This window comes from Neolamprologus multifasciatus, chromosome 23 (assembly GCF_963576455.1).
Source record: "Neolamprologus multifasciatus chromosome 23, fNeoMul1.2, whole genome shotgun sequence".
Lineage (NCBI taxonomy): Eukaryota > Metazoa > Chordata > Actinopteri > Cichliformes > Cichlidae > Neolamprologus > Neolamprologus multifasciatus.
The window spans coordinates 27,396,258-27,653,124 of record NC_140460.1 but is presented as its reverse complement, the minus strand read 5'-3'; the positions used below and the strand labels follow the sequence as shown (position 1 = coordinate 27,653,124).

The following is a 256,867-nucleotide window of genomic DNA, read 5'->3' as shown; positions in this document are numbered from 1 at the left end:
CCAGACATGCTGGTCTGATTATTTCAGAAACTGCTGATATACTGGGATTTTACCCCACAATCATCTCTTGGGTTTACAGAGAATGGTCCAAAAAACGAGAAAATATCCTGTGAATTGCAGTTCTCTGTGATGTTGAAGCCAAAGGTCAGAGGACAAAGACCAGACTGCTTTGAGCTGATCTGAAGGCAACCATAATTCAAATAATCACTTGTTACAACCAAGATATCCAGAAGAGCATCACTGATAAGGTCATAATTTGGTGTCAAAAACATGAAAGCATGGATCCATACTGTCTTATTTCACCAGTTCAGACTAGCGTTGTGATAGTGTGGGGATAGTTTATTGGCCTATAGTCCCCTTAATACCAGCTGAGCACCATTTAAACACCACAGCCTACTTGAGTATTGTTTCTGACCATGTCCATCCCTTTATCATGATAGTGTACCATCATCTGATGGGTTGTTCCAGCAGGATAACACACCATGTCACAAAGCTCAGATTATCTCTGGTTTCTTGAACATGACAATGAGTTCTCTGCAGAAACTCAGTTCACTGTAACAAAATACAGTAAGTTCCAACACAAAGATGTTACTCTTTCATTTGTGAACCTGTAGTTCTTCTGCAGTCGAGCTATAAATGGATCCAGGCTATGAAAAAGAACATAAATGAGTGATAAAATTAAGCAAACAGCAGTTCATTTGGTAGGAGTAGTATTGCAGCATGGATTCATGAATCTGGTTGTAACAAGAGGGGACCAAATAAATATTGGCTTTGAACACTGTACAAGTGTTAAATCTCTGTATTCACACATTCAAATGACATTAATATAGCTAAAAACAATATTAACAGCATGCACATTTAAGTATATTTGTACTTCTACAGCACATGTAGTATATTCTGGACAAGGGTGTATTTCCAAAATTAAACAGTAATAACTTTAGTCACTGTAGTCATATCCCGAAAAAAGAGAGCTGAAATGCACTCCTCGGTGTATTTTAGCTCTCTCTCCCCCCCCCCCCTCTTTTTTTTTTAAATATTTTGCTTTGTTATGTTAGATCCAGTGGATAAGTGTCTTAAATCTGAATTCTATCTTAAGGCCACCAGGTGGCGATAGCTGTGGTTCCATGAAGATTTTCCGTTCTATAGAAGTCTATGGGAAGATGGCTTCAAGGAAGCGATGTCCATTTTTTTATACTGTCCATGATGTGTGTGTGTGTGTGTGTGTATAGTTGGTCAGTTACCTTAGTATCTGCAAAATGATTTAACCACCTAGCATGATACTCTGGACATAAAATGGCATTTAAGCCAAGAATAAATGATCTATTCTGTGTAAATTGTATTAAAAATGCAGCTTTGTTACAGTGTGTCTGATGTCTCATAGATATTGTTATCACAAACTAATAATAATGTAAACACAAAACCATTTTTTTTCCCTTAAAATTTCAAATGATCACATCAGTGGTTAGAGCTAATTAGCAAACTGTAGCTAACTATTATCATGGTGTACCACTTGTTAATTTCAGGGTTTAAATGTTATACAACTTTAGTCAAACCATAAATTGTTACCAATATCAGAATAACAGACCAATCACTGAGCTGTGTAAACCAGGGGTAGGCAATTGATTTGCCCAAGGGTCACAGTTAGTGCCTAATTGTAACACTGACTCTTCCCAGTTAAAGTTTATTAAGAGATAAAATCAGCATTAAGGACTAGCTAAATCTGGTACAAAGCCTCTTTCCATTCTTTATGTGTATAATCTATTTTGCGCACGGTCCCTGAAATTCACAAAATTGAAAAATGAGTAAGTAGAATTGAGTTCAGGTTATTGGTGCGGCCCTCCATTTTGTTACTGTTAGGACAGGAACAAATCTAGAAGTTTCCGTCTGAATTTTAAATAGCTACAGATTTACAGTTTATATAGTTGATTGATATATTCTCAGAAATAGATGCATGTCGTTGCCAGCTTGACCAGATTGCCCCCATTCAGTCACAAACCTATAGCACACTGATTGCCATTTTATTGTTGTCTTGGTGCACAAGTCACTTTGAAGCAACTGACCGTGATTAGTTATGGAACTGGTGGATTTCAAAGGCATGGTAAATGGTAAATGGCCTGCATTTGTATAGCGCTTTTCTAGTCCCTAAGCGCTTCACACTACATTCAGTCATTCACCCATTGTAGCCACAGCTGCCCTGGGGCGCACTGACAGAGGCGAGGCTGCCGGACACTGGCGCCACCGGGCCCTCTGACCACCACCAGTAGGCAAACATGGGGTTAGTATCTTGCCCAAGGATATTTGGCATGCAGCCAGGAGGCAGCCTGGGATCGAACCACCGACCTTCTGACCTGCTCTGCCACCTGAGCTACAGCCACCCTCACAGGCAACAGGATTGCATGTTCATCCTACACAGTTCTAATAATTTTGGTCATGCTGTGGTCTCCAATCACTTTTTTCGATAGCGTGACTGTAATATTAGTATCTCTGTTTTGAATTTAGGCTAAACCTTATAAAAATAACTGACAGGCAGAGGAAGAGGAGGCCAAATTTACTCTCCAGATGGATGTTCCAAAGTAGAAATGTGACTTCATTTATAAACTACGAATAAATAATCCAAATGCCAATTCTTGATATCACAAGCAAGGCTGTGCACAACCAACACGAGCCACTGCAGATATTTTCTTTACATTTTAGGGGTAAAACAAGCATTCATTGTTGTATCTTGCAGTATTTCTAACGCTGAGAAAATGTGGACATGCACTCATTTTCTAATGTGAATAAGTTCATGTTATTCCAAAGTCAGGAATGGAAGCTGTCTGACATTCATTTGACTGGAAATTGAGCTGTTGCCTAAAAAACTAGACAGTGAGTCAAAATCGTGTCTCAGTTCCGTGAAACAAGGCCGTCAAAGCCGTCCAGATGAATTAAAGGATGAATTTTTATATGACTGTAACTGACGGATTCCTTTTCTTGCACCTATTCATGCAGGTCAGGTAGCAGTAGGTCAGTGAGAATTTACAGCCACCCCCTCCCTGGGTAATTTGCAGCTTACATTACACACTTTGAACTATGAAAAGTGCCAAACCACAGGTATTTCAGCCCCATGTTGTGAAATAGTCAAAGGACTCGGTCTTGTAATGTGTTTTCAGGAACGTTTGTCAAACGAGGGAGTGTGATGTTGAACAGAAAAACCATGTGACCACTGCAAAAAGTTGAATTCCTTCCTGCGTTCGATGAAGCCACAAAGCCCTGTTTTATTTCTGTGCTTGGCTTATTATTTGGATTAATATCTTCAAAACAGGCTTGCTTCGACACTTCGCCAACCAGACCATAATGCTGCATTTGCCAACATCAGAAACTGAATATTGATCCCAGATTCTGTCTATTACTGGTTTAAAAGCACACTCTCAGACACGATACAGGAACAAACACACACCAGCTTTACTCCTATCCAGTGTTTCTCAGAAACTATTAACACAAACAGGCTGCAGCCATAACACCAAAACCCACTGTACTCTTTACAAGGTACAACATAAAACACTGATGCGTACATTTCTTGACAGGCAAGAAAAATGATTTTATGGATGTGTGTTTGTGTGCACATCCAAAAACAGCAAATCTGAGCCAGGCAGAAGTAAAGGCTGTGTAAAAGGCCAGAAGCTGAAGCAGACAGTGCAAACAATTCCCAGAATTCCTCTGAGGAGCAGAATAAACTGACCCTGGCCTTCTTCTGCCACACAGGCTGAGACACTGACGCCTCGGCGTTGTTGGGTCTAGCCTGTTATTACCGAGCATGGAGATGTGCCTGAATTTACTCACAGTCTTGCATTAACTTGTCAGTCTTTCACTTTTAGGTGGTGCAGGCAGAGCATGTGCAGGGTTTTCTTTTCTCCTCTACATGCTGTGAGTTTCTACTCCTTATAGTAGAGTCAATTCACAGATACTTCACCCTGGGACATAATTAAAGGCTGAAGTAAATCTGCACAGCTGGCGGCACATGCACACTCTTAACCCCGGAGCATCAATTTTTGCTGTTTTACTCACAAGGTGCTTTTTGGTGTTTGTGCCATGACACACCAGCTTAAAGTGAAAAGGATTCGACACTCCTACCTTCCCTGTGGAAGATGTAATTGCGTCAGAATTCACAATTAGGGTATTTAATCGCGTATTTCATCTTTTTAACGGAATGTGTAAATGCATATAATTCAATTAGTTTCTATTTTTTTAAGTTACAAGGCTTATGGTCAAATTTCAGCCAATAAATCATTGAGTTAACCATGAAGACCTTGGTGCATGGAAGCCTAATTTTAATGACTTGTAAACCTGACCCCAGTCTACGTTTAATCAGAATCTATTCAAAACCTTTCAAGCAATAATGTTAACAGATAAATGACACGCACGAATGCAAACGCTCTATTGTAACTGTTGCTTGCCTATTGTGCAAGCAGTTGGAACAAGATTTTGCTACTAACCCTAAAGCAACTATGACTAAACACTATTATTTGTGTTGTAACTGATTTTCCAGTTGTTACATTTTGTCACTAATGGGTTGCTATATTTCAACAAGGCGTCACTAGTTGAGGGTCTGTGTTCGTCTGCTGTGTAGTACTGATGCTGTCATTTAAATATCACAATGGAAAACTAATGTCCTTTACATACATAAAGACATGTATCAACAAAGGATACAGTGACATTCAAGTTCCACTTATCCAGTGAAATGACTTCCAGAGATAGATGCATCTGACGTCGACCATCACTTGAACACTTTATTAACTTCACTAGGGCCCACACCTCAGCACATCAGTGTTTTAATAATAATTTCGACTGACCTTCATGTCATACTAAGGTCAAGTTGTACTGGCAGCGTCTCAGAGTGTCTGAAAGGCATTTCAGAGACTGGGAGTAGAGATGCGACTGGAGAAAGTGTGAGAGAGTTTAAACAGAGACAGAATAATAATAAGAACATGGCCAGGCCAGAAAAGGAAAATGAATGGCAAAGAAGGCTACTGTTGGTGCTAGCAGAGGGTCTGTGCCTCCTCAGCAGCTCGGCTCTGTCTGGACCCTGTTTGTCCAGCTTTGGCGGACTCTCTTTTCATGTGCCAGGAGAACAAGTTTTTATTGGCTCACGTGCAGAGAGCATGCACACACAAAGTACTGACTGAGAAGTTATTGAAGCCATGATAGAGGCTCGCTGAAGTCTACAGATATTTAATCCAAAGAGCAGCAAGTTCGTCTACCTGCCTTAGCACCTTGAGCAACTGCTTCCTTAGTATACGCACACATATATATTATCTCAAGATAAAGCACAACTTGTTAGTCAGAACATGGAAAGCTATCCAAAGCTTATTTTGGAACCCCTTCCTGACCCCCACGGTAGGAATCACAGTTATAAACACAAAAGGGTATTGCAAAACATATACTTGCTGAAATGTTCAAAAACCTGTATCTGCATATCAGGTTAAAATGGATTCTAAAGCTGCTCCATGCATGGTCAGCTGATTAAAGTTCAGCAAAATTCAGCAGGCAGAGAGACTAACTGGGTGCAGGTGTGTGTGTGGAAGCAGTCTGGCTACTGGCATTTATAGCATTTCTGACATGAACTTTTCAAAAAGAGCTTGCTGGCCAACTGTGGACATGTTAATATCGCTCATGAGACGACCAAAAAGTTATATGTTTACAGATATGCTTTAGCTGATGTGTCATTTGCCAGATATGTTCAGTTAGTGAGAAACTGCTGCATGTAGCATCACAACCAGCAGGGATTAGATTAGATTCCAGGAGCACAAATACTGGTTACCATCATAAATCTTTTTTAGATAGTACCCTAGTCTATACATTGCATAGTATCTACAAACACTGCACCATTACATCTGCATGATTCTGCAATTTGCTCTACATTCTCAAGGGTTTGCACTATGTTAAAAAGAATCTTTGATGGAGCTCTGATATTGCCTTATCTTAAAATGTATTTAATTCAATTCAATTCAATTCAATTTTATTTATATAGCGCCAAATCACAACAAATGTCGCCTCAAGGCGCTTCATAGATACAGAGAAAAGCCCAACAATCATATGACCCCCTATGAGCAAGCACTTTGGCGACAGTGGGAAGGAAAAACTCCCTTTTAACAGGAAGAAACCTCCGGCAGAACCAGGCTCAGGGAGGGGCGGCCATCTGCTGCGACCGGTTGGGGTGAGAGAAGGAAGACAGGATAAAGACATGCTGTGGAAGAGAGACAGAGGTTAATAACAGATATGATTCAATACAGAGAGGTCTGTTAATACATAGAGAGTGAGAAAGGTGACTGGAAAGGAAAAACTCAATGCATCATGGGAATCCCCCGGCAGCCTACATCTATTGCAGCATAACTAAGGGAGGATTCAGGGTCACCTGGTCCAGCCCTAACTATATGCTTTAGCAAAAAGGAAGGTTTTAAGCCTAATCTTAAAAGTAGAGATAGTGTCTGTCTCCTGAATCCAAACTGGAAGCTGGTTCCACAGAAGAGGGGCCTGAAAACTGAAGGCTCTCCCTCCCATTCTACTTTTAAATACTAATATACTAATATATTAAGAGTAAGAAGACAAGTTCTGTTTCAAAGTCGTCATTCTTAGCATTCAACACCATACTTGTCTTTATAAGTTTTTTAAGGGTCAAATGAATAAGGACACAGTTATGGAGACCTAGAGATCAGTCCATAACTACGTGGTAAACAATGCAAACAAAGGAGCAACGTGTATTTCCTGGCAAGTTGCCCTAAGTTTAATTTCAATTCAGTTTTGTTTATATAGTGCCAATTTATAACAACAGTTTCATCAAGGCACTTTGGTAAAGACCCTAAACTAATACAGAGAAAAACCAACAGTCAAATGATTCCCTATGAGCAAGCACTTGACAACTGTGGTAAAGAAAAGCTCCCTTTGTACAGGAAGAAATCTCTGGCAGAAACAGGCTCAGAGTGGAGCAGCCATCTGCTGCAACTGGTTCCATGACTGCAAACACCTTTTACTTTAAAAACATCACACTTTTTGAAGTGTTTCTACCAGTGGGCTAGCAGTAATGTTTTTTTTCCTGATGGGTCTGCAACTCATTTCTGGAGGTTGAGGCTGGAGAGGAAATTGGTCACAAAGAGTATGCTTCACTAAAAACATCCTTACGATTGCTTTAGCAGATTTCTGTGGTTGTCTGTAGTTTGCACAGAAGACGATGACTTATCTTCAAACATTAACTACTTGCTTGAGTGGTAGGAATACTTGAGAAAGTGATAGGTAAACCAGGAATGCAGGTTGATTGAAAGTAAAAGTTGGGCCTCAGCACTACAGCTAACAGATTTAAAAAGGAGCAACTTTTATTTTGAAGGTGAATGGTCTCCTTTTCCGCTTTGGACTTGGACTTGTTACTTGTTACGACTGTTGTCGTAACTTTGTGTAATATGTAAATCTGAGTGTGCAGGTGCTGTGATTGTTCAATCCAGGGGACGGATCGTAAGGATTGGCTAATGGCCGGGAGACATATAAGTATTTGGTGCTGCATGGTGTGACTTCCAGTTGTTTCGGACTCTTTAGTTTTCTCTTATATATTATGAAAACTAATATCCTACTTCTGTTAAAAATATTTCCTTTAATGCCATGTGACAAACTAATACAGTTCTTGTCTTTTCAGCCTCGTTCTGGAGATCAGTACAGTGTTCCTGCTGCTGGTGGAGATATGTTATGGGTAGATGATTGATGGACAAAAGTATTTAGGGCCTTTAGAAAGTTCCCCTCAGTGTCCACAGAGCTGCCTGTGCATTTGCAAGCATTGTCCAAATATTTAGTCTAATGAATTGTTATTTTTCATTTTGGATTCTGAACACCTACAAGGCGACACCCTTCCTTCCTGTCTTTTCCTTTCCACGCAACGAGCAAAATAACTCCAGCTCTTTGTGCCTTCTGCATATCAGCTCCCACAGATTGCTCAGATTTACATGTAGTTATAGGTTTCTACTTTTACCAAAGTTCTTTTATACAAAGATGATGTGGTTGAGATTCTTTGCACTAATGATTAAACAAAAGCTTTGTGGTAATCTTAGACATTTCCAAACCCACATTAAATGGGCACATCCTCTTGTGAAGTGCTCTCTCTCACAGTTTGGGATTTCAGTGCAATTGGTGCAAGACCGAAGCCGCAGGATTCACACTTTGCTTCCCCACAGAGATTTGGATACAAATATGTCTTCCTGCCTTGCCAGACTTGGCAAGACCACTCGTACATGTGTCACAGGCCTCACCTCCTCTGGTCTCAGGCATCGTTCTCACCAATATATTTTTACAGTGTTTTTTTTTTTTTGGCAGGGGAGAGGGGTCCATCCTGCCTTGGGGTCCAAACTAAACAGAGAAGCATTCAGGATGGCAAAGAGGAATCTAAATAATTTTGTCACACCAAAGATAGTCTCTTCGACACTAGTTAGCTCTCTATTGCCTTTATCACACATCATCCATTTTTGACAGCATCTTCCAATAAAGGACCATTACCCTCATCTATACATGTGCGTAAACTCAGAAACAGTAATGGCAAAAAAGGGCCAGTATGTGGTGGAAGCAAGTAACATGTAGATAGTGTCATGCTTTTAAAAATATACCCAGGATTAGTATTCACTTCTGAGTTCTTACCCACTGTAAACAACAGACATTAATTGGACTCCATTTAGCTTTTAGCTAGTCCTGGTAAAAAAAATGTACACCTTCTTTCAAAAGTAATGTTTTACATATTAGGATATAATAAAAAATATCTAATCCTTATCAGGTCTTAAAATTATCGGTTGAACAACAACATGTGGCATAATACAGTATATAATACATAATGCAGTATTAGTATTTATTCTGTAAAAAATGCAAAGCAGGGTGTGAAAAACTAAGTACATGACATACCCCATACCTTATAAAATCCCCTCGATCATCAGTAACTTGAAGCAGTTAATATCTGTATGACTTAATCATTCTGTCACATTATTGTGTAGGAATGCTGAGGTCGGGACTTGGACTGGACCATTACAACACCATTGTTTTCTTTTTTGCTATTTTGTAGATTTGCTGCTGTGCTTGTGATCATAGTGGCGACCGTGGTTCAGGGGGTTGGGAAGCTCATCTTGTAACCGGAAGGTTGCTGGTTCAGCCCCTGCTCTGTCTATCTTGGTCGTTGTGGCCTTGAGCAAGACACTTCACCTGCCGCCTACTGGTGTTGGCCAGAGGGGCCGATGGCGTGATATGGCAGCCTCGCTTCTGTCAGTCTGCCCCAGGGCAGCTGTGGCTACAACTGTAGCTGCCTCCACCAGTGTGTGAATATGAGAGTGAATGAATAGTGGAATTGTAAAGCGCTTTGAGGGTCTCAAAAAGCGCTATATAAATGCAATCCATTATTGTTCTGATCCAATTTCAGCTAAACTTTGGTATACAGAGTTCATGGTCGACTCATTGACTGCAAGGTGCTCAGGTTCTGTTGTTGCAAAACAAGCCCAAATCATCACGCCTCCACCACCGTGCTGTGTTTGGCTTTCTCCAAACATAATGTTGTTGATTATGGCCAAACATCTTCACTTTGATCTTTTCTGTCCAAAGGACATTCGTCCAGTAGTTTTGTGGCTTGTTCAGATGTAAATTTGTGAGAAGAGGCCTTGGGGAACCTTGGAGGAAATTTGCTGGGATTTGCTAGTCTTGAATATCCCCCATTTATAAATAATCTGTCTCAATGAATGTTGAATTGTTTGGAAATAACCTTGTAACCCTTCCCAGATTGACGGGCAGCAACAATTACTTCTCTAAGATAATTGCTGTTGTCTTTTCTAGTTGGCATTGTGTTAACATGCACCTGCATGCTGCAGTCCAGGAAATTGCCAAAACTTAAAAGCACTCACTCACATTTGCTGATGATCAGCTAATTAACTGTATTTGATTAGCAGCATCTGGCTGCTACTTACTCCGGTGTAATATGTCACACTTTTTAGTACATTTGAGGTTATATTCATCTTTTAAACTGTCCTGATAGGTGTATCTGATATCACTGTGTTGGTGTTGTTCCTGCATCATAAAAACATTGGTCTAGGATTAACATTGCAATTGACCAATCACATTCTGGTGATGCCATAGCTTTGAAATGTGGTAGAAAAAATTCCATTTGTTTATATAAAACTCACTTGTAACTTCCATATCAAATGTTTTCTTCTTCTTTTTTTTTAAATTTACACAGTTTAACAGATATATTATCAAGTTAGGTTAGCTGTTATCCAGATTTAGGTCACTCATGTTGGTTGTTAGGGTATTAACCATGGTTAATACACTAACCTTTTTGGCTAATGCTAACTAAATACACAGATAACATGACTGGCTGATGTTGATCCTGGACTAAAATTGTTATGATGATGTAGGAATATCACCAACACTGGGATATCAGTTTATCAGATCCTGACATGTAAAACCTCAGAATTTAAAGACCGTGTCCTTTCTTTTTACTATGTCTGTAATGTTGCTACCCGAAATAAAAGCTAGACGGCTAAACCTAGTTTTTAAAAGTTGTCATTGTGGTTGTTTTGACACAGGTTTTTGGTTTGGTGTCCTTATGGGAAGTTTGTATTGGAGTGTTGTACAAGGAGGTGGTTTGCTGTAATAATTGACCAGTGGACTTAAATCGTGAGCTACTATTAACCAGTGTTGCTCACTGTTGATGATGGAAGCCAACCCAGTATCACAGCAAAGCACGTAATAGACCTGCTGGCTCATTATGTGGATGAGCTACGCTTTACCTCTCCTAGGAGTGAAATGGACACACCCGGTTAAGCTGCATTACTTTGCTGTAATATCGGGTTGTAGAAGTAGAAGAGAGTCACTGATATTTGTCCTGAGAGAGTCAGGAAGGGTCTCCTTTATTAATTACAGTACATTCACACATTGGCAAAATTCACCCAACACACATTTAAGTAAAAGTCTATCTTAAGAATTTTAAACAAAGTACTTCTTACCAATGCTTTCTTTGCCCATCTAATAGTCCCAGAACATAATTATTAAAAAACAAGGAGAAATTTAACATAGATATTTACAGAAGTGCAGGTATGAGAGTCAAAAATAATAATAAGAGAGTTCTATTTCTGCTAGGCACTGGCTTGTAGATAGCACTGCCCTCTACTGGAGGCTAATAGTAAATTCATCCATTTAAAACTATTATTGACAGTCTGCTCCTAATGCAAAAAGATGATGACTGAAGTAAATGGAAAATAATTGTGCTAGTTTTGTAACACCTTTTAGTCATTATGATCCACTTCAAAGTATTAAACTGAAAAAAAAAAAAAACATACAGTGAGGTTGTAGCACCAGTGCTGCATATTTTGTAAATAGAGGTCATTTCATAAGTGCCTAAATACAGAGGGAAGTTTATCCAGCCACAAGGCAAAACACATGAGCAATTTGTATGCAATGCATGACCCACAGCGCCCGAGGCCAGGATCCTGACTGTCTGCTTGGTCTCCGTCCGTAAACAAGATCTGATTTCTAAAATTGACGTATTTGAGGTAACATTCCCATGCCTTAATTCTTAAAAGCAGTTCAGGGTTCCAGGTTTGGCAAACACATGCAAGCAACACAGAGGAACATGAGCAGGAACGTTTAAAAAAAAAAAAAAGTTAAAATGTCCACAGTAAAAACTAAACCCATTTTAGGGAAAACTCTTGCTCACAATATACTGGAGGATGAATTTATTGATATTAGAGTATTAATTTAATAGCAGGATATGGAGCCATTCTTCCCACCCTATACTTGTATTACTTTGGTCTTGGCTGGGTCGCTGCTATTGACCTCTGGATGAAAATTTCACCAGTTGTGCTTGTGTACGTTTTTGAGTGTGTATGGATAGCTGTTAGAATGAAAAGAAAAAAAAAAAAAGGGGGGGGGGGGAAATCCCTCATCACGTTCTGAGGATTACAGTCAGACTGAAAGCAAGCTTCCCAGACAGCTGGGAAAGACAAGGATCAAGACCCAAGGTGGAAAAATAGCAGAAGTCTAGTTGGTCAGATAGACGTTACTTCGGCTGTTAAGACCGCAGCAGTTCGTGAAGCGGATCGTGGCAAAGGAGTGAAAGCCAACTGTCAGATCAAACTTTATTTGTAACTCAAGAAGGTGCCATGAAACATTCCTACTGTCAGCACATTTTCCCATGTTAGCGCAGGGTGTTTTTCTTCCATCCTAATGCAAGATTAACGATGGCAGCCTGCATCCAAATTGAAGTTTAGCCTCCTAAGAGTTATTAGAGAGGAAATTACAGTGAATCCCCAGTGCTTGTGACTCATTTCCAACTGTGACAGTGGAAGAGAGATGAGGTGTGATAAAACATCAGCTCACACCTACAAAAAATGGGCTACAGAAACCTCTCATTCAAAATATTTGCTACATTAACATGTGCCGATCAGTCCATCTAGGTTTACAGCTCAGTTCTCCCTTCGAGGTTAAACGGTCCGTAAAGATTGCACGGTCATATTCAATTCAGTTATTAAAACAACAAATTAAACATCACTTATAATTTGGTTTGTCATGAGGGTTCGGGCTTCAGGCCCCAGTGCTGGCAAGTATTCACTCTCCTAAAGGTGTTTGAGGGAAAATGGAAACCACAAGTCAGCTTTAATGCTCCTGCTCTGTAGCCGACCAGCCTTTAACCTCCCTGAGACTGTTACATTTGACAAATACCTCAACATTTACTCTCAGGCCAGCAGTTTTCTCGTAAGAACAATTCATTTCATGTTTTTCTTTTTTTTTTTGTAATTTTACATACACATTTAGGGGGAACAACTTCATTTCACCCTGCACTGATTAACATTCAGAAATAGTCCAGCTTGTAATCCAGCCATGGGGTGCCCACAGTTCAATTAAATTTAATGTAGTTTTATTTATATAGCACCAAATCAACAACAACAACAACAATTGTCTCAAGGCACTTCTTATGGTAAAAGCACTACAATAAAACATAGAAAAAAAAAAGAAAACCCCAACAATGATATGAACCCCTATAAGCAACTGCTTTGGCGACAGTGGGAAGGGAAAAACTCCCTTTTAACAGGAAGAAACCTCCAGCAGAACCAGGGTTTAGGGAGGGGCCGTCTGCTGCGACGGGTTGTTGGTGAGGAAGGAAGACAGGACAAAGACATGCTCTGGAAGAGATCCGGAATTTAATAATAACTAAATGCAGAGACACACGAGCAAATGTAGCCCTTAATGCTAGTCCCAAACCTGGATAATGGATGGGGTGGGTTTCATTGTGAAGGTCCATATGGGTTGGTCAGCAGCTTAGTTAACAACAACAACTGCTTCCAGTGCTGAAGCCTGTACTATTAAGCGAGAGAGGCCGCTGCATTATTAGAGGAAAAACACAAGTCTACCTTTGAGAAAGTTCCACTTTATTTTTTATAGGAAAAAAGCAAATTTATGATTAAAATGACAAACTGATAAAACAATACATTTTTGAACTTTGAATAAATGTGTTTGTAATTCGGTTATAATGATAATTTAATAAGGCTAAAAATGTGCACCTCCTCACTTCTTGCTGGCGATCCTCTTGGATCTCCTCAGACCTTCGTTTTGTGCCTCCTCTCCAGCATTATCTGCAGTGGTGGCAGCAGCTCTCCTCCTGCCACGAGAGGGCACCTCAGGTTCCCCAGTTTTCACTTTACTTTGACTTTTCTGTTGGGAAACTGTGGTCTGAGCAGTTCCAGCAGGCTTTCTTCGTCCTCTCACAGGTTGTACTGACTCTCCGGAATTTAAGTCCTGCCCTTCAGCTTCCTCATTTTCCCCTCTGCTTGCTTTAACCTTCTTTTTCTGTTGCTCTCCTGGAGGTCCGGACCGGGTTGGCTCTTCGGCTGAGGTTTTCAGAGTGTCCCTGTTTCTACTCCTTGTTGATTTACTTGTGTTTGTCGCGTCTTGTAACATTTCAGTAGATTTAACAGCTTTCTTTTGTCTCTTTCTTGGCAGCTTCATTTGGCTTTTAATGGCATCTAAATCTTCTTTGATTTCTGGTGCTTCTGTGATGTTCACCTGCATTTCCAGAGACTTGCAGGCCTCCTTTGAAACCACACAAATGGAAAAATAGTAAGCCTTTTGTTAATGTGTGGATACAGGCACCAAACCTCAAGTTTAAAAAGATAAACGAAGGGGTGTAAGATGAGATTAAATCAGGTCCTCACCTCTCGCTGTGCAAGTTCAGCTTTCAAATCAGACAACTGCCTCATCAAACCTTGTATCCTCAGCTGAAACAGAAACAAATAGTCAATAAATGTAGACTTTTATGGGAGGCAAAAACGGCCAAATTAACCCCCAACAGCTCAGTTCTATTTTGGTTTTTCTGACAGACTGCCATCTTCTTTACTGCTCTTGAATTTAACTACCACCAAGAAGTTGACTTCATGAAGGACTGAGTGACAGCCCCTGCTGACTATTCAAAAATTGGAGGGGAGAAAACCAAAAAAAAACATTCAATAGAAAACACTATTTTCCATTACAAGTTATACATATATTGATGGCTTCCTATACTCACTGACCACTTTAATAGGGATACCTTTTCAACCACTTAAAAATACAAATCTCTAATCAGTCAGTCACATGGAAACAACTCAATGGATTTAGGCATGCAGACATGGTCAAGACCACCTGTTGAAGTTCAGCCTGAGAATCAGAATAAAGGGGATTTAAGTGACTTTGATTGTGGTATGGTTGTTACAGAAACCACTGATCTACTGGGATTTGTCCCGACAAAAAACATCTTTAGTATTTACAGAAAATGGTCTGAAAAAGAGAAAATATCTAGTGAGCAACAGTTCTGGCTGGAAATACCTTGCTGAGGTCAAATATGAATGGCCAGACTACTTCAAGCTGACAGTAGGGTAATACTAACTCAAATAACTGCTTGTTACAGAAACAACCACGGTATATGGAAAAGGATGTGTGAACACACAACATGTTGAACCTTGAAGCAGATGAGCTACAGCAGCAGAAGAGCACACTCCTATCAGCAAAGAACAGGAAAGTGAAGCTACAATTCGCAACAGCTTACCCATATTTGGCAACACTGGGTGCCACTTCCTAACAGCTAAGAAGAGGAAACTACAATTATTATTAACATCTCAAACTGGTTTCTTGAACATGGCAATGAATTCTCTGTACTCAAACGGCCTCCAAAGTCACAAGATCTCAGTTAAATGGAGCTTCTTATTCACGTGTTCATGAGGAGATTCACATCACGGTCATGCAGCCAACAAATCTACAGGAACTGTGTGACACTGTCATGTCAATATGGATCAAAATCTTGAAGGAATGTTTCCAGCACCTTCATGAATCTGCACCATAAAGAGTTCAGTCTGTTCTGAAGCTGAAAGAGGTCCAACCCAGTACCAGCAAGGTGCACTTAATGATGCAGCCAGTGAGTGCATATTTTTGCAGTTTTCGGCCTCCATATTCTCTTACCTGTTCATTGGCAATTTGCCTTTCCATCTGTCCTCTCTCTTCAGCCTCCTCCTTCCTCCTGTGATGTCAAATATATGAACTGTAATGGGATTTTTTTTTCTTTCTTTCAGAAGCCAAGATGCTGACAGCATTCATCAGCGATGCAAATCATTACTGCAAAACATGAATAGACAGAGCCATAACCCTGGCCCTACATTACTTTATCCAAGGAAGACATTACTTGTTTGCCACCATCTTCTCTATTTGATACAACTCGACCCTCTTCTTATCCATGGCGTCCTGGATGTCTCTCATTTTCATCATGGATAGGAGAGATTTGGCGTCCGCGTCAGTCAAGTCAGCCTGTAGGCATGCCATTCTGAGGACCACCTTTGCCCACTCGGTGACCTCTATACAAGATGGGAACTGATAAAGAACAGGGAGGAGATTTATCATCAGAATACATTAAAAACACCTTTCCAGTGAAACTTCAACTTCAATGTCTCTATTGCAAGGTTTAGTGTTTTTTTTTTTTTGGTAAAGCAAAAAAACTAAAGTCTGCAGGTTCAGTAGGTTAGCGTTTGATGTTGTGGATTAAATATGCCTCTTAGCCTTTGTTAAGAGCTTCCATGATTTTGAGGAATTTCCAGTGAATGTTATCTAACAGGCTGTAAATGCCAGAAGGAATCATTCAAAGGATCCATCTTTTTAAACTTCAAGTCCGTACCATCGCTGCCCTTCAAGTAAAGACTTTTTTTGGTGGTGGGGGATAATGCTATTTTAGGGGGGAATATAAGAAGCCAGTGAAGATGCCTGTAACACACTGAAGCTTGAACATACACTGAGTTATTACGACAATAAAAAGAGACAGATGCGCCCCAGGAGCAACTGTAGAAGTAAAGAAACATCAAAGAGTTGCTTTTAAAGGATACATTTGGAGGCTCACAGCATAGGAGGTCATGTTGCATGTGTGAAAGTCACCACGTCTATTGCATTTCAGAATAACTCACCCTCTTGAGCTCAGCCTCTGCTTTCTCCTTGGAAGCACATGCCAACTCTAAGGCCACCATTTCCGTTTTTAACAGCTTCTGCACTTCTTCTAGTTTAACCTGAGGACCGCCAGAACATCCAACTGTATCAGCGCACTAATAGCTGTTCACGGTGAAATGCCCATATATGAGGCGTACCTGCATTTTTTTGACAAGCTGCTCTTCTTTCATCTTTTTTAAAAATTCCAAGTCAGCAGCAGTGAGCTGGTAACCCTTCATCCCTTTCAGCATGGAGTGAGCGTCATGAGATTCTGGAAGTTCTTCTGAGCAAATAGTAATTAAGACAAAACTTTGTGTGTGAAACTTTCTTTACAAAAACTAAAATCTAGATGATTTCAGTTTCTGCTCAATAAATTAGACACCTGTTAAAATCCAAATGGGAACGTTTAATATTTGTATCATTTTCAAAGGATCTAAGACAAAACTGTTGATCACCTGTATCTGCCTGCCTTTTTTGGTTACCTTCGTCTTTATCTCTGACACCATCCTATTTATGAAAGCACAAACACTGATGGGTCAAGTCAATGAAGTAGTCTGATTAAAAAAAAAACCCAAAACATTTATGTACCTCCATGTTCTGCTCTGGTTCCTCAGAGTTGGTGAAATCCAGTTGTCTTGTTACGTTTGTTAAGGGCGGCGTCCTGGGAAGCTGCCGACCTGACGGGATGTAGTTCCCTGAACTGCAGCTCCGTTGCAGAATTTCAAAATACGTGTCAGACATGTCTGAGGATTCCCTTCAACATAACCACAAAAAGCACTGAATGTCTTGAATGATAGCAGCAAGGGCTCAGCTGACAGCTGCGACCAATTGGTGCTGCCGACACATGCTCCCTTCCTCTCTTCCGGCCTTTAGGGCAGGTAGCTCCACCCAGAAGATGGATGCAGCTAAACACTCTCAATCAAAACATTTAACGAGATTAAACACGCAGACATTTCTAACAACATGACAGAATTTAATTATTAACCAAATGTGTTTGTGAAATCGTTCTGAGTATTTCTAGAAACCTTTTGGCCAAGCGACCATCAGTCTGGGCCTCCTTTACTGTGGCGCTAGTTGGAATCTCCCACTTTGTTTTGACTGTTTAGACCAGGTGTGTCCAACTCACGGCCTCAAGGGCTGGCGTCCTGCAGGTTTTAGATGTCTCCTTGATCCAACACAGCTGATTTAAATGGCTAAATTGCCTCTTAAACATGTCTTAAAGTTCTCCAGAGGCCTGATAATGAACAAATCATTTGATTCAGTTGTGCTGACCCAGGGTGATATCTAAAACCTGCAGGACACCCTTGAGGGCTGGAGTTGGACACACCTGGTTTAGACCCATAATCAGTGCTTTAAACATAAAGCATTAAAATCAAGTGTGTACAATAATCTCTCAGGTTTTGAATAAATGTGTCTGACAGGCTAGTTAGGTATAGCTATGATACTGTCTTAAATAACTGCCACATATAAAAACATACGACTACGACCCAACTCTATATGCCGGCCTCAATGGTGCTGCTTTGTAGAAGTGTGAACACCTGTGAAGGTGTTTTGTCTTTTTCTTTATCTGACAGGCCGTCTCCAGACCACTGATTTCATCCACTCCAAAAGTCTACTGATAAAAGTGACGATGGAAACGTTGCACAGCACTGCACTGTGACAAGTCCGGCTCTGCAGAGTTGTTCTGTTCTTCTACCCTGCTGTGCTTCACTCATCACTGCATCGTTTTCAGCTGTGGTTCAGAGATGGCTGATTTCTCCTTGTTCACCAGTGGGTGGTGACAGATTCCTTCAGATGTGAAGTGTGGGGAAGGAACGTTTTGATTTCATATCTGCCCAGAAAAGCCATTAACACAACAGTTCTTACACTTTATTTTATTATTTCTTTTACATTGTTTATACACCTGAAGAACTTGTATTACTGCAGCTGGAGTGCAACCCTTGTTGTTAATCATAAACAATGTGAAAAGGCACCATTTGATTAGACAATCTTTAAAAAAGGTTTTAAAATACACATGGACAGCAGTGAACACTACATAGGTATATTTACAAAAAGGCTAATTTTATAGTACTGGTCCTTAATAATGCTTGAATTTTCTCATTTGTGTTATTTTTATAGTTAAATTTTAGAATATTTTTCTAAAAATAAAAACAGATGAGATTTTTACTGAGACTGAGCCAGACTGACAAGATTTTTGGTTTTGGCTTTAAAATGTAAAAATAATTCTCATCTTTCAGGAAGCATTGGGATTTTTTTTCTCCAGCCCAAAATCATTGAGGAGTAACAGTAATGTGATTTTCCTTTGTGCTACTATTATACACTGAATTTCCCATAACGGCTATCTTCTTTGTGAAACTGTTTGGATTTGGCCTCTAGCTCTCACTTAAAGTGCACTGGTAAATGGGCCTACTGCCAGGTCCATGTTCAATAAAGAGGTAAAAGGGAATTACTCCTCTTCACTATCACATACATGCTTATCAACTTTCTATTTACAATATTTTAAGTTCTTTACTTTTTCATTGTACAGTGGCTTGAGATGACTTCGTAAACTGCATCCCTTCTGAGTTGATTATCCAAGGCACAATGAATCAAGGAGACTGCCCAGACACATTTGTGAATATAAAAAAGCTTCAGTTTTCTTTCTTAAGCTGACCTTACTTACGTTGCATAACTAGGAAATGTTCAGCCCTGCTTTAACAGACAGACAGGCAGGTGTACAGACAGACAGATGGACCGTGACATAAAATAGGCACAACCAAAACCCAGTCTATCTTTAAACTGAGCTGCCAGACCCACATGTCGAGAGGAGCTCCAGGAACTCAAAAGGAGAGGGCTGAGTCGTAAATACCTCTGTTTTTAAATGGCCCGCTCCCATAATGCCGAGCGAGAGAGGAAGGAGGATGGGGGTCAGAGAGTGTGTGTGTGTGTGTGTGTGTGTGTAGCTGTATGTGATAAAATAACTTGGCATAACCAAGTGGAAAACATTTGCTTGGTTTTACATGGCAGCTAACAAATCATGCCTCAATAAAAATCAAATTAAAAACTACTTTTCTCGTTTTCCTCATAGCGATAATTCCTCTCCGGTGTAAGTAACTGTGTCTGCTGTGTATCTGTTCTTCATCTGGCAGAAGGTGTTAAGCAGGGGGTTCAGTGCAGCTTTGCTGGTGTTAAATTGTTTTAACTGCAGTTTTTTTATGATGAATGTACGAATCCCGCTTGTTTATTTCTGTCTGAAACAAGGACCCACTGTTTCACAAATGTCCCCCTGGCAGACCTGTGACATGCACCCCACCTTTAACCCTTTGACAGTCTCCAGCTCCACAGAAACCCTGAATTGGATAAGTGGAAGAAATTGGATAGAAAGTTTCCAGAAATCAGTAACCAAAAACAAAGATGAGGCACACTGACATACAAATGCATGTTGTATGTAAGAATGAGCCAGTTCTTCACATTTTTCACCACAAGCAGATTACTTATATACAAAGTCCCTGAGATGACATTCAGACCCCCCCTCTTTCTAAAAGTATACACAGCACACATTTGTAAAGTAGCTCTTTTGTTGTGTAAAAGCTCTTTAGTGCAATAGCAAATGCCCCAAAAAGGCCATTAACAGCTGCTTTGACATGTACTGTATTGAACTGCTGAGCAGACAGCTCGTAAAGGGAGTGATAAAACAGCACCCATGGTCGCTGTGGATGTGGATTGGATAGAGGCAGGTGCTCCAACTTACCAAGAGACTAATGAAAATGGGTTAGAGTCATCACTGTGAGAAAGATGGGACAATGGAGAGTTAGTCTTACCCAGGAGATGGTTAGTTTGTACTGTTGCATGATGCAAGCTGATTTAATGACAAAGTGGGAAAAACACACACACACACACTTGGAAAGTTGGAGAAATTCCTGCTGTATATCTTACAAAGTTATTTACCTCAGAGCCCAAACATGGCAGACGGAGGCAAACGTCTGGTTGATGGTAAGAATATTTAGTAATGATTCATTGTTTCTGTCATTCGTTCGAAATAGGGATCAGATTGATTAGTTGCTGCACACTTAGTTTAGTCAGAAATGTTATTTAGTAAAAGGTCAGGAAAGGAAAGAATTGATTATCAAGATGTTATTTAAATATTTCCTTGCGTCTTTTTTTGTAAACATTACACATTCTGGCTTAACAGCATGTGAATACAACAAAGTTAGGAGAATGGAACCATCTGATAAACACGCACATGCACAATTAGATTATTTTGTAACTTGGTGTCTTGAGAAAAAAAGGAAAATAGTATTCAAGAAACAATTAGAATGAATCAGCAGATGCACGGTCAGTTTCTGTTTGGAAACAGATTTGATTTCTTTTTTTAACAAAATGAGCAGCAGTTTTCTGGGAAAAATACCTTGTTGATGCCAGAGCTCGGAGGAGAATGGCCAGAGTGCTTCAAGCTAGTAGGAAGGTAAAAGTAACTCAAATAACAACACGATACAACTGAGGTATACTGAACCTCTGAATGCACAACACATCAAGTCTTCAAAGAAAAAGATGACAGCAGCAGAAGATCACTAACTCCCTACAGCTTTGAACAGGAAAGTACAATTAACACAGTTTCACCAAAACTGAACAATAGAAAATTGGGAAAACATTCAGATGGTAGGATCGGAATTTAGTGTCAATAACATGAAAGCATGGATTGACATGATAGCATCGTGTGATGCTATCATGTCAATATAGACCCAAATCTTTGAGTGTTTCCAGCACCTTGTTGAATCTACACCATGCAGAATTAAGACGGCTCTGACGGTAAACCCAGTACAAGCATTGTGCAACTAACGAAGTGGATAATGAGTGTATATTCATGTTAGCTAGTTTATGACTTGTGTGGTGGTTGGGCTGATTAAAGTATATTATTCTTTAGACAAAACAATCTTCATCATCAGATGAAAACAACCTGTGTTACATAATCAAAAGCTGAGCATTGTGGTGCTTTCGGTTTGTTGCCATTTCCAAGGCAAAGAACTGAAATTCAGTTTATACTAAACAAAAATTCACCCCCCCTCCCCCCGCCCCGTTTTCCCTGTAACTTATCATGTTTATCTTGTCTAATCAACGTAAACAAACTTGATGACTGAATATGGTAGTGAATGAGAGTTAAGCAACATGACACCTCTGAGCATGTACACATCCAGATCAGAAACACACATAGACACACAACCATTTGCGAGTGATGAGAGATGGCTAGTTGGAAACTTCGAGGCCTGCACTTTCTGTCGTGCCACCTTCAGAGCTGTCAGTGAGGTTAATTCTGTGATGTTTGTGATTAGTGACCGGTGTAAGGTTACAGCTTCCCAAGACCAGTCCAGGACTTACGCTGCAAAATGTTTGGACTTGACAAAAGTTTTGAAACGTATGACATTTCATCACATATGTGTAGTGTTTCATTACATAGTTCACATAGTTTTCAAAGGCTTGATAGAGCAGCCACACAAAATTTAATAGTGTTAATGTTTAGCATTGATGAGTGGATTTTCTTGTGCTAAATCACAGACTGACAAACTGAGTGCACTGCACACTCGTACATTAGTGACTTGTTATTCACTTGTTAATCATTTGTTGTCATCTATTTTACTCTATATTGGTTGCAAATGTGCAAATTAATGCCATGTTCTACTAAATAACACTTGAAACTAATAATCTAGACCATGAAGCTGAGATTATAAATGATTATAAACAGTGTTGGGCAAGTTACTTCGAAAAAGTAATTAATTATAGTTACTAGTTATTTTTTCAAAAAAGTAACTGAGTTAGTAACTGAGTTACAATATTCTAAAAGTAATTAATTACTTGAAAAGTAACTATTGAGTTACTTAAAAAAAAAAAAGTTTAACCCTCTGGGGTCCAGAGGCCATTTTTAACTACTTTTGATTTTTGATTTTACTTTGCCTTGTTTGGTATCATCCTTTTCAGCACAACCTCACATGTCTGAATTTACAGTTATGTTTTCTTTTTTATTTATTGTATTAACACAATTGATCTAAAATCAGAAAAAAACTAAATAACATCCAAGTAGAAAAAGTGATATTTTTTCCTGTAACAACCACAAACATGTTTAATGAATCATATTTCATAACTTTAAATGCAAATATAAATTGTCAATTTTAAAATCATATGTTGCAAGTTATTTGCAGCCATTTAGCTTTTACCCTTTTTTAAAATAACCATTTCAAACTATTTACATAACAATCAGGTGTTCTGCATTCAGTAAGATGCCTCACAAATTATTTGTGCCACTCCAAATATTTCTGTCCACTATAAAATAAAGGAGAACATCACAGCCTGATACCTGCAGGTCTGACAGCAGCAGGTGTATCACTCCTGTTTTCTACCTGGAGACAGCAGTCGCCTCATTGTTCTGACACACAACACAAAACTATCCATAACACTACACACTAACTACACAAGACAACACATTAACTACACACTCCAAACACGCTAAACATTACAAATCTCCCACATCTCAAAACTCGCTCTCTTTCTTTTTCTGCTCTCTCTCTCTCTCTCTCTCTCTCTCTCTCTCTCTCTCTCTCTCTCTCTCTCTCTCTCTCTCTCTCTCTCGCCATCACTCCTAAAACTTCCCCCTCTTATGTTGCCATATCATTTTTTGATTGGTCGACATTAGGGGTGGGGGAAAAAATCGATACTGTGTAGTATCGTGATATTTTGTTTGCTAATAATGTATGGATACAGGGACAGCAGAAATCGATACTTTGTTACAAAAAGGTTTTTGTGGACTGGAACATGCTCTGACTTCAGAGCATGTTGATCCTTTTTCTGAGCAAGAATCCTGACATTCCTTCACTGTCCAAATGTGTTTAACTCTTTTTTTTGGCAGCAATAAACATGACAGTTTACTTATTTTAATTTAAGACATGTTTTATTTTAATGAAGTTTAAAACTTTTTTATTTAATGTAAAATTATATTTTGTTTTAATTTACTTTCAAATACTTCAGTTGCTGAATGGGCTGCATAGTTTTCATAAACTGCATAGTTCAGAATAGCTATAATTGTACCAGATGGTTGCGTTCAGTTAAGGTGGACTAAACTGTAATACAAACCGTTCAGTTTGTCAACAATCAAACTGAAATGAGAGAAAGACTGAGTGTGAGACTTTGATATTAGATAAAATGAATATTGATAAAGTTTCTTTATGTACAGAATCTGAATATCGCAAAATATTTTTAAAAATTGCAATAATATCGTATCGTGGGATGTATGGTGATTCCCACCTCTAGTCGACATGGTGCATTTTCCAACCAAGGAAAGGACTGTTTTTTTTTTTGTTGTTGTTTTTTTTGTTTTTTTGCTCATAAGCAGAGAGTGCTTGCTAGCGCTGTCCTTAGACAGTAAACGTGACGAAACTATTGAGGAAAAAACGCTGCGTATATATTGTTAATCATGACTCTGGTTTTACGTGGCCTATCAACACAATTTAAAAACTGGTATATATCACCTTGTTGCTTTGTCATCTTGAAGTGGTCATGTGATTGGCTTACCACGACTACTTTATTCTTCCTCAGTCAAACAGCAGCACTCATGCAATTGTTTTGCCCCCTTAGCTCCAGCTGTTGTGCCAAAAAGTGATTGTCTGCCAGAAAGTGATTGCCGTCCGTGGGAGCGCACAGCTGCTTAAAGCTGTAGCGCCCGGATTACTTACAGCTACTTCCGTGCAACTGATATAAGATGCGGTAAGCTGAACACAGCTTCAACCGTCTGTACTCGTTACTGAAAAAAGTAGCGCCGGTAGTAACGCCGTTACTTGCAACGCTGTTATCCCCATCACTGATTATAAATGATTATAAATGAGATTATAAATTATAGACTTCTGTCTAGAGTTCTTTTTGCGATCTCCTGCTGGCTGTAGGTGCAGAAATGTATTGAAACGCCTGCAAACATACATGGAAAGTATATAAGGCAAAAACAGAGGCCATGACTGACAGTGCTCCACTGTGTGCTTTTCGATCCAGATTGGCAGTGTCTTTGGGATCATTGTCACGATGAAAAATAAAGTTGTGCCAATCAGTTGCTTTCCAGATGGTATTGCATGATGGATCAATATCTGGTGGTACTTTGCTGTGTTCATAATTCCATCAATTTTGACAAAACCTCCAAAACCACTGGTTGAGCCTGAAGCATGGCAGAGCCTCCACCGTGTTTTACAGATGGCTGTAGACCACAGGTGTCGAACTCACGTCCTCGAGAGCCGGTCAACATGTCTTGAAGTTCTCCAGAGTCCTGGTAATGAACTAATCATTTGATTCAGGTGTGTTGACCCAGGGTGAGATCTAAAACCTGCAGGACACCGGCCCTCGAGGCCTGGAGTTCAACACCCCTGCTGTAGACACTCAGTGTTGTACTTCTCTCCTGACCTGCTCTGTATATACCTAAATTAATTTCAATTCTTAATTAAATTTTATTTGTATAGCACCAACTCACAACAACAGTTGCATCAAAACCTCAACAATCATATGATCCCCTATGAGCAAGGGCTTGGGTGACAGTAGGAAGGAAAAACTCCCTTTTAACAGGAAGAAACCTCCAGCAGAACGAGGTTTTAGGGACGGGCAGCCATCTGCTGCAACCGATTAGGGATGGGGGGGGGGGGGGGGGGGGGGGGTGAAGACAGGACAATGACATGCTGTGGATGATGATTTCAAGCAATGGTCAGATCCATCACTCAAGAGTTGCCACATTTCTGATTTTCATACTTCAGCCTTTTCTCCCTGTTTCCCTTCCTTAAAAAGGGCTTCTTGACAGCCACCCCTCTACTGAGACCCCTTATGATGAGGCTTCAGTTAACAGTAGATGAATCAGCTAAAGGTCCAGATGCATCCTGTGTCAGGTCTTTCCTGGATATGTTCCTTTGTCTTAAGGTCATGACTTTCAGATACTCTTCATCTGCTGTAGTTTTTAGGCTTACTATTTCTTCTTTTGTGTTTTTTAGCTCTGTCAAATTATAGATATTTTTTTAACAACAGGCAGTATGGTTGCACAGTGGTTAGCACTGTTGCCTCATACGAAGAAGGTCCTGAGTTCAATTCCTGTGGAGTTTTCTAAATTGCCCATAGGTGTGAATGGTTGTCTGTGTGTTAGCCCCGTGGCAGGCTGGCAACCTGTCCAGGGTCATCAACGTGTCAGAGTATAATCATTCCAGCGTGTGCTGTTTTATCATATTCTGTTAGTGTTTCGATTTCAGACACACAGTTTGCAGTAAAAACACGTTATAGCTTTTTGCTGCTTTATACAATTTGAAACTGTTTTTAAAGTGCGGATTAAAACGAGTGGAGTCAGCCAACATCTGAGCTTGTATAGTGTATAAAATGTATAGTTTTCAGGGGTTTTATCGGTTTTCAGAGTTATTTTGTTATCGTTTTTATCGTTTACTCGGTCTTCCTTGGTCTTATCACGTGTGTTATGAATAAATGTTCTTTTTTTTGGTACCAGTACTAGTTTTATTTGGTTGTATTTATCCGCGACACCTTAAAGGCCGGTCCATGAAAATATTGTCGGGCATAAACCGGTCCGTGGCGCAAAAAAGGTTGGGGACCGCTGTCTTACATGTTTTTTTTAAACATCAAGGCAAAATGTTTGTGTAGGTGTGTGCCCCATTTTTTTAAAGCTCCAGTCAGAACAGCTGAGTCACCGACCATATCCCACTGCAGGCTTAAAAGAAGGTGGCTTTTAAGAGGACTCCCACATTATTTTTCTTCTTTCTGAATCAGACTGGTAAACAAGTAATCAAAGAACTGAACAAACAATTCTCATACAGACAGCCATGGACACACATGGACACACACACACACCTCTGGGTAAATAAAGGTGAAAGAAAAGAGAGTTGGCTGTAGATTTATGGCAGAGTGTCAAGGAGAGGAGCCACTGACAGCTGGAGGACTCCCAGTCCTGATGCAATTCAGGTCACGCAGGCACACATTAAAGAAAGACACATCCACAGGTCAGTCCTTGGTCTGCTTTTTTTCTCCTTCAGTGAAAGGCAGACTTTGAATAGAAAACGAATTCATTTCGAAGCAGTTTATTTTAGCCCTGCATGCCATTTGAAGCTGAACAATGCCCATAATTCTATTACTGCTGTGACGTCCACTGAGGGGAAAGAAGCTGCCTGTGACTCAACCGTCTGCGACCCTCCTGCCTCAGACTGCATCAGAAAGTAACCCTTATTTTTTAAACCAGCACTCAAAGCACCAGGTATCTATTTTTGGTGCATCCTTACCAAGGGTTGCCAACTTTTTAACTATCAAAGAAGGGATACTCTTGTGCTAGAAGCACAGTGCACAGCCAGCTGGGCATAGTGTAAATATGCACTGCATGTTCATATTCTTATAATAAAAATGCAGTAAAATGTTGGTATTCAGTTTAATCATTACCTCATCTAAAACAATAAAGACAAATACAGTAAATAATAATTTGGGTATTTCCTTTCAAAAATAAGCAAATAATAATAATAATAATAATAATAATAATAATAATAATAATAATAATAATAATAATGTAAAAACTTGTAGCTAGCCAAGCCCCTATCGACTATCAACTAGCATACTAGTAGAAGCTAACCAGTGTTAGCTCCTACCTGCAGACTGTCTCAAGCAGGTGAGGAGGAAGCTTATGTTTTCTTTTATTTTCTACAACAGCATGCCGTTATCATTAAAAAAAACAAACAAACTGGCATGTACTGTAAATGTGTAGTTAGACTTCTTAACCAGGGGTATCAAACATAAGGCCCAGGAGCCAGAATTGGCCTAGCAATGTCACCCATCTGGTCCACTGGGCGGCTTTGGAAAATGTGAAAGATGGTATAAATTCTCAACTTTTAACTTTATTTTCGTACAGTTTTCCCACTGATAAAGACCTCCTGGATAGTCATCCATACTACATTTAGGTAACAGATAAACAAGTAAATGATGACATCTACTAGGGAAATGTCTTCATAAGTCCACAGAAAAAAGGACATTTTCTATGAATTAACAAAAGCTTTGTGTTTTATAATTACGGGACAGTCTGGGCAATGAGCCACTGCACTTTTTTCTGTACTTTTACACATTTATTTCTTACAATTTAAGCCCAAAAAGTTGTGCAGTAATTTTTCATTGCTTTTCACTTATTTCAGTATAAAATCTAATTTGCACTGTAAATGTTAAACTTCATGCATATGGCCCACATTATAAAAAAGGTATGACATCCCTGTTCTTTACACTGACAGGATAGTTTCACTGACCGGTGGATTTGACATTGCTGACTTTGAAAGTCATTTTGTTCACATCTTCGAGCATTTTTGGGGCAATGTTTAGTTTATTTGAGCCACCAACACCTTAAAAAAAACACCTACATTTCCTTTTGACTTTCACCCCTCACACCCCCGCTCACTATTTCTCTTCTGATAGTCACAGACTCCCAAAGGCTCGTGAGCCATATGGCACCATCAGGGATCCGTGTGCACTTGCGTCCCAGTGTGTTAGTGTGCTGGAGAGGGAGAGCAGCCGTGGCTCAAGGTGTCAGCAGGCAGGGTGGTTTAAATTTAACCGCAACAGGGCTGATATCTGCATGGCAGGTCCTGTCTCTCCCCTTCTGCTCTCTCTCCTCACACACAGACACACACAGTCTGTCTTCATAGTCACCAGCCACAGACATCATCACACACACAGCAGCAGCAGCAGCAGCTCCCTGTCAGGAGACGCACCTCTTCCTCCTCTTCTTCTCTCTCACTCATCAGACCACCTGGATTGTACTAGAGGCCAGCTGAGGACGCGGCAGCAGCAGTGACGGCAGTGGAGGAGAGAGAAGGGACGCTCAGCGTTGCAAAGGGAAGGAGAGCGGAGCAAACATTCACACTGAGGATAACACTTCATCCGAGCTGGCTGGCTGAAGGCACAGCCAGTGGCACTGCAGAGGCACATCAGCACCGTGGGCTAAAGATTTGCTGCGAGAGGTAAGGCTGGAGCTTGGCTATGAGACTGTGTGTGTGTGTGTATGTCATAAGATGTGTGTATATCATCTGTTTCCTTTGGAGGCAAATACACAAATGCAAAAGGCTGTGAGCCTGTGTGATTGTGCATGGATGTCATGGAAAATTATCACTGAGTCATGTTTGTAATAAATACAAGTATTTCATTTTCAGCCTAGTCAGCCTGGCATTTTCAAAATTGTATTTTTTTTATTATTTAAGTATAGTCTGTATTTCTGCAAAGCCTTTTGCGCAGATGCGCTGAACTTCAGTGGATTTTCAGAACAACCACTGAGCAGAACATAATCTGCATTGTGGCAGCTTTTCTGCAAGGCTGCTGCTAATTGAATAGATACAAAGATTAGAGGCCAGAGGAGACCCGAGGCTCTGAGGAGGGGAGGGCACAGTGAACTCCTGCTGATCTTAATTCAATCTAATCGGGTTGAATTTGCTCTAATTAGGTTTATTTCTTTGGCTGGGACAGAGAAGGCTCTCACACATTTGGGTTTCTTTTTGCGGTTGGCTCTGCGTGACACTTTTGTTTTGCTTTCTTGGAGGGAATCACCATTACAGCTGAATCTGCTGATGAGGGCAGAACATGATATGGCCCCGGCAGTGGCAGCATGCCTCGTGATCAATTTGCCCACCACATCAAAGCTGGCGGTGATAATTCATCCACTCCTGTGCGGTGACACTAGCTCGAGCGGACGCTGGTGTTACACGGTGGGGTTGTATTAGTTGCAGCCGGGGAATTTCCAAAGGCCAGCGTGTCCATGAGAACCCACGGCAGAGTCATACAGTATCTGAGACCAATCAGAAGGGGTGGGTGACGGGAAGAAGGGAGGGAGGGAGTCAAGTTACCAATCTTGGACTCAAGTCTCAGATTGAAAGACGTGGGCAAGACTGGTAGCAATGAAGCATTTCCACTGGTTTAATTATGAAACTCTCACTTTATTATTTTCTCCTTTGGCTTAAAACATGGCAAATCTTTCATCACATTATGGGATTGGGGAGGTGCTGTGCTGGCATCCATAGTTTGATGACGTGCTGGTATGTGGTGGTCAGCACAGAGATGTTACTAATAAAAGGATTAGCATAGCCTTTAAACATCATCACATAACATTTTGGTTTGTGGTTACTCACAGGATGTGAATGAAGATGGCTTGAGGCTGGTATTTATAGGTGGAATTTGGGGCTCTTTTTTGGGCTCCTGGAACAGTTGGCCATTTCCACCTCTTTTCTTTTTTTCTGATGTTTAAAGGTCTGCAATAAAAGCATCGACAGGTGTTCGAAGCACTCCTTCCCGAATGGAAGAAACCTTCTTCCTGTGAGTAAATATTTGGGCAGAAGGATGCCTTGCCATTCAGGTTTAAACAGCTTGCAGTTTAGCTTGTGACCGGAAGTGACCGGTTAATCGGGTTAACCATGTATGATAGTGGGGCCGAGAGCCACGGCCTTCTGGTGCTGGTAATCTGCTGTAAGACAACAAAAGGGGGCTGGCCAGCAGGCTGATCAGCAGGTTTAGTGTGAATGGTGTTTATAGTATGTGTGTGAATGATTTATAGACAGTTCATAGGCCCTGACGGCAGTGTCGAAGCATTGACAGGCCCCTCACATGTCAGATTTTAGATTGACAGATATACTTGAAACTTTTCAAACTCCAATGTTTTTTTTTTACCTGTTTTGTATAAACGCCTTCAAATGACTTTAAAAATGACATCCTGCCCTGCTAGAAAGTGCTTTTCTTTCAGTCTGATTGACAGTTTGAGGGTAGTGGGGCAGAGATCGCTAAGCAAGACACGCATTAAGGCAAACCTCCTGGCACCCTGAGCTTCACCAGCTGTAGACTGGATTAGAAGGTCTAGCTCAAAAGGTCTTATTGAAGGTGTTTGATTCATCAGCAGGAAGCGACTGGTGGTTAAATTCAGGGTTTAAAAACATGGATCAAAGATACTTGAAGTTTACTCCTTTTTCATCCCCTTGGATATCAACTGAGTTTAATCTTTTCTACTCGACTGGAAAAATCTTGGTCTTGAATTTTTTTTTTTAAATTTGTTGTTGTTCATACGCTTACATCTTAAGGCAGACAGTCCTATATTCAGTAAAACAGAAAGTTGCAGAAGCTGTGAAAAGTCTGAGTGACTTGTAGTGGCTGACTCCTTATAACTACTGAACTGCATCTCTGCAAACAGTGAAAGCCTCATATTACAGTTGTGGAACATAGAAACACAGTCACATAACTCACCAAACTGGGGAGAGTTTTCCCCACGTTGCTTAACTGTGACATCACATCAGTGTGATTGGTCACCTGCACTGTTGAACCTGGACCAATATTAATTATGACAATCCAGAAACAACACCAAGAACAAACTTATAACCTACTCCAACCTAGTAACCCCTCCAACCTCCAAATGTGGGCTTTTATACTTTCTAAATAGAGAAACTTTATCTGTCAGTGTCTAACAATGCTGAGGCAAGTTTGTGACCTAAAACAGTATTTGATTTCCCTGGATGAGAAAACCAAAATAAGGCTCCTAAATGACTATCCGCTTGCACTGTGTCAGTTGTCTGAGCCTAACTTTAACCATGACAGGAGTCTGCAATCGTTACACATAGTCTACCTGAACACTACAATCCTTATTTCTTGCTTTTCCAAGGCAGTTTAAATTAGTCTAGTAAAAAACGTGGCAATAATCGTCTAACGGCCATTTGTGAAGGAAAATTAGGTGATTGTCGTTTAATTTGGAGCAGGGGCGGATCTAGAAGGGTGGCATGGGGTGGCAAGTGCCACACTAAAATGATCCCTTGCCACCCCAAGTGCCACCCCAGTTTTCCATATGACAGTGTTGTTTATTAAAATAAGATAGCATTAACAGTTTGAGCGTAGTTACAGTCAACAGTGAATATAAATGCTAAAACTGATATATTGCATAGTGTTTCCCCCCTCCACCATTAACAAATGGTTCAGCCCATAGCAGGACCAGCTTTTTTCTTGTTTTCAGTAGCAAGTGATGTTTATGATTGTGCCAGAGCACATTTTTACGGAAGTGTAGAGCTGCCACCCAGGCAAAAGAAAAATACAAGTGTATACTATCACGTTCGTACAATATAAATATTATATTGTACAAACAGGAAAAGTATCGTGTTAGAACAATAAACTTTTCACGTTATAACGTGATACACTTGTATTTTTCTTTTGCCTGGGTGGCAGCTCTACGCTTCCGTACATTTTGAACAACACCATGGGAATTTCGCTTTTTACACAGATGTTACACTCTGGAAATGGAAGGAAGGTGAGTGTTATTAACCCTCTGTGGTCCACGGACACGCTGCACCTCCAAATCACATGACTGATGTAAGCTGACATAGCAACAAGCTGCAGCCACGCAGCGAGACAGAGCGAGTGAGAGAGAGGGAGAGGGTTTTTAGATGTGGGAGATTTGTGACGTTTAGTGTGGAGTGTATACTTAGTGTGTTGTGTTGTCTTGTGTAGTTGTTGTGTTGTGTAGTCGTTTTGTTTTGCGTGTCAGTGAGGGCACTAATGAATGTCACAGAGGCACATTTGCAACGTAAACACTGTCACTAAGTAGAAAACCAGCGGAGTGATACACCTCCTGTTGTCAGGCCTGCAGGTTTATCCCTGTGCTGTTCTCATCGGTCTTTTGGTGGACAAACTGTGCTTTTTACTGGCACACATCATTTGTGGGGCATCTTATTGCAACACCTGATTGTTCTCTCATTTTAGTTTTAGTAATATTTTTAAATAGTTGTACAAAATGATAAAAACAGCAGGTGTATTGGCTGCATTTTTAGATAAATAGTTGTATATGTTTACAAAATGTACATTTTATATTTGCATTTCAAGTTATAAAACTTTACTCAACATGTCTGTGGTTTTTTTATAGTAAAAAAAATACTACTAGGATTTTTAAGTTCTTTGTGTGATTTCAGATCAGTAATACTAATGCAGTATGTCAGTGAAAAAAAAAACTAAATTCAGTTGAGCTGAAAAGATACCAAAAAAGGCAAGGAGGAAAAAATAAAATGAAACAATTTGAGGGTGAACTACAAAAGGAATCAAAAATGGGCAGTTGTATTTCAGACCTCAGTGGGTTAATCCAACAAATCGTGAAAAATTAGGTTTAAATTTTTGTTCATGACAGTGCATATTTTTGACATTTTGTGTAATTTAAGCTGTAACAATGTGATTGTTTTCTAACAAAAAACAGTCTGAAGCTTAATTAGACTTGTGTTTCTAAATGAACCGCCTCATTTTGTGTAGCTTTCTGGATTTTATAGTTATTGGGCTACATATTTATTTATTATACAGGCTATACAGTACTAACTAAAGTGTGTCATTATGTGGGCTACAGACAATAATTAAGTTATAGACTATATTTATATGAAAAACGTGTATACTTACAGCATTTGAATTATTTTAACCATATGTAACCACCTGCATATGTGTTTTAAAAAAAAGGCTTTGATTTTGCCACCCCATTTGATTTCTTTGCCACCCTCATGCCACCCTAAGAAAATTTCTCTAGATATGCCCCTGATATGGAGGACTTGTTGAATGAATGTATCAGTACTGAGCCATTAGCAGGGGATTTGGCTTCTCAGTTTGATGGTTGAAAGTGGCTCCTTAAAAAGCTTCAGGGCCGATACACAAAAACTGCGGGTGTTGCAGATTGCTTAATTGAACTGGGCGTAGTGGGGTCAACAAGTACAAGAAGTGCATGGGTAGTGGGCCACGTGGTGCTTGGCTGCAGGAACAGTGACTCGTTTCATTGGTGGGGATCCTGTTTCTCTCACAGAATACCAACAGCTCACAGCTCTGGGAAAAGAGCACTATATATACGCGACACTGGGAGAAACCCCAGTGTTGTCCAACATTAGTCTCTCTCTTCATTTCTCACAGCTTGCCTTCTGCTGTCAAGCAAAGTCAAAATAAGCCAGCCGAGATCCATTTTTCAGGCAGGGGTGGGTGTGGGGGGGGCACTGAAAGATCAGCTGGAGTGTGCTTTCGCAGAAGACGTTCCCATGAGAGCAAGGCAAGACAAACAAACAGAGTGTCGTGGACAAGTGGCTATAAAAAAAGTGAGGAAGGTGCACTGGTGACCGTGGATGGTGTGTTTAGTGCAAAACACATGAAACACACTCGGGATGGGAGCTAAATTATCTTTACGCTACTTCAGCAAAGCTTTTCTTCCTGCAGGTGCTTCACTACAGGAACAGCTCGACTCCAAGCGCATAAATAATTCACCAGGGTATCTCCAAGACTGTTCTGCTCTGAGCGGCTACAGCATGATTTGCTGCGGCAGATACCGTCGTCGTGGTCGTTGCTCATCTCCGTGCAAGTGTAAAGCAAGTAACACTCGCGGTGCATCAGTACACCGTGGAGCATTAGTGACGGATGACTGCCTGTGCTGCATTAAAAACTATCAGCGGGAGGTGGGGGTGTGGGGTTTGGCTGGAGGCTTCAATTATATGTGTGAAAAAGGCAACATGGTGAAATCCCAGACCCAAAAAACTCTTTGAACACACTTTGAAGTTTACACGGTTCTGCATAATCTGCAAAGTTCAATAACTTGCCAGACAGCTCAGATCATTTTCTTTTTGTCAGCTATGAGTCATACGTATATACTTCTTGTAACCATCCGTTCTCATTTGAATCTTGTATTGTGTCTGCATATGTTGCAACAAATGAAGAACGCCTGAAAAGGAACATCAGAAGCAGAATAAACAAAAAAAAGGTTTGCGTTGGCTCTCGAGAGACGTCCTAAACTACAAAGGAGTCGCTACTTTGAATCGAACTGGTGCTCTGAACAAAACACACGTCGGAAGCTGAAGCTGTAATAACAGACAAATATGATCTGGCTCAGCCTGTGAAGATTAGCTATGTTAGAGGAACATAGCTTATACTTAATATTGTTAAGAAATATAAATAGACAACTAAAATCTATAAAACTCTCACTCTCAAGTGACAAACTCTACTAATGTGTAAATTATCAAAGAAAGCACAATATTTATTTGTCTACAGGTCGTAACCCATTAAATATGTAACAGGAAGACTTTTATCACTTTTACCTTGGTCATATTATTAACTGCTACTTCATACAGCACCTAATGAACTATAGGACTCTGATACACACGAAAACTCGACTATGTGTGCTTATTACAAAGAAACCAGAAAACATTTTTCACCTTTATCAAATTTGTAACCCCGGCTGTCTTTTCATTTCCTCGTGCTGTGAATGTTCGTCATTCGCATTGTTGGGATTTGTCGGCGCGTCATCACCTTTACTTTATTTAGTCCCTCGACTCTAAGTTAAATATACAATAAGGGGCCACTGCAGAGCTGTTTCCATGATGCAGCAGAATGTGTCAGGATGCTAGCTGAGGCTGTGGAGTCTAAGATGTAGGTTTTTGCATCTTTCAGTTTTTCAGATGATTGCTTTATCTGACTTTGGGGTGAATTTGCTGGGACGTCCACTTCTGGGAAGGCTGACATGTGTCTTGAATGTTCTCCACTTCTAAATAAGCTTTCTCACTGTAGAATGATGGACTGCATACTGTTTGGAAATGACCTTATAACCCTTCCCATGTTGATCAGCAGCAACAATTGCTGTTCATTGCTCTTGTCTTTCTTCCTTGGCATTGTGCATTCAGCACACACCTGAATTCTGACAGCAATAGTTTTTCTTACTGGAAGAAAAAGTAAACACAATGATTGTCACGCTTGTTCTAACACTATGGGATAAATCTACGGCTGACTAAAACATAGCTTGTCCATGGGTGTAGCTTAGCCTGCTTTGTGGAGAAACATTATATAAATGTAATCTCTATAGAGCTCTTTACAATCCAACCTCAGCATGAACCAGCTCACATCTTGCTGCTATATCTGCATTGTGTTTCCCTAGGGGCCTTGGCTTTGCTTGTGAAATTCTTGGCATATGCAACACGATGGGATAAAGTGACAGAGGTGGCAGCCTGATGCTAAAAATTCTCTGCGGGGGAAAAAAATAAAACACCCAAAGGGGTCCGTGAGTGTGTCTGTGCTCCTCTTTGGGCCTAAGCCTCCATTGTTGCTCCTGTCTGTGTTTGGTGTTGCCATAGAAATGGTCCTAGTTGAGATGAGGGCTTAGCATGGATCCGTAACTGTGAGTGGCTTTTGCATTCGTTAAATGACGGGGTCAGTTAGCAGACTATTTTCTGATGATCCCCCCTCCCTAACATTTTCCCTGCTACCTCTTATTTAAGAGAAGTGAGGCATGTGGAGAGCAAACAGGGGCAGAAGTGGAAAGGACACAAGTGTCACAGTGAGAAATGTCACTGTTGCACCCTGGGACATATTTGCTTACTTTCGCCTGGATGAAGTGGGAAGTTGTCCTAACTGGGGGTCTTTTGCACACAGAGAGACTGTGTTTGGCACGAGTGCTGCAGTGTCCGTCTGGGACGAGGCCAAAGGCTGGACAGCAGACAGTGTTGGTGCGGATGAAGCGGAGAACGCTACACCCCTCTGCCAAGATGACTCATAAGCAGAGGGGGCGGGGGGTGGGGTGGGTGGGCAAAGCCACAATAGTGCTTCACAGTTTGGTGTCCAAGTTGGACAGGATGAACTGCGGTTTTCCACAGCTCATCATGAAAGTGTTGCGGTTTTATTATAACCTCTCGTCCTCTCTAGCGCTGCGATCCCTGTGCCTGAATCAGGGATCTGTTTTTTGCACGACATGTTACGTTGTTTTTGTTGTCTGCTGTGCAAAAAAATACATGAATGCAGAGGCAGCTAACTTGAAGGATTTATAATTTTCCTCAGCTGATAAACCGCACTGATGACTCAAAGAATAATTAAACAAAAAACAAAACAGATCTGCAGCTCTGTTCTTTACAAATGAAATGCTCAGATCTTGTTCAAAAGAAGCCATGAGTCAGCTCCTGGAGAAATATTGCTTTGCTGCTTGGATGCAGCATAGCCACTAAATATTGAGTTGATACAACCTCGGGACAAACCTCATCTTGTTATGTATGATGATATATTTTTACCTATGATGATTACGTACTTGTCAGTCACCTCTAATGGATTAAAATGAATGACCAGCACAGGTAAAACTGAACTCACCCCACTTTCACTTTAGGAAACAAAACCAAGAATCCTGATCACACATAATGATATTCCAATGAGACGTTTCAGACAATCACATCTATAATACCTGTTTGTCGATCAGACACATCCACCCGGTTTATTACAGTTTTCAGTGGCATGTTGTGCTGTAATTACAGCTTAGACATTTGACTTGTAAATTGCCCTTGTTGTGATTCACTGGACAGCTTACTGAGGATGTTGCTGGGCAACTGGGTTAAGTTACAAACTGAATAAAGATGCTTAGGGAACCATAACTATCTCCCTTCCCTACATAGTGGGTAATTATTTTTCTCAAAATTAGCTTTTGTAATAATTTTATACAATTTTCAACTGCATTTCTGTCTTAAAATGATCAAAATGTATTTTTAATATACAAATTATCATTTTAATTGTTATCCTCAATCTATTCCTGCTCTAGTGAGCAAATAATTATGTGTGACGAGGTCATCTTTTCATCTAGAGGTTAATCAATACCAGGATCACAGCAGAAATGTCAGCTTACCAGATAACCAAGGTGTTAAAGCAGCCTAGCCAACGATAAAGCTATTTAACAAGAAAATAAATAAGTAAGATCACACGATTTGAAAGTAATAAGGGGACTAATACAAAGGTAAATAAATAAAAATGATAATTAATTCATGCATTTGTAAAACTATTTGACGTGTAGATCTGGTTTCAGTATTTTATGGGATATTGATTTATTTTTATGTAGTCACTTATTAATTTTATTTATTATTATTATTTCACAGCTTCAGTCCTCTATAGAGTGCAGTACATAGCAGCAGCGCAGAGATTTCTCCAGTTTTTTTAATCTTTTACTGCTATTATTCACTAAAGATGATGAATTTTACTTTGAGGAATATCCATAATTTGTAGATGCAGTGTTTTTGCAGATTGATGAGCCTCTGCCTTTCTACAGTGCTACAGCAATGTTCACTAATTAACTGCAAAATGTTCCTCCAGCTGTTTCTCTGTAGTACCACTTACTTTTACTTTTTTGAGATGTGTTGCTGGCATTAAATTCAAAATGAGTTGATATTTTTCAGGAAATAGTGAAATGTCTGTGTCAACGTTCAATATGTTTTCTGTATTCTGTTCATAATACAGGTGAGTGATATTTGCTAATCACTGCATTCTGTTCCTTTTTCCATTTGTACCAATTCATGTACTCTTGTGTATGGCACACAGTACACGTGTGCACACCTGGATACATGCTACTTGTATTGCTGCAGCCAGTACTTTGGCTCTCAATATGCTGTAGCAGGTTCACGGCGTGTGCTTTTAGACTTTAAATGAAGCTAACAGACTGCTAACCTTTCTGTCATCACCGATTGACAATCTCACATCAATTAAAAAACACCCAAATGTGCACTAATTTAAAATAAAAACACTAAAGCGCTGTGCACTTTTAAAGCTTTCAGTCCTCACACATTTTTTGAAATCATACGAAACTTTCCACTTCTTCAAACCCAGCCTGGTGAGAGACTCAGGTTTTCTTTGTGTTCACTGTACTGTTACAGTAGCAGCTTCAAATGTCCCATTTAAATTTATTCAAACAGCTTATTTTGGAATATGGGACAAATCTGCAGCAACCACAGGTCTAGTGATTTAGGCCAATCAGAGAAAAGCACCTTCAAAGCTTTCTAAATGAAACCCTGGCTGGAGCTGACTAGAGTAGAGTTCTTATCTGACTTCTTGCCTTCTCCTCACCTCTACCGTGCAGGGGATTGGATGACCTACTAATTTTAGCCCAGGCTGATTTGTTGGCTGCTGGACAGTTTGGATTACAGGCAAAAAGGAGCTGACACATCAGTCATCATTCAGAGGATAAAGAGGAATATCACCACATATGTGCTTCATTTATTATTTAATTCACCCTACTTCTATAATTTTCCAATTTAAAAAATCTCACATATTTAGACAAAACAACTCCCACAAGAGTAAATCATTACAATGACTCGAAGCAGAATAAAACGTGTCCAATAATAGTTTTACCTTCTATTTCATTTATAAAGTATGACCTCACAGCTACGCTAGCACTACTCAGAGGACGTATAAAGCACAGCAATGCACCTCTCACACTGACAATGCTAATATGCTGCTGTTTACAATGTTCGCTGTCTTAATTTTAACTTTAACATTCCCTGACGAGCACCATACAGTTGGAACAGCTGAGGCTGGTGGGAATGTCAACAATTCTGCTGGTGTTTTTACTCAGTTCTGCATTAGGACTAACATCATGGCTAACAAACATGAATACAATTGATTTAATGCCATTTGATGATCTATGTGTTGTCACGCCCACCTTACGTTACTGTTGTAACATGTATTCAGAATTCTGGGTCTTAATACCAAAACTCACATTCAGATTTTGGACTTTTCAGTTGATGTTGACTGAAGACTTTGAGCCAATCTGTGAGTCATTAATGAGTGACAGGGAAAAGCCTGCTTTAACAGAGGTAATCTGTTAATCAGTGGCATTAGGTGTGAGGGCAAAGTGACACCATGTGGGCCAGCTGATCGATGCTGCGAACCCGTAATCCTCTACTTTCAATCTGCTGTCACTGCACAGACGGATGGACTGACTGGGATCACATGCATGAATGAACACTTGCATGCTGATGCCTGTGAGGTTTGTTATGTAGCGAATGCTAAAACGTCCAAGAAAGACACACCCTCAGATGTAATTATTTATGTCATGAGTGATGCTGCAGATTTCCATGAGGAGACAAATTAACAGCCTGCTTACCAGCTAATCTGCCCTCAGACCACAGTCTGGGATAGACCGTGAACTCACAATACATTAAAACTTTGGGGTAAACCCACCGACACTAAGACAATCCTTTAACAGCCCAACTTGTTCATCGATTGGTTAATCTGTGAGAGGGTAAGCTTAGTGCCAGGTCCATGAAGGGATCTGACAATGAAAGCTGCCACCAATGCAATGATCATTTTACAACACAGTAAATTAGACAACAGCAGTGGTAAACAGGAAGAGCAAAAGACATTCATGCTACATAAAAACAGACACTGAATGCTAAAATAAATAAGAAAATATTGCTAAACTCCCTAACAAGTACGTACAGTGAAGCTAGTGGTAGTCTATGTAGCTAAATGAATATCTGATAAAGATATTCACAGTCCAAAAGTTCCACAAGGCCACTCCCCAAAACACAAAAAAGTGCTGCCCTCTGCTGGCTGTTTGAAGCAGAGGTTCCTGTGAAAACTACTTTAAAACAAGACTCCACTTTAACCTCAAATTAAGAAAGACTCCAGCTGTTACAGTTTTTTCTGAATGCTTAAACCCTAACTGTGATTCTTATAGCACAATTCCTAAAACTATTAACACTTATAGCAAAACCACTCACTGAGTTTGCAAAACTAAAAGCACAAACACTGCTTTGCACTCAGTTTGCAATTTTGTAACACACACTTTGCAAAACTGTAGGCACAACTCACTGCTTACACTCAATTACCAAATTTCCAACACACTCCTAGCAAAATTATACACATGTATGGCTATCATTAACACTATTTTGCCAACTGTCTGGCACACTTTCAGATGTGAAAACTGTTTTAGATAATTAGTCCACTTTGCAATCAGCCTAAGCACTATAAACAGGCCACAGGTAAGCTGTCTATGTGGAGTACAATGGAAGGAGCAGTAAGAGTGAGAAGAGTGAGAATCAGAGGAGGCCGAGGGAGAGGACGTGGAGGTGAAGAAGTTGGAGGAAGAGGACGTGGAGGTGAAGAAGCAAGAGGGTTAGAGGAAGTTAGAGGAAGAGGACAAAGAGGAGCAAGAAGAGGACGAGGAGGGGAAAGAGGAAGGGTAAGAAGAGTAAGAAACAGAATAACTGATGACATCAGGGCTACAATAGTGGACCATGTCATCAACCATGGGATGACCCTGAGGGAAGCTGGCCAACGGGTTCAGCCTAAACTGAGCCGCTACACTGTGGCAAGCATCATTAGGACATTTCGAAATGAGAATCGGTAAGTACTTTGTAGCACTGCCATACTCTAATGAGAAACACAACAGTACCATACATGCAAAAATACTGAAATTGTTACTTTACAGAATTGCTAGACGTCCAGATGTTGGGGGCAGAGGCAGAATGTTCAATTGACATCTGTACACAGAGAAAGCAAAAGCCAGATGTGTTTTGTATTCATACCATCAGTGTGCAGTTGGCGCATTGTGTGCTTAGTAGATGATGGCTTGTGTGTACTGTTTGATACGAAAACACCATTTTTACGAAGGTGTGAAGAGTTAATCTAGCTGTGTTCGCTTTTGCAAGAGAACTACAATGTTTTGATAATTGGGTGACAGGTTTTCTTATTTGTGTGTAGAGTTTTGCAAAAATAGCCAATAGTTACAAAAAATGTGCTTAAGCAATCAGAAAAAACTGTAAAACAATTTAGAAACATTTATAATGCCATAAAACTGCTGTTAAAAAGAGTAACACACCAAAACAAGAAAAACATTTAGTATCTTTTCAATGTTTAGCAGTGCAGCTCTGTAGCTCATTGCCTTTGAGTAAATAAAACATGTAAATCATATAACACCTTAACATGTTCATAATACTTGTGGCAAACACCAGACCAAATTGGCACCTACATGATATGAAATTAAAAATTAGGGAAGTCACACAGAAGTCAGTGAAGTATGTAAATAAATAAGTATTTAAATAAGTAAGTAACATTTATTTATTAAGCACATTTCTCAGACAAGTGGTCACAAAGCACTGTACACAAAATAAAATCAATAAGAAAATTAAATGCCACAGAAAAAGTACAAAAACAATAAATGAAATCAAAAGTATCAACAGAAATCCTGGGGAAATGAAAAGGTTTGTAACAGAATCATTTAGTTAACACACACTTTCTGATGTGAAGCGCTCTGCACAAAAAAACAGCAAGCCCATCTCAAATCTCAAACCTAGCCTAAACCCTGCCTACACCGATCTGCTGACTATCTCGTAGAAAAGCATGTCCATGTCTTAAAGTGCCTGACATGGGAAGCTTAAGAAAACGCATAAACAGCTGCAATATTTTTTGGTTGTATGTTTCTGTATCAGTCGATTTAAAGAAACTTTATTTGATAATTTGTTGGAAAAAATTGCTGCCCTTCACACTGGATTCATATACAATTGTTGACTTTTGCAGGTGTTTATATGTGTTTATCTTTGGGATTAAACAGAGGAGGAATGAGGTGTTGGGATGTGGGAGTTTGTGGGTGATCCATCATCTTCCACGGTGGCCCTCGTGGTGAGAGGCTGTTTCAGCTATTCACACCTCCTTACCACCATATCCGTCTGGAGCTGCTCCATCATGCTGGGCACACAGGAGGGAGAGCAGGAACAGAAGATCAAGTTTAAAGAGAACTGGATGTTTTTTCTTTTTTTAAAATTCTGCCTAATGTTGGGAAATGTGTGAAGATGGGCCTTGTTTGAGTGCTATAGGTGAAACTGGTATAAATATAAGTGAAAAGAGAGCGCACAACCAGGCTCCAGTTGAATCTTTGAAGTCACTTATAAAACATTCTTTTGAAGACAATGTTTTCAATCCACAGGATCTTCCCCAGGCATGTTTCAAAGAGTGAAAAACAGGCTCTTCTTTTACAGGCAATAATCAGCTCAGATTACTGTCCCTAGCAGGTGACAGTGGATCAAAACATCGGCTTCAAAAGCAGCTTTCTAAAGAGAAGTTAATTATTAAATTGTAGCCTAACAGTGTGCAGTCTGTTTCCCCTTTGTGGCAAAATATAAATGAAACTCCAAGTGAATACCAAATGAGGGGTGTGCAATAGAAATTCTATTTCACTATGAACTAAATTAGCAGCTCTGTCAGCTTTAGCGCAACGAGGATGTGAACAGGATGCAAATTTGTTTGGATACTGCAGAGCATCTTCTAAGCACTTTTTGAGGTCTAGCTTATTTTCATTGACTTCTCTTATTTCCTATTTCCTATCACAGGTTTCGTTAAAACTATTGTACGACTTACGAAGGCTCTTTTCATTTAGCACTATGACTTCCACAGGAACTACCTACCTGCACCTGGCTGCACCCCATAGAGTAAAACCAGCAGCTACTCGAACCCCCTCCCTGGCCTTGTTTCAGGGTCAGGCCCAGGTAAAGCTGTCCCAGAGTTGGGCAGCTTGCCTTGGGAGATCCTACCAGGAGCATATGTCCCTGACAACAAAGGTCCTGGGATCACAAAGGCACACAAACCCCACAATGATTCACAGAGGCTTGTCCGCATTGAAAGGAGGCAGTCGAGGTTGTTTGTGCATTTGACTAGGATGCCTCCTAGGTGAGGTGTTCTAGTTCAATTCAATTCAATTCAATTTTATTTATATAGCGCCAAATCACAACAAAAGTTGCCTCAAGGCGCTTCATAGATACAGAGAAAAACCCAACAATCATATGACCCCCTATGAGCAAGCACTTTGGCGACAGTGGGAAGGAAAAACTCCCTTTTAACAGGAAGAAACCTCCGGCAGAACCAGGCTCAGGGAGGGGTGGGGCCATCTGCTGCAACCGGTTGGGGTGAGAGAAGGAAGACAGGATAAAAGACATGCTGTGAAAGAGAGACAGAGATTAATAACAGATATGAGTCAATGCAGAGAGGTCTATTAATACATAGTGAGTGAGAAAGGTGACTGGAAAGGAAAAACTCAATGCATCATGGGAATCCCCGGCAGCCTACGTCTATTGCAGCATAACTAAGGGAGGATTCAAGGTCACCTGGTCCAGCCCTAACTATATGCTTTAGCAAAAAGGAAAGTTTTAAGCCTAATCTTAAAAGTAGAGATAGTGTCTGTCTCCCGAATCCAAACTGGAAGCTGGTTCCACAGAAGAGGGGCCTGAAAACTGAAGGCTCTCCCTCCCATTCTACTTTTAAATACTCTAGGAACAACAAGTAGGCCTGCAGAGCGAGAGCGAAGTGCTCTAATGGGGTGATATGGTACTACAAGGTCATTAAGATAAGATGGGGCCTGATTATTTAAGACCTTGTATGTGAGGAGCAGGATTTTGAATTCAATTCTGGATTTAACAGGAAGCCAATGAAGGGAAGCCAAAACAGGAGAAATATGCTCTCTCTTTCTAGTCCCTGTCAGCACTCTTGCTGCAGCATTTTGGATTAGCTGAAGGCTTTTCAGTGAGTTTTTTGGACATCCTGATAATAATGAATTGCAGTAGTCCAGCCTGGAAGTAATAAATGCATGAACTAGTTTTTCAGCATCACTCTGAGACAGGATATTTCTAATTTTAGAGATGTTGCGCAAATGGAAGAACGCAGTCTTACATATTTGTTTAATATGTGCGTTGAAGGACATATCCTGGTCAAAAATGACTCCAAGGTTCCTCACAGTGTTACTGGAGGCCAAGGTAATGCCATCCAGAGTAAGAATCTGGTTAGATACCATATTTCTAAGCTTTTCAGCGCCAAGTACAATAACCTCAGTTTTATCTGAATTAAGAAGCAGAAAGTTAGTGGCCATCCAAGTCTTTATGTCTTTAAGACATTCCTGCAGTTTAACTAATTGGTGTGTGTTATCTGGCTTCATGGACAGATAGAGCTGGGTGTCATCTGCATAGCAGTGAAAATGTATGCTATGTCTTCTAATGATGCTGCCTAAGGGAAGCATGTATAATGTAAACAGAATTGGTCCTAGCACTGAACCCTGTGGAACTCCATAATTAACCTCAGTGTGTGAAGAGGACTCTCCATTTACATGCACAAATTGGAGTCTATTAGATAGATATGATACAAACCACTGCAGTGCAGTACCTGTAATACCTACAACAAGCCTATTCAAATGGCGGCCCGCGGGCCAAATGCGGCCCAGAAGCAACCTGCGAGTGGCCCTGCCTGTGGCCCTGGCAGAAACACAGAGAAAACGCAAAAAATTAATTAATTTTTAAAAAAATTAAAAAATTCCTACAGCGTAGTGTAGACTGTGAATGCAACACTCCTAGTAGCCTAGCAATATTTAACCCACAATGCACCGTGATGTACACATATTAAACAATCATCGTAATATATGATGCGACAACAGCATGTCTTTCTCACTCCAAAAGCGCAAAATTGACAATGAAAACTGTCGGTTCAACCCTGCCTGGACTGACAAATACTTATTCATTTTACCGAGTTTAATAATCTTACAACCGGAGTTGTACTACCATTGTGAGGGTCCTGTACAACCCAAGAGAGAGCTGCAGCATCTTCCCTTCGTGTTTGTTTCTTGGCGAAGAAGAAAAGGCCTTTCACAGATTCTGAAACAGTGAAATACTGCATGCTGGCCGTGGTGGATGCGGTGAAAAGTGATGAAAAAATTAAAGTAAGTGTGACATCTGCTATTAAAAATGTACCCCTGTAGGACAGTTCAAATATTCGTAGAGTTGAAGTTCTGGCGTCAGACGAGTTTGAAATGCTGTTAGATGACCTGAAGGAAACTGATGTAATGTCTATAGCAGGAGATCACAGACAGAACTGATAATGCACAGTTGTGTGTATATGTCCGTTTTTTGGATGGGAAATTGCTCGGCTTACTACCGTTAGAGGACACACAGCTGGCGAAATAATGTTTGAGAAGATTTCAGCTCTTTTTGAGGAAAGTGGTCTGGATATGAAGCGTGTCTGTATACTTGTGACGGATGGGGCTCCATCCATGGCAGGAAAAGTGAGTGGTCACCGAAATATTTATTTTAATTTGAAAGGGAATTATCAAAATGTTTTTTGTTATTATTATTATTATTATTATTTCAAATGTACAAAAAATAGTTTAGTTATAGCTCCCTTATTTTTTTAAATGGACCGTTTGGTGTGCATTTGTGAGGTCACCAGATTTACAGGGGAAAAGGAATAAAAAAATTACTTGTTTTTCAATACAGTTGTGTGGGTTTGAAATTGATCATGATCTGCTGCTTACTGGCTTCAAAAAAAAAAAAAAAAATCTGGCCCAGATAAATTCCTCGGTTTGAAAATCTGGCCCAACTAACTTCGTAGTTGAATAGCCATGACCTACAGCATGTTCTAATCGCTCTAATAGGATATTATGGTCGACAGTATCGAATGCTGCACTAAGGTCTAGCAGGACAAGCACAGAGATGAGTCCACTGTCAGAGGCCATAAGAAGATCATTTGTAACCTTCACTAAAGCTGTTTCTGTGCTGTGATGAGCTCTGAAACCTGACTGAAACTCTTCAAATAAACCATTCCTCTGCAGATGATCTGTTAGCTGTTTGACAACTACTCTTTCAAGGATTTTTGATATGAAAGGAAGGTTGGAGATTGGCCTATAATTAGCTAAGACTGCTGGGTCTAGAGATGCTTTTTGAGTAAAGGTTTAACTGCAGCCACCTTGAAGGCCTGTGGTACATAGCCGATTATTAGAGATAGGTTGATCATATATAAGATCGAAGAATTAATTAATGGCAGGACTTCTTTGAGCAGTTTTGTAGGAATGGGGTCTAAAAGACACGTTGATGGTTTGGAGGAAGTAATTATTGAAGTTAACTCAGAAAGATCGATTGGAGAAAAAGAGTCTAACTTAACATCAATGGTACTAAGAGTAGCTGTAGATAATATTACATCTGTGGGATGATTATTGGTAATTTTTTCTCTAATGATAAAAATTTTATTTGTGAAGAAGTTCATGAAGTCATTACTAGTTAGCGTTAAAGGGATGGTTGGCTCAAAAGAGCTCTGACTTTTTGTCAGCCTGGCTACAGTGCTGAAGAGAAACCTGAGGTTGTTCTTATTTTCTTCAATCAGTGATGAGTAGTAAACTGTTCTGGCTTTGCGGAGGGCTTTCTTATAAAGCAACAAACTATTTCTCCAGGCTAAATGATGATCCTCTAAATTTGTGACACGCCATTTCCTCTCCAGATTACGAGTCATCTGCTTTAGGGTACGTGTTTGAGAATTATACCACGGGGTCAGGTACTTCTGATTAGAGACCTTAGTTTTCACTGGAGCTACAGTATCCAGAGTCGTACGTAGTGAGGAGGTGAAATTATTAACAAGATAATCGACCTCTGTTGGGGTAGCGTTCAGATAGCTGCTCTGCTCTGTGTTGGTACAGGGCATTGACGATGATAACAGTGGGTGGATTATATTCTTAAATTTAGTTACAGCGCTTTCAGAAAGACATCTACTTAGTAATGTCCTACCATTAAGAGACCCCAGGACAGACCCAGGACATGCTTGACATATATATTTATTATTTATATATATCTTGGCTGGCTTGGGGACGACCCAGTGTGACCACCCAGGTGAGCTGAAGGAGGTGGCCAGTGAAAGGGGGATGTGCTTTTCTTTCCTTACAATCCTACCAATGCCCATAGCTTTTAGCGGTCAAAGTGGGCGTCCATTTAGTTGGACAAAAATACCTTCAGTGCTGGAAGTGTGCCAAACTTTTCCTTCTGAAATACAAAAGAGGTGCTAAAGCTTCAGTACTAGCCATCAAAATGCAGCCAACATTGAATTACTTGACATCAAACCTGCACAAACATTTACTCTTTGAGTTAATTTTCCAGTTTAAAATAACTTTTAGCAAAGCAAGTAAAATGCTATTAAATGTAGATGTTGCATAAATTTGATTAAAAATCAAGGTTACCAAAAGTAGCCTTCCCAACATTGAATATTGATTAGTGCAGCTGTACAGCCAAGCAACAATCAACACTGACTAAGTCATGCAAATGTCTGAAACACACCGGTGAGCCTTCCACTGAACCGGACGACCCCTCACATTTGGTTTGTTCATTGTGCCATACAGTGGAGTGACACCTCCTGGCAGCTCCTGGACAACTCAAGCTCCATCACTCCTCTTTCTCATAATCACCTGCTCCAGAAGCGACAAGGTTACAGTCTGATGACACTGAGCAAGAAGCACCTGCCAAAAAAATGAAAGCTGATACAGGATATTAAATATATCGGGCATGTTTAGACCTCGTATTGAGGCTGCCATGGGAGCCAGCTTGGCTAAACATAGAGCCTGTTTGAGTGGGTTTAAAGAGCAACAATCACAGCGTGAGGCTCACTTGGTGTGCGTCATCTTCTGTTGCGCTCATGTTTGAATCAAAACAGTGTGACAGGCGCCATTAAAAAGTCATTTTAGTCTTAGTTCTGGTTAAGAGGTCGAAGAAGTTCTGCGTCGCTGTCTGGCTTTGTTTTCATGAGCTTGACCTTGTTAAATGCGTAGACCTCAACATGAGGAAGAACAAGAGCAAATCTCTGACATACAGTGAAGACCTAGACAATTAATGATATTACTCACGCCTTCATGCAGACAAACACACACACACTGTAAAACGCAACATTTGAAGCCAGCCGTGAGGTCATGAGAAAGATATCCTTTTGGCACCACAGTTGCTCAAATACAGACTAATACCAGGCAGAATACAGTATGTGTGTGTCTGTGTGCGTGCATTTACACATTTAGAGCAGCAACTGAGACAAACTGCATGTATGCTCGACCGCATTTCATGTTTCCAACTCGGGCCTTCTCCCCTATTCCTTTTAATGTAAACTAATGCTCTTTGTCTGTTTTCCCAGAGGATTAATCTCCTTCCCTGTCTTGTTTTTTATACGTGTTACCTGAATGAGCTCATCATTTGGAGAACAGTGTTTTGGCCATAGACTGCTTATATGGGTGTGAATAGTGAAGCCAATGGAGAAGCACTGAACCTGCTTTATTACTAGTGACCAGCAGAGGGTGACTCCTTTGGATGCAAAAAAAGTCAGATTGCATGGAATATTTTGAGGACAGAAGCCTACTTCTCACTTCGTTTATTACCAAAGTTGACACAAGTGGCTTGCAGATAATGAGTGCAAAGAAGGTCAGGCTGTTTCAAAGTGAAACAGCAGTAACTGAAATAACCACGGTAACCAAGGTCTGCAGAGTAGCATTTCTGAATGCACAATATGTCAAAACCTGAAGTAGATGGGCTCCAGCAGCAGAAGACCACATTGGGTCCATGTCAGTCAGTAAGAACAGGAAATGTTCAGAATTTGCATAAACACATAAAAGCATGGATCCACACTGCCTTGTATCAGCAGTTCAGGCTGGTGGTGTAATGGTCTAGGGGATATTTTCTTGGCGCACTTTGGGCCCCTCAGTGCGCCAAAGTGCGCCACTCAGGTAGGCAACAACACAGCCTACCTGAGTGTTGTTGCTGACCATGTCCATCCCTTTATGACCACAGTGCACCCATTTTGACAAACAAATCTGAAGCAGCTCTACGATGCTTTCATGTGAACATGGATCAGAATGTTCCTGGCACTTTCTTGAGTCATCCATGTGTGTGAGCACCTTATTTCGTCAACACCAAATGTCTGTAAAACACTAAAATCTCAACATCAATAATATTCTTCATCGTACAGATCCCTGAAAAAAAAAAGAAAAGAAACACTGATCCTGCATATTGAAATGTTTTCTTTTGTGTGCCCCCTTTTTTACATTTACAATCAGAAAACCCAGGTTTGACTTTGAATATGCTGAATCACATTTGGAATATTCACCTGAATGTACCCAGAATGGCAGCATGGCGCCCCCTGTTGATGAACAGATACGTCCCTGCTGCCCACTGTGCAGCAGTGTGGCTGCACATTTTTACTAATCCAACAAGAACTGATGCCAAAAAACCAAAAACAAATAAGAGATATTCCCCACGACTGTGCATGCAGAGCTATTTTTCTCCACTCGATACCAGTAAAAAGCATCATCAGTGCTCCACTTCTGAAATGCTAGATGGTTACTGAATCTGATGCCTGCCTCTGCGGAATAATCCATGTTTTGGAAACATGCTAAGATGACACTGTTACAGTTTCTGGCCAGTCCAAACATTTCATTGGATTGCATCATCCCGTTGAGAGGAGACCTAGATATAAAAAAAAAAAAAGTGCAACGGTGCTCTTTTTCATTAGACGCACATTTCAGCAGCCATAAGGCCTGCAGCAGAAATTCGCCATCATCCACCCTGCGGATTTACAAAAAACAGCATGCCTACATCTCAGCTGAAACATCTCTATTCGTCTCCAAGCGTAACTCCTCCGCTGCTCTGGAGGAGTTACAGCGTGTGCCTGAAGCTGTGGACGACTTCAGTGCAGAGGAATTCCCAAAACTGCTTCTCCTGCTGCTTTACACTAATCCTCGCAGGAAACATCTTCAACGGTTTTACGGCACCTCTTCCAGCCTCGAGGCCCAAATCCTGGTCGCTACCTGTTGCTGCGGCAACCGCACTGTTTGTAAACATTTCACTGTTTCTCTTGGACCAACGAAGGAAACCCCTCCAGCTGAGCGTGTTACTCTCTGACAGCCTTTCTCTGGGTGCTGACCTATTTAGCAGTGTTTAATAACACTTTAAGTGAAGCTGTATGAGTAGAAACACTAGACGTATATTTTTATTTTATAATGGAAACACTTTTCTTGAGAGGACCCACACCTTTCTTTCCCACAGTTTAAAAGTGTCCCTGTCCTCTCTAGTGTGCATATTTGCCCCTTAATGGGTATTACTGTGGCCATTAACGCACAGTGTGTGTGCCTGTATATGAGTAAAACACCTAGATGCTGTTTCGGTGTAAACTCGCTGACTTTTGTTACATTATTGGCCTCTAAACTCTTACACTCTTAAACAGTTAAATACAAAACAGCAGACCTCTGCTAACAGCTGTGAAGCTCACTGTCTTGAGATCACAGGCAAGCTTGCATATTTCCTAAGAGGTGGTTTTTATTTATTTCATTGAGTCTTTCTGTATTTTTGTCAAGTATTTTTTTTAATCTTTGATTTAAAAATGCTATAAGTAGTTTCTGTGGTGGCCCTGAGAGGTCACTCAAGGAAAGAGCAGCAAATAGAAAACTTTGTACAACAAAACACAACTCAAGTTAAATAAAACAATGAAAATAGACAAAAACAACAAACCCCCACAACAACACACTTTTATGGCATTTTTTCCCCCTATTTGCTGGTGTTTTCTTACGTTGCAGTCTGTTTGACCTTTCAGGGCCACCATAGCTTTTTCTCCTTTCTGGCCAAAAAGTGATTTCCGGTATTTAAAATGTTGTAAATGGCTTGATTGTGTATAATATATCTCTCATTATGAGCCAGAAAGGACATCCCTGTCACTAGGGAGAAGCTGAAATCAACTTGATGTAAAGTGACGTTTATATATCTTTTATTTATCTGGGTAAAAAGTGTCACTGACATTAAAATGTCTTTTTCAAGAGAGATCTGACTGAGAGAGCAGCAGAAATGGCAACAAATGAAACATCACAGTTCTATCAAGATATTGTAGGGGACAATAACACAAGGTCAAGAAGATCATTTCAAAACAGGTTATTTCTTTATGCACTGTGCAATCCATTGTAAATCCTGTTTACAGCAGTCTATTTACCAATATAAGCAAGGATATTAGGCATAAAATAAACACATATAAACATCAAAATCCCTTTTTTGGTGCAACTAAGTTTGAGCTAAAAGGAAAAGCGCTGATTTGGGATCTCACGACATTGTGACCTTCTTTGGCTCCAAATGCCTTTGCAGTTTAATCATCGCTGACCCTCAAATTCTATGTGTTCCTTTTTGCTATTAGAGCACATGGCCTTGCATACACGAAAACGCATAATTATGATTGTGAATAATGATGCACGTGATCGAAAACAAAGATGCCGTGACATCATTCAGCAGAAATGCATGCAGAGTAAAAGATGAATAAATGAGTTTATAATAACTAATGCAATAAACAGACTTATACAGTGACATGAAAGAACAGCATAGCTTGGACCAAACACTAAAACTGGACTTTGATTACACCAAACTTTGGTGTTGTTAAAAATAAGTGACATGTTACAGTTATGTGTGATAATGTACAGCGTTAAGGAAATTCTTCAGTTATTTCATTATGAATTTGCCTTCCATGAAGAACAACTTTCTATTTCACATCATCACTTTTAATGGTTCAAAGAGTAATTTTTTCCATCTTCTGGGAGTAGAATGAATAGAATTTCCTGTATACAGTAAACTGCTAGAACTGCTGTAAAATTGCAGGAACATTTGTACAATGTCCTGGTCTTTGTAAATACAATTTAATGTTGTAAATGTTAATGCTGTTGAGTAAAAAGACAGCAGCTGTAAAATTTTATTTTCAGTTAAGGAAAAAACTTAAACTTGAGCTCATCTAAGCAAAACAATGATATATCAAGTCCCAACACTGCCACATTCCTACGCTAGCGAAGTTTGAGGGGCTTCTGTTTTAAAATGAAATTCTCAGTTTCCTCTTCTTAGCTGATAGGATGGTGTGGTCTTTTGCTAATATACCCCATCTGTTTCAGACATTCTCTTCTGCATGCCTTGGTAGTAATGGGTTGATTTTTTGAGGGGTTTTTTTTCCCCTTTCCTATTATTTGAAACAGCCCAGTCATTCTCCTCTAACCTCTGGCATCAGCAAGGCATTTTCTCCCAGACAACTGCTGCTCAGTGAATGGTTTCTCTTTCTCTATAAACACTAGAGATAGTTGTGTGGGAAAATCCCAGTAGTTCAACAGTTTCTGAAATAGTCCAACATGCCAAAATCCACGGTTGTTGGAGTCCACTGTAAAATAGCAGCCTCGTGCTGGGAACGACTGTTTTTGTACAGCTTATAGTTACAGAAGCCTCACATTTAACATCTGTTGTTTCTTTTTAATAAAAGCTAACCTGTTGCTGCCTCAAAGCTGAAATGATTTTTCCCAGTGCTGGTTTAGAGGTGTATATTTTAATCTCTAACCTGGCTAACACAGACAATTCTGTTTGCGCTGAATAAAAAACATCCGTGTCAAAACTTTTTAGGAACCAAGATAAGCAAAAAAGCTGTTTTTGTTTTTTTTTTAGTAACACTGGGTATGTTCCATCCAAATCCAGTGGGATTTGGGAAAGGTTACCTCTTAAAGTGATTCTAAGTGGTGATTTAGTCCACACTCTGTTCAGTAAGCAGCACGCTACCAGAAGATCCTCCAGAGGATAAACTGCTGCCCCTCCGTCTTTCCCACCCCTCTCTTCCCTTTCTCTGCTCTCTTTTGATCTGCATTTCTCTTCCCCTCAATCATCCCGACAGCAGCGTGATGTCAGGCTGCAGGAATTTTCTCTGTAATTTCTCGGTGTATGTGTCTTTGCAGTGGTGGGTGTGTGCACGCATGCATATGTTCTGTGCGTGTCTGCGAGATTTCTGCTCGCATGCCACCAGCTTGCTGTTTGCATTTCAATGTATGTGTGTGTGTGTGATTGGCTGGAAAAGAGTGAGGGACCTTCTCTTTGTAGCACACCTGTTTGCTCACCTTTCACCCCAGCGACTTTAATGGCCCCTTTCCTCTGCTTCACTTCCAACACACATAAAAAGTGAAGTCATCACTTCAGTAAAAAAAAAAAGGCCTCTTTTATCTTTCAGGGATACCAAATGCTTATAGGAGAGAGTCCTGATGCTCTGATGAGTTGTTTTCTTAAAAGTTTAAATAACATCTGGGGAGAGGCTTTTTTTTTCTCGTGCCTTAATGTGGCACAGAACGGGCCTGGTCTAAGATTGTGAGTCCCAGCAGTCCTAGAAAAGACCTAATATCATAAAGCTCCATAATAATAAGCCTAATCGCTTTTTGAAGAACTCACATGTGTGATAAAATAACTTAATGGCCATTATAACTGGCCTTATAAGGCTTTATGAGTTAGTGACTGCCTGGCTGGCTGGCTTGGTGAGTTCACTGCGTAAAAACTCTTTGAATGAATGAGCCTTTTGACCTGGTAGGAAGTCAAAGAAACCTTGGTGGTCTCTGCTAGACAAGACTAAACTGCCAACTGTTTCCAGTAACAGCTCTGCTTTTGGCTTCGGCCATCGTCCTCTTTGCCTAATGAGAGCACAAGGTAATGGAAGGGCCTCGGGAAAGGCAGGCGGGAGAACTCATGGGTAAATAATTTAGCTCTTTTCATTAATAGCGCCACACCAGAATGGATGCCAGTGTCCGTCTGTCAGTTTGTAAGTACATCATTGGCTCCAGACAGATCAGCCCCAACATTAAAACCACTGACAGGTGAAGTAAACCTGGAGTCTTACTGTGAAACACACCACATGTCCAAACAAGCTCATAGATAGATAGATAGCTTGACACTTCATTAATCCCCTCAGGGAAATTCAGGTATCCTGTAGACATAAAGTAAGCACAGGCAAAGCATAAAATGTCCACAATACATAAAAGCAGTAAAAGAAACAAATAAAAGGTGCATATCATCCCCATAAAACTAATGATCAGTGTTATAAAATATAATAGCAGCGGGGGTAAAGGGGTTCAATATAAGGAGATATTGACTCCATGCCTCATGGCAATGCAACTCCACAGTGGCAGCAGGCAAATACCAAATGCAGTCCCCTCACATGTCCATCAGATCAATCATTCATGCGATGGGTGAGAGTGAACCCAATCCACGCAGCCCTGAGGACCCGATGGATCCACTGCCAACGACTTGGTGGTAATATTAGACCATTAATTTTAATGTCGTGGCATTTTTCAACAGCTGTTGGATGGATTACAATAAACTCTCTCTGTGTTTATACACCACTCTGTATTTAATCATTAGTCATTATTAATCTCTGGATCACTTCCACAGTCTGTCTTTTTTCCTGTCCCTACTTTACCCGGCCTCCCCTCTCTGAGCCTGGTTCTGCTGGAGGGTTTTTCCTGTTAAAAGGGAGTTTTTCCTTTCCACTGTTGCCATGTGTTTTGTCATAGTGGGGCGTTTGATTTTGGGGGTTTTCTTTCTAATACTGTGGAGTCTTTACCTTGTAAAAACTTGTTGAAGTGACTGTTGTTACAATTTGTTGGCATATAAATAAAAGAGAACTGAATTGAATTAGACTGAAAACAGACTTTTGTGGTGCCCAGATGATGACTACCCAACAAAACTGCTTGTTGTTGTCTACAAAAACTGAAACAATGTCAACATTGTTTCCAAATAGAGTAGATTACAAATTGAGAGCAGATTACTGCAAAAGAGAAATCAAATGCATTTGTTTTTGGTTGTGAACAGACATCTCACACAATGTTTTCACCACTTAAACTAATATTGCTGTCGTTAACTATTTATGGTTTTATACATCTAAATTCAATTTCAGTTGTTGCATGGTGAAGTTCATGTGAAGGGTTGTGAGCTTGGGCCACAACTTTGTTACTTTGCATTGTTTCATTGTTGCATTTTTTTTTATTTTTTTTTTTACAATTTTGTTTATTCATTTTAGTGTGATCTATGAAGACAACGGGAAATAATACTAACTTTTCAAATTAAGAGCATTCAAAAACAACAAATATAAAAAGACATAACATTAAATTTTCACCCTGTGGCCAGTTCGTGGTGGGGTGGTTAGTATAGCAAGAGGGTCCATTAATGCATGTTCTCCCAGTGTCTGCTGTAAACTGTCAGGGTTCCTGGGTCAGTGACCCAGTGTTTTCAGTTATGTTGTCGTTCCCACGTGTGTTCAGTTCAGCCAGCCATTCAGTCTTTCAGTCAGTCCTTTCGTTCCTGCTCTGTTCATGACCCGTGGTAGGTACCTATTTAAGATAGGACAGAGCCGTAGCCACACGGTCCGTTAAAATGGGTTTAATTTTAATACTAAATAAAAGTAAACGTAAATAAAAGCAGCACGGTGGCACGGTGGTTAGCACTGTTGCCGCACAGCAAGAAGGTCCTGAGTTCAATTCCACCATCAGGCCGGGGTCTTTCTGTGTGGAGTTTGCATGTTCTCCCCGTGTTTGCGTGGGTTTCCTCCGGGTACTCCGGCTTCCTCCCACCATCCAAAGACATGCAGCTTGTGGGGATAGGTTAATTGGAAAATCCAAATTGTCACTAGGTGTGGATGTGCGAGTGAATGTGAGTGTGAATGGTTGTCTGTCCCTGTGTGTTGGCCCTGCGACAGACTGGCGACCTGTCCAGGGTGTACCCCACCTCTCGCCCTATGACAGCTGGGATAGGCTCCAGCACCCCCCGCGACCCTGAAAAGGATAAGCGGAAGCGAATGGATGGATGGATAAAAGTAAACATGTAACAGCGGCACCTAAAAACAATTGAAAGCTTTACTTTATTAAGTACGGTAAAAATGATAAAATTGTACGATTGCCAGGGAGACAGGATAAGCGCTGCGGGGAACCTGTTAAAAACAAATCAACATATCAAACACATTAAAAGGGACGGCAACTCACACTGAACCCCACTGGGCAAAACACTATAAAAAAGGCAAATCTTCAGTGCCGTCTTCACTCAGGCCCACCGCGGTGCATGCAAAAAGCGGCATGACAAAAAAGGATTTGTTTTCCACACAGCATCTTCACTGTCTACAACGATATATATATATATAACCCTAGGCACGTGTGCCACAGCTGGCACACGAAGGGTTAACTGATGGCACGACCATAGCTGGACTGACCATCGGGCATACCGGGCATTTGCTCAGTGGCCCGATGATTTTTTTATTTATTTTTTTTAACGGTATAAACAATCAAAGGTGTTGGATTGGCCAGATGCTGGCCGGTGTATAAAAATAACTCGTTTGGTGGTGGCTATCGCGGAGCTTCCACAGATTCAGTAACATTAGCAAGTGGTGGAGGCCAGCAGGTGGATGAGGGAAAGGTGAGGCAAGAAGAGAGACTCGAGGCAGCCGCCGGTCCGAGTGTCAGGTGAACTGAACTTCAGGTAAGAAGTTATGACCTGCGGCCTATCTGGGTCAGATAGACTCCACCTAAACCAAGTTTAGGTGGAGTTTATTTTCGTTGTGCTGACTTTTTACAGTCAGTTACAATAACTTGTACTGCGTGCTAGCTAGCATGAACTTTATCTTATTCATAAGTTAGTAGAGTTGCCAACCATCCCGTAAAAAGACTGAATCCTCCCGCATTCAGAGAAAATATTATGCGTTTCGTATTGAGCTGAAAAGGAACACAGTTTGTCCCGGACTTCAGCTAGAATGAAAAAGACACAAAGCTGGAGTTATTCTGTCGTTACGCTGTCAGCTGCCTCTTCTTCTCTCATTCTCTCTCTCCTGTTTCTACTTCAATCATGAAACTGATCAATGATCAGCTGATCGGCTTTTCTCTCTTGTTTGTTTATCGCCCACTTTGCGCCAGAAAGAAGAAACCAGCGGATGTCACGCTAAACAACAGCAGCACGTTTAAGCTTGATCAGCTGTTGTTAGAATTTATTTAATATTACTTTCGAGTATCAGCTGATGTTTGCTGGAGCCACAGCTGTAAAGCTGCTGGTCATGATGTGGGTTTGGATATGTGGATATGTGGTGAGAGGGAAACATGAAGATGAAACCAGGAGATGTCCTTACTGAATCATCAGAGCTGAACAGGTGATGGAGAAACAGGTTTACCTTTTAGGTCACATGAATGAGTTGAAGGGAAGTTATGAACTGTTTCTGAGAGACAGATAACACCAGGATCCTTTTCTATGTAGGGGGGCAGGTAGGGCATTAACAGGGAGAGGGGGGCACAAAGAAATACTTTCTTATTCTCATTTAAAATGTCTAGCTTTTATTAAATAATTATCTGAATCTTACAACCAAAGTTTTTATCCGACGTAAAATGTATAGAAATCATACATATACCAACAAGATTGTACATCACTGTCACAACAGCGTTTGTTTTCATTCAAAGGCTTTATGGCTTTAATACCTGGGGGGCCGGTCTCTAGTCAAAATGCCCGGGCTGATTTTTTGTCCCAGTGCAGCCCTGGGCACGACACGCAGTGAATTAATCTGAGAACTTGCATTAAAAAATAAATGGCCGCACCAGCGGTGCACATCGCAAATTAGCTCGCATAGACACATTAGTTGTGCCGCTTCTTAATGACAGTATGTTAGCTACCAACTACCAACTACCAGATTCAATTTGTAATTGTCTAAAATTAATTTCACCTACTGGTGAGGGGGCGTTGTTAGCTGTCCATATTCCGCCACTTCAAAAGCTTCAGGAGCTTTCTGCTCAGCGCAGCATCAGCACCAAATACACGGATACATCCGTAGACTCGAGACAGAATTCACAATGTGTTTTTAGGACTTTCAGGTGTTTGGACCAATGTTTTATTTTCTGATCAAACCAGAAAGCTTTAATGAGCAGCTAGATTTGTCTCGCATTAACTGGCTGAGTTAATGCCAGTTAATGCAACATCGAAGCAGCTGGAATCCATACCTGTGCGTGTTCATGCAGCTTGCATTTTCACCTGCTGGACATCACTACCTGACAAGTTTAACTGTCTTCAGAACATTGCAGAGGCCTTATTGACAGTATTTGGCTCTACATGTCTGTGTGAGCAGATTTTCTCTCATATGAGTCCTCAGGTAGCCGTCTGAACGCTGGACACTCGGAGACCTGTGTCTCTGAGTGGGAGACCAGAGATTATATTAACATGTGTGTCTCTGTATTAACAAACATGCCATATTGGCCCAGATTATTTTTCTTATCATTGTTGTGAGGAGACCATAAATAGCATTTGTATTTTCTGTTGTACAGTTCATTTGCTGTTATGGATAAAAAGTGTCTTTTTTTGTTTCAAAATAGCTGATAGCTATTCGCTGATAGCTGCCAACAACTGCGAACAAATATAATTCTATGAAGTTCTTCTAGATAGTGTGTAACTGTTAATATAGAGCGTTATTAAATTTTATTTATTGCTAATGCAATCATATGGCACACTGACTTCTGAGGAAATTTCAGATGGCACTCATCATCAGAAAGGTTGCCTACCCCTGTGTATATATATATATATATATATGCAGGGTAAAACACTGAACCAGGGGCGGTTCCCAGACTCAGGTCTCACCTGTCACAAAAACAACATCACCCTGCACCATGAGTCCTGCGTTTGGGTCATCTCTTCCTCACCTCCACACACAGACACTGACATAAACAGGCACTCTGGCCTAATTCCACAGTCCAAAAACATACATGGGGTTAGGCTAATTGGTATTAATGGTTATAGGACTGAATTTAGATTTGTCCACTAATTATTTATTTAATTGATGCCCAGATACCCACAAAATTAATAAAATTTCCATCAGCTATGCTCTTGTGTAGATAAATGCTAATATGAGAAGTGACATGAATGCAGAAGTATTTTAAAATGTCATTCTGTCAGATAGTTAGCAGGGGGAAATGATTCTGGCTGCTTAAAGGTTGATGAGAAAGTGACCCCCACTGCTCACTGGACTAATGACTAGGGATGGGTATCGTTTAAGTTTTATCCGATAACGGTGCCAAACCGGTACTTTTGAAACGGTGCCGGTGCTTAAACAGTGCTCGAACCGGTGCTTAAAGAATGGAGAACACACACTTTGTCCAAAAACCTCTTATGTTTTTATTTTTAGCAGTCTCTTTTTTTCTGCAAAATGATAACCAAGTTAGCCTTTTCTGTTGATACAACATACCTCCTTTAGTTGGAACCGGTGCTTAAACAATGGAAAACACAAACTTTGAAGACAAGAAGACAGACAACAACGATGGTGTTTGCTAGTTCACCTTACATGCATTAATGTAATAACGTGGTTAGCCTACTCAACGTAAATTACACACGAACAACATTAAGCTACTCACCCAGAGAAGAACACCATCATCATCCATCATCATTTCTGCTACACTGGCAGGGCTAGGAGCCAGGACTCTCCTCTTTGGGTTCTTGGGGGATGTTGCTAACTCCGGGTCCGATAACAGGCAACCCACCTGCAGTAGATGCGCACGGTGTGAGGTGTCGCAGCAAGCTATCAAATACCAGAATCAGAATCAGAATCGTGTTTATTGGCCAAGTATATGTGCAGACACATACAAGGAATTTGGTTCCGGTAGATGGAGGCTCTCAAGCACAGCGATGTAAATCACACACACACACACACACACACACACACACACACACACACACACACACACACACACACACACGTCTTTATATACATTACACATGCATACACATACATACACAAAGCTGTGTAAACCAACTATAAATAACTAATCTAAACTTATATACATAAAATACAGAAATGAAATGAGGTGGAATGAATACTGCAGAATGTACATAAGGTGCAGTTGCAGTCTGGCAGTGGGAGCAGTGTGACAGGTCAACTGTTAAGAAGGGAGATGGTGAGGGGAAAGAAACTGTTCCCATGTCGGGTGGTCCTGGTCTGCAGGCTTCTGTACCGTCTGCCAGAGGGCAGCAGATCAAAAAGTCTGTGTCCAGGGTGTGAGGGGTCTGTGATGATTTTCCCTGCCCGTTTCCTGGTTCTTGAGAGGTACAGATCCTGGATGGAGGGCAGGGATGGCGCCGATGATCCTTTCTGCTGCCCGTACAGTCCGCTGCAGTCTGCTCCTGTCCTGTTTAGTGGCTGCACCATACCAGACTGTGATGGAGGAGCACAGGACAGACTCAATGACTGCAGTGTAGAACTGGATCAGCAGCTCCAGTGGAAGACTGTACTTCCCCAGTTGTCTCAGGAAGTACATCCTCTGCTGGGTCTTTTTGAGGATGGAGTTGATGTTGGTCTCCCACTTCAAGTCCTGGGAGATGGTGGTACCCAGGAACTTGAAGATCTTCACAGTTGACACAGGGCTGTCTGATATGGTGAGGGGGGGCAGAGTTGAGGGATGTCTCCTGAAGTCCACTGTCATCTCTACAGTTTTAAGAGTGTTCAGCTCCAGATTGTGCTGACTGCACCAGAGTACCAGCCGCTCAACTTCCTGCCGGTATGCAGTAAATACGGCGCATTTCTCGGCTTTTAAAAAAACGCTATGCGTCGCCAGGTATTTCCTCAGATTCGAGGTGTTACCTCCTTTGCACAGTATCACCTTAAAGCACTTGTTGCAGCTGCTGAGTTTGCATCTTTTGTTGTGAAATACAGCCAGACTTTTGACCGCTTCGCCTTGGGAATTTTTAATCTGTAGCTCTGCTCTAAAAGAACCTGAGCCCGCCTACTATCCTTGGAAAGGTAAAATGATTGGCTAGAATCCAAAGTGTATGACATCTCAGGGAAAAAAAAAGCTCCGAAATAAAGCTGCTTCTTGGTCTGGTTACTACCGTTTATGTCAGAACAATATCGCTACCCATCCCTACTAATGACCTCAGTAAAGACTTCTTTAGTGGTATATAGTTGGATGCACCCACTTCACCTCTACATTAACTCTGTGCCATGTTCATTTAGTGAAGTCTGCTCCCAAAGATGATAAAGCAGCTCGTGATTTAGGGCGGGGCTGTGTGGTGATTGAAAATCCACTACTGTGTGAGCCTGCAGCTCCCCTCAGCTTCACGGTTAGTCGTCGATCGTCACATTTAACTTCAAAATACCAAGACGGCACCTTCACCAACCAACAGGTGGTGGCATGGTGGTTCATACCCATCTTTTATATACAGTCTATGTCTACAAGCTGGAAAACTAAGATTGTTGTTGTTTTAGCTTACTCACTGTTTAGCTCAAAACACCACTTAGCCGAATTATATCAGGAAGCTGTGCCAGCATGGGCTCTGTGTGTGGGTACACACCCACATGTAAGTGTATACACACCTAAAAATGAGAAGCTGTTGAGATGTTTAAACCAAACACACACAAACACGCACACACACATATTAATTTTCCCTCTGTGTCCAATTGTGTTTGTGCTTGAGTGATTCTCTTTTAGTGTGTTAGTCTTTATTGCCAAAGAGCACACTGAGTGGCCAACTCTGTTGCATAAGATCTGAGCACCTGTTAATCATAACATCAACTCCTGGCACTGATCTTTGCTTGCAAAATGAAAAATGAGCAGAGTTTATTCAAATCGCGCTGACAAGCACGCCTTACTCTGGTTGGATGGGATTAGTGAGAGGACAAAGCGCGGTTAAGTCATCCCTGGGCAGTTTCACACATGTCGCACACCCATTCATTCATGCTGTTTGTGTCAATAAGCACTTTGGCAGATGGAAATGGTGATCTGTTGTTATTATATGAGAATCACAGGTAGAAACACGATAGCTTCAGCAGGTTGACAGTTGGATAATACGATGACTTCATCTGAAATATTGACAGGTCTGAACTGGTTTTCGGCTTCGAACACAGTCAAAGTTTTCCCCAGTTAGACTTTGGCCATACACAGAGGATAACAGAAACTCCCACCCATCCATTCATTCTCTTCCACTTATCCAATCAAGGGTCACAGGGGTGCTGGAGATTATCCCAGCTACCATAGGGTAAGAAGCAGGGAACACCCTGGACGGGTCACCAGTCCATCACAGGGGTAACAAAGGCAGACTCCACAGAGAACGATCCCGGCCAGATGGTGGATTCAAACCCAGGTTAACCCTCCTACGCCCCCCATATAGAAACTCAATCACTAAAATGGTCCTGACAGGGTTATCCGAGGTTTCTGTCCACACATGGTGGTCAGTTACCGGAACTTGGTCTTCACACCTTCTCTGCTGACAACAACAATGTCATGGAGAAAATATGGCCTCACACCAGCTTTTAAGAGCTATTGTTTTTCCAACTCCTCGGGTGATGGAAGGCCTGAAAGAAATTTTCAAACAGCATCTTTTTTTTTTTTTTTTTTGTTAGTTTTTTCTTGCTTTGTTTGTAAGCTTTGCTTTCTCCTGGCACTGCTGCCTTCCAAAGTCTATTTACATCCTGTGTTTATTTAGATTTGGATGGTGCTGCTGATGCTGCAGAGCAGATTATGGGATTTTAACAGTTAACGGCGATTAACTCCAGTGTTATCGTATCGATCAGCCGAAGTCTGCTCCATCGAATCGTTTTGTTTGTTTTTTTACCCCCTTACATTTAGAAAGAAAAAAGAAAGATGTTTTGTGCTTTGTAACTACAGTCAAACAAATTAGTTTCCCATCTGTTTAAAAATACATCAGCACAGCTGGCCGGCTTGCTTTCGCACACCCATTTGAATGTTTCCAAAGATTTCTTTGCTTTCATCTTGGCTTCCTGTAACCAATAATACAGATCAGAAAAATCAGGGACATCACTCACCCGAGATACAATGCTGATCTCAAAACTAATTTATTTGACTCCCACCAGGACTGCAGGGGAGTGATTTGGAGAAACATCAGATCCGATCTGATCCTGAGCTATTTTCCTGTTCCCTCAGTGAACATTTTCATTTTTTTTTATGAACTATGTGATGTATTTCTGATCCATCTTGGAAATTTTGCAGATACGTGATACTTGCACATGTAAGAATCCCAGCAGGGCTTTACATGTCTGTGACCCTTGGATTTGTTGCGCAATCCCTGATCAAATCTGCGCTCTCCAGCCCCAAATATGTATCTTGCATTTGTGAACTTGAACAGGCTGCAGTTGTGCTGTAGTGACTAATAGCTGCGTTTCATTAGGACGCTTACTGTTCTGATGATACAGGCTTAACTGCATGTTTGCTTTACATATTGCAAGCACATTACTTAATTCTTCACAGACACACTTGCTCACACATTTCGAAGAGCTCTGTCTATCGCCTGTAGCCCAGATCTCTGAGTAAGCCGATGTGGAGTCTGTCTTAGACTGCAGGGAATTACCTCAGCTCTGAATCATGTGGCGCCTTGCCTAGAGTGTGCACAATGCAATCAGCCAGCCATCTTTCTTACTCATAAACTGTCAGAGGGCCTCACACAGAGGCTGGACACGAACTGCAGGAGTCGAGTCAAACACACTGTTTTTTTCTGTGTTCCAATTGGGCCATATTAGGATTAAAAATATGACTTGAAGTTTGTGTTAAATAGTAAGCAGATACAGTTCAAACAGAGTGCACATGGGGACAGATCACAAGCCTAGGTATAGCTGGGGTATCACCAAATAAGCTGTGCAGGTGTAGGTGAGCCACACTCAAACATATGGCTGTTGGGCCAGACATCCTGGTGTGATGATGGAGGAGTACAACGCTGGAATGACATTTTGTAACTTTTGTAACTTTCATGGTATGTGTGTTGTTGGTTTTTTTTTTAAAAGCTAATGTGATCTGTAATTTTTAATACGAATGCACAGCCCTAAAGTTGATCTTCTGTTTTCTGAGTAGATGTTCACTGTATGTAAAATGCTTCCAGTAGAATTGTATTCAACACAAATGGAAGAGGAAACTGGATTTATTATAGGTGAAGTGAATGCAGTGGCTTTCCTGGTCAGGCAACTTGAGAATAAATTTAACGTAAATGACTCTGAAACACCTAAAACTACTCTTGCACAGTGTTGTACTGTAATTAAAAGTTCTGATCCACCCCTCATTTCTTCATACTTTGCTTCTGAGCTGTCAGATCTTCTTGTAACTTCTAAAGTGGTCTTGAGCAACAGTTCTCCAGGCTACTCATTTTTAGTCCAGTCCTTGTACCTGACTGTATTAAAAAGCTTTTTTATCTTTATTTTGAAGCCACTTAAAAATGTGGGAATCCTCTTAAAAACCCTATTTTCTTAAGCCTGCAGTGGGATATGGTCGGTGACTCAGCTGTTCTGACTGGAGCTTTAAAAAATGGGGCACACACCTACACAAACATTTTGCCTTGATGTTTGACATGTAAGATACGATTGTGGTAAGCTCAGATGTTGGCTGTCTCTACTCGTTTTAATCTGCAGTTTAAAGACAGTTTTAAACCGTATAAAGAAGCAAAAACCTACAACATATTTTTACTGCAAACTGTGTGTCTGAAATCTAAACACTAAGAGGATATGATAGAACAGCGGGCGCTGGAATGATTTTACTTTGACACCTTGACTTTTGGCATTCAGCGGTGCCCATGATAGTCTCCTTCAGATATGTTGTTATTCTTTACTCGTGCCTTAAGTACAGCACAATGTAGATGAAACATGGACTTTTAGTATTTCATTACATATAGTACTGTACAAAAGGTTTGACCTAATCTTCATTGCTTCCAATTTTAACATTTTTCTTTGGACATTGGCTGCTTTTTCACTCATTTTCAGTCCAGTCCTTGTACCTGACCATTTTCAGATAATCTTTTTGTGTGTTAAGCCATGTAAATCTGACCCACGAATCAGTCAAACATAAAAAGAATCATGTATGTTCGCACATACATGATATATATATATACATGATATATATATATATATATATATATATATATATATATATATATACATGATATATATATATATATATATATATATATATATATATATATATATATATATATATATATATATATACACACATATATATATATACACATATATATATATATATATATATATATATATATACACATGATATATATATATATATATATATATATATATATATATATATATATATATATATATATATATATATATATATATATATATATATGACTTGTTCTGTTATTAACTGTTTATTAATAGCATCTTACCTCCCTTTTCCTTGTCCTTGCTGTCATTTCGAGCTGCTTTAGTTGGTTCCCCTTCAAAGAAAACCAACATACTCTAATCCCAGTATTTCTGTCACTGTCCCTTTCATATCTTTTTACCAGGAGTACAGTATTGCATTATGTTATGTTGCTCAGTTACAAATGACAAAATAAATGTAACCAAGTATACTGTTGTGAAATATGTCTGTTAGCCAGAACTGCCACTTTTGAGCTCAGTTAGTTGGACTCATTTTGATGTGAGTAGAGCCGGATGAATTATGATCTAATGCCTTTGGGCAGCTTATTCTCTCTGACATCAAACACAAATGAGTCTCAGCATGTTTCAGTTCTGGTTTGTCTTTTGAATATATTTACTTTAGCCGAGCATAATGCTGAAAAAGTAATAAATTACTTTGCAAAAGAGCTTTCAAAGGGGTTTCTTTGCCCGCAAGCTTGTAGCTTGCATTCATCTATTTATCATAGTTTGATTTGTCATAGTCAATGAGCCCCTGAATAGCCCATTCCTAAACCAGATGCCACAAAGGCACACTGTATATGCCAAACAGACCTTGGTAGGTAGCCACGATGCTTTTTATTCATAGCACACAACATCATCTACCCTAATGTTAACCCTTTTTCTAACCACACTCTGGGCCCACCTATCATCATATGTAAAACTAACAGAGTAGGTACACATTAAAACTACAGAACTCAGGGGTCTGACTGATTTTGGCTGCTTTTTCTATGTTAAAAATAAATAAATAAAGCACTTTCTGGGAAAATTCACCAGCTGCTAATGACTGTCAGCAGTTCTGGGTAATTCGCTGCGACAGGACTAAAGGTCCAGGGTCCAAAAACGGTTCTGGTGCTGTCAGAAAATTGGTGGACTAATCGGGCTTTGTGGCCAGTGGTACGACGTGGTGATGATGAATCAATTCCGCTGAGTGACTAGTAATAACACAGCAGGGAATGACGACATGCCGCTGTACGCATTGCATATATGGAACTGGATGCAGGTCTAGTTTATGACCTACTTCTGGACGATGACAGGTTACATCTGATGTGTGTGATGGTGTGTGATGAGATCCGCCAGCGGAGTCCAGCATGTTAATAAAAACATGCTTCAGGATAAAGACAAGATGAGAAAGGTCCCCTCTTAAATCCTTTTCCTGTCATTGAATGAGTACTTCTGGTGGACTATTTTCATTGTTCCTCTGCCCTCTTTAAATATGCTTGCAGAACCAGTCCTGCAAGTGCACCCGTCAAGCATTTGAGGAGAGCTCTAAAATTGCACCATTACCCACTAAGGCCTAAATCAGGGATGTTAAACTCACTGTACAGCCCACTTTGATCTTAAGTGGGCCAGACCAGTGAGACTCCCCTTTCTTTTGGTATAAAGAAGTTTAACTACACCCTTAATCCCTGAGATGTGTTTGTATTAGAGAAAGAAGTGCAAGTCCTAATGTACATCTCAGATTTCCTGCAACAAAGCTACTGTAGTAAACTAAAGAAAGCTGTCACCATGACATGCAAAAAATTATACGTAATAAATGTGTAAAATTACAGAAGAAGTTCTGGTAGCTTGTTGCCATGACATGCTATTAAACTTTCTGTGGTAATTCACAGAAGATGTTGTAGTGTTCTGTTGCAGAGTGTAGCAACTCTGATTAAACACCTAGCTAAACCTTTGTCAATGAATGAGTAGAGTTGACCTTTTACTCTCAGAATCTTCATTTGACAAGCGGTGAAAACTGTAGTTGAAAAGAAATACAGAATAGTGTAAATGCCTTTAAGGCCTTTGAGGCATCACAGATGTTATCTTTTAAAAAAAATAAAAAAAATAAAATAATAATAATAATAATAATGATGTGGATCATTGTAGTAAAAAAAACAGAAAGGTTTTTGTTGTTTAATTACTTATCTATTACTGTCTGTTGTAATATGAATGAATGGCCATGGGGGAAAAGCTGGAAAACTAATGCAAATACAGTTAAAGGTCAAAACTATGCAATCCTTCACTTGTTTCAAAACTACCCATCTGAGTTTTTTGGAGTTGGAGTCTTTGCCAATTTTGTCCCCTGAGCCTTATGTTTGACACCCTTGGCCTAAAATATTTGCCCAGAAAATCAATGTAAAAGATGACGTTGTGACATTGTCCTTTAATTGAAGGTCATGAATGAAATCAGTTGTCAGACACTTTATATGTTCAGTTTCTCTTCCGTTTCTCTTGACTTTATGCAAAGACGAATGACAGAAAAGACAAATATATAAATGTACATTTATTTGCATACAGACAGTAACAATCGTGTTCCTCTTTTTCACTGAACAGGTAGACGAACATGCGATCCCGCAGCAACAGTCTGGAGGACGTAACCAAGGCCAAGCTGACGCAGCAGGCAGACACTCGCAAGAGATCTGCAGAGCGAGATGAGCCCTCTGGAAGGGCAGAGCGTCGCGGTCGACACCGCGAGCCACCAGACGACACCGGCACCATTCAAAGGAACAACAAGACTCCCAAGAAGAGCACCAGCGCAGGAGGAAGTGGGTGCAGCAGCAGTGCCAGCGGCGCTGCCAAGGGTGGTCGAAGGGAGAAGGGCAGGGACCTTTCCCGTGATGACCTTGTCTTTCTTCTGAGTTTGCTTGAAGGAGAGCTACAGGTAACCCAAACAGTAGAGATGACTAGGGGAATGTGGATTTAGCCCAGACAACATATAACCATTAAAGCAGCAGGTAGGCCTGCAGACATAGCACCATCCCCTGGCTTAGTGCGCTCTCAAGTTGGTCTGTGTTAACAGACAGCTGACAGCTGAGGCTACTTCCTGTTTCCTACACTACAGCCGAGAATTGCCTGCCAGTAGGAATGTTTCAGTTTCCAGTAGGAATGGAAACTGAAGAATTTATATTGATTCCGATTCTCATTGGCTCTATTTTGAGAGCCACCACCATTGCTAAGTAGCAGTAAAGAAATGACACTCATGAAAATGAATTGCATGCTGTGGGTCAAATGTTTTCCAGTCTGTTGAGGTATTTCTCCTCTTTGTTGTGATCAGTGTTGGAGTTATTACTCAAAAAAGTATTTTTTACAAATATAACACTGAACACTTTTCTTGAAAGTAATACAGTACCTAACTTAATTACTCCTAGTAAAAAGTAATTCTTTCTACTACTGGTTACATTACTCTAATGGTACTTTGTAAAACAACTGAAACACGCTGTCTCATAATCACCATTTAACAATATAAATCTGAGGCTACAACCCCACACACCAACACAAATCCCTAATGCAGACACACACGTGTCTCTAAGACCTTTCTCTTAGTAGAATACAAAGCTGGCTGCACAAAGCAAAGATGAAAACCAGCACATCTCCACAGTGATTCGGCTTTAGAGATGTGAACAGGTAGAAAGGGAGGCTGCAGCCTGACTGCTCACCTGCTTGTTACCTGTTGAAGTTAAGAGTCTGGCTGTTGGGCTCGACATTCACTCAGCTTTCACTCGGGGTCCCTCACTGGCCTTCTATAGCTTGCATAGCTTCTGAAACTTACTCAGTGTGTTTCACCGCAGAGAAAACCCTTGTGTGGGTTTCTGGCATGTGAATCTATACAGGAAACAGTAATCCTGTAAATGGTGGTGTTTAGCCTTGGTCCGTTTCATTTCTTGTTAGATTTAATCAGTTTGTGGCATTTTTCACTCATGTTAATGAGTGAAAAATGCTCAATATTTCTGTGATTTATCTGGCAATTTAGAGGAGGTGGGCAGGGATAGGGAGGTCTGGGCTTTTCTTTTTAGACTACTGTCCCTGTGATGTAGACACAAATAAATGGCAGAAGGTGGATGTATGCACAAAAATAAAAATTCCTAATATATTTGTCAATTTACTTCAACAGTGCTCCACAATGTTTCCATACAATCCGTGGTAACTGCAGAACGTAGACTCTTGCTGTCTTGCTGCTGCACATTAGCAGGAAAACAGTTTATTCCACTGCATATTAATCTTGCAGTTCAGACCAGCCACATTCTTTTTCTTCCCTCACTGCAGGCCAGAGATGAGGTGATCACAGTGCTGAAGGCAGAGAAGATTGACTTGGCCCTGCTGGAAGCCAAATATGGTTTTGTCACACCACAGAAGGTCCTGCAAGCTCTGCAGAGAGACGCCATCCAGGGCAAGTGTGACATCTTCCAGGAAGACATCTATGAAAAACCCATGGCAGAGGTAACAAACAGTCACTCAAAATCTCTAATCAACTAATCCACTGTCCAAGCAATGCAGTACAGTCCAGACATGACAGATGTTTTTTATTCGCTCCCATCACAGCTGGATAAGCTAGTGGAGAAGCAGAGGGAGACGCACCGGCGGATGCTAGAGCAGCTGCTAATGGTGGAACAATCACACAAGCAGACCTTGTACAAGCTGGAAGATGAGAAGAGGAACCACGGGGAGTTCATAAAGAAGAGTGACGAGTTCACCAACCTGCTGGAGCAGGAGCGAGAGAGGTCAGTGCACAAACTACTAGGAGAAGTTGGGCAGTCAGTCAGAAAACTGGCAGTCCCCCCAAAAATGGCAATCACAATTTGCTTCAGTATGGAAGTGTCTGACTGTGTTTATGCTGGTTTCCTTGGAGAAATCTGGTGACCTATAATCTGATAGCAAATACAGGAAATCTCACTCTGGGTTAAGGGAAAGGGTGTCAGTGTCACTCTATAATTTATAATGTCTGATTTAAAAGATTCTGGATGCCCTTCAACTGCATTACAGCAGATCTTTATTGCGCTATTCTTTTGTTGTGTTTAAAACGGGGTCCATGAGGAAACTTAAAGTCTTCAGCACAACTGACCTCATCTCAAGTGGCATCACTTTAGAACGCTTATCAGATTTTAGAAACCCAGAAGGCTTCCTGGAACTTCATTTACATGGACAAAAGTAGTCAAGCTCTGGAGTTCTTCTTGAAGTAGATGTTTATATGTGAAGTGATGTAAATCAAACTGTTGCAGGACAGCCATTCTAACCTGCACGTCATGTTTCATTGACCTCCAACAGGCAGCGACTCCAAACATGTGCATTGTATCAAGCTGAAGCTAGAATTACAGCTAATGCTGATTTCTTTCTTAAACAATAGCTGCCATCTCCAATTGCTTCACTGTCGCGGTGATATGAGTGTCTTTCTGAGTCAGTGTTGACGTTTTCTTTGGAGTGAGAGGTCCTCTTAACCTCCTATGACCTGGCATCCACATATGTGGACATCATATTTTGGGTTGTCTAGACCAAAATACAAAATTTTGCTCTACAAGGCCCTGATATCCACTTACGAGGACATTATACTGCCACTGTTCTATTGAAATTTAAAACAAACGTCCTCATATGTGGGTCTCATTTTTCTCAGAAACAAAAATCAGGTAAAAGAAAAAAAAAAAACCTCAGGTAATTCTTTGTTTTTACATTCGTCAGGTTCCAATCAGCCCAAATAGCAAAGAGAAATTAAAAATGAATGCCATGAAAGAGTTTGGGTCTTAGGAGGTTAAATCATTTTAGCCAGCAGAGGGGAAGTACACGAGGAGTGATCAAATCTTTTCCCTTGAACTGATAGTATGAGATATCGACGGACAGCCAGCCTCCTTCCAACTCAAGCCACTCAGTGTCACCAAATAAATGTAATAATAATAATTAATGTATTCATTAATAGTGTTAGCAATAAATCAGTGTTCTTTAGGAACATGAGGAAAATCCCCTATAAAAAACAAAACATCCAATAGTTTTGTTCCCATGACCTAGCCCAGGTCTTTTACTTTTACTATCACTTTTTATTGAACAACTTGGAACAAACCAAGAGTTGTTTCTGGAGTTAATCCAGTGACCAGGAATGGAAGGCAGGACAGATAATTTACATGTGCGCTTAACAAGACAAATAAGCTTTACATTTACAGTTCTGCTTTATGGTAGTACTGTGGATATTTATGAAATGGGGGGGACCACATCCCTGGAAAACTGTCATAAGGGCTAAGTCTGCATTTTGTTGCCAGTGAAGCTTTGAGGCAGCAGCTCAGCATGAGGGACACTGACTGTTGGTGCTGCCATTTCATGATGTGCTATGATGTAATTCTTTAAACTCTCCAAGATCAGCAGCAGTATATTACAACTGCTCAAATCTGAAGGTTTATACACACCTTTCTTAATACAGTGTCCTGTGCACTACAGCTTAGCACAAACCACAATCAGTTTTCCTCAGTGCAGTGTTGATGCATCAGTCCACCAATTTAATTTGCTTTCAGAGTAACATATTCTAACATTACCTAGTTGGACCCAGTGTAGTACAGGGATTTATAAAATCTAACAATGAATGCTATAACCACCACAAAGTTTACATTTTTGGTGTAGCTCTTCTAATGGCTTCAATAAAGCTGAAAAATCCCTTTACAGTAGATCAGCGGTCTCCAACCTTTTTTGCACCACCGACCGGTTTATGCCCGACAATATTTTCATAGACCGGCCTTTAAGGTGTCGCGGATAAATACAACAAAATAAAACTAGTACCGGTACCGAAAAAAAGAAAATTTATTCATAACACATGTGAAAAGGAAAGGAAAACCGAGTTAACGATAAAAAGGATAACAAAATAACGCTGAAAATCGATAAAACCCTCAAAACCATACATTTCACACCTGAGCCTCAACTCTCGCGGCCCAGTACCAAACGACTCATGGACCGGTACTGGTCCGAGGCCCGGGGGTTGGGGACCGCTGCAGTAGATCACATCGCCACAATGCCAAGCTCAAGGCCTAAAAGGTGTAGCCTAAGGTTACTTTGAGTGCAAAAATAATTCCTGACCGAGGTTGAGTGCGAATATGGGAAATTTTATTAGACTAAAAGACTGCAGTAAGACGCTGGAAGCTTGTCATCTCGGACTGAGAGAAGCTGCTCGGCCACTGAAATTCATGCCACAAAACACCTGGTGCACATTTTTGATGCTTATGTTAATACCAGAGGAGGTTTAAAGTGCTGCAGCTGTTGAGTCAGCAGAGCATTGCTGTGGTTCCTTAAAACTTCTACTTTGCAATAATACCACTTACAACTGATTGCGAAATATCTAGGAAGGAATAATGTTTAGAAATAAACTCGGAAATAAACTGTGGCATCCTATTACCAAACTCTGGAAGCTCTTTACAACCATGCATTCTTTCATTAATGTTTGTAAAGGCAGACTGCATGGCTAAGTGCGGATTTTATAACCCAGTGGCAATGGACTTGAAAACATCTGAATTTAAAATTAAAATGTGTGGCCCAATACTTTTGTCCATATGGTATTTGGTACTTTAAGCTAATTGTTATTGTGTCTTTATTTCAGACATATACAGAAAAAAACAATATATACACAAGTACACATACTTGCATTTACAAATACAAATATATATGTAAATACACACGTATGTGCTCAGACAAAACAAAAAAAAGAAAATAAATAAAATAAAACAGAGTCTAAATGACATGAAATGACAATTATTAAGTCTGAAATGGTAATTGCTATCATCGTCATGCGGTCTTGGTCATGACAATGTTAGCATTTAGTCCAACATCCCTGAATGTATACTTTTGAATATTGCAGAAGTCCTAACACTTCCAGTGGAGAAAAATATTGTAATGTGAGATGAAGCTACGATGAATTATTTAGCAGTCATGTTCAGCACTGCAAGCCAAGACAGAGGCAGCTGGAGGTCTGAGGTGGAAACATGTCTGATTTCTTCTGTAAATGTCACATAGAGAGCAGTTACTGGGCCGCACTCTTTTTACTGCTTCCTCAGCAATATCACATATCATACACAAGCACAGTGTGTGCACTAACCTGGAAACTCACCTGCAACACACACACAGGCAAATAAACACGCACGCACACACACACTATCTCGGCAATTAATCTCACAAGGGAAACACAGCTGGACAGCGGCCCGTGACCTATTTGGGACAATCACATCATTGCACTTCAGCCATAGCAGAATGTTTGAGTTGGATCGAGAGGGCAGTGTGACGATGGTCTGGGCTTTGTCAAAGAGCATGTCAGGAAGGACAGGCTGCCATGAAAAATAGACCCCTGTCCAGGGTCGAGCTAATTACCTTGTGAGAAAAGGCAAAAGATTTATATGACTGAGAGAACAAAAAAAAGAAAAGAAAAGAAGAAAACTTACCCAAAAGCTCTGAAAAGTATCAGTCATAGTGCATGTTCAACAACATGCCAGAATACCATGGAAATAGTGGACAAGGGTCTATTTTTTAAATAATGAGCTTGCCAGTAGACTTTAGCATAAGCTCAAGTCTGTGTGTAAAGGCATTGAACATTTGCCACTGTCTTCTGGCCTCTGGATTGTGTATTAGCTGAGTATGTGTGTATCCAACATTATTAGGCAAACGTGTGTGTTAAGAGGTGTCCTCTTACCTCCCCTCCCCTCCCTGTTTGTCCAGACAATCCTCACATGAGACATTATAGTTCTCAGTGTCGCCACTTGGATAATTATAAGTTATACTATATGGTAATGATGTAAGTGTGCTCTCTTGAGTGACTGTGGGTAGCTTTTCTGGTTCATAAATAAAAGGGCATATAGTTATCACAGCCAGCAGGAAAACCCAGTTGTACACTATGCTATGTATTTATTAACAGCTTCATTTGTACTTATTGAGTCTTGGCCAGCATTTCTATTGGTTATGATGATGCACTTGTCTCAAACAAACAAGACCTGCTAAGTGTGGTGTAATTGCATTGTACAGTAGATGTTAATGCAGCCGGTCAGTGTAGTTAGGCTGATGGCAGCTAGAGGGCGAGACCGGTGTGTGTTTTGTATAGAATGTTGTGTTATGTGGGAGCAGAGCAAGAACAAGAAACTAAAGTGTGGTTATGAATCGTACAGTGGACCCGCGTATAATTGAATAACACGACACTAAGCTGCTAACATCCCTGTTTGAAAGGGAAGATAAAGGTTTCAGATGGGATTATGAGTGGCAAATAATGGAAAATGACTATGAAGAATCTGTAGGCACGGGATGATATTTCTTACCTTCTGGTTTTCATTTGGGTTAGTCCAAGTTCTACTGAACATGTCACATTTGGGCAGGTTTAGCAGCTAGACAGAGTGAACAATGGCACATGGAACAAGAAGTCTGGAATGTCACTTTCTTTATCTGCTATCTAATATCCCGACTACACCAGAAGTCCCGTAAAACTGGCTCTCATTCACAGAGGCCAAGTAAGCAGACTAGCTGGTGGGTTTTCAGAGTTAGTGCACAATGAATTCCTGGAACTCACTCTGCTAGTGTTGATCACTTTCCAACTATTAGATTTTTGGTTAAATGCTACAAAATCAGATTTAAAATAGTCAGCATTTTTGTACAATTTGATGTGATGAATCAATTTGTGAGCTCAGGCTTATGTACTACACATCTGATATGGAGTTAACCAACGATCAAAGAATACAGCCAAAGTTGTCATTTGTGGAAGCTGTTACCTGCTGAGGGTTCAGTTACATGACCCGAAATCATATGTCAGTAACTTCGCCACCTTTTCGTATGTGTGCCTCTGTAAAGTCAAGTGAGTTAGGCCTCAGTCAAACAAGCCTAGATAATGGTCTACAACCATATGGCAACCAGCAGTTGCAAGTGAAAAATTAGTATTCCTCTACCAGTTGGCAAACTGTCACTATCACTATCAAATTGATTGCTAAAACCCCAGTCATGCAGGCCTTAAGACCAGTCAGTGACCCCTTGGTAACCACTGGTTTCTAGAATGTTCATTCCAATAGCAATCATGCAAACTGTGGGCAATCAACAGAATCTGCAATAGACCAAATCAGATTTCCCCAATTGCCCACAGTTTGCACCATACGACTTGTCTGCAAACACTCGTTAATTACTCTCTGAGTGGTAGTGAAAAGGTGGAAAAGAGTGCAGTGAGGACCTGAAGCAACATTGCAGCGTTAACCTTTAAAGTAAAATGTGTGCCTTTTAAAGCATGGTACTTGTAGCAAGGGATGGGTATCGTTTAGGTTTTATCCGACACCGGTGCCAAACTGGTACTTTTGTAACGGTGCCGGTGCTTAAACAGTGCTCAAACCGGTGCTTAAAGAATGGAAAACTCAAAATTGGTCCAAAAACCTCTCATGTTCAGCTGTTTTTTGTAAAAAGATAACCATGTTAGCCTTTTCTGCAGCTATGGGGCATATATGGCATCACTCTTGGCTGGAAGCAGTGCTTAAACAATGGAAAAAACACAAACTTTGTCCAAAAACCTCTCATGTTTAGCTGTTTTCCACTTTTTCTTTGGTCATTTTAGCCTTTTTGGCCAGGGTGAAGGGAGTATCTGCCATCAAACAAGAAGACAGCCGCATGTAACTACGACGGTGTTTGCTAGTTCACCTTACATGCATTAATGTAATAACGTGGTTAGCCTACTCAACGTAAATTACACACGAGCAACATTAAGCTACTCACGCAGAGAAGAACGGCTGTTGCTGCATCATCATCCTCATCATTTCTGCTACACTGGCAGGGCTACGGCTACACCCGCAGTAGATGCGCTCGGTGTGAGGTCTCGCAGCAAGCTGTCAAATACGGCGCATTTCTCGGCTTTAAAAAAAAAAAAGCGCTATGCGTCGCCAGGTGTTTCATCGGATTTGAGGTGTTACCTCCTTTGACAGTATCACAGTATCAGCTTAAAGCACTTGTTGCAGGCTGCTGAGTTTGCATATTTTGCTGTGAAGTACAGCCAGACTTTTGACCGCTTCGCCTTGGGCATTTTAATCTGTAGCCTGCTGTAAAAGAACGTACGTACCTGGACCCGCCTACTATCCTCGGAAACGTAAAATGATTGGCTAGCCACTTAAGCCCCACGCCCCCGGTACCGGGGGCAAAAAGGAGGAGATCACGTTTAATCGGTTATAACACGGGTTGAGAAATATAAGTCCAGACATGTGTGGTATCCACAGAAACCTCAGAATCTCAGCTAAAATATGATATAAACCATTTCTACAACCACCAAACACACCGAAAACAAGCCGTGATTAAACGAGCAGTTACGTAAATGCGCAGAAGTCCGCTAAACAAACAAAACCGAACCAGAAATTCTTCAGACTTTGTGTAACCGGCTAAGGATGGGCTGGTTAGCTTCCAGAGCTATCACTGACTCCACACACCAAGTTTCACCACAATCAGACCAAAATTCACTGAATGAGCCGCAAAAGAAGACCACAAAAACACACAGCGGCGCAAATGCGCTAAGACAGAAATTGGCTTACCGTCCCGATTTCCGGTATTTACGCCGGTAGCCGGTAACCACGTGACTAACAGTAGTTACCATGCCTACCTAGCCGCATCAGAGCTGTCAACAACCTCCATTTTAGACCCACCTACAGACACGTGACTGAACAGACACCCATTGCAGTAAATTTGGGCCCACGTGGGTTTTGGCATCACAACGTCTGATTGGTTGACGTGACGTGAACGTGGCATCGTCACTGTGAATCTATTGGCTCAAACGATTAAAAAGAGGTGTCAATCACGCAAATTGACCAAAAGAAACCAAAGTTACAGCCCCTCGGAGTTTAAAGGGCCAGAGGCCAATCAAACGCTCTATGCGCAGAAAAGGGCCGTTGCCATGTAAATGTATGGTTAATTCTTCAAAAATATATTTAAAAAAAAAGCGTTTTTAGGCCTGTTAATAAAATTTAATAATTTCTGCTCTTTAATACCTAAAAAAAATCAACTGGCATGGTGTCCAATTGTGTGCCAAAATTGGACATTTTTGTACAACGCCTGGATATTCATGTCTTGACAGGGCTGTAATTTTTCACTGTTTCACTTTAGAAACATGAATCTTTGCACAGATGATGTTTATATGTTGGTTACTGAATTTCTGGAACCAAATGTGATCTGAGGCATATTTTTCCAAGGGTTATATGCTAAAAATTAAAAAAAATAATTAGGCGAGGATAAAATCTACTCACGTTTTCTGTGTTCCAGTCTCAGTAACTTTGACACAGTAATCTCTGCTTCAATATTTACACCTCTGATGAAATTTCCCAAGTGTTAGCTTTATTTTGATACCAAGATTGTAAGGACAGAGTTTGTAATTGCAGAGAAATAATCAATTAAATTTAGGCATTACATTTTCGAGCGGGAAGCTCAGAAACCCCCTTGGGGCTTAAGAGGCTAGAATCTAAAGTGTATCACAGCCGGTTGTCCGGGGGTGGGCGTCCGGGTACACACCGGCTCACTCCTTGGCGGCTGCTTATCGGGGCCTGGAGCCTGGGGCTCGCTTGGGCCACCTCGGAGGTGGGGTGCCCCCGGCCTCTCGGCCTGGGGCTCGGTCACTCAGGCACAGCTGGCTGCCGGCGGAGCTCACGGGCACGTCACTGCAGCCCCCCCTGGCTTCTGCTCCGTGGCTGCTGGGTGACCCCTCATCTGGGACTCTCCTCAGCTCTTTCTGGGACAGTGGCACGGCTGCCCCTCTGTTGGTCTTCCTTGGTCTCTTGTGTTCTGGGGGCCTCTGGATGTCTGGAGTTTTGATCTCCTCCATACCTGCTTCATGCCCTGGAGGACGGGGCAGTGGCCCCCCACACCCTCTAGCAGATCATTACATGAGGGAACCTTTTAAGAAAACAAGCGCGTCCATGCTCACAGGTGTACACACGGGTGATCACACACACAAACTACACCCTTTTTGGCTCCTACCTCAATGCACACTGTGCTGTCGATCTTACGTGCTGCACAATAATGTTTAATATTTAGTAGTTACTGTCATATTCCCATATATCATTGTGATGTGGTTTATTGTATTACTCTCGTTTTCTTCTGCTTGTTTTCTTTTTTCTTTCTCAACAGGTGATCCAGGTGATCGATATATGTATTTATTTTTTTATTTATTTATTTTTTTTCTTCTGCTTATTCTGTTGGTTTTTGTTTTTTGCCCTTCTCCCCCGTCCCTCTTCTCAACTGTTTTTCTTTCCCTCTTTCTTTCTCCCTTTTCTTTCCCCCAGTCAAATCTGTCCCGTATTCAGCAAGTGAAAATAAAATAAAGAATAAAAGGTGAATCAAATGGACCATTACGGCAAAGCTGGGATGGTCAATTTGGTAAAGAAAATCCGTTGGGCATCTTTCTTCGCCTTTAGACAATAATTCTGATGGCAAAAGAGCCAAACGGGACAGGCAAAAAAAAAAAAAAAAAAAAAAAAAAAATAAAGTGTATCACAGCTCAGAAAAAAAAAGCACCGAAATAAAGCACCGAAATGTGCGCTGCTTTTCGGTCTGGTTACTACCGTTTATGTCAGAACCGGTGCCATAATGGCACCGGATACCGGTACCCATCCCTACTTGTAGCACTGAGGCACAACTTTTACTTTGAAAGCAACCATTTACCGTTTTCGGTGTGCATCCTGCCTTTTCAAGTTTGAGTTTGCAGAGAAGTCTATGTCTTCTATGCAATGTGAGAACATACATACAAATTTCCCTCGTGACCAGTGGTTGTATCACAAAGAATATAGTTGACAACGTACAGCACACAACATCAACCTCAATAGTTCTATTTTAAAGTAAACCTCTACTGGCTGTGTAAAGAAGCAACAACAACAACAAAAAAAAGCTATGAGGAAAAGTGAAAGTAAGAAGCAAATCAAAGTGAAACTTAAGAAGGTTGTGAAATATCTCCTGATTTATATTTCTTTCCTATTTTTACCCCATGTCAATCTTAGCACAGACTTTCACAATCGTATGCGTCATATCTGCTATGCTTGCATGGATCATATCATTCGTTAGGAACCAATGGTGACGTAATCATTGTTGAAGGACTCGATCGGTTTCTGGCAGCAGCTTCATAATAAATCTTTCATGTAAGTCTAGTGAATAAGGATCTCAGTGCTGATCACAAGGCAGACTTAACGAGATCTAGTGAACATATTTTCTGTTATATAACCATTCAGTCACCCTTTAAAGAGGCAGACATGTCATCACAACTGCCTCATGCAAGAAGAAAGGGAGAATCCCCTGCGGAGCTTAAGTAAACACCATTTTAGTCCTTCTCCCATGCACAAAACACAAAGTTTGCTCAGTGGTTTCTGCTAAACTCTGCGCTCCTTCCAAAATATTATTATAGAGGGCTTGAAATAATAAAAGAAACCCCAAAACTTTGACTTCTGAAAGGAAAAAGCCACTTATCGCTTGTCTAAGGAGAGCTGAAACAGCCGTCTGTGTTTTAAGAGCGCCTGCCATGGCTTCAGCATGTACAGTATGAAAGACACCACATCACACCGGGCTTTAATTCCACTCTCGTTAATCCACTGTTATATGACGCATTTTAGCTGCATGTAATCATTTCCTTTAACTGGGTCCTAGAAAGCTGCAAGTTGTGATTGCATCCTGGGGTAATGTGGAGCAGCGTTTGGAAGTGGACAAACCTTATTCCCCCCCATCTTTCACTAAATTCACTCACAGTTCAGCCTGTATGTTTAGAAACGCCTCATCGCCCACGGCGATTTTTTTAATTCTTTCACTCTTTTCATATCAGGAGGCCTGTGATTGACCTCCTCCCTGCAACCTCTAAAGAGGATGTAAATCCGGGCAGGGGGTCGGGGATGAACCCGGTTCCCCACCGATTAATTGTCAATTGAGCAGCCATACATGAGTGATGACCTCATCGCGCGCCGAGCACTGCAGGAGCAGCAGGGGTGTGAGAGCAAGAGCGGCATCTTAACCTTTAACAGATGTTACTTTAAACATGACTTCAGCTCGCTGATACACACAAACACACACACACACACATCTATGCCTCAACAAGCCATTTGCTCGCCTTTGTTCTTTTGCAGAAAAGAGCAGGGAGGGAATTTTATTACCACGAGTATCTTCTAACTGATGTTAGTGTGACAGGTTCCAGCTTATGCTGTCATGCATTGCCCTGAACTGAACATATAGAAGAGTCAAACATCCAAATCAACCTGCTGTCTCTATCATTTAAAGTTTGCACAACTGTCGGTGACAGCAAATAAACCAATGAGACAAACTCAGAGAAACTCTGTGAGGTAATGTCAGTGAAACACATAACAAGCATGGTTGTTTGAGATTATTTTATAGTCAAAAAAAGAATTAAAATAGCTTTTAGGTAGCGACTGTAAAGTTTGTATTTTGCCTCTTTTTTTTTGGATCATGTGAACATACCCGGCGCCAGAGTTTAATTGAAGAGGAAATAAAAGAAGCCAGAGAATCACAGATGACACAGTGAAACAACAAAAATTAAGAAACACAATAAAGTATATCTCTGACTAAAAACTCACAAAACCAGACATTGCGACAAATTCTAGATACTTTTACTAGTTTATGCATTGAATTACACAGACTAGGATCACAGTCTATTACAGCAGTGCACAAGTAATTTTCCCAAAGAGCCTCATGAGAAACTAGGGCTGTTTTGGAGGGTTCAGCCAAAAAGTTGAACTTAGATCTGCTCAATGTGAATTTTATCTCTTCACTGGCTCCCTATTAAATCCAGAATTGAATTTAAAATCCTTCTCTTCACATACAAGGTCTTGAATAATCAGTCCCCATTTATTTTAAACACCTCATACTACTGCATCACCCAATCTAGAGCACTTCGCTCTCAGACTCCGAGCTTACATGTGGTTCCTGGGATATTTAAAAGTAGAATGGGAGGCAGAGCCTTCAGCTTTCTGGCCCCTCTTCTCCCAGTTTGGATTCGGGAGACAGACACTATCTCTACTTTTAAGGTTAGGCTTTGATAAAGCTTACAGTTAGGACTGGATCAAGTGATCACGTTGCTGGGGGGTTTCCCATGATGCACTGAGCATTTCTTTAATCACTGTGTTTATACACCGCTCCGCCTTTAATTATTAGTTATTATTCATCTCTGGCTGTCTTCCACAGTGTCTTTTGTCCTGTCTTCCTCCTCTCATTCCCAACCAGTGGCAGCCTTCCTGAGCCTGGTTCTGCTGGAGATCTTCCTGTTAAAAGGGAGTTTTTCTTCCCACTGTCGCCAAGTGCTTGATCACTGGGGGTCATTTGGTTTCTTGCTATTACTGTAGGTTCTTTATAAAACTGAATTGAAGTTACAATTGGGTCCTACCTGTGGCCCTTTAGAAACATTAATCGCCCACCCCTGTCATATTAGAAAGGCTCACTTTAAGGGGCATTTTCAGAGGATTAAGGATATCTTACATCAAATAAAAAGCATTGTTTAAAAATTCATTTTTTGCTTTTATTCTTGTTCTTTCTTAATACCTTTATAATTTTATGCCTTTAAATCTTTTAAGAAAAGCAAACTTTTTGGTCAAACTTAAAATCGCCTCTTCGAGGCCATTTCAAGTGGCCATAAATGCAGCTCAGTAATATCACTTATATCTGTATACATGTTGGCTGAAAGTAGAGCACACAAATACCAAATATTTATTTGTGGTATTTTAGAGACAGAAATCGTGCTAACTGAATAGATGTTTGCAGCTGCTGTCATTCTATTACAGCACAAGTTGATGATTAACACTAATAAAACGGGCGCACTTTCCAATAAAAGTCCTTCAGTTGTAACTGTATTTTACAAGTTCTCGAAAAATGCCTCAAGACCTTTATAGGAACGAACAAGGTGGTGTGACAGGAAATAGCCTGCAGATAATTTGAAACAACAACTTGTTGATGTCATTCACTGGCACAGTGGGTTATTATCAGCGGTATAGTGTATATATAAAGTACAGTAGCTCCAAACATAACACCACATAACCTTCATCCACCTCTTAACAGTTTGCAGGGCTTACAATACATGCTCATGCCATCTGGTTGACTTAACAGTAGCGGTGGTGACATCACTCCCGTGGATCAAATTGAGAACATTCTTCAGCGATTTCTTCATCATCGCTGAGATGTTATTATCCAGTCCTGCCCTGTTTTTTGAAACCGAACACACGGGTTTTTGATTTTTTATGATCTGGGATCTTTGGTTATTAATGATGGTCCTGCCTCTGCAAGTTCACCTTAGAGGCAGGCTGTGAACTCTGCAGTTTTATGCAAATAAATGAGCGTTTTTGCATGAATGACGGGGTGTTTTAGGAAGTTGTTGAGCAGCTGCCGCGCCGTATGAACGCATATTCCCGTGGGTGCGAAGGATCCATCTTCACCTATGCATCGTTAAGATATTATCAGTGTTGGCCTCATTCATCAACTGTACCTGACACGTGATGCCTAAACTTTTTGCAAAGGCTGTTATTTCTGTGTTGACTCCACGGAACAGCGCACCTGTAGTCCTCCCAAAAATGCTTCAGCCTTGCGCATTTCATACATTCCTGTACCAAGCAAAGTTCAAGCTTTTGGTATGAAGGTTGAGAAATTGAGAAATGTGATCTGAAATGTTTAGAAACTGTCTGGTTAGTTTTAAACTGTGCAATATTTAACTTTAATCAAATGTTAGCTTGGGAAAATACACATCTCAGTAATGAACAGCTGAAGCCAAACAGTTCCCTCTATGAGAAGGAAAGCTCTTCTTCATGCTGACTAGTGCATGTACAAAACAGTCAGTGCCACCTTCTACATGAAGCCAGTTATCCATCCATCTATTCGCTTCCGCTTCTCCTTTTCAGGGTCGCGGGGGGCGCTGGAGCCTATGCCAGCTGTCATAGGGCGAGAGGCGGGGTACACCCTGGACAGGTCGCCAGTCTGTCGCAGGGCCAACACACAGGGACAGACAACCATTCACACTCACATTCATTCGCACATTCACACCTAGTGACAATTTGGATTATCCAATTAACCTATCCCCACAAGCTGCATGTCTTTGCATGTCTTTGGACGGTGGGAGGAAGCTGGAGTACCCGGAGGAAACCCACGCAAACACGGGGAGAACATGCAAACTCCACACAGAAGGACCCTGGCCTGATGTTGGAATTGAACTCAGGACCTTCTTGCTGTGCGGCAACAGTGCTAACCACCGTGCCACCCGCCTGTTATATTACAGATTTTTGTAACACACTTGCTTGACTTGCACATTCAGCATCGCAAAGACTTTATGGAATTTGTTTTGGTTTAGTTAGACATCAGGAATTAAATCCAGAGAGAGGAGAAGACAGACAAGCCAACAATGTGATAGCAGTTCATATCTTTGTGGCTCAGTCACTTAAATTTACGGTGATGTCGTCTTTTCTCAAAAACTTGTAGTCTAGTCAGTTTAAAAGCCATTAAAAGATGATTTCAGCGTCAGACAGTAAAAGACAAGTAGGCTTATACATTTTCTTAAGTAATGTATTTAAATGTATATTCAGAGATGTTACATGTGTTAGCTCTGCTTCATGGATGGGAGTTTGTTTATGGATAAAAAAAAACATTATCGTAGAGACCGAAAAGTTGCTGCCTGTTGCCAGGTAAAATTGGGTGGGTACTACCCCAAAAACCTCCTTGTGATTGCAATAGTTGCTAGAAGATTGCCACAGTCATCCATAGTTTGCATGGGAGGCATGATGTGCCTTCCAACATGTTTGAAACACTGCACCTTTTACTTATGTAGCCAAAGACACAGTTTTACTACCATTTGGCAAGTGTTTGGCAAGTGTTTGCAGACAAGTCGGCACCTTCCTGGAAAGTGCTGCAACTGCAGCACTCTGCAGCTGTCCACAGCGATTGCAAGCAGGTTTTCTGTGTAGAACCTCTTACTTCTGTGTGAACAATTTCACACAGCAACTGCCAGCAGCCACCTAACAACACCTATTTTTTGCCCAGGGGGGCCACCAACTGGTCTCTAGGCCCGTGTGACCGAGATCTTAGGCCTGTTTGATACACTTCTCAATCTAACACACAAGTCATAAAAAATCACGAACACACAAGGACATACTGTTGATGACAGTCAGCACAGTAGGAAAATAAAACATTCGCTTAGACACGATGGATGATTGAGAAATAGAAATATGATGAGATTAGATGAGTCCCTTCTGCGTTTGCTGTCTTGCTCTTTGTTTGTGTGTCTTGATGCTCGTCACTGTATTGTTCCCACATTGTAGGAAATACTGAGTGGCTACTGACCTGATTCGTGCTGGTCAGCCAACACTCCCTTCCCTGCTTTAGCCAGATAACAACCAAATGGCTTCACAGTCTTCTTGACCTCAGCCTCATTTATCTGAATGTACTGTAACAAGGTTGATGGGATTAAGACAAGCCCGTTCATTCATTAACCTTTAAAGCTTTTGGATTTCATCAACTTTATCTATTAATATTAACAGAAGTACTTTCTAAGGAGTGTTTCCTTATGGATAATTATGTTTTGTTTTAAAGGAGTGATAACTTAATCTAATTAAGTCCAGTGACTGACCCGGCATTTCACTAACGGATTTGTGTTTTTTTTCTAATTTACTGTGAAAAAAAAGTGAATATATGAAATCTGCATGATTAGAATATACGGACCGTTTTGTTTTGTGATTTTTGGTTTTTGAGCTTTTGAAGCATTTTTTCTATTTAATGTTGGATGTGTTTTATGTGCTTTTGGAACATTTTCCAACATCTGTTTGCTGGTACTTTCTGGAGGTGCAGTGCATTTGACGTCTTAGAGCCACCACAGCTTAATGTCTGACCCTTACAAGTACCTATTAATGCATAACCTTAAGCACACAACATGTTTGTAGTTAAGAATATATTGATGATATATGAAATACTGCGACAGGAAGGACTCAAACTTGTATTGCTGGTACGACAGTCTGCCAACTTAAGCCTGCATCACTCCTCCAACTTCTTTTGCTTTTTAATGAGGACACATGAGAACAGACTGGTGGAAAAATAATTTTAAGGGAGATGAAATAATGTTGAGGAATTTAACTTGAGGAACACCAAAAAATATTTAAAACTCGTGTTCAGAAACATGAATTAATACATTATAGGTCATGAGTATATCACAACTGGAAGTTAAAAGGTGTGCCTTGGAGCATAATACTTTCTTGTGTCACAGCTCCATGAACACAGCAAATTTTGAGCAACAAGTCACCGTTTGCTTTTGTTTTATTAGGGAGTCATCAAAGACAAAAATATGGAGGTAATCTTTAAAAAAAAACAGAGACAAGACACTAACAGATGCATGGTTTAATCCACATGCTTTCCATCTCTGTACTGCAGATGTGCAGGTACGAGTGCTTCACAAGGTGCTGGGAGACAGAAGCCAAAGACACAGCTCACATAAAGCGTACTTTCATGTGCCATGAAATGCGTGTGTCAAAATATTGCTCCGTTACATCTGTGCACTGGGTAGTAATTAGGGCCAAGTGATTCGTCACTGCATGGCGTAATGTGATTACATCTCCCTGACAGAATGTAGCTATTAGACCTCACCAACCACAAGGACTTGGGGCCTTGCAGCTTGTACTTTTCCAGCCTTTTTTAGACTTGTTATAAAAGAGGAATCCAGCTTAAAATAGCACTTACGTGTTGTGTTCTATTTCTGTAGCAGTGCAGGTAATGGATTTGAGTGTTCTCCTAAAACATTACATTTCTGCTATAAAAACTCAGTGCTAATGTTTTGCAGTGAAAGAGGCACATTTTCTTAATTTGTCTTTTTAATTCTGTAGCAGATGTGGGATGTTTTTAGCGCGGCAAAAGGTATTGTCCCCATATTATTCCACACTAACAATGAGGAGAAAAGTGCCTTTGTAACCAGTGTTTATACGAGATTGTGTAATTTTAGGGTTCATTTTCCTTTAAATCGAACAGTGAACACCTCAGAGCTTTTGCATGAGCCTTGACTACATTAACAGACTCAACTGGATTGCAATCAAAGAGTGCAATTAAAAACAAAGCCGTGCATGATATAGCTCTTTGCGATGATTGGTGAGCTTGACTAACTATAATAGAGTTTTCCAGTAAAACGAAGAGAGCCAAAATGTTATTTGAGCATTTCAACAGCATATTTGTAACTTAGAACATCTGTCAGGGTTATACAAGAGCAGGAACAACTCAATGGTGAACTGAATAGAGCTTGACAAATGATTACGCTGACTGGGAATCCGCAGGAGTGATGTATGAGCTAATCTTCTGTTTGTGAAAGGAAATAGCACCGAGGGTGGAGAGAAGGAGGTCAAGGAGGAAAAAAAATGCGGCTAATGTAGACTTAGCATGACATTTCTACGCTTGCTGTGAACCGTGCGTGGCCCCTGCCAGCACTGGAGACAGCGAGTGATGGCCAGACTGAAAATGCAGCAGGCAACAGAGAAAATCCGACATGCAGGCTAAACACTGTGGAGGACACTTTTACCCGCCAGCGAGGGCTAATCGCTCTGATTTACTTTGTTTCTCACATTTGTTACAGCAGACACTGTGTTGAGTTATGGCTTGGCAAAACACCGCAAAGGGAAGCCATTTTTCCCCTCCTGTCCTGTCAGGCTGGAAGGAAGCGACAGCGAGAAAGTTGCACTTTTTACGTCCTTGTTGCTGGCAGCTGCTGTGTCTGAACAATGAGTGCACGCCTGTGCTCCCAGTCAAGTCAGTGTTGAGATAGTGAGTGAAATATGGAGGGAGGAAAGAGCCTGCCTGTATCTGCCAACTCCAATGTCTCACAGTGGTGAATGGGCTATCTGGACAGGGCCACAATGAACTGAGCAAACAGGGAGAGAGTGGTGACATTTTCTTTTTAACAAAGAAAGAGTCACCGCTGTGCTGTTGTTATTAAGCAGATGGGATATTTCTTCCTCTATCCAAATAGTAACTGTTTATATGCTAAATCATTTTAAAAACAACCTTTGTCTTTCTAAGCTTCCAATCACATCATAGCTACACAAAAACACATAAAAATGGCCTTTTCTCTGTGTACAAGCGCATGATACTGTGTTAAAAATATTTATTACTCGATGTTAGAGTGGAACTTTTAAGCTGGCATGTGAAGTTAAATAATTCACTGAACTCTATGCAATCTTGTGTAAAGTAGGTACCCCCATGCTGGTGGTACAGGAATTATCAGCCATGCGCTCCTAATCAACTCCACTTCGTTCAGTGTGATCAGCAGCATAAAAACTGGAGCAGGTGTGTTTAAAGACAGCACCACAACCTTCCCAGGTGTGTGTTACCCAAAAAACACAGAGAAAATGCAAAAAATCCAAACGCTACTTCTCAGACTTTACAGGCCTCAGCTAGCATGTAAAATGTTAAATTTCACGACAGAACAAATAGTAAAAGATGAGATGAGACCAAAGTGCAGCCATTTCCCCATGATGCACTGCAGCATGTTTGTCAGCATGGTGGTGGAGGGGTGAGGATTTGTGCTTGCTTTGCAGACACAGGTCCTTAGCACCCTGCTGTCATTGAGTCTGCCATGAAGTCTTCTTCTAGAGTCAAACATGAGACAGTCTGTCTGACAGCTTGGTTAAAACTGGATCAATGGGACAATGATCCCAAACACAGAAGCAGCTCTACAACAGCCTGAAAAAGAAAAGAGTCAAAGTACTGCAATCATTCAGTCAAAGTGCAGACCTTACTGACTGCAATGCTGGGGTGGAACATTAAGCGAGCTGTGAGTAAATGAATACAAACCTCTATTTCCTCCACAGTGATGTGAGACTGATAAAATCATACAGACAATGATGACTTGTTGCTAAAGATGCATCTACAAGCTACTGAATCATGGGGTGGACTTAGTTTTTCATGACTGCATTTACACTTAAAATATCCTGTTATTATCAAACCTCATGCTTCAGAATGTTCCCCCCTCCTCTTGGCTCTGTATTATGTCATAGTGATATCTTTAATAAGGCTCTCAGGCCTTCTAGTTGTTAGTGTTGGGGAGTAACGGAATACATGTACCGCCGTTACGTATTTAAAATACAAAATATGAGTAACTGTATTCCGTTACAGTTACCGTTTAAAAAGGTGGTATTCAGAATACAGTTACTTTGTTGGAATAAATGGATTACACGGCGGTACTTCCCTGTTTTATATTGTGGCGGGTCAGGACTGTTTGGGTTTTGTTTGACAGCTACGTTCTGTTGTTCCAGGTGGCAGCGTTACGGTTGCCATGGTTACAGGGTGACGCTCTCTCTCTCTCTCTGTTTCCTGGGTGAGAGAGGCCTTTTTGTTGTTGTTGTGCTAAGCTAATAGGAAGAATGCTACAGGTATAGCTCTAAAGAATGTAGCATCATAGGCAGTGTAGTCCGTGCTGCAGGGAGAATGGACTGCCATACCCGTTATGTGTCTGTGAGCGAGGGAGGGAGAAAAAGGAAAAGTACGAGCTGTCATCGTGCAAAAACGGGAGCTGGAAGCATGTAAATATAATAATAACCACTGCAGCCAAGAAGAGAGCCTGACGAGCCCAGTTGTAAGTAAGCTATTAAGACTCGACTGTACACCGTGTTCGTGTTTTCCTCCAAAAACAATAAGTTCAGTTGGAGCAGCCTTTCAACGCCTCTCTCTGTCTCTCGCTAGCAAACTTGACCCAGACAACAAAGTAAAGCTAGTTTTCAGCTACGAGCCGACACGAACCCACCGTATTAGCCAGAGGTCCCTTTACTACGGTTCGGAGCCGCGGACCTTCAGTAACAGTAATAAATCACAGCAATAGTACATTCATGTAGTTGTAAACAGCATGATAATATATTAAGTAATCCAAAGTATTCAGAATACGTTACTCTCAGTAACGTAACGGAATACGTTACAGAATACATTTTGGGGCATGTATTCTGTATTCTGTAATGGAATACATTTTAAAAGTAACCTTCCCAACACTGCTAGTTGTACAGCCAGTCAGAAAAAAACTAGCTTAAGTAAAGGTTGCCCTTAATGGAACAGGAGCTAAAAGGCTTGAGTTCACTACAAGAACACCAAAGATAGTGGTGTAGTTGGAAGTGTGAATTGTAGAATGACTGTAAAATAATGTACATAAAAAAACTAAACAGGTTGATAAATTTGATTTAGACAGAGCACATGTTCAAATAGATTTCTATACTGACAAGTCTATGAAGGAAATACATGTCAGCACGTTTCACATCCTGTTTCAGGCTGAGGGACAAGGTTTCAGTTAAGCCAGGCCCTACAGGAAACAGAAATCCACCAGTGGGAGCGTACTTGACACAAATACACTTTGCTTTGGTAAAAGGTTGTTTTCTTTTTTTCCCCTTCATTACAGTATGGAAACTTTTGCCACATCTCACCACATGCGCCTCGTCTTGATGAAAGACACTTTTCCTTGTAAACAACGCATTGAGCCGAAGAACGCTGCGTTTCAGTGATTTCCACCAATAATGTTGCTCTTAACATCATCCCAAATGCAGCTAATCACACTTCCGTCTAGAAAACACTGCCACGAAAAAGCAAGTCATAAAACACCAAAAACGAATTCCTTTTTAATTGTGAATAATTATATTTTTAATTCATGTAAAAATCCTTCTACTTTCTCTTTTCTGTCACCCATTAAACTAATGCCGTTGCTTGAAACACTGTGTGCTGTTTGGATTTGTGTAAAATTTGAAATACTTACAGGGTGCTAGGAGGTGTTTGATTTGGAGGCAGTAATAGTGCTAATTAGGGATGTTTACACCGACTGGGGTTCAATTTACTTTTCCCTGACGAGGTTTGTCTCCTTATTTTGTGGCTCAGGGAGATTGATTTGCACAATATTTACCATTTGTCATCTTAAAGGAATTTAAAGATGTCAGGTACCCGACACCATAAATCCCCCGTGCAGCCTGAAGAAAGAAAGCCAGAAGTTGGCTCGTGGTTGTGTGAAGGTAAGAAAAATCTCAAGGACCTGCCTTGAGAGGGAGTGAGGTAGTCGGGGAGTCAAAGCTGTGATACTGAAACCAAAATTTAATGCTTTGGGGACTGACTCTTTGGAGAGGGAACAATAGAGATCTGTCAGAGGGACCACCCTATCCCAGTTCATCCCAGCTTTTGACAAGAAAACCCAGAAAGCAGGAAATAAGAGCTACGCTTTAGGGTTTTAAATTCCCTCCACCCAGATCTGCTGCAAGGTGCTGGGGATGATTGATGAGAACGTTTTCCTGTAAGGTTATGAGGCTGGAGAATAGCTGGCACCGCTGTTCTTCGAGGTTGAGATACAAGGGTAAACACTGTCTTTTCAGACCCACATTTCCCCGCTTGATAATTCACACACATCTCAGGGGAAATTAGTAAAAACTTCATAAACATCTGCTAGAATAAAAGAATGTGGAAGAAACGTTTAAATCAGTTTAATCTTTTACAAGCTCGACAAGACTGCAGAAACAGTGCAGACGTGTAATTTAACTTTCAATAAGATGCATGACTACACACAAAAACAGATTGCTTCTTTTTTTTCTTCTTTTTTTTAATGGCAGGAGGTGAGATCATCGCCAAGCTTATTAACCAGCACAAACAGCGGTACAACAAGGACAATGGCATTGTCATAACAGCAAAACAAACACAATCCACCTTCCTCTGCCCAAAAAACTCTGAACCGCACTCTTCCTCGAAGTCCTTTCCAGAGCGGCCCTTTCTGATGCAAACCTCAAACCTCAATTACACTGTATTTTTCCAAGATGAAATTATGCAGCCCATTTAGTTTTACTCAAAAATCTCCCATCCCGATGTCGTGTTGACCTGGGGAGGAACTGCAGCCTGAGCGAACTATAAATGGCTGGCATTTATAGCGTGTAACAGTGATGGATGGAGATGTCCAGTGGATGATGTTTTGAGTGGGTAGCAGCGGGATTTAAGACGGCTTGTGCACTTTGCCATAAAAGATTAGAGTGATGAAACCAGACTGTTGTCAGAGTCCACAGGCTGATATCTCAGGACAAATGTTTTTTGGGCCTGAAACTGAGAAAATCCTCCTGGCAGTGGCAGAGGTGCGGGAGAGTAGGCGGGTTTGGAGTATGACTAAAAGGGTGGAAAAATGGTTTAAAGGGTCTATCCAGTTTCAGGAGCCTCTCATGGCTTAGCGAAGGGGAATAAAGAGGAAGTATCCATATCAACAAGGAGACAAGTAGGGTTGGACAGCAGTCCTGCAAAGAGGTGCGAGAAAATGTATTTTTTGCTTTATCCACTTCAATAAATCCCCAATTCCTTATCTCACTCCCCTCTGAAAGACACTCATATTTTGTTTTATCAGTCTGCGTGTATTACAATGTCTCAGTGCCAAAGCAAAGAACGTCAGTGAGCCTTCTTTCCTTGTATCACCTATAATCTGGTTAAATGGATCTAACAATTTAAGAAGGCTTGTTGAGCATGGCGAGGAGGAGGTACGCAATCTGCGGTTTGGACACAGAGCAAACACAAGACAGAATAAATGCTATGCCTGGATCTCTCTAATTTAATGTAAGTATAGCGTGAGCTCATTCCTCAGGCACACTCTTTTGCTTTTTTTTTTTTTTCAAACAAAGAAAATTATGAGCTCGCATTTCGAACAGCCGCATATTACAGCCAGTTTTGTGCTCAACCCGATATAACATAAAAATCGGATCGAGCGGCTATTCTTTTTCTTTGATCCATTGGCCCCTTGGCTTAGATTCAGAGGGACAGTGCTGCATCCAAACTTTAATATTACATTTTAGATGGAGGCCTTTCTGTTCTAGCTTGAAGGGATAAAATTAAATTGATTTTAGTATCAAATTAAAACCTCGTTTAGTCTGTTTGTTTTTGAGGCCAGACACAAATATATACTCAAATACAGATGTTAGTCCTCTTTTTTGTTGTTGTTAAATTATGGTTCCCCAGCTTGAGCGCTTGGGAGACCGAAGTGTGATGGAAGGGTTCAAAAAATGCTTCCTTGGGTTCTCTGGGGAACTTCTGGAGCGGCTGCTGGGTGGTTGTAGAGAATAGTAAAAGACTGGTGTTGCATAAAGAATTCCCAAAGTGTGCGTGTACATATAGAGTGTGTATAATTCTGCAAAGTAGAGCGTTCAAGTACATGATTTGCTATTCAAGAGCATGACAACAGGAAGACCTTGACCACTATGGCATGTAAAGTTTTTAACTACATCCTCGCAAAACTGTAAAATAATTGAACTAGCATTTAGCCGTGGTGCGGTCGGAAACCAGTGACTCCAGTGGCTCGAGGCGCAGAAAAACGATTTTTATGTTTGTACAGCACACAGCTTGGCACGAGCCAAGTGTGACTGATCCATGCTGTGATAATGCCACAAGGCCAGTACAAATGAGACATTCACTCTGCAGCTGGCATGTGTGGCAAAATGAAGTAAAGTTAAAGACAGCATGTCTGAATTCCCTGACTTTGTATCCCTGATACAAAGTATCGAGACACTGGAAGAAAAGCCGTCCTTGGAACGAACAAGGCCTGAACAAACTTTTTTGTCATTTCTTTAAGTCATCTTCAAGAATAGTTCTTCAGGCTTCTTGAAGGACATTCAAAGATCTTCTTTGGATGTTTCTGCCTTTTGTTCTGTTCTCTGTCAACATGATCCCACACTGCTTCAATAATGTTGATGTTTGGGCTCTGGGGAGGCCAATGCACGACTGATAGTGTTCCACTGTGTGTTTTTCTATACAGGTATGATTTTACTGGACTGGCAGTGTGTTTGGGATCAATGATATGCTGAAAAATAAAGCTGCTGTCAATCAGATGCTTTCCAAATGGTATTGCAGGGTGGATTAAAGCCTTATGGTACTTTCGGTGTTCATTTTTGACAATATCTTCAACACCACTGATTGTAATGCAGCTTAAACTAAGACAAAGCCTCCACTGTGTTTTACATGGCTGTAGACACTCGCTGTTGAGCCTCTCTCCTGACCTCCCCTGTACACACTGACAATAATTTCATGCAAATATTTCACATTTGGATTCATCCTCACCTGTTGCCACTGATTGTCAGTCTAGTTCTTATGCAATGTGGAATACTCAGGCCTTTTCTCACTGTTTCCTTTCCTTAAGAATGGCTTCTTCATAGCCGCCCTTCCACTGAGGCTTCAGTAAACAGTAGATGATCAGCTGAAGGTCCAGATCCATCTCTCATGACTTAAATGGATTATTTGCTGTTTTTTAAGGACATGCCTTTCAGATACTGTGTATCTCTAGATATTTTTTATGCTGGATACTTCCTATTGTGTCTTCCCCTAGAACAGTTTCCTACATTTTTTAAGTACACACAGCCATGCAATGTTGAAATATCTCAATTTTTCAGCTAATAGCTCTTTGGGAATCACCTTGTTGGTGCAGAAGTACAATTTTATTTTATGTCTGTCAAATGGTGTATATATATATATATATATATATATATATATATATATATATATATATATATATATATATATATATATATTTTTCCTTCTTTTTTTTCTTTTTGGACAGGCTGCTAATAACAAAGTGCCAAAAGATTTAAAATCATCTTTTTCCTAAGTTGCAATGAATGATGTTGGTTTTGAGTTGAATCCTCTTAGTTTAAGTCCTTTTTCAACTGCTTGAATGATCCATAAGTCAGTGTTAAGTGGCTCACATTACTCTGACAATGGTCAGGTACAAGGACTAGATTGGATGGTTTTTCACTATTTTTTTTATTATTATAATTATTTATTTTGCTGCCTTGTCTACTGCTCCTTCAAACAGAACAATGATTCCTGTGAGCACAGCAAACGCTTTGTCCTGTCAAAAGTGTCTTTAGTGTTTTATATAAGCATGTAGGAGTACGTAGAAAGATAGCTCTATACCTCTACAAATTTTGCAGTAAAAAAAGTTTTCTTAATGTTGTAAATGAGAAAAAAAACAGAAGCACGTGTAAAGGTCCATGCAACATTGCCAGACGATGTTTTTTTTTTACATTTTTTAAATATCTTGTAAAACCTCTCAAGACTCGGCACCCTGCCAGAGCTAATTGCACCAAAAGAAAAGAAAATCACCATCGATCTTCATCATCACTGGATGTTAGTGGACAAAGCTAAACCTCACAGTCCTCAGTGCTAAAATGCTTCTCTGGAATCCCTCCAGATGTGAGCCATCTGTTGTGTTCAGTCACTGAGGTGAGACTGGTCGTGTCTATCCAGACGGTGACATCACCCCGAATAGAGACAGCTAAAATCCAGCACTGTTCATTAATAACACCGCTGATCCAAGCCTTTCAGGCAAGCTCTCAGCATGAATTGAGGTGTCCCACTGGTGCACTTCATCAACAGTATAAGTGCTTTCTGCCACAGCGAGCCTAATCTGGCCAGGAGACCTGAACACCAAGGCCGCGCTGTACAACAGTTCCATAACATGTCGCTCTGATTCTGCTTTCCAGAAGGTTTCGAATTTTATGGAGTGACATAAAGTCATGGTTAAAAGTACTTAAAAAACTAGACCCGTTTAAAAACAGGTTGCAGGATAAAAGGTGACACAAGGAACATTAAGAAAAGATATCAGTTAACTGGCTTCAATGCACACACAGTCAGAGATGTTTTTTTCTGCACCCGCCATGCAGTACCAACTTGCTGATTTCTAACTGCAGATTTTTGCAATATTTTGAAATAAGACTAAAAAAAGGGAAATATTAAAGAATGATAAAAACAACATCTCACCCAATATAAAGGCTTTTGATCAGGATCCACCTTCACATTTTTATCACACTGGGTATACTTTAGTGTCCTTTTTCAGTAAGTATTTCAACCCAAACTGTGATCATTTCCTTAAAAACTGTTGTTTTTAAGACTAACCAAGCATCAAATAAAAATTGAGCAATAGACAAAAGACGAAAGAACCACGAGAAGGTCCTTCTTGGACTCCATTACTGCTAGGACCAGGGACAGTATAAAACATGGAAATATCTTCTGGGCCAAAAAATGAAGCCAAGGCGGAAGTGCCTTAAACCTCCAGTCTATTTGAAGGCCACCAGATGGTGATAGCTATGGTGACTCATGTCAGGTCTTATAGACCTGCCCTGATCTTTGAAAACACTTTCCTGTTGGGTTTATGGTCTTTTTTCATAAAATCTTGTATGTATAATGTTTCAAAAAGGATTATTTGTGCTGTGAAACCACCATGGGGTTAGCCAATGAGCCCCTCCTGGTTACATCCTTTTTTCTTCCACTGAAGATGACGACAGTGGAAGCTTCAAAATGGGAATTCAGAAACCAGTGGGTGACATCATGGTAGCTACGGCCACCTTTTATACCGCCAATGGATCAACGCCAAAGGACGTCAGCTCTGCTAGTTGCTATGACAAAACAGTACTCTGTGATGCCCTGAGAATGAGACTATGATGAGTCCCCCCCCCCCCTTTCTATTCATTAGAGCATAAAACAGTTTTTTTGTTGTTTTTTTTAGATCCACTGGTCATAACAATGTAAACAACGCAGTGCAAGTGTCTGACTCAGACAGACTTCATCAAACGTGTACAATGGAAAGCTTTGACGACAAAAACAAATGTGTCTCATTATAAAAAAAGAAGACATCACACACTGGTTTGTAGAGCTCCCATTTTAGAGTATTACAGTTCACCATTTTGCCCCCTCAATAGCTCTGACTGAGTAACCGAGGAACATTGCAAGGTTGCTGAGCCCTAAAGCGTCTTCTGCTTTATCACCTATTTCACTCTAAATGGGACCACAATGCACTGAATGAATATTATGTTTTGTTCAATAGGACCTGAAACTAGAAATTGAGACTATAAACTACATAAAGTGTGTAATTGGGTCAATTTTATGACTATAATGTTAGGGAGTGGAACCCCAAGGATACACTAAATGGCATATTTCACTCAGTGGAATAAATTAAAACTCAACAAATGTGACACAAAGAAAGTAGCTGTTTTAGTCGCCTCATACTTGATTGTATGTTTGTAATCGCTGATTAATCTTTGAGCTCAAGCATACACTGATCCTTCAGAGGGTGAAGCCACCCTGCATGAATCACTCAACAGCTAAATGAAAAAAAAATCCCTTGTGATATAACTTTTTTTGCTCTCAAATAACACCGTGCCAACAGAAACAGATGTGGGGATGACATACGGCAATCTGTGAGAACGTCGAGCGATGACGTGGCAGCCTCGGTCTGCTTGTCTTCACATTAATTCAGAGTCCGAGACATTTTGAGGCGGGCTGCCAAGCAATTGGGATAATGAAAGCCGAACAGGAAGTGAGCAGACAATAGACAGAAGTCATGTCCAGGATCCCAAAAAACGCCGCCCATCCAGGCTGTCATAGCCCTCTGATCGCTCTGGGAGGGGAGTGATGTCACCTTAGCATAGATGATAACACAGACACACACTCACAGCCCATCTAAGCAGCGTCTCGCTAAAGTAAATTCCAGCGTCACACCCCACATCCCAAATGACTATCATTTACATTCCGAAAACAAAGAGGTGAGCAGCGAGTGGGAGGATCCGGGCTGAGCGAGCTATTTGGCTGGCCGGGATGGAAACGCTGAGAGGACGGAGCAGAAGGGTGAGAACAAGAGAAGAAAAGGAGAGCGAGGGCAGGAGGAGAAAGGGGAGAACGGGAGGAACAATGCTGACAATAAATCATGTAAAGGAAGTTGTCATAATAGGTGGTGGTTGCTCAAGTGTCAAAATTCAGGAAGGGACACATTTACAATCAGTAGCATTTGTGCAGGTAATGCTGAGCTCACTATTAGCGAACTCTTACTCAGCACACGGCGGTTTAAAGGAACAAAATAGAGGTTTTTGACAGGCTTGCATGTGACTTGGTTCTCTCAGTATTTACTTAACTTGAGCTTGTTTTATTTCTGACTAAGCAGGCAGACCATTTTCTTTCTCTTGACACTTTCTTTAAAGATGTAACACTTTTTGTGGTCAATTTGATGAAAAGGCTGATGTGAAATGAAAAAGTGAGGTCTGAGGTCAGTGATATTTGGTTGCGAACTATAATGTTATGTTTGGAATATCCATGTATCAGTATATCATTTCCTAAATGCTGCTAATATAATACAAAGGCAACAGTATTTTTAACACAGTTTATGAAGGTTGGATCTTATTTGACCTTGATGAAGAGGTCAAGGTTCAAACTAATGTGATATATAGAATCCCCATATATCATTTCCTATATGCCTATATGTTGTCAGTACTAACAATTGCAGTAATAGACAGCCCTATGTAGCATTATTATCGCGTTGACCATCGGAGATGGTTAACTGTGACATGATACTTAAATCTTTATATCAGTACTTTCACACTTAGTTTCTAGGTTTTAATGCTTTTTTGTTAGTTTTAGACGGATAAATAATTAGGTTGACCTTGAAGATCTCAGTGGATGTAAGCCAAATTTTAATGGATTAAGTTGAGTTTTATCAGAATTAATTCGAAACTTTTTGAGCTATTGTGTTTGCAGGTATGTGACTTAATCACAATTTGGACCTATTAGAAATGCAATTTATTTGAAGGTACTTCACAGGCTAAGTTTCACGAAGACTGAAGGAGGAGGAGTTCAGGATCAGACATACAGACAAATGCTACAATCCAATGTTTAGGTTTGTTATAATTCTACAGACTCATTGATGTATTAGTAATGCTACACGTAGTCATCCATATTTTACTGTCTGACTCATAAACTGTATATAAAAGACGGGCATAGCCAGCATGATGTTACCCACTCGTGTGTGGGCATTTTGTTAGCATGTTACTTTCTCAAGTCTCACATGACCAGTGAAGGATGGATCTGTCTGAGATATTGAAGACATTGCCCCAGTGATAGCATAACCCACTTTATAATTTATTTGACTCTAAATAGGGCGACATTTTTAAAATTAACATTGTCCTGTGTTAAATAAGACTTAATATTGACCAGTCATCCATCCATTCACTTATCAGGGTCACAGGGGCTGCTGGAGTCTATCCCAGCTGTCATAGGGTGAGAGGCGGGGTACACCCTGCATATCAATGACTTAAATATATCTACAATCTTATGGTGAACAGGGAGAGATACCAGCCAGAAACAGTAGGGCAGGAATAATGTGTATCAGGCTTTGGCTACGGGGACAATACTTGTGAGTCAAGTTGGTTTTGGGCTTCTCGCAGGATTTGGAACATTGCCAGACTTATTATTTAATCACAGGGCTTGTGAATAAGTCATGAGTGGTTTTGGAAGGCACTGACTAAAACCTTTTGTGCTGGACATTTCGTTCTGCCAGATCAGCAACAGCATTTTTTTTTCTACTCCTCATTTTGGTTTGACAAGTTGAATCTTCTTCCTACATACAATGTGAACCAATGAAACTACGCCTTTATTTGTTGTAATCTGATAACATTTCTCCCCCTTGGGCCCAACAGATGATCCGTCATTTATTTCTAATCACACTAATCCCCTCACATGTGAGCCATTATTTCTGAAAAATGAAGTGTGTCATCTGAGGTCTTGCTCCTGCTTGGGAAGTGAACAGAGCCAAGGCCTTATGAGAGGGTTCAGATAAATGACGAATGAGGACATCTGGAGAATTTTGTCAGGGGTGTGTCATTGACAAAGATACTGTAGAGACACAGACAGAGAGGAGGACAGACGGGCCAACCGAGAGGGTCAAAGGATGATAGAGGTATCAGATGGAGGTAATAATAGGAAATATGACAAAGAGATCTATGAATTTAATATGTGACTCATCTACAAAACAGCGTATGAGAACATACTTGACTGATATAACATTATCAATAACTTAGATCTGAGCAGGCTGTTGGTCCACATAAATCTAATGTGGCTTAACTGTAGGTAGGATTACACTGTAAATGGTTATAAGTTATAATCAGCAGGGTAAAGATATAAATGCAGCTACACACTAGATTCCTTTCTGATTATACTACCAAGTGCTTGAATACAGTGCTCGATAACATGAGGAACTGCCATTGGCATGACTTCTTAGATAAACTTGTAAATGTTAGGGTTTTGACGTAATCTAACCAAACACTTGTATATCCAAGGTGGAAGTTTTCCAGAGACGTTAGGGGATTTATTTATTTTTAATGAGGTAACAAACCATTTTTATCTGAACTGGGCATGGAAAGTAGGCGGCGATCTGTGCAGCTGGAAAATTTCGCCAACTTAGGAGGTGCAAAAAAACTACATTTCCTATAATGGCCACATGAGGCAGGCCAGCTTCAAACACCCTGTGTTAAAATTCCCAACTCAGGAGAAGAAAAAAAATGTTTACCTCCTGACAGAAAACCACAAAATCTCCCCATTTTTTGCCTTTTCTGTTGGTGAAATACTCTTTTTGATTGTATTTTACGATTTAAACCTACCACTTTATTTATGAGTATGGCTGCCCTTAATGGCAAGTGGGAGGTGTAGCCGCTTTGATTGACGGGTGTCTCACATGGAGCTGTAGATGCCAGACCTGAGGGGTTTTCTATGAAGGAAGTTCAGTATAGTCAGGCTTTCTTTGTGTTAGCTGGCTTGATGAAACTCCAAAACTTGGACATAATGGGTATCACGTCGTTGCTTATCAGCTTTTCTGCTATCTATAAAGAATATGCAAAATATAATGGCTCCACATTAGAGCTTGAAACTTGAAAGTGAATACATTTGAAGATTAAAGGTTCCTGAGGCATAACCTACTAAAGAAGACGTGGAAATCGGTTTAGTTTGGCACCAGATCAAAGTGAAATTAAATTTACTGATCAACTCTGTATCAATGGTTTGATCAATTTTCTGATGTGTGTTCTATTACCTGCAGTTCCAGCAGTGTAAAAGAGACTTCCTGACAGATTAGAATAAAGTAGAAAAACATTTATACAATTTCTGGTTTTGAATTCATGCAGACACTAGTGACAGTGTGATGCATAGTGTACACTGTTGTAACTACAGCAGCCCTTCATTTGTGACTGTGGCAGCAGAGAATCTACATTAACATTAAAACAGGATGCAAATAAAAGAATCAGTGAAAATGTGGAACTTCCAGTGGATTTTAAAATTAAATGTCAAACATAAACTGTTCTCAAACACATCGACTTAGCCAGGTAAAAAGCGACCCACTTACACCCCTCAGATCTCTTAACTTTGTGGTGAATAACTGTAGCTACAGCTTGTCTGTACTGTGCTTTACTTTTTCCTCAGTGAATTATATCATATTATTTGAATGTCACCTAGGCTTAATTAGCAAAAGCATGCGTCCAAGCAAAGCACCAACCCTGCTTTGCTAACCAAGCCTGCTAGCCTTAGCTGCAAACCTAGAACTCCATATTCTTGTCCAGATATATGAACTTCTAGCTCTAAAAACAACAATAATAAAAACATATTCTATTCAAAGCCAGCAGATGACATCTTATCACGTCATTCAATGCTATAAACATCGCTCTCTTGAGTATGATTGATTGGATAAAGTTGAAGGTCCAATGCTAGAAAAACGTGTATCGTTTAAAACAGATTCAAAAGGAAAAGAAAAAAAAGTCACACAAACCCACATAAATCCACTGCTGTTGAAAACAACAACTTTATATTATAAAAGGCACTGTAGAAATTATCCACATATCTCACTTATCTTAACTGCACTACTGTATAATTCTGTGTAAAAAAACATTCTGTTCAATACGATAATTTTTAAATCTACAACTGTTTATAACCTGCATAGTTCACATTTCTGTATAGCTGTATATCTCATATTTCTGTGTAGTTTTTCATATTTATATCCTGTTCATAGCCTGTACATACTTATAGTTATAGCATATTCATAACATACTTCATACGTGTACATTATAACATACCATAATAGACCCATTTCTGTAATATACTCACATATCTATATTATTGCTAATACATATTTGTAACATATCTATATCATGGCTAAAGCACTTCTGGATGGATGAAAACTTCATTTCGTTGCCTTGTACCTGTGCATGTGCAATGACAATAAAGTTGAATTCTATTCTATTCTATTGTAACAAGTAAAAGGACTCAGTGCCGTGGCCACAGAAACGACTCCGCTAGGCCAGCTTGACATCGCACAAAGAAGGGACACATCGATTCAGCCACGATGAGGCCTGCTTCCCAAATGCCAAATGTGTGTTCTCATTAATGTTACGTAAAACACTTGTTTTGTTTTTTTTTGTTCAACTTTGCTGTTCATCTCATCTCTGACAGCCTGATGCGTCACTTTATTTAGGCCAGTGTTGAAATAACAATGTGATGACACCCGTTATCATGGGACCATATTTCGCAGCGGACTGGGCTTGTTTTCCATTAATGCAGTTGTGAAAGGGTGACCAGATTAGGAAACCCATTTCCTGTGTTTAAAAATCCTGGACAGTGCACGTCAGAGAAAGAGTGAATGAGTATCTGAGTAGGAGTTTGGCCACGCCGCACTAATGGCAGATTTGAGAATTTCCTCTGCTGTAGGTCCCCTATTCAGCAGAAGTCTATTTTCCCTAAACTGTTATGAAAAGAGTAGGTGGTTAAACTGAAAATTATGCTTGTATTAACTCAGAGAAATGAGCTAGCGTTTACTCCAAGCACCTTGAATTCAGCTGGAATGACCTTCAAGTAAACTGCTGCTTTCATTTCTTTTAAACTGCTCCCCTGGATGGTGGTCACACTGTAATTTTGCCTCAGGTTAAACCAGCATTTAGATGCAGCATATATGCTCCCTCTTAAACACAACCTCCGCACTGAAGGCTCAAGTGCGGCTATCTTTAACTGCGTAAACACAACCTTTGTTTTGGTGAAGGCTCGGGGGCTGCTTATCACAGAGGTAAGGCTGGGGATGTTAATGCTGCCCCTGGGAAGGCAAACATTAAGAGATTACCCAGGTAGTGGTTGCACTGTTAGTCAAATGGCAGCTTCCTCCTGCTTATTAATTATCTTGAATAAACAGTCTCCCAACAAGTTTGAAAATTTATGAGACAGGTCTGCAAACACACCTTTTATAGCTCAAAAGAATAAGATTACCTGGTTGGTCTATGGGTGGGAAAAAGACAGGCTTTAGTGGCAGAGACCAGAAAGCAGCTCTTGTATGCTTCCACGGACTGTTTGATATGAATGCTAATCCACCAGGAAACCATCAAAGAGCGTCTGGAGGCACCCCGCTCACCTGACAGCTGGGCAGATTGTGCATGTGTGTGCCACTTCCTTTCTTCCTGTGAACTGGCCACCACCTTACGAGATCTGTGGTCAATTGTTTCTCTAATGTATTTCTAGAGTTGTCAGTGAATCTGAATGGACTCATCATCATAAATGTGTGTAAGTTTAATAACAGGAACCTCACTCAGAGGCTCAAATTTCTGTTAATAGTGATTCCTCAACCAAGAATATATATGAACCCCCCCAAACCAAAGGGGACCTCTTTGCTAACCTTTTTATTGTAGTTTAATTTTAATGGAGGGAGACAAAATATCAAACAAGTAGAAGTACACAGTACATAAAAGTTATAAATTTGAGCCAAATGTCATTGAGTGAAGTATGTTTTTGATCCTTTTACAACCTAGTCACAATTCTGGCTGCCACGGATTGGCTGTGTGCACACAGATTACAATCAATCAATCAATCAATCAAAGATCAAAGAGCCGCCAAAGGATGTCAGGGACAAAACTTTAGACCTGCACAAAACTGGAGTGGGCTACAAACTGTTGTGACAACTTTTGGTGTGATTCTTTGGAAATGGAAGAAATATAAAATCACAATGAGTCTAGAGATCCATGCATGGGGTGAGGTTGATTATGAAAAAGGTGGTGGATCAGCCCAAAACTACATGGCAGATGAAGCTTGATTGGCCAAGCAATAGCCAAGAAACGTAAAGGTAATGTTTTGTTTGGAGATTAAACACGTATTTGAGTCACTGACATGCTAATCAGTTTTTAACTTTTTTGTAATATGTTTTTTCTGGATTTTTGGTTGATATTATGTCTGTCTCCATTTAAATGAAACTAACATTAAAATTACAGGGCTTTCATTTCTTTTTTTCCTAATTCACCCGGGGATCAAATAATTATTTCCCCCACTGTATTATCAGTAAGCTGTAATCTTCCACCTTACACTGGCACACCTAACATCAATCTGAGTAACAGCCCCTGTGTTCACGGGCTGCGCTTCTTTATGTAAAACCAGCTGGTATCGAGTTCTTGCCATTCTGTACATGTAATGGCTGGTAGTAGATGTGTGGCCCTGGGGCTTTGAAATCCACCACATCTGAGCAAACACAGATCGCCAACATCCCCCTTAAATGTTTGTGATTTAACCCATAGTCCAACGATTTTGAGGGGTAATGATTATCAGCTGTACCAATTGAGGGTATCAGACACACGCCTGCCCTGCTGACTGAGATCACACATACACACACAAACACTTGTACACATCTCCTTTGATTTCTCACTACAAGCGCAATCCTTTTTTAGGCAATAGCTGTTGTTAGTTTGTAAATTACAGCCTCTCTGTCTGGCAGAGCTTCACTCTGAAGCAGCCATGATTGATTCCTGCCCATAATCTTATATCCCTCCATCGTGGGATGACGTGTTTTACCTGCTATGCACTGGCAATTAAATTGTTTCGTAACTAAAGGACAGTGCACAAAAACCACAAAGCCTTTTTTGGGTCGTAAAAATGCCTTAGGTGCTACAAAATCTCCCCAAGGGAAAGAAGATGTAAAATGTCAAGGTTATCGGCTACCATCAGTTTCCAGTCAACAAGCTGATGGATTAGATATAAACTGAGGACCAAATAGTCTTCACTGTATGCCAGCAGCATGCACAGTAATTAAAAAGTATACTAAAGGCAAAAAAAAAGAAAAATGCAGGCTATAGAGGGGGAACCCAACCACAGGAGAATCAAGCTCACTTTTAACATGCAGTTACAGATATCTGGATTCTACAGTATGTCATCACAACAATAAGTGAAAGGCCTTCAGCCAGAGAACGGCCATAAAACCCAAGTTTGGCCATAAAAGGCCAGCAAACATCCACGTGGGATTTTTTAGGCTGGCAATCCAAATCATGTTCCATTTTAACAGAGCTCATGCCGAGGCCTGCGCTAAGATGAGAAACAAGAGACAGATGGAGGAGGTGGGCAAAAATAGGGAAAAACTGGTGAAGCAGAGGAGGAAAAAGAGGAGAGTGACAAATACGACGAAGGTTAAGGAGCCACAGGTTAGATGCAAAAATGAGACAACCCTGTGTAGGATAGACCTTAAAAGGAGGAGGTGGAAGAGGAGGGAAGCTGACATATGGATTTGATTACAAGGCGATGATGTCATGTATGTATGTCAGGTAATCAGCCCCTGGGCTGTGTGTATTGTACACCTACGTGTGTGTTAGACAGCCCTCAAGTGCGCTGGGCAAGACCGGGCCTTGTCCGTGATGGCTGCGGAGAGGCTGTCTGATGTGCAGCAGAAACCACACTCAGTGGAGAGAGTGACTGTGTGTCTTTGTCTGACTTTGTCTGCTTCTGCTTCATGCAGCCGGTTGATCAGATCCTTAAACATATTGCTACGGGGCAAAAAATGTGCACGTGTTATTTGAAAAAGAAAAAAAACCACACTCTGCTTTATCTCTGGTTTCCATCTGGTTTGGACATTTATGGTTTTATCAGATTCATACCTTGTATCAGGCACATATATGCACAAATATGCACTCAGAAGCACTTCCCTGCTTCCCTGTTATCTGTGCAACGATTTAACAGCACTGGGAAACCTTACATTTAAAAGTAAATTGTTACAATATAGCTACAGAGCAATTACCGCAAGCCTGTTAATTTCCCTTGTAGTGACCGCTTTAGATGAACTAAAACTTAGCAGCTGCTGTTCAGGACGGGCCTCGACGGTCCAAGTTCGCCCAATAAAGTCACTGGATCCCCTCAACTGAATTCTGCTTACATACTTAAACTATAAGTTACACTAATTCATGCAATTTGTAAAAACCTAAACACCCACACCGCCAATATCACCAATATTGGCCCTGTATTTAATTGTTATTGGATCAATACCAAAATTTACAGTATTATGCATGGTATAGTGCAGTACAGCACTACTCTTTGAATCTAAAAAGAGGTCTTTCATCAGCTTGTGCAGTTGACTTTAAGCATAATACTGTGCACACAGTCAGCTGTTCGAGTGCGTGGTGAGTTCATGGATCCACTTCTGCACCTAGAGAAAACGCTTCCCCTGTGTGTCTCCAGCTTTCAGTGTAATTCAGTTAAATTTGATCTGTATAGGGCCAAATCAGCCTCAAGGTGCCTCATGTTGTAAGCTATTATGTGTATTATTATGTTTTAATGTGGGTGTCAGTGGTTTTATCTTGTGTTTTCCCCTTTTGTTTCTGTACAGCACTTTGGGCAAACCTTCTGTTTTTAAATGTGCTATATAAATAAATTGGATTTGGATTTAAATACAATAATACAGAGAAAAGCTTTGCATCTGCAATCTAAGACAGATATTTTTGCATTTTTTAGAACTGTGGCTACATTTTTCTGACTCTACCATATTATATATGGTTGTAATTATGCACAGATTGTGTGTGAGTACAGGTGCATGTGTTTTTTTAATGGAATAACAAAATGACTTGAGTTGATCTCCCCCCTGTCAAAGTTCCCCGTCCAGTTCATGTGGTGTGCTGCTGACCGTGGTTCAGGAGAATTGTCACCTGCACACTTCTGTAGAGCTGTTCTTAGGCTGCGTTCACACTGCAGGTCTTAATGCTCAATTCCGATTTTTTGATCAAATCCGATTTTTTTGTCTTCTCGTTCACACTACAAATAAAATGCGACAGCAAACGCGCTCTAGTGTGAACGCTCAAAGCGGCGCATGCGCAAAAGAAGACGTCACACACAACGCGCTCTGTTTAGACCCAGACCAACAGTATTGTTTGACTGATGGTCCTTAATATAAAGACTTCGGACTTTACGTTTCCCAATTTTTGCTTTAAGTTATTTTGTTATTTACATAATAAAGTAGATAACCTAATAATGATCCTTATTGCTGTTTTAGAGGAGCGGTGCTTCAAAGGATAGTTGCAGATTTCTGTCAGAATCTGCAGATTATGCAGTACAAATAAAATGTTCACGTTTCTCCAACGTTGTCTTCCCTACAGTTTCACCGGATGGACAGGAAGCGTTCACGATGTCTTCTCCGGCGCTGATAATTGGCGTCTGTCTCGTGTCAGTGACGTAAAAGACGGATTTAATGCGACATGACCGTTCACACAGCAGTCGCTTTCTGAAACATCGGATATGTATCGGATTCAGGACCAAAAAAGTGACCTAGATCGGATTTGAAAATATTGGATTTGTGCCGTTCACACTGTCACACCATGATCGGATATGAGTCGCATAGGGTCAAAAAAATCGGATTTGATGCACTTTTGTGTGAACGTAGCCTTAGTCTTCAAATGCTTTGTGTAAATGTCATGTGTCTGACACACACTTATTATGACCCTGACATAATTTGTACTTCACTGTGATGTTATTCTCATTCTTTCCCCCCACAAATTTGAAGTAATTTTGCAACATGTGCTTCGGAGTTGATAAAAGACTGATTTTGGTTGTGCAGATCCATGTCCAAAGATAAACCACAAATTCAGGAAGTCTACTTAGTGATGAAAGTTTCACCGTAAAATCATTTCAAGCTGCACCTAAATTTACAGAAGAAAAGAAAATGATGTTATGAAACAGGAACAAAAAAGGAACACACAATGTCGTTAAATAATGTTGAAATAAAACATTGTTTTGCATAAATATATTTTTAAAAATCATCTGGTCCTTAGGAACATCTAAAATGATTTAAATCTAACCTGAGGTGTGAAACAGCATCTGGTAGATTTCACCATTTCATTGTATATTTAAACAAAATGAAGCTGAAATACAGAAGCAGTGTGAAAAGCTAAGTACATCCCATCCTTCAGTAGCTTGTAGAGCCTACAAGTTCTTTGTCACTTTATCAGTCCGTTACATCATTGTAGGGGAATTTAGGCCCTCTCTTCTTTATAACATCACTTCATTTTCCACCACAGTATTTCCGTCAGGTTGAGGTCTGAACTTTGACTGGTCAGCTATTCAGTTGTAGATCCAGGACAGATGTCCTAGAATACTAGTCTAGAATCCTTTGACATGCAGAAGAGTTCATGGTTGACTCAATGACTGCAAGGTGTCCAGGTCCTGTGACTGCAAAACAAGCCCAAATCACCACACCTCCACTACCGTGCTTCAGACTATATAACACACTATATGAGCTCTTGGGGTTTTTTGCAGTTACTCTGAGCATTGCACAGTCTGACTTTGGAGTGAATTTGCTGAGACATCCACTCCTGGAAAGGCTGACAGTTATCTTAAATGTTTGCTGCTAGTTAATAATCTTTCTCAATACAGGATGATTTCAAATTGTTTGGAAATGGCCTCATAACCCTGCCCACATTTATGGGCTATAACTGCTTTTCTAAGCTCACTGCTGATGTCTGTCCTTGGCATTGTGTTAACACACGCCTGAATGCTCCAGAGCAGCAGACTGCCCAAACTTGTTTTGTAGTTTATCTGAGGTCATATTACCTCATTTCAAGACCTGGTGATTTATGTTAGAACTCAAACTCGGTGTGCTTCCCTTTAACCACGTAAATAACAGAATCAGCCGATTTCACGTGACTTATGTGTCATGCATCTTTCCATCATTCCTTAACCAATACTTGTACACCTCAGCCAACTTCAAACTCTGAAAATAAGGCTTTACTTTTCCTCCACAGCTGTAGGGTAAACAGTACAATTCAACTGTTCTTGTTGTGATGACAAAGATGTATCATCCCCAGTCAGAATCACACCGGAGACCATGATAGTGTCAGTCTGAACAAAGCACTAGAAAGCAGGCCATCAGTCTTTCAGACCCACTAATGCTTCATGTACGAGATAAGCACATCATGTGTCATTCGTACACATCTGGAATTCCCACTAATACCAGGTCCAAAAGAACATGTCGAAATGGCCTTGAGACTGGATGAGTTCAAAAAGCACACGTTGCTCATCCAAACCAAATCCCAAACCTTCATTCTTCTGTGTATTGTCAGCGCTATAGTCATTCCACTGAGGTTTCATAACACCTCTTCATCCCCACACTATTTGTCATTTGGCTTGTCACAGCAAACATGTTTGTGTGGCCTGCTCTTGTGTTTGATCCTTGACATCTGTTTCAAGTGTACAGTACTCAGGGCTCCGAATATGTCCTGATTTAGAAACAGGGTCTTATTTTGGATGACCGAATTGTTTGTTCCAAGAACAAACACTTTATTGCAGGGAAATGGGGAAAAACACATTGCTATAACAGATCGTGCTGATGGTAATCCGTCACACTAAGTATTGCACTGTGCAGATTTTCAACAGGTTGAAAAAAACAGCTCGTCTATGAAATGAGTGAAGACTTCGGTCTCAGAAAAGTAGGCAACAATGCCTTTCTGCTTGTGCTTTAGCTTCTCTTTGGTCTTTAGCTGTTGAGTAACATGTGACAATTCCCATGCAGAAAGCTCTACCCAGTCCCTGTCTTTTTAGCTGGTGATATATAACCTGTTCAAGACACCAAACAAAATCACATTTTGTGTGTTTGCACAGGAACCTCGTGACCTGAAAGACATGCTATCTTTGGCTTCTACGAGCACTCTTTGCACAGACTTTTCACACAGCCTCATTCGTTGTCCTCCAACAACAGTCTCCTCCAATTGGTCAAAAAACACTGTGATTAATTGGATTCTTTTTTTAAACATAACTTGTTGTAATGTTTTGAGTTTACTTCCTTTTAGGAATTCGTGAGTCGTGTCTGGCACCCGCTGCGACTCACGAACGTTGCTCCGTGCGCTATTAATGAACAGACATCGACTCAGATTGTGTATGCTGGCATCCGCTGTATCGGCTAAATTGAATTTTGCTTGGAATACGCCACTGGACAAAGTTTGGGTTTTACATTTCCGGCCTTAAAGTTGTCCAGACTCTGGTTAAAACGCTTCCTAGATGCTTGTGGCCTTGAACGCTAACTCAATTTGAATGTAAAAGCCTCATTTCCAGTATTATTGCATGGTCACAATTACATCCTGTGATGCCAGAAATAAATGACAGTACCGACTTTTCCTCATACTGCATAGCGTTCAGCTGACAGGAAGGGTCATAAAGTGAGATGGGCGTGTAGATTGAACACTTGCGAGCCTTTAATCTGTATCCTGGTCATCAAGTAAGTTTAACATGGTCATATTTTTAACATATTAATCCTGCCCTACTGTCGCTTTAAATTTACCCAGAAAATCCAGTTCCTTCAGCTCAGTTGGCAGAGCTCGTAACATTTAGCAACAGTGACCTCAGCCATTGTGAAGCCATGACATATTGTATTTAGTGGGCAGGAGACAGGAAGACTCTTGCCCTCGTTATTCCCTTACACAGCTGGAATCACTTATAACTGCGACTGCCTGAAGCACGTACTCGTAGAACATGCTTTGTGTTTTTACAAACTGTTATGTAACTCATTTGCTGTCTGCCATGCATTGTCACCTTACACCGAGCATGAAACCCTGCCGTTCTCGCACCATGTTTGTCAGGAGCTAGTTATGTCACTCGCTGAAATGCTCCTGAAGTGTCATCACTCCTATTGTCTTGAATATACTGGGCACATTTATTCCCACAAAAAACTGGGAAACCTCACTTAAAGATTAAATTTGCGCCCCTCATGTGACAATAGGTGACACACTGTGGCTTCTGTCTTCAGTTAAAGGCTGAGAATTTTCAGAGTAAGGTGAGAACACCCCCGATGAGGAAAAAAATAAAGACTTTGGCGTTATGAGCCAAACAATGCGCCACGGATAAAGACTGATGTGCGCTGACTTAAGCTGTGATTACATCACAGTGTGGAAAGCCATTGTTTTGTTTGTGGAGCCATTAGCTTAAAGCCACTTTTCACCACACAGGTAAGATGTTTAACCACCCAACCGTTGCTTCAGACTTTCTCATAACCTGGCTCAGTCCAAAGGCAGAGCTCCAATGTGTAATCTTCATACTTTGGATTTTGAGAAGATAAATAAGCAAATAAGTTGTGAAAAATATGCTGGGAAGCAGATGTTGTTTGCTCCTGGGCCATGATGGCTGCTTTAGTTTCTATGTTCCAGCCTCCAGATTCATATTTAATAAAAACATATGACCATAGTCACACAAGTTTATTTTACTAGAGAAAGTAGTTCTGATGTGTATAAGAGACATTTCTCCCCATACTCAGATCACTCGAAATACACCAGCCCACTAAGTGTGGAAAATTGTAATACTAAAACCCCCCCATCATCAAAAGCAGGCCTAAAAACAGACAGATATCCAATTACGTATCTAATCATCTTACTTAAGCCTTCTTTCTATTTCTGCATGAGACTAAACAACAAATGACTGGATTATTAATTGGCTATGACTCAAGAACATTATCTGCATCTCAATCTCAATATACTCTTGCTGCACAGAACAAAACTTCTACTAGCTCGCTCCAAATTTGTAAAATGTAAGCTTCTTACATGTAAAGTAATCATTCTTATTTTGTTGTGCCATCAAACCACTATATATCCACCGCAGACAAACCTACAGTGAGGGAAACTTTGCTTTTTAACCAAAGTTTCCCTCACTATAGTCCCACAGACAAAAAGTGGGACTATATAATAGTCCCACTTTTTGTCTGTATTTAATACAGTTTGCACACGCAACACACACTGTTTTTATTAATGAGCTGCTTTTTTATTTTTACATATAAACTGAGCAAAATATGTTAATTTTAGAAAAGAAAAGTACATCAATACACTACTAACTTACTTATACTAGGCTATATGCAGTCATGATAAAATCTTGTATGCTAGCTAGCAGCTACCATATTAGCATAGCTATTTTAGATGAATAACCTGAAGTTTCAAATGAAACTAGGAATGTAGCCAGAACAAATGTTCATGATACCCTACACTATGTTGGCTACCCTACCCTAGGTAACATAGGCAGCATATAAATCGAGCGCTCTAGTCTATCCTTATGCGCTGAAGAAGGAGGGTGCCCACAAGCACAGGACAACTATACGTGGAAGATGGTGACCAGTACAGCTGCTGCAATTGAGGTTTTGCAGACATGTGACCACAAACCACACGATGTTAGCTTGTGTGCCATTTTTGAAGTGTGAGAATCATGGTGACAATATAGGATCGAGTGAATAAGACCCCAGTCATGCAGGTCTACAGGCCAGTCATTGACCGCCTGGCACGTGTATTCCCCAACCAGTTGGTAAAATCCTCCCAGTGATTGTTTTGGGTGCTGGGATATTGCTGCGGTTGTAGTTTGAGTGGAACTGACTGACTTGCCCAGCCACTCTCCAAGCTGTAGTGAAACTGTCCAAAATCGGATGCAAGGCGAATCCAGTTTTTGTCACACTTTTTCAAGTTTATTACAGCTGAGCTTATAGTTATTATTTGTAGAGAAATAACTACAGGAAATCTCAGCAATCCTCTAACAACAAAACCAATTACAGGAGGTTTTTGGTACTGCTTCTTTACCCAATGACAGCCAGCAATGCCCCGGAACTTCTGTAATCAGTTGGTGAATACACATTTTCCCCTAGCAACCGGTGATTGTATCATGTCCAACTATTGATCAGTTGCCCACATGATGTCACATGAGATACTTCAATAGCTCCACCCTTACTCATTGATAAGAAAAGCAGTAAGAGTCGGGTATGGAAGTGCTTTGTGTTGTAGGTGGATGAATAAGGGGTGATAATTGATTTAAAAAAAAGGCAATATGCAAATGATTCTTTAGTGCTTTTCTGACAAAGGAAAGGGATATTTCCAGCTTAGCGAAGCACCTAAAAAATGGCATCCAGATGTGTTCAATTCAGCATACAACAATATCCAAAGTATTATCATTCTTATGCTGAAATACACATGTTTATTTAAGATAGCTGGAACTGCTGTTGCGAAATCAACTTTGTTCCGTCTGCTCAGATGTTTGCAATGAATAACATTATATAAATGCTTATACTGACACAATGTACCAAACAAAAAACAAGACTTGTTTTGGCATCGTATTAGGTAAGTCAAGCAAATCTACTCATATTGGTACAGACCGCCCCCCCCCAAAAAAAAAAAAAAAAACTTCAAAATTAGGGTCAAGCGATCCTTTTCCTTTTCAACAGAATTAACAGAATCCCACTGAGCATGTGCGGAGAAATACATCTGACATTTATGAAAAATTGCAAATAGTGCTTAAAAGTTTTTAAAAAAAGAAGACCTGGCTGACATAATGGGCCGTGTTTGTTGAAAGAACAGGTCAGTACTTGGAAACTAAATCTGCCACTATGTGCACAAAAACACTGCCTAGGGAGAAGAAACTACATTTTATGTTTTTTCATCACTCTAATATACTTGAAACTAAATAGGTTTTAACTCGAATTTCCATAATACAGCATACTAACTGTGCTCACCGCTCCATGACACTAAACAGGTTCTGCTACTAGGTGGCTATAAGGGAAACACTCCCTGAGCTTAATCAGCATCACTAACAAACTTTTTGAGAGACTAAATGCCAGGGGATCTCTTAGGAGTGGGCTGTGTATACATTTCACAAAGATACAGTATGCGTTACAAGTCTTGTCATGTTCTCCAGCACTGGTCTCAGTTACAAATCCGCATCCAAGAATCTCTTATTAACTTTGCAAGCTGATTATTTTTCCCCCTCTTCTCCCTTGGCTGAAAAAATGAGTTAAGCTGACAAGACCCATAAGGACATACTGTAACTCGAACTCTTCATCTGTCCTCGCTTACTGTTCGGCCTCTAGAGCACTGACAGACCGTGCAGATATTTCACACATTACATACGACAAGGCATACCTTTTCCCTTCTTATGTTTTTTGTGCCACAACCTTTAGTTAAACAGTTACTCCAGCAGGCTTGCTCAAGCGCAGTTACACATGCGAGCAAGCACACCCCCTTCTTGTGAGCCTCTGTAATGCAAAGCTCCATATAAGGACATGTTGATGATGTAATGGTCCATAGGCAGGGAGCACATCCCTTATTGTTTGGTCTGACTGCAGGAATGCCCACATTACTGCTACTAAGAGTCTGAGAATCAGAGAGAGAGCGGGAGAGCCGAGAGCCCGGGTGTTGTACGGCAAGTTGATCATGAGCTTGTGGCTGTAAAGCTGGGAGAGAGCCGCTGGCACAGGTAGGCACACAAAACATTGCCTTTGAGGAGAAGAACTTTCAAAACTTTAAAAGAGCTGCTCCCTTGATGAGCCTGAACACACACATATTTTCAGGCTTGCATCTTGTCATTCTGGTTGTTCTTTTAAATTATATTTTGTATAGTTACATCTGAAATGCGTCTTCTTTAAAACAGCTGCATAGGAAAATTAAGACATTAGATTCTACTTAATTAGACACCATTGTGGGGGTTTTAATCCCCAAGTATCTTTTTGTATATTTGCTGAGAAATTCTTATAAAAGTTGAATGAATTTAATAGAAATGATCGGAAAGGAGCCCTTAATATGACAACTAAAATATGTAGACAGGGAAATCTAAGGTAAGGTCCTAAATGTTCCTGGTTGTGTACTATGTAAGTCACATAATAAGCAGAAATTAGTACACAATGTACGCCTAATTGAATTACACACAAATATTTGGGTCCCATGTGTAACAACAAGAAAAATGACTGTGTGCGACTGAGTGTGTGTGCAATAGCAGATGGCATAGTTCTGTGATGATAGTAATAAGTATATTATATTAATTCAAGTCATACCCATTGAAATTACGAGTAATGTCATTAACTGCCTTGTATAAAACAGCAGCTGTGTTTAAAGTAAGTAAAACAGTTTTGGTGCTTAAGACCCGAATGTTTCAGGAGAGTCACATCCAGGTTTGGTTCACACCATGTTATTAATCATAATACCACTAGCAGGAAGTTAATAAATACCCGAACAACATATATCACACGTTTTGATTGCACTCTGGGGGCATATCACAAGGCCTGTGCGGATTTTAAATACAGTCCGTGGACCTCATCAATCAGTGTCCTCCCTTTGAACTGTTGTCACACCAGCATCTGTTAAAGAAGGAGGAGATGTTCATGTATGTGCACAGGATATATTAGTCTATACATACATGACCTAATCGCTTGCGGTGAGGAAATGGCACAGCAACCCGCAGAGGAGGCACAGCGGCACTTTACACACAGCGGGTGAGCCACAGTTTCCAGCATAAAAACAGAGGGAAGCCCTCGGCAAAGCTGTAATGTGTGCTAGTGTGTCTCCCGTATGGACTTGGCTGAGAGTTCCCGACTGGATGTTTCCTTTTCTTTGAGTGCATTCATGTTATCGTACATTTGAGAGAAAAGGAAAATATAATATAACATTAAGATATCCACTCAAGGACCCTAACACACTAAATCACTCAGCACAACTTGTTTTTCCATGACACTTAACGACTGACAGTGGTGACTGTGCATCTGTCTTCCTGGGGAAACCGCTCTGAATGAAATTAGTACCTGATGCAAAGTTTGCACAGGCTGCTCCATGAGTAATAATAGTGATAGCTGTTAAACTGTTATGTGACCAGCTCTTTTTTCAAGAATCACAGATCTCTGTGTAAAGGAGCTACACTCTTGCAATGCTGAAAATGTAGCGTGATGGGGTTCAAAATGTAGCCCTGAAAAAATGCAACACACATTTGTGTGTTGCAGTAAATTAGATGGTGACAGCAGGTAGGTTGAGCTACTAACCATCATTTAAAAGTTTGATTGTACTTCCTTTAGGTGCCACCTGAGGTTGGCTCCACAAAGGAGTCAATCATGGAAGGCTCCAATTTTAAAATGGAAGACCAAAGCATTAGAAAACATGTTTTCAACTTTGACCCAAAAAAAAGAGAAAAAGAAAAAAGGTTTTGGCCTCTATGGATAGTTTCCCCCTCTCATAACAACTCTAAGTGGGATAATTTTTTTAATAACTTATCCAGCTGGACAATTGAGCTTCCCTGACGCAGGTAGTTGAAGCTGATCGGAGTCTGCTAAGCCTCATCCACTACTTTGAGTCATTAAACTGGACCTCTTCACTGTATGTATGTTGCATTTTAATAAATTATCTGACTAATATTAGATTATTATGGTACAGACCATCCAAAAAGTTTGTCCTTCAGATGTGCTGAGGGAAATTTTACTACTCTATTATTTCTAACTACACTAATTACACTAATTAGCTGATATGGGTCTGTTGTGTTACACTTTGTGAATGCAGCTTGCTAACCAAGCTAGCTAGTATTAGCTGCTAACTTAGCCATCCACCCTTTTATCAATAAAAGCTAACGTCTAGCTCAAAAAAAAGCTTTGGCTAATATGGCAACGTTGACAGCTCAAGGTGTGGAACAATGGGTGACATCACGAGAGATAAGTCCATCGTATTTTTTTTCACCAAGTGTCACTATGTTTGTTTTTGCCCCATCCATGCAACACGCAGTGTGCTCTAAATTATATCTAACAACCCAAAATGGTCTCAGATGTTGCTCTGTTGGCCAATTACATTCATCTCTCTGTGTGTCCCTGATGAGAAGAAGTCCGGGAACAAATTTTCTGATTTAAAGATTTTTTTCTGTACCACAGAGTACATCAGGCACAGAGTAATATAGTCCTACAAAGGAGATAGAATTTGTCTTTAGTAATGCAAAGTTCTCTTGCATGCAGTAATTTGGATTAATATCCATTTCAGAACTTTTTTTGTTTGTTTTTTTAAGCCAGAGTGACAGAGCTTCCAGTAATACTAGGGAACAAAGTATGTTGATCTTTCTATTTTCGCCGATGACATCACTAGGAAAACAGTGGGGACAGAGATAAGAGATTAAATAAATAGTGATTACAGACTGGTTTGAAAAGGACATGTCTGCCTGCTGTAGAGGAGTTTTGCTTTGCAGCTTTTCACATGCATAATCTAATCAAACGCAACCTTTCAGCACATGCATGGCTCCTAATGAGGCGATAAGTATTTTGATGACACCACTAGCAAGCACTCTGTAGTCCTGGGCTTGATTTGCAATCAACATGTGTAGGAGATAGGATTAAAAACAAGAGCAAGCTATGTTGATAAAACCCAGACAGAAAAGTGCAAGTCCTTGGGGCTATCAGATACCTTGAAATGAAAAAGTATGATTAGAGATGTGTTTAATACACTGTTGAACACCATGCCACCTAATAACCCCAGCATAGCAGCCATATCAATCCTCTATATGCAAAAATCAAAGTAGTTTATTCAAGACATAAATCATTTTTTTAAACTGACATACATGTAAGTGTGTATTAATATATACCACCATATAACTTAAACTTCTTCATGTAATTTCACCAGAATAGATCAAAATGTGTAGATTGTCTCTGTTTTAAGTTAAACTGGAATATAAGTAGTAAAAGTGAACAGAGCTTTTGTAGTTGTATAAATGTAATTGACTGAAGTTTAAAGTAATATACCGGGGAACCTTTTCAAAAAAATGGTACTAAAGTATATTATTTGAGTAAATATACTTTGAGTTTACCATGAAAAGCTAAACTATAAAGGATGGTGCAATCTTGTGTTGTGTGATGCTATAAATTTTGGTATCGCTCGGATTTCAAATACAGGGTCAGTATCGCTGATACCAATACCGATACCGATAGAGCAGGGTGTCATGATTTATGAGATGAATCTTCATCAGTTTGGAAATTATTAACATATGTTAATGACCAATAAATCACTGTGACTTTTACTTTCTACAATAATTAGTTAGCACTGAAACTGGGTGTTTTTAGCACCTTGGAATGTAAATGTGCCTGTCTTTGAAGCGCTTTGGGTCACCTTCTGTTGTTTAAATGTGCTATAAGCAAATAAAACATAAGAAACAGAAAGGTTCAGACAATTTTCACAGTGTATGTTAGAGTTATATTTATATAAAGTATCAACCCTGGCGCTTTAGTATCGATACAATACCGATACCAGCGTTGCTATCAATACTATCAATATTTGGATTGATCTAACCACCTCTAGTGCAATGCTCTACTCTGACTATACCCAATATTACAATGGTACATCTTTGTTAGAAAATTTCAACATAATTTACTATAAATAAGTTTATTTTTTCTTGTCCATAAAAAGATTTCCTCCCATAATGCATTACAACCACACTAATAATTAGGTCTTATTATTAATCATACAGATTTATATGTACTTTGTTGGGTGTTTTTCTATGTAATAGCAGCACATGGATCTAGTTACATGTGTCCCCCTAAATCCAACTGCCCTTTAGCAGCTACTGAAGAAAGAAATGACATACTGCTGTAGAAGTGACCCACCCTACTGTACCACACTTACATCATGGCCCACAACCCAAGTGTACATGTGGAATTTGTGTGTGTGTGTGTGTGTGGGGGGGGGGGGGGTCTTCTGAATAAACCCTGCGGAGCTCTAATTGCTTTTGGAAGCAGGGGGAATTCCTTTAAAAGTATAAGAAAAAAAAAAAGCAGGGTGGGTAGGTGGTGGTGGGTTTAGTGAGGGGGAGGAGGGTTGGTAGTAGAGGAACCCCTTAATTAAAGGATTGTTCCATGCCAGTGGGCCATCTGTGTGGAAACGCCTGGCAGAAGCACACTCAGCAGTCATAACATATTTCCTCCAGGGGCTGTAGGCACTTTGGTGATGCATGCATGTGCCAGACGCCTTGACCCTGGCTGCACACTGTACTTAAGGGACTACAGCTGCATCACATGGCACACATATTCTATAGTATAAAAATATGGGATTTCATTAGTTGTGGAAATATAAATATTACATATGCTACCCTGTCGGGTCTTATTTTTCTTAAACAGACTGCTTCCGATTTTATTTTATTTTTGTCAGTTTGTCAGCTGTGACAGACATTAAAAAAGTTTACATTCTAAAGTGTTTCTCATTTTTGCTTGAATCCTGATTTCCTGATTTGCTCTTGTGCAATGATGCAGTTATTTCCTTCTATGAGCTAACAATCAGGCCTCAGATTTAGATTATAAGTGGGTCACAGACATATTTTATTGTGCTTGCAATAAGTCATGTTGTCCAGTCAGATGATCACTTTCAGAGGTCAGCATTTGGCTGTGTGTCTCTTTTCTGACAGGGGACGTAGGTCTTACGCTACCCCCTCACCCACTGTGGAAACTTTCGGAAATTCACTGATTGTTAAACTTAAGACCCACTATTTAGAGTAGGAACTCAGGTTTCCAAAGCATATGAGAATTAGCTGGCACTGAGGGAACAAAAATTAACCAAAGGTATTTCAGAACGTAAAGTGATGCTTTTTTTTTATTATGTGTTAAACTTTCCATGACATAAGAACTTTATTCCTCCTTAGAAATGCTGGGAAAATAATAGTGTTTATGATGTGTCAGAGCTTGGAAAGCTGGACTGTATGGATAACAACAGTGAGGGTGTAGAGTTCCTTTAGGGGTGTTCTTATATAATATTAGTGGATAAACAGGATTAGCATTTTAGATATTTAGGTTTAGGATGCTCTATTTTTACCCTCTATGGAAGACTTAAGCAGCCAAAAAATAAATAAATAATAATTGAGAAATTATCAAAAGACAACAAAATACAAAGGTAAATATTAAAAGGAAATATCAACCTATATAAGGTTTCAAAAATTAATTAACACCTATTTTTACATTTTTTTTCTATATTTTGTGCTTTTTAATTAAATGACGTACTTTTCTCAGGAAAAAAGCTAACTAATCAAATTCCTAAAAATCATGTCACTTTTTTTCTTTCCTTTTATTACAGGTTAAAGCTGTTAATTGATCAGGAAAAGGCCTACCAAGAACGCAAAGACGAAGAAAACAACAAAAAGGTGGCAAGCCTCAAGGAGGAGCTGACAAAACTCAAGTCGTTTGCATTGATGGTTGTGGATGAACAGCAGCGTCTTACCGAGCAGCTGAATCAACAGACAGCTAAAGTTCAAGAACTGAGTGCCAGTTCTTCACAAGCCCAGGAAGAGCTGAGCTCAGCTAATGCTCGTCTGCAGGAAGAGGAGCAAAAGGTCTGTCGCTTGGAGGCTGAGCTGCGTGACCAAGCCAGTCGATACCATCAGGAACAGGAAGCCATGACTGCCAAATTAACCAGCGAGGATGCCCAAAACAGGCAGCTGCGTCAGAAGCTTTCAGCTCTGAGCAGGCAGCTTGATGAGCTGGAGGAGACCAATAAAACCCTGCGCAGGGCTGAGGAGGAACTGCAAGAGCTGAGAGACAAAATTAGCCGTGGTGAGTGTGGAAACTCTGGTCTCATGTCAGAGCTTGAAGAGTTACGAAAACGGGTACTTGAAATGGAGGGAAAGGATGAAGAGCTGATCAGAATGGAGGACCAATGCAGGGACCTCAACAAAAAACTGGAGAAAGAGGCCAGCCAAAACCGGTGCCTGAAAGCTGAAGTGGACAAACTGAATCAGAGAATCATGGACTTGGAGAAACTAGAGGATGCATTCAGCAAGAGCAAACAAGAATGCAGCTCACTGAAAAGCAACTTGGAGAAAGAGAGGTCGGTGTCAAAGGTTCTGACCAGTGAGTTGGAAGTCCTCAAAGTCAGAGTCAAAGAATTGGAGGCTGCTGAAAGCCAGCTGGGAAAGACAGAGCTGACTATGAAGGAAGATCTCACCAAGCTAAAGACTCTCACAGTGATGCTGGTGGATGAGAGAAAGGCAATGGCAGAGAAGCTGAAGCAAATGGAGAACAAAGTCCAGAACAGCACAGGCAAACTGCAGGCTGAACAGGACAGAGTTACATCAGTTACAGAGAAGCTTATTGACGAAAGCAAGAAAGCACTGAGATCAAAGGCTGAGCTTGAGGAGAAAATCTGCGGTGTTACAAAGGAAAAGGATGACTTGAAGGCCAGGTTAAGAGCTGAGGAGGAGAAGAGTAACGATTTGGAGTCTAAAATAAGCTTGATGAAGAAAAGGTTGCAATCACTTGAGACAATAGAGAGAGAATACCTGAGAAACAAGGCTAAAGAGGAGAATATCAAAACGCCAATTGCTAACCGCTTCCAGCAAGAAGACAACAAAGTAAAAGATTTGACCCAGGAAGTCGAACGCCTCCGACGCAAGTTAAAAGACATGAAAGTGGTGGAAGGCGAATCATTAAAAACAGAGGCGTTTGAATCGCTGGAGAAAAGATTTAACAACGAGCAAGAAAAAGCTAAAGCCTTGATGGAAGAGCTGGAAGTATCTAGAAAAGAGCTTTCGAAGTACCAGCTGGTTGAAAAGAAAGAGTGCAACCAAGAGCACGTCCTTTACAAACGCCTTAAGGAAGAGGAGGCCAAGTCCAGCCATTTGACCAGAGAGGTGGCAGCTCTGAAAGAGAAGATTCATGAATACATGGGAACAGAAGAGTCCATTTGCCGCATGAAAACTGACCACTCGACACTGCAGAGAAAACTGACCCAGCAGGAAGTCAGAAACAAAGAACTGGCCAGAGAAATGGAGACGCTCACTCGAGAGCTGGAAAGATACCGACGGTTCAGCAAAAGCCTTCGCCCAGGAATGAACGGCAGGCGCTTTTCAGACCTGCATGTTTCCACTAAGGAGGTTCAGACAGACCCACTTGATTTCATGTCTCCCAACTACAAGGGTATGCCACCACTGGAACGTGCAGTGGTGAACGGCAAGCTGTACGACGAGAACGAACCGGAAGAAAATGCAAATTACAGCAATGAGCTGCAGCTCACCAAATGTAGCCCCGCGATTATCAATAATGTAAATAATCTTAACAACAACCTGAAAAGAGCACGAGGCCCACTCCTTAAGAACAAAGACGCTCCTCATCAGGTCAATGGAAAAATGCAACCGCGGCAGAACGGCAGCCATGTTCAGCCTGGAGACGTTGTGCTGACCCACAGTCCTGGGCAACCTCTGCATATTAAAGTGACACCTGACCACGGACACAACACTGCAACGCTAGAGATCACCAGTCCAACCACAGAAAACACCCAGTCATTCACCAGCACTGCTGTCATACCCACAAGCGGGGGTCCACCCAAACAAAGAATTACCATCATCCAGAATGCATCTATATCCCCTAATGCAAAATCCATTTCCCCAACAGCAAAATCTAAGAGTTCCTCTGCGTCTGATGAGCCATGTTCACCAGATAGGGCCCTGTCACCTTATACTATGGCTACATACTCCAGAGCGATGACCCCAGACTCTTGTGGCTCTGTAACCCCAGACAGAGCCATGTCACCAATACAAATAGTATCAGTGATGACAGGCACCCCAGACCGCTCCTTATCCACGGAGCCAGTCGAGGTTGTTGGAGGACACGCCGTCTTCCGCGTGACCCCTGAAAGGCAGAACAGCTGGCAGGTCCAGAGGTCCCCCAGCTTGGGGCCCAACGTCATCACCACAGAGGACAACAAAATCCACATTCACTTAGGGAGCCCATTCATTCAGGGCATCAGCACTTCGTCCCAAACGCAGAGTCCATGCCACACGCCTGGACTTCCAGAACAAAGGACTCAGGTCCTTGCAAACTGCAGTTCTCCTACTGTCAAAGCCAACAGCAAAATCACAAGTAGCATCATGATTAAGCCCACCTCCACCCCAATCCAAAGGCCATCACAAATTACAGTAAGTAATGCCTACAACTGACCTGATAACCTCCAAAACCTTCCATCCCATCCTGCCCATAAGATACCTCTTATACCCCAACTCTATACCCTAAAAAAGTCTGATTTGCTTCATTTTTGAGCTTAAACGGTTGAATGTTTTACTTTTCATTTTTGTTGGTTTGCTTGGTTCTGTGTGATAAAGTTTAAACAACTGTGTGCCTGCATGAAAAAATAAAGCACTAGAACTTGAATTAATCTGACATAACACAAGGTTTTAACTTAAGTGCACTTACTGTATTGTACTCAGTGGCACATTTGCCATGTAGTCAGACTATTCACACTGATGTATCGTACCAATTTTTATACTTCATACTCCACATACTGCATTATTATTAAGTTGTTTTCTTTCCTGAGAATTAAAGTGTGCAAAAAGAAGTATGTTTTAGTTTGTCATCCATGCTTGCCTATTTCATTTATTCACTAAATCCAGCATGTTTTGAATTTTTTCTTTTTAAAAAGACATATAATGTGGGAATATGCCAATAGATTAAAATCAGCTCTTTGATTTGATTTGTGCTGCATGCACTGTAACGTTTTAACACTTAAAGACTTGAATCCAGTAAGTCAACGTCAAAATGTCTGCAGATCACTTTCCGTTAGACTCAAGTGGAAGATTTTTCAGAATAAAAAACACAGTGCTTATGTTTGACCAGATGACACAAAAGCAAAGTCAAAAACCCCTCAGGGATTCTCACATGGTTGAGTTAAAATCATAAGCTGATGTCATAGTTTCTTCTTCGGGACACAGAAACCCAGTAACTGAGAAAGAAAACCACAGTTGTGTGAACTTGGGAGTTCTCTTAAATGACATAATGGAAACTCTGCTTAAAACCTTTAAACCTTAGTGCAGCGCACTGTAAAGCTGCTGTGGAAGGTGAGTCTTGTACTTTTAAAAATGCAACGGCCGCAGTTGTTCTTCAGCAGTGGTTTTTCAAACATAACTGAAACAATCTTACATATTCACTGGACCATGAAAACTTTTAGCATCAATCGTGTATGCAGCACTGCAAAGGGTACCTGCTAGATTACAGCAGTGTTTATTACAGTGATTTCAAACCAGGGGTAACAGCACAAGAAAGCCTGCGGGTGTATGTGCAGAGACAATGGATTACGTGGGAAGACTGAGTGTACCTGAATAGGTATGAATAGAAGCATTAAAACTCATATGACCGTAAAGGATAAACAGTACAAACAGAAACCCAAAAGCAATAAATACATCATACACAGATGAGGATTAGGTCCACTGAGAAAAAAAAATGTAGGGAGTCATGACTTTTCTTTTTCTCTGAAAAAACACAACACAAAAACTTTATATATAGTTTTAATTATAGATGAATATAAAAGGGACATAAATGTGAACAAATACTTCACATATAAAGATTAATACTCCGCATCTAATTGGAGCTGTAGCCTAAAGTAATGGCTTATTGTTACTAATAAGCTAACTATAACTCCTAAATGGTCAGATGAAAGCAGTGGCTAACGGTAAACATAGCTGACACTCAGATGAAACTCGCCTAAACAATGATAATTCAACTGGCTGAAAACTTATTTTAACAACATACATTTTTATATAATTAAATGTGAAAACAAGATTAAGTTTAACCTCGATTTAAATGAATAGATCTCAATAGATGATGATGTGATGCAGGCTTGAAAAAGGTTGGGAACATTTCAATCTCACATGAGGGTCGGAGTAAAGAGAAGATGATGGAAAAGGGCAGAATGAGAAGGAGACAGAAGACCCGTGTGGCAGTCCTTATAGGCAGCAGTTGAAAGAAGATGTAAAGTACAATTCTGGAAAAAAAATCAAAAAAAAAAAATCTGGAAAATTATCTACTGCAAATTTAGGGTAAACTATGACGAGCAATGTTTAAAAAAAAAAAAAAAAAAGATTACAACAATACAAAAACTTTACATTAATAATAACAGTCTAAGTTGTCCAACATAGCAAAAAATATAGTAATATAATCATAACTTATACATATTAAAACTGTTTTAATATTCTCTTAAGTAGTAAAGAAAAAAATAAATTAAAAAAAAGACCACAGTATGTCTAGGTTATCTGAGGTAGTCCTGTGCTTAGCAGTTGGTATAGTTGCCCTTACCAAGAGGTAAACTTTTCTCAGACTTAATCTGGGACTGTAAGAGAAACAACAGTTTTTAGACACAAACAATTGCATTATCTTACTAAGTTAACATCTGCCTATATATGTTACAAATGGGCAGGACTGAAAATATAGCTCTAAATGCTAGCCGCTACTCGCTGATCCTCACAGCTAATGTGGCTATTGGGCAACTGCTAATAGTTAAACAGGTAATAGTTAAACAAGTAATGCTAACATGCCATTGCCCAGGTTAACATTTAGGATAATTGTTAAATACTTCAACATCGTTGAACAAAATTACTTATAAAGAGCCAGATTAACTAAACGGGGTAACTAGCTTGTTAGTGCAAAGTGTCTTTAGTTTTAGTTTTATAAAAGTTGTGCTGTGTTCAAAATACAGGCGCAGGTATTTAATTTCAATATAAAGCACAAAAAAAATAAATAAATAAATAAAAGACATCCTTTTTGTCAGCATTCAATATCGGCACAATTAGCGGTAAATTATGGCTCACAAACATCGGTGAATCCGAGTCCAATTTAAATATTCTCCTCCTTATACTTTGTCTGTCACAAAAATCTGTGAGTTTACACCTCATACCTTCTCATGCTGCTCTTGTTGGAAATACCAACACAGCACTTGTTTTTTTTGTTTTTGTTTTTTTTACCTAAAACCCAGTTTGCACTGGTTCAGTGTTTTCATAAATCTGGCCCAAAAATGTTCAGTGAACAAAAACGACTGTAGCTGCTCCTGAGTCGAGGCCCTTTGTTGTGCCTACCTGTATGCAGCGGTGCTGTATGAAGTTGGGTGTGAACTGTAGGAGGTGAAGACAGCACTGCTGCTCACTACTCTGAGAGGAAGACGCACCCACCTCTAAGCACTGGGACCAGAGGGCACTGCACTAAAAGTGGACGATGTTCATCCAAACATGCGGCGTGACAAAGAAAATCCTAAAACTTGTGGTGGAAATAGAGGGGAAAAAAACTGCCTTTATTTCCCAATGTTATGAGCATAGCAACTGAATAATGCACTCCAGGAAACATACTGTAAACATCACAAAACCCCTTCAGAAAACCTGATACTGTGTTTGGGTCACAGGAACACAAACGTATTCGTTGAAAGTTCTTTTTACCGAGCGTGCCTTTGACTGGGTAGAAAACCAAAACGTTTATTTTCTTTTCTCCCATGAATCACGTCCTTTGAGATGAGTCATCTGTATAGCCTACAAATGTTTTCTATGTATATGAATTCTTCCACATGGACTGAAAATGTTACCTCGTACGTGCGTTTCACTTCACGTTAAATCTGTACCAAAGGTCAGAACTGGATGGTCGGGGAGGGGAGGTTGATTGAAAGGCAAGAATGAAAGGATGCAAGAGGAAAAGGTAATTAATTTCATGTCTTAAGGAAAAGATAATGAACGCCTCAGATGGGCTTTCCTCATCGCAATGGCATTTTATGCATGCGATGAGGAAATACAATTGGCTTGTTTAAAATCAAACACACAGAAATAATCTTAATTATTTTACTCTGTATTTCCAGCTGGATCAAAGCCACCAGATCCATACTTTAATTGTTAGGTGATTCACACCTTTGTTAACAAGTAGGGCAACAAATTAAGTGTTGTAAGGGGTAGAAAGACAAATTTGAGCAACTTCCTTGCTTTTCTTTCCATCCCTGAGCCTTCCTCTTTACCCAAAGTCTTACATTTTACCAATAACCATTAAAAACTAATACACTTTAATGAATTACAAACTCATACTTTGATTTTTCATGGAGCGAGGCAAGTACTGCAGGAAAACTGTTGAACCTGACCCAAAGGCAGACGAGCCGGTGTGGCAACGAGGCGATGATTAAATCAAGCATTAAATCCAATGAGTGAGAAGGAGCACAGCTGTGGAAACCAGATCCAAAGCTCGCCTGGGTGTGATGAAACGATGCAGGGGCTAAACAAGATGCTATTCATTAGACCTCTCCTTGAGAAAAGCATCCAGCAGCTGGGATTACTGTCTGCGACCTTAATTACCCCCTGACTCACTTTAAACTTATTCGATTCATAAAACTCATCTGGTTCAGCCAAGGAAGACAGATCTGTGCACGGTATCCCAGCCAGACTGGGAGAATGAGTATCATGTGACACACTGGAAGGCAATTTCATTTAAAAGCCTGCAGCAATGCTCCCTTCTGCTGGGTGAGAGCGAAGCTGTAATCACACTAAGCTCACAATGATACTGCTGATTAAGAGCAGAGTTGTTCAGGGGTGAAAGAAAACATCAAAAATGCCAGACATCCTGATGTGACTTTTGAACAATCAGCTACTGATATCAATCAGCCAGGGACAGGAAAATTGAACGATTACCATGGCGCGAACAAAGAGAGCAGATCTCCGTGCTTTAGCCCACCTTGACCCTTAATAAACAGCAGTACTGGGGTTTTGTCTAAACAAAAGGCTTCGTGAGTGTGAGAGTGCAGACATTGTGAAAGCAAGCCTCTCTCCCACCGCAACGCAAGCACCAAAACAAACCTTGTGTTTGGTTGCCACAGAAACAGCTGTGCCGGTGCAGAGTGTGGGGCAGAGGAGGAAGTACTCAGCTGAACTCCTGCTGTACCGCTGATATATGAGAGGACAAAGCCGCACATTAAGGTCTCTCTCCATGTAAAATCAACAGCACTCCCATGACGTGGGTCAGATTTTCTGGACCATTAGCTCCGCCAAAGCATGAGGCCCTACTTATTCTGAAATTTATACCCCCGTATGAATATTTAAAGCTGTAGTTCACTGAATATTTCTTAATTCTCTAAACCTCACGAGCGCTTCTCCTAAGTCACAGCATGAGGTTTGGAGCTCGGCAGGGAATAATATCGGTGAAGTGATGAAACTCGTGGAAATACTGAAAACTTTCACTGGGCTGGAGAAAAGGATACCAGATCGATGACACTTTCATACAAAGAGACGGTTTCGGTTTTTATTTCTGACTCCAGTGAACTCCAGATAAAAAAAGTTAAGAGGCCTGGACTGAAAAGGGCTTTTTAAACTTTTTTTTTTGCTAGAGATATCTCAAAATGCTTTCCTAATATCAATTCTGTTTTAGGGATGTTTGATGTAAAGTACAGACATTTTTTGCAGTACCAATCAGCTTTTGAAAAATGAGGAAAATGTGTAAAAGTCCTGAAGCATCTCTCATTTCTTAATATTTTGCTAAGCAAATGGGAAATAGGTGCAGTGGTTTATTTAAATGAGCCAGTACACATGGAAATACAGTATATGAGGCAAAAATGAGCTTTTTACAATTCTAACAAACCTGAAAGTCAATATTTGTCGTTATTTAACCCCCTTTATTCTTCAGCCCAGTCTGAACTCTCTTAGGCAGCTTTCTTGTCATTTGTTTAATTAGTCTTCATGAATAGTTCTCCAGGCTTCTTGAAGGACATTCAAAGATCTTCTTTGGATGTTTGTTCTGTTCTCTGTCAAGACAATGCCACACTGCTTCGATAATGTTGATGTCCGGGCCTAATACCCAGCCTTTTCGCCCTGTTTCCCTTCCTTAAGAATGGCGTCTTAATAGACACTTTCACTGATGCTATTTCCTGGCTAATAGCTCTTTGGGAATCCACTCGTTGGTGCAAAGATAGTATTCTATGTCTGTCAAACATGATCATAGATCAACATTTAAGTGGCTTAACAAAAAAAAAAAAAAAAAGCATTTGTCTGAAAATGGGTGCAAGAACTGTATGGCGTTATTTTTGTGCTAAGATTCTGAGCGCACGTAAAAAAAAAAGTTAGGGTAAAAGGGTAACAGGCATCTCCGAAAACGTCAGAGCACTTATGCAAATATGTGACGTCTTGATGAATCGAGCAGATATTTGAAGTTTACACAGAAACATTCTCGCATGAAAATATCTTAAAAGTTTATTTTGTGACCCAGACAGAGTAATATTTCAAACTCCGCCACTCTGTGTTCCTTCGCCGCTGCCTCGTTTGAGTTTTGGACGAAATGGATTCTGGGATATTACATTTTGTCATTTCGAGCTGATTGGAGACCAGAACAGCCAATCAGATTTTTTTGCATCCAAGTCTGTGATTGGCTGGTTTTGTGGCACAAATATAACGGTGTACAGAAAGAGTTGAGCGCGCACAGGCAGAAATGTTGAGAGCGCAAGCAAAACATTGCGAGCAAGTGCAAATGCAAAAACTGAGCAAGAGGGGCTGCTATTGTGCGTGTGTGAATAATAGCAAACACTGAAATACATTTTTTGCACGCAGGAATGAATTTTGTTCACTCAAATTCAGTTTTTCTTCGCTCAAAATAAATTTCTCCTCAAAATACAACACTTGCACCTGCAAACTTTTTTTTACGTGCGCTCAAATTTTTTTTACGTGCGCTCAGAATAGTGGCACAAAAGTAATGCCATAGAACTGGAGTTAAAATGAATACAAACAAAGCAGAAAGAAAAACTTTGAAAGACTTTGAAACCCATTCAGAAAGCCTGGAGAGCCATACAACCAAGTCTGGCTCCTTGGAGGCAAAATACAAAGAAATGAGGGCTGGCTCGAGACTTTTGCACAGTACTGTGTGTGCCATTTTTGTTTGTTGATTACTCTAAAGAAGATAACCACTTGCTGACTATCGCCACATAGGGATTCAGTCACTGTTTAATGGATAAGAGGATCGCACCAAGATCTTCTTATGCTGTCCTGAGCTGAGTGTTTACAAAAAGAACATCATGCAGCATCAAATAAGACTTGAAACTAGCAATTCAGGTGGAAAATGCATACTAAAGTGACCCAAGTGAGGCGTTGGGTCTCCTTGTCTCTACAGTCAGACCTTCTGCCACCAGAGGAGTCTCCCCCTGCTGGACATTAGAAGCAATGCAGATTTAAAGCACTGGCTTAATCCATCTTTCTTATCCAGTCTACTGAGCATAAAAACTACACATTTAAGCAAGTGCATTAGATGACAGCAGTGTTTATCTAAATCAGTGTATCCGTTTCTTGAAATGCCAAATACTAAATAAACATGCTACAAATACATTTACAGAGTATGCCATCTGTGGCTGAGGTTCCTCATAACTGTGGAAACATCTTATCACTGTACTGTAAACAGGACATAGTTTCTACTGTGCAAGGACCGATCCAAAAGTGATGCACCCCAGTGTGCTGCCCTGCTGCTCTGCATGTAAACATGCTCATTAAAAGTGATTGCACAGTAAGTGGAGCAGTAAGTTGTTTAAGAAAACGCGAAATGTGATGTGTCTCATGAGATGCCCTGTGAGGACTGTGATATAAAAGCACTGGTTTCTAAGCACAAGTTACACTGTTGGTATCATTACCAGGATGAAGTGGAACTATATCGGGGCCATTAGCAGTTTGCAGAAAAGGTTGTTTTTTTTTTTCATTTAATCATCAAATCATTCTCAAAATACCTGTTACCATTTATTTGATTAACTGCTGGACTTAACAGCTTTCACCATACTTGTAGTTTTCTTCAGAAGAAGCACTGATGTGTATTAAAGTTTGCACAAAACTGTCTAAATGTATCATTAAACATATTGTGATATTGCTGAAAGGATGTTTAATGCATTTTAAAAATAGTAGAAACCTTTTCCTTTACTGAAAATTACTCTATTTCATGTCAAGTTACCATATTTTTAAGCTACAAGCACAAAATACTGCAGTCATGCAGCAAAAGTTTGGCAGTGTGTCCATAAAATGTGATGTGATATCCTCTAGTGGTCATTATGAGTATTACAGTCGGTCTTTGCTGAGCTCAAGTAAAGCCTTCAAACACACCTCTTTTTCATCTACTGTATTCACTTCTTTCCTCATTGTCGTTGCTATAAGTCATAATGGAGACTTTAAAAATCTGTCGTTGTTCCCTCAGCAGATACCTCTAGAAGCATTCCGACGTCCAGGACCGACAAGAATCCCCAAACCGAAGGGCTTCTGCTCCCAGAAAGGGACAAACAGCACAGCAGGAAACCTGGGACTGCAGTGCAAGAGTCAGCCGCCACGGACTCACGTACCTGGTGGGAAAGAGCAGGCCTCACACACAGCTGCATCGCACAACAACAACCCAAATCTAGCAAACCGGAGACTGTGAAATCAATCATTTCTCTTCAGGAGGAAAGCTTTCAGTATGTCGACGCCAAAAACATACCCGTAGTTAGCTGATATATTAAACAGGATAACAATCATTTTAAACTGATGAAGACTTTAAGAGAAGATCCATCACGACCCATGATTCATCTGTGGCGCTTTCAAGACTGCAAAACTGCAACTGTTCAGCGTTGCACTGCAAAAACTAACAAGTCACAGGAAGTACATTAAATGTGGATTCATTTAATTATTCACTGATTACAAACCAGTAAATAACTTTTTCTGTCAGATTTATGTGGGGAAGCCACTGTGAGAATTTTAAAAAAAGAAGCGTAACATTAGATCAGCAAGCGTGTTATATGTTGTTTAATTAAATATTTATTTGTATTGTGACTATTTTGGTTCCTCTTTGCTTACTTTTTATCTGTTGTCGGATACAGATGATGAAACAGCCTTTTATTCATTTCGCAGGATAGAACATGTTTGTATTTTTTAAGTGACAATAATGTACATACTGTAGGTATATAACTGTTGTAATGCAGCTCATTCATAGTGATTATGTGTAAATTGTGACATTTGTGGGGTTTTTTTGGTTATCAATAAAAATCTTTTTATACCTTGAACTCGAGAAATGTTTCCTATGTGACTAAAAAGAAAAACTTATCGACTGAGAGCATAAGGAGAAACTGACAAAGCCAGCAAACATTATAGTGCGATAAGGCCAGATCATATGGATACTTAATAAAAGCTAGCTTAGAAAAAGAAATAGAATGTTGCCTTACTATGGTCATTTTAACTCACGCAAAACTGCAAAAGCAGCTTTGCGTGATACCTTCAGTACATCCATTGTGCAGCAGGAGCAACAGTTTTTCCAAGCAGGGTTACTGCATACACCATATAGATATTTCACTACAAGACAAGAGTGGACCAGAGAAGATTGTAACACACATACATACGTCAAAATTTAAAAAATCTAGAGAAATGATGTGGAAGATTTTCAGGAAATAGCAATTTTGTATTATTAATTGGTCGACGTTCAGCAGCTCGCACAATGCGGGGCTTACGTTTAATTAATTGTGACGCAGTACAGAAAAGGTGGCAAAAGATGCAGACTGTGAACACTGGCTGCATACAAAAACAGCCAAGCAAGGACACAAGAAAGAACAGCCAGACTTTGCAGTATTGTCAATGAGAGCACGACTGATATAGAATTTTTAAGACCGATACTGGTACCAATATTAGGTGATATTACAAATCTGATACATTGATCGACATTTTTTTTCCATTCAAACACACGAATCGATTTGTCTAACATTTCCTATGAGTAATTATTTGAGTGGTTACTAAGATAATATAACAACACTGCTTAAATATCGACTCCCTTACTGTCTGCTCGGATTGGCTGGTTGTTGTTTGAAGCATTTAAAACACGTGTTGCAAACAGGAAAGTTGCAGAATGCTCTATGAACGTGTGTTTGAATAAGTAAATAAGTGCTCAAACAGAGTAGAAAAGCGCTCCACAAGTAGTGGTCCATTTTCCATAAATGAAGACAATATAATGGCAGGCCGCTAATATCGGCCTCTGTTTCCGTTGTTTGTTATCTTACCTGATGTCTTCTACAAACAATGTCCAGAAAAGCTTATTCAAGAGTTTCTGAAACATTAATTGCAAATAAACTTTTCTGTCTTTAGCCTATTGCGTTAAGGCTGTTTGGATGATTTCTTATAGTTTTTATTGGAAGTTTAATCATTTACAAATGTGCTAGAAAGGATTATTTATCAGTTTCCCCCATTAATAAATGTATCTTTGATACAGAATTTAATACAAAATAAAGAAATACTAATTAACAAAATCAGTTTTTTGCATGTTACTCTGCATGTTTTGAAATTTTAGGAACATAAGAAAGGGGGGAAAAAAATGAAACTTTTGGACTGTGGTTTTTTTCACGCTGTATTACATTTATTACACCAAAAAACAAGACTTAGAGCACCACTGTTCTTTATCAGACCTTTCTCATATCATATAAAACTACCAGAAATACATCAGTTGAGGCAACAGCCTACTTTACATTTTTCAGACAGTTACCTGTGTTTTTCTCACACCAGTCAGAGATTACACAGACTCTGAACCTGGGAGCTGGCAGGATGAAGTCTGTTTAATGTCTGATCTGACTCAACATACAGCTCTGCTTGGTAATGCTAAGAAAAGGTCAAGACAGCATGTGAAACTGTGTGAAAATGTCTAATGTCTAATGAATAACTGTATCGCTAAATGGAGTATAAGGATGTAATAACAATTCAATTCAATTCAATTTTATTTATATAGCGCCAAATCACAACAAAAGTCGCCTCAAGGCGCTTCATAGATACAGAGAAAAACCCAACAATCATATGACCCCCTATGAGCAAGCACTTTGGCGACAGTGGGAAGGAAAAACTCAGAACCAGGCTCAGGGAGGGGCGGCCATCTGCTACACAAGATGTAAGTATGTGTAGAAATGTGTACTGAGTCATTTTTCATCTTATAAATGCAAACATATGAGATTTCTAATACTGCATATTTTAGAACTATCCAGCTCCAGAAGTACAGTCACAGTAAAAGTAGCATCAATTAAATATAAACACTGGCAGATGGTCTACATATTTACACTTAACTACGACATTAAAATAGAATTTCCTTCATAAATTTTAGTTTCCAAAAACCTTTTGACATAAAAACAGTCAAACAGTCAAACCTCGCTGTCACTGATGTCCTGCCAAAGCACACTCTATAGCTGAACGCAGCACAGATAGGAAGTGCCGTCTCTCTTCGTCTCTCTGTGTGGCACAGACCCAGGAGTGGCAGGGACCCTCGAGGACAAAGGCATGGCTCACATCTACAGAGAAACACATGAATAAAGTTGTAAGCTTTAGAATTAAAGGTGCTTATTTTACCCACTAGAGGTCAGCAAACACTGAAAGACTCACAGCGTGTGTGCCTGATCTCTCTCACAGACAGGCTGGTGAGAGCCACAGAGGCCAGAAATGTGTGCGTGCTCTGGTGAGCCAGCGTGAAAGGTGTGTGCCGCACATTTTGCCGAGTCAACACCAAAGCATTGTTGAGCAGGAAGAGGCCCACATCACAGACGTGCTCATAAGTCCTACGGCAAAGGATTAGTTCAAAAACATTTGGTAGCACTTTATAATACGGCCTGCGACTAAGGGTGTAATTCCCCTGTGATAAAATGGAATTTTAAAGTATTTTATCTCAAATTAAAATGTAATTATACTGTGTACTGTAAGTAAATGTAAGTACTGTGAAATAATTTCAGGTAGTGTGCAATGTCATGGCAATTTTGCAGAAAAACAAACACTATGTCCCAACTTGCAACTTTCAGTTCAGAGGACGTACTATGGAGTGTATTAAACTTGTCTTTTGTTTTTACATCTTTATTTTTTTCTTTATTTAATATTCATTATGTTGATGTACTTGATGGACATTCTATTGTTCAGTTGAATTCAGTTAATTCTAATATTTCTTTTATTTGACCAATATAAATGTCATAAGGTAAAGCAATAAAAAGTAAAGGTGTGCTGGGGCAGTGGCATGAAGACAACTGATGCCAACAGGCAGAACAAGCTTAAAAAGGCTGGTTCTGTTCTGGGTGTCAGACTGGAGAACCTGGTGTCTGAGAGGAGAATGCTAAAAAAGCTTCTTTGTATCATGAACAACTCCTCCCACCCCATGCACGCCTCCATTATGGACCATCAGAGCACACATAGCAAAAGACTCATCGCTCCGAAATGCAGAACTGACCGCCACAGAAAATCCTTCATACCGGTGACAATAAGACTATACAATTCTTCGTCGCTCTGTCGGTAATTTTCCTGAGGATTAATAGCAAAGTTATTCTGTTCCCATTCAAACCGTGCAATATCACCCAACAGTATTTCATCGAATGTTTGTTTCATCTCCCCATAATATGCTGCTACTCTCTTTTATTCAATTGCACAATACTATGTCACTTTTAGAATCACCTGCACTGATAGCTAAGATATTTATTTTTCAGGATATAGTTATATTGTTACTTTGTTAGAGTTAATTGATATTATATTTTGCACTTTCCTACTGTATACTACTATTCTTATTGTATATGTTATTCCTCTGTTCTCTGTCTCTCTTGCTGCATTGAGCATGTGTATGACAAAAGAATTTCCCTCGGGATAAATAAAGTTCTTCTTATCTTATCTTATCTTATCTTATAATGGAGCCAAGTATAACCTTTTTTTTCTCTTTCACAAACATAACTTTTAAAGGAAGTGTCTTCTTTCATGTAAAATACCTGGAAGTTAGGCAAGATTAAGCCACCACATAATATAGTCCACACCCAGAAAAGTGCAGCGTAGTTAGCTTGAAAGACAGGGAGATGTTGGGTTTTTTCACAAAATTAACAAAACATTAAACAGCACTTAAAATTACTTACAACGCAATTCTTCTTTCTTTCCCGTAAATACATGAAGTTATGTAATACTTAAAATACTTAATTAAAATTACTTACAGTCTGCTTAAATGTGAAATTCCATTTAATTACAAAGGAATTACACCCTCAGTTGTGGGCCGTATTAAAAAGTGTTACTAAGCATTTGAATGAAACAGACAAAGTACATACGCATGCAAAGTTACATAAAGAAGAACATTATTAAACTGCAAATATACACATGGTTACAAAATAGTCTGAATCTGAGCACGTAGCATCGTGAACATTGAAGAATGTAAAAATATTAGTCATACATCTGCTGTCTGAAAGAAAATTGGTGTTTTTACTTGAGAGAATCCGGTATCTGCTCATCAGGGCTCCTGTGCAGAGCGGCATCCTGAGTCATTATTAGTTGCCTGTTTTCTTCACTGAGGTTCTATACACACACACACACACATACACACACACACACACAAATATATGGTTTTGAGTATATATGATAAATTATTAAAGAGTTAGAGGCATGAAGAGAGAGGAAGAGCTATGTGTGTTTTTTGTATTTTTTACCGGACAGCCTTGAATCTGTCGCTGCGTTTCCTCTATCAGTCTGTCTGCCTCTGAGGTGCGCTTTAACTGAACACAACAAAGTACATATGCATAAGAGGAGAGCCAGCACAGCCACAACAGAGGCATTTACATGTCTTATAGCTCTCTGTTCATGCGTCACCTTGTGTATGAACTCTCTGAACTGGAGCAGCGTGTTGAGGGCAGAGCGGAGATGCGCGTGGTCAGGATGACCGGGGTGTGTGTGCAAGGACAGAGCTTGAAGCAGAGTCACATACTCCTGCATCCTCCACACTGGACACAGCAGCAGCTCTTGTAGGCTTCATAAACACAGACGTACTTTGAAACACTGTGGTTTGATACATGCAGGCAGGTATGCATAATAGCAAATAAAAGCTTTGTGTCTGCTCTTACCTCAGCATGTGAGTTTCAAGTGTTCTGTCAGATCTCTTCAAGAAAGCTCGAAACGATGGTTTGCTCTCCCTGCACTGACGCAAATACATGAACAGATAAACCACAATTAAATTCAAATATATTTTTGTGTTTAACTATTAGAGCCGAACAATAGTGTGTACTGCATCTTCCGTAAACCAGAACAAACTCGTTTTAATCGTATCCTTTATTCGTACCTGTATGAGCCACTTTGCATGGCCTTCGTAAAGGGAAGATTACTCAATAAAAAAAAATTCAACCTCAATCAAAATAAAAAGAAAAAAAAAATTTCTTTTAGAGTAAAAACTACAATGTCACACACTCTCGACGCTCAGCTAGCCAAATCTGAAACCCAAAGAATACATTATGTACCATTAAAATTATTATAAATTGCAGTAATGTTTGACCTGTTTCTGCTGCTGGCCATGAAATGAAAACACTTATATAATGCTTTTATAAGAGGTTAAAGGAGCTAGAAATACTAGAAATTGGTTATTTTAGCCCTTTCGTAGGTGGTTGCTATGCAACATGATGATGGCATTGATTGTTAATTGTCATGTAAACCCTTTCTGCTAAATTTCAAATTATGTACGATTAAACAAATGTTCTTTGTTTAAAAAGACACTGGCTTTACCTTATCAATGGTGTGGATGGCAGTGGTGTAGTTGTTGAGGTAGTTCGTGTAGACTTTAAGTTTTGAGCAGAACTTCACGAAAACATCTCCAATACACTTCTCTGCACCCCACTGCTGTAGCCGCACCTGTAAATCAGCCTGAAACACCCTGTGAAGTACACACAAACATGTCACCCGCATCATATCCACACAGACAGACAACTTAAAGGGTGGTTAAGTTGACTGTGTTACACCTGTGTGGCCTGAGAAAGCCATCATTTCCCTCGATCCCTTCGAGGAATGACACATCCAGGTTTTGTTTTTTTCACACTAGTGCCAATACCAGCACGCATACATTTCACTCATTTGAGCATTCATTATCCTAACATCTCCTCATATCACATGTTTATTTATTTATTTGATTTAGTGAATAAAATAATGATTGGCAACACGCCCTGCTTGGTCTCACATCCTTGTCATTGGCCGGCTATTAGGGGCTCGTCCGGGATCTAACTGATGTTTGGAGAGAGTTTGCTTTGTCTTTTGACTCTTGCTCCAGGTCAGGTGGATACCGTTTCCACCTCTGACCTGGAGCAAGTGTTTTGTGGAGATTTGGCTTGTTTTGAAGTCACCTTACATATTCAATTAAATTCTATTTTATTTATATGGCACCAAATCGCAACAACAGTCACCTCAAGGCACAATTATATGACCCCCTATGAGCAAGCACTTTGGCAACAGGGGAGTCACTACACCTAGTGCTCCGATTACCACTAGGACCACTGTTACCTTCACCCTCCACATCTTCTCGAGCTCTTCTCTGAGCCCTTGGTATTTCTCGAGCTTCTCGTGTTCCTTCTTCCTGATGTTCCTCTCATTCGGAACAGCTACATGTATATATATAAATATATACGTGTGTGTGTGTGTGTGTGTGTGTGTATTTGTTTGTACCTGTTGAGCTCCAGTATTTGTGCAACAGGACTGAGGACAACATGGATGTCAGCATAGCTCAGAATGGCTCTGTTGGAGTTCAGAGCTGCTGTGAGAGGCTCCTTGTACACCTTCAGCGCAGACGACACATATCAAATGAATATTTCTAAATACTGAAAGCTTTCTTCTCTCTGATGTCAACATAAACACTGTAAGTGTCAAAATGGACAAAAATGGACTTGCAGGGTTGTGGTTGCCCTTAAAATTCACTTTGTGTGGTTTGCATATATTAAATAATCGATGCCTGTATTCTGGACTTGCTCAGACAGATGTATATATATGTTTTAGTTCTGAAGGAATATTGTTTTACCACTGATTGTTAAGGTCTGGCACTTGCAGCTAAAAACTAAAGTATACCTTCAGCACAGCGCTCAGCTTTCCCAGATAAAGACACTCGCTGTGGTGCAGCTCTCTCGCAGCTGCACCTCTCCAATCCAGAACCATCTAAAACCAAAAGAAAGAAAAGATGAATTAATTGTTCTCCTTGAGTTTCCACTACAAGGGGCAGTTTAAAGCAGACACACCTGTGGTAGATCAGGTATCACGGTGAAGCATGTCTGTGAACCACCATCAGCTCCACTGCTGTCCTGTCCATTACCCTCTTCTCCCTTCTTCTCTTCATTCCAGTTTTTCAGAAAGATGGAAAGAAACTCCACAGGTCGGGTCTGAAGGTGTAAGAGAAGGTTAAAAAACACACACACAAACACTCTTATGTGAGTTATGTCCAATTACTTTTTTCTTTTTCTGTTGAACTTGTGCATTACACAAACTGCTCTACAGTAATTCCCACCTCCTCCTCTCTGGTCAGAGCAGTGAGTCCTTCGATCAGGGCCTCGCTGAGATCTCTGGACACACAAATCTCATCAAGGCGGATTCTCTCCCACAGAAAATAGCCTAGAAAAATAGAATTTAACCAGACTGCTACTTATATAGTACTTTTCTATTTTTATTTAGCACTCAAAGACGTTTCTTATTCATACAACACCTTATTCATACAAATGCTTTTCTCTACAGTTAAATCCTTTTAACCAGGGGTTCAGCATCTTGGCCAAAGATCCACTGCACTTCTAATTAGCAGACGATCTACTCTACCTCTACACCACGACACAAATCAACACGTATATGAAACTCACCCAGAGCTCGGCCCCTGGCCTGGAGGCTGGTCCACTGTAGCTGTAGCCCTAAGGTGCTCCTCAGCTCTACCAAAGCCTCCTCCATCCAATGAGCCTGTGTGCACCAGCCCTGCAGTACAGCCTCACACACATACTGCAGGGCCGGGAGTGCTGGCTGGTTCTCTGAGAGGCCAGTAGGCACACTGCCATCAGACCACTCGCTGAGGACTGGGAGAAGATGAAGTATGTTTAAAGAAACACACACTGTGAGGGATACTGTAGTCTACGAAACAATGACAGGGGAGGGGAATATTCCTATGCTTAGGGTCAAAGTTTAAGGGGTTACGCACTGTTCTGGAAATTCCCGGTGGCCACACCCACCGGTGCCCGAACCTCCAGACCAGTCAAAGTGGAGAGATTCTGGAGGAGAGTCACTCCTGATGCTGCAGAAGAGAAAACAGGAGGCGAAGCAGGAGGGAGCTGACGTTAATGAGAAAATGCTGATTAGAGAGAAGAGTGTGTGTGTGTTGTAACATCTGCTACCAGATGCAGCCAGCGGGCAGAATATGTCAATCCCTCCTCCTTCCTCAGTTGGAGCCACCATGCCACACAGTTTTTCCCAGAATTCCCTATGATCAGGAGTCAGTAGAGTCTTCTCTGATAGGCTAGAGTCTGAAAAGTCAGGGCAGAATTACATAGTAGGTCAGCAAAATAGTGTAATAGAGAAGTAATATCTCTTGGGCTAAGTTTTGGTCAATGGATTAAAATGGCAGGTACCACTTTGTTAAAATGTTTTCAAAATGTCAGCACAGGACTTTAGTCCAGTTAGTCCAGAACAAACTCCTGCAGTGTGTGCACATGAATTTACTCATTGTGATTGAGTCTCACTGTGAAGCAGGTGAATGTCCTGTGTTCCTCCGCAAGCTAGCAGGCCAATCCTCTGAGCTGGTTTCCCAGAAATAGCCCTCTCCACCTGGGTTAGCAGAGATGAGAGAGTCCCTCTATGGTCATAGAGAACCGCAGTCACACCGGGCTTCACTCCGCTCAACACCAGCTAGATTAAAAAGAGCGGACGGGGAGGAATGTTATTTATTCATCTTCCCATTGTGCATTTTATTTCTGCACTCGCGGGAGTGTTTTATGTCTGCTCTGTTTCAGGAAAAATAAATAAATAAATAGATGATGATGTGGATTCACCTCATATGCAGGAATTCTGTTGGAGATGAGCAATAGCAGGGCAGGAGCGGATAGGTGAAGGGGAGAGACTGTGTGAGGCTGTGCAGGTCTGTAGATAAAAGACGACAGCGCTCCTCGGGTTTTGATCAGTGTTTCGCTGAAAGATGAAAATGCATGTTGCTTTCAGCATACTGTGACATTATATTATACAGATGTTTTCACATGTGCTCACAGATAAGTTAATCAGTGTATATAAAGTATTTTGTACACTTCAATCGATTCAAAATAGACTTTGAAACCTCCAGAGCCGAAACACGAAGAAGTGCCGCTCAAAGCTGGCTACAAAAATGAGTCACTCCCAGTAGACGCCATTGTAAAAAGTCAAACTAAACAACAGAAATAAACATGTATACAGGATGCTACAAATATGGCTTTGGTCTCCAGGGATAAATTTCCCCTTTATAACAACGGTACAGTGGGTAATGTTGAAGATTCAAAATGCAGAGTCCACTAACTGTGGTTGAAGCTAAGTGAGGTTCATCTAATATGTGGATAGACAATCACCTGCTAATGCTGGAGGCCTGGACTCTCTCCCAGGTCTGAGGTGCACTTGTGGGCTGTCCTCTTTCCAGGCTGAGAGAGTGGCTGGAAGAGCCAACGCTCCTCAGAGGCCAGGAGAGGGAGGGCTGAGAGACGAATGTTAGGCCAGACTCGGGTCTCCCTTTCTGGGTACCTCCACCTTTGGCTATTTCTGGCTTTGTGTAGCTGCCCCAGGGTCTCCTGGCACTCACAGATAGTCCTACAGATATCAGATACAGTACATGCGTCTGCCAGTAAGGGCGAGTTTTTACTAATCAGGAGCGTTTTGTGCTTAGCAATGAGTTGGAAAGGCAAAGATGAACTGTTTGATAATCAATAAAATATATTAATCACATTCATTAAACACATTCAATAACATTCATTCAGTTCAGGTTTATGTATTTAACACTAAATCATAAGATAAGTCGCTTTAACGTGCTTTGTACTGAAAGGTAAAAACCCTACAGTAAAACCCAAATGACCCCCTTTGAGATGGTGGGAATGAAGAACTCCCTCCTTCCAACAGACCCAGGGAGGAGCAGTCATCTACCATTATGCATTAGAGGTTGAAGGGGAAAGAGAAACGTAACAGAGATCACAGACAGGACAAAACACAGAATAAAAGATTGAGTAAACACTACCATTCGCTTACTAGTAACAAACCAACTGTATTCGAATTAACCAAATGAACCTATTAATGGATGATAACCATTCAGGCACATCTCACTGAATTATGAGACGCATGAAGGGAGTTAGAAATAGTGCAGTCTTAGTTCAGAACATCCACAATTCTGATTTGAACTTTGAACTGATATAAAAAATCCAACACGTTTGACACAGGAAACCTTTCGATTTGTCTCTATATTTGTTTTCAGTCCCACAAAGCCGGTAATGACATTTATAAAAAGTTATAAAGGAAATGTCCCAGGAGCTGTTTTCACTAGTCAGGAATCAGACCGTCAGGATCTCTGCCCACAACTGCTGCCCAACTCACATCTCACCAGAACCCTACAGTGCCTAGCGCAGGTGGTGGGCCCACAGAAGGCCAGGCCCCATGGACTAACGCCCAACCACCACCAAAGTTGGTAGGCAGGTGCGTCGTGGTACAATGATCACCCGCCAGGTAAGCGGACACACTGAAGAGAATATATCAGCTGACTTGCCTTGGTATCCTCCATGAACAACTTGCGGAGGTAGCCTGGAGGGAGGTCTGGCTTTTTCTACTTAGAATACTGCCCCCACGACACAGACCCAGATTTTACCACCTCAAAAATGTGTTGCTATAGTTTCTGCACCCTGTCATTTTTCTGTTTTTTCTTTTCCACTCACTCTTCTCCTCTCGAAGCTTTTCTCTGATTTGCTGCCTGATCCTCTTCTCCCTCCTCCTCTCTTCCTCCTCCTCTGTCATTCCTGTGCTTTGCTGGTTGAGGGTCCCATACATCTCTGCTGCCTCCCGTGGAGTGAGCCAGTCAAGTGTGGAGAGGCAGGAGACATAGTGACTTTTCCATGCACCAAACTCTTTTTCTCCAGGAGTGTAAGGAAGGAACCAGCCTCGTCTGATGCACCGGCCCGCCCACAGACAGTCCTAGAAAGAAGAAGAGGATTTAACTTGTTTCATAAAACCCCAATTAAGATGTATGAATACATTTCAGATCTCTTCAGGGCTTCTCACCTGCTCAGCTAGAACCCTCCAGTGCCAGCTGACTTGGGCAGCTTTGCAAAGGTCACGTGGTGACAGAAATGACATCACATACAGGGAGAGAAACCGAGGCAGCACCGACGTAAGGTCCACTTTAGTGACCGGAACCGTCTCAATCAGCAAATCCCGGCAGTACCTGCTCAGGTTACAGAGGTTTCCAGTTTGAACTGAGCACCTGTGTACACTTTACTAGTTACAGTTTCAGGCTGAGATTAATGGTTAGGACACAAACGTGTACAATCCACTTTACCTGAGCTGTGACTTGGTGCAACGAGTGAGCAGAGAGTGCAGCAGGTGTTTCCTCTGTCTGTCCGTCCACAGATCAAACCAGTGCAGCACAAGATTCACTCTCTCCTCAAATAACTGGTATGGAAAATGGAAAAAGGATACCAACATAGACACATTCAGTGCGTGCAAAAGCCTCAAGCCACCTCTCATTTCTTAATATTTTGCTTCCAATTAGCCAGAATTCCTTGTAACTTTTTAAAGTGCTCTTGAGCAATAGTTCTCCAGGCTTTCTGCACATCTTTCAAAGTTTTATTGGACATTGGCTACTTTTTCACTCATTTTCAGTCCAGTCCTTCTACCTGACCATTTTCAGAGGAATGCTTTTTGCTTGTTAAACCACTTAATACTGACCTAAATTCAAGTATATAAAAGGCACCTAACTTAAGGGATGAACAACTGTTGTGTCTACACATAACCAACTTAGCAAAAAAAACACTTTTAAATTGTATCTTTATGCACTTTGCTACTTTGTTCACATAACTCTAATTAAATCTACAAAACATTCCAGAACAAAACAGAACAAAAGGCAGAAACATCCAAAGAAGAGCTTTGAATGTCCTTCAAGAAGCCTGGAGAACTATTCCTGAAGACGACTTAAAGACATAACAAGAAAGCTGCCTAAGAGAGTTCAGACAGTGCTGAAAAATAAATATGGTCACACCAAATATCAAGGTTGTTAGAACTGTAAAAACTTTTTTTTGCGTTATATACTGTATTTCCATGTAAGTTTGCATGTTTCAGTAAATCGCTTAAGGAACTGACCTCCCAGCCCATTGTTCCTTCAGTGGGCTGGTTTCAGTCATTATGCAAATGTACTGTTTATAAGATTGGGGAAACCTGCAGTCAGCTGAGACTGAAGACGTCACTTGGATGCGTGACGAAACGTTTCTCCCACAAAACGCTACGTCCAGATGAACAGAATCAACTTTTGGAGAAGAAAACGAAATGATTGTGACAAAATACACAAGTATTTCAAATAAACTAAGATAAATATTAGGTGCTACTTTTCATTACATTTCTTGCAAACAAACGTAATGAAAGTAGAATTCTCCTGATGATTTTATATAAGAGGTGTGGGCAGTAAATACAAGGTACGGCCTCGAATTGCATTAGTTTCCTCTAATGGTCAAATACTCAAGCTACCAATGTACACAGAAATGCTGGCTCCATTGGAAAAACAATCAGTTTACCGTATTTAATAAACATATCTCTAAGAATAAACTTATTTTGCTATGTTAAAAGAAGTGATTTAACTTCACCCTGTTTTTTTTTTTATGTTTCATGCTTATTTTTAACCCTTCAGTTATGTTTGTTTCTCAGATACAGTAATGATGCTCCTGGGTCAATTTGACCTCGGGCATGTTTAGTTATCCAGGGCAATCCAATCCAATCCAAGAAAGCAATAAATTCAAATAAACATTGTTTATATCTCATTATTAACTCCATTTCAATCAATATTTGGTCCACCTGTGTTCTTTACCTCTCACAGATCATGGTTCAATAAGGACATATCCGCTCGTTTTTCACAAAAAAATGTACATTAAAACATTTTATTGTACATTGGAAATACCTGCACGTAAAATTCACTTTTCATGACTGTTTCTTTTCTTCTTCTTTTTTTTGTATTACAAACATATATATTGATTGCAACTTATTAAGTCAAGCAGAAGAAGCTTCATTTTTTTTTTTTTTTAACTTTTAATTATTTATTTATTTTTGTAGATTATTTTACTTTGAAATGTGTCAATTTGATCCGCAACATAACCGGTTGGAGTGGAGTTTCAAAATGAGGAATTCAGTAGCCTTCATAAAGCCCTGCACTGTCCTGAAATGCATTAACTCTGGTTTCAGTGACATGTTGTTGCTAATAGAATATCACAAAGTTTATCTGCAGGGGGTTGACCAAGGCCCACGTAGCATTTCTAACCTGCAGGTTGATCCGCTTGTTGTTCAGGGGAGTCCAGCTGCTGAAGCGGGTGTCGGACAGCAGGGTGCCGGCCTGCTGCGGCTCATAGTCCGTCCCGCTCAGCTGCCACCGCTTCACCGAGTGAGGGGCTGATGTCAGGCTCGCCTCCATTAGCACAGACGGTTTAAACACCTTTGAGGAAGCACCTTGAGTTCCGCTTCACTTAAAGTCCGATCGATGTATTTCCAGATTGATGTCTTTAAGCCAAGTGTCCACTTGCCAGGCCGCCCCTTGTGCTGTGCAGTCAGTCAGTCACCTTAGAGACGCACCAACAAAAGGATTCCTGCATTCCTGCACACAGCACGTTCCCGTGCCTCCTGCACATTAATAATTCAACACGCAGGGTTCACATGTAAGCAATCACAAATGAAAGCATCAAACGCTACACAAACTTTATACTTAACCACTTAAGGCTTAGTGTGGCACATTTGATACGTTTTTTTAAGAGCTGTACATCATAAATGTGACCCCCTAAATCCCCCTGAAAAACCTACATAGGATCGCACAATACATTTTTAAGGAACAAAAAAATGTCTGGAAAAAATATTATACAAATTATACATATATGGAAATGTAATTATCATTATTCCGTGATTTTTTTTTTAATTGTCAGATGCTTCAATAAATACTCCATTTTCTGGCAATTAATTCATGGTTCAGACTTTAATGCTTGGAGGATCAAAGAGTATTCCCTTAGAAACCTGTACAAGTGGCACATCACCTAACAATGATGATCCCAATGATCCCAGACATACTCCCAATACAGTAAAAGCAGACCCGGATAGAATAAGAGCACAATGGAAAACTATCAATTCCGCCTCCCCCAATCCAGGTACTGTTATGACCCTATTTACTCACTTCTCTATTGTCTTAGTTTACAGCTGCAACCAAGAAATTCAGACAGAGAACTTTATTGAGGAAAAAAACAAACAGGTTAAACACCCCAAAAACAGGTTAAAATACAGTGTCCAAGAAAAAAGAAAAAGAAAAAAGGGTTTACAATCAAAGCAGCATCAAATTATCTTATCAAAACTCTGAATCCAAACCTAGACTCACCTAAAATCACTTAAAGTTTAGAACCAATAAGGCAAAAAATGATTAAATGATTAAATTAAGGCTTGTTTGTGATGACAACATTTGGACTGTTTAGTCTTCTCCAGCGTCAAAACAACACACCAGTGATAACGTGTGCAGTGCATGCTGTGTGTCGCATGGGTATGTGCAAATATACTGAAATGGACCAAGTCCACTCAGCAAAAATCATATGCAAAAATCGCAAACTGGAATTAACATACTACTCTCAGTACTCACCGGGTCCTTATGTTATTTTTGGCTGGTTTAAGAATTTTTAAATCTATGCTGTTGTTTAAAGCTCTAATACTGAGAAACAATTAGAAACTAATGCCTAGACTTTGAAAAGTCCAGCTCTGTTTCTTACTGTGAGGAGATCAGTGCAACACAAGTGATCTACATACGTCTGAGTAATGTCAAAGGAGCAAGTTTACAATCATTTCACTTTCAGGTGAATGGTATCACTTTGGTTAGCAATGTATTGTAAATCTAAACTGCTTGGAAATGAGTGAACGCACTACGGCTTGGCTTTAAACAATACAGGGATGCACCAAAGCCGATATAGAGAATACAGAATACTGCACATTAGCTAAAGATCTCAGAGAAAACAAACCTCCCTTGGATGCAGCCACGTCTCAGGTAAGTTAACATCCTGCTGTCTTAGTAAGATCAGACCAGAGAGATTTCCATTCAATATTAGCTATTGTTTAAAAAAAAAAAAAAGAAGGGGGGGGGGGGGGGGGGGGTAATGTGGTGCATCCCTATTAGATTATCTTACAATACATCCCTCCCTGTACAAACAGGGAACGCTTTGTTGCCATTTCCATTGCAATACATACAATCAACACTGCTGACACCTTATATATGAAGGATAGAAACTACCTAAATCAAAAATAAATTAATGATTTGTTTAAAAAAAGAATTATATGCCATTAAATGTACAAAAAAGATTGGAAAAAATATAGAAACTACTTTCATTGCTGAAATTTTATTTATTTATTAAATGTTAAATTAGATATTTGTTCTAAATTGCTTCTGCATTTACTTAGTAAAGAAGTCTGGATGCTTAATAATTTATGTATATATATGCATATTCAATTTTTTTTTTAGCCCCAGACTTACTTTTTTTTGGTTTTTCCCCATTTGTTTATGCATTTCTGCTTCGTTGTGCAGACTTTTAGCTAAAGGCAGCCACAATATGTGACAGAAAAATGCATAAAGAAATGTTTGAGGAAATGAGTAAGTAAAAACTTTTTTATGTGTAAGTCAGCAAGTTAAAATTAATATAAAGGTAAATAAGTACAAAAGCAACTTAAAGCAAATGTGCCATATATGGTCAATTTATTATTACTGTTATTTATTTATTTATTTATTTTACTATATTTTGGTTCATTTAATTGCATATCTATATACATATATAGCTATTTTGCATTTATTGATTATGGCAGTTTCAACCCCCCATACTTATAGACCCCCATAGGTACTATAAATGAAATAGTCGGCTCAAATTTGATTGAGAAATGTTGGGACGACGGAAGTCACACGCTCGCAGTCCTCGGGATCTCTTGTGTGTCGGCTAGATTCAGTTTCTGACTGGAGAAGCGATGTCAAGAAATACAAAAGTTACAGCAGCTGTTAAACATGAGCTTATTTCAAACTTATTAAGGGCGAAGACAAAAGGATACATGGAAGAACTCAGCTCCTCCAGCTGTGGAGAAAAAAATAACATGTTTTACTTCACTACAAATGCAAAAAAAAAAAAAAAATGATTGCAGAATGAGATTCCAGACTTTATCCTGTTCAGCATGAAGCCAGCTGACTAAACTCTTTAAGAGTTTAACACTTGCCGGAGGATAAGCAGCTAAATCCTCACAGGGATACTGAGTAGTTACATGACATCAGTGAATGGATTATTTGGCAACACTGTTAAACTGTCAGGCAGCATGCCACGGGCTATGAAAAGAATATTTTATGAGTTATGTCACAGTGGCCTTACATTAAGGAGCAACTTGTCCATGTTGGTGTCGCAGGCTGTTTTCCTCTGATCCTCGGGCATTTCATCCACCTCACCGTAGAGGTCAAAGTGCAAGCGTGCCAGCTTCTCCTGCATCTCTCTCACATGTTCCATTTGGTCAATAGAGCACTCATTGCCTAAGACAAAAACAGTCCTCAGTTATCCGTATCTATCATATCTCTCTCTCTAAGTGTATAGGATAATTTCTATTACTGGATATATGAAAGTCAGTGTGTGCTCTGGTAAAACGTTCCTGTTTTTAGTGTGAATTACCAAATGCCTGTAGTTTCCCTGAGTGGAAGTCGTTGAGGAGACTGAGCAGGCCATTCTCCATCTCCTGTACATCTGAAACATCTGTGAGAAAAGAGTGCTGGACGATCGGTGTTGCCTGGCCCTGGTTTTGACTAGCTTTACCACCCAAACCCTGCTGATACCTGGGTTTATCCTTCACTCCCCTAAAACAGGCAGAAGCAAATACAGGCAGAGTGAATACAAGTCAACAACCCCAGTTCGGTTAATGCTGGGTAAAACTGAAAAATATTGAGATGTTAAATCATTAACTACACTGTTACTACCTCCTGCTCTTGTTCTTTTGGCTGGAGTGAGTCCCCGTGTAGCCAAGGTGCCGTCCTCCAGTGGAAGCGCTATTCTTCCGGCCAGAGCCACCGGACGGAGGCGCCGCGCTGGTGGAAGTCCTGGGACTCTTTCTTTTTAGCTTCCGCTCCTCCATAACTTCATGTTACGGTGCCACTTGGTGAGCTGCCCGGACTGGATAGGTAAAAGACGAAAAGCTGACAGGTTGGACTGTAAATCAAAGCCCAGCCCTGTGGCTAACCGTACAGAATCAGCCTGACAGGGCAGGCAGGCAGGCTCCGTACAAACCGATGGCTTTCGTGACTAAGCTAACGCTAGCTCAGGAGTTAGCTACTCGGCTAACCTTCAAACTTCTGACACGGCGTTTAAGCCACACAACACAAACATAAGCCGATATATATATTTACTCCCAGTAGCAGCTGAGAAAGGTATACGTTACTTCTGTTCGTGACAGGTTGTCCACTAGATTAAAACATTTGAAAATTCATAGTAATTTCCGAATGTACCACGTAGGCTAAGTGGCTAGCTTGCAGGTCCAAACTCTTGAAAACTTCCTGTTTTGGTAGGACGCAACGGAGCAGATTGGGGCCGAATTCCAAACCATAACGCTTCACGGCCACTATCCACAGTCAAATTACTAAGTAAAACGTGCTAAATCGTGTTACACAACAGCGTGGTGCCAATCAAATACGAGTGAAGCTTTATAAAAGCACAAATATACTTATTTTCGAATAAAATGAATTTTTTGACCTTCTCTGTAGAGTCCTCCTGAGGCCACCAGGGCTGCATTCCATTATAGTTTGATATGCTCTCACCGATTTTAGTACTATTTGTTCCTTGAATATTTACAAGACATTTAATATTGTTCTTAAAATTTATTTCATTTTAAATGTACTTTATTAATTTAGAACATTTATTTTAGTTGTTATTTGTTTTTATATGTGAATGCTTGTTTTTATGCATTCAGAAAGAGGAATTTCTTCTTTCTTTCTTGTTATTTTTTATATTAAGCACATTTTAAGTATAACTCTGCAGACTCGGTATTAATTTCGTTTGAGTGAGCTGACTATGGGTATTATAGGTAGCTTAAAACTAAACTAGACTACAAAAAAGGAAAAAATAATTGAACTGATTTGGTGAGGTTGGAAAGCTAACTAAAATAAAGTAATATATATATATATATATAGGAAATATAGTTCATTTTAGTATCTTTTAGTTTGGTAAAAAAAAAAAAAAAATATTACAGCTTCCTTGATGAGGCATTGATGGACATGATTATCGAGAAGACAAGATGTCTACAAGACTGCGAGTCAACTGCTTTTAAAAAGTTGTCTGTTTTTATAGTAACTCTGGAGCTAACAGAGGAACATCACCAAGCAACATCTCCTCTACTTTGACTCCGGTGTAGTTGCGTGAAGCAACCACAAGAGAGCGATAGGTGAACACCTAATAATGATGCCCTGCCTCTCCCCTTTTCTTAATTAGGAATTCTTTGCTGATAAACATAATGAAAAGAGGCTCTTTGTACACTTTAATTGTGCATATTTTCATAAATATAAACGAAATAAAAAAACGCCGCTTAACTGAATTCCAAACAGACTATTCAACTTTTTATTGGCAACGCCAAATATTTTGCACTCAGTGAGCATCGGAGTGTGTGTGTGTGTTTAGGGGTGTGTATGCAATGCTATTCCAGTCCTAGTCTTGAATAGCTTCATTAATAGCTGATTTTATTCACTTTTACTGGCACATAATGAAGAAAAAAACCCAACAAATTCTTCTGATTTTCGGCATTTGCGATTGCATTGCTGTCCCTCACTTGTATTGACGAGTTGGCCTTTGTGTTACTCAGTAGAGAGAGCGAGAGAGAAAAAAAAGGTAATTCAGGAAGAGGGGAAAAAAACAACAACAGATAAATGCTTAACGTGAATTAGACAATGAATTTCAGTTTGCATCTAAAAACACTAACTTCCTGCCAAAGGGGTCAAGTTAAAAGTATGACTCAATGAGGATATTTGAAATACCAGACTGTTATATACTCTTAAAAGCTGTGTTTTTCACCCCCGCCCCCTGTTAAACGGCTGGGGCTGAATTCTGTGTGACACATCAGGCAACCCGCAGATGTTTTTCTGATCTTGAGCCTCTTGATTTAAAGCTCAGGAAATGACGCACCGTAGATGCGTTGATGCAAACACATGCTGCAGATCAACCTCGCTGACGCTAATATTCCATTCACGCACATTAACTAGATTTATTATATTTAAAACTGTAGCTCAATTGCACCATGGAAAGGCCCAGTGCACTGTTTTAAGTCTGCTCAATCCTTCCAGCTCCTCTCCATTAGTTCCAGTTCCAACATCAGCTTTCCTCATAATTGTTTTTTCACAGCAATCGATAATCAAAAAAAGTGAAACGAAATTCTCAGAATTCTGGAAAACTACCTGGCGTGGAAAATGAACTTGAGCTGGTGGGTAATTTTCTCTCTCTCCCTCTTCCCATTCCCTCCATCCTCGCTGCTCGAGTGTGTGTTTACTGCGTGACAGTGGCAGAGTGAGTTGAACCAGGATAAAACGTTACAGATGAAAACATTTTGACTGTCGCGTCCATGCAGCCATTAAGTTAGCAGATCCACACACACACACATATATGCACACACGCATGCACCTATCTCTCATCAGTAATTGCAGTGTAGGTGCTGTTTGGAGAGCTAGCTACTAGTTACAGCCAGTTCATTCTTTTCTCGTGTGCACGCCTGCTTGAATATGCATTGGATTGTAAATGAATGACAACTCGTTTAATTACACGCTCGCTCTTATTCCTAATTCTAAGTTAGCAGGTCTTTTTTCCCCGATGTGGCGTTATTCGGGAATTCTGTCAGACAGACTGTCCCTATTAAAGGCTACAGTCTGGGATTGCAACAGATTTCAGTTAAGCTGATATGCGTTTAATAAGAAGAGCTACACAACCTCATTTCAGTTATCCGTGTTTTATGAAGTTATTACTTCACTAAAATAAAAAGTCTGTCTCTTTTTTCCCTCCGAGGACCTGACCCATAATCAATGCAGAATATACACTGATGTTATATCAATCAGGAAGAAAAGGATGAAGGACGTTCTGTTGTTTGTATTCATGCTCCGCGTATATCCGTGTTCGATACTGCATGTCCCCCAATGTGACAGGACACACATGAGACTTGTAAGCAAGATACTTTGTGTGTGTGTTTTCATTCCTGCAGCTGTAACCCAAAATAAGGTGTTTTTTAAAAAAAACAAATTTCTTCATTAATACGGACACACTTGACCCAAGTGTTTTTTATTTAAAAAAGATGAAATTTATATTGTTCTTGGTCTAGTGTATGAATAAATGTTCTGTGTGTGAGGGAGCTGGACATCTCGTCCTTGTCTTCTATTTGTCTTCCATACAAGGACAGGGATCAACGCGCACACAGTCACATAAACAACACATGCAGTCTGGGATTGTCTGAGAGGAACGAGGAAGAGATAAGAAATGAGAATTTCTTAAAAAGTAATTTTTCTTCAGTTTTCTTCAGTAGAAATATTAAAGCACTGTGGATGTGATGCTGAGTATCCCATCACTTGTAATCACTTACACACTAAAAAGGATCAAAACAGGGACTAATCAGGCAAAAAAATGGCTTTAAATTGTTCTCAACATGTCTGCGATGTATGTATGGAAGACGATTAGAGCCGCTGAAAATAATATGGCTCATGATTCCCCCCCCCCCCCCCCCCCCCCCAGCCCATTATTCTGACTCTAATCTCAGAATTCTGGCTTTTTTTTTCTTTTTCTTTTTTACATAGTTCTGATTTTTTTAAAAGTCCGAATTCTGAATAACACTTTATTCAGGGAATTCTGACTTTATTCTCTGGATTCTGAGGTTTTTTTAATAGTTCTGAGAAAAAACAATTGTAATTCTGAGATTAAAGATTAAAGAAACATTTCAGGGGAAAAAAGACTAATCTTAGAATTTAGACTTTCTTTCTAGTTTGGAGTAAATATATTATTAAAGTGGAAATTGGGGGGAACGGGTTCAGAATTAATTTTTCCCCTCAGAATTCTCAATCAAAGGATGACCTAAATATTATATATGTATTTATTGTTTGTTTTTCAGTGGCTGTAATCCTCTTCTGTACATATGAGGTCAAGCATTAATGCTGGCAGTAACCTCATGCCCTATTTTTTTATTGTACTCTCCTGCTGCATCGAATAATACAAATAATAATAATAATAATGATAAATACATTTTTTACTGAGTAAGCGATGATTTCAGAAACATGTTGATTGATCTTGGTCAGTAAGGATGTAAAAGCAAGCTCAAACACCTGACACATGAGTGTTAACTACCAAAATATGAGTTTTAAGAAATGATTTTGAAACCAAATGTGCTAAAGTTGAGACAGAATCGATTTTTCACAAAGATGCACAGGCAGTTTAAACAGTATGTTCGAGTTTGAGGAAATTGTTAATTTTGAGTGATTGTTTATGTGTATTATATTTGTGCATATTGGACAACATATACATGGATACGGATGTATCTGTGATAGCAACAGGCCCTTCAGTTGCATTAGTGTGTAACAATTAAAAAACACTGGAAAAAGCTCTAGGTGAGAAATCAGTTCAAGGACTTATTAAAACCGATCAGCAGCTCAGTAAAAGATAATTGATTTTATTAAGAACTTATCAAAAGAAACTCTGAACATCTAAATGGTCTAAAACCAGCTTTGTGATGTATATTAGTAATAAAGAGGTGTTCATTTTTGTTCACATAACTAGAATCCTCATATACTGGACTAAAGATGTAAGAGGAAGGTCTTGGAAAGAGAATTTTGGATCTAAAATGCAGCCTTATGTAGGAGGTGCTGACTGTAAAATGTTGCTCCAAGAGTCTCTAATATTTAATATTACATTTATTTATTATATAAGTCAATCAGGATCTCACTAATTCCACCCAATTTTCATCTGAGACACTTTGGTCATGCAGCATATCCTGGTATCTCCTCCTAAACTTCCGTCTCCCCCTGAATGAGTTCTTCCTCCCTCCCTCCCCCCTCTACCCACTGGCCTCTTCCTGTCCTCGTCTCACCACTCTGTAGAGGGTCCAAGTGACATTTGGCTGTCCCCTGCCTCGAGGGGGTCCAGGAGATGCAGACGTTTTTGGCAGGCAGGCACAGGGAAGCCTAGGGGTCCTGACGGGGACTCCTGGACTAAGAAGAGAAAAAAAGTACACATCATAAAATGCACCCGCAGTCAGGAACACACATACGCACTCGGGGTGCACATGCAAAAGCTAGCTAATGCGCAAACAGGGGAGAGCTGACACGTGTTAATGTGTATGCACACTCGTGCACCCACCCATCAAAAACATGTAATGAAGGCACAGTGGATGGTAAATGTGAGAAGGCGAGGGAAGCTGCCCCCTGGGATTTGAACTGTTAAACTACTGAGTTTTCCCAACTGCTTCCATTCCCCTGTCTTAGTTAGGATTAGATCCTTATTTAACAAGGCCTGTATGCTGGTAGTTATATGGGATATGGGCTGTGATAAAACAAGGACATTTCTGCCTAACTATGTTTTTATCCAAGTGCCAAACATACTTTGATATGAAGATAAATTTGTTTAAAATTTAAAAATGCTTAAAAAGAAGTTTAAAGTTCTTTAACATTGGCTGAACGAACGTTCCGGTTAAGATCGAATCGGTCAGACCGTCCTTGTTTCCAGGTTGTCAAACACGGACAATGACTTCCCAGAGATATGAGCAAGGTCACTCACCACACTGTGACACCGGTTCTGGATCCAAATCATATTTTTCTAACTCTAAAAATAGTGTTTTTTGATCCCTAAGCCAGAAAACCAAAGCAGAACAAAGTGTCCAAATGGGACATGTAGCACAGTCTCCTGGTTAAAACACTTGTGATAGATTCAGACTTAAAGGATCATTTTTTAGTCTTTTCCAAAGTTTTCAGGCAGACTTGGTTATATTACAGAATAAGACCATTTGTTCATTTACACTTACTAAAAATGAAAACGTTTTCCACTCCAAAACAAGTGTGGTTAAGGATTTTTTTTCACTAACTTGCCACCAACTTACAATGCACCAGATTTTAGTTTGAGCTTTTAAAGATTCAAAGTTTCTACTGCGCTGTACTTCCTGGAAGGTAAGAATCTGACTGAGAGGCAGAGCAGATGAATACTTTAGCAGAATTCAAAGTAAGACTCAACAATGGGCAAAACCCCTGTATGGCTTTAAAACACAGAACTGATGGGGAAACAGCAACAGGTGTGCAGGTGAACTGCGCAGCTGGGTGGGTGTAACAGGACCTGAAATGACATGCAAGGGATGTTTTTGATTGTGAACACACAAAGGTATAATGAAACATTGTAGCACATATGTTAAGTACCTGTGAACCCTTATTTATCTTTTACTAAGTCTGGGAGAAGCCCTTCAGTTGGTCTACTGGCTGAAACAAGCTATTTTATCTTGTTTGCCTTTAAGGCCACGCTCCCTTTAAGGGTGTTTTCACATCTGTGCTGTTTAGTCTGTTTAAATCATTCTCTGGCTTAGTGTTGCTAATTTGTGCTGATGTGAACACCGTAATTGTAGTTGGGTGTCGAACAAAACAACCACGCCTAGATGGTCTCTGTCTGGTTCTAAATGATGATCTGACATCGATCCGAGCCAGCTACCAGGTGTACGCTGCAAGTCTGAACTAAACTAAAAATACCCCAAGACTACCTGTCACTTCCAAACAACTGGTGTTGAACAGTAGGTGGGAAAGGCTTTTGTCCTCTCAGCCAAAGCTCTGTGCTCAAAATGACCCACAGAATCACATAATCAAGAGTGAAAAAAACTCTAAACTTATCGTTCAGAGGAATCTGAAGCTTGACCCGAAGCCTTTTGAGCTTCTATATACGCTAACCACACTATTTGAGGTCAGTGACGATCCAGCCCTGTAGCAGTATACAGTATGACAGAAAGAATAGAAGAATATAGAATCAAGCTGCTGCTGCTGGTTTATGGTTTTGGGGCTCTGGTATTCTTACTTCTTCCAAACCACAGCCCCATTTCCCCCCTCATTAAAACTTGTAATTGTCAGAACTGATGCTGATTCGACTGACATCAGTTGAGGCAATTTTATCAGATTTCATTGAGCTCCCTCTGGAAACACAATTATTTTTGTTTTGTTTTGTTTTGTTTTGTTTTGTTTTGTTTTGTTTTGTTTTGTTTTGTTTTGTTTTGTTTTGTTTTGTTTTGTTTTCCTCCATGTTCATCACACAGTAATACAATCAGCATTTCCTCAATCCCGTCTTTCTCTGAGACTTCTGAGAGATGTGAGGCCTTCTAATTTTGAGTGTCAAAGTTCAATTAAACCCATATATCAAGTGCATGTTAAATTATAGCTTTAAAAAGGCATTTTTTTATGAACCTACTGCTAAACAAAGTATCCAAAGGAGGCCAAAGAAAGAGAAAACATGACTTGCTGGGATGGACAGTTCTGGTGGTGTGGCTGTCCTCTCCCATCACTCGTGTACCTCTGAGACCACTCATCTGTCTATTTTCCCTCTCCACTCTCCTCTGTCTCCCATGTCTCTTCAGAGAGATAATACGCTGGTCATCAGAGGAGCAACAGAGCGAGGGGAGATGGAGATGCAGGACTAATTGCGGGGTGTCGTAGCTCAGCGGCGCAGCACTGCCCACTGTTTTGGCTCAGCCGTAATTACCTGGTAGTCACAGATGTTTCGTGCCATTGTTGAATGCCCAGACAGAGAGGAAGGGATAGATGGACGGAGAGGTGGGGGAAACAGAAAGAGGGAGTGTGGTTTCGCCAGCCAGCTGCAAACTTCTGCACACGAGCAAAGAAACAGCTACCAGACACTTTCTCTCTCTCTCTCTCTGCATTTATTCATCCATCTTTTTTCTTTTTTACCCATTCTTTTATTCATCTCTTTCAATCCATTATCAAAGCAACCCTTTTATATTTGCACCTTGAGTGTTGATGGGTGATAATAATTCTTTTTGTGCATGTGTGTGTGCGGGGTGCAGCCTTCCCACTGAGGCAGAACAAAGTAGCGTAATAACTCAGACACTGAGCTGACCCTCTCTGCCGCTCTCAAGTACACTTAATGGAGGTGTGTGTGTGTGTGTGTGTCTGAGCATGCATGTGCATCGTGAGTGTGTCTGTCTGTCTGCTGGATTTGAATATGACTGCACTTGCATGTGCATACTTGACAGTGTGTGTGTGTATGTGTGTGTGTGTGTGTGGATCCCTGTGTGTGAATGTATCCTGTTCTCCAGTGTGTGTGTTCAAATTGCTGATCCCCTCCAGGGGTGAATTGTTATGGCTGCTGTTCTGTTGAAATTACTGTTATTTGTTTCCTTTAAAACAAGCTAATTGCAGCATAGCCGATTGCCGCGCGCATGTGTGTGTGTGTGTGCTTATTCGTGTGTGCGTCAATTTGTTTGCTTCCTTGTTTATTGTTTGTTTGTGTTGCATTGCAGACCCCTCCAATTTCTTTAGCATGGACACATTTTCACTCCGGCGTCAAAACTCATTCTGCTGCAGCTGTTGGGTGGCAATTTGACTTTTTAGCCAATTCTCCCGCCCCATGTTTTTTTTTTTTTTTTTAAAACTCTTCTGCTTAACAAAAAGGAAAGGAAATTATGTGCACATAAATTGTATTACAAAAATAAATCTCTCCCTGTGAGAATGAATCAATCACGTTTAACTCAGTTCCTTTTTATTAAGTGCTGCAATCATTTACTAAATGGCCTTGTTTGTGCCTTCAGAAGTATTTTTCTTGCCAGTGATAAAACTCTTGTTAAAATACTACTAAAAAGGACTCAACACCTTTTTTTTTCTTCTTATGCTTATCCGATTCAGGGTCGCAGGGGTCTGAAGCCTATCCTAGCTGCCAAAGGGTGAAAGGCAGGGTACTCCTTAGACAGGCTTCCACTCTGTCACAGGGCTAACACAGACAGACAGACACCATTCAGACTCATATTCACAGCTCACCCATGCATGTCTTTGGATTGTGGGAGGAAGCTGAAAACACGCAGACTCAACACAGAAAGACCCAAGACGAGACTCAAACTATGGACCTTTTCTGTGCTCCTGCTTCCACAGACCCAGACTTTCTTGTCCTTAAAAAACTGAGGAAGATGGATTGGAGAAAGATTTTGTGGAAGACACTTCTGACTTGGGTGGAGTGCAGGGCTGGGGTCCTCCATCAATCTGCCAGGTGCTGATTCTGGCCCACAGTTCTAAGGGGGGTAGCTTTGCACAGTTTCCAGACTCGGCGGCAGCGTTACAGATCATGCTGGATGGAGGATCCCACTGCTTCTCCCTCCTGGACTAGAAATAGAGAAGGTTGACAAAGCCTGGCTGCAGAAGACATCCATCAAGGCTCCAAACTCCAGGAAGCAGAGTTGGGGGAAACGACATGTCTTAAAGCAACTTCAAGCTCTTGATTTGCTCTTGCTGTTTGACCATTAGTCTACAGATGGAACCCAGAAGATAGATTGACATTCACTCCCAGTGCCTCACAAAAAGCTTTCCAAACTTGAGATATGAGTTGAAGTGGTTCCACAGTGTAGTGGTTTACACATTTATTTAACAAGCAAAAGATCCGGGGTTTGTTCCTGGGAGGACACATAAATCCTTTGGGGAACAGATCAGGAAGGGTAACTGGTGACCAATGTTCCCTCTAATTTTTCACATGTCTGAGCGAACACACAAACTCCCTGAGCGGTCCCTTGGACCACTGTGAGCGACATCAGGCGTGTGCACTGTGGTCACGCCGGCATCTAATCCATCCAAGTTACATGGTTTATTAAAATAATCAAATTACAGCATTTACATCTATGTTAGACTACTTTTAATTAACTGCTTTAGCCCACTTACAATGAAAATTAAAAAAAAAAAAATCTTGTTCATGACCTGTGTAGTATGTTAACACTAACTTACTTTTTTCTTCTTCTTTTTTTTTTTTTATAAAGTTCTGACTTGTATTATGAGTCTGTGGTCTGGGAGAGAGTCTGTAACTCTGTCTGCAAAATACAGTATATAATGACCAATGCTGGGCAATTAATTATACTTCTTTAAAAAAGTTCTGAGTTATTTACATGCAGCTATTTTTTTATAAATGCAGCCAATGCGTTTTTAAATAAACATTTCGAACTATTTACAGAACAATCAGCTGTTCTGCATCAAATCTGATGCCACACAAATTATTTGTGCCACTCCGCCGTCACTCCTAAAACTTCCCCCCGTTTCTTAACAACTAGATACCACGTTGCCATATCATTTTTTGATTGGTTGACATGGTACTTTTTTGGACGAATAGGAAAGGGAGAGGGGGGTGGAGTTTGTTTTTGCTCACAGGCGGAGAGCGCTTTCGAGCATTTTTTCTTATAAAACGCTGTTTTAACGTTTCTTCCTGCAGTAAATATAAACAACGATAGTATTTAGCAAGGAAACCAAATATTGCAGATATTTTTATCATAACTCTGGTTTTACGTGGCCTATCAACACAATTTAAAAACTGGTATAGAGTCTAGTCTGTCAATTGATCCGTCTGTCCTGCTCACATCTCCAATGGTTGTACACGTTGTCATTAACGTGGCTTCACTCCACATCAGCCACGCCGCTTTGCTAGCTAAAACACCGGTGTCGGCACATAAGGACGCTGTCGTGTCTGCATATATACGAATGTGAATCGCATTATTGGCTGGACTATGGGATAAGGTGGCATCGTTCTAATCCCATACGGGAGCAGCCAGTCACTGACTTACACTGCAAAACAGAATTGTTAAAGTTTTAATTTTATTTAAATTCAGGTTAGATTTTTTTTTCTGTGCGCAACACAGATTTTCTGTGCGCAGAGACCGCGCCAGCAGTGCGCAATTGCGCACGTGCGCAGAATAGAGGGAACATTGTTGGTGACTAAGAGAGCAGCTGAAAGTAGCTAATTTCTTTTATTTTTTTACTTGAGATATGAATTGGAGAGTTTGGTTAAAGCTGCAAAGTAAGCCGCCTTACAGAATCTGTCAATTATTGTTAAGATGACATTAAAATTATTACCATCAGAAAGAGGAACACTAGTAATGAAATATATATGAGACCAAGGATGTCTGGGAACAGGTAAAGATCGGAGCAGAGCAGCTGGTGGTTGAGAGCTGTTCTTATTTCTAGTTGCAGCTACATATTCTGCCACATTCTTATTTAGGAATAGCCACAAAAAAGTGTTGAGGGTGATGGTGTGACTTATCCCGTGATTCCAGGCAAATTTTGAGGTGTGGGCCCAATGGATAACTCACGAGTGGACTGAAGAGGAGATGATCCAACAGAGCCACGGTCCAGTTTATCTTAGAAGTCATCTTCTGAGGAAAACTGACAGTAAAGAGCATCAGGTTTCATCAGGGAACCGGGACAGTGAGATCTGAATCTGAATCTCCCAAAGAAAGATTTAGAAGTTGAGGTGAATGTGGTGAGCGGTGTAGCTGCCTGGCTCTAATTCCACATGAATTTCCTGTAGAAGTTGAAGAATCCAAGAAATTATTTTAGTTCTTTCCAGAAGGATGAGATTTGCCTCTCTGCCATTGACACCTCAGGGTCCCGCTTGTTCGCTCTTGAAAATGTATCCAAGGATATATCTAAATTGACACTTCCCATCTTTAACAAGTCAGAGATAGATCAGCACTCACAGAATAGGTACTCATGGTCTGTTTTATGGAGAACATGAAATGCTGAGACCAGAAAGGGAAGGCAAAAAGGAGCAGGAGGCAAAGACCGAGAGGCTACTCACCTGAGCATGTTAGCATAAATAGTTGTCAATAATCACAGCTCATGTCCAAATTGAGACCCGGTACAAGTTTGACTTGTTAGCAATTATATTTACTATACTTTAATATTTACAAATTAGAAATTAATACAATGCAAAAATGAAGTATTGAATTAGCTAAACTGAAATCTTAACCTGATGATTATGGTATTTGAAAAGTCACCAGATCCTGAGGCAGGAACTCTATATTTTAAATTGATTTCAAATGTATATCAAAACATTGATAACTACAATATTTGCACTCAGACAGTAATGTCAAGCAGATGCAGTGTGCATTTAAATATGTGATATAATGAAAGAGACTGGGGAGGAGAGAGCAGCAACAATGAAAAAAAGAAAGTGTTGAGTGGGTCAAGCATGTGTGTGCATGTGTGTGTCAGTGTTAAGTGGGACATCTCAGACAGACAGGCCATCCTCTAACAGGCACCCTTCTCTGCCAGGCAGGTGAGCCAGTGTCTCTTTATCTGTCTCTTTCTCACATACGCGCGCCTCTGCCAGCTCCTTCACGTCCCCCTGTGCCAGGTATGTCTACGTGCCGTCTTTGTGTGCGAATGAAAGCGTGGCAGATCTGACGAGGAAGAAAACACACACACGCACACACATTCTCACGGGGGGAAGAGAAGGGACGAGAAGAGGAGAGGGAGAAGAAGAGGTGGCTTCGCCTTCCCTCTCATCCCTCAGTCCAACACTTCTCCTCCTTTCGTTTGGTTCCATTCGATCGTCAGTTCTTTCCGTTTTGTGCCGTTCCATGTGCTGCTGCTCTGTCTCTGCCTCCACTCTTCTCCTGTCCTCTCTTTCTTTGCGCTCCATCCTTTTTCTCCCCCATCGCATCGCTCTCTTTCTTTCCCATCCATCCTCTCTTTCTCCTCGCCTCGTTCCAGTTTCCAAGTGCTTGGACGGGGGGCTTAGTGCTCCGGTCACTGCTCAGGGAGTACGGTGAGCTAAAGTAGGCTCAGAGTAGAAGAACATCACACACGCAAGCACACACTTGAACAAACAAACACAAACTGGCCCTTTCTCTTGCTCCAATTTCAATTGTGTCTTGTGTGCTACCTACGTATGTCTCTACCTTCTCCAGATCCCAAAGCTTATCAGTACACGCAGCCTAGAAAGCATTATGAGAACTGGTCTGACATCATACGTATCCAAACACCAAGCATTCAGAGATAAGCCTCCCTGTTCCTATCTCAATCAGTTGCTCGCCACTCCAGGCCAAACAAAGTTCAGCACAACAGAAAGGCTCTAAAGTTCAAACCAGCAGAAGAGAAATGCAGCTATTATTGATGCACCTGCAATTAAAAGTTATGACAAAGTAAGTGGAAAAAGTGGCAATGTGTTTGATCTGTTATGTACAGTTGCACAAACATCTCAAGTTAGAGCATGTGTGGTGGCTCTGCATCAGTCTAGACCTGCAAATCTATCTCATGAGCCAGTATTGCCAAATTTCACCCAAAACTGACTGACAGTTTTTTTTCTTCTTTGGCCACCAAAAGCATAGAAAAGCTCCTTGAAAGCCACCATTAATGTGAGTCAAGCAAGTTATCTGCAAGTTTCTAAAAGAATGACTAAAGATTTTCTCCTTCTGCTTGTATTTACTATTTCTGCCTCTTTGTTTTCATCATTTTTACCAACCTCTTCCCTCATCCTCGCCTTCATCATTGCATATTGATTTCATCTAACTCTCCAGGTGTGTGCTGACCTTTCATATGAGGTGCTCGTTCTTCAAGACTTCAAGAGGTGAGAATGATTGATGTCTAATCTTTGATATCCTATGAAGATGTGTGAGCATGTGTGCACAGTGTGCATTTCTATGTGGGTGTGTGGGTGGGTTGCTTAGGACCTCCTACAGTTAAGGAACCAAAGGTCCTCAGGGTATTAGAGCAGGAGATCAGGGAGTCAGCTCACACACACACACACAAACACACTTAACTTGTGTGAACACATTCATGCACATTGTGGTGTCTCAGCGACCTCTTGGTGAGTTCAGTGGCAAGGCGTGGTGAGAATAGCCGTTTGAACCTCCAGATCTTAAAGATCATAAAAACACACAGACAACCACACACGGATTAATGCTAAAAGAAAGGAACCGCTTTGCTTGTGGGGGTTCAGAGGTCTGCCTAACCACAGTTAAGACATTATCTTGTTAAACGTTGGTTGTTACGCTGTCACTGTGATGCAAACACGATACCTTGTTATTACAATGTAAAAATGATCCAACATCATTTTATTATTCCCATAGGAAGAATGATGTCTCCACACTCAGGTGGTTAAAAAGGATAAAGCTTAAAGATATAGTCAGTATTAAAGGTACAATTAAAATAACAAAGTAACAAAAAACAAAGTAAGTAACATAGATTGAGTAAAAAAGTAACAAAAGGAAAAAAAATAAAAACAACACAAAGTGTTGTAAATAATATTAATTTCAATTCAATTGAATTGTATTTTATTTATATAGCGCCAAATCACAACAACAGTCGCCTCAAGGCTCTTTATATTGTAAGGTAGACCAATAATACATACAGAGAAAACCCAACAATCATATGACCCCTATGAGCAAGCACTTTGGCGACAGTGGGAAGGAAAAACTCCCTTTTAACAGGAAGAAACTTCCAGCAGAACCAGGCTCAGGGAGGGGCGGGGCCATCTGCTGTGATTGGTTGGGGTGAGAGAAGGAAGACAGGATAAAGACATGCTGTGGAAGAGAGACAGAGGTTAATAACAGATACGATTCAATACAGAGAGGTCTGTTAATACATAGTGAGTGAGAAAGGTGACTGGAAAGGAAAAACTCAATGCATCATGGGAATCCCCCGGCAGCCTACGTCTATTGCAGCATAACTAAGGGAGGATTCAGGGTCACCTGGTCCAGCCCTAACTATATGCTTTAGCAAAAAGGAAAGTTTTAAGCCTAATCTTAAAAGTAGAGATAGTGTCTGTCTCCTGAATCCAAACTGGAAGCTGGTTCCACAGAAGAGGGGCCTGAAAACTGAAGGCTCTGCCTCCCATTCTACTTTTAAATACTCTAGGAACAACAAGTAGGCCTGCAGAGCGAGAGCGAAGTGCTCTAATAGGGTGATATGGTACTACAAGGTCATTAAGATAAGATGGGGCCTGATTATTTAAGTAACATAAAGTAACAAAAGTAAATAATATAAAGGAATAAAATAAATCAAGTAATAAAAGTAAGTTATATATTTTTTAATGTATTCGTGCATGCTCAATCATCCAGGTAAGGAAATCCAAAAAAGTTTAATCTGTTCATCTGGATGTAGCGTTTTCAGTGAGATAAATGTTTCGTCACTCATCCAAGGGACTTCTTAAGATGAAATGTTTCAGTTTTCGGGTTATGCCTTTAATATAATAAAAGGTTAAAGAGCAATTTGTGTAATGCTAATGTAACATTATTTAACTACGCAAAGTAAAAAGGAAGCGAGACAGAGAGTTATGTAAAAAAAGATGAAGAATAAGGAGGGGGGACTTACAGTAGGAAGAGAGGGAGATGAAGGAGAAGAGAAGAGTCTTTAATGTGTGTGGGTCTTGTAAGGTCATACAGGGGCTGGGGAGGGAGGGGGAAAGGTTACAGGAAAGGTTACTATGATTTATTTAATCACTGATCTATCAGAAGCAGCCACACACACACACACACACACAGACACGCATGTGCACAAACACCACACCGCAACTGTCACATACACACAATTATTTCCAACTTGCCTTTTTTTCTCCACATCTATGTACCACCTTAATGTTTTTCACATAAAAAAAGAAGATGGAGAGAGAAGGGTGACTTTCTCTTTTACCACCTTGTCAGAGAGAAAAAGAAGAACTAAATTTCATCTAACGGTGTAATAATGGAAAAGTATTAACCTTACAGTGGAACTTTGAAACAACTTATATGATATCTACAAAGGATCTGGGCGATCTACACATTACACTTAGAGAAGCTGCTTGGCAATGGAACCCATGCCATGAAGCTCCTGGTGCTCAGCTATCGTGCTGATGTTAATGACAGAGGCTGAGGTGCTGTTCCTAGACACATATCATTACGCTCCCTTTCAGTTGATTGTTGAATATCTGGAAGATAGGCTCACAGTGTTGCATGAATTGCCAAAAAACCTTCACACATGGACATTCATAGCAGCTCATGACCCTCTCCTAGAGTCTGGAGTTGCTTAGAGGTTTTATACAGAATAAAATTTACTTTCATGGCACTTACAGCACCTTACACTGCTAATCACTGTTAATTTCTTTCCAAGCAAACTGACAAATTACATTCTCTTCAGTCTTAATTGTGAGGTTTTCAACATACTATATGGACCTAAGCAGATGTTCATAACTGTAGTAACTACAGAGCGATAGAGCTGATGAGCCACAGCATGAGGCTATGGGAAAGAGTTGCTGAAGCTAGATTTAGAAGGAGTGATGGTGAGTGAGCAGCAGTACAGCGCTACAGATGTGATGTTTACTTTGAGAGTGTTGATGGAGAAGTTTAGCGAAGGGCAGAAGGAATTACACTCTGTGTGTGGATCTCGAGCAGTTGATAGGATACCAAGAGAGGAACAATGGTGATGCATGAGGAAGTCAGGAGTGACAGAGAACTGGTGCAGGACATGTTTAAGGACAGTGAGACAGAGGTGAGGTGGGTACAGTACGGTAGGAATGACAGATGGCTTCAGTGTGGGGGTGGAATTAATCAGGGATTGGCTCTGAGAAACTTTCTTTGCAATGTCCATGGACAGGCTGACAGATGAGGTCACGCTGGAGTTTTCGTGACTGTGATGTTTGCATCACAGTAAAAGTAGGGAACAAGCGGAAGAGAGCCTGGAAAGGTGGAGGCATGCTCTGAAGAGAAGAGGAATGAAAATCAGTAGAAGTAAGACAAAACACATGAGTGAATGAGAGACAGGTGGAAAGGTGAAGCTGCGAGGAGCAACCATCAATCATCCAAAGCAATGGACTGTGCACAAGACAGGGGAAGCAGACAGCATGGTCTGAGTGTGTGGAGATGACTTAGAAAGACGAAGTAACAGACTTGCTTTGGACATGTATAGAGGAGGGATGGTCGATATTTTGGATAAAGGATGTTGAAGATGGAGCTGCCATGCAGGAGGAAAAGAGGAAGACTACAGAGAAGATTCATGAATGTAGAAAAAGACACGTGACAGCGAGGAATACAAGTGATAGGGTGAGATGGAGGAAGATGATGTGACGACCTTAAAGGGAGCAGCCGAAAGACAAAGATGAGAAAATATGTATCTGGGCCCTATAATGTTAAAGTTTTCTCTCTAGTTTCAGTGTTTTTGTTACTATGTTTTTGCACCATTAAGTTGTAGGCTAATAAATACTTAAAATAGTAGCTTTACTAAACGTGAAGATTTTAAACAATGGTCCAAAACCCTTTTTGTTGGTTATTATTTGTTGTGGAGATTAACTCATATTTTTTTCCTGCCAACACATAATAAGGGATTTGTTACTGTTTCCTCTGCAGCCCAAAGAGTGCGTCTGCTGCTTTTGTTAGCCACAAACTGACATACTAACAATACACGATTACATTTATCAAAAACATTTTTTTCCATTAACATTAATAAAAATGTTGCATTTTAACTGCAGTTACAATGTTGCATTATTCCCACATAAAGTTGAACTTAGTTGGATAGTTGGACCACTACAGTTACCGCAACAGCATTTTGTCAGCTTTCCAAAGTATTTTTGGCCCAATTCCCTGTTGGATTTCTAACCTAAGCCGATACTGACAGGAGCGCTGGGTTTCCTGGAACGTGTAAAGAGGCACCGGAAGACTAAAGAGAATAGGTGAGTGGTGCATTGCCCCCGCATGCAAAAGAACGCTCATGAAATATGGACAGCTTTGGAATAGTCAATGTAATTAATGTTAGCGTTGAAACAAAATGCCCACCATTGCTGTCACATCACTTGTTTTGCACACTCACACACACACACACACATACACACATCTTATCCGTAAAGACACAAGGTCGGGTAGATGGATGGAAGGGATGATGGGAGGATGAAAGTGCCACACTCGTTTTTTTCCCCCTGCCTTTTGTGGTGGAGAATGCCCCGAGGCAAGATTTAACAGAGGGAAGAGACCGACAGAGGAAATGAAGGATAGAAAAAAAGGGGGGTGCAAAAAAAAAGGAGGTGTCTCAGCGACAATGCCAACCCCCACCATCGCTCCTGCCCCCCTCATTCTCGCCATGTCTACCTCTCCCTGCTTCATTCTCAGCTGCCTCGCTTGAGGCCTCACTAGCCCTTTGTAGGGTGCGACCTTGGTGGTCGCTGAGCTGGTGTGAACATGCAAGAAACAAGCCATATGGGTGAGACAGAGCGAGAAATAGATGTAGAGATTCAAGGAGAGAGCCATCTAATCCTTGATTTGTCTCTGTGTCTTTTCTCCCCTCCCTCCTCCCCTCGCGCTCACACACACACCGTCTGGGCTACATATGTGCTCCTTCACCCCTTTCTCTTGGCCAGGGCTAGGGCCAGTGCCCCTGCCACCTTACCCAGGGCAAGGGCTGCATATGTTGGGAAGGTGGGTACTACAGAGGGGGGGAGATAGGCTGGGTGGGCAGCAGATGGCTGAGCCCTAAGGCCTCCGCTGGTGTGGCCGGTGGCGAGTGTGTACGCATGTAGAGTGTGTGTGTGGGGTGGGTGAGAGGTAGGTGAATGTGCGTATGTGCTTTGGAGGTGTGTGTAAGTAGGTGGGGGATTGTTGGTCTGCATGTGTGTATATGTGCGTGCACATGAGAGTTTTCTGCTTGGAAGGATGAGTGGACGGGCACCAGTGCAGAAGAACTTCTTCTGGTCACGGTGAGAGAAGAGAAGGAAGAAAGAGAGATGGAAAGGAGGGATGGCAAAGAACAAGAACGCATAAATGAGAAGCATCAAGCGCTACCTGGTTACCTTGGTGTTTTTTTCCAAATGATCATCACCCTGATTTTTATTCACAGGTAGTTTTTGTGCCTGTAGCAGCAGATCTAACCCATTTGATGGTGTATACTTTGATTCTTTGCATCAGTGTGTTTGGTTCAAGCGCTTTAAAATTGTTACTGCAAGTGATTCACTAATTATTTTACCCTTCTTATCTCATTTCTTTACTTTGAGAGGTTTTTTAAAACCACATTTGAGATGTCAGTAGTCTGCAGCGCACAAATGTTCTACCTGCAACACGGGGGGTATCTAAATCTAAATAAATAAAGGATTTGGCTGTCTCAGTTAATGACATGCATACGTTTGATATGCAAAACTACAACAAAGTCTACCCAAGAACAAAACATCAGGATTGTAATATTAATACACATCCCAGAAGTTTGTTGACCAATAAAAGAAGCAGTGTCAAAAATGTATGAGAAAAGCAAACAATAAGCTGAGAGGATTCACTTTGACGTGTTCGTAGGATACACTGGTATTAAACAGATCTCAGTTTAGGAAGTAAAAATATAGATTTTAAATTTTGTCTTTAGACCAGAAGAAAACTTTTTCACTCAGTGCTTGAATCAAGAATATAAGTATGCATGTTCCGTATTTCGACATAAATGTTGTATACACTTAAAAAGAATTATGAGCTAATCTGAAAATATACATATACAAATAACTTAAATTTTACAGTGTTTATTTATTTCAAATTATTTATTTAAAGTAAGTTAAATGTCACCATTATTATTGTCCCCCAGCTGGGGCTGTCCAAATTCAGAGGCTGCATCTACCTGAGGACCCGGCCTTCATTGTCAAAGTGGGCCAGGTACTCCGAAAGCCCGGTAGGCCGGAAGTGAGTGACTGTGACGGTCTAGCCTCCAGAATTACGTCACAAGCTCTTTCTGTGGAGTGAAAGTCTGCTCCTTGCTATCTAAATATAACCAGACGCTGGCAGAAATTCTCGACCATCTCACACTTCTGTTTAATCGGTTTGCTGTTTATTCAGCTGTGTGAAAACCCCGGAGGAACCCTCCCGAGGGATTAATAAAGTTTTATTTAATCTAATCTAATCTAATAACTTTAATCTCAGCCAAACCGATTTACTCACGAACAAATAAAGCACTGAGAAAAGTCAAACAATAACATTTTTAGGTTATCTAAGTGACTTATATATCAGGTTCAACCTGAGAAGTGGGGGGTTTGAAAACGATGTGCCGGGAGTTCGCTGTTCTCACCGGCTCAGGTATTTGAAGTTTACACAGCTACATTCTCGCCTGAAAATATGCTAAAAGTTTATTTTGCGACCCAGAAAGAGTAATAAGGGTAATATAAAAACTAAGTAGCTGCCGCCATTATTGGAAACTGGAATTGGCTGGGCCGCGCTATGAATTCTGGGATATGGTTTTGCATTTTTGTTGTCCGCGTGGAAAGTCGGGAATTCGGGAGAATGGTGGCTCTGGAAGATTTTTGGGAGAGGCACTGAAATTCGGGATTCTCTCAGAAAAATCGGGAGGGTTAGCATGTATGAGCAATGTACAGAGACATCCTTGATGATGACCTGCTCGGACTGGGGCAAAGGTTCATCTTCCAACAGGGCAATGACCCTCAGCCAAGTTACCAAAGGAGTAGCTTGTGGACGACTCTTTGATGTCCTTGAATGACCCAGCCAGGACACAGACTTGAACCTAATTGAACATCTTGGAAGAGATCTGTGCACCGACACTGAGCATCCAACCTGATGGAGCTTGAGAGGTTCTTTAAAGAAGAATGAGTGAAAAGGCCCAAAAATAGGAATGCCAAACTTTTAACATCATACTTGAGGTTTCAACAAGTTATTTGGCAAAGATTAAATACTTACAAACATGTTAAGTTTTAGTTTTTTAAACGGTAATAAATTTGCAAGAACTTACAGCAAACTTACAGCAAACTTGTAAAATAGCAAAATATATACATCAGACTATATATGTATGCGGCTGTGTGTGTACATGCAATAAAAGCAATGCTCCGTAATTGTGTGTGCATGTAGGTACAGAAAATGCTAACCTTAGTGAATTTTTTAGGGATATCGCACATAAAATGTGTTTGGACATTAAAAAGAATTACAGCATTTACAAATGAGCCACTGCCTACATTTTTGCAGATCATCAATATTTGATGGTTGCTTTTGTCATCTTTTAATCAAGCGTCGTGCGGGATAAGTAAGAAATGTCCTTGACATTCCTAACGTGTGTCTTCTGAACACATTCATTCATGCAAGCAGCTGTTCATGTGTGCGCGTGGCCTCTGGCACCGTATCTCCTCTGTGCCCTCTAAGGAGGCAAGAAGAAACATCCACACCACCATTCCCTCTCACATGGGAGGGGAAAAGACAAGAGGGAGGAAGAAGATATCAGTTTCGTCCTTCACCTCTCCCACAATCCCCCTCTTCTGCACCATTAGACAAGAGGAAAGTGTCCCGAAGACGCTTGCAGGTATGACACAGCTGCAACGCTCTGAATCTCTCTCTCTCTCACACACCCACCTTGCAGGTATGGGCCAGTTGCCATGCTCTAGATAATAGGCTGTTGAGGATAAAGCTTGTTAGGCAGCCACAGCTGACACGACAGACACCGACACACTAGTTGGAAAAGCCGGTGAACGGAGGGCAACCAAGGATGCAGTGACGACTCAGTAATCTTTCCTCTGGCTCTTTCTAAACTTCTTTCTTCCCACTTTTCTAATATTTGATTCTTCTTTCATGCTTCGTTCACATTTTCATGCTTCTATTAAGCAAACATTAAAAACTTCCAGCCCATTTCTAATCATTTAGCTTCTTTTTAGCAGATAGTTATGTGCATACTGTTTGTGGCCCGTTCAGCTCTAAATTCCTTCATCAGCCTCTCACACTCACAGACACACACATGAACACACCCCACAGACTCCCAGAAGGTCATCCCCTCTGAGAATGTCTGTTTGAAATGAGGACCTCTGTGGCAAGCTGCTGGACGCCTGCTTCACTGTCAGGTGTGTTTGCCTGTGTGTGGATTTCTTGGTGCTTTCATGCTCATTAATATCCGAGTGCCTAATTGTATACGTATGCGAATGCATGAGTTTCATGCTTTTATTGTGTAATTATGCTTGTTTATATGCTGCATGCTAGCTAACAGTATGTGTGTGCGAGTATGTGTGTGCGCTGGAGAACAAGCACCACAGGCTGTGGCGTGTCCGTGCCTCCTGGTAATGGATACTAATGGCCCTGGGCAGGCCTCCATGGAGCAGGAGGGATAGATTTGTCTGTTTGACCCCATCCTGCTGCCCTCGCCCTGGGAGGGGGAGGGTCTGAGGGGTGGGAGGCTCTGTGAGGGTCTGGGTCACCATCAGCATGCATAACCCTCAACATAAACACACACTGTTAGCTGTGTAAGTGACAGCAAAGACACGCATGCTGGCGTCGCATGTTCTGGAAGGTTACAGACGCTGTGGAGATGATTAGAAAGGAACAGTAGCACGAGTGATCGCAGTTATCTGAAAATATCCAGGTTACATACTTCATAGACAAGTGTTCTTATACTCTCTGTGCATTAATGCATGAAGAAAGGTTATGAAGTTATTTACATTTCCAAATCACACATTTTTAAAAGCACTTCTTAAACAAAGCAGGACGACTTGTCGGGCCTGAGCGATGGACAAAGCTACTCGTGCATAATGTGCACATACATGACATCCGAGGAGGTATTGCTGTATGTTTTTATCCAAGGTTGATTTATTTTTCAAGTAGCCACTCCAACTTTTCTCTTTTTTTCATAACAAACCCTTAAAATTTAGAAACTCTTCAAAAGTGAAAAGTGTCTCCTAATTGCTTATAGGCGGACGGAGCTTCACTTAGCTTCATGTAAATGTTTTCCTTGAAAACATCCCTGAGGCATTACAGTATGACCTTTTGTTAGATTTCCAGCTAATATCACTTTTGAATCAACATTTCTACTGCCTGAAAGGAAAAAGGTTAAATTCATAATTTCTTACATGAGCTCGAGACTTTTTTGACCAGAGAATTACCTTTGCTTGCTTCTGTCTAATGTTAAAGATGATGGATTTCCATTGTATGAATGTTGAACATTGGGGCAAAATGCCTGGAAAAGGAAGATATGGCCATGCTGAAACAGATTTCTAGAGCCATTATTTTAGATTTTGTATTTTTTTAATTTATTTTTTGGTGATTAAAGCTTTTGGCAGAAAACTGTTAAGGTTTTGGAGAGTGACCGACCTCTGAGCAATGAATTGCTAAATTTGTTCTTCCCTTTTCTCCTTCTGTCTCTAAGTAGTTGAATGTCAAAAAGAGGGAAGTGGCTCAGGTAAACAGGGCCTCAGGGGAGAAGTGACCTTTGGGTTCACAGTCAGGGGGACACAAAAGGGAAGGGAGAGGGAAGGAGGGAATGGTGAAAACAAGTCTGAGTGCAGAGAGCAGATAATGGAAAAAGCATGAAACCAGAGAAAGACAACAGAAGAAGAATGGGAAGCGACAGAGAAGAGGGAAAGATGAGAAAATGATCTGACTAATTAACTAGAAAGTTAATATTAAAAAGTATCTGTGAAAGAGCTTTTAAAATCAAAGAATCCAATTGCCTGGAAGTTTGAACACTAAATGACAAGGTTTCTTTTTTCATGGTATTTTGAAATGTCTGAAGTTAAACATACTGAACAGCATCTTATTTCTAGAATTGGTTTAGTTAAACCCCTACATATAATTAAGTACAAATTATCTCACCCACTACTAGGGTTGCCAACCGTCCCTTAAAAAACGGAATCGTCCCGTATTTAGAAACAAAAGTACACGTCCCGTATTGAGCTAATAAGGGACGCACTTTGTCCCGTAATACAGTGAGAATCAAAAGTAGTCTATAAGTTTTAATGTAATTAACGCTTTGTTTGAAAACATAATTCCCAGCCCCGCCCCTGCTTTGTGACCAATGAGCTGACAGCACACTTATGACAATTCGAGTATGACAATTCAGATTACCGCTCATCTCATTGGTTGAGGAAAGGTCGCTTGCGGAGAAAATACCGGAAGACAACAGATGACCACAACAAAAAGCATGGCCAACAGGGAAACAAACGCCGACACTGCGGTGCAAGTCTCAGACGACAGTACACCTGAAGCTGGGCAAACACTGCGATTTTCAAACTGCACGATTGGCTCGCATGGGTTATAAGTTCGTAGGTCACGATGCAGGTCTCACACTATACCGCCCGATGCTCTGATGCGACCTGAGTCACACTGTGCCTCCATAAAATGAAGGTTATAACAGAAAATCTGTCGCTCGCTCTCCCTCTCTGTCTTTCACTCACACAGACACACACCACCATCAACTTTGCTAAATTACTAATGACAAACATGATCAGGCAGCTGTGATTGAGCAGCAATGTAAATCCAACTATTTTCACGGTTGTTGTGGTCGTGATAATTTGGTGATGCCACATCGAAAAGGCTCGGATGAGCTTTCCAAAGTTCTACAAGTTGTGCCTCCATCGCTTGAGTCCAGATCACACGCTGCACAGCCGTGCTGCTCCGTCTTTTTCACCGACGTTTACGTGTTTGCGCGTGAGCAGTGTGAGCGGCTGCGGTGACACCCTCACGAGCGATTGATGATCGGGAGCTGGTCGTGAGGTGTTAATCGCTTCTCGTTACCCCACGTATACTACACGATGCACGATGAAGGCCAAAATCGGGCCGATCACCAAATTGGTCGCACGACTCAAAAATCGGCTCAAAATGGGCCAAAAATCGCACAGTGTGAGCCAGGCATTAGACCAGCAATGTTTGTTCCTCTCAGAGAAAGAAAAAAAGGCTGCAAAAGTGCAGGGAAGAATGGGAAAAGGAAAACACCTGGCTGGAAAAGTGCACGATAACATCTATAAAGCGCACTGCACTGTGTGCCGGCGCACTTTTTCCATAGGCGTGCTTCTAATGGTGGGCACATGAAGAACATGAGGGGCGTGAAAGCTCGGGGAACCCTTAACCAATTTTTGTCTACCAGGCCACGGCAGAAGCAGATATGGTATGTAAACACTGGTTTGTTTGTTTTTAAACCCTCTGGTTAAGGTTAAAATGGGCATGTGCAGTGAATATCAGCGCTATGTGGCCAGAAGTGTGATAATATAATTTATTTTGTGTAATAAACAACTGCAAGGATAGATGATTACAACAAATAGATGAGTAATACATAAAAGTAATACAAAGATGAATAATGATGATGAGTCATGACGCGTAATCATGGGAACAAGTGGGTTTACAAACGGGAGCAAAAGCTGAAATAATGCCTCTGCTGAAGCCAATTGCACTAAATGCACTAAATGTGCACTGTTACAAGAATATTTTTCTTTCTATTGTTTTCTATTAATTTATATAATTTTAAGTTAAGCAGGACAGAGTTCTTTTAAAGAAAGATTTACTTTTATTATCAAAAGTTAAGCATGACAGGCTTCTGTTTAAGAAAGAGACCTGTTTTATTGTGTTAATGTTGTCATTTTGAGCTAAAAATAAATGGCTAAATGATTTTTGTTTCCCATGTGTTGATATCACAAAGAATACGCATCTACTTAAATCAAATTCAAGTCAAATGGTTAAAAAAAATAATTTCACACACAAAAAAAGAGCTAAAAAATTCACCACACTGGGAAGGGTGAAGACAACTGGGTCGCCCGGCCCTGGCCACGAGGTGTCCCTTATATATTTCTCAGGGAGTTGGCAACCCTACCCACTACAAATGCAACACAACCTCAATCCTTACTTGGCTCATATGGACGTTGGTCACAACCCGTACACGTTACATTTTAAAGACTAGTACGATGTGCAGTGTTGTCTGCTGTGAAAATTAAATGATCCAAGGCTTTTTTTTTAAGGTGTTCAAGGTTCATAAATGCTAATAATCATTTTTAGTCTGTTGCTACGTGGTTGCTGGTATCAGAAAGAAAAATTGCAGCAAAAAAATTTTCTGGCACAACTTCACCTGCTTCCAAGGTGCATGGAGAGGATAAAAGAATTCACAAAGCAGGAACTCCAGCAACACTTGAGGGAAGATGAACAACTTTAATAATAGACCAACGTGTTTCGGCTTGTGGCCTTCATCAGCGTCATAGTAAAATATTGTAAAAATTGCTTAAATACAAGACAGGAAACAGAATTTTTTTTTTTTTTGGTATCAGAAAGAATCAATGGATTTCTAAAAGTTATACTTTTTTAAAGTGACAGGCGTAGAAACCTGTGGTAAATTTTAACATGCATGACTGAATACAAAGTTTTACATACGAAACTTAGAATATCACCTCTGGATGCACGGCATTTCTCTATACAATCTGAACTTGTCCCATACTTTTGTGAGCATATATCTGTAGTCACTGCTTTAGCCCGTTGGTAGGTACTTGCTAAGCAATATAATATCAGATATAGATAAGAGCCTTCAGGGGCTTAAGATATAACTGTGTGACAACTTTGACTGCTCACCTCCTGATCATGTAGTTGGAGTTTGCAGGCAAACACACAAAAAGACCAGTACAAGCTTCTCCGCCCTTACAAAGAGTGCTACAGCCCACTTAAAAAACAGAAAATCCAATGGGGCCCATCCAGTCTTAAATCTTCATTCTAATCAAAATAAAAGAGAAATAGAAAGTGATATATTTCATTAAAAATTCTGTTCATAAAACATAAATAACACAGGTTGTTCGCTACAAATTATTAATGCCAGAGAGCCATAACCACAGCATTAAAGGTACGTGTGTAAGATCAAGCACCTAGCCATGCAATCTGTCTTTAAAAACATTTGTGAATTTGACTGTGGATGCCACTGTGGCAACAACTCAGTTTAGCAGTAATGTGTAGGTGGCCAAGCACTTATAGTGTTCTAAGCTTAAAACACTTTAAAGCTAAGGAGCTTTAAAACGTGATGCCATCATGTCCTGATGAAATGTCAGAATGCTGTGAGTGACAATAACGATGATCGTGACAATAGGTTCTTAAATACTTTGCTATATATATTGATAACCCTTAAAATGGGAACCCTTAGTAGAATAAAATGTTTCACTTAACGTTAGATGAGGACAATGGACTCTTTGATTATTTCCAAAAATCCTTAAAATTCAGACTTTTACACCAACACATATTAAAGTGGACATGAAACACTACATGGATAAAGGCTATTTTAGGGAATGGAGCCCTGCTCTCAAAAACAGACAGAGATTTAACAGCTGTCAGTGAAGTTGGATTTAAGAAATATGTGGTTACGTTTTTGGAACATGTTTAGCATCATCTCATACCAGTTCAAAAGGTTATGTCACTGGATTGGTTGGTCGGTTGGTTGATTGGTTGCGGCTATCCGGTCGTTAAGTCGGACGTCACTAGCCGTGTCTGGGCCTAAACTCCGCTGCAGGTCCATATATCAAACGATCACTATGGCATTACTGAGAGTTGAAAAACTGTTTAAAGTCTTTCATCTTTAATAAAATGATCAGCGTTCTGCTCTACCAGGTGTAACAATTGAGTTTAACATCCAGGCATCCATGAAAACGGAATTTATGACATTTAACGGAGTTAGAAGTTAGCAGGAAGTTAGCTCGCTAGCTTCTATCTAAATACAATATAGCATGTCCTGACTGCGGGGTTTTGGAAACAAATTAAAACGTACAGCTCTGTTATCACTTCCAATATAAATGAAGACAGAAAACTAAACAGCAGTGACGTTTGTAGGGTTACTGAAGTTTGGCTAGCTGGTATATAATGATGTGCTATGTGACCGCTAGCGACACAGCTATGTTAGCATAATATAAACAAGCTAACTTTTTTTCCACTCGATAAAAGTTAACATGAGTGTTCTCGGTGGTCAGGAACAAATGTAATCACATGGCAGGATGCTGTAAAAGGACTAAACTTCAGCAGGAGAACAACTGAGATAATCCACAATACGAGGTTAGTCATTCATATACTGCTGCATGGGCTGTGCTGTAGTTACATCCTAAGGTTTTAAAAACTGAGCTTGAATAAATGATTAGCGGTAATAAAAGCCGAGGGAGGTCAACAGTGATCACTGACTGTTTTAGGAGCTTTTTGAGATTAAATAGAAGAAAATACAAAACATTAAACATGTTAACAAAACAAAAGCCATATTAAACACAGACTACTTTAGGCCCGGAAGTAGGATTCGTCACGTCATCACTTAACAACCGGATAGAGGACTTTAGTTATTTATTTATGTTAGCAAACTAGTGACAGAGCTGATAACGGAAAACAAGGGAACTAAGAATAACTCACGTTGTCCTCTGAGTTATCGGTTTTGTCACTAGTTAGCTAGCATAAACTAATGTAAGTTTATTAACTGCGCCCAGCCAACCAACTCGGTGACATCACACTTTTATGCTCTATACTGGCACAAGATGGCGCTAAACATGTTCTAAAAACTTTAGCTTTAAGCACTTATTTCATAAATCCAGCTTCACAGACTGTTTTGAGAGCAGTGCGCCATGGTGTAAATTAACCTTCATACATGCAGTGTTTCATGTCCACTTTAATGTTTTAAAATAGGTGATATATTCATGGATTTAGCACCTTTATGCCAGCTATAAGCAATAAGGCACGGCAGAACTGTAAAGCCAGTCAACACAATGAAATGCATGTTAACTTGTCGCCGCTAAATAAATATTAACCAGTGCCATTTTTCTATGCTGATAAAAAATGTAAACTTTATGATCAAATTTTGGAGAAAAAAAAGCACTTCAACACTTAAAAACTTCAACCCATTACATGGGATTTGAAAAGTATGACATTCTTAGCTGAAGAAAAAAATTTAAGGATTTATGTGCTAATTTAAAAAAATAATAAATCTAGTCCTTCACAGTGAGTGTAAAGCAGAAAGTTTGTGCCCACTACCCACAGCGGGGAGAGATGTGTGTCTTAGCTCATCAGCGAGGCTCTATTCAGATCAGTGTCTCCTCTCCACAGGTTACTGCCACTACTCATGAGGGCGACTCGCCTCGCCTTATGGGAGGCTCAGTGTGCTTCAGAGGAGAACAAAAGTGAGAGATTCTCTCTTTAAGTCCTATCCTTCCTGCTCTCTTTCTTCCCATCTTCTTCTCTCCTCTCCATTTGAAGCTTTTCTTCTTAACCTTTCTCTGTGTTCCTCTCTCATTCCGCTTCCCTCTCAGACTCTCTTTCTCTCTCTGTCTCTTTATCCGGATGTCTCCCACCGTGGCAGGCAGACATCAGTAGCCCTAGGGAAGTGCTTCGCTGTGGGAAGGAGCCTTGGCTTTAACTGGCTCTAAGTGGCTCTTGCTGTTTGTCTCTTTAGTTGTTTATTTTCTCCTTTGCTCACCCCGGGCAGGGAGGAGAGAGGGACACTTAGCGTCAGGGAAACCACAGCGTGGCCAGGCAGGGAGGTTTAATACCGCTTAGTAGCCTGCAGAGTTTACATGTGAGGGAGGCACAGAGAGACAAAGTGCAGGTGTGTGTAAGTTTATTATTGCAGTTTGTGTGTCATTTTATCATTAGAAATGTTATACAGATGTCAGCTGGCTTGTGTGCGTTTTACTATGTTGCTGTAATTACGGTGTGTGTTCACAAGTGTGTGTTTGTATCGACAAAGTCAAAAGGTCCAGGTATGACCTTCTAAGATGACATTATTTGCCATTGATTTGCCTCTGTTTCATATTTTGTCTCACTGGGACTACTGTACCAACAATTGGCCTCTATTGTTCTGTTTTTAAAGACAAACAGCTACACTGCATTCCCTCGTGAAAAAGGTAAAACAATTGTGTTTCTGGTCACTGCCTCAAATTTCAAACCTGACCTGTAACATGGAAAACGTGTTTTAGTTTGAGATTGAATCAAAAATAATTGGTTCTTAATGTTTTTTTTTGTTTGTTTGTTTTTTTAAAGGGTACTTTGGAAAAACAATTCCTTAATTTCATGTTTATGTGATGTAGGGGAGCCTGGACCTCAACATTATCCATCTTCTCTTGACAGAGAACAGAACAACAGGTAGCCAAGATCCATAGAAGACTTTGCACAGTGCTATATTTAACTAAACAACAAGTGATTGAAACCTGAATACAACACCTTGTGTATTAACAGGATTTCTACCCGAGTTCAAGTCTCATCTGCAAAGGAAAGTATCATCTTCTGTTAGTGTTTAGACTGAGTGGCAGTATTTAAATACTGTGAGTTTAATCATGTTTTTTCAATTAAAAAGTCACCAGTCTATTGAAAGATCTGTACCAGAATATGGAGAATATGTTGTGTTGCCAGGGAATGTCAAATTTCCATTAGCACAGCTCAAAAATGTCAGCTTTCTTAAATCAAATCAATCAAATCACTTTTATTGTCACATCACATGTGCAGGTACACTGGTACAGTACATGCGAGTGAAATTCTTGTGTGCAAGCTTCACAAGCAACAGAGGTGTGCAAAAATACAATAAGATATTGTATTTTTGGTGCTGTGACACCACGAGTGCAGAGGGTGTCTGGATTTAGACCAAACTTCTAGGCTTTGCCAGCCATTCCCAAACTTAAATACAATAGCAGTAAATATAGGTCAGAGTAATGTTTAATATCCACCTTATATTACCATGTGTAATTCACTAACATATAAAAATCTATAACTAAATTTGTGTTTTTTACTGTGACCCATGTACAGTACCATCATTGCCCACTAGGGGGCCTCTAGCTGGTAAAAACACATGCTAACTTTTTCTTTTTAAATTTTTTTATTTAACCAAGATGTGAACTTTTGAGATCAAGAATATCTTTATCAGAGTGTTGCGAGTGCAGATAGGATGCAAGAACGTGTCGACAATCACCACATTGTTAAAAGCACAATGCACGAAGTTTACTAGTGCCAGCAGGATCTACCATAAATTGCTTCTAATGCTAGCCTACTTCAAATAAAAGCCCATTGCTTTTAATGGTTTATGGTAACAGGAGAAAATGAAGGCCCAGGTCTATCTTTGAAGAAATGCAGTAGCTTTCCAATATGAAACCACCTGGATCTGTCCATGGTGCTGATTTTTCCTCTCGCTTTCGCTCTCTGTCTCACACACACACACACACACACACACACACACACACACACACACACACACACACACGACTGCCTATGTCATTGTGATATATACTCTGAGTCACACTAATGGCCGATTCATAACACCTTTTTCTACGACACTGTAACCAGCATCAATAGAAGAATAATTTAGTAGTTTTGTTTTCTTAAGCTAAATGTTCAGGGAATCCAAGGATATTTGATAAAATGCTCACAAACATGAAGAGAGAGCAGGTGTTGCTTGGATTGCATGCCTATTCTCACCAAGGCACAATACACGAGAATGAAATGGAAGGCAAGCAAAGGCACTTTGCCATCATTAAATCAAGCTTTCCATCAAGCACGTCCACGTAGATACATAGAGCATCAATATTTGTATGACTGGCCTCACAGACAGAGGGCCTCTCAGTGAGCTTCAGCAGCAGAAAGTAACTTTTCTGTTTGCTGGCACGGTTGTGCGTTGTTCAAAGATTAAGGCAAATAGGGGTTTAATTCCTCTAAGTGGTGTGCAAGCATGAGTTGTGAAGTCATGCAAAATGCCGGATAGCATGTGTTTATAAATGTGTGCGTTCCTAAGGACCTAAGCGAGTGCATCTTAGTGTGTAATGTGCGCAAGGCCAGGCAGATGTATGAAGGGAAAAGAGCGCACTCTTAAATACTCAGCTCACCTCACACGTATCGTCACACACTCGCCTCACAAATGAACACCTCCGCATCATAATGAGAATTACCTGCATGGCCTCACATTGCACTTCTCATCCCCTTGCAAACAAACACACACACACACACACTTGCACATTTGCTCATCTGTCCTGACTCCCCCTGTCACTCTTTCTTGTTCCTATTCTTGTTTTTTTCTGTCTCTGTTTTCACACATGTAAACACACACACACACACACACACACACACACACACACCCCTCCAGTGTTCTCGTCGTCTCAACTTGAGCAGCAAATGAACACAATTAGCCACGGCTCCACAAACACACACTGGGGTATTGTTCTGCTCACACTCACTCAGTCCTTAATCTGCTGCTCCGGAGGGACCTCGGGTGTGTGTGTGAATGTGTATGCGTGTGTGCGTGTGTGTGTGAGTGTGTGTGTGTGTGAAGGCAGTCGAGGGGAAGCATCGCAGAGCCCAGCTGACAGAAGGGGCTTCCAGGCCTTTTTCCCTCAGAGGTTTCCACGATGATGATCAACTCCTCGCGCCTTAGTCCTTGCTGTGCTCGCCTCAGTACCCCCGCAAACACACACACACACACACACACACACACTCTTTGAGCAATGGACCATTCGGCTTGAATGCATTTCAAACACGAGCACACACACAGCCACAGCCTTCGGTCAGAGCCAGATGTTACGGGGTGAACAAAGGCATTGAGTCACAAGTTACTGTTCTCAACAGCAGGTTGAGCCTCAGGTCATTATTAGCACACACACACACACACACACACACACACACTGAGCAGCGGGCCCACTCACTACATTGCACAGCCACTGACTGAGCTTGCCGTTTCTTCCCCTTGAGCAAGTGTGTGCTGTCTTGCTAATTAGACAGCAGGTATCTGCCTGACAATATTTCTTGCAAGAACACCTACACAAGTGGCTGCTTAATGACTGCACTTTAAGATGCCTCGCAGGCCTTTACAGAGGAGAAGGGGGCCTTCGCAGCCATGCAGCGCTCTACTTACTGGCTTAAGGCCAGTGCTAAACAACCAATATCCTTTACTTACCCCTTATTTACATGCATAATAGCTTATAGTAAATCTAAAAAATGCCTGTTTAAAAAGTGTTTTCAAATAAACTTCTGAGATTACAAATACATATATAGTCTGGTCACTATCTTGATTATGATCTATTAAAATTATCCTTTGACCTTGACACTGAAATAACATTGAACTTGATTGTTCATTGCTGGCATTTCAGACATCAAACATGACACACAGTACTGCAGAACATCTTGAGTCACCAATCATTGCTTTATGTTTTGCTTCCAATCAGCCAGACATTTATTAAATGTCTCTTTCCCCACATTATATCAGCCTGAGTGTTTCTTTTTATTTATTCATTTTTTAAACATCACAGAAACACTTTGCAAACCCTCCACCCTCCTTCACTTGTTCTAGCCTCCTCCTCAGACGTCAAACAGTGTTATTTAAGTTTCTCAAGTCAGACTTTCTCCTTGTTTTTTGTGTTAGAGGTCTTTTACATCATCATAAAATTCACCTCCATGTAAACTTGTTTCCTCATATAGAGAAATGGGGCGTGGCTATATACAGATAATATGCAGATTGCAGGAAGTAAACACAAGCCTGTTGATTTAGAATAAATCGGATATACTAACAATGATTCCAAACCAACTGTCACTTGCAGTAAAATTATACCTGGATAGAAAAACACACAGTGGAGCACTATCAGTCATGTATTGGCCTCCCCAGAGCCTGGACCTCAACATTATTGAAGCAGTGTGGGATCATGTTGACAGAGAACAGAACAAAAGGTGGAAACATCCAAAGAAGAGCTTCGAATGTCCTTCAAGAAACCTGGAGAAAGACTATCTGCTCAGGGTAAGAACATTCCCATGCACATATATCATCAAGCTGATATAATCTGGTTTATAACATTATTGCCTTAGTTACCTTACAGGTGTTGACCCTTGTGATTAAACATCGTTCTCACTGAAGGACTTAGAGCTATTTTTGTTAATTCACACAAAAGACAAAACAGAGATCTAAAAAATTGTTTTGCTTTCCACGTATTAATTTTAAAAAAAAATTACAGAACCAAATTCATCAGAACAGTCTGGGTCAGAACTGGAGGCCAACTTTAAACCCTTGAGGGCTGCGTGTCATGTTCATCATCTCGCTGCTATGATCGCGTATTTGGGGTTCGTTTTTCTATTCAACCATTCCCTCCTAACTTTCTGACTAGCAGAGACCTCTTTTGTCTCACAGCCACGAGGGATAGTGACAGAGAGAGAGTTGTGACATGTCTGCCAATTTGACTCTACTGTGTTTACAATGACCTTCCCTTCGGTGTGAGGTGCGTTTGAGTGCCTCTGTCACCATGACAACTGGACATATTTTAGTGGCCACTCCAGCTTCTTTCTGCATATCATTACTGTTTTCAGATGTTAAGGTCACTGCACAGAGACAACACTTTAGAGCAAAGTGATGATTTTGACAGTGTTTTATGACTTTTTTAAATGAGTTCTTCTCTAATGTGTTACCTATTGTTACACATCGTCAAACAGCTGCATGTAAAGTACACTTGCTTGGACTGCTTTACTTAGTACATGTTCAGGAACTGTCATCTATGTTCTTTTTATCAGCCTCTACAGCCAAAATTGTGCAAATTTTAACAGAAAACAAGATTTTTAAAATTATAAACTAGAGCGCAATGTAGTTGTAAATATCAGGTGGAGCTCAAAAACAAATTATGACTGAGTAAACCTTAAATTATGGCACACATTTTGGAGTTTATTCCCCTTAATTCAGTGTAAGTGAATAATCACCCAAAGAAAATAGCTTGTACTGAGCTGCAAGATCTAAAGGAAGATAGGAAAACCTCATCTATGGATGCACACAGCATTGCTTTGCTTTTGCATGCATCAGTTATAAACAGTAAAATTATGTTGCAAATGCGACTGTTTCAATTCAGATGAAAAGCTTTTTTTCATGAGGTCATTTTTCATTCTCCTGTGAGCCACAATGAGAGGAGCTAAACCCTGTGAAGCACCGCAGTGGCATTTGGAGTGGACACATGAACCCCTTTACACAAACACACACTGTCATTACCATCGCTACATCGAGCCAGAACTCGATCTCAAAGTGCACCAGATGTGTTCGCTTGTGCAATTATTCCAGCAAAGACATTGGCTCAGATGTATTTATTTTGTGTGTATGCATGTGTGTGCATACGGTCTTGTTGGAGCTGTAAATGTCTTCCATTTGAGCTTCTGGCTGACCTTCTAGCTCCCAGTTTTTCATGTTTAGCCTTTCCCAGTGTTCTCCCCTTCCTTGCCAAGTCAACTATAGTTTCTCCATGTGTCTTTCAGTCGATTGTTTCAGTTTTTCTGCAGCTTTCTTTCCCTCTCATCTCAATAATCTTTTCACGGTCACTGTATATTTTAAAATGATTACATCTAATGTTTTTTTATTCATCTTTTTTTTTTGGCTGAGTCGCTCACTAAAGGACACATAAACAAAACAAAAATAAATTGAAAAGGATAACAGTGGCACGTAAAGTTAGTTATTACTAAACTGAAAAATTCAGTAATAAGTAATGCTAATTGAGGGCCAAAAAGAGAATAAGGGCTCGTAATAGCTAGCTTAAAATATAGCTAACAATTCAGATTGTTATCCAGTTTTGTGGATCAACTGTGTGCTAAATTTGTGTCTAAACAGTCAGAATTATAAGCTAAATATAATGGGTGAAAAATGTAGAATATATTTTTTAATAATAAGTAAATAAAAAATTCAAAATTTCCATCTAAAAGCATGGCTTGTTATTCTGTACCGTTAGCTAGCACTAGTTAGCAGCTAAAAGCTAAACATAAAATACAAACAACTGAGATTTTGTGAACAGCTAGTAAACTGTATTGGCTAAAAGGAGAATTTTTTAAATAGAGAAATTTTGGAGGCAAAAATAACATTCATATTCTGCACAGGGATTTTGATGACAGTGACTTTATTTAAACAAAAATGCATTTTATTTGCAATGTCATAGAGAACAACTACCCTACCCACAATCCTATCTGTTACAATGGAAAACATTAACTTAACTTTTAACCATATCAATACTATGAACTAATGAAATATATTGAATTTGAGAACTTTGGAAGTCATTCATTGTGGATTATAAAATTTGCAATGAGCAGTTTCTTCACTGTCAAAAGTAATTAAGTAGACAGTCTTGTAACTTAGCCTTTTTGCTCATGTTCCTTTACATATATATTTTTTTAATTTTTACGTCTAAATGGTCATAATATACCTTGTAGCTGATTGGTTTGGAAGTTTTATAACATTTAATCTTCTAAAAAGTCAGTAGATGAACATAAAATTGAAGTAGTCCAGATCCAGTTTAAAGCCATTTTAAATAAAGATAAAGAAGTGTGCTGGCTTCTGAGTTGACTGATCTGTGAGGGGATGCCAGATGAAAAAGGTGGGGAACCTGACATACAACAGAAACATATAAATACATATTTATTGTATGACTGAGTTTGTTGTGTAGTCACCTTAGCCTCAATTTCAGTCCATACCCAGTGAGTTCACGCACAGGTGCACACACACACACACACTCGTACAGAACCTTTGGTTAACGTGTCCGTTAGCCATGTCACCTCCCCGTTCCCTTTGCTTCACGTGACATTAGTGCCAGCTTTGTTTTGGTAAATTGCTGCAGTCATTTGCATATGTCTGTTCTGTGCTTAGAAGTTCACATTGTTTTTAATCTGAAAAATATGCTAATGCTTTTGTGTTAGCGGAACGCGTGTGATTGTGCCTTTCTGCGCTGTGTGTCTGTCATGTGGCAGGCCTCGTTATAATAGCACAAGGTGAGGGTGACGGAGGTCAGAGCATGTGCCGAATTAATACTCACTGCAACTATTAAGTCCATTTGCATCTGTCCGTATGCCGCTGCAAGCTGAAGTGGCGCCCTGAGAACAGATTCTCTCTTAACCGCAGCGGTGTTCATTTGGACTGGTTGTTTCAGTGGCCACAGAGCAGCAAGGACTGTGAAACATAAAATTTTTACCCGGCGATGTGATAAACTAGGAGACTTTCACAGAATGCCCCTGGGCGTCAGAGTAGGGAGGGAGTTGACCCTGCTTCAGCACCAATGTGACCTATGTGTTAACTGGAGATTACAGTGTATTAGCCAGGGAAAACAACAATTTTCCTGCTGGGCCATCACCACCGCTGATTTAAAAAAAAAAAAGGAATGCATTTTTTGCGGGGAGAAAAACTGCAAAGATGAAGAAAGGAAGATGATTGTGTGATGAAAAACCCTGTCACTGATAATTTACTGCATGGCACCTATTTACTCAGGAGACCTCAATAATTAACTCACTGTTATAACTGTGGTAAGGGTGGGCGGATAAATCCAAATATCAACAGTGTTGATGCCAACGCTGGTATTAGTACTGGATCGATACTCGTGCAATAGGATCTATACTTTGTTTCTATTCTCTAAGTTCACTATTTTTTAGCCTATAGCGCAGAAGTTGAGCCAGAGTGCTTTAGAGACATGCACATTTAAAAATACATTAAAAGCTGAAAGGTGTGTTTTCTTAAGTATTTAGTATTATTAATATCACACTGATTTAGTGGTCATTAAAATGTATTGGTATTAGCATGGGCAATACTAGCCCTGTATTTATGTGGCACTGGATCGATACTTGAATTAGCAGGTACTAGCACTACTGATGAGTTTGCTTATGTAGCTTCTCTTATTTCATTGCTTAAATCTATGAGCTGAGAGTATTTATGAGTGTATTTAGTACCTCCACCTTCTTCTATTTTTCTTTTCTTTTCTTTGTTATTAAAACTATTTTATCATTTATCCTCACTCTAATTTTTACTTACTCTTACTTTAAACACTGTAAGCTGGTGAGAACACACATGAGCAGGATTCTTATCACATTTTTAAAGCAATAATTAGTACTTTCACTGGAAATGAAAGTAATAAATTCACTAAAATTGGAGGCGTAAAAAAGATGATGTGATCAAAGTTTAGGGATAGCTAACAATCTCCCATCTTTTATTCTCCTCCCTTTCACTCTCCACTCCACTCAGTCGGTCTTTTTAAACACTTAATATCCTCCTGCCTATTTCTCTCTATAAAGTGTCTCCTTTCTCTTCTTCTGTGCTCTTGCCTCCAATTAAATGCGTAGGCGTTTTATCCTATGATTAGTATCTTGGTTGTTCAGTGGGCAGGCTCATTATCTATGCGCCCTGTTAGTAAAAGCCTTAACGATGCCTAACGAGATGTCTAATCAGGCTGGTTTTAGCCACAAAGGGCTAATTGCAGCTGTTGCTTCTGTCCTCCGTTGAGGCTGAAAGAGGCAACGGGAAAACCTGTTTGGATTGTTGGGTAATTTTTAACACACAAATACAAATCCACACAGCATTATCGGCTGTTTCACAGTGATGCGTGTGTGTGTGTTTCACAGGGGGGAGCCTCTCTGTGGCTCCTTGTCATCACAGAGCTGCAGGTTTGATATGGCAGGATTGCAAAAAGGCCTGAGACGCACACACACACACTGAAGCTCTGCTACAGTTCACAATATGAGCGCCTAACTGGGCAGTAGTACAAGTAAGCACAATGGAGTGTAGCGTGTGTTTGTGTGCATTTGCGCATGTGTGTGTTCAGAGCTCTTTGTTGATGTTCTCTCTGATTCTGTGCCAGCATCACATCCATCTGTCTCCATAACACACACACACACACACACACACACACCCAGGAATTAGTTTTCTGTAAATTTAAAACCAAATCAGGAGTGACCATATTTTATTTTCACTGCCACAACATTTCAGAGAAATCATTTGAAACCACGTGCAAACTTGCAAGACACGGCAAAGTGGTACGCTTAGAGAAAACATAGGAATGTCACACACACGCACACACACACATGCACACACACACACACGCACACACACACACACACACACACGGCTGCAGAATCAATGAAACTGTACCACACGAAGGACCTGCATTTATGCAGATGTAATGCAATGATCTGCTATAATAAAGTTCTGATTATATTCACTATTTAACAGCTGATTAAAAAATGTGGAGAAGCTTAAAAAGAAGTGAACTTACATGAGAAACAATGCAGGCCTGAATAAAATTGTAAAAAAGTAAATATTACCATAAATCAATTTGATGAAATTTCAAATGTTGTCAAATATAAAAATTTCTGCAAAAAAATGTTTTTTATTAATTTATTTTTAAGAGGCATAGATGGTGAAATCAGTCAGAAAGCCTGTCATAATCTTGCTGTATTATCACATGTACCCATTTTTACATTTTTCTTATTATTTGCTTATTTTGCCATAGAAAATCATCAGCACTTCTATAACAGGAGCAGCATTTTTGCAGTGTTAGGTCACCAACACTTGAATTGATCAAAGAGTTCCTGGTAATATTACGAATTTAGAAAACATTAAAAGCCTGAACGAGTGCAGGAATCTGTCACAGAATGACACTTCATTATTTCTCATTTGTAATGTGTGAATGCGCCGTTTTTTAAATTTGTAGATTTCAGACCAAGCTCATATTAAATTGACTCAGATTCGCTTGTTTTCATAACAAGCAAAATTAAAGCGACAAGGGCCTTTTGTTGATATGAAGCTTTGTTGTTTTGACTACTCTTACGCATGAACTACTTATTTACAGACACACTGCATTTTACACCACAAATGAACCATTATCTTAATCACCTGTGTCCCCTGATGCTATTTCCCCCCTCTTTTGGTTCGTATCAGTGCCTGTTGAATTGGTTTGAGCGTGTTGCAGTTGCCACATTTAGCCAGTAGGTGGGGACATGTTTAGTTCTCTGCCGGTGTGCTGCACCTGGCATTGCTCTACTTTGTAGGGTACAGTTTTAGGGTTCTTTAAAACGGCTTTGAACAACGGCTTGTTTTTAAGAAAAAGGGTAACAGACATATGTTTTTTGAAATTTTTTTCTGTTTGTCGGTGCAACCCTTCAAGAGACAATCCAGAGGACATATAGGCTGCTGTTCATTATTTCTCTTGGTGAAAATGATCAACGAAAGCTACTCCTTGCTGTTGTTTTTAGCCAATTTTTCTTGAGTGACTAAAAATATAGTTATTTATCACTTCTCTTGTCTTTCAGCCCAGTTCTCCTGATGCTCTCCTGGAGTGTATTTTATTTGTCCTGCCTGAGAGCGCTTATCCGATGGCATCTCTTTCGGTGTGTGTGTTTGCATGTGTGTGTGTGTGAGAGAGAGTTCAGTGGGTCCTCTTTTGTTCAGTTCAGTAAGTATGTCTCTGTGTGTGTTGACCTGATAATCTGTGTGCTTTATAGAGTGCTGTTCACACATCGGTCTCCACTCTGATCCCAAACCCAAACACAGTCCTCCCCACCCTCACCCACCCCTCCTTTATCAACCCACAGACACACTCTGACAAAATATCCCTCCATCCTGTGATTAATCACTCTTTTCTCCTACATCCCACTTTTTCTGGTGCGGTAAACAAATGGGAGAAAACGCAAACCCTGATTTGATTTTTTTTTTTTTTAAAAAGCAAGCTCAGTCTTTCTATTTTCCGAGAACTGAGTCATGATGACTTTTCTTATTTGTAAATCGGTATTTTCTGAATTAATCTATGTAGTCTCAGATGTCTGTCTCCCTCTCTTTCTGTCGCTCTTTCTCCAAGGCCAGTCATGCCGATCACACATTAAATCCTGCACCAATCCTAAAATCAAACACAGATTCTTTATCGGAGAACACACTCCCTCATAATCCCAGGATAACTACACCTGTGAGTGCTTCTGTGATTTTGTGTGTGCATTTGTCCTGTGCTAATTGTCTGAGTGGGCTCCTGTTCATGGGGAACAGTAATAATGTAAAGAAAACGGCACAAAGTAGTTAGCTGGTATGTTTTCCTATAGAGAACAAGTATTTTCATTCAGGCAAGATCTCGAATGTAAATCAGAACTTCATTGTCTTCCTGATGATAATTGCATTGGAGAAAAGAGTTAGTTTAACTACAAGGTTATACAAAGATGAGTTCAGATGAATTAACATGTCATATATGTAATAATGTTGTGCGTAGCAGTGTGTAATTGTGCATGTGCAGGTCACATACTCTGTTTAAAAGATGAAAGTTGCCACTGTCTGCAACGCCCCCTTTTGAAGCTTGAGTTTTTTCTAGGTAAAAGCTATAACCTCTTAGCGAACACTAGCATTTTTTAGTAAGAGGCATACACAGATACCTGCTACAAGTGCACACTTATTGGATAGTCTCATACTGTAATTAATCACACAGCAGACAATATTATTTGGAAGTTTCTTTATACCAATCGAAATAAATAAAGAAATATTTTACAATTCATAACTTGAAATTTCAAGTTAATAAGGTTAAATTTTGAGTTATTGTCTCAAGATTTCAAGTTAGCACTGCCAATCACAAAGCACCCCAAATGAGTTCATTTCTATGTTACCTGAAAATAGATGGCGCAGACAAAGGTGCTCTTAATATCCACTAGGGGTAGCATCAGTGAGCTACCAGTGTATAGTAAACATTAAAAAAAATGCTCTTGTGCTGATAATAATGCCATGCAGTTCAGCTAATAACACAAGGATTTCATCATTTGTAAAATCACACTGGAAGTACTCCGCAGTTTGCTTATTCGTGACCGGCAGCTGTAACATTGTTAGCTTAGCTGTAGCTTTGGTAGCTTAGCTGTAGCACTGGTAATGCCTTCCCAGACCCAGAATACCAAGAAAATTACCTTCACAGAGATTCCTGACAGGCAGAGTTGTCTCAAAATTTGTCTTATTACCTCTAAATTTTGCAAAAACAAATAAATAACAACATATCAGTGGTGGAAACAAGCTTTAATCAGGCATTAGCATTAAAAATAGGTTCTAAAAGGCACCAACACTACAAGCAAGCTCAAATAAACAAGGTGAAGCCTAGAAGTGGGTACATTGGCTTGTGTTTGTACTCATGTGTCAGTCAGCCATGATGCCTTAAAATTGAAATGACTAATCAACACATCCTCCGGTAGGTTGTGATATAGTCATGATCTGCTCATTTGTGTTGCTTAACATTAATTTTTAATCATTTATCATGTGCCTGTGTCCCAACAAAGAATCCCCAATATTATCTCATGTTCCAAATGAGATAATATGATAATTCAAATGCATCAGTGAACTGATGCATTTGAAGGATGTAGGGTTGGTGGAGGAGTAAGTGGTGCTCAATTGCACATCATTTGTAAGATATGTTATTATAAAGCTTTTCACTTCATTAGGTTTAAGGATTACTACTTGTTACTTGGCTGCTATGCCTTTTAAAGCTTTATAGCTGGTTGTCAAAATGACACCTCCCACATGTTTTTAACCTGTGTTTCCTCTTGAGATGCATTATTTAAACATTGACCCAAAAACAAACACAGTAATTTGAGTTCATGAACACAAAAAATCAGTTCATTTTCAAAAACATCTGTGAGACCAGGTGAACATAGAAAACCAAACGTGTTGGCTGTACCAGGCTGTAAACTTGTATATTTTGGCTATTTAGTTGAGCATCTTGACCTTGAAGTCTATGGGGATCCATTCTCTCCGATACTGCAAAGACAGGGCGGGTATTGCCGATACCGATAGCAGTGTGTCGTGATTTATAAGATGAACCATCATCAATTTGCAAATTCTGAGCACATATAAATGAAAATACAGTATAAAACAATTCAGTGGGCTACATGGTGAACTTAGAGGATAGAAACAAAGTACTGATCCTATCACACTAGTATCGACCTGACACTGATACCAGCGCTGGTATCGACACTATTGATATTTGGATCGATCCGTACACCTTGAATGGGGATTGACTCAATTTTTGGAGCCAGCCTCAAGTGGCCCCTAGAAGAACTGCTGCTTTTTAGTACTTTAGCCCAACTGATGACAACTGACTTTCTTTAATGTTTGCTACAGTGTAACCTTTCTATTACTTCTGCTTCACGCTCATCTTTTTTTCACCTTTGCTGCCTTCAGTTCAACAGTTAAAAGAGTGTTGGAGAAAATACTGTTTGGGGATATTACAGGGCTGGACCACAAGGCTAAGACGATTATTTTAGGAGGGATACAGTTCATTTTGTACTTTTTTCAGTGTACAGGCAGCAAGGAGAAGTCCTAACTAAAAGAAATAACAGCCGTGGTGCAACGGGACATGCACGGATTGATTCAAAAGTGCATTTCCCCGGGCCAACCTGGGGATTGTTAATTCATGCCGATGAGGCAGAGCAGAAATAAATGTCTAATGATTAAATGGGTTGCGCTGAGGTTTCCTTGTTGATGTCAATTACATCTTTAATTAGTGCATGTGTAATGTAAATACAGTCTGTTTTGATTGCTCCTGCGCCTCCTGTCCCACAGTAAAACAGATTTTCTCCCTCATTAGGCAGTCACTCCTTCAAGTGCCTCCGTCCCCCAGGACCTGCCCCCGGACGAGGCTGTGTGTGCGCTTCTGAGTATGAATCTGTGATGGCAAAAAAACAGAAGAAGAAGAAGAAAAAGAAAGACAGAACATATGGATCCAAGGTAATGTTAAGACATTTAGAAAACTAAAAGAAATTACATGGTTGTAAAAAAAAAAGAAGTCCCAACTGTTTTTTTCTATTGACACATTTTTCATCTGCCTCAGAATACACCAAAAAGCCTGTAACCGCCAGCCTCCTTTTATGCGTCGCAGTCTACTGACCTATTCTCTTCAGTCAAACTCTGATTGCTCCTTTAGTCGCTTCCATTGTTGAGGATGCCATTATTTATGTCTCGTCATTATTCCTGGGGTCTTGTGTGAATGCCGAGGCACAAAAAAAGAAACAGGACTATTTGAATAAGCAAGGTTAAAATGTCCCTCAAACACCATGAAAAGATTTCTTTTCTAAGAACTTGCGGCCTTTATGTGAACACGAGCGGACCGAGTGGTCGACCACGCCGTCTTCACAGGATCCAGACGTGCAGGTGTGTGAGTCTAAGTCTGCCTTGATGCATGACGGGCACAGTGTGGACTGTTAACAGCCTTTCAAAGCCTCTGCAAGTGGAAAGTTTGGGGGGTTTTGGAGGGTTTTTTTTTGCGTAAGTACAGCAAAGTGCAGATGCAGAAGACAGGAGAAAGAAGGACAGTGAGACAGAGCGTGAGAAGTCACATAAAAAGAGCTCTGAGAGTTCAAAGAGGGACAGAACTGCTGAGGAGAGGGAAACAGAAGGGGTAATAACAGCAAGTTAGCGAGAAAACAAGGGAGAAAAAGTGGGAGAGGTGCCATGTGTTGCACACCTGAGCCCTGAGAAAAGGAGGGAGAGATGGGGCTGGAGGGGTGGCAGAAGGATGTGGAGGAGATGGAGGAGGAGGAGGAAAGTGTGTGTGGGGGGGGGATGATGGGAGAGAATCAGTTCCACTACACGCTCATTACCACCTATTCATCTGGAAGACATCTTTGCACAGATCCACTGCTGGCTCACTCAGCCACGCTGGCTCTCGTGTCCCTGTGTGTGTGTGTGTGTGTGTGCGTATGTGTGCGTATATGCCTATGTGTGGGTGTCTTAATGTGTGTGTACACTGTACGTATGTCTGCCTTTGTGTTTTCCCCCTAATTCTAATAAGATAAATGGCTCTATAATCACCCATATTTACATTCAACCTCTGCTCTTTGCAAGTTTCACGCACGCCGCATGACTTCCTTTCTGCTGCCCCGCTCTTACTTTGAAGGCAGTGAGCGCAATTAGTCCTCTTAAACATGAAAAACACGAGTGCTAATGTCCTCTCAGGATAATGGAAGCTGATGTTTGACATTGTAGCACAAGGTCTCTCATCAGGCCAGTTTAGGCCTTTAAATATCACATGCAGCACTGAGTTTGCTGCTTAAGAACCACAGAAAGCCACTCATGGGTACAAATGGTCAAAGACATCTTTACCGGGTTGAATGCCAAAATGTGCATATGCTCATGTATGTGTAATGCATGTAGAAGTAGAAAAACACACTGCGGAACAATATCAGTCGTGGACTGGCCTCCCCAGAGCCCAGACCTCAACACTGTTGAAGCAGTGTGGGATCATGTTGACAGAGAACAGAACAAAAAGTGTTTTTGTCTTATATACTTTATTTCCACGTATGTTTGCACGTGTTTTGATAAATCTCTGCTACCTGTTTCCCGTTTTCAAAATGAGGGATGAATCCAGAGTTTTGCACAGCGCTGTAGCTGGAACTGAAATCTCACTGAAGTGGAGTCTTAACAAGAACCAGAGGAAAACAGTTAAAACATTTCATTTGAATCATTTTTGACTATTGGTGAACCAAATTCCTCCACTCCAAGGCCAGACCACCACACTTGTATCTTTTTAGCGTCTCACTAACTTGTTCTGTGTGTTTTTATGGACCGCCTTCAGAAGCATAAAAAGCCCTTTGTGCTCCAGATCCCTGTTCCCTCAAAACTCTGAATAGAAGGTTTACCAAAGACAAACTCAAAAAAAACAGACCTTATGACCAAAGTCAAACTCAATCCACTTCCCACCATCACAATTAAAGCAGGCTGTATCCAATAACCTGTTCCAGTGCATTACAAAGCATATAAAGTTTCAGAATATGATCAATCAAGCCTTTGTTACACTTGCTAAAACTGTCTTCATGCGCTCTTCCTTGCCTATTAAAACTTTTTTTTGTGTGTGTGCATCACCAACCATATGCATGTGCGCATTTGTGTGTGTGCGTGTGGTGCAGCTGGCAGCCTTGCAGACAGGTGGGCAGGCAGCACTTCCCTTCCAAAGAGTCGTAGCCTCACAAATGTTCCCTCCTACCCTGTCCTTCCCTCTCGCTCCTCCTCCCCCACACCGCCTTCCTCCTCGTCTCGTTAGCTGCTGTTTTTTTAATGCGCTGTCCCAATCTGGAGGGACATATGTAGTCGCACATTTTCCCCCCTTCGCTCAGGCTCCTAAGAAATTGTCCCACATAAATACCGCAAATTAGCGAGACCAAATGGCCTTTTATGATTTCTTCTGTCACCAAAACGATTTGAAATGGCGGCTTTTATTTGCTCTCTGATGTACATCTGTTAACGGGAATAAACAAGAAAACAACAACAGATTTTTGCATGCGAGCGCATGTTAGTGTTCAAAAGAAACAAGATAAACAGAAGATAAACAGTGTGTGTGTGTGTGTGTGTGTTGATATCAAAACTTTTACACTTCCATACATGGTTGAAATTGTGGTATTTCTTTTTTTTTTACAGTTATACAGTTATTCTTATTTTTATGTTATTTTTTAAGGAAATTAAGGCAAAGGTAAATAACATCATTGATATCCATGTCAACGCACAGTGACATTCCCAAACTGGGATGTTCCTGAATGGATTTCCTTCCTTAATAGAGCTATTGTGCTGGAACGAAAGGCTGGCCCTGCCGAGACACACACAAAGTCACCCCGCCAGCTTGAGCATTTGTCCATATGAGTGTGTGTGTGTATGTGTGTGTGTGTGTGTGTGGGGTCCAGACTAATGTGCCAGAGCCCTCTGCCCCTCTCTCCATCTGCTGAAGCCCCCCAGGCTGGACCAAGGTCACTCCTCTTCTCTCCTTTTACTGTGGATATGTGCATGTATTGGTGCACATGTGTTTTAGCATGTGTGTGTGTGTGTGTGTGTGTGTGTGTGTGTGTAGGGGCAGTGAGAGGTATGGTGGAGCTAAAGTGCACATACGATAGGAAAAAGGAAGAGGGGAGTAATAATTATATACAGTTATGGTCAAAACAAAGTACACCTGCTTTCAGTCATCAGGTTTTATATAACAGGACATAAAATGGGGTAAATACAACTGCAAATGAACAACAACACATTAAATATTACGTTGCATATTTTTTGTTTAAGACAGGTGAAGCCACAATACAGTGGCTGGAAAACGTAACTTTGCCTTCACTCTGTGATTTAATAGCTTGTAGGCTCAGCTTTAGCCGCAGTAACTTGAACTAATGGTTTTCTGTCTGACTTTATCAGTCTTTTGCATTGTTGTGGAGGTATTTTGGCCCGCTCTTCCTGATAGTGTTGCTTCAGTTCATTGAGGGTTGCAGGCATTCGTTTACGTAAAACTCTGTAGGTCTCACCAGGTCAAGGTGTGCACTCAGAGTGGGTCATTGACACTTTGATTCTTTTCTGTTGTTGATTTTCTGATGTGATCGGGATCATTGTTCTTTTGTATGACCCAGTTTGGTCAAAGCTTTAGCTTTCAGACAAACGGCATCACATCTGACTCTAGAATACTTTGGTAAACAGAGGAGTCGACTCAATGACTGCGAGGTGCTCAGGTCCTGTGGCTACAAAGCAAGCACAATCATCACACCTCCATCACCGTGCTTCACAGTTGGTATGAGGTGTTTGTGCTGATATGGTGTGTTTGGTTTACATGGTGCTGGCTTCTATCCAAAGGACATTTTTCTAGAAGTCTTCTTGTTTAATCTGATGAGACTTTGCAAACATACGTGTTCTTTTTAGAGTCAAGAAAAAACATTTTTTTTCCAAGATGGCGCCACAGTAGGCAACCTGTTTCCTCAGCTCCCAGCTTTTTCCTTTCCTTTCTGTTTTTTCTTGTGCTTTAAGCATTTTTTACCTGACATTCTTGGTCGTGTTTTATTTGTTGTGCAAAGGGACATGGACCCACAAATTTTCCTGAGAGTAGTAGTATGTCTTCTACCCTTTTTCGGACTTTATACCACCACTTCTGGGGAATCTGTAAGCCAAGCCATTGTTTACAGTAGGGAGCAGCTGCTAGCACTGGGCAACAGGAAAGTACTCCCGGAGGAGCGACCCAAGATTCTGAAAGAATTACGACGTTGGAGGAGGGGATGCAGGGCTGGAGTGAAGTACCAGGAAAGAAGGAGACGGTACAAACCGAGCATTCCATCCATTCTCATGGGTAATGTAAGATCTTTACCCAACAAGATGGAAGAGCTAATTGCGCTAACCAGACTGCAGTGGGAGTACAAGCAGAGCAGCCTCCTCACGGACCACACACCAGACTCTGTCATAACTCTGGATGGCTTTCAACTGGTTAGAGTGGACCGGAATGCAATGGAGAGTGGTAAGAGGAGAGGTGGGGGACTAGCAATGTATGTCAATGAGAGATGGTGTAACCCGGGGCACATCACTGTGAAGGAACAGAGCTGTACCAAAGACATTGAACTGTTGGCAGTTAGCATCCGGCCATACCACCTGGCCAGGGAATTTTCACACGTTATTGTGCTGACTGTTTACATCCCACCCTCGGCCGACGCTACAGCAGCCTGTGAGTACATTCACTCCACTGTCTCCCAGCTACAGATGGCACATCCGCAGTCCCTCATTATTATCTCTGGGGACTTCAATCATGCCTCACTATCTGTCACTCTCCCTAACTTCTCCCAGCACGTTGACTGCCATACAAGGGACAGCAAAACCCTGGATCTATTGTTTGCCAACACAAAGCAGGCTTACAGTGCATCACATCCCTCCCCCCGTTTGGCCACTCAGACCACAACCTGGTCCTTCTCCATCCCACTTACACTCCTATGGTGAAGAGGAACCCCCCCACGAAGAAGGTGATAAGGGTGTGGTCTGAGGAATGCACTGAGGCCCTAAGAGACTGTTTTGAATGCACAGACTGGCAGGAACTCTGCAAGCCTCACGGTGAGGACATCGACGCCCTCACCCACTGCATCACGGACTACATTAATTTCTGTGTTGAGAACACTGTGCCTACCAAGAAGATACAGTGTTTCTCAAACAATAAACCGTGGGTCACCCCAGAACTGAAGGCCCTGCTGAACAAGAAGAAGAGGGCTTTCTGGTCGGGAGACAAGAAGGAACTTAAGTAAGTCCAAAAGGATCTTAAATACAAGATCTGAGAAGGCAAGGAGTGCTTCAGGAGGAAGATGGAAAACCAACTCCAACAGAAAAACGTCAAAGAAGTCTGGAGGAACATGAAAAAAATCTCTGGACACTTCCAGGACAACGGAGGAGCCACAGTGTCTGCTGGCCGGGGGTGGGCTAACGACTTGAATCTGTTTTTTAACAGATTTAACAATAGTCCACTTATCACCTCTCCCACCCCCCAGGTTCCATTAACCCCCCTCCAGTTGCCCCCCCCCCCCCTCCGGGTGCAATGCCATTGTCACCTGAGCTCTCCTCTCACCACAACCCTGCTTCACCCCTATCCACACATCTACCCACAACAGAGCCAGCCCCACCCCCCACTCCAGCCTCACATCTACTTCACAGCTGTGCAGACCAGCTCTGTCAGGTGGCCCTGTACATCTTCAACCTGAGCCTGAGCCTGGAGAGGGTTCCTGAACTGTGGATGACTTCCTGTGTGGTTCCGGTGCCAAAAATCGCACACCCCAGGGAGCCCAACCACTTCAGGCCTGTTGCCTTGACTTCTCATCTGATGAAGACCATGGAAAGGCTCATCCTGCACCACCTTTGGCCACTGGTGGGCTCAGTGTTGGACCCCCTGCAGTTCACCTACCATTCTGGAATTGGGGTGGATGACACTGTCATCTACCTGTTACAACGATCTCACCTAGAGCAGGCGGGGAGCACTGTGAGGATCATGTTTTTGACTTCTCCAGTGCTTTCAACACCATCCAACCTGCACTACTGAGAGGGAAGCTGGAGGGAGCCGGAGTAGGCAAACAGCTGACTGCATGGACCATCAACTACCTTACCAACAGACCACAGTATGTGAGGCTCCATGACTGTGTGTCCAAGGTGGTAATCTGCAGCACGGGGGCACCACAGGGCACGGTTCTCTCACCTTTCCTGTTCAGCCTTTACACTTCAGACTTCTGTTATAATTCGGACAACTGCCATCTACAGAGGTTCTCAGATGATACAGCCATCATTGGATGCGTATCAGACGGGAACAATCAGGAATACAGGGGGGTCATCAGTGACTTTGTTGGCTGGTGTGAGACCAACGTACTCCAAATCAACACCGGCAAGACAAAGGAGATGATCATAGACTTCAGGAGGAAGTCACCCCCTACAACACCGGTGAACATCCAAGGGAAAGACATTGAGATAGTCGACTCTTATAAGTACCTGGGTGTTCACCTCAACAATAAACTGGACTGGACTACAAATACAGACGTCCTGTATAAGAAGGGCCAGAGTCGACTCCACCTGCTGAGGAGACTGAGGTCCTTCGGAGTCTGCAGGACTCTGTTAAGGACATTCTATGACACTGTGGTAGCATCTGCCCTTTCCTATGCAGTGGCCTACTGGGGGAGTGGATGCATGGACGGACAGGAGCAGGATTGACAAACTGGTGCGGAGGTCTAGCTCCGTGCTGGGATGTCCCCTGGAGTCTGTGGAGGTGGTTGGTGAGGGGAGGATGTTAGTAAAGCTGACATCCATCATGAACAACCCACATCACCCACTGCATGAGTATGTGAGTGGGCTGAGCAGCTCCTTTAGTCAGAGACTGAAACACCCTCGCTGCAGGAAGGAGCGCTTTCGCAGATCATTCATCCCAACAGCAGTTAGACTCTATAACTCCTCAATCACGATGTCATAAGTCACTGGACACTGTGAACATCCACGGTCACCACTTCATGGATAATGGACCTTCCACGTGTATGGACATGTGCAGGTATATATGTATATGTATACATATGTATATTTAGTGTGTACGTCTGTGTGTACATGTCTATAAATAGGAATAGTAGTGGTACAATAGTTATGTCAAGCTATATAGTTTATGTCTTCCATATTTTCAACCATATCCATAATCACATACTGTGTATGCTACCATTATATATAGTGTATTATCTTAGTTTTTTTCACTGATTGTACTTATTTGTATTTTTGTATTTCCTTCTGATATCTGTACCTGAGCTGAGGTGACGCAAAAATTTCCCCGTTGTGGGATCAATAAAGTCTTATCTTATCTTATCCTATCTTATCTTATCTTAAGACGCCTTTCTCCTGGCAGTCCTTCCAAACAAGCCATACCTGTTCAGTCTTTTTCTAATTGCATTCTCATGAACAGTTTAACATGCTGATTAGACCTGTAGAGTCTGAACTCTTGGATATTTTTGCAGTTTCTCTTAGCATTGCACGGTCTGAACTTCCGGTTTATTTGCTGGGACGTCTACTCCTGGGAAGATTGATAGCTGTTGTGAATGTTTTTCACTTGTAAATAATCTTTCTCACTATGGAATGATGGACTTCAAACTGTTTAGAAATAATGTCATTTTTCCTGGCATTGTGTCAGCACACACTTGAATGCTCCAGCCCAGCAAAACTTCTACTTTCATAGAGGCGCTCACACTTACTATTTATCACTTAATCAAGTGTATTTGATTAGCTGCACCTGGCTGCTACTTACCCTCTTAATTCCTGTGGAAGCAGTAAGGCTGTTTTTATTTTTTTACACACTACTTCAACATTTTTGGCTTCATTCTTGTTAAACAAACAATAACATAACCGTACTTTTGGAAGTATACAATCTCATTTCTTGAGAGGGCTCATTGGTCAAGATTAGATTTAATGTTGAAAGTATTACTTGCATTAATCTGTTTTTGATCACACCCAGCCTAAATACACTGCTGAAAGCATTTGCTATGGTCACCATGAGGTGCTGGTTGAGTTACCATCTACACCCATTTAGTCGTTTAAAGGAAACAAATGCACCAGTAGTGCAGCAAATGGAACAGTAAAATAGTGGCATTTTTTATTTTAATTCATTCCACATATGGTAAACATAATATTGCAGTGCAGTTTCAATGACACTCACCGTTCCTTTGCTTATTCCCGGTTTAATGGTGTTTACTCACTGAGAGTATTAATGCATGTATATACAGGCAACAATTAGACCAATCTGTGGAGAGTCAGCGAGTAAAGCATAAAAACACACTGTCAATTCATGTCCTTGAAAAATGACACTGATAAACATTTTTAATCGCAATAAAATCTAAGCTTCTGTTCACAGAAAAGAAAAGAAAACTCTCTGATGAACACACACAGACTCACACACAGACACACACACACAGCAGAAACCAAACATTGATTTAGCGCTGCTCCTTCTCCCTGTCTTAAGACATGCTTGTTCCCTCCCGAGGGAACAGGCTGGGCACGCTGCCAGACACTAGTCCACTTAGCGGCTAATAGCTCACATAATCACTGCACATGCACGCACATACATACACACATGCACGAAGACACACAGACTATTGCAGTACAGATACAGACATGGCAATTATTATATCAAATAAAAAGAAATAACCAAGTAAATGCAGGCTAAATGAGTTGCATTTTAGCAGCATTAGAAAGTATTCTCTTTTAGGCCTGAGAGACAGCATGTGTCTCATGAAGACAAGCGCTGTCTCTTGTATTAGCCTTCTCAGCCGTCTTATCTCACCTGTGCCGCATGCACAAAGATGAGGACAGAATTATGAAAAAGTATGTTTTTTAAGAAATGTTTTTACTGTGAAGCAGAGCTAACAAAAAGCTGCAATTCAGCAAGATTATGTCCCTCAGCTTACAGTATATGCATGTGGTCAGTAATGTTGAAGGTAATGGTATTACAGACATATGTACAGAACAGCTATTAAGTGTGGTTTACTGTAGCACTCTGTTATCAGATGCTTTAGGATACATGTTTCCACATAGATATCAGTCATTTCTGCTCACAATTCAACTTTTACATTTCTTTTTTATTGTATTTTCCATTGTTATTATATGGTCCACTTCCAGAAAAAGAGTAGTTTACAGCTTAGGTAGAGCATGGTATCCCACAAGGTTGAACAGGTAGCAGTGAAAATCTTTAACACAGCTTTTTCAAACATACTAGTTTTATTTTGGATGCTTATTCATTTTTACTTGTCGCAGAGAAACTACCAGAGTCAGAATTATTAGCCCCAGAGATGCAAATGGGGATCTTTTTTGGTGAGTAACAGTCTGCAGTCAACAATCTCACACACGTCTTCTAAACAATACCAACCCGTTCTTCTTTGGTAAATCCCTCAAGCTCCTCCAGATTTGATGGTCTCCTGGCCAGTACTTGTGTTTTTCTTTTCATCTCCACATATCCTTCTTTCTTCATTATTCTTTCTAGATTCCCAGTTCCAGACACACCAAAGCATCCCCACAGCATAATACTCCCACCACCGTGTTTTACTGTGTAAATGGTGTTCTTTGGGTTTTACGCCTCTCCCACTTTTCTCCAAACATAAGCAGTGTCTCTGTGGCCAAAGAGCTCGAGTTGTGTTTCATCTGATCAAAGGAGGGGCTTCCTGTATGCCTTTCTTCACTTCAGTCTGGCTTGAAGCCATCTCTTCCGCAGAAGTGGAGTTTTTCTTGTCTGCAACCTTGCAGGGTTCTAGCAATTGTCCTTTTTTAAGACTACATTTGGAACTTGAAGGTTGGAACAGGTTGGTGTTCAGGCAACTAAGAAAACTAGCATGTTTAAAAATGCTGTATTTCAAAATTGGGGAAAATTTGGAGAAAATCTTCAAAGAGGAGCAAATGATTTTGATCTCACAAATGGCAGAGACATATTGTGTCTCTGCCATTTCCTCAGTGCTTTAAACCTGCAGGTTTTAATGCAAATAAAAGGAATTCAAGAGCTCCTCACTCTAAGTGAAGATTGGCTTGTTGACAGACTCTTATACCCTTTATATCTGCATAAATAAATAAAAATATATTGTTCGCGCTCATGTTTCTACATGTGTTTAAGTCCTGCAGTCAAACACATTACCCTGTTGGCTTGGTTAGTATTTCCGCCTGATTATTGTATTTGCTTTGTCAACACCAGTTTTATTTTGTCATGCGGTAAGTGTGAAGTGTTTCTTGTTTCCTCTGGTTTCCACTGCCGGCAAACCACGACTTTTTCTCCTTCAGTGATAAGAAATTGGTGAGGCGGCAGGGGCTGAATTTTTTGTGTTTTCTAATTAATCTATTCACAGCACCAGCCACTAAGTAACAGCCATTTTGTCACACTGAACTTATCAGGAAAAAAAGAGAAAAGCTTCTAAAAGTCTCAGGTCAAATAGGAATCTACTGTGTGTGTGTGTGTGTGTGAGCAGCATTATGTTTATATACGGTGTGCGTCTCAAGGTGAGCCTATCTCCTCCCTTATCTGCTGTGTCTTCAAGGTGTATTGTTGATTAGTCGATAGGGACACAAAGACACACACACACACTTTCACTTTTTATTCATTAGGTTGAATTTTGCTCTGCTGGGCAATAACCGCACTCCTCTCTCCTCTCCTTAACATTTAAACTTCATTGTGAGAATAATCTCATTTTACAGGCAAAAAATAATGAGGTAACTCAGTAATCTTAGATTTATTTGTTCACCAAAAAAACTTTAGTGGTCCCACAAATGTAATGCTGGCAGTGATACTTTTTTTCTTCTATCTGGCTGCGTGAAATGAAACACAAACTGAAAAACTGATTTTCATGCCAGTAAAATTGCAGATTACACAGAAAATTAGTGTATTTACACACACTTGAAGTCCTAGAGCTAGGGGTTAAGTGCCACCATTTTTTTCTCAAAGTGAAGATATACACTCACCAGCCATTTGCTAGGACCAGGTTGAATCACTTTTACCTTCAGAACTGCTTTAATTCTTCAGGGCACCGATTCAACAAGGTCCAAGGTCCTTTGGTCCATGTTGACATGACAGCATCAAACAGTTGCTACAGATTCCCGTTCCACCACATCCCAAAGCTGCTTTACTGGACTGAGATGTGGTGACTGTGGAGGTCGTTTGAGTGCAGTAAACTCACTGTCATGTTCATGTCAGTTTGAGATGATCTAAGATTTGTGACATGATGTGATATCCTGCTGGGAGTAGCCATCAGAAGATGGTGCACTTTGGTCATAAAGGGATGGGCATGGTCAGCAACAATACAAAGATAGGTTGTGGAGTTTAACCCTTTAAAACCGGTCAGAGCGGGTGCGCTCCGTTTTGCGCAACTACTTTTAAATCCCGGTAGCACTGCAACCACGTAAGCTAGCACAATAATGTTTTTTGCATATGAAACCGGAGGAGTTGTACTTATATCTTATGCCATCAGCTTGTCCTCAGTCACAGTTTCCTTCCACATATAGCTTTGCAAAAACTGCATAAAAAGCACTTTCAGCAACAAAAACGTAATATTCCAGAAACAGGCTTTGCCGATTCGATCAGCTGTTTGTAACACTTCCTACTCCATCAGCGTGAACTATCGCATGTCCACCATGACCTGCCCGAAACCGGAAGTGACGCCATTTTTTGCGGAGGTGTGGTTTTTTACCATCAGGGCCTTATGAGTCTATACTGGTATTTTTAAAAGTTATGTTTGACTTTACGACTCTGTGTGGTTTCTGGGATGCTTAGGACTCATATTGCACTGCTGGAAATAGTTTATTTTGATGCATATGCTGCTTTTTTGCAAATTTGCACTATAATATTTATTTTTGTTTTTCCTGCATTATATAAAAATTGGTGTATTTCAAAAATAAAACTATGAAGACACTCAAAATAAATGTCCTGTGGTGGGAAACTATTTTGTGCAACTTTTTTGTATTTACAGTTTTGAGGGATAAGCCTCTTAAATTTCTCTAACTAGAAATATATGTTAAAAAAACAAAAACGATTTTCAATGTTTTTGTAGTTTATTGCACTTTTTTTTGCAATTTATGTAATCACTATGCACTTAATGCAGGCATATTATTACAATTTAGGCTATAATGGTTGTATTGATGTATAGCAACTTGAAATGCTCCCAAAAATGGCTCCACAGCATGTAAAAATATAATATAACCTCGACTTGGTTCTATGGTAGGTCTTAAAGGGTTAAATGATAGCATTAGGGGTATTAAGTGCCCAAAAGTGTGCCAAGAAAAGGTCTCCCACACCATTACACCAGCAGCCTCAACTGCTGATAAAAGGCAGGCTGGATCCTGATTTCATGTTGCCTGTGCCGAATTCTGACTTTGTAGCAGAAATCAAGACTTGAGCAGGTTGTCTTGACCATGTCTACATGCCTATGCACTGAGTTGCTGTCTGTGATTGGCTGATTAGATTAGATAAATGGTGAACTTAATGAAGTGTAGTACTTTATACTGTATTATTGTAAAGTACAGTGTAATACTTGTGCACTGAAAGGTGAGCAGGAGTTTGTGTTCCATGCAGTTCAGTCATATACCAGCAAAATAAAATATTGAAAGAATCAAAATTCATGTGCCTCATCACAGAGTGTGCTCTCTGTTCACACACACACACACACACACACACACACACACACACACACACACACACACACACACACACACACACACTATGATGTACACTGTGCAAATTATATAGCTAAATGAACAATGAACTTCCAGTTCAGACAGTCAAACACAAATCTCACAACCTGCATGTTAAAATGCTCACACAAGCTCAAGCATGAAAAAACTTCCAGAGCTGCACCTGCTAGTTTACCACACACACACACACACACACACGCATACGCACACACACACACACACACTGCTGTGCATACAGAGAAATGTCACCTTACTCTTGCAAGCTGTTAGCCAAGCACTTCCATGCCAAACCACTCTGCCCCACTGGAACATGGAGTGAGGAAGAGTCTGTGTGTGTGTGCGTGCACACTTGTGGGTGTGTGTGTATCCTTTGGACAGCTCTTTAAAGTAGAGAGTTGCCCGAGGCAGAGTAGGTTGAGCGGACGAAGACAGGCAGATAATGGAGGGGCATCTGTGCGCCAAGGACTGCACCTCAAAGTCACTCACACATACACACACACACGCACATGCGCACATACACATGTGCACACACGGGCTCATGTGTATACAAACAAGCACAGTACATAAGCACCTGAAACGCACACATCACTGCCCACACCACATACTTTTTCTGTCCTTGTGTGGTTTCTATTTATCATTTCTGCATTTATCTGAAAGCTTTTCCAAGAAGTCTCTTTATTTTTTCATCTCCATCTCTGCCGCTTTTTCTATTTCCTACTGTTTTTCCCATTGCTCTCCACTTCTCTTGTTCTCTTCCTCCGCTCCCTCTCTTCGCTCATGTCATATCTCCCTTCAATTTCACATATCTTGAATTAGCTGCAGATAGCCTTAAGTACCCTGCAGTCCACCTCAGATAGGCCGTCACTTTACCGATGGACAGATATACAGTGTATTTGTGTGTGTGGGGGTGAAGAGGGCAGTGTTTTGGAGGGCACGCACATTGAAAGGACTCAGCGTGGAGTTTCTGTATGTAAGCCTTTTATATTTATAAATAAAAGGGTGCGACTGGTGGTCAGAACAGTTTATCAGAATATCTGTTTTACAGCCTATAATGACAATTTCAGATCCCACATCGAGCATGCAAGCCGTACTGTGTAACCACACACTTTATCTCAGTTTAGGTACCTAAATATAGAAGTGGTGTTTTTTTTTCAGTTGCATGGATAATATTTCTGATCCATCAGTGGATCAGATGGCTACAGTTTTGAGACAGTATTTAAAAATTGACCAGAAACATAATTGCAGTTAAATGGCAACTATGCAACTACAGCTGTGGTCAGAAGTTTACGTGCACTCATCATAAGCATGAATGTCAGGCTAATCTTTGGGCTTTTAATGATTTCTTTGAATTGTTCTTTTTCCAGGGTGGAATGATTGTACAGCATCCATCTTTAATGACTTTAAAAAAGAACCTCTTGTACAATTCTGGGTGGATATTTGACCACTCTTCATTTGGGAGAATTGGTAGAGTTCATTTAAATTGGTTGGTTTCCTAGCACAGACCCAGCATTTAAGTACAGTCTCCAAATTTGGATAAAACTAGCCTGCTTTATCCACTCCGAAACCGGTTTTGATGTGTTTGAGATCATTGTCCTGTTGGAACACTTGTATCCAGGTTTCAGCAGTATAGCTGCTAATTTGAGGTGAAGTTTGACATGTTTGACAGTCAGTACCGTGTTCTTAGGTTTGAAAGCCTTAAACATGCATCTTGTCATTGTGGCCAAATAGCTCAACCCTTGTTTCATCTTCTCTAGAAGGCATTTGGCTCGTCTATGTGAGCAGCTGCACATTTCAGTCAAGCTTGAAGGTGTTGGGAGTGGTTGGAGAGCGAGCTTCTTTCCTGATCTGCACCCTCTCAGTAAACGTTGATGGTAATCTTCACTGTGTGCAGAGACACTGGTGTTTCAGCAATCTCCAGCTCATGGCAGGCTTGATCCTTGGTGGCTCCTTGGCTGTTCCTTAACATCCTAATCAATTTCCTCTGAGGGTGACAGTGGGTCTTCTTCCAGATCTCTGCATAGTGGTGACACAGCCAAATGACTTGTACTTACGCACAGTACAGTTCTCCTTGTTATATCTTCACTGAGTTCCTTGGACTTTCCCATTGTTCTGAGTATTAGTCAGTCCAATGAGTGCTGTCAAACAAGTCCTTAATATGCTGCAAAGAGAAACCACCACTAGTTGTCAATTATTATTGCTAATGAGAAGTTAAACAATATTGTAGAACCTTCAGCAGCACTTTAAAGATTTGACTATATTTGAGACTCTATGTATACTTTTCACATTGTGTGGATTAGAAAATTTCCAAAGTAAATTAAAAAACAGTTCTTGTCTTTCTAAAATAATTAACGATGTATGCTGTACCATAATTCTACATTGGGAAAAAGAAATCACAGTTCACAGAAATCCTTACAAGAAAAAAATGACCATAAAATTCATGCCCGTTATGTATATGTGTGTAAACTGATGGAAAATGAGTTTAAGACTGATTAAAAACCAAACTTGTAAGCAAATTTGACAAAGGAACAGGAAAACATGAGAAGCAAGGTTGCAAAATACAACTCACAGAAAGTACTTTAAATAATGTGAAATGGCTCCAACTGCAGTTGTTTTCATGACTATCTTGGCCCATGCAGATTCTTTAAAAAATTAGAACTAAGGATAAATCGTTTGAGTTTTGTATTGTTGATTTTTCCAGAGGTATGGCATGCAAGCTAAAAATAAATATGTAAATCTCTATTGTCTTCATGCTCATTTATTAATAGGCCTCCTTTGTAATGAAAGATTGCATATGTGCACTGATATCAATACTGGACAAGACAACAGATGAATAAAAATGTGTCCTCACTGTCACTTTAGACAGTCAGGTGGAAATGTGCATCTGTAAGTGGACTGACTCCCATAGGGTCTACATTAATACCAACAACAAATGTGTAGTTTCAGTTCTGATGTGTAGATGAAACAAAAGGCTCCATGCCATATTTCCCCGTCTGTTAAACAGCCTACTGTTTTGTTTCAGGGAAATGCATTTTACAGTGTGTCTCTCAGTTGGATGATGTGCTGTATGTTTATGTGTTGCCAAACTATTTCCAAGCACCTGCAAGGTGCGGCAGTAGACTCACCGCAGGACAGATTTACCGGCCAAGAAACAGGTTTGATTTGCACAAATTAACCACTGGTGGCCACAATAGTCAGTTTAATGATTCTAATTTTCAAGAACACATGTTTTGATAATGTTGTTTATTATTGGCAACTAAAAAATGGTGTGATTTGAAAGAATATTTCAAGAAATTACAGCACTGTGCAAAACTCTCAAGCCACTTCTCATTTCTTTATATTTTGTAGGGGAAAATAGGAGAAAATAGGAGAAAGGGTTAGGGGTTAGGGAAGACATGGAAAGACATGGAAATACATTATATGAGGCAAAAACAGAGTTTGTACAATTACTGTACTGAACCTTTATGTTATGTAGTCTTCAGACTGGACTAAAAAAAAGAAAACGTTTTCACTTAGAAGTAGCATCAACAAAACAAATTTAATGCAGTTAATAAGCAGACTTAGATGAGTTGTTAGTAAAGGCAGAATCAGGTGCTTGTAATTCTCTTTAGTGTTTAAATACTGAACGCATACTTTCCTTAAAAGCACTTCAATCAATCAATCAATCAAGGCTTTATTCGCCACGTGCAGGTTGCCTTGCAATGACATAGGACCCCCCCCCCCTCCAACCTTACATACACAGCACAGACATCACATGGGGGTACAGGTCGGAGATCGGTAGCATTACAGAATAAAAACACTGAAATATACACTACTATGGGAAAGTACAAGAGGAAAAAAAGAGACCTCTACTCATGCTGGGCTCCTGGGAGGACAGCATGAGAACAGGAAACAAACAAACTCCTCTGCACAAAAAAGCACATAAATGTCCATAGCACAACATTATGGAGCACGTGACAAGCCACAGGGTCGGGTGGGGGATGAGGAGTAATCCGAAGCAAACACAGCAGCCATCCTGCCCAGCGCTACCATTCCAGCGCGGGCTCAGACCCGCCGTGTTCCCATGAGGGAACAAGCATCGAAGGCGTTTTGGAAAGGGAGGGAGGATCAGTGTATATGTATGTGTGTGTGTGTCCAGAGTTTAGCTGAGACAGTGTCCTTCGCCCTGCTAGGCTAAGTAAACAGTCTTCCAGCCAACCCAGGTGGCCTTGCATGGAATGGGAAGGAACAGACTAAATACAGTCGTTATCAGGGTGTTTTTGTTCGGCTCCAGCCTTGCAACCGCAGCTGGCGCCGAAAGTGTATCCGCATGAAGTGATAGTGCTTTTTACTTTAGTGCGAACAGCTCATATGACTTTCAAAGCAGTTCTACAGTCCAACACTGGTCTCTCAATCTCCCGTTGGAGAGCCGCGAGCTTCTCCATGATGTTATCAAACTTGCGCTCTGTGATGTTGTCATTCTTGTGCTCAAAGAGCCGATTCTGAGAACTGATGTCCACAGTAAGCCTCCCCAAGATGTAATCCAATTTGCACTCAGAGATGTTATTCCGAGCGAGCCCTTCCAAGATGTAATCCAGTCTGCACTCAGAGATCTTATTCTGAGTATTCACGGCAGCCGTAAGCCTCTCCAAGATCTTATCCGTGTTCCCATTTTGAGAAACTCACGCCTCTTCCCATCGTTCCAATCCCAGCGGGCAGCCTAGTGGGGGTTTGAACAGCCGGTTTCGCTTTCTTAATTCTTCGATAAGTCAGGGCCAAGCCAGCTCTGATCAGCAAGAACCCTGTTACCATGGTTCCAAATAGGTAGATATCTTCAGCACTCAGGCTCACCCAAGCCCAAACTTCTCATTGAGAAAGCGGTGTCAATTGCATTTAGGGACCAGCTGATCAAATCCATAATTCCTCTTTTAGGTTTTAGAGAACAGACTGTGAGAGAGTGTTCCAGGGAAAAGTAATACAAAAAACACGAGACTAGACAAGGACATAAGAGGCTAAGCAGGGAAGCTAAGGGAGAGGAGGAGAGGAGAAAAGTGCGACCGCCTTTGTCAAGAGCAAGAGACTTGAAAAGCCTCGAGCGCAGTTACAGCACTTCACTACATGTCAATATCTTCTGTTTTATAAAATCAGTCCCGAGAACGTTAAGCGAGTGTACATACACACGGACACACAGTGCTTCTATTGTGTTAAAGTTTACCTTGAGTGAGCGATCAATGTCTTATTGTCCCATTATATTTATCTCTCTGTCTTTACAGTGTGATGAAAGTCTCTTTTTATTTTACGTAACAAACATACAGTTTGAGGTCTTCTTGGGGCACCTCTTTGCTCCTCTTCACACTTCAACTCATGTTTCATTCAGTCGTATAACCACACCTGCTTTAGCTACATCGTCCTTTTGTCTTCATCTGCTTTATTAATGTCCTCCACTGCTGATATTCACACATGCATATTACAGATGTGCGAGTATCAAGAGGTCAGTGCAACACATATTTAGTCTTTACATGAAGAATTGTCTGTGTTTTATTCAAAATCTCTCCTAACCTTGAATCCCATGGAGGAGCTGAAACAAAACTGTTGCCCTCGTGCACGTCGCTGTTCACCGCTTCCCGCATGTTTCATTTAGCAGGCTGCAGCCATCAGTGTTCAGTGACAGGTGACCGCCTGAAGTCACATTAAAGAGTAACAATAATGACAGCACACTCGACACCTTCCAGGAGAGTATTTTACAAAGAGCTGAACGTAATGATTCCTGTATTGAAGGAAAAAGAAAAGCCCGCAGTTCTTTTTTTAAACTGAATGCTATTATCTGTGCTTTCATAACAACACTGGCTAAAATGACTACATATGAAAGAGGTCACGCTTAATAGCAATGCCACAGTAAATGACCAAAAACTCACAATTTCACATTTGAATTCTGAGCGTTTTCACACCTGTGCTGTTCAGTCGGTTTAAATCCAGCTCTGGTTTGTTTCCTTCCTTTATGAAGATGTGAACACGGTAATCACACTCGGGTGGAGACCGAAACAGCTACACCAAGAACAAACTCAAGAGCACATGATCTAACCTTTGGGTGACTGAACTATTAGTTGTATGCTGTGCATCCTGAGAAGTAGCACAGACCACAGACATGCAGAGTACAGCTTTGCCTGAAATTTGCACATATAAATGGTAGGAGTAAAAATCTCTGTGTTGTCCAACAGCTTTTAACCTAAAAAGTTTTTAGGTTTGTAGTGACATATTTTTTGTTGAACTGGTGTGCTGGTGGTATGAAAAGGTTAAAAGGTACAAGAAAATCATAAACCGATCATGACCAGAGTGAACAAACTATAGGTGTTAAACTGCCCTCAGTGTCATTATGCAAAAAAATCAATAAATAAAAATGAGCATTTAATACTCTAAACCAGAAACAGCTGAAGCAGAACGTGTAGTGGACAGCAGTGGGATGGCAATGGCTCTCATTCACAAATCATATCTGTGCATAAACCCTGCCTACAAACATTTCATGTACTAATCTGGGACTCATCAATGTTTTCTTACTTGAATTTATTTGTAATGTGTGGATGAATAATAACAATATAAAAGAAACAATAATAACTAATCTTTGTGATTTATCTAGAAATGTGCTATATAAATAAAATTTTACTTACTTACTTTTCTAAAACAATATTAAAAATATAATGCTCACAGAATTTTGCTTTGCACATTAATAATAATTAATAATGGATTGCATTTATATAGCACTTTTCAGGACCCCTCAAAGCACTTTACAATTCCACTATTCATTCACTCTCACATTCACACACTGGTGAAGGCAAGCTACAGTTGTAGCCACAGCTGCCCTGGGGCAGACTGACAGAGGCGAGGCTGCCATATTGCGCCATCGGCCCCTCTGGCCATCACCAGTAGGTGGGAGGTAAAGTGTCTTGCCCAAGGACACAATGACCGAGACTATCCGAGCCGGGGCTTGAACCGGCAACCTTCCGATTACAAGACGAACACCCAACTCTTAAGCCATGATCGCCTACGCCTACATTGACATTAAAACCACATGTTGTGAATCTTGTTGCTTCTGGGGGATAAATAACGTCTATCTTACATAACTATTCATCTAAAGTGACCATCCTTGCTGGACCCTCCCTGTCCACCACCTGTTTCCTTCTTTTTTTATGCTCACACTTCAGCTAAATTTTTGGTTTCAAAGCATTTCATTTTTCCTTGAGCCACAGTGAGCATCTCAGGAAAATTGACATTCAGCAATATTTTTCAATGTTTTTCAGTCCTGAGGAAACACTTTGAAAAGCTGGCCCCTTTGTGAAATCTTTCTCAGAAAATTTTCTTTCAGTTGGAAATTCTCCTGCTTTCTTGGTTTATCAGTGCAGCTTCTCTTAGAGCAACATTAGCCCTACCTCTCTATTACTCATTCAGGTACATTTCCCTGTTTTGAGAAAGGTATGCAGGTATGTGGATTACACATAGTACAAACCTGTTGGTTTTAAATAATTCTGAATGAGCCGTTTAATAAATTCATGAAATAATTCATGATTTGTTTCATAAATCTGACAGTAATTTTACATGTGCACATATTTTAAATGTAGGATGGGCACATTTCTAAACAGATATGATTGAATGAATCCCAGCGTTTCTCTGTGTCTGCTGGATGCATAAAAAGGGAAACTATTTGCCAAACCACTTCCCATATCGACTTTATAAATAATGCTAATATGTCTGAAATATTAAATTTTTTAGAGCCATGATCTGATACATCTACTCTGCCCCTACATGTTCAGAGCTGCTCTGGTGAACCACAAGTTGGAAGTTAAAGTCCTGTATCTGCATCCCTGACAAAAACACGTCCTTTCAATGTAAATTTTACAAAGTTTGTAAGCAACTAACATTTGCTAAAACAAGGTCAAGGCCAAAGTTTTCTTTTTTCCAAAAATGTCTAAACTTCTACATTAACATGGAAAATGGATTTAATTTATCTTCTTTTTTTTTTGGAAAACGTGAAAATGTGTTTGATTTTTGAATTGTTGTGGTCTGGAACTTTAATAGGTTTACAAGATACCATCAATCGATCACAGTTGTGAGTTGTCATGTTGGCTTGCTAATGTTAAACTGCTTACACATTTCAAATGACGAGCCACATTTTAGATGATCAAATATCTGCCTTCAGAGTTTGCATGCCATCTTTTTGGTATTATCTTTTAACCTCTCGTACTGATCCCACACTTCAGATTTCCTTTCTGAAATGTGTAAACGCAATCTAATAACTTATGTTCATGACTGACTGAGTCAGTGTGTGTCATAAATTAGATTCTTATAAAACTCATCAATTCCTTTATTAACCTACGTTACTGCAGAGATGTAAGTCAAAACATAGCTTCCGTTGACTCTTTAAAACTTTGGAAAAAAAGTTAATGCTTTCATACACATGATCATGTACCTGGCATTAACACCAACTACCCAAATACAGTTACATGTCTGAAGAAGCTTCTCGAAGAAGTCCAGACACTTTTCTTTCCAAGCTCCTTAGACTATGATGACCTGGATGACTGAGAACCTTCACAGACTTACATGTCTTTGTTAATGTGTCTGATCTTCTATACCAGACCTTCCCAAAGTATGGGGCCCAACCCCTAGGGGGACAAACAGTGTCCTACAGCTGTTTATGTTTTAAAACCATTTTGCACAGAGAGGCATTTTTTGAAAAATGTATTGATAGCAATGTCGAATTTTATTACACAGAGAAAAACAACAACTACACGTAAAATAATCACACCGTGACAGTAACTGCGTGTAAAACCTGCAGATAGTCAGATTAACAGTATTTTGTCTCTATCTGCCATTCTGCAATTCATCTCATGTAAACAATAACGTGGTACACAGCATGACGTGAAAAAAGGCACATACCTTTGACGTTGCATGACGAACTCTGTATTCCTCGTCCACACATAAATGCAAAAAAGGCGTTTTAAAAAATCTCTGTTTTCGGTGATTCCAAACGCCGTTTACGTGTGGAATAAAGAGCTGCGTTTTCAAAAACACCCGTGGAGGTGTGGATGTAGCGTTAAAGAGTTAGTAGTTTATTTTATTACTACCTGTAATTTATTGCAGATTACTTGTATTTGATTAATTGTTTACTAAATGTTTGAGGTGTGAAATAAACCGCAATGGAGCAAAATATGGGTGCGTGTGGTTGGAGGATGTGTTTGTGCGTGTGAGTGCGTGCGTGCGGGGGGTGGAGGGGCGTGAACATTTTTCTTGTAAAACAAAGGGGGGCCCAGCAAAAAAAGTTTGGGAACCACTGTTCCATACAATTCCCTTCATGGTCATTCGGCTCTATCAGTCCTTTTCCTTCACGTTGAACATGAAAATAAGACATCTCAAGGCCTAAATTTGAGTCGATTGTGTGTGTATGTCTTATATATTAATTTCAGTCTTCGGTCCTGTAATTTACTTTATCTTTTTAATCCTTGCCATTATCATTTCGCAATTGGAAAGGATGCTCTGGTCACCCTTGCCCTTAGTGTGTGCCTGCTTGTGCTTTTGGCTGTAAGCGTACCTCCGTGAACACGTGTGTGTCTTTGTCTCCTCCAGGGAAGAGCGGGGTACGTACATTAATGACTGTTTTATGTTTCTTGCTATCTGAGTCTCTTTTATTCACGTTGGCCATGATGGCCTAATATCTGCCTGTCAAACAACTTCTATTCACTCCTCTAACAGACTGGAGACTGATACTTAAGACACACAAAAAACACACACCTACGTATAGAGCGCTCATACCCTCCTCAGCAGATTAGTGGGTGGTGAAGGAGCCACACTGGGCATTATGTACTGTTCTTGCTCCAATCAATTACTATTCATTTATTCCAAAGGAGTGACCGTGCCTTGATCTGAAGAGGTATTATAACTGTGTGTGTGCCTTGCAGTTTATTCAAATCTCTTTTAACAAAACTTTGTCTCTGTTTTATTCTCCTCCCACCTCTGTCACCTTCTGGCTGTATGTTCACTTATTTTTCTTACATGTTCCAGTTTTTCCTCCCCCTCCTAGCCCTCTCTTTTGTTAGCATCTTTGAGTTTTTCTCTCGCACTTTGATTACTTCCCCTCCTAATTCTTACTGCTCATCATTTTGTCCTTCCTCCTTTGCTTTTCACATCTTTTCAATCAGCCCTGTCTCATCAGTTGCTCTCTCCTTGTTTGTTTCCTTTACTGATAATTCATTTCCTTCTTTTCCATGTTTATTTTACAGTCACAAGCCATAGCTTTATTATCTTCGTCCAGCTCATTTCAAATTAACCAATTTCCTACTGGTAATCAGAAGAAAGTTGGGTTAAAGCAGTGGTTCCCAATCTTTTTTTGCTAGGCCCCCTTTGTTTTACAAGAAAAATGTTCGCACCCCCCCCCCCCCCCCCCTTCTCGCACGCGCACGCACGCACAAACACATCCTCCAACCACACACACACATATTTTGCTCCATTGCAGTTTCTTTCACACCTCAAACATTTAGTAAACAATTAAGCAAATACAAGTAATCTGCAATAAATGACAGGTAGTAATAAAATACACTACTAACTCTTTTAGGCTACGTCCACACCTACATGGGTATTTTTGAAAACGCAGCTGTTTCGTCCACACATAAACTGCGTTTCCTATCACCGAAAACAGATTTAAAAAAATTCATTCCCCCCCCCCCCCCCCCCCATTTACGTGTGGACGAGGGATACAGAGTTCGTCACGCAGTGTCAAAGGTATTTTGCCTTTTTTCACGTCACGCTGTGCGCCATGTTTACATGAGATGAATTGCAGAATGGGAGATAGTAAGATTAACAGTATTTTGTTTCTATCTTCAGGTTTTACATGCTTACATATACACACACTGTTACTGTCCCTCCATTTAGAAAGGCTGAGGCGTCACGGTGTGATTATTTTTACTCTAGTTGTTTTTTTCCTGTGTAATAATATTCAACATTGCTATCAATACATTTTTCAAAAAATGTTGCTCTGTGCAAAATGGGTTCAAAAACATAAACAACTGTGGGATACTGTTTTGGGATCCTGTTTGTCCGTGATTTGAAGAGCCCAGCGCTGCTCCCGACACAGGGAAAACCAATTCTGCAGGGGAGACCTACCTTGGCACTTGTGCAGGTGAAACAAAAGGGAAGATATGCTTCACCATATTTTCTAGTCTTTGGCTTAGAATGAAGTTGGTTTGGAAACATATTCAGCTATGCTTCATCTCCTGCTTTGCGTTTCCGTGCAAGCAGTGCCCAAGCATTTTACCTGACATGGGACCTGAGAGATTTACACCAAATTATCTTGTCACAATTGATGGAATTATGGACACAAAAAAGTACCAGCAGATTTTGATCCACCATGCAATACCATCTGAAAAACGTCTGATTGGAACCAGCTTCATTTTTCAGAATGACAATGATCCCAAACACACTGCAAATGCAGTAAAATCATACCTGGATAGGTATGATTGTTTTAAAAAAAACAAACAAGAAACCTTGCCGAAACCTTACATGCAGATTCAATTGCATCAATGTACTAAAACAGTAAGTCTTCCTAAAGTGTACTGAAAGGGAACCAGAGGTGTTTTTATCTTATCTTAACTTATCTTAATGGCGCTTTTTAGCTAAAGATGCTATGGCAATAACCAAGGCAGTATTTTGTGACTGAAATGTTTTAATTTTAATGCTGTTACGACAAGTTATTTGAAATGCTAATAGCCAGAGGATTCTTCGTGTGGCATACTTGATTTTAAAATCAAGTATGCCTTGATTTTAAAATCTGAGACTTCCAAACTCCCACTGCTGTCTTTCCACTCCATTGTGTTCATGTAAAGTGTGCAGTAAAGCCTTGTAGTCCTAATAACATCCAATTTGAAGCCCTTCACATCCATTACCAACAATACTATTATCCCCCCTCCTCTCTCTCTCTCACACACACAGACACACACACAGACGCACACACTGCATTAGCCTTGGTGGAGAACAATGTGTAGTGGTGACACTGGTCTAAATGGAGTGCTTCATGGTGTGTCTTTGTCTTTGTATTGGGTGCCTGTGTGAGGGGGGCTTGCTCATTTGGCTCATTTTTGAAGAGATGAAAAAGTTCGGAATAAAAAACAAACGAACTACATTAAACCACTAAGTCTGCTCCTGCTGTTCAGTCAGGGAGTTACTATGCAAATAATTTTTTCTGCTTATTCACAGGATTTTTGCTACTCACGATATTTGGCAAACATGTGCACACCACCTATTTCTACATGTGCCAAACCGCTGACTCCGGTAAACCAGCCTCCTCACATCTCTCTGAGCATTGTTTGTTCATCTGAGGGTCATCAATATTTTTCTCACTTGTGCTCAACTGTTTTTTTGTTTGTTTTCTACCAAGGTGGCTACAGCCATTATTTTGAGCATAACTTGCTCCAGGGCAGACTATGTGTGCAAGTTACCATGGCGATGCATCACGGTAAAAGTCAACCACTTTCATAGTTTCATGATACAGAAAATCCAGGATTAAACCCAAATCTTCATAAGCACAATTTTCATAATACAGGCTTAATGACGACAAGGTGGTGCTAAGGACTTTGTTTTAGGTTTAAAATTAAATGTCACCTTTTAAGCTTAAAAGAGTTATTTAAAACTTCAATTCTTTAAGTACTGGTCAGCTCCACATGGCTACCACCCTGAGGTATATACATTACATATGCATACATGTTGCCTGTAAATACAGTGGGCAAAATAAGTATTGAACATGTCATTAATTTTCTAAGTAAATATACTTCTAGAGGTTGTTACTGACACGAAATTCTCTCCAGATGTCGTTGACAACCCATCCAAATCCATGCATGCAAAGAAATAAAAACCACAGATGTCCATGAATTATGTGTAATGATTAGAGATGGACCGATCCGATATTACGTATTGGTATCGGTCTGATACTGACCTAAATTACTGGATCTGATATCGGAGAGAAATAAAAATGTAATCCGATCCAAATTATCATAAAATCACCTCACTTGGCATAACCCAGCTCGGCTCATCGGGGCAGTATGTGTCACGTGATAGAGCGGCTGTTGTCTGCGAGACCTGTCGGTGGTCTGTTGGAGCATTTGGAGCCTCGCTACATGCTTCCTAACTGCGGCATTTCATCTCTGCGAAAACTATCCCAGAGAAGTAAAGCAAGTGTGTAAGTTCATCCCTGAATGTTTGCATAGTATTTCAACGTTAAGCTTAACAACTGATATATTGTAGTGATGGGATTTCCGGCTCTTTTTAGAGAACCGGCTCTTTCAGTTCGGCTCACTAAAAAGAGCCGGCTCTTTCGGCTCCGAACCGGCTCTTCAGGTTGTTTTGTTGCTTTAATTAATTTATTATTAACAATAATATAAAATTATGCACAAAAGGAATTACTAATGTAAAAAAAAGTGGTTTTATTTATATATGTTTATATATAAATATATGCGGAGGCCCCTAGAGACAAAACACGTACAAACTCCAAAACACATTTCTAGCATGAACTGAACTTCCAAAACAGAACTACCTAGATCACTTAAATTACATAATTGAAAGCATGAAAGCATATGTGTATTGTTTGTGTATTTATACACAAGCATTTATATATAGTCAAATAATTAAAAAAAAAAAAAATTACCTGTTATTACCACACACCAAATCCGGTTGTTGATACTTCCTGGCTTGTGTAGCCACTAGATAACAAAAGCTCAACACTGCCCCTAGCATCCTGGAGCACTTCTGTTGTCTTTTGTGCGTGTTTTGAGTTTTTATGTGCTTCGGTGTTTATATGTGTTTTGGAGTTTGTACGTATTTTTAGGTGTTTTGGAGTTTTTATGTGCTTCGGAGTTTGTACGTGTTTTTACATGTTTTGGAGTTTGTACGTGTTTTTACATGTTTTGGAGTTTGTACGTGTTTTTACGTGCTTCTGAGCTTTTACATGTTTTGGAGTTTGTAAGGTTTTGGAGCTTTTACGTATTTTGGAGTTTTTACATGTTTTGTAGTTTGTACGTGCTTCAGAGTTCGTACGTGATTTGAAGTTTGTATGTGCTTTGTCTGTAGGGGCCACTGTAAATATACTTTTATTTATTCACTCCACATAAAATGTAATAAATAAATCATATAATACAAAAATCAACTATTCACATTTCAACTTTTAACTATTTAAATTTTCAGCCCTTTCCTTTTACAAATTTAAAGTGAAACAACACAAAACACTGCAAACCACAACACAATTAAATATAAATTATAATATGAAAACAAAAAGAACATGCATATTCTCTGTCATATGGACCTGCATGAATAAACTTTCTGAATCCTTTATCATCTGCAACTGAAAATAGTTGTGGATGATTACTATACCTTTCTAATGTGACGTTGTTGTCCCTGGCTCTTTCTCTCTCTCTCCCTCCCGCTCTGTTCCTGTGCTACTGAGTGTAACTACCGCCCCTCCCCCCTCTTCCCAGCGTAAAGCCCAAGGCTCGCGTGCGGAGTGAAGCGGAAAAAAAGTGCGAGAGAGAGGGTGAGAGAAAGAAAAAAAAAAAAAAAAACACTGCTCGCGATAAGGAGCCGGCTCGCATCGTTCACGTCAGAGAACCGGCTCAAAGAGCCATTTCGTTCGCGACCGACCCATCACTAATATATTGAGCCACAGCTGAACTGGCCATCGGAGTTCTATATTGAGGTGAAAAGGAAGCGATTTGTTCCGTACTTCAGCTAGAATTAAAAAATAGACACAAAGCTGGAGTTATTCTGTCTTTGCTCCGCAGTTGCATCTCCTTCTCTCATTCACTCCCCCTCCCTCTCCTGTTATTACCTCAAACATGAAACTGATCAATGATCAGCTGATCGGCTTTTCTGTTGCAAGTCCCATCTTTCTTGTTTGTTTATCATCCACTTTGCGCTAGAAAGAGGAGACCAGCGGATTAACAACAGCAACACGTTTAAGCGTGATAGGCTGTTGTTAGAATGTATTTAATATTACTTTCTAGTATCAGCTGATGTTTGCTGGAGCAACGGCTGTAGAAGCTGCTGGTCATTATGTCGGTTTGGATCTGTGGTGAGAGGAAAACATGAAGATGAAACCAGGAGATGTCCTTACTGAATCATCAGAGCTGAACAGGTGATGGAGAAACAGGTTTACCTTTTAGGTGACATGAATGAGTTGAAGGGAAGTTATGAACTGTTTCTGAGAGACAAATAACACCAGGATCCATCTCGATGTAGCTGACGGCTGGTAACTGTGCAGGGGCGGGTCTAGCAAAGTTTTGCCAGGGGGCCAAGTAGGGCATTAACGGGGAAAGGGGGGCACAAAGAAATATTTTTCTTTATGTGATTTAATAACTTTGAATAAATAATTATCTGAATCTTACAACAAAAGTGGTCACCTGATTAAATGTATAGAAATCCATTATTGTATGTAGTAATTAATAAGTCTAATATACACCCTTGTAAGCTATAGTACAGTACTTTTTCTTTTGGGAAGGTACCATCGGTGCGGTCTGCAATTCTGTTGAAGATGTTGAATCTATTTAATTAATGTAGAAAAATAATTGATTTCTGTGCATTTGTTTTACACTTGCATTAAATTAAAGTTGATTACATCGATTAAGGGCGGGGGGTGGTTCCCTAATATTTTTGCTGGGAATTTGCAACCCTATTAGTTAGGTATGTAAGTACTCTTTAAAATACCAGAAACGGGAGGATGGTGGAGGTTGAAATTTATTACATTGATCAGTGTTGCTGAACTATAAAATGTTTTGGGTGGAGTGTATTTTTTGCATACAGGTATAACAGAATAGCTTCAGTCTCTTGTTTTTTAAAATTTGAGTAAACTTATACAAAATGCAGCAAGATATTTATAAAAAACTGTTTTATTGATTACAAAATACGATATATCGGATTCATATCGGTATCGGCAGATATCCAATTAAGAACAGTGACACCACCTCCTGCCGTGCCCATTCCTGCCCTTTTAAAAATGCTTTTACATATGACATGAGGGGGGCAAAACTGATACCTCAAATGGGTGCATTAGTGGGATAATCTAATTAATTGCATTAGGAAGCCATTCAGTTTTCAGGAGCAGATGCTTCTGAGTGGCGCTCTGATGAAGAAATATTTGTATGTGTGAAAGGGATCAGCAGCGCCATCATTGTTTGAATTACACTCCAGATTTTACCCTCATACATGCATTGCAAAGAATTTTGTGATACTGAATGTATCTAATTGCATTCCTGAATGTGGCACATCAAGCAATTAAAGTGAGCTAAATGGACTGAAAATGCACATCAAATGACTTCCAACAAACACTTGAATACACCAACCAGGAGAGTATTTCTTTTTAAATCACTTGTATCTCAGCTGCCGTTATAGCATACTATTTCTTTGTGTAGTGGCACCATGGTCCAAACTGACCAAGCAGGTTAAATGGCTGCAGGGCAGGATGGCTGCTGTGTTTGCTTGGGATTACTCCTCACCCCCTACCCATCCCAGTTGCTTGTCACGTGCTCCATAATGTTGTGCTGTGGACATTTATGTGCTTTCTGTGCAGAGGAGGTTTTTTTTGTTTTCTGTTCTCATGCTGTCCTCCCATAGGAGCCCAGCATGAGTAGATGTCTCTTTTTTCACTCTTGGACTTTCCCATTGTAGTGTACATTTCAGTGTTTTTCTGTAATACTACCGATCCCTGACCTGTCTCCCCATGTGATGTCTGCGTTGTGTATGTAAGGGGGGGGGGGTCCCATTTCACTGCAGGGCAACTTGCATGTGACAAATAAAGTTCTGATTGATTGATTGAGGTTGCTGTTTTTGGTAATGACTAAAATATCTGAAGTTCGAGGAATCAGTTTTGATTCCCTGATGACAAATTCAGATGATTTTGGTGACTAGCTTACATGTCCCATTTGAACTTACTGTAATTTACAAGATAAAGTAATACCAAGAAAATGAAATACTGCATATTTAAAGTGTAATGTACACTGTGGAGCCCTGCTCTCAAAAACTGAAATATATTTAACACTGTCTGTGATGCTGGATTTAAGAAATAAGTCTTGAAAGGTAAAGTTTTCAGAGACTGTTACAGCAGTACAGAGCACGACGTCACTGGGTTGGTTGGTCGCAGATAATAGACTTACATTATGTTTATGTTAGCTAACCAGTGTCAGAACTTGCTGGAAAATGTGAGTTACTTTTAGTTCAGAACTTAACATTACTGGGTTCATTGCCTTGTTAACTAACTTGTTAGCTAGCAGACTTTATGTTGGCTAAGTAGTACAGTAACAAAACCAATTATTCAGTGGAAAATAAGGACACTAAAACTAAGGGATCACTTTGGTACTGGTACTCGCAGCAATTCGTTTTATGTAAAAGAAAACCACTTCCTTTAGCAGAAAGTTGTTAGCTAGCTTCAATGAAACAGGAAAATAAACTTGTTAGCTGCAATGTTATGGTTTGTAAAGTAGTGATGGGATTTCCAGCTCTTTTTGGAGAACCTCTTTTGGCTCAGCTCACTAAAAAGAGCCGGCTCTTTCGGCTCCGAACGGCTCTTCAGGTTGGTTTGTTGCTTTAATTAATTTATTATTAACAATAATATAAAATTAAGCACAAAAGGAATTACTAATGTAAAAAAAAGTGGTTTTATTTATATATGTTTATATATAAATATATGCGGTGGCCCCTAGAGACAAAGCACATACAAACTCCAACACACATTTCTAGCTTTAACCGAACTTCCAAAACAGAGCTAGCTAGATCACTTAAATTACACAATTGAAACCATATGTGTATTGTTTGTGTATTTATACACAAGCACTCATATATATTCAAATAATAAAAAAATGTTCATTTACCTGTTACTACCACACACCAAATCCAGTCGTTGATACTTGCTGGCTTGTGTAGCCACTAGGTAACAAAAGCTCAACACTGCGCCTAGCATCCTGGAGCACTTCTGTTGTCTTTTGTACGTGTTTTGGAGTTTGTACGTGCTTCAGAGTTCGGACGTGTTTTGAAGTTTGTATGTGATTTGTCTTTAGGGGCCACCGTAAATATACTTTTATTTATTCATTCCACATAAAATGTAATAAATAAATCATATAATACAAAAACCAACTATGGTCACGGTTCTGGGTCAGTTTCTACCCAGTATTTTGAGTTTATAATGTTTTGGTTTAATTTTCCATCAGGGATTGTTTTCTTGTTCTCTCGTTGTGTTGATGATGTCGATTATGTTTATTATTAGGGTTTCATGTTTCTGTTTATTTGTGTTTAGGATTTGTTCTTCGGTTGTGTCTGCTTAGTATGTCTAGTTCCATGTGTCATTTTCTGTCTGTCTCTCAATGTCGAGTCTGCGTCTTAGTGTGATGGTTTCTTGTTCCTGTTTTATTGTGAAGGTCTGCGTCTCATGTGAGTGTGTTCAGTTTTACCTCTTGTCCCGTTAATGATTCCCAGCTGTGTCTCCCACCTGTGTGTAATCTCCCTGTGATTTTCTGAGTGTATTTAAGTCGTGTCTTCTGTGTTTGTAGTGGCTGGTCCGTCTGTGTTTCCACCATGCTTCATCTGTGTGTTTCCCTGCAGTCTACCGTCATCTGTTTCCGCCCGCTCTCATTCATGTCTAGGTTCGTGTTCTATAGTCAGTTTGTTCCCAGTTTAGTTTAGGCTTTGCTCCGTTTGTCCATTTCCTTTTTTTGTGTTTAATAAACCACCCTCACACTGTACAAGTGCCTGCGATTGGATCCTCCTTTATTTTTCCACACGGCTCATCTCACTCGCCGTGACAGTACGGACCAGCCGATATGGATCCAGCGGCATTCAGCCCACCCAGGGAGCTTCAGGAGGCCGCCATCGACTCTGTTTCTAAATTAATTAACCAGTGGTTAGAGCATGAGGGAGAAACCTCTCTTTACACCGTGGAAGCTGACCTACAACACCTTGTTTTGGGTTATCCCTGGCTTTTGGACTCTCTGCATCCGCTTGCGCAGAATTTCATTCTCCACGAGCTTCACCTACACCCCCCCGCCGCTACCGCTCGCCTGCTCGCTTCAGCGGAGGACGTGCCGTCCGAACCGCCGGACGAGGGATTACCCGGCCTGTCGGAGCCGTCTCCAAGAAAGAAGCGACGTCTGCGCCGTCGGCGTGGCACCCCACAGCCGGATGTCGGGACATGTAAGCAACCGGCAGTGGTGAGTGAGAGGGACACTGTTTCTGCTTTGTCAGATACAAGGACTATTTATTCTGGGGCTATTTTTTGCGGGTCCACCGAAGATAATAGTGTTTTTTCTGTTTCATCTATGGCTATTGCTTCTGAGACTGTCTTTCCTGAGCCCACGTCCTGTGTTAATGACTGTTTCCACTTTGCTGCTGCCAAACCTGGAATTACTGAGCCTGGCATTATGAATTTAGACAATGAAAACGTTCGGGACTCTTTTTCATCTGCACTGGTCTATTCAGGGGAAGCTGTAAACCTCACTGAAACAGTTCTCACTGACCATGTTCTCTCATCTACACCTTCACCACAGGCTAACGTTGGGTCTGTAACACAGTCAGCAGCCCAGCTGCCCTCAGTTCAGTCAGCAGCCCAGCTGCCCTCAGTTCAGTCAGCAGCCCAGCTGCCCTCAGTTCAGTCAGCAGCCCAGCTGCCCTCAGTTCAGTCAGCAGCCCAGCTGCCCTCAGTTCAGTCAGCAGCCCAGCTGCCCTCAGTTCAGTCAGCAGCCCAGCTGCCCTCAGTTCAGTCAGCAGCCCAGCTGCCCTCAGTTCAGTCAGCAGCCCAGCTGCCCTCAGTTCAGTCAGCCGCCCAGCTGCCCTCAGTTCAGTCAGCCGCCCAGCTGCCCTCAGTTCAGTCAGCCGCCCAGCTGCCCTCAGTTCAGTCAGCCGCCCAGCTGCCCTCAGTTCAGTCAGCCGCCCAGCTGCCCTCAGTTCAGTCAGCCGCCCAGCTGCCCTCAGTTCAGTCAGCCGCCCAGCTGCCCTCAGTTCAGTCAGCCGCCGCGCTGCCCTCAGTTCAGTCAGCCGCCGCGCTGCCCTCAGTTCAGTCAGCCACTTCACCATCAATTACGTCTCTGCTACTTGTAGCTCAGTCGCCACTAGCTCAGCAGCCTACCCACTTATTCACTCAGTCATCATCCTCACAGCCTCATTTTAAGCAGGGAACACACTTCACCACAATATCTGCTGGTTCTCTTAAGCTGGCCATGTCAGAGACTGAGACACACTCCAGGGCCTCCCCAGAGGCTGGGTTTCAGCCCCCAGCAGACTCTGGACCCCTGGAGGTAAAGAAGCCAGCTGAGGACTGCACCCGGCTGTCGCTGCCTGAGCTGAGTCAATGCTCGGTGCGCCTGCTGGTTCTGATTTGTTCCTGCCAGAGGCCCGTGCGCCTGCTGGTTCTGATTTGTTCCTGCCAGAGGCCCGTGCGCCTGCTGGTTCTGATCCGTTCCTGCCAGATGCCCGTGCGCCTGCTGGTTCTGATCCGTTCCTGCCAGAGGTCCCCGCGCCTGCTGGTTCTGTTCTGCGCCCGCCAGAGGTCCCCGCGCCTGCTGGTTCTGTTCTGTGCCCGCCAGGGGCCCCTGTGCCCGCTGGTCCTGAGACTGTTCTCACTGGAGGGCCCGAGGAGCCCGTCCAGCCTCCTGTCCCGTCCGCTGGAGGGCCCGAGGAGCCGACCGGGCCCTCCGGTCGGCTCCTCGGGCCGACCGGAGGAGCCGACCGGACGAGACAGCCTCCTGTCTCGTCCGCTGGAGGGCCCGAGGAGCCCGTCCAGCCTCCTGTCTCGTCCGCTGGAGGGCCCGAGGAGCCCGTCCAGCCGCCTGCCTCGTCCGCTGGAGGGCCCGAGGAGCCCGTCCAGCCGCCTGCCTTGTCCGCTGGAGGGCCCGAGGAGCCCGTCCAGCCCCAAGACTCGTCCGCTGGAGGGCCCGAGGAGCCCGTCCAGCCCCAAGACTCGTCAGCTGGAGGTTCAGGAGAACCCAGCCAGCTTCCTGCCTCGTCAGCTGGAGGGCCCGAGGAGCCTGTCCAGTCTTCTGCCTCGTCAGCTGGAGGGCCCGAGGAGCCCGTCCAGCCGCCTGCCTCGTCCGCTGGAGGGCCCGAGGAGCCCGTCCAGCCGCCTGCCTCGTCCGCTGGAGGGCCCGAGGAGCCCGTCCAGCCGCCTGCCTCGTCCGCTGGAGGGCCCGAGGAGCCCGTCCAGCCGCCTGCCTCGTCCGCTGGAGGGCCCGAGGAACCCGTCCAGCCCCAAGACTCGTCCGCTGGAGGGCCCGAGGAACCCGTCCAGCCCCAAGACTCGTCCGCTGGAGGGCCCGAGGAACCCGTCCAGCCCCAAGACTCGTCAGCTGGAGGTTCAGGAGAACCCAGCCAGCTTCCTGCCTTGTCAGCTGGAGGGCCCGAGGAGCCCGTCCAGTCTTCTGCCTCGTCAGCTGGAGGGCCCGAGGAGCCCGTCCAGTCTTCTGCCTCGTCAGCTGGAGGGCCCGAGGAGCCCGTCCAGCCGCCAGCTGCGGCCTCATCATCATCCTCGCCGGCTGCCGCTCCATCCACGCCGCCGGCAGCAGCAGCGGCTTCATCCTCGCCAGCTGCGGCCTCCGTGTCTTCATCCTCGCCAGCTGCGGCCTCCGTGTCTTCATCCTCGCCAGCTGCAGCCCCCGTGTCTTCATCCTCGCCAGCTGCAGCCTCCGTGTCTTCACCCTCGCCGTCGCCTGGTCCAGCTCCGGCTTCATCCACGCCGTCGCCTGGTCCAGCTCCGGCTTCATCCACGCCGTCGCCTGGTCCAGCTCCGGCTTCATCGTCGCCTGGTCCAGCTCCGGCTTCATCGTCGTCTGGTCCAGCCTCTGCCTCAGCTTCCGCCTCGTCTGGTCCAGCCTCTGCCTCAGCTTCCGCCTCGTCTGGTCCAGCCTCTGCCTCAGCTTCCGCCTCGTCTGGTCCAGCCTCTGTGCCTTCATCCACGCCTGGTCCAGCCTCTGTGCCTTCATCCACGCCTGGTCCAGCCTCTGTGCCTTCATCCACGTCTGGTCCAGCCGCAGCTTCGCCTTCGTCAGGTCCAGCCGCAGCTTCGCCTTCGTCTGGTCCTGCGGTTGCAATGCCGCCGTCAGAGCCCGCTCGGCCTGTTCTGCCTCGCCTCTGGCGGCCATTTTCCAGGCCTCTGAGTTGGCATCATGGCCATTGTGGACGGCCTCCGGAAAGGGTTCGTTGCCGCCGCTGGCCTCGCGGTCGGCCTCCGGACCTGCTCTGTGGCCGCCGTTGCCGTGTGCACGGTCGGCCCCCGGAACTGTTTGCTCGTCGCCGCCGTTGCCGTGTGCACGGTCGGCCCCCGGAACTGTTTGCTCGTCGCCACCGTTGCCGTGTGCACGGTCGGCCCCCTGAACTGTTTTGGCTCTTGTGTTGTCGACCCCCAGACTTACCTGTGGACTCATGACTGGTCTTGTTTTGTGTTGACCTGTTTTTTTTTTTTTGGTTTGGTCTGGACTGTGTGCTCCTTGTTTTTTGTTTGGACCCTCCTTCCTGGACCCCCTCCGCCCGCCCTGGTCTGATGCTCGGTTTTGTTGTTCTGTTTTCTGTTTAGGGCTGTCGGGAGCCAGCCCTTGGAGGGGGGGTACTGTCACGGTTCTGGGTCAGTTTCTACCCAGTATTTTGAGTTTATAATGTTTTGGTTTAATTTTCCATCAGGGATTGTTTTCTTGTTCTCTCGTTGTGTTGATGATGTCGATTATGTTTATTATTAGGGTTTCATGTTTCTGTTTATTTGTGTTTAGGATTTGTTCTTCGGTTGTGTCTGCTTAGTATGTCTAGTTCCATGTGTCATTTTCTGTCTGTCTCTCAATGTCGAGTCTGCATCTTAGTGTGATGGTTTCTTGTTCCTGTTTTATTGTGAAGGTCTGCGTCTCATGTGAGTGTGTTCAGTTTTACCTCTCGTCCCGTTAATGATTCCCAGCTGTGTCTCCCACCTGTGTGTAATCTCCCTGTGATTTTCTGAGTGTATTTAAGTCGTGTCTTCTGTGTTTGTAGTGGCTGGTCCGTCTGTGTTTCCACCATGCTTCATCTGTGTGTTTCCCTGCAGTCTACCGTCATCTGTTTCCGCCCGCTCTCATTCATGTCTAGGTTCGTGTTCTATAGTCAGTTTGTTCCCAGTTTAGTTTAGGCTTTGCTCCGTTTGTCCATTTCCTTTTTTTGTGTTTAATAAACCACCCTCACAAGTGCCTGCGATTGGATCCTCCTTTATTTTTCCACACGGCTCATCTCACTCGCCGTGACAACTATTCACATTTCAACTTTTAACTATTTAAATTTTCAGCTTTTTCCTTTTAAACAAATATAAAGTGAAACAACACAAAACACTGCAAACCACAACACAATTAAATATAAATTTAAATATGAAAACTAAAAGAAGATGCATATCAGGGCTCGCAAAATTGCTAGCCCGACGTCCCGGGCCTAGCGATCTTTCCAGTCGGGCTATCATAGGAAGGAAAATATGTCTATGCTTTTGCATTCTTTTGCTAATGTAGCTGAGTAATTATGTCATTGGCATCGGTGAGCCACTGTCAATATATGACATATTGAAATCGCGCTTGCTTTTTGCGCTTGCTTTTTACTTTCACTTTCATTTTGCGATGGCACGGAAGGTGTGTAGAGAGCAGCAGCACTGATTGGTGAGTGACGATTAATTGCGCACCAATTCCTCTGACATCGTCTTATCACTCATTAGCTTACTATTCAAACGTGACAAGTGAAATCTCTGGCAGCAAGCTTAAACATGTGAGAGGTTGAGTGCGCAAAGAATCGCTGACCGTTATGTGAGTACGTGTGTAAAAGTAGCAGGATTTACGCTGGTATTTTAGTTCTGCTCAGCCAAATAAGACAGGTCAGGGTGAAGAAGGGGCAGCCAAAGAAAAGCTTACCACAAAACGAAAAAGTTATGACAAATCAGACTATGAGGCAAAAAGAAAGCGCAGCTTTTTTGGTTTCATGGACAAAATAATTTCTGTGGCTGGAATATGATGAGCTAAATAACATGATGTTCTGCCAGATGTGTTGTGAGTTTCATTTGATTTCTGAGTCGACAAGTGCCTTTGTTACTGGGACCAGTAATTTTAAGAAAGACCCTATCAGAACCCATGAGAAATGCATTATTGCCCAGTCTGCAGTATCTTTCCCAGAACAAACAGCAATTGCTAAAAAAACATACTAAAAATAAACCAAGCACAACAACAAGAACTCCTGAAAAAGCAGTTTAGAACAGCGTGCTATATTGCAAAAAGTGAACTACCATTGGCAAAATTTAGCAGTCTTTGCAAACTTCAAAAAGCAAATGGCCTAGATCTTGGTTCCACTTACTTTTTACCCGTGACTTCAGTGTAAATTTCAGATTCAGGATCTGATGGAACTGATTCATGTTCTACACAGTTCTTACAAGTTCATAGAAATGTCTGTTCAATTTGAACCAAGTATTTGAGTTGATGATTGTAATTTTTATACAGTTGTTGTGATTTGTATTTTAACATTTTTCTTGATAAATTTTTGTTTCCGTTACAATATTATACTTTAATGTATAATATTGTAAAGGAAAAAAAACTTTACAATATTATATGCTTTCTTTTTTATTCGGGCTACTTAAATTTATTTTGGGCTACCAAAAACTGAAGAATGCCTGCCCGAAGGGCTACCAGAGATTTTGAAATTTTACGAACCTTGTACATTCTCTGTCATATGAGCCTGCATAAATAAACTTTCTGAATCCTTTATCATCTGCAACTGAAAATAGTTGTGGATGATTACTATACCTTTCTAATGTGACGTTGTTGTCCCTGGCTCTCTTTCTCTCTCTCTCCATCCCACTCTGTTCCTGTACTACTGCGAGCATAACTACCGCCCCTCCCCCCTCTTCCTAGCGCAAAACACAAGGCTCGCATGCGGAGTGAAGCGGAAAAAAAAGTACGAGAGAGAGGGTGAGAGAAAGAAAAAAAAAAAAGGAGCCGGCTCGTGTTGTTCACGTCAAAGATCCGGCTCTAAGAGCCATTTCGTTCGCGACCGACACACCACTATTGTAAAGCACTTTAAGGATAAGGAGGAGGAGAGCCTGTTTGAGTCAGGTGGTTCATCAGAATAACAAGCTGGAGTCAAAAAAAAAAATTTCTGTTAAAAACTGACTTTTACTCATCGGGTCAGGTGGACAGAGTGGCGCAATCTGTGGACAGAGCACATGTCTGCAAGGTGTGATCAGTGCTATTTTATGCAATAAAATAGTCTTTTGCCCCAAGTACATCCAAAGAGTTTACAACATAACAGGTTACTACATGTGCATCACACCACAAACAAATTCTTACCTCACATTATGTCACTGAGTGAATTACTTCATACTGGAAGTGAGGAAAGCAAAGTTCAAATGTAAGTGAAGGAGAGCAAACGTGGAGATTTTTTTCACCTGTGCAGCTGATGGCTGATGAAGTCACAATAGAATAAAACTAGGACAACAACCTCGATGCAGCTAGAGAAAATAGGTGGTTGCTCAGTGGTTGGATTTAAAAAAAAAATTCTGTTCGAGATCGATTGGAAGCAGTTGTGGTGACCAACTGGCCACCCAAATGTGGAGTGTACAGCACCCTAACACTCTGATGAAGGTGAGTTGCACAGGTCACCCGGTGGGAGGCAAACTGTCTCCAAACGGTTGTGTTCCCACTCAGACTGACTGTGGTCAGATTAGTGAAGATCTACAAATAATTGCCATCCAATTCATAAATCCAACAGATTGCCAACACAGCAATCGATGTCAGTATTTCTTTTTTGTGTGTGTATTTAAGTAATTTCTGTGTATGCAGATGGCAAAACATTTCCAAAAGATGACACAAATTTGTGATTTTTAAGGATTAGCTACATTTAACCAATATATAATCAGAAGTTGATTGGATGTAATTGCCCACTTGATGCCATTCCATCGTATTGCCTTGTTCAAAGTCACTTTGAAGACAAACTTTGAAGCTGATTGTGAATAGTTGCAGAGTTAGTCCCTATCTTTGAAGCAACCATTTCAAAGGCAGGTGCAAGTTTGTTGCAGAGGGCCACAATCATCTTTCGTTGTGCTGTGGCCTTCAGCCCATGTTGTCCCAAATGTAAAGGTAGCATAATGTGGCTAACATATCCAACTGGCTAATAGTATTTCTTTTGTGCTATTAATAATTTTTTCTTCAAGGTTTCCATGTCTCTCATAGTTGTTTTTAATGAAAACTCAGTTTCACTAAACTATTCAACCTCTCTCCAACCCTCCCCCTTATGAGGCGACCTTCCTTCCTCCATTTCTTCGAAGCCACGTAGCCCCCTCTCCTCCCCCTTTCCATCCCTGCCCCCTCTTATTGTAAGAACCAGCAAGTCTGTCAGACAGAAAGAGGTCAGACTTCTTATCCGAGCTTCATAATGGTTTCTGAAAAGCAGAGCACTGTGCATTGCAATAATTAGCAAACCATCGGACAATAGATGCTGCATAATCAGTATGGAGATGTATGCTGTCTGCCTGTCTGTCTGTGGCTTTTCCAAACAAAACTAAACACTCACCGTATTCCTGCTTCCTTGGAGTATGTATTCATTTGTGGGGCTTTTCATTCTCTTTCTGTCTTGTGTTATACTGCAATTTTGTCACTCACTACTCAACCATGTTTCTCTTTTTCTCTCCTCTTTTGCCCCCTGTTTCTTTTGTTCCACTACTTTCCTTTTTTCAGTCACTACTAAAACCTTTTCTAATGTCTTCATACCCAAAACCCAATCTTCTTTTTTTCCCACTCTTCAAGTCGCTAAGGTGATTTATCAAAACTGACAAAACACCGACTTACTTTACTTCCCAGCACAGTGAGGAGGTTTTTCTATTACTGTGTAACTGTGGTGAAATATGTATATCTGTAAGATCAGGAGTGTGTGATTGTGTGAGTGATTTGTGACTCTCTGTGTGTGCGTGCATCTGATGTGGTGCAAGGTCGAGAGCGGTAAGTCACCACCTGTTGGCCCCGAGACAGCAGCACCTACACACTTAAACCTCTTCAGCCTCAATAGTTGCCTTAGAATTCCCCTTCAAAGCTAGTTTTTATACATATTCTATATCTGCTTGGTCCAATACTGTGCTGCAGATATCAGACTTACATTTAATGAATTATTCAAAACCAAAGGTATGTGTCTCCTTCATATGCAATCAGTCTGCATAATGATTAATGTTCACTAGCAGGGTCTGCAATGAAGTGGAAAGAAAACCGTAGCTGGTAAGGATGGGGTACCTTCAACTCTGGGATCTTTATTATTTGATTATTATTTCTACACTTTTACTGAATAACTTTCAGTAATAACCCATAACTTTCCTTGAACTTAGCCTTCAGTGGCATTAGTTGCCTAAGTTCCGCAATAATTACAGTTTAAGTTCTGTTTATACAGTGAATTTCTTCAACATATTCAAACCAGCGAAGAGAAGGACTTTTTGATTTTTCTCATTTCTCATTTCATTTACATTAGTAGTTGATCTTTAGTCCCCATTCTCTTGTTTTGGGCCCCAGGGACACAAGCAACCACCAGTCGCTAAGGAAAAATGAATGTTCACTGACTACTTGTGTTTCTGGAGGTTGCTGGCACTTACTGTAAAACTGATTTCTAAAAGCCTCAGTCATGCATTCATATGCCCAGTGATCTCAGGGGAACCATCCCCAACTGGTTGGGAAATGGTTGCTTGTTGTTGACAGGTGGAAACAGGTATACATGTATTTATAATGCTACTGCTTTAGCTGCTAGCAGGATAACAAAGCCATTACTAGTTTTTGTAGACTTGTTTGCAAACAATCTCTAAGTAACCAATAAGCAATAGTGAATTTATTTTTTTTTTAAAGTGCAACTCAAACCATAGGTACACCTTTGAAAATAAAAGTTGCTCCATGTAAGATTTGTTGACTTTGAAGGTTAACAGTCTCTGCTTTGCTTCTGGTTTGAGTCGTACTTTCTCAAGTTTTGCTGCCACTTGTCGGTTACTTAGCAAGTGTTTGCAGACTAGTCTGCAAAAACTACTAATGACTTTGTAAACCTCTAGCAACCAAAATAATAATAATATAATAATGCAATTGCATTATAAATACCTAATTAGGGGAATGGACTTCTTTCATAGCAACTGGAGGCTTACGTGGGGTCACCGACTGGACTTTTCTATGTGGATCCTGCAGCTCAATGGGTTGTATGAATGGGTGAATGAGGCGTTATATAAGAACCAGTCCATTTACTGCACCTCTGTCACTCATTATGGTGATGATATGATACAGTTGATGCTGATATGTCTCATATTCTTTTTTTGGGGGGGGCGTATACATTTGTATATTTTTATACAAATACAGGGTTATTTTTCATAAAAGATGGATTGGCTGATGTATGTATAAACACCCAGTCTAAATTTCGTGTGTACAACTAATGAAACATTATCACGCTAAATGTTTTAAATACATTTTTTATTTTATTGAATTCAATTTAACAAATGTGGAACGGGACAGAGATTCAACATTTTTATGCAATAAATGAAACCCCTAACCTCTCTGAATGTATCTTTTGGTGAGCAGGTGCATCTAAATCAAATGCGGTCATTTCAGAAATGTCACCAGTTAGTGTATCACACCTAAACTCAATCTTCACTTCCACTTCACTTATGAGAGCTCTGATATTTTCTGCCACAATACAGAGACAAGTATCACGGTGCAATCGCTCCCTCTGTTGTGCTGTCACTACTTATGTCTGACTGACCTCGGGATTGACATAATGTCATGTTCTGCACACAAAATCAAGTATTTTGATACTTGATTTTGTATTTTGATTTTGTATCAAAATACAAAATCAAGTATCAATGCAGGACAAGTCGCTTTAAAAGCAACTTGTCCTGCATTCATAACATTCAAAACTATGAGCGTGAAAAGTATAAACACAATGAGCTTTTCTCTCTCGGAGTTACCAGATATGTTTTTAAACCAAAAATGAAATTCTATCATTCGGGTAACTACTTGAATGCTGAAAAGAAAGATGGCAGACAATCAAAACACATGCTGCAAATAATCACAAAACTTACTGCAAAGAAGAAAAAAATTTTTTTTATATAAATTTATTTTGCCCGAAATGCCAGAATCCCTGGTGAAATCTCACAAAATTTCAACAATAGTGATGGGATTTCCGGCTCTTTTTAGAGATCCGGCTCTTTCGGCTCGGCTCACTAAAAAGAGCCGGCTCTTTCGGCTCCAAACCGGCTCTTCAGGTTGTTTTGTTGCTTTATTATTTAATCATTAACAATAATATAAAATTATGCAGAAAAGGAATTACTAATGTAAAAAAAGTGGTTTTATTTATATATGTTTATATATGGCCCCTAGAGACAAAGCACGTACAAACTCTAAAGCATATACAAACTCCAAAAAGCATTTCTAGCATTTACTGAACTTCCAAAACAGAGCTACCCAGATCACTTAAATTACACAATTGAAAGCATGTGTGTATTGTTTGTGTATTTATAGACAAGCACTCATATTTATTCAAATAATTTAAAAAAAAAGTTCATTTACCTGTTACTACCACACACCAAATCCTGTTGTTGATACTTCCTGGCTTGTGTAGCCACTAGGTAACAAAAGCTCAACACTGCGCCCAGGATCCTGGAGCACTTCTGTTGTCTTTTGTACGTGTTTTGGAGTTTGTACGTGCTTCTGAGTTTTTACGTGTTTTGGAATTTTTACGCATTTTGGAGTTTGTACGTGTTTTGGAGTTTGTACGTGCTTTGTCTCTAAGGGCCACCATAAATATACTTTATTTATTCACTCCACATAAAATGTAATAAATAAATCATATAATACAAAAAACAACTATTTACATTTTAAACTTTTAACTATTTAAATTTTCAGCTTTTTCCTTTTAAACAAATTTAACGTGAAACAACACAAAACACTGCAAACCACAACACAATTAAATATAAATTAAAATATGAAAACAAAAAGAACATGCACATTCTCTGTCATATGGACCTGCATGAATAAACTTTCTGAATCCTTTATCATCTGCAACTGAAAATAGTGGATGATTACTATACCTTTCTAATGTGACGTTGTTGTCCCTCGCTCTCTTTCTCTCTGGCTCTGTTCCTGTGCTACTGCGAGTGTAACTAACGCCCCTCCCCCCTCTTCCCAGCGCAAAGTACAGGCTGTGCATGCGGAGTTTAGCGGAAAAAAGGGCGAGAGAGAGGGTGAGAGAAAGAAAAAAAAAAAACCTCACGGCTCCCAATAAGGAGCCGGCTCACATCGTTCACTTCAAAGACCCGGCTCTAAGAGCCATTTCGTTCGCGGACGACCCATCACTATTCAACAACCACCAAACAGCTAAGACAGTAAATGAGAGCAGGAACACGGATTCTGCACAAAGACGTAAACACATAGCGCAACCTGCGGATCAGAATCCGTTAGATGTTGCCTTTCTCACAGTCGGGGCTGAAAGCCGACAGCTAGCTGATTTTGATCTGTCGGCGGGTCCGTGCTTTGTGTTCACGCACTTTATGCGCTGATTCTAAAGCTGTTAGTTTGATGTCTTTCCAAACAATATTGACCGAACCAGCAGCAAAAGAAGATCCAAACTACGCTTCACATAAACATCTTCATGTATTCACTCTTACTTTTACTGTTTTGCTTCGACCACGATGCACAGCTCATTCGCTTGCTTGTTACGCACAAGTCTACTGTTGTTTACAGCGCTGTCGGTCGACTTTTTTTTTTTCTTTCGTTTTATATACTTCCGAAAAGAAAACCTAGTTTCTGCCGTTCAATACTGAACAAATTCAAACTTTTTAAAATTATGCAAAATGTAAAACGCTTAGCCGTGTCTCTAATAAAACCGCTGTAACTTCAGAGGTAATGTTCATGTGTTGATTAATGGTTTTCTTTCATTTTTGATGTACTGCAGAATATTTTTATAAAAACCCAGGCCAGGAAAATCGCCTTCATGTTTTTCTGTTTTATCCTCAGCTACGTTGACACAAAGGCATCTGCTGTGATGCTCACACCTTTGATAAAGTCTTGCGTGTGTCAGCTTCCTTTTTATAAATACAAAAATATGTAAATGTACTGATCTGAATTATAATATTTCTGTCAAAATACTGTCAAAATTTCCCAGATTCATATTGAAGTGAATCGAATTAAATCGAATCGTGGATTGAATAGATTCGTGACCTTGTGAATCGGAATTGAATCGATTCTAGAAATCAGTGATGATACCCAGCCCTAGTGCTAATGTATTTTAGCATACACATATGTTCTCATTACCAGTTCTCCGGGGGAAAAAACAGAAGCAAATCCTCAATCGACTACAGTCAAAGGAGCACCTTTTTTTCAAAATCTATCTATGTTTTCTCATTTCTCATCCAGGAGACAGTTTGAGGACCATTTGGGAGCTAGGTGCTTTGTGTGCCTTTCACTTGCTAAATAATTTCATTTTTATCCCTTTTTCTGCATTTGCTTTCATGCAATGTCTGCTGAAGTAGTAAAACGACACATGTCACCATCGGCCATCCCAGCACCAAGTCGTGTGAGACTGGAGAGAGACTGTGCACTGACTGAATCAGCGGTGCAAGAGACATTAAATTTAATAACTATGTGTTTTCCCTCTGTGACCTTTCCCCTGTTTACCTCAGCAATTTGAACTGAGGATACCTACCAGATTATTTAGATCATAAATGTGTTAATACCCCATTCACACAAGACATAGAAAATAGTCAGCAGTCCTACTGGAAATCTCTGGTTGCTAGGGAAAATGTGTATTGCCCTTCCTGGAGGTTCCTGGCAATCACAGGAAATCAGTCACAGTAACCTCATGTGGTTGCTTTGGGTGCTAGCAGATTCCCACAGTTGCAGGATAATTTGTAGGTGTATTTGTAGATACTGCTTGGTTAGGTATGGAAGACAAGGACATGTTTGCTAACACAACTACTAACCAACTAATTAATGAAAAATGGAGACTGTTCGCCTTCAAAGTAAAAGTTGTGGATTATCACAGGAACCAGCAATTATTTTGAAGGCAAACAGCATACTTTCAGGTTGAGTCACACTTTTTTAGGTTGAGTAGTGAGCAAGTGTTTGCAGACAAATCGGCATCTTCCATGCAAACTACAGGCTCCTGTGGCAATCTGGCAGTGACCAGAACAATCACAGGGATGTATGTGGTGCAGTCCCTGCTTTCAAAACCATTTCACCAAAAACATGCAAGCAACTGGTTAGAAAATACATATTTTCCCTAGCAACCTGAGGTTGCTATAGCCTGTATGTGCGAGGCCTTTCATTTATTTGACTCTAACAGTGTGGGATCAGCTTTCTGTCAGCTGTCAATACACTTGTTTAACTGGATTTTTACATAAGCTTTGTATATTACATTGTTCATTTATTGAATTTTTGCCAATTCGTCCACTGTGTACCACACCTCTCACCCTATGGTAGCTGGGATAAGCTCCAGTCACCTATTAATTGGAGGGTTGGTGGTTCAAGCCCTGGCTGCTCCAGTCAACATGCCTAAGTATCCTTAGGCAAGATACTGGGTTGTGTGAATGATAGAAAGCACTCCAGCATAGAAAAAAAGAGTTTTTGTGAATGAGTGATGTTGTGTAAAGTGCTTTGAGAGCTCAACAACTATATAAGAACCAGTGCATTTACAGTATGCTTCTTATTGTCCTTAACTTTGTGTTTTAAAAGATAAATACTATATTTGTTATCATTGCTACTACATATGTTAACACATCTGTCAATTACTGTGAGTTTGGATAGAAGGTTTGCAACCAAACAAGCCTCATTTCAAATAATGCTGGAAGACCACAGAAGTGAAGGTATGTAGCTGCTGAAATGCAGACAAATGAGTAAAAATGATGGAGTTGTTACTATGCTACCAGCAAAAGAAACTAAAGGAGTAAATAAGCATGCATATCTGAGGTGAAGCTCATCTTGGAAGCAAAAGATTTGGCGATCCGAAGTTTGGCAATTGTCATTTTAAATGAGCTATTATCAGTATGTCATCTATGTCTATGAAAACCATGACTAAAATGCAAATTAATTAACACAACAAGGTTACAATGCTCAGCTTAAAAGCAGGAACAAATGTGTGCAAATAAGAAAAAAAAACATATAAACTTATGAAGTGCTGTCATTGTCTACATTAGTCATTATGGCCGTCTGTTTTGTAGGAGATACATCATTTTCTTATTGGTTGTTGAATCAGAGATGGGTTTAATAAAATATGACCTCCGTGATCGAAGAGCAATTACGGAATTTGTAAAGAAACGTAATCAAAAAAATCTGGAAAACCCTATTGAAAGTTGGACATCTTCTTTTAATTGGAACAGCAACGAGAATAAAAAAGAAAAAAAAAAGTTAATTAGTTTTTTTCTGCCATCGGTGACCCCTTACAAGACTGCAACAATTTTCATAAAAGGCACAGCTCTGTCTGTTTAGGACCAAACCAAGGTCAGCACCTTTCTATTTATCTATTACTGCAATTTTGAAGGGATATTCACTAGTTACTATTATGAGATGAAGTGAACTTGAAGTTTCCTTGAATACTGCCATTAGTAAAGGCAGAGAGCTTTGACAGTGCGTTTATGGGTGCTAGGGATGGAAAAAGAAGATGTTATCACACACTCTTGGAGACACACAGTTCTGATAATATGCAGCCGCGCACTCTGAAATACTGCTTTAGAGGCAAGCTTATGTTTTTCTATTTCTTTTTCTCTTTTTTTCTTTCAATTTGCATATGGGGTCATTAATTTTCTCAAAGCTGTGGACTTAATGAGTGGATGGCTGAGAAGCTGAACGGGATGCAAATAATAACATTTGATAATGCAGAGCGACAAAAGAGGGGGAGAGGCTTCCCATTCACTGAGATGGGACTTGAGGTAAATATGCACAGTAATTATATATCAGTGCACTTTAATTACGAGGCAACACGGGGAGCGAGAAAGAGGGAAAGAAAGACAGACAGAAGCGCGCTGAATTAGATGTAACAGCATATAAATCCAACATCTGAAATAAAGACACAATGAGGGAGAAGGAGACTAAGAGCGGGCTAAGTGAGGAATTAGTAGAAAAAACAGAAAAATGGCAGTGATTAGATAGATGCGGATGTGTTATTTGCAAACACGCGGTTACTCGTATGTGCACAGCTTCCAAGTATGTGAGCTCTTTGCTTCAGTCACTTGATAACAAAGTAATCCCTTTGGTAAATGGCACTTATTAGAGATGAGAATCTTGAGTAAAAGACAAATCAATAAACTCAAGGAAGGGCCTTTTATGTGTGTGTGTGCAAGAGAGAGAGAGTGTTAGGGAAGTCCCTGTGCCATTTTTACCTCAGCATATACTTGCTTTACACACTTGATGTTTTCAAAGATGCTAAAAATGATCTATTTACCTTTTCTGTGACACTAAACTGGATTGGATTTAGCTCGACAGCTGGCATCCAGTTTCTATCACATCCGAGTCTTTGTTAGTGGATCTTTATACTGTACTGGCATTAAATTGAACCAGTAGCTTTAAATGGAAGAGGCAGGAAGTTCAGGGTTTCTGCCATCAGTCTTTTGTGTGCTCACCGCAGGCAGCTGACATTTCATTTGTTAGCAAGGCAGCTACATTTGACCTACAGTAAAAATGATTCTAGTGAGGTACATACAGCTTACTAAACCCATTTTATCTACATTCACTGGCCACTTTTTTAGGTATACCTTCTTCTTACTGGGTTGGACCTTCATGGCATAGATTCAACAAGGCAACAAAAACATTCCTCAGAGATTTTGATCTGTATTGACATGATAGCGTCACATAGATGCTGCATATCTGATGGGAATCCTCTGTTCAACCACATCCCAAAGCTGCTATATTGGACTGAGATGTGGTGAATGTGGAGGCCATCTGAATGCAGTAAACTCACTGTCATGTTCAAGAAACCAGTTTGAGACGATCTGAACTTTGTGACATGCTGTGTTATCCTGCTGGAAGCAGCACTGTGGTCATAAAGGGATGGACATCCAGTTTTGATGGAGTCTGTATACCTTGGTTGTAAGGAGCGTCCAGCAGTTCAAAGCAGTCTAGCTGACCACCTTTAGGTCAGGAGATGCACACGCCTACAGTACAGCCAGGGCTAATCTAAAGATGGGCATCAAAAAAGCCAAACACCATTACAAAAAGAAGGTAGAAGAACACTTCTCCAACTCCAACCCCCGACGCATGTGGCAAGGACTCCAGGCTATTACAGACTACAGGACCACCAAACCCTCCCCCGCATCCTCTGATGTCTCCTTCCTCAACGAGCTCAACAACTTTTATGCTCGTTTTGAGCGAGGGAACCCCACAACCACAACCAAAGCAGACGTGACGCCAGACCACCAACCTCTGACTCTCTCCCCCACCGATGTAGGAGCGGTGCTGAGCAGGATCAATGTCCACAAGGCTGCAGGTCCTGATGGCATCCCCGGGCGTGTTCTCAGAGCGTGTTCTGGGGAGCTTGCAGGAGTGCTGACAGACATATTCAATCTGTCCTTGGCCCACGCTGTGGTACCGGCCTGCTTCAAATCCACCTCCATCGTCCCGATACCCAAAAACTCCAACCCATCTAGCCTCAACGACTACCGCCCAGTAGCACTCACCCCCATCATCACTAAGTGCTTAGAGCAGCTGGTCCTAGCACACTTCAAATCCTGTCTCCCCCCCACCCTGGACCCCCCACCAATTCGCATACCGCCAGAACAGGAGCACAGAGGATGGAGTCTCCATCGCACTGCACTCTGTCCTCTCACACCTGGACAACAACAACACATACTGTACGCCGGAATGCTGTTTATAGACTTCAGTTCAGCATTCAATACAATCCTCCCCTCACAACTCATCAGGAAACTGACAGACCTGGGCATCAGTTCCCTCATGTGCAAATGGTTACTGGACTTCCTGATCAACCGCCCCAACATGTCCGGCTGGATAACCGCTGCTCATCTACAATCACAATGAACACCAGTGTAGCATAAGGCTGTGTGATGAGCCCTTTCCTCCACTCCCTCTTCACCCACGACTGCAGACCTGCTGATGGTTCCAACACCATCATTAAGTTTGCAGATGACACCACAGTGATTGGCCTCATCAGTGACAACGATGAGGCCGCCTACAGGGAGGAGGTGGATCGTCTGGCTGAGTGGTGCGACAGAAACAACCTGCTGCTTAACACCGAGAAGACTAAGGAGCTCATCGTGGACTACAGGAGGAATGCTGACCCACATCCACCCATCCACATTAAGGGGACGGCTGTGGAGCGTGTGAGCAGCTTCAAGTTCCTGGGAGTCCACATCTCCGAGGATCTCATCTGGACGACCAACTGCTCCAAGCTGGTCAAGAAGGCTCACCAGCGCCTCTTCTTCTTGAGGACTCTGAGGATGAACCACCTGTCCTCAGACATCCTGGTGAACTTCTATCGCTGCACCATCGAGAGCATCCTGACCAACTGTATAACAGTCTGGTACGGAAACTGCTCTGCCTCGGACCAGAAGGCGTTGCAGAGGGTCTTGAAAACTGCCCAGCGCACTTCTGGATGGATGCAAACTGTATTTCGTTGCCCTGTATCTGTGCATGTGCAATGACAATAAAGTTGAATTCTATTCTATTCTATTCACCTCTGATATCAACAAGACATTTTCTGCCAAAGACCTCCCGCTCACTGGATATTTTCAAATTTTCAGACCATTCTCTGTAAACCTCAGAGATGGTTGTGTGGAACAATCCAAGTAGATCAGCAGTTTCTGAAATATTCAGATCAACAACCATGATACATTCTGTCAGGTGTGACAAAAGTGGGCCCAGGTGTCAGATCACTCAAACACGACAGTAGTGAAACAGGTTTATTTACAGTGAAAGAACAAGTTATACAGAATGCAGCACAATGGTGGGGAACTCAAACTATCTGGAGGGGAAACAGAGGACAGAGTTAACAAGGGGAGGGAAGAGGAGACGAAACTGCAATGTACACGAGGAGTAGCTGGAGAGCTAACTTCTCACACGTTTACTGGGGTCTTAAGCGAGGTATGTGAGGCAGGAGGCCTCGGCGGAGACAGGCAGGGTTCGATGATAGTGCTGGTGCTTGTACGCCTCCGGCTTGTTGGACGATACCAGTCCAGAATGGAGGCACCAGAGTGAGTCGAGCACCTTGATAAACACAGTCAAACATAAAAGACGGCAAACTCGTCACCACTGAGGCTGACACAATAATCCGACACCCGAAGGCCACGCCGCTCCTCAAATAGCTCGTGATGCTCCACAGGTGTGTCTGGGAAACCCTGAGGATCACAGCCACGCCTGCCAGCTTCAAAAAAGGAAACAACAAAAAACACAAACGCACACGCTATCCCAGCTCCTAACACATTTAATCTCTTTTCTTCCCCATTTTGATGCTCAGTTTGAACATCAGGGTTGTCTTGACCAAGTGTTAATGCAACCTAAGTGTAGGCTGAAAACCAGAGGTGATTGTGCCTTTGCTATTGCAGCTCCTAGACTGTGGAACAATCTCCCTATTGCCATTCACTCTTCTGTGTCTATTCAGTCTTTTAAATCTCGCTTAAAGACCCATCGTTTCACTTTGGCTCTGACTTAAGATAGCTTGACTATTTTTTGGTTGGCTTGTAAGTTTGTCATGTCTTGTGTTGCTGTTTGGTAAATTTGTCTTATTTTATTTATTTCCTAAACTGTGAAACACTTTGATCGAAACTGTTGTTTTTAAATGTGCTATATAAATCAATTTTGATTTGATTTGAAATGTACAAGGTCAGTGCCTAAATTAATTGGGTTGCTTCTCTGTGATTGATTAGGTATTTGTGTTAATGAGCAATTAAGGTGCTTATAAAAGACAGCCTTAGTGGTGTTGTTTAATAAAGCCTCAAGCCTCTAAGTTCAACATTTTAGCTATTGACATTTTGTTTTTGCAGCCAAACAAAGTGCTCCTCCATTTTTGGACGCCAGCATGCTTGGCTAACATGCAGCGCCATGAACTGTGCGGTCACTTGCTAATTAGAGCTAAGCAACATTTAAAGAAAGTACCTGAATTTACCTGACCAAAGCTGGATGACAGTTAGGCTGTCAGTACAATAAACCACACAGCAAGTCATTATTTATTAGATAATTTTCTTAAAGAGGTTCTAAAAGGTACCATCACCACAAGCACATCAGAAAGGTTGAGGTGAAACACCTGCTCAGACTGGCAGCACGGTTCAGAAGTGGTTAGCATCGTTGTGTCCCCTCTGTGTGGAATATGGATGCTCTCCCCCTGCTTACACGGGTTTTTACCAGGAGCTCCAGCCTCTGTAACCATTATAAACTACAACAAAAGTAATTCATGCAGCACCTTAAAACTTTAAAAGGTGCTTTGACAACACATTTGACTAATGCTGCTTGGCTTTCTTAATCTCAAGTTTCCTTGTAATTCCTTGTAAAATAAAGGTTAATTCACTAGCTGGGCCCACGTCCTCATTTTAGTTTTGACAGCGTTTAAGCAGGTAAAAGTGAATGCTTTTACATGAATTGAGCTGTGGTTTGGGGAAGGCCTTGAAGGGGACTGGCGATGGCTCCCAGGCCTGGCAGATCCCATGCTCTAAATAGAAATGAAGTTAAAGAATTGAGAACAAGGCAGGGAGGGTGGGGCACGTAAACGAGAATGAACAGCTTGCAAACCTGGAGGAACCTATGTAGATGAAAACCGGAAGGAGCATGTTTGGAAGCGTGGTTCCGCTCCTGAAATTCTGATACATAATCTCCAAAACAAAAAGTAATTGAGGCAAAGCCACCTGGTTTCAAGTTTGGCATTTTACCATGGAAGGCTACGAGGATGAACTATGTTCCAGAGCCAGCCTCGAACGACCACTGGATATCCTGCACTAGTAGTTCAGCTTCTCAGCACAGGAAGATGCAGCTTGATTTTAATTTAAGCAAACAGAGAGAGCTGATACTAGATTATACTTTTATTTTATTTTTTTATTTTTTAAAAAGAAAGAAATGAGAGAGACATTCACCAGTGCCAGGATATCTCATACACAATAAAATATAGTGTACGCTGCATACCAACACAAAGTGGCATTAGCAAAATAATTCAACACAATATGCACCTAATTACAGTTAAAGGACAGACGCGTGATTTGCCAGCAGTGAGCTTGTCTCCCCTCACGTCTTGAGCAACCACCCCCTTATTTTCAGGGAAAGGGTGGAAAAGCAGAGGAGGAGAAATAGAAATCCAAAAAGAACTTTGCTCGTCATGTGACCTACATCCTCTTTAAAATACAATGACACTTCACACGGATTTAATTCACTGAAGAAAATTTTGGGATGGACGGACAGACTGACAAAGAGTGAGAGAGCTCTTCAGAATGGGAATGAGGAGTATGAGGAGTGGGTGTGGAGTGGACAGATGTGCTCTAATGTGTTTTGGCCCGTTTTCTGCATGGACAAAAGCATAAGTACACACACTCTCTCACACACACATGCACACAGACACAAGTCAGTCAGCCAGTATATCTGTCTCTGTTTCTTTATGTGACACTGTGGTGGAGGACAGTTTCTTTCTCTTTACTCTACAAAAGTGTATCTTTGCCATTCATTGCATGCAGTCACAGTCATGTAGATTCACTAGCATATGCATACACACACACACACACACACACACACACACACAAAATCCCTGTTTACATGGAAAGAAACCTAATGTGTCATCCAGCCACCTAGTGCATCCTTTGCTGCTGATTTTAGCCAATCACACAATTAGAGAGCTGATGACCCATCTGTCCACATGATTGGCTGATGGATGTGCCTGAGTGTGTGTATATGTGTGTGTGTGTGTGTGTGTGTGTGTGTGTGTGTGTGTGTGTGTGTGTGTGTGCATCTCAGTGTGAAAGGCTCTGACGAGCCCCCAAGCACATCTAGCCAGTGACAATTTTCTTTTGTTACCCTGCAACTACCAACATTTGCAGAGAGAGACACAGAGCTAATGCGAGCCCGTGAACAACTTAATAGCACTTGAACCAGTTTGCCAACTTGGAGAAATGATTTCATTCAATTAGATAATTCTCCCCCTCTTCCTCTCCCGCTCGTTCTCTTGTTCTCTGGAATGAGTCATTTGTGATATAATAGCCACATAATGGCTTGAAAGCAGGTTCGGCAGGAAAAAGACAGATGTAGGGTGAATAAAATGTGAAATGGTGAGGTAAAAGAGGCTCAGGAGTTGGCACAGACAAGCTGTATATACTGCCATCAAGAAAGGAATATATAGAAGTATATAGAAACCACACACACACACGTATATAAATACTGTATACACACACCTTTGGCTCCATTTGCTGTCCATTAACAGTGTGTGGTGCCGAGCGATTGCATCTTCTCCGATGCTATCTGTTATCGAAGTACACGCGTCCTTCAGGCGTCCATCGTGCTATCGCTCCTCTCATCTCTCCTCTATCTATCTTGCCATCCCTCTCCCGTGCTTCCTCACCTTGCTTTCTGCTTGTCATCTATTTGTTTCTTCTCGCGCCGCTTTAACTTATTTTCCACTTTTGATGGCCTTTTCTTTAGCGCTTCCCTTCTCTGTAACACTTTGCTTTTGATGTTCAGACCAACAGTCTGTGGTTATATCACACAGATGACTTTAGGCACGCTATATAGACGGCACAGGTGTAAAGATATGTGTGATAGAAAAATACTGAGTTGTCCATTCAAGGACCACTATAGATGTCACAGAGCAAGGACACTCAAAATTCACAGAAACAGGACTTTTGTGTCCTGAATGTGATCACATGGTTATGGTAAAGGGACTGGTTCTTATATATAGCGCTTCTACTGTACCTGAATACTTCATGAATACAACATGTTTCATTCACCCATTCACACAAGCACTTTTTTCTGTGCTTCCTCCAACTTGGGGTGGAAAGAAACCTAAGTCAGTCCTTCTAGAAGCAACTCTTGGCAAAAGGATATTTTGGGTTAACAAGACCAGATCCTAATCTAGCTTAATGGGAAGAGAACAATAACTGAAAATATACTACTAAAGCCCAATCCATTTATGGATGATGGAGAATGCATCTCCATCTCAGCGCTAAATGCTACAGAAACATTTCTGAACCCAGCTCTGTGTCTTGATACAATCCTGTCTCTGAGGTCTACAGACAATTTCCTGGACTCCCTGCGTTGGTTTGTCCAAGACAGGTGCTTGTTTTTCCACAGGTGGATAAAGCTGTAGAAACAGATGAACAGACAGGTGATCAGTGGAAACAGGAAGCATCAGAGTTCAATTTTAAAGTGAAAAATAAAAAGTCGAATCTTAGATGGAATAAAGCTGTAACATGAAAAAATGTGGAACAAGTGAAGCGCTGTGAGTACTTCCTTTGTAAGGCTGTAATACCTGTTAACACTGAATGCAACACTGTTGTTAAAACCTGTACAGAGTCAAAGTACAAAAGTTGTGTCGCTGTCCACAAATGTGTACCTGTGTACAGTGGTGAAACGTTGAAAATGTCAGCAGCAGATATGTGTGCATATTTAATCTATATTGTTTTTGACTGACTTGTTTTTTGTCACTTTCTTGCGTTTCTCCTTTTTCCCTCCATGTTTAATTTTTTTTCAATGAGTGACGAGACAAAATACTACAGGTAGCTGTAACAAAACAGGGACATACAGGCCGATATGTACTGTGTGCCTGGAGAGATGCTGCACGTCTATGCGATGCAGGGACAGTGAGGCAGTCGCATGTGCTGCATGTTCTCTGAGAGGTTCATGAATGCCATCCTGATGTAACCAAATCATTGCCTCGAAGGTCCCGGTGTTTTCTTATTCTCCTTATTTTTTTCTCATCATTTTGTATTTATAAAAGAACCTCGATCCACAGCTGAACTGGTTATTTTTCAGTTCTTAATTTTTCTTGTTATAGTGTTACCGATAAACCTTAGAGTGAAAGGAGAAACAGTGCTTTATTTAAATTCATACCGTCAAACAGAAACACTCATCCTTTGCATAAAGAGATCTTTTTTTCTTCTTCTACAACTACATTATGGCGCTAGCTGGAACAACAGAATTGCATTTAATTGTTTCTGTTTGAACTTTGCTCCTCGGAGAATCGTAGATTTGTGAAACACGCAACCAAACTCGTGCACTGGCTTGTCCCTCGACTGACTTCAACCAGCGCTGATGCGTGACACACATGCACGGCTGCACGTGCACACTGAATTCTATTTCTAATCAATTTCTGCATTGTTCTTCAAGTGGTCTCTTCAGGTGAAAGGCTGAATTGGACAATCGCTTCCATCAAGGATTTCTGCCGAGTACTGTAGTACGCAGAGAAGAGAGGGAAAGGGAGGAGGAGGAGGAGGGGATGGTTGTGGTGGAAGACAACTTCTTTCTCTGCCTCTTCTGCATCCCAGTTTTTCCTCACTGTCTTTCTCACCTTTGCTCTCACACACACACACATACATAAATGCACACATATACCGCTCCTCCAGAAGGCAATCAAGCTCTTGTGAAGGGCTTTGAGTAGCTCATGCGAACATTGCGCTCTGAGTGGTTACTTGAGTCATCAGGTCCGTCTTAGCTGCCACCCCCATCTTGCCCCCAATCATCCTCCATTACCTGATTATGCGTGTAGAGACTTGTGAGGGTGCTCCTTTGTACCACGCGTGTTTCTGTGTTTTCTTCCAAACAACAATCTTTACATCTGCTCTTCCTGCGCTTCTTACTTGTGTCCGTGTTTGCGTGCGTGTCCACATGAATAATGCATGTTTGCATGTGAATCACAGACGCAAATGTGTGTGTGTGTGTGTGTGTGTGTTTTTGTGTGTGTGTGTTAGAAGAGCATCCTCAGAAAACAGGCGGGGGCCACGGGGGTGACGGAGGAAATGAGGGGCAGAGAGAGAGAGGGGGAGAGATTAAGGAGGTGACGGGTGAGATGGTTGATGGGAGGGAAGGAGCGGGCTGGGGAGGGGAGGGAGAGCCAGGAGGAGACCAGGGGTGAAGAAGGGGCGTGAAAGGAGGGAGGGGGAGAGCGAGGAGGAGAGAGCTCTTGAGGGGAAGAGTGTGGTAATTACTTAGGCTCCTTCTCTGTCTGTCTCTTTGTAAGTTTTGTGAGTCGAAATGTGTCACAATTCCCCGGTGAAGAAGAAAAACGATGGCTTTCTGGTGATTATTGCTTTAAGACAATTTCATGAATCCAAAAGATTTTTAGCAAATGAAGACAAAATACATCGAGAAGCCACAGTGTGCTTGGAGAATAGAAACGTTACACATCTTAGACAGATGCTGTCCAGTACCACTAATGTGTCCAAGGGGCAATGTCAAAGAATCAAGACAGATTCAGTAGAGGTTTGAAATGCAGTCTCGCCACATTTGCATTCCCTGTGAAATGCATATGTGATATTACATCAACGGAGTCCGCGGAGCTCGCCTGCACAGGTTCTGACCCTTCTGATAATGGCTCTTAAAGTGGCACTGAAATTACACCAAAGTCATCCTCCGTTCTTCCCGCATCATTAAAGTGATGTCAGGAGAACGGTGGCACCTGTAATTTCAGGACACACAATCATCAAAATGTGCAACGAGCTGTTGCAGCATTTATCTGATCCCTGATCAGTTCGACCTCTGGATAATCGGTGTGGATCAAAGAGCATCGATCTGTATGGGTGATGGAGTGGTGTAAGTGTACCTGTGTTTGTGCTGGATGAGCTCAACTTTTACTGCTGTAAGTGAGCCGCTGAAGTTATTTGTTAAAGAGCCTCGGTGAAAACGAATGATTGCATCTGGAGATTTCAAGTGTGTGAAGCTTTTGCTGTTTGGCTAACCTGGGAAAAGTTGGTGGTGCAGAGTTTTCATGAGCCAAGAAAACAGAAAACGCTTAACCTATTTAGGGTTTGGGGGGACGGAACTGTGGCCTGTCCTAGTGCAGGGCTAACACAGAGAGACAACCATTCACACTCACATTCACTCCTTTGGGTAATTTAGAATTACCAGTTAACATAACCACACTAACTGTATGTCTTTGGACTGTGGGGGGAAGCTGGAGTACCTGAGAAAACCCATGCAAATACAAGGAGAACATTCAAAACAGAAACCATTCTGTTTTTTTAACAATGGGTCCATATTGATTACAAATTTGGTTTTCTGTGAATAAACAAAAACGTTTTATTTTATAATTACAGGTCATCCTGGGACGTGAGCTACCAGACCTCTTCTGTAAGTGTACACATTTATTTCATGGCAACAGATTTTTTTTTTCTTTTACTAGAGCAGGATTTCTCTGAGATATCCTGTTTACACTGCACTTTTTTTCTAATACCGATATATCTCAAGTGTGTAGTTTAACTTCTGTACACTGACAGAAAGGCGAAGTTTCACGGTGCTAACAGTGCTAACCACCACACCACTGTGCTGCACCAAACAGAAACATTTGTCTTTCATTAAAGTTTAGCCTGGTTTATGTCAGCATTTATTCAGTTTTATAATATATTATAGATGTATCTAAAAACATTACAAAATGTAACCACTACCCCCAGCTCCCCTCTGCTCCTTTCAAGCAAATACCTGTACTTGTCGTATAGGTTGTGTTTTACAAACTTAGGTCCCAAAAAATCTGATTGCAGAGCCATTTCAAGCTGCAGCCAACAGTAATGATGTATTGGCTAACCTATGACCATGCCCTTGTCAAAACACTAGCACTGTACCAGCTGATGGATGGAGGGACAGATAGGTTGATGGAGACAAAAGAAAAGTGGATGGAGAAGAGAGGAAGGCATGATGGATGGAGGTGGTGTTGCAAGCATGAGATGAAGTGATTGATGGAAAGGGAGGGAGATCAGAAGGAAACAGCGGGTGATGGGGCAAAGACAATGCCGGGGGGGTAATGTATGGCTTTTAAGATGTGTGTGACGTGAAAAAGGACTGTGTGTGTGTGTGTGTGAATGTTTAAGGGTGAAGAAGGTGCTGGACATGTCTTTTATTTGATGATAAATCATTCTCTGATCCACAGCAGGAGCAACAAAAACTCCTCTCATCTGTCTCTATCCCATCTTTCCTGCTCTGCTCCTCTTTCTCCTTTACTCGGCAGGATCCTGTACTTTGACAAAGGCCTAAAAAATGAAGTCAAGAGGTGGCACAGCCTCCGACTGAAGGAGCATCTTGCACGATGGCGGGGGAGGCAGGCTTGTTGGAGGATACCAGCTTTTTCTTTTCCATCTCATGCAGTTCTCTCTGTCATGCAGCCGGCACGTTAGACATGTATATAAATTAACTCTTAGAGCAAACATAACATGTCAAATATAGCATATACAGTGTTTTTTCCATATATGAATCGGAAAATTCAGCCTTTAAACTTCCAAGATTTTCTTAATGCACTCTGTGTTTGATTCATTCACTTGTTTACACAAGTAAACAACAACAAAAAGGCATTTCTTTCTTGCCCACATGAATAAATAGAGGAACTTGTCTCAGCAGACGTATAAGCTGTTTGGTGAACTTGAGGCAAGTGTACTTACCTCCCCTTCATTTCTTTTCCATTGGTCCTCTGTGTCACCTCCCTAGTGACCATCTCTAAACAATGATCCATCCTGAGCATCTCCAAGAAACACACTCCATCCTGAGAGCCCCCCTCGCTCTTCCTGTCTTTCTCCTTCACTCTCGAGCTTCCTGTTCTTTTCTCCCTGGTTCTTGTTCTCATCCATCTTCCCCCTCCTCTCTCCGGTTTACCCAAACCCTCTTCATAAACTCTCTTGTTTCTCAGTCTGACGGTCATTGTCGCATCCTCGGCGGCCTCCCAGGAGTATTCAACTTCAGCACATGTGCTTATGTTTGCTCTGCAGGGACATTCTTTGTAGCATAAAGAGTGTCACCTTCTAAGAAGAACAGCAATCAAACAACGTTTCGCTCTTCTTCCACCCTCATCCCTCTCTTTTTTTGTTCTCCTGTTTCCAGAGGATTAACCCATTTATTTGTTCTTCTTGTCCTCAGGGACATTTACTTGTTCCCTCTTTTATCATCTCTTTCATGTCCTTCCTTTCTCCTGTCTTCACAGCTGTTGTGTTATTGGTTTTTTCCAGATCAATGTTAGCATTACACACGTATCAGCTCTTTTACAGTGTTTACTGTAGCATGCTTGTGAAGGAGAGCATTGTTGACAAAACATGTTAACAACATTGGAGCTCCTTGTGCAAAAGAAGTTTTTACTTCAGATATATATTGGTGCTATTGTGTAGAATCTGAAATACCGTGCAATACCTACTGTGTAAATTATTATTTTTTAATTTGCCACAACACCAGGCTGATAAAATACATTTTAAGGTTAAGTTTGCTATATATGGTGTCTTTGCTATATTGTTTATTTTTGCACTTGTTCTATTTGAATATGAAAACAGATACAAAGACTCAGGTAACATTTTACAATAAGGGGCCAGAAGACTTTCTTAGGTACTAAGAAATGAGTGAGAAATCAACAATAACTTAACACTAGTTTCATTAGTAAATATTTTATATCTTCCAATTCAGGACTCTATTCAATTTTCAATAAAGTTTTATTTATATAGTGGCAAATCACGACAACAGTTGCCTCAAAATGCTTTATATTATAAGGCAGAGACTCTACAATAGTAGGGAGAAAACCCCAACAATCTAATGAACCCCTATGAGCAAGCACTTGGTGACCAGTGTTGGTCAAGTTACTTGAATAAAGTAATCAGTAACTAATTACTGATTACTTCCCCAAAAAAGTAATCCCGTTACTTTACTGATTACTTATTTTCAAAAGTAATTAATTACTTAGTTACTTTTTAACAACACGATTTACAACCTGAATAGGTGATAAAGTGATAGATCTTCTGCCAAATTCTACTCTACATCATACAAAATGTAATCAAATGAAAAAGTCCCTTTTTAAAACTTGTTTTATTAGTTTTAATCTTTTAACTTTATGCATCAAGCAAAAATTTAATTATATGCAACATTCACTGACTGGAAGAAATTAGTTTAATATTTAAACCTATTTTCTGCACATTCCTGCACATAAAATAAAATATGTTTTGTGTTTACACTCAGTCTTTCAATAGATGCAAGTAAAACACAGCAGAAAATAAATAACGTCAAAGACTAGCGGTCCTGTTGCTCTATTTTCACCTGTAAAGCAGGAGTGGGTGGGCGGAGGTTTACCCTGGTGCAGGTGTGCCGCAGCGGTCAGTGGAAGAATCCGCGAGTTTCTCTGTGAGTTTCCCATTACGTCGTAGCTACTCGGTGCTTGCTCGGACGTTTAGGGGTTTTTTTTCGCTGTAAAAAGAAGTTTTCTTCCCACGCACAACGGACACTAATGTTTTTGTCACGTTTTATGGAATCAAACTTAAAGTAAGGTCAGTACTTCCACGCTTTAAACGCTGCACGCTCATACTCTCTCCCGCACTCGATATATTATCCATTGTTGATCTGCACACAGCTGTTGTCACGAACGTCGCACTTGCTTACGTCACTGTCATGAGACATTCTCGCAAAAAAATCACGGTTTTAGTAACGCAGTAACGCAGCGTTCCTATGGGAAAATAACGGTAATCTAATTACCGTTTTGCAATAGTAATCCCTTACTTTACTCGTTACTTGAAAAAAGTAATCGGATTACAGTAACGCGTTACGCGTTACTGCCCATCTCTGTTGGTGACAGTGGGAAGGAAAAACTCCCTTTTAACAGGAAGAAAGCTCCAGTGAAACCAGGCATGAGTTGATGATTGAAATAAACTTATAATGGTCCACTTTCGTCATGATAAACTCTTATCCAAAGTCTCCAAAACCCAGAGTAACGTTAAAGTGTATGCAGACCCCAGCCCAGCAGCCAGAGCCTGACATTCAACAAGGAACAAAGGCAGCGATGAGCAGTCAGGCTTGCAACATTGTAGCATTAGACTGTAAAATCACTGTGGTGATTCTGTTGAAGTCTTTAAAGCAGGTTTCACACTGTAAACTGGTTTTTGGTGTCAGCTTTCTGTTTACACTTAAACACTAAAGGATGATTTTCTGTACGTCGTCAATCAGATAGAGGTTTGTGTCAGTGTGTGGCACTGCAGCCTAAGTTACACAAGCAGTGCAACAAATTACATTCTCTGGGGAGAAATTACATACTGTGATGCAGTTTTTAAAAACATGTTTAATGTTACATTTCAAAAAAGTAATACGTCATTTTGAGGTTGGAGGGGACTGTATATAAAAGGAGAACAAGGCTACTTAGACCTAACCCAGTGGTTTTGGAAGCCTCAAGGTGAACATTTGGACGTTTGGAGCTCTTGTGTTCATATGGCTGTGAGACCTAATAATAAAGGGTGACCACTCAGCTCAGAGGAAAGAAAATAGTTTATTGGGGTCAAAGGTGAAGCTAAAGACACATTTACATTAGCCCCTTTAAGTAAAGGGAAGCTCTTGCCTCTGGTGGTTGTGATACCTCTGTATCAATGATTCCAGCGTGCAATTATGTCAAGAAAAAAAAAGATAAAGAAAGAAAGAATTTTTCAATTTCCGTGTCTTTACAAAATTGCTTTATTAGGAAACATGCCCTGTTTTAGACTAGAATAGCAATGGAAAATATAGAGAAAGGTAATTTAAGTTACAGCACAAATGAACAGGATCTCTATTTCCCACTGGAACACTGCTAAGCAATTTTTAAACAATAACATTAACCGTATTTTCCATCCAATTCTGCAAAACACAATAAGAAAGGAAACTCTGCTTCTTTTCTATTTGACTTTCCAAGTCACTTGGAAGGCATTATTCCCCCATTCTCAAATTCCCACCGAGAATCACATTGTTTCAGCGAGTATAAATAGCAATGAAGAAAAACTAAGTTGGAGACACAAACTTTTTCTTTTTCCTTTAAAGTGAATCCACTCTTTAAAAACCGTCTTCGTCCGTTGAGTCCAAAACCAGGAGCCGGGGAATAAACTTCCACTAATGCTTTTCCATTTTTTTCTTCAAACGGGCCTTCAGTCACAGTAAAAAGGACTGCTGTCTTGGCTGCCATTGTGCCGTATAGACAGACAGTATGGCACTAAAAAGAGATGTGTCAGAAACCATATGCTCGCTTGAGCACAATGGCCGTCACGGTAGTCGTGCCTATCCTCAAGACAACACAGGGAAAACACACATGCAGACACACACTCAGGTGAAGGTTTGAACACACACATTCTTATCACATCCAAAACTGAAAAAAAAAACCATCCTCCAGTGTTCTCAAAAATGGACCCTGATATATGTCAGCTTCACTTCATTTTCTGCCTCACCCTCTCTTCTTTCTTCTGTTTTTCTTCTGCACCCCTCGCCTGTTTGCCTTCCTCCTCTGTTTCTGTGCCACGCAGTGAAAACAGGACGCGTGTGATAGACCAGGAGGCTCCTCGCAGTCCCTGGGCACCGCCAGTGTGCCTGCATGTGTGTGTGTGTGTCTCATTACACTCGAGTGTATGTGTCAGCAAGATAGATGGACGCAGCTGTCAACCCAACACTTCCTGTAGCCTCTCCGTCGACCTTGCGCTAACCTGGAAGTATTTCTCAACACCGTGGCCAAAGTCTTCCTGTCTGGAGCCACGCCAGGGCTAAGCAGCTTGCCCTGATTCACGTGTACACGCACACAAACAAATGCAAGGATGTGTCTGCTTTGTGTGCAAACCTTCTGAGAGATGGGAACAAGGAAAACATGCCAAATTCAGATACACACTTTTTTTTGTCGGCTTGCGGGCTGCTGTCAGTACAAAACACAATCCAACCTCAACCTTGCAATGACAACCTGACCCTGATTTAACCCTTAAAGGCCCTGACAAGTCACTATCCTGTTAAGGACATTCAAGGAAATTTGCAAAGATGAAATCCATTATCGCTGTCACAGAAGCCTTCCTTTCTTCTTTCTGAATAAAAGAGCACCAATAAATGAATAACTAGCTGTATGAATAAAAACAAAAAGTGACAGGACCAGTATGATTGGGCCTCATGATAATGCTCAAGTGTGCGTTGCATGCTTATGCAAGCTGGGGGGAGCTTTAATGCATCTCAGTGTCAATCTGTGTGGAAGTATGTCTGAGTCCAGGAGCAGGGGTGGAGTACAGAACTCCACTCGAGAGGCCTTGTTGGGCGTCCAGGCCCGGGGCTCGCCTGAAGGCACAGCCCGTCTGGAGGAGCCCTCGGCTGGGCAGCAGCTGAATAAAAGATGGAAGGGAAGTGTCAGGCAGGAAGGCCAGGAGCACTGGGAGGCCCAAACCGAGCTGGTGGAGACAAACAGATGCTGGCTGAGAGAGGAAAGGAAGGACGAAGGAAACAAAGTATGACAGAAGGAAAAAAAGACTGAATGAAAGAAGAGGGGGAAAGAGTACAAAAAGACTGATCATTCTGTCTCCAGATTATCATCACTCATACCTTCCAGTCTAAAGTTTCATTTACCAACATCCATAGGTAAGGAGAAACAATACAGATATATCAACACGTTCTCACTCCCAAAGCGTAACATTTTACGCTAGGTGACAAATCGTCAACATATTACGTTTTCGGCTACCCACCACGTTCCTAATTGACGACCTCAGAAAAATTAGGAAATATGAGAACCGTATGGACTCAATCTACACATGTTCACTCTTTTTCTTCAAATCGCTTAGAAACACGCTATTTAACATCATTAAAGTCCTGGTTAAGCTCAGGAAAAAGGTTATGGTTAGGGCTAGGGATAAGGTTAGGTTTAGGGCTGGAATACAGGGCTGGAACGTCTATTACCGCGGGAGCGTCATTGCACTGGATTTCGGCCATAACCCGCCGCGTACCATAAGAACGCCGAAGGTCTCCTTTTGCGTTCCTCAGGAACGCCCCAGGACGTGACAAAACGTCGGCATGTTACGCCTCAGGAGTGAGAACGGGCTGGATATATATGATGAAGACTTTGGCTGCATGCAAGTCTTATTGACTAGGATGGGATGGCGATATAGCTTTCAATACATTTTCGTGTAATGGATCAGAACTTTGCAACCCCAAAATGATGGCCCTTGAGTTCCCAGAGTCTTCACATGAGAGTTGAAGTCTTAAGTCATACCTTGTTTCTTTATATTTTGCAAGAAAAGTGCGAAATAGTAATATGTTAAAATGTGTTAAGTTACAGTATAAAAGGACAAAAACTGAGTTTGTACAAAGCTTGGAAGTCAATATTTGGTGTGACCACCTTTATTCCTCAGCACAGTCTGAACTCTCTTAGACAGCTTTCTTGTCATTTTTTCTTTAAGTGGTCTTAATAGTTCTCCAGTAGGAATAGTTTGCCAGGCTTCTTGAAGGACATTCAAAGCTCTTCTTTGGATGTTTCTGCTTTTTGTTCTGTTCTCTGTCAACATGATCCCACACTGCTTCAATAATGTTGAGGTCTGGGCTCTGGGGAGGCCAATACATGACTGATAGTGCTCCATTGTGTCTTTTCTATACAGCTATGATTTTACCACATTGGCAGTGTGTTCCTGCCAGATCAGATCCTTCCCAGATGGTATTGCATTATGGATCAAACTGATGCTACTTTTCTGTCTTCATAATTTCATCAATTTTGACAAGATCTCCAGCACCACTGGCTGAAATGCAGCTCAAACCATGACAGAGTGTTTTACACATGGCTGTGGACACTCCTGACCTCCTGGTGATGATTTGAACCCAAGATTTTAAATCTGGATTCATCACACCATCAGACCTGTTGGACTAATTTTCACTCCAGTTCTCATGTAACTTTTTAAGCTCAAATGATTCATAGCTCGGTGTTAAATGGTTTAACAAAGAAATTAAATGATTTCTCTGAAAATGGTCAAGTACAAGGAACGGACCGGAGTGAAAAATCCGCCAAAGAAAACCTGTGAAAGACCTTCAGAAAGCCTGGGGAATTTTTGCTCAAGAACACTTCATAAAGGAAAAAAGCCAAGAAAGTCTGGCTGCTTGGAAGCCAAATATAAAGAAAGAGGCTGTGGGTCAAGACTTTTACACAGTACTGTACATTCATGAACAAAAAAAAAATGATTGAAATGATAAAAAAAAAAGAAGCTTTTTTCTCCACATTTCCTGAACCTGTAAGCCAGTTCCAATACTACATCAATACTCTGTTATCAAAACTAAACGTGACTTTTATTTAATGAAAATAATTGTACTTAACTAATAAGTTAATTTATTCAATGTCAATATGTACCTAAATAATGAGTTCATACTTAAAACGCACTTTTCTAATTGATTTGAGCACTTTATCAGAAAAACATTCAGAAAAGCGCCTTTTTTAGATTTTTCCTAACATTTGCACACACACACACTCACACTACGATTGGGGCAACTTCAGGTTCAGTATCTTGCCCAAGGACAGACTAAAGGAGCAAGGGATGGAACCAGCAACCTTTCGATTAGTAGACCTGTCCCCCACATATGTTTATGTACACGATAAAATAATGTCTGCTCATCACCCAGTATCCATTTTGCATCCTTAACTCCGGCCTCACACCTCTTTCCCTATCTGTCGTGTAAATCATAGTCGTAACTGTGCGATAATGAGTTAAGTGTGTGGGCAGGGGTGAACACTGTGTATGTGCGCTGTGTGTTTATATGTGTTTGTGTGCATGTGTAGTTTTGAATTTGAATGGACTCTGAAGAGCCCCAGTGTGTTTCCCTAGCACTCTGCATAAACATAGCTAGTGTTTTTATAAACACCTTTCACACCTCCTCAAGTGTATCAGTGTCCATGCAGGTGTGTGTTCAGGGACATTATTGGTGGTGAAAATAACAAGGATGTGGGCTGTTTTCACAATCGGAGATGGTAACATGAATTGTCTTTTGTTTCATTCCCAGCCGAGGTAAATCTGATACAGAGTAAAAGAAAGGGTGAACCTGAAAACCCCCAAAGAAAAAAATCTTATTGTATGATTAATAAAAAAAAAATGATTTTATCAAAATCTAACATGGTAGTGATGGGATTTCCGGCTCTTTTTAGAGATCCGGCTCTTTCGGCTCGGCTCACTAAAAAGAGCCGGCTCTTTCGGCTCCGAACCGGCTCTTCAGGTTGTTTTGTTGCTTTAATTATTTAATCATTAACAATAATATAAAATTATGCAGAAAAGGAATTACTAACATAAAAAAGTGGTTTTATTTATATATGTTTATATATGGCCCCTAGAGACAAAGCACGTACAAACTCTAAAGCATATACAAACTCCAAAAAGCATTTCTAGCGTTTACTGAACTTCCAAAACAGAGCTACCCAGATCACTTAAATTACACAATTGAAAGCATGTGTGTATTGTTTGTGTATTTATAGACAAGCACTCATATTTATTCAAATAATTTAAAAAAAAAGTTCATTTACCTGTTACTACCACACACCAAATCCTGTTGTTGATACTTCCTGGCTTGTGTAGCCACTAGGTAACAAAAGCTCAACACTGCGCCCAGGATCCTGGAGCACTTCTGTTGTCTTTTGTACGTGTTTTGGAGTTTGTACGTGCTTCTGAGTTTTTACGTGTTTTGGAATTTTTACGCATTTTGGAGTTTGTACGTGTTTTGGAGTTTGTACGTGCTTTGTCTCTAAGGGCCACCATAAATATACTTTATTTATTCACTCCACATAAAATGTAATAAATAAATCATATAATACAAAAAACAACTATTTACATTTTAAACTTTTAACTATTTAAATTTTCAGCTTTTTCCTTTTAAACAAATTTAACGTGAAACAACACAAAACACTGCAAACCACAACACA

At 40.8% G+C, this 256,867-nt stretch overlaps 4 protein-coding genes across 8 annotated transcripts; 1 reads left to right on the top strand and 3 right to left on the bottom strand.

The window, feature by feature from the left end:
* Window positions 1-13,391: 13,391 nt before the first annotated feature.
* LOC146491736 (uncharacterized) lies at window positions 13,392-18,171 on the bottom strand. 4 transcript variants are annotated; one of them, XM_085152625.1, is made up of 9 exons: window positions 17,972-18,171; window positions 17,068-17,233; window positions 16,935-16,986; window positions 16,638-16,762; window positions 16,461-16,559; window positions 15,692-15,876; window positions 15,472-15,529; window positions 14,196-14,258; window positions 13,392-14,073 (listed from the first exon to the last, which is right to left on the bottom strand). In XM_085152625.1, exons 2-9 carry the CDS (start codon window positions 17,218-17,220, stop codon window positions 13,549-13,551), a joined length of 1,260 nt encoding a protein of 419 aa, XP_085008751.1. In that variant the 5' UTR covers window positions 17,221-17,233; window positions 17,972-18,171; the 3' UTR covers window positions 13,392-13,548. The 4 variants fall into 4 exon arrangements, with proteins under 4 accessions (XP_085008751.1, XP_085008753.1, XP_085008750.1 ...); XM_085152627.1 differs by having other exon boundaries at window positions 18,018-18,171; XM_085152624.1 differs by having other exon boundaries at window positions 17,958-18,170.
* Window positions 18,172-27,996: 9,825 nt separating this feature from the next.
* Window positions 27,997-129,688, top strand: filip1l (filamin A interacting protein 1-like). 2 transcript variants are annotated; one of them, XM_085150769.1, is made up of 6 exons: window positions 27,997-28,463; window positions 67,330-67,657; window positions 69,040-69,213; window positions 69,316-69,494; window positions 118,605-121,440; window positions 129,473-129,688. In XM_085150769.1, the coding sequence occupies exons 2-6, from the start codon at window positions 67,340-67,342 to the stop codon at window positions 129,686-129,688; spliced, it is 3,723 nt and encodes a 1,240-aa protein (XP_085006895.1). In that variant the 5' UTR covers window positions 27,997-28,463; window positions 67,330-67,339. The 2 variants fall into 2 exon arrangements, with proteins under 2 accessions (XP_085006895.1, XP_085006894.1); XM_085150768.1 differs by having other exon boundaries at window positions 129,470-129,688.
* Window positions 123,515-144,099, bottom strand: ect2l (epithelial cell transforming 2 like). The gene is made up of 21 exons (XM_085150770.1): window positions 143,522-144,099; window positions 141,557-141,669; window positions 141,280-141,442; window positions 140,937-141,192; window positions 139,593-139,827; window positions 139,050-139,185; window positions 138,741-138,906; window positions 138,396-138,524; window positions 138,203-138,295; window positions 137,874-138,080; window positions 137,531-137,634; window positions 137,265-137,405; window positions 137,098-137,184; window positions 136,702-136,811; window positions 135,772-135,919; window positions 135,120-135,193; window positions 134,869-135,025; window positions 134,709-134,774; window positions 134,489-134,577; window positions 132,652-132,824; window positions 123,515-132,560 (listed from the first exon to the last, which is right to left on the bottom strand). The coding sequence occupies exons 1-21, from the start codon at window positions 143,669-143,671 to the stop codon at window positions 132,427-132,429; spliced, it is 2,931 nt and encodes a 976-aa protein (XP_085006896.1). The 5' UTR covers window positions 143,672-144,099; the 3' UTR covers window positions 123,515-132,426.
* Window positions 144,100-144,208: 109 nt separating this feature from the next.
* Window positions 144,209-147,821, bottom strand: ccdc28a (coiled-coil domain containing 28A). The gene is made up of 5 exons (XM_085150771.1): window positions 147,221-147,821; window positions 146,919-147,100; window positions 146,628-146,782; window positions 146,317-146,339; window positions 144,209-146,224 (listed from the first exon to the last, which is right to left on the bottom strand). Exons 1-5 carry the CDS (start codon window positions 147,373-147,375, stop codon window positions 146,170-146,172), a joined length of 570 nt encoding a protein of 189 aa, XP_085006897.1. The 5' UTR covers window positions 147,376-147,821; the 3' UTR covers window positions 144,209-146,169.
* Window positions 147,822-256,867: the final 109,046 nt, after the last annotated feature.

What these genes read in the sequence shown, in the direction of transcription:
- ccdc28a (XM_085150771.1), bottom strand. Translation starts at nt 147,375, where the DNA reads ATGGAGGAGCGGAAGCTAAAAAGAAAGAGTCCCAGGACTTCCACCAGC. An exon ending in CAAAAGAACAAGAGCAGGAG is followed by an intron (nt 147,101 to 147,220) that starts GTAGTAACAGTG and finishes TGCCTGTTTTAG; the next exon opens with GGGAGTGAAGGATAAACCCA. An exon ending in AGGGAAACTACAGGCATTTG is followed by an intron (nt 146,783 to 146,918) that starts GTAATTCACACT and finishes TTTTTGTCTTAG; the next exon opens with GCAATGAGTGCTCTATTGAC.
- ect2l (XM_085150770.1), bottom strand. Translation starts at nt 143,671, where the DNA reads ATGGAGGCGAGCCTGACATCAGCCCCTCACTCGGTGAAGCGGTGGCAG. An exon ending in ACAAGCGGATCAACCTGCAG is followed by an intron (nt 141,670 to 143,521) that starts GTTAGAAATGCT and finishes TTTCCATACCAG; the next exon opens with TTATTTGAGGAGAGAGTGAA. An exon ending in TCAGAGAGTTCATACACAAG is followed by an intron (nt 134,775 to 134,868) that starts GTGACGCATGAA and finishes TGTTGTGTTCAG; the next exon opens with TTAAAGCGCACCTCAGAGGC.
- filip1l (XM_085150768.1), top strand. Translation starts at nt 67,340, where the DNA reads ATGCGATCCCGCAGCAACAGTCTGGAGGACGTAACCAAGGCCAAGCTG. An exon ending in TGCTTGAAGGAGAGCTACAG is followed by an intron (nt 67,658 to 69,039) that starts GTAACCCAAACA and finishes CCCTCACTGCAG; the next exon opens with GCCAGAGATGAGGTGATCAC. An exon ending in AAAGGCCATCACAAATTACA is followed by an intron (nt 121,441 to 129,469) that starts GTAAGTAATGCC and finishes TTGTTCCCTCAG; the next exon opens with CAGATACCTCTAGAAGCATT.
- LOC146491736 (XM_085152625.1), bottom strand. Translation starts at nt 17,220, where the DNA reads ATGTCTGACACGTATTTTGAAATTCTGCAACGGAGCTGCAGTTCAGGG. An exon ending in AACCAGAGCAGAACATGGAG is followed by an intron (nt 16,987 to 17,067) that starts GTACATAAATGT and finishes TTTCATAAATAG; the next exon opens with GATGGTGTCAGAGATAAAGA. An exon ending in CAGAGGCTGAGCTCAAGAGG is followed by an intron (nt 15,877 to 16,460) that starts GTGAGTTATTCT and finishes GTTCTTTATCAG; the next exon opens with TTCCCATCTTGTATAGAGGT.